We start from the raw sequence: 245,109 nt of genomic DNA, 5'->3' as shown, positions 1-245,109 counted from the left end.
ACTCAGCTTTGAATAACACTGCCGCTACACGTCTAATAAGGTAATGGCCTATCTTCTCTATTCAGAATTCTTGAATCCATTTAAAAAAAACAAAACTATTTTTCATTTCAAAATGGGACCGTTTATCACAGGATGAAGGACAACATCTTCGTGCCGAAGTAAAGCAACATTTCTAAAGGCCTTGGAGTGACTTCTTCTCTGAGTTATTAGATTGAGATTTATCCTCCAACTCCCACGTCACACAGACTCTGACAATGGAAACACCGGTGAAGCCTGGCGCTTCCTGCGCTGAGGAGATGCCGAAAAACTGGTCCATGCATTTGTGATCTCCAGGCTGGATCAAGCTGATCCCTGATTACCAGGCTGGATCAACAAGACTTGCCAGCTGATCAAGAAACCTGTTAATGAGAAACACAGATCTCATCATATTAGCTTCGCCAGGCTGCTTTTGGTTGGTCTGTGTCACTCATTGACACCATCAGGGTGCCGTCATATGGGCTACTTGTTCGAAGTTTTAACAAAAATAACTTGTTAAAGTTATGAAACAACTCTTGAGTGTCTTCCATCCTGCTACACACACACACACACACACACGCACACACACATGCACACACACATGCACACACACGCACACTCCTCTTTTGCTTAACAGGTGACTCCCACCCACCCTGAGTCTGCTTCTCAAGTTTACTTCCTGCAAAAAAAATTCTGTTAAATTATTGCTCAATCATGGTGGTGGTATTCGTGATGGTAGTCGGGTGTGTGTGTGTGTGTGTGTGTGTGTAGCTGGGTGTGTTCTAGACCTGCTCTTTAGGAAAAATGCCCCTAGATAACATTTGTTATGACTTGGCAATGTATCAATATGATTGATCTGAACTGAACAGTAGAACAGAAATAAGTAGACATGAATTACATAGAATGTTGAAGTAAGTAGCATACTGTAATCTACAGTCTAAGAGCTGTTGAATAATTAAATTATTTCATAACAAATGCTTAAACATGGTTTAATGATTAATCTTTTTAGGATGGTCCTCAACACCAAATGAACAATGTTTTCGTCAGGCTATGTACCAATACACAAGTATTAATATAAAAAAAGGCAGAACACAAATCTTATAGGAAATATACAGGACATTTACTGTTCCTAGAATGAACGGCAGCCATTTGCGTAACAGATACCTCTGCTCAGGATTTTTAGACCAATCAGAATCCACGACACGCTTCAGTCCAGTCACATGATTGGTGGAAACTTTTAGGTGGGCGTGGTAAAGCGCCCTCACCATGGGAGAGAACGAGGAAGAGGGAGACTGTCATTTGGAACTTCGTGGTTACGCTGTCCTCTCAACACCATGGCTCAGTAAGTCCATTCATGATTTTTCTCTTGTTTTTGACGGCTTGTCGAGCTGGAGGGTTGCGGCCGAAACGAGTCGTCACTTCCTTAAAACGCGTTTCGTCCTTCTGCCAAGACCAATATTGTGTAAACGGAGCTGTTAGCTTGTTTGCTAACTTGAGCTCCAGCGTTCTACGTTAGCGCCAATAGAAGTTGTTTCACAAGATACTCACCGTGAAAAAGGAACAGTCCGACCCACATAAAGTCAGTAATGAAACATTCGAAATCATAAATATCTCCTGCCTGGATGACTGTCTTTTCCTTGAGGTGGAGTTACAGTGGGTATGGTGTGGTGGATTAAAGGTGGTCTGTGGAGGGAGATGTGTTGGTTTCCTCGTTGAAGGCAGTAAAGGGATTCTTCCTCTCCCCACAGAGCAGACATCGCACTGATAGGTTTGGCTGTCATGGGCCAGAACATCATCATGAACATGAACGACCACGGCTATGTGGTAAGACCATGACGTGTGTGTTTGACATCACATCTCCTGGTGCTGAAACACGCTGCTCAACTTTGGTGACGCCCCCACAACAGGTGTGTGCCTACAACCGAACTGTGTCCAAGGTGCACGACTTCTTGCAGAACGACGCCAAGGGCTCCAAGGTGATCGGAGCGGAGTCTCTCGAGGACATGGTGTCCAAGCTGAAGAAGCCCAGGAGGATCATCCTGCTGGTCAAGGCTGGACAGGCTGTGGACGACTTCATCGACAAGCTGGTTGGTGGCTGAACTTTGTGGAAGTCACCTGATGTCCTGAGAGGAAGTTGGAGCTCTGGGAGCATTTATGTGATGTGTCCTTTCTCAGGTTCCTCTTCTTGAGGCGGGTGATATCATCATCGATGGGGGAAACTCAGAATACAGAGACACAACAGTAAGTACATCACTGCTTAGCAGTGTAAGTTTAACCAAAGGCGTTCTCACCGTGCTCACGTGTTTCTTCTGCGCAGCGGCGGTGTAAGAGTCTGAAAGAGAAGAACCTGCTGTTTGTTGGCAGCGGAGTCAGCGGTGGTGAGGAGGGCGCACGTTATGGGCCGTCACTCATGCCGGGGGGACACATAGAGGCCTGGTGAGACATTACATCACTTAGCACAAGGATTCCCAGATCGTGAGACAGATAGGGAGTCACAGGACGATGTGTGGAAATAAAAAGGTTTAGCGACTAGACCGTAACTAGAGTAGAACAGATAGGTTTTACTACATTTGAGTCTCTCCGTCCATCCATCCATCCATCCATCATCTTCTACACCACTTATCCTTTAAGGGTCACGGGGGGTGGAGCCTATCCCACCTGGCATCAGGCGAGAGGCAGCGTTCACCCTGGACGGGTCACCAGTCCGTCGCAGGGCCATCAGGAGCAATTAGGGTTTCAGTATCTTGCTCAATGATACGTGGGCATGGTCATCAGGGGAAGTGAGGATCGGACCAGCGACCTATCGGTTGCTGGACGGCCACTCTGCCTCGGAGCCATGCCGCCGCCCCATCGTTTGAGTCTCTTGCTCCTTTCATTTAGGGGTCTGGAGCTAAAACATGAGTGAGGCCCAGAGCGTTTCATCAGAGCATTATATCCCGTTACACGACTCCTCTCGCTGTCGGCTGCCTGCTAGGTTAAGATACTGGCCACAGTCACGCTACATCAAACACACTCACCTACTTTAACACTCCCACATCCTGTATGTGTGTGTTTTATTGCCATTTAGGTAATAAACATGTGCTACCCTTGTATTTTTGAAGGCCTCACATAAAAGACATCTTCCAGAGCATCGCTGCCAAGGTGGGAACAGGAGAACCCTGCTGTGACTGGGTGAGTCTTGCTGCTTTATTTGGGTGGTCCGAATTGAATGTCTGGATGTAGATCAGATCGACTAAATAGTCTCTCAACAATCTGATGGTGTTGGTGCAGGTTGGAGATGAGGGTGCGGGTCATTTCGTGAAAATGGTCCATAACGGCATTGAATATGGCGACATGCAGCTAATTTGTGAAGCCTATCACCTGATGAAAGACGTGCTTGGCATGAGCCACGATGAGATGGCCCAGGTGAGCTCTGTCGTCCTGCAAGGACCAGACATTTGTGTCATTCGCATCGCGAGGAAACAAGGCTGACTGTGTGTCATCACGCTCAGGCTTTTGACGACTGGAACAAGACGGAGTTGGACTCTTTCCTGATCGAGATCACCGCCAATATCCTTAAATTCAGGGATTCTGACGGTACACATCTGCTGCCCAAGATCCGTGACAGTGCTGGACAGAAAGGCACAGGGAAGTGGACGGCCATCTCCGCCCTGGAGTACGGCACACCTGTGACTTTGATCGGTAAGAGGAAGACAGACCAGGAAGTACCCGATTTCCTTCTCCATTCAAGTGCTGGCTGCATCCAGTCAAGTGCGTTTGTCATGGTGGCATTGCAGAGCGATTACGTCACAGCTGTTAAGGTTTCATCACGGCATCTACAGGGAAGGCGACAGCGGAGCGGCCAGTGCGTAGCTAGCAAACAGCGCGGCTAGTGAGCCTCTCCTCGAGGCCGTGGCAGGTTTGTCTAAGAAGATTGAAAGCTTTTCAAGTGGCCTTAAGTGACATAAGGGGGATTTGTGATAGGCTGCAGCTTTGGTCTTTGATCTGACTGACAGCAGGTTTCATAAACGGGGTTTAGGTCAGGAAGCAGAATCAAGAATCCATTGAATTAGTGCTGCAGGCTGGCCGTGACTCAAGAAAGCCGTAACTATGAAGTTAAAAGAACATGAGCTTGTAGTCTGATATTTAGCAGCATGTCCTGCGACTGTTGTTCAGGGTTACGTGCTTGCTGGATCCCTTTCACTGCTTCAGGGGAGCAGAAGAGGCACAAAAGGCCTCATTGTGTGACAGCCGATCCAGTTGCAGAGCAGCAGGCCGGTACAGCGCGTACGGGTGGATTTCTGCCCCAGAAGGGTTGACATTCCTCCCCAGGACGGTTCATTGGACACGTTTCTCTCTCTCTCTCTCTCTCTCTCCATGTGTCTCTCTCTCTCTATGTGTCTCTCTCTCTCTCTATGCGTCTCTCTCTCTCTCTTTCTGTGTGTGTGTCTCTCTCACACACACACACACCTCTGAGCTGTGCAGGTTTTAGCAAGTCATCCTTACTCAGCACTTTTGTTTTTCTTGTTGCCAGATGATTTTCAAATGTCATCTAACAAGCCATGCTTATACACGAGTAGAGACCGAGTCCCTGTCGTTATCTTTGCGTGTTTTTGACTCGGTGTTTGTGTAGCATGCCGTGATGTTGCAGCAGCTGTAGCTCCCATAATAATGTGTTTAGCAAGTTTGAATGAAATCTAAAAAAAGCGACTGAAGCGTCTCCTCTCTTCTGTGTTGCAGGAAGTAGCGTGTCACGTTCAGAGAGCTAACGTTGTGTGCGTGTCCTCTTTATTCGTCTGTCTCCTCCACTCTCCCTCTGCTCTCTGCAGGAGAGGCTGTCTTTGCCAGATGCCTGTCCTCTCTGAAGGATGAGCGAGTGGAAGCCAGCCGCAGCCTTTCAGGGCCAGAGGTGGCCCTGTTCAGCGGTAACAAAGCCCAATTCCTGGAAGACATCAGAAAGGTAGAACACACACACCCACACACACACAGGCGCTAATCCGGTTGCTATTGATACACAATCATAAACGATGAAAACTACCGGTGAGAGTGACTGAGAAGCTTCACTGTAGTGCCTCGTGGTCCTGCGTCGTGGAATTTTTACGTCAGCTTCATAGCTTTTGTACAAAATAAAGATTTGATAATCTTGAGTTTCCAGTTGTGAAACTCCCATTTTTGTCAAACTGCAAGTCATCTTTGCAGGTTAAGTGGCCTTTATATTGACAAACTGCATGTCTGTATGTATCAAACTGTTAGTGGTGTGAATACAATCGGCATTCATATCAGTTTATCTATAATTGGATGTCAGAATTCCTGATTTTATTTCCAGGCCCTCTACGCCTCCAAGATCATTTCCTACGCGCAGGGCTTCATGCTGCTCCGCCAGGCAGCCATCGAGTTTGGCTGGTCGCTCAACTACGGCGCCATCGCTCTGATGTGGCGAGGAGGCTGCATCATCCGAAGGTACCTCGTGTGTCCTCATTTGAGTTTGCCTCACCGCCGCTTTAGCAACCTTCTATCAACACCCTGATGGTGAAAAGTGCGGTTAGTCAGTGTTTGGACATTTCATGTGACTTAATGTCTTCGAAAGTTTCAAACACAAGTTTCACGCTGCATCCAGTAAAGTTTATTAACTGATGTGTCATCTGACTGCTTCTCTCCCCCGCTAGCGTTTTCCTGGGTAAGATCAAGGAGGCGTTCGAGAGGAACTCCGACCTGCAGAACTTGCTGCTGGACTCTTTCTTCAACAATGCTGTGCAGACCTGTCAGGTATGAGGAAGGAGGAAGTAGCAAACAAAGACACGTTCCTCTTCAACAAAGGACTCCAGTGAAGCAATGGATCCTCGTAGAGATTTAATCGTCCGGCAGTTTCTCAAATCTAGCGATTTCCTCTCACATCGCACAGCTCTGGAAGATACATGATTTATTCTTTCTTCATAATCTATGAAACGGTCCCGTGAGACCAGTTGGCTGAGGCTGATGTCTTTAACAGACTTGTAGAAAGCTGTAGGAGTTTCTATCCGCAACATTTAGCTCATATCGAGTAGGGCTAGAAGTTACTTTCAGTCCTAATTTTGAGTTCTAATCATTATCAAAACATGGAAATGAGGTTGGACAATTATTGTGGGGCATTCCGTTCCCTCGCCGATGCTCATTTTGTCTGAGAATGACAGAAAATGGACATTTTCAGCTTTATGGATAAAAATGTGGTTTTGAGGAGTGACGGGGAATATCTAACAGTTTAAAGTAATGACGATTTTGATTTTCATGTATTTGAACATCCGTAACAGCAAAAGATGATAGTGAACTCCTTTTGGAAAAGTTTTCAATCGAATTGTTTTAAATATTAAGAGTCTATGTGGCTCAGTTAAGGTGGACTGAGAGAAATGAGTTTATTTTAGTACATGTTTATATTCTCTTAACACACAAAGCTTGCCAATCATGCGAGTTAAATGTCGTCTGATCAGTTTTTATGGATTTCTGTTTCTTTTTCTTGGGTAAACACACAAGTTTCAGAAAACGTTCTGAATATTTTCCCCACACGTGTGGGGAAACATCACGGAACTTTGTTAAAATGCGTGTGAACCCGTTGTTAACCAGTTGTGACATCTGACTCTCTCGGTTTAGGACTCGTGGCGCCGAGCCATCAGCACTGGCGTCCAGCACGGTATCCCCATGCCCTGCTTCACCACAGCTCTGTCCTTCTATGATGGTTACCGACACGACAAGCTGCCGGCCAACCTGCTCCAGGTGAGACCGCTTCACTCGGGATATCTCCCCGCGCCGAAGTATATCCGATAACAAACAGCCGCCTGATGATGTCATGCCCCTTTGTTATGATTGAGAGTCTTTAAGAACCTCACAGTTCCAATCCAGAAGCATTTACAAGTGCATCGCTAAAAGAAAAGAACTTTAGCGCCGCTTTGAATCTCATTTCAGCCCAATTTTACACCATTTAAGCCAATTAAACCATCCTCGTAAGCGGCAAACTAATCAGAGATGTTAGTGACTCGAGCCGTCGCGCTGCATCTGAGTCCAGGACTCAATCTCCTGCCTCCTCATTTCCCGTGTGATACCTCTGCATTCAGTGTAGGTGTTCATCCTGATGCTGTCTGCAGAGCTGTGGAGGTTCTCAGAAGTGAGGGTTGAGACAAAGGTGGTACAAATGAACCAGGAGGTGTCTGACGCTCGTCACCGGGTCAGATAAACCGCGTTGCTCCTCTCGCTCCGCATGACGGTTTCTCTTTGTGAGAGTAAGAAACAACACGGCTTGTAAACATGACCTGGTCCCGGTGTCAGCCACGCCGCTACATCTGGGCTGAACAGCCAGTTTTCAAGGAGCAGTATTATGGTTGATGACGTAGTGACGGCTCACCAGCACCGTGAATCTGCTCTGATGATCACGACCACAGACCGAATCGTGCTCTCCTGATCTGTGGGGCACTGACGTGAGAAGCAGAAGTCAGAAAAATGCAATGAGTTTGAGCAGTTTGGAAATCTGAGATGGATCATCCTGATAGCAGTTAAACCTCATCATTCCTTGACTGATTTCAGTCCTTAAAGACTTTCCAAGGATCCTTGGGAATCTTCAAGTTGAGCTGGATTAAAAGTTAAAGTTGTAAAAGGGCCAAATGATTCTTAGATAATTCTTTGGATATCTGGATTTGTTGCTTTCTCCTTTTTTATATGATCGATGGAATTTATCATGGCTGTACAAAAACTGACAGATTCATTAATTAATTGATGATTAACATGAGATAAACTTGTTTGTATTTAGGCCCAGAGGGACTACTTTGGAGCCCACACGTATGAGCTCCTGTCAGATCCGGGGCATTTCATCCACACCAACTGGACGGGGACTGGCGGGAACGTCTCCTCTTCATCCTACAACGCTTGACGATCCACTTCATGGGACATGAAGCTGCAGGAAGTCACCTGTGAGAGAAGAGGACACGGTACACATTCCATCTCGATCACCACGCCCCAATATTTAAGTCACCCCCCCCCCCCCCACAACCACCTCGATCCAGCTTTGTACTCGCCTTGAAGACGTGTCGTTGCAGTGTATTTACCAAGAAGTGGGATCATAAATTATGAGTGTTTTGGCTTTGTAGCTTTTACGGCAGTCAGGAGAGGGGCGGCGAGTGTTGACCCTGCCTGGATACTACACAGGTATCACCCATCGGGCCTGGCGCAGGGGTCAGCGCTAACACTGGATTAAGGTGAACCGTTGCACTGTACTGTATTAGGCTAAATAAAGATTTCAATCCCTTTATAATTAGCTTGAATGGTTCTTACTCTCCGGGTGCTGTAAACAAGATTTACAAGTGTTTATGTGTGCACTAAATCAGGCAACAGGTAAAAATAGGCTGCCTGATGTGTAACGGGCCTGTCTGGGTTCTCATGGTGACGATGAATACAGCAGGTGGGAACATACATTGATAGTTCGATCAGCAAATATGCTTATACCAAAAGGGGGAAAAAGTTAAAAGAAAACTATAATCAGACTTATTGTCATAATTTCTGATGGCAAAAATTGTATTGTCGCCTCTTAAAAGTTCTGTTTTTTTTTTTATAATAAGTACAGGAAGCTGGAAGGTTGCTGATAGGCCGTTTGTGAAGAGATTTTGTCACTGTGCTTCATTTTGTACATTTCGAGTTTACAAATACGATCATATTCAGTGCATTTTGAATGTCGCTATATTTTTTTTTTTATTCAGCTGTCTTTATTGCGGGGACACACAAGTGGCGTGGTTGAGACGTTTGTTCCACTCAATATAAGAAAAAAACTACACGATCCTATTTCTGGTTTACCGTCAGTGGTGTCCGTCTACACCTCAAAACTGGAGGATATAAAACCAAATATCTGTGGTTATCGTTTATATCACCAGCTTAGTAATTCTATGACGATACAAGTGACTCCCTTGAGTTTGGACCTCAAGGTGCTGCAGTTGTCATGGGAACAAGCACCTGCCAAGACAAATGCCACCCTTGGACATTGTTATCACTTTACTACTCGCAAGTATCGTTTAATCTAGTTGAGATTTGGTGCAGTTTTTTTTTTTAAATAAAAACTTAATTAGGCGTTCAGTAAATCGTTGGCCTGTTTAACACCCTTGACTTTAAAGTCTACAACATCTCAATATTGTTCATCCCGTTGACAACTCGCCCATCGCGTCATCGCTGTCGTTTCAAGTAAAGGACGTGGCTGAGCAGTTATTTAATTAGTAACTACTAATTAAACAGAGCTGGTGTTTCTAGGAACAGTGGAACTGCGATTCAGGCACCTGGATCCAGTCACGGTTCTCAGAGGACCCTCTGAAGAATTTCCTCTGGTAGACCCGCTCAGCCCGCTGGCAGCGGGAGGGAGGAAGCGCACCGGTTCAAAAGTTACCTTGAAGCACGCAGGAAGCGGTGACCCTCAAGGCCGCAGGTTATTGACAAAGCTGTAACAGGTTTCAGGAGCGTTGAGGTTATATTCTCATTTACTCACCGCTCAGATTTTTAAATCCAGTTTATAACTCAATTTTGTTTTGCCATACAGATTTGTACAATTTCTGTATCTTTAGGATTTAATTTACAGCACAGAAAGCAAAACTTGAAAACTTCAAACAGGTTGACGTTATACTAGAGACTACGCAGTAGAGTTTGGGATGCACAGTAGCATCAGCGGTCCTAGTGGATATCGGTCTCAATGTATATATATATATATAATATATATATAGAGAATATACAATGGCTGATATTTATGTCTGTCCTCTTTTTTATCATTTATTTGAGGAAACAAATGTCTGACATACAGGCCATTACTAACATTGATAATGGCCAATTATATTTTCAAATTAAATACTAACATGTTTATCAGTAAGCACAGAACATTTTTATATAATGCAAAAAAATAAACTGGTATACAAGAGATATTGACATTAGTAAATATAAACCAAACCAATGGGGAAATGTCAGCAAAAGAAATGTGCGTCCCTCACTAAATTTAAAGTTGGTTGTGAGCTCAGTCACAGCCTCCGTGCTAGCAGACTGTAGCAACTACACCTCCATCAGCAGACATTAAACCTTCTAACCCTAGGGAGTAGATTTATAGCGGCGAGCTGGGGGTTAGTGTCGCATCAGCACCGCCAACAGGCTAAAACCCGCTACTACACTCGGCCAGCAGACACCAGAGCGCGTTCAACCTCAGACTGGATGAGACGCAGGTGACACGGACAGCACAGACGCTAATAACCCCCTACTGCAGCCACTGACGGGTCAGGGCGGGAGAAACGCAGGTGAACTTCAGGGCAGCAGCTGCGTGGAGCAGGGCCGTCACCGAAGTCTCACCTGTGTTCACCTGCCACAAGTCAGAATGTCTTGCTGTGAAAAAAACAGGAGGCACCAATCTACATTTAGATTAACAGACCACAGGTGATTAAAAACAAAACTTTTTATTTTTGCACCGCAATACTAAAATATTTCATTACACAAAGTGTGAACTCTTGCTGGCATCAATCAGTTGTCCATGTCCCTTTAGAGATCCTCAACTCATACGTTCCAACAAGGTAAACAAAAACAAAACACTTCTTGCTTTAGTACTTTGAAATTAGGTTTAACCACATTGAGAGAAATAAAATAAAATAAAATAAAAGGGAACCTAGCAGTACTAACATGTGTTCCAGGAGCGAGGGAAGGAAGCAAACATTTACTGACACAAATGCATCACAGATCAAAGAGGTTTACGAGAAGTTGCCAAGCTGCATGGGGGGTGGGGGGGTGGGGCTGGGGGTGGATTTTGGTCCTATTGTGTGACATTTGAAGGCATGAAGGGAATACCTCTGCCCAATTGAGAATGGTCCGCTCTAAATTTCGTTTTGGGATGGTCCGAGGAGTCTTGCTAGTGAGGTGGGGATGATCCTTAGCAGGATTAAGGCAGCTGTGCAGGCCCAGCCAACATGTCTTCAGCTCCTCCAGTCTGGGTGCCACTGTTCCGTGTCCAAGGTTCCTATACATGTGAATTAAAGTGTTGGCAGTTCCATTAACGAACGGTCAATAATGTGAAGAGGGCATTACACCTAGTCAAATTCACTTTTATTTCACACTTCCTTTTGATTCACAAAACATAGAAAATGCATTCGCAACTTCAAACTTTCGATGGGAACATGTCCAACATTCACCACGTCCACCTCTGAACTCACTTGCAACACGTTCAAGCTCCCCCCGGTGTTTCCCCACACAAACATCAGCAGAAAGTCACATTTTCACACAGAGGGTGGTAACAAGGAGAAAATAAAGCACACAAGCAGACACGGCACTCACAGCGAATCAGACAGCAAGAGAAAGCATACAAATACTCATAGCACTTGACATTTCACTGTGTTTTTAGTGAATTAAATTGATAGAAAAACTGAAAGGAATCTCGACACGCAATAAATGTCCTCGTGATGGCCATTAGGAACACACTCGTACTTGATTCTTCCTCTCACACTCGCACACAGGTTCTTCTCAACTCTCGCAGGCATTTGTCTCTAAAAAAAAAACAAAAAAACAACAACAAAAACAAAACAACAAAAAAGGTGCACAAACAGTCCTTCTCACACTTGCTTTCTTTCATTTTGCTCTCCCGTTCGCTCACTCTCACTCTGTCCAACATCAATCCCACTCATCGATCTCCAAAGCGACAAGAGCAGACAAGATTTCTAAATCCATGAGAAAAAAAGGGGAGAGGAAAAAAGGCAACACCCACCGTCTAACACAGTATATGCAGAGTGAAGCTGTGTTCTTTGATGACAAAGCATTTACGCATGGAAGGAGGGGAATTGATACTGAGATCGGTCGAACATTGCTGCCAATGAGGCGCTTCCTCCCGGGAAATTGGGAAAGAGTTGGCGAACTGCAGAAGAGATTTTCATGAAGGTGTTTCCATCAGACGTCAAACAAAAAACAACAAAAGATGCAATACAGATACATAGTTATATCAAGCCCACTTTACACAGGACTGAGGGGGTTCTCATGGTTCTCGTGCATGGTTATAAATATTTATCTGGCATGCACATCTCACTTTCTCAAAAACAAAGAAAAGGTAGCGTGGCAGCTTCCACTAGCAAACTAAACTTCCCACCCATTCAATGTATGACGGCATAATCAGTCACACAAATATTCATTTTCTCATTAACAAAGAAAGGCAGTGTATTTTTGAATAATAGGAACATTAGATACAAGCAGTTCCCCGGGTATACTTACCAGATTAGCCTACTAGCAACAAAGAGCTATCTACATCCCCCAATTAGAAGACTTGGACTCCATAGAGGTGCCAAAGCCAGAGCTGAAGCCGCTGCTGGAGGCAGTGTTGGTGCCTGCAGCCCACCCGAGGCTAGCTGAACTGGGGCTGCTGTAACTGGTACTAGCAGAGCTATAGGTCTGGTCTCGGGTGGTGGTGGCGGTGCCTGCTGTTGTGGTCAAACCCTGCTGGTTAGCCAGCATGCCCATCATCCCCCAACTGCTCTGCAGTGCTGCCTGGGCAGCCGCCACCATTGCCGGGTTGAGACCGAGAGCCCCAAAGTTAACCCCTCCACTTCCACTGCCTAGTCCACCACGACTACTACCATAGACCTGACTAAACCCACCAGCCCCAAACCGCGCCCGATCCATCATTTGCCTACTATTATTGTGTTTGGGTTCAGCATTGGAGATGTGCACGCTGACGCCCTTGACGATCAAGTCCTCTCCACACAGGGCCTGGGCCACCTGAGGAAGAGTTACATGGACATTACCACTACAGACATCACTCTGCCAACAAATATTTAAATTTTGATGACGACGACGATGGAAATCTCACCTGGTCATCGGCAAATGTGACAAATGCAAATGCCCGGAAAGGTTTGGGGATGAACACGTCAGTAACTTCACCATACTGCATGAAGTACTGCCTCAGGTCATCAGTGGTCATGTCCTCTGTACAGCGGCCAACAAAGATTTTACGGCTCCGCATGGGTTCATCGGGACACGCCTGAGAAGACGAAGAGGCACAGAAATACAGGACATAACTTTCAGTGATGCATTTCAATTAAGACATGTTGCAGAGATCCCAGTGTCGTCATAATGAGCGCTGACGAAAGTACAGAGTTCAAAATACCTTTGAGTTGGGGAGTTTGCAGTCGCACCATCGTCCATCAATCATGTGTCTCTGTGCAATCACTTTGGTTTGTGTTTCATAGTCAGTGAAGCGCACAAACCCAAACCCCTTGGAATTGCCGGTCTTTGCATCTCTCTTGATCTGGAGTTGATAAGGGGGGGGGGGGGGATTCAAGAGTTATGACGTTTTTGAAAAATAATTGATGACCACTGTTATTACACCTCAGCAAAAGTGAAGAAGTACAATCTAACCATGCATATTCAGAGCTGGATGAGATGTCATTACCTGCACCATGATGACTTCACCAAAGGTACTGAAATAGTCTTTCAGGTCCTGCTCTGTCGTTTTCCATGGCAACCCCAGGACAATGAGGTCTGATGTCTTCTGAAAGCCCCTCTTGACTTTCACAGCTGAGGCAGCGTCTATTTCTTCCATCTTTCTTTTGTTATCTGTTAAGAAGAAGTAGGTGTAGTGGCTGGTGAGTGAAAGGCATTTATGTTAAATGTAAAAACAAATCTGTCTAAATCAACAGAGAGAGGTTGACCTATTGACCCTCTGAGCAACTTTGCCTGGTAGTGACAGAGACTCCTGGACATGTTTTCCTCTTAAACCCGGGGGATTATTTTTTTTACCTCATCAACAGACAACTTGCCTTTGTTAAGGACGTTAAAAAAGCTTTGAGACCTGAATATCCAAAGAATATTTCAAGATAATTAAGGGAGCAAAAATATATTACTAATTGGGTCATAGGCTTATAAAGCAATCCTCTCAATTGGCACTAATTAAGGTCACGGGGTAGAAATTTCCGAGGTATATAGCTTAAGTGGACACATAAGCCTGGTGAACGCTCCCTTTTGGTATCCTTTGTCTCACCTTTGGGGTAATTGACGACGTAGACCAGGTTTCCCCAGTCGTTCTCGGGCGCGTGCAAGACTCCCTCCACAAGCCGGACACCACGCATACACTGGGACTCGGGGTTCCTGTACCTCAGCCCGCACGCCCCTGGAAACTGGGCTGCTACCGACGACAACAAGACGGTGCCATCGTCCTCTGAGGGGATCTCCATCGGCTCTTCGCTCTCATCTTCGGCCACCCGAATGTACAACTCCGACATGGTCTCTGAAAAGCCGAGCTAGTCCGAATGGACTCAGCTTGTGTTGCTAGTAAGTTAAAACGCAGGACCAATGTACCGAGTCAGGAGTGAGTCAACCCTCGCTTGTTAACTTTACTTCGTGCTGATAAACGCTATGGAAACAAAAGAGCAGCTAAACCGTGTAACCTCACCACTCATTACACTTCGAAGTCTGTTATTTAATAGCCGGCGGCCATGAAAGCTGACCGTTTTCTTCTACGTTGACAGAGAACAAGTTAGCTAGCTAGCTAGCCAGCTACCTAGCTAACAAACTAGCAAACTCAAGACGGCTTGAAAAAAATGAATGACCAGCCGCTTTCACGCTTTGTTTGTTTCCAACTTAAACACGGGCTGTTCTCCTAATACGAGTATACGTCAAAGAAATGTATGCAAATAACAGCATCAAGACGCAAGCGCTTTAGTTGAAATTTAAGCACGAGCTAAACCGATCACAATGCACACATTTGCAACTACATGCGTCGGCTAACCTACCTCTAACCTCTCAAGCTAGCTAACAAAATGGCGGTTCACGTTGTAGATATGACATCATCTAGTTGGGAGGGCGCAGTTGGATTTTTTACAGGGAGGTAAAACATGAAATGTAAATACATTTAGCTAATTCTTTACGTTTTTGTCACCAGTTGTTGTTTAACAGTGTGACGCCTGGTCTTAAAGTGTAAGTGGTTTACATTGCGTACTGTGTCTCTTTCCGTATCTCGTAATTGCCACGGTAAAAAATTCACGTTTTACCCTTTGATGTCGAACCATAAAGTTTCACCTTAAAAGCCCACACAAAAGGTGAACTCTTATCGATGAAGTTAAGGAATGTAATAATGCAATGGAGATTCAAGCATTTTAAGAGAATAATCATTTTTGTCCCATATCCGGCATACTCGTTTTGAATTATTTTTGATTAAATCAATTGATGATTCCCCCCATATGTAATAAATGTAAGAGAGTTCAGTGTATATGATTACTATTCCACTTTATTAAATCAATCTAAATACAGCAAGTACAAAAACAATTTACTCAAGTTGCACATGGAAAATAAAATTTGGGGCTACTCTTGGCACAGTGTGAGTGCATTGTGCAATCAGGAAAATAAACTATAATGTGGCAGTGTGTTTTTCTGTATTTTTTTTTTTTATTATTTGTCACATTTAAAATCACACTAGCCTTTTGAAACATTTTAAGCTTGGTGGAAAAATAATGGGCTTCTTGTAGTTAATGCAGGTTTTTGAGACAAATGTTAAGTAGAAAGCAGAGTGCCTCAGTTCCAAATGTGATCAGACAAAGAAACTAGCAACTGCTTCATATTCAATTAAAGCACCAATAATCAGAAACATTGGCACAGCATATGTGTGGCAGGGTAGAAGAAGTCACCAAAAAAGAGGAGAAACTCAGTGAAATAGCAGTAAGTCATATAAAGCACTTTACAAGTTGGAGCATCTACACCTGCTTGAAACCAGTTCCTCGCACTTGCTGGGGACAGTGGTCATTCTTTGTGAGGTCACTTACTTTTATGTCAAAGTAAACACACCTGTTCTTCCATCTTCAGTGACATCAGTACCCTCGCCTACAAATAGGCTCCATTCACACAAAGGTTTAGTCAGCTAACAGAGATGGATCTGACAAGATTTTGTATGCTCCTTAAAATGATGTGAGTTTATTTTAGAATTATAGCTCAGTATTGTTGATATATAAGCTAAATCCAGTCTTCTTCCCAACAGCGTCTTACAGTGTTTCACCTTGAGAAATGTGCTCACCATCCAGAAGAGCGCCTGGCTCACTGCTGCAACATTATCAGGTAAAGCTATAACGTGATGAAATGCAACTGTTAATTTTGGTTTCAACTGGTATGTCTTTACCTTTTATTTTTTAAAAATAACTGCCCGAGTCATTTTTAAAAAAATTTTTCTTGCCTAAAACAGTTCTTTATGATGTTTCCAGTTTTTTTGTATTTTCTGAAAAACTTTTGAAGTAAAAGTGACTCGGGTGATTATTTTAAGAAGGCGACGATGTGAGAAACGTTCTTGCATTTTTCAGAAGGAGATGTTTCGTGTTTCTCTGAATACATGGAGATGTGGATCCAGAGTGCAAGGATTGAGGGGCTGGGGGTCTGGCTGTCTGGAGCCTTGCGAAGCCAAGGTAATTCTTTATGAAGAACGGAAACATCGTGTTATGATAGAATTAGATTGATAGTTATTCTGTATACTTTTACTTCTTCAAATGTATAACTGTGCGAAAGGGAATATGAAATAAAATAAGGATTTAACATTGTACGGGAGAGGTTAGAAGCCAAAAATGGGTTGTGAAGGACCCCCCCCCTTAAAAAAAAAAACATTTTTCATACTTAAGAGAGAAGAGATAAAGACTGACATTAGAGTTTGTACCAATATCAGAGTTTCAAAATGAAGCAAACAAATCAGGATTGATAGAAATTTACAATTTATTTTTTTCAAGAAGTTGCAAAACGTTAAGCTGAATTCTATTGGTTGTTATGAGGCTTTGCTAATTAGAGCCCTGTTGAGATATTTTTGGAATAATGATCGAATAGATGGTGGTAACAATGAAGGTCCTCTGTATTTGTTCATGCAAGATAAAAGTCCATTTGTTTCTGACTCGCCTTTTTGCTCTCTACTAGTCAGCTTGTTGTCTCTGGAGCACCTGAACCGGCAGCTGGCAGCCTGTGGATTCTCCCTGCACCAGGACTCTGACGGGGGCTTTATATTCAGAGTCAGCTACACTGGATGTTTCATCCAGCAACAGGCACGACAAAAAGGGCGTAACACGCTTTAAAATGAAGATTCTGACTCCTCTGACCTTGCTGCATGTTGCCTCTTCAGCACAGTTTCCATGTCCTGACGCTGAATTTGGGTAGAAGTCGGTTTGGAGGCAGACCTCAGCGTTACGTGATGAAGTGCCCGGTGGTCTCACTGGTTCCCAACAGCCAGCACATCCAGTGTGACCCAGAGTATATTCAGGTAATTGGAGGCCATTGTGGGGTTGGTCAACCTTTCACTGTTCTCATTTGCATTTGATAATAACTTTGTTTGTATTGCACCTGGAAAAAAGGAACATCAAAATGATGCTTGACAGGAATCAACAGCAAAGACATGATGTACATAAGAAATCATTGTAGTAATAATGTTGTTGAAGTGAAGACCCCCACCCCGCTTATAGAATAATATTATTATGACAATGATTTCTTATGTGCCTGATCTGATTTCATGTTCTCAGGTCACCAGACAGCTTCCTCATGACAGCTGGAATAATGAGGTAATTCAGTTCATGTCACTCCGTTTCTTCAGCTTTTCACGTCATTTTTATTTATTTATTTTGCTGTTAATTGTTTTTAACTATCAGGATCAATGAGACTTGCCCCATGTGATTTTTGCCTCAGTCTGGAATTTCTGATTCCAAACTTGTAAAGCACCTTGTCATTTTGTTTTGAAAAGTGCTGTTGAAATGTAGTTTGTTATTAGAGACATAAAACCATTTAATTCAACATTCATATGCAGGGGTGAGAGTGAGTACAGGTGGTGGGGGGGGGGGTGTCAATGACAGACATTGTCTGTGTTTGACCTCATGTGCTTGCGCGTCTGTTTTTGTTTGTTTCAGCTGCAATGGTCTCTGTCTCTGAGCGATCAGCTTATCGTTGCTCTGGCAGACGCCAGTTTGGTCCAGATGACCGTCGACGTGAGTGGACCCGACGTCACCGTTCAAGGCAGGAGGAGGGAGGTGTTGAGCCCTGTTGAAGTAAGGCACCTCACGCACAATCCTGCCACCCAGTGACCTTTACAGACATTACAACTGAAACTCATTGTTGTCTTCGGTGAACGCAGGTGATGGAGGATGAGGGTGACTTCTTGTCCTTGAAGCTGGTCAGTGGTCACTATGCCTACAGTCTGGAAGCTACCTGTCCAAAAGGTGTGTAATAAACAGCACTTCATCATAGACATGAAGCTGTGACACATTTGCCCTAATCAGCAGTGGAGGAAGTACTCAGATTATTTACTCACTACCAATAAAGCAATATCCTGTACAAATGTGATACAGACATCTTAAAGTTGGCTTTTTTTCCCCTCATGAGGCCTGACCTTTAGGTCATCAAACTTTAATGAAGTAGTTCACATCCTCATCAAGACACTGCTCCAGTCTTAAGTGATCCCAACTCTTGAAATCATTTCCTGCAAGCTTTTACTTTCTATTGTGTCAAACCTTGATCTTCAAAGTGACTGGTTAACTTTTAAATATAGTACAGTATTCCCATCTGAGAGTACTGGAGTGAGGTACAGTCAGTGTTCTACTTGTTTCACTTTCGATTCCAGTCAAATAGTTTCATCTACATTTCAGTGACTGCGTCCACATCCGAGGACACGGTTCTGCATGTTTTCAAACAACGCGTGGGTCTGACCAGGCGAGGCAGCCACGACGACGACGCACTGACGCTCAGAAACGTGTCAGTGAACCAGACGGATGATTTCACTGTCACAGAGACGAGAGACTTTGTGACTCTGACCATCCCCACAGACCAAATCCTGCAGACCAAGGTCAGCGCCGAGATAATTCATCACCATCCACGCAGTTTTGGTTGAAGTGCATTCGCATTTCCCAGAAGAACTCATTAGTGTAAAACATCTAAACCCGGTTTGTTGTACAGGCCTGCACAGACAGCAGACACCTCTGGCAGCCGTTCTACAGGCTGGATGTTGTGCTCACCTTCAAAGAGACAAATCACAAAATGCACTGGAGCACGGAGAACACCCTGCCATGCACAAGTGAGTGTGCCGCTGATGAACACAGTAAAACTTAAGTGGCGATTAATTATCGGATGCTATTTTGACCACCGGCCATTGAAAGGCTTTTACTGTCGTCACACCATGCAGTTACTTTTGTTTGCTGTTGAGTTGGACAATTATTCTTTCAACTTTAACAATTTCAAGTGAGATTGGAGTACATCCCTCAAAATACAGTACGTGATGAGAAAATTAATTCTTCTTTTAAAAGGAACAAAAAAAAAGGCAGGAGCCATCCAAGTATGAATTAAATTTATTGGAGTATCGCAAAATGTAATCTCTTGACCAATAAGTATCTGCATAAACCTCACTTACAATTTTATCCTTTCAGTGTCTTATTTTGAAACAAAAATTCTAATCAAACACATCTTATATTTCACCAGTTCAACAATAACCGGGTAGGTGACTATAGAGTGAAACGATGATGTAGAGCTTGTAAATTGGACCCAAAAAAAATTCCCGTAACACAACAAAAAAATCTTAGTTCTGCATTAAATAAAATGGATTATATACGATTCCCCCCCCCCAAAAATACTAAAAATGTAAAATCCTACTTCCACAGTCCCGTCCACACACAATGTTGCATATGAGAATTTGACGACTGAACAGCCGTCGTTGGACCGCTCCAGCATCCCTGAGGGAAAACCGAACGAGTCGGGTCTGATCAGACAGACCATCTCAGACTTTTCCATGGTGAATTCCTCTCATGCACAGACAGAGGGCAGCAGTTTTAATTTTCTCCCTGATGAGATGTCAAATACTCAAACAGGAAATTTGTCTTCCATGTTTGATAGTGACACTTTCCCTCCCTTTAATGACACCGACTTGATTTTGAAAACTCAACCATAGATGCTACAAGAGAACCAGATTTAATTCTCTTCAGGTTCAACATCAACAATGGCTTCATCTGAACAAATGAATCTCTCTCATAAAGCAGGAGCCATAAACATAAACACGGGTATTATTGGCTTTTCTTGACAGTCTAATCGAGTGCAGACTTGTTGGTTGTGTCGCTGGAGGCCATACGAAAGAGTAGTTCTAAGAGGTTCTCTTATTTGGGGAAAAGATGTTCTTTCTGTGCAGGGCCAGGGTGAGTAAGAAATAATTGTCATTGGATGGCTTTGGTGTGTTTTATTTATTTATTTTTTTTATTAAACAGCCCTTAAGACTAAAAAAAAAAAAAAAGAAGGTATCTCAGGGCAAAATTCCAGAGGAAAAAAAACTATCACAAATGACAGCGATTCATCCAAGTTATCCATTTATGTGCAAATAAACAAACTCAACCTGCTTGTGTTCCGGGTGGAACCACGTTATTAAGCCCCACTATCTACTCAATATTTCAAAGTAGCAAATGAACCATGAAGATTATCAGTAAGAATTTGAAATGATGGTACTGTTGCCGTATGTGTACGTATAGAAAATGTGGACAATGTGAGTCCGTTTATGTGTAGAACCAGCAACTCCTCCACCTGCTCAGACTCCTCACGCTTCACCATCTGCACAGACAGGAAGTGGTATTGTTCAGCCAGCAGTCGCAGTAGAGCGGCGGAAAGGCTAATTAAAGATGCCGTTGTGTTTACAAGTTGATTCTACCGTGTTTATGGAATGGCAGAGTGCTACCAGCTTAGTTTGGCTCTGTGTAAACAAGCAGTGTGTCATAATAGGGGTGGGTGGGGGGTGGGTGGGTGGGGTACTCTGTTTGAGTGTAAAAGGGATGGTGACTGGTCTGGCCCTATTGGGATATTATCTTATGTGCATTATGAACATGATGCTACCGGTACATCGTGACACTCATGTAACACACATATTTTGAAGACTTCATCGGACCGGTAGCAGGACGCACGCGGCTGTTTGTAGTCTGGAAAGGTGATGCACTGGTCATTCAGTGCAGTGGGGACTGATTATACAAGCAGAAATCCAGCCAGACCTCTGCCAGCCGCAGCCTGCGGGTGGACATTATCCAGACACAGACACGGCAGGCGTTGAATAAACATGTCTCCATGCAGGCGGCACAGCGGACTGATGTAGAGAAGACCCTGCAGTTGTTACAGCTGACACATAGAGGACGTGTGAAGACACTGGTCGAGAAGGCGCTCACTCTCAGAGAGGAAGCTCACTCTCAGAGAGGAAGCTCACTCTTTCAGGGGGTTTATTTTTCCTTGAGAAAATGAAATCCCTTGCAAATCTCCTCTCGTAAAAGGAAAACAAGTTACTGGATCTACTCGGTATCTCAGCTGCTGAGGTTTTGCTTGCTGCTACGCACTGAAACAACAGTAGAGGGCAGTATTGAACTTGTTTTCAGAAAGCTCTGGATGAGCCATCAGCCTGCCTGCAAATCCTCTTTCCTGAATTAACCAGTTTTAGATGTTTCGCCGCGAACGATCTCTGAAGCTTTTTGTCTGCACTTATAGTTGAGCTCTGTGTAAATCATGGCTCACTCCTGAGCAATGCAAAATACAAATGAAAGAAAAAGTTTGCCAGTTGAAGTTAAAAGCGCTGCTTTTCAATTTTAACCACAGTTTAAATGTATCCTATATCAAATCACAGGCATTAAGGAAGTTCTCGTGGCTAAAATGACTTTCTACCCTTTCCTCACCTCTGTTATTGTGACCTCGTGGTGCTCACCAAAGCGCCTGTAAATGATAACAGTGCAGTGTTACGCAGTTACATGCATCATATACAATGGGCTGTGGGGCAGAAAATCTAAACTTCCTTGTGCCTTTGGTCCCCATCTGCTCCGTGAACTTACGAGCAGGAAATGGAATAAGTGGTGCAAAAAGCACGCCAACATCCCCAGTTCTTTCATGTGGCCTCTCTCGGCCATCACCCTATCTGTACCGACTGTTAACTGTCTTTACAAAGTTAAAAAATCCCTTTCATGTTTCAGTGTGTCTTTTTTGTTTTAATTTCAGTCAGAACATATGGTTTGCACATCTGGGAGATGCTAAGCATGGTGGCAACCAGCCCCCACACACGCTGCTCCTGTGAAGTGATCCATATATGGTCTTCATTGTTATTGCTCATAATCACTCATCATTATTATAAACAAGTCCCGTCTTGATTGGCTGCTTTGAGGTTGCTGTGTAAAGATGCTTAATAATGTGAACTTTTGGAATTTCAAACACACAAAAAGACCTTTAGAGAGAGTGAAAAGTTTAGCACATAATGCTTAATTCAGAGTGCGGGAACATCACAAGGAAATCTTTTTTCACTCAAACCTGCAGCTGATTTGCCACCTGTGAATAATCTCCTTACATGACCGTGTGTGTGTGTGTGTGTGTGTGTGTGTGTGTCAGTCAGAGCGAGAGAGAGCCTTTTTTTTTTTTTTAAACAAACGACTCGCTGTGGAAACATTTATAGCAAGTTCTTAAATTCCCCCGATTATTTATCACTAAACTTGTCTGCAGACATGAGCGTGCGTCTGCAACACTGGAGTATTCCTAGTCAACGTTGAGTGTTGTCAGACCTCCCAAAGGGGCCCAGCAGCAGATTGTGACTCGGCAGCTTGTGCCACGTGACCTCAAACATGCCATTTGCTCATGAAATTTGATAAGATTATCTCAGCTTATTTGAGAACGACCTCATTTGATCCCACATATTTGGAATGTTGTGTCCATCAACACCAAAATGCAGTTAAAATGGCTCCTCTGGACAATTTTGGTCATCAAATGCCACTTCAGCATCCTCTGCTATGCTGCCACCAGCTCTCAGTGCCGTGCTCTTGGCACAACAGACGGGCTTCCCTGCCACTGGAGAGACGAGGGGAAGACGGGATGTGTGTGTGTGTGTGTGTGTGTGTGTGTGTGGGATGGGGGGGGGGCTATGTGTGGCTTTGAGTGGTTGCTGGGCCTCTTCATCTCGCTTGGCGGGTAATTACAGAATCATGGGTCAACCACGCATGTAACCACGGTTACGTTGCACAGTAGCAGATGTGCTCATGACATTATCCAGCACCAGTGCAAAAGGTAAATAAAAACATATGCAGCTGTTGCTACGGACCTTCGCCAAACTTGCATCTACCCCTAATTGTTCCCATGTGGGCCTGCTGAGCGCCAGTAGTAAAAGGGGCGGGTTTGCTGTGTTTGAGAAATGCCCGTGTTTCTCACCGGGAGGAATTTATGAATGGGACAACAAGCTGAAGGTGGTTATGGTGGTGTGTGTGTGTGTGTTTATTTGTGACATGGAGGCACAATATCATCACGTACAACTTGTGAAGAGAGGTACATCTGTCCTGTCCTCCAGGCCACGCTCAGCTCTTGCCTGAAGGCCTACTGGTCCTCACACTTTCTAGCTAAACCTTGCCTGGATGTGTGTGCGTGACACTGTACAATGTCAGGGAGGTCTCTGCATGCTTGGACCTGAGCCCGGCCTGCTGCATCCCAGATGAAAAATGGAGGAAGAGGCTCGATTTAAGAAATATCCTGTCTTTACTTGGCATTTGATTACTGCACACAGCCTGTGAATACGTTAGTGTGTGTGTGTGTGTGTGTGTGTGTTTTACAGATTTAGTTATTGCGGAGTGTTTGCAGTAATGACACACAGGTTACACTGAGAGAGGAGAAGCCCCAGGGAATTCTGGAAATTCCTGATTTCGTGGCCTGTTTTGATCATTTGATAAACAATTTGATCTTTCCCCACATCCTCTGCGTTGCTTCTGTTTGGCTTCAATGTGGTCTATCCTCTACACACACACACACACACATGCACGTCTTACACTATGAAGCTCACTGCCAACAGTGTGTGCCTCCTCTCCCTCTCTCATTAACCGCAACTGTCAGATCCTCCAGATGAGGAGCAATTAAACCAGATAATAAACACTCGCCATCAATTCCTGTTTGTTGTTGTTGTTGTTGTTGATGTCAACGAGCTGGGGGCTCCTCTCCTGCCACCTCAGTGCTAACTAGTACTTGAGTAGCACACATGAGCAGCAGCCAAAGAGTCCTTCATAACACTGGAAAGGCCTCTACCTGCTGCACGTATGGTAACACTGGGCGGATGATAAAAAAGGCACCGTGAATGTTAACAATTAGATCCTAATCAGACGCAGCTCACAGAGGCAGCTCTTTTATCCCCAAGCTTCACAGAAAAGGCAAACAAAGCGCTGCAAACTGTCAAGATAAAACACTACTCGGGATTGGTCGTGTCTTAGGGCTTCTTAAAGGCCAGTAATCTCGCCGTGCGCTGCTTTCTGAGATGAGGCGCTGTAAAGACTCCTGTGTTTGCTCTTGTATTGGAGTGATAAGGCCGCTCCTCATCATGCCTCGCTGCTGACGAGCCTCGTCTCCCCTGACGATGAGAAGATGTAGCGGTGTTAGAGGGACAGAGGCTCGCCTTGGAGGGTTTTTATGCTGTCGATGATCAGTTGATGGGAGGGCAGAAAAATGAGAGTTGAACCTGAAGCTTTTCTGCATTCATGTTCACACACACTTGGATGATACGAAAAGTTAATGCACTCGGGTTTGTTGTAATGAGCTGAACTCTTGTTGACCTGAATAAGGCAGAGGTACTCGTGATTGTTTAGCCTGTGAAAAAAAAAAAAGGTGCCTGGGATGGTTTTTCACTTAAATTTGAAGGCTGGACAAAGCATTCTTAGGAATTTAAAGACAATGCCCTTTCTTTCAAAGGCTATAAAAACATGTATACAGCTGTACAAGGAGTTTCCTGATCCAAAGGCAAAATATGGTGTCAGATATTCCTATGACCAATCATGATGGCGTGGCATGGAAAATAATATACAAGATGAAACTGGGGCCTGTGCAGAAAAAAGATCAGATCAGATTTCCCTTTCTCTGTGGAAAAATGGACACGGCTTCTTGTTTTGAAACCATATTTCCCTCAAAAACACTCTGAAAACTAAACAAAATTGACAGTGTTGGATTTATTGTCTTGTGCTCTTTTGTCTTCAGCAGTCAGTGTTTGTGTCTTTGCCATGGAAACGGTGGGCTTATTTATCTTTACAGTCCTTTTACAATAACGTCCCTTTCCTGACCAAACAACAGAGGAAATATCAGGTCAAGCCTCTTCCCCCCTCTAATGATCAGGTCAAATCAGCCTCAGGATTTCACGCACATTCACACGTGTGCCTCTGCGCACTCATTGTATCGATGAGAAATGTACAGTCTATGATTAATACTTCCGTTTTGTTTTAATTTTTTTTTTTAGGCTTTTTGTTACTCAAGTGGCCTTCATGTTAAAGGAAAAGGGTGGTGAGGGGTTTCTATTTATTCTCAGGTTGTGTGAAAGCTGAGAAAGCGGCTTCGGGCAGAAACACTAGATGGAGACAGAGAAAACTGACTCCCAGGTTGGTTCTGCCAGTAACAGGTCACAGTGTGCAAAACATTGGGCAAGAAACAGAAAACGTATCACTTTCTTGTTTTGCAGATCCACTTAATTTGTAATATTTGTCATACTTGGCATGTTTATTTTCGCTCCTCTCGTACAGAAATTTGGAAAACGCTCTGAATGTTACTTGAACACGGAGCTGGATTTTTTTTTTTCCCCCTTCCTTGCAGGATAAATGTAATAATCTACGTTTCTCAGATAAAATGCAAGAGTGTGCAGTCATGTGCAAACATCTTGCAAATTCTTGTGACTTGTGTATACTCCAGTATACTTTAGCTGTCGGGTGCTGTCCCCTCTCCTAGCATGAGGGAGAGGAGCAATTACTCCTTTTAAGGAGCTGTTCTCATGAAAGTTGCCAGGAGTGTGTGCAGACTACTTTCCTCAAACCGCATAAAGTGCCTTTCTTCTAATAGAGGAAACTGACAATTTAGATGAGGAGGAATAAGCATAAAAGCATGAGGTGTGTAGAAAGTGCATGTCACAATTAAATTGCTTAATGGGTGAAAGTCCCACGATAGATCACATGTAATTTACATCAAGAGTCACTGTAATAAAGACTTTGTAAAACTTACATTGAAATTCAATTAGAGTGTTGAATGCATAACCAAAGCCGTGAAAAATGAACTCATTGGGGGTCCCTTTTCATTACTGCCCCGAGGCAAAAGAGACCATTAATTTAATACATTCCATGTTTTTTCACATGAGCATTTTTAAGTTAGTGCACATTTCCGTCCTAATGTACCTAATACAAAGAGAGAGCCTGCCAAAGACTGCATTATACAAGCAGCAAAATCCCCCCCCCCCCCAACACACACACACACACCCTACCCACCCCCTCTCCAGTTGTTACCTTGAGTAGTCAGACCACTTTCAATCAGTCAAGCTTGAAAAACGACCCGGCCCTAAAAAAACAAAACAACAAAAGAAGAAATTATGATATTGTTTTATTGATTCATAGCGTGGTGAATATTCCTATACTGCAGGTGCCGCCCCGGCATGGCACAGGGGTATAAACAACGGTGCAGACTTTGACTGCAAACAGTTAAACGGCGCGTCTTAATTAAGATATTACAGTTTTACCTTAGAACAGAGGATTTGCACCCTTCAGTCAACCACAAAGCCAAAACAAAACAGGGACCCCTTCAGATTCTTCACCCTTAAGAGGAGCGCTAATTAAAAGACTATTTCATTAACTGTTCCAGCTTGGTAAATATAAGTTTACTAGGGGTCAATAGACTTTACAACACATAATGATTTGGAATATAATTACAGTGTAAAGGGAGCTATGAAAAATACCTTCAGATTGAAGCAAAGTTGTTTGTTGGACAAACGGCGCCCTGATGTGTCAGTCTTGGTTAGCAGAGTGCAGAGGGCAGGTCATGTTAGCTGCTGTCAGCGTGATGCACCAACAGTTTATCAACCTCCTTTGCACCTTTGCACAGAACACGCCATCGCCTTTGTGCACAGGAACCACCTCTCTACTTTTCCCATTCTTGTTTCACAAAGAGTTGACAACAATATTGATTATTGTATTGTTGTGACGGGGGAGAAATCAGAAATCTCCCCCTGCAGGAGCGAAAGAGCCGTTTTAAAATGTTAGTTTTGTACTGAGGGAGAAAAACTACGAGCAGATTTTTACATGTAGAAACTGGTTTACAAGGGAGAGTCTTGGGCAACCCATGAGTCTCTTTTTCCTCTACTAGCTTTTCCAGATCTACACACACACACACACACACACACAGGATGCTGATGAAATCGGCCCATAGAACAATGCCTCATATTGTCAACAGTTCCTTCAATGAGTGAGTGCAAACAGCAGTGCTGCATGCTAAAAGTCATAAACACATATTTTTTGAGGGATAAAAATGCGAGTGACACTCAAGCCAGTCTGGGCGAGTCCTCGCGAAGCAGGGAAAAACATACATTATTCATTGAAAAACTGTGAATGTTAGTGCTTCTTTTCCTTGTTTCAGCACGCATTTTTCCATTTGTCTTGTGATGCTAAATTTTTAACGTTTTCCCCACATCGCATTGATGTTGCATATAATTAGTGACTTTACGGCAAAATCACTTCTGACACCACTGTGTTGGCAAATTAGAATACTTCAGATAGAGAAAATTCAGCTGGGAAAAGAGGCTGAGGGAAGTCTGAAAGTGGTCTAAATATTATATGCTGCCCTGCAAATGTGACAAAATCATTTGAATTAACAGAAAAGATGTGAAAGCTAATTGAAAACTCCTGGTTTATTTATATATGTTTAGAAAGCTCATCATGTTTTCAAGAGCAGGATGTGTCCTCCACAAACACGACACCATATCCTGCACAGAAAAAGAGCAGGAAAGGCTGAAGTGCATATTTGATTTATTTATTTTCGCCCAGACGGATACTCAGAGCTTTATACAGATTTTGCCATTTGGAGGCTGAAATAATGGATGGGGCCCTCATCTATTTTTAATCCCTCCATGTTGTGTGAAGGGTAAACATGTTGTTTGAGATGTCTTTTCCCTGCTGAAGTGTGTTTTCTCATTACGAGACCACGAATAGGAACAAAAACTAGTCACGAAAGTGCTTAAAGTGTACTGCAACAAGTCATTGCTGGCGCCTTTTTTAATATTCAATATTAGTTGTTGAAATTCCTAAGAACAAAAGATAAATCGGCCCGGTTGTTCTTGTCAGGAAATGTGTGTGTATATATATATATATGTATATGTGCACAAGCTCGTTGATGGTCCCCCCCCCCCCTTTTAATTAGCATCTGGAATTTCAAAGGACAGTTGATGGTCCATCCACCCATGGGAAGTCATCCTGCCAGTAACGCAGTGCAACAGCTCTCAGTTTGGACCCAGACTCCAGCACACAGATCCACTGATAATTTGGAATCATTTTTAATAAGTCATAATTACACAGAGGGTCTGATTGTGCTCTGCAGCCCTTGAAAATGAAATATGTTACATTGGGGCCTGATGGTAAAGGATATTGCTTGCCGTTCATACATAATTGAGCAATCTTGAATGTCAAACCAGTGGGAGAAAATGCAACAGAAGCAACAGTACACCTCACCACAAAACTACACAGCATCCTCTCTACTCCGAGCCTGCCAGCAGAGAGGAACATGTGTTATGTGGTATACCAAAGTGCCCGAAGGAGGTGTACACTGACAGGTTTTGTATTCAAGAGTGCTTTCCCAAACCAACAGATTAAACCCCCGTCTCACGGTCAAATCGTAGAGTTTTCTTTAAAAAAAAGTGTTGATTTTTTTTTTTAACATCCCAAGGTAAAAAAACAAAACCACGTCTTGCGTTCAAAGTGACAGAGAAGTTTAGATGATGCGAGGTGACTGTTTTCCCTCTCCACCTCTCTGATGCAGGGTGGAGGTCTGGCAGGAGGAAGAGAGTTATCTCTAAGCAGATAACCTGACTTTGTTAGTGAATGAAATACACAGAGCTCAGAGATGGACGCTTTTTATTTCCTCCTCCTCTTCATAGATAAATGACTCGCTGTCTCCCGAGCAAAGAGCGGGCTTTATATTTTTGACGTTTCCGTTGTTTAATGTCTTGTATATTTTATATAGCCTATCTTTATGCTCTGCCTTTTTGCATTTTCTTTTCAAGCTCAAATGCAGTTATTGATGCCCTGCTTCCAGTACATTATGCATTATTTGTTTGTAGGTACCAGTTTTGCATATTGATGCTAACAAGAAAATGCATGTATGGAAATTCTAATAGAAATGGACTTATATGCATGGGCTTACACTCTGCTCACTAAGCTCTTCTGCAAATAATATATAGTTCTTTATGCTGCTAATCTTGAGGAACAGTCTTAAAGACTGCGGGCTTGAAGAGGGAGAAATAAAAACAACGCGCACCTTTAGCTTTTAAAGACTTTTATCTCATATTACAGGAGTGACAGATTGTGCTTCTTTCTAAGGCTTTTATGCTTTGTTTCAGGGGGCCCTGGGAAGAGGGATGCCCGCGGAGACGAAGGGTGATATTGATAAGGATGGAAGGAGCAGGGGAGTGTACTTCAGTGTAATGTGGCTTTATGATGCCCTTTTTCATTTAGCATGAACGGTTTTTATGATTCCATTTCTTCTGTGAACCGGGATGAAAGCGGACTGAAACTGAGAGGGGACAAATTGGAAACCCCTTCACTGTCAACACCAAAACACGCACTGTCTGAAACCGATATTCCGGGGAAAAAGTAAATAGGAATTTGGCTGCGAAACGAATGTGATCACAAGCTCCTCTGAAAGCATCGGCTCTCATTAACAATTAACACGTTTTAGCCAAACCACACAGTTGTGACCGTGATCAGGTTTTATTAATCTGTTATTGTTGGAATGAAGACGACTTTTCTCGCAGTCAAAGCATGAAATTGAATACGAGTTCTCATTAATACCTCAACGCCACCTGAGGAGTATTTTCCTGAAAAAATGATCTATTTTCTCATTCCTGCTGAAAATTACAAAGCGTATTATCTGCTGCTTCGGTACGTTTTAATGGATCTTAACAGCATTTAATAGACTCACATAATATGGGAGATCCACTATGTGTTCAATCACTTCTAATATAAATCATTTTTTGTTACCTTAATAAATGCCATGATACAAAATGGTGTTTTTTTTGTTGTTTTTTTTTTCTTTTTTTCACCCACCGATGCCGCAAAACATCGCTGGGGTTTGTTTTCTTGACACTTTCAGTAACATTCGTCTCTCCGCATTGCCAGTTTTGGGCAACTGAACGCACTTTTTTCTCTTGTACTCCAGGGCAGGTATCTGATACTGGTGTAGGAGGAACTTTGTGTTGTTTTTAGCATATAAGAGAGTAAAAGGGAAAAAGTGGCTGCAATGGTGCCTGACAGACATTTTGGAGTCCAGAACTTTTAATTTTTCTCTCTTCATTACTCGTCTATCTTTCCATTTTCTTGGTTTCCGCAGACATCTGTCTGCTTACTCAGATAACTTGCCGTCCAAGGCTTCTTTTTTTTTTTTTTTCCGTCAAGTTGCTCCGTGTTGGATTTAAATTTCCTTTTCCTCCCCACATGTTTGCCAGCACTCGGTGTTAGCTCTTTAGAGGAGATAAGGGGAGAAAAAGGACATGCACTTTTTATGGGCTGCCCTCTTGTAGCAGGTCATATTTCTCAGGGCTTATTTCATTTCATGTTCTTCACCAGGTTTATTCTGCCGCGGATAATCATTACTAAGATCCAGTGGTCACTGATAATAGATTGCCTCTCCTGTTCAGAAGTTAAAAGTCTGCTGTAAAAGTTGCGGAAACTTCAAGCCGACTTGCACATGGATGCATCATGTGCCTCGAGAGCAGATCCGTATCAAGACTGCTAAGTGATTGATAGACGCTGTTACATCTTTATCCACCTCGTCCGTCGGACTTGAGTCGAAGCAGAACAGACGACATGTTTCTAAACTAAGAAAATAAGGAAATTGTTTGAATGCAGATGCACTGATAAATCTGATAAACTCATATACATCCTTTAACTCTGGATGGAGGTGCACCTAGAGACCTGGAAAGGTTTGTAAAACATATTAGAGAAATGCTTTGGAGGGACGACTTCCTTGATTCTTGGCCACTCATCTCCGCTCTGCGATCCTGATACCGATACCGCCGTTCAAAGCACCCACTTCCCAGGAAGTGACCATCATTTTTCTGTCTCCCAATGAGCTTTTGTGTTTTTATCCTCTGTGTCTAAGGCACATAAAGGCTTTATAAGGGTGCTTACAGAGAGACTCGAGCAGAATCAGGCTTTTTGAATCTGTTTAACTGATTTTAAAGGCGGGGCTGAAGGCTATGATTTTCTGATTTATTGCTTCCCCCTCTTAGTTCAGATTGATGTTTTGCTTTTCCATGCCTTCCTGCTTTTATGGCATCATCTTGTGTCCAGAGATGTGGCTCCTTCAATAAAGAGCCTTTTAACTTTGCTCACATTTCTATAAAAAAAAAACAAAAGGATGACAAACTGTTTTGAAAACAGAGCATGTGTGATACAAATGAGAAACTTTGTGATTCTTGTGCTCTCGGTGACACAATATAGAAGAGGAAACTGCGTGGATATTTTATTACCGGCAGTATATTTATAATTCTCCTTGAGGCTTTCAGTGAGGGACAACCAATCACATGTTATTTTATGCTGCTGTATTAAGACTCATGCAACAAGAAAATCCTCTGAACCACAACGTCCTCATGTCATAAGTGTCACATTGGGCTGTTGTCTAAACAAAGACATGGCCTGGAAACAAAAAGGAGTTAGGGGGACAGGTTAGGCACAACGAGAGACATCCATTTTAATTAAATGTTACACAGTCCCACTCCCAGGCCTTAATACAAGTAGGCTTACTGCAAAGATCTCATTTAGGACAAACAAGATGACTGCATCTTTCTCTAACTATCACCCACAGCCGAGGAGCGCCCCGCGATACAGGGCTGTAAAATGACTGATGTTTGTAAAAAGCGACAGTTCTGCCTAGTAAGCACTTCTACAGGGACGCTCGTGAGTTTTTATGTGTGGGTTCATAAACTCCCAGACTAATGCACTCTGACACTCTGTTTTGATATCATTACAGCATTATACTCATCCTTTTTTGAGTGAAAAAATGCAAGTACTTAGAAAGTCGAAATTCATAAATAAATTTATGTCAAACTGCACTTAATATTGATTTTGTTAGTGTACAGATTCAATAATAAGGTACCGAGTGCATGAATATTTAAATATAATCTTCATTTCTGCATCTCCTAATGGCCTTTTCTCCTCTACACTCAATTTAAACACAATTTGGAAACTATAATGTATTGAAAATGACTGGAATTTAGCAATAAATCATTGCTGGGATACTGTGAGCCTTTTATAAGATAGTCCAATATTAGTCTCCAGAGGGATCCATGCAATTAGATTTCTGTTTTTTAAACTTAGCAATTATCATTTAGTGTTGTCTCCCTTTTTCCAATTTCCATGCAGAAATGGAGAAAATTGACTCTCTGACTAAGAGGCGCACCAGACACGTCAAAGGTCAAATTACAGGCAATAAAGCACAACCTCCGCGCACCGTAAACAATGAAAATGATCCCCACAACTTTGTTTTGCTGGAAGCTCATGCAACCTGCGTAAAGTCAGTTATTGTTACCAGCTAATGGATAAAAGTAAAAGAAGAGTGATGCGTAGTTCAAGGCAGCAGTCCAAGCTAGCGTAAATGAATGAACAAAACTCTCTAATAGGCATGTGGAGCCACAGCGTGCGATCCATATGATGGCTATCAATAATTCATTCTTGGCTTTGGCCTTTTGGGAGGCATTAAGGTAATATGAAGAGCAGTGAGGCCAAATGGTTTGCAAATCCTTTTCAAGCAGGATACGCTGTATCATTTACCTGATTTCTGCACGAGTTGCAACTTTATAGCCAATCTAATTGTTTTAGAGAAGTGCAAACAAAAGCACTTGTGTCTCATTTTATCAAGGTTTACGGAAATTATCCTCTTTTCAATGTGAGAAAACATGAAAATGAGCAGAGTATTTGCATGCATTACACAAAGTTTAAAAAAAAATCTCTAAAGATGAGATTTTTGTATGAATGTCATTAAAAATGTAATAAGACTGGGACAAACTGCGGTTCATATGGTCTTCACACTCTACCACAACAGCAGCTGCGAATAGTTTGTTGTTGGAACTTCCTCTGTAAGCATCTTCGTCCCGGCCCATGTGGTTCTTGTTCCTCAATCACTCTTTGTTGTCTTTACTCGCCCTCAGAAAAGCACCACTTCAGCATTAATAATTGGCGTTTCAGAGACATTTTAATTTGTCCCCGCGTTGGATGGCCATATGGATGTGATTTGTTTGGAGAATCAGGCTTCCATTCACACACAAACACAAACAGTCAATTGATCTCATATGCTGGAAATTAACAGGAGGATTAGCAGACTTTAATCATTACCCAAAGCCGAGCACGGGAGAAGGATTTTCCTCCCCCCCAAAAAAAAAGAAAAAAGAGATTTTCCGAGTGGCCACAGAGAGCGTTTAAGTGTCACGTGAGGAGGAGTTTGGGATCACGTCTGCAGCCCACCTTGCTTCTCCTACACGCGGATAAAAAGACTCAGAGCAGTTTGACTCCTCAGCTCTGTGATTAGTCCACACACACACACCATATTATGTAAAAGTGGCCCGGCATTGGGGGGCTAATGGCCTCCCTGTCTGTGTAAGTTATGGATGTAGCCTTTTGTGCAGCAGGGTCGCACATAAAGGCCCCTCTTTTTAATTCACAGTCACCCATGGTCAGGCTAAATGGCTGACAGTGGAATTGGAAGCACGCATACACTTTGTTGCAAAAATGGCTATTGACATTGTCGAAAGAGCTTGAACCCCTTTTTTTGCAGAGTTTCTACAAGGTTGAATATCTGACTCGGTGCCGTTTTTATTTTTTTTATACTGAGAAAGTATATTCCAGTATATTCAGCACTTCTTTAGGTGCAACTGATAAAATGCTCTGGTAAATAAGTGACAGTTACCAGTATTTAAGCCTGCATTTTGCTATCTTTTATGTATTTATTTGCATTCCCATCTTGACTGTAAGGACTAAGAATTAAACTTTATGAATGCTTGACTAAATAATAGGAGGATTTAAAGCACGTCTGCAGAAAGATTGCGCTGAAACAGGAGACACATGGCATCTGGTATTTGGCGTGTTGGTGAAACCTTAATTGTGTCAGTACCTTGGGACAAAAAACAAAAAAAAGCTTCTCTTTTTGCAGTCAAACACTGACTACAAAATGTAGTTCTGATCGCTGCATTTCTGAGCAGCGCTTCATTCTTTGTTCCCTGAGTAGTTTATTAAAAATTGATCATTCTTTGTAATAGACTCATTTCTGTCGGTTTTCTTATTTTAATCCCGTTTTAAGGAAAACACGATACATTAATCAAATATGACAGAACATACTCTTAATGTAATCATGCAGAGGAATATGAATTGCAAATGCCTCACTGCCTGCCTACCACCCCCCTTCACACACACACACACACACACACACACACACAAATGTACTTCCATTAATGTTACAAAATAAAATAATCATGACCATTTCAAGTAGAAATCAACTACATGGAAAGCGACAGAATATTTTAGAATTGTGTTTGTGTGAAATGGTGAAATGCGGAGGCTTTGCATCAAAGACAGCAGAGTAATGCTGTGAACAAGCTCTGGCGCCCTGGGACAGCGACTCAAGACAAATGTGAGACGACGCACGCTTCACCAGGCCCCATTTCCTCACTGATCGAGATGGAACACAAGTTTTCTGTGTCAGGAACCGAGATTCATCTTGGCCGAGATGAATCTTGACTAAGGGTACATCGTCACTTCGGGATTGGCAGGTTGAACCTCAGAGCTCGGGATGTACACGAGTGTGCTGCACAGATTGTACAACCTCTCTCTTAATACTCTCAGGACGTTTAAGAAGAATACAAAAGATTTTAAAAAAGAATGAACCGTCTTCTTCAACAACAAAAGTGGCTTCCTGAGAGGTAGAAATTAGCGCACTGACGACATCCTGCAATTAATGCAATACATTATGAATGAGTAGACACTATAGATCCGTGCTGCATTTATGGACTAAAATATCTCATCTGCGTTTAGACGTTTTCCTTAAAGAGAGTGGGAATGAGCATTCCACAGACATTCACTGGAAATGGAGAGGCACCTTTCAAAACAAGTCAATATTCAGCTCAGAAGAAAGAGGTCCTAATTAGATTCATTTGCCTCTTGGATCAATGTTTTCCTAGGGATGTGAGTTATAAAGTCAGAGTGGAGCATAAATAATCAAAAACAAATAAAGATGTGTGTTTGGAGAAATATGGCTGATAGTGCTCATAAAATCCCAGCCCGGCAAAGCAGAATGAATATTTAAAGATGGGGAAAGAAAGAAAATAGCTCAGGTAGAAAAAAAAGAGGCCGTTTCTAAAAAGGGCTGACCTTGGCCAGCAGAGTGGAGGAATCCTTTAGAGGGTACCTTGGCCATACTTAGAGAAAAGTAGATAATTTGTTAATGTCACGCACTTGTTGGAAATGGCAGATAAATGGATTTCAGCCATTATTTTCCAGCCTAAGTGAAGTGAAGGAGGAAACGTTGCGGAGAGGACAAACCCAGTTATGACTGATAAGTGTCTAAAAGCTAATGAAGGCTGGCTAGGCCAAGGTCAATGGCTGCTAGTGAGATGCTATGTGCAGCTCCGTTGTCCTGCCGCTTAAATATAGAGGAAATATACATTGAGCTTTTAACACCTTGAAACATAGGAGAGACTGGTATATGAAATATGGGCATGTAATGGCTTTTTAATGATGGCCTCCCAGCCCACTATTCTGGCCTGAGATTGGAAATCGGAGGTGAACCTTGATATCACTGCGCTAAGTGCTTGTAATGCACCGTAACTTCTGGCCATCCTGTTGAGTGAGACAGTTCAGGCCAGGAGATAAATGCCCCTGTACTAGCCAGGGCCTCGGCTGGCAGGAGGACGTGGCACTCCCCGTGATCCCGGCGAGACTTACTAACATAGTGACAGCACACTAAGTTGATTTGTGGGTCAACAGATGTGCAAAACTGGGCTGAAAAGTGCACAAATAACACCCTGCAACGGCGGTGTGTTGCATAATCATATTGAAAGAGTGGCTGCACAGCACGTAGGACTGGCTGTCAAATTCTGAGAGTTTTATGGCACCGACTGAGTTGTTTTAATACTGTCAAAAGATGCCAAATACCTGAGGATTAAATCTCCAAAGTTGCAATTTATTTTTTGTGTTGTAAAACTTCTTTGAGTGTAAAAATGTCAACGTGCTGAAACATAAAACTAAAGAGTTGAAACAGACTATGTAAGTTAAACCAGATTTTGGAAAAATTGGTTTGTATTTCCCCTCCTATGAAAGTCTTCATATTAATGCCAAAGAGCTGAAAACTAAAGCCACAGATTTGTAACATAATATGTAATGTAATTTTCAATTTATTGAAAACAGTACTGAGGAAAAAAAAAAATCATTCAAATTTGTTAAAGGTGCCGATATGAAATCCTAGTTAATGTCTTCATAACCCTTGCATTTCAACCTTATTTAGCCCAGTTTTAATCAATACCAGCATTTTAAGATCAAATAGATAAAATTAAGAATAAAATGCAATCAGCAAGTGAACTATAATTACATAATACTTGGTTTTTTTGGGGGGGGGGGGGTTTGTCTGCTTGTGTGAATTGCAAAGTCATGGACGTACATCTCAGACGCGGCTCTCAGTAAATTCTTGTAACTGCCGACTTCAAGGGACAAACTTTGCCAGCAGTCAAATTGAAGATTTTTCTCCTCCGTTGAGCAGCATTTTCCCGTAATGCCCATGAATATCAGGTGTGAAAAGACAGCGATGGCGGTGCTCGCTGTGAATGCCACAGTCACAGTTTGGGAACAAGCAGACCTTTGGCTGGACTTTCAGTTTTGACTCCTATAATCCAATCAGCTGAGTGAATAATTACAAAATAATAACGCCGGTGCAACATCATCTTGGCTCCATCCAGTAGAGTGGCTTCCCTCCCGCCACTTGTGTGCTTAATGTCCTCTAAAGACCCATATTACACCCCAATTAGATGGCACTCTTGTTTCCTTACATCAAGGGCTTGACTCTACTGGCTTGTCACCCTCCCTTGGCCTAATCAATTTCATTACTCCAGTTACAGCCCCAGCCCCGGGAAAGCTGTGCCCTTAAACTTCAGCTCCTGCTTCAATCGATCAATAGCCTGCGTCCCTGCCAAGGTTCCATTTAAAGTTCATTTATTTCAAGCCATCATATAAAACAAGACAGAGCATCGATGCAGCCCCACTTTGTTTTATTTGAATGAGGATTTCCAGCATGACACTCAAATCCACTCCAGGTAGGATCACAATACCACTGAGTTTACTTGCTTACTGCTTTCCAGATCGGAGTCACGTGAAGGGCTTCAACACAGGTAAAAGACAGACAAAAGATTGCCTCTTAAATAACATGACACCTCAAGTGAGAGATCAGTCCTTCGTTCTCGAGGTCCTGTTGTGTTGTCGAGTGAGGGAACCATGGAGCATCGGAGAATCGGAGCAGCGGTTTTACGTTCACTCCACCGCACCGTTGAGCCGAAAAGCGTGCCGGAAGGTAAAACTCTCGATCTACACATCAGTTTTTGATCCTGCTGTCACGTATGATCGTGAAATTCAGGCCGTGACTGAAAGAGCGAGACTGCAAATACTCGCCGCTGGAATGGGCTTCCTCAAGTGGGGGTCCCTTAGACCCTTAGCAGGGTCTTGTTTAAGGAATGTGTCTTTTCATTGGAAGGAGCTACTTTACGTTGTTCAGGCATCTAGTTGGGAAGCCACCTGAGCCCCTCCCTAAGGAGGTGTTCCAGGCAGCTGAGGGGAAGGCCAGAGGGCAGACTGAGGACCAGGTGGAGGGACTGCATCTCTAGAACCCCTGGAGATCCCCCAGTCAGAGCTGCTCGACGTGGCCAAGGGAAGGGAAGTTGGAAGCGGTTGAAGATGGACGGACGGATGGAAATGAAACCTGCGTGAAAAGCTGCAGCGTCAACATGGGTCTCCATCGTGCAAAACACAAATTTCCTGTATCTCCCATTTTCAAACCACCTTTTAACTGAGGATACAAACACTATTATCAACACTCCTTAAAAGTGTTCACGAGTTTCAGTTATTCATCGCACATGTAAAATTTCACAGGAATCTGAGCACATTTCCTTTTTCACGTTCCCCCTGTGACTCCAGCAAGAGTAACAACTTATATTATCACCAGTTAATTAATTTCAATGATTAATGAAATATACCTAGGTCTGTCTCCTCCATTACTTACTGTATTTGTGAAGTCTATAGAGATACCAAGCTTTGGTGCGCAATTATATACAGAATTAAGGTCCTTCAATATTCATAAGGGTTATATGGAAGATGATCGTGATTGTGAAAGCCTGCATCTTCAGCCCTTCATTAACCAGACAACTTCATTATCATTCACAGCTTGACAAATCAGCGGCATGGTTTTGGAAATCTAATGAAGATAATTTGCTTTGGATATTGTGAATGAGGTCCCAATTTACATGAAAGTGGCCCCCAACATTGATTGAAGTGGTGTGTTTTACTTATTTTGCTGCTTGGAATGTGCTGCAGCTTTGTTTTTCACATTCTACAGTACAAATGTTTATTAGCGTGACTGTTTGTTTGCTCCAGAAACTGACTCTTTGGGCTTTTGCTGTGCGAGTTGATCAGGTCTGAAGATGCCTGACAGATGTCAAGATAAAACGCAAGTGACTTTTCTTGAGTTTGTTCATTTGCTGGTGAGTCAAAGCGTGACAGATCAACCTGCACCAGCGCCAGAGCCCTCAGACGTCCAGTCTCATGAGAGTGACTCTGCAAACCTGTCAGAGTCGTTGTCTCTCAGCACTTTTGTTCAAAACCTTTTGCAGTAACAGCTTTTGTTCTGACTCGGAATATGCAGATGGTGGCGGGGGGGGGGGGGGGCAGATGAGAGCTTTATACTTTTAAAAGGATTCAAAGCTTTCAGTGTCTTACTAAAATAAAGTATCAACTCTGTAATTTGAAGTAGTCATTGATATTTATTTCCCTCAACTAAAATAAAAAGCTGTGCGTGCAGTCATTAATGGCAGGGAAGACCTAAGAAGAATGACGTCTTCACACAGTTTAAGAAATCAAGTTTGTGCAGAAAAATGTTTGAATTAATTATTTGAATATAGGTTGACTGGATATTTCCTGAATTCCAAACGCCTCAAAATAAATTTCCAAGACATGGCTGCAGACAATTGTCAACTGAAAAAAAAAAAAAAAATCCAATCTTTAAATATGCAATCACTACATCATCAGTGACGCAAACGTGAAGACAGCCATAAATAACTGAATTTAAAGTCTTCAGCTTTTATTTTTCATGTGCAAAATTGTATGGTTGCTACTTAAAAAAACAGCCATCCATTTTCTACCTCTTATCCTGTTAAGGGTTGCAGGGGGTGGAGCCTATCCCAGCTGCCTTTGGGCAAGAGGCGGGGTTTACCATGGACAGGTCACCAGTCCATCTCAGGGCCAACACATATAGACAGACAACCATTCACACTCGCAGCCACACCTACGGTCAATTTAGAGTCTGGATTAACCTGGTCCCCTCTTGATGTCTTAGGACTGTGGAGGAAGCTGGAGTACCAGAGAGAACCCAGCAGGAACAGGGAGAACAGGGAGAACATGGAGACTCACACAGAAAGACCCCGTGCCCCAGCCGGGAGTCGAACCCAGAACCTTCTCGCTGTGAGGCGGCAGTGCTGACCACTGCACCACCGTGCCGCCCCTTTTTAAAAAGCTCAACTATGTTATTAAACTTCTTGATCTTTCATTAGCAGATGAAGGGGCTCGAGCAGCATTAAAGGCTTTACTTTGGTCTCTGTGTGATGAAATTACATATTTTACTTGTTTACCAGAAGAGTTTATTCAGGAAAACAGAAAAAAAATGTATAGACAATGAGGTAAAAAAAGAAAAAAAACCCCAATTCATTTAAGTCCACTTTAAGATGGATTTATGTTTTCTTTTGCAAATGAAGTCATCACTTATTTTATGCACGTTTTACCTTCATTTCAAAATGAAAAGTAATAACATATCTCGAAAATTACAGGGATCCCTCTGAAAGATTACAAAGATGAAATCCGACTTTGTGGGGTTTTAATAACAACTTTCTTGGTTTTTTACGACTGATGTTTCATGTTGGCCCGAGTGGCATGGCTGAGTGACTGTGGTCGCTGGTCTGTTAGAACGCCACTTTGATGGAGGAGGCTTGATTCAGTAGCACATTGGGGTTTAAACCAAATTAAAAAAAAGCCTCTTTTGGTACAATGAGCATGTCACTTTTGCCACACATGGCAAACCCTGCTGCAGTGGGGCTTGGCAGCGAGAGGCCCGTCTCTGGGAGCGATTCTTCCTAAGCTGGCCCAAATGAAAGCATCTTGTTTTAATCAGCGATTCTGGCTGCGATAACTGCAGTGAGAGCTGTGAGGACTTGGCAGCCGGTTGCAATGCAGACTGTGGCACTCGTACAAAATACACAAATATTTCCACAGTAATTATGTGTCAAGTCAAACAAGCAATTGAGGGCCCGGGCTGAATGTGTTGGGAGGGAGCACTAAGCAAAAGAGCTCGGTGTGTTACTTGGATGCAGGGGGATTGAGTGAGACCCCCAACAAGACAAATTAGGCCATCAGACTTTGAAAGGCTTTAGGATATTTTTTTGGCTCCAGCGTCTGCAACAGACCGCATTGTAATTGTGAATACTGGGTTGAACAATATCATGTGGTATTGCCACGTCTCGTTCCAGTGGAGGAAGGCGCTCTCGCTTCACAAGATGGAGTTCAAAGACTGGGTGGAAGGCCAAAGGGACTAAGTAATTGTGAGATCAGTGACTTGGGCTTTTTTTTTGTGGTTCCTGGTTTATACAGGCACATTTGTAAATCTATTCGGCGTCATTACTTGAAAATGAAATACGATTGCTGTCAGACTCTGTGACTCTGCTAGGAAAAGGTGGAAATCCACAGTGAAAAATGACTTGAAAAATTTATGGAGCATTTGTTTTGTTTTGCAGGACTTTTAGAGGATCAAACCCCTTGAACAAGAACCTCCACTAAAGCTTATCAACAGTAAAGGTTGAGAACGCAATCTGCATTAAAGTTCATGTGATGTGATGGACAGAGAGAAGGTTCCTTGACCCAGAGAATAACTCTAGTTAACAAGAAGCTGTTTATAAGACATCCATCACACATGACGTCCCCTGCAGCGAAGGTAAGATAGCAAATACAGTATATTTGTAACAGTTGTTAAAGTACGAGTCCAGCTAGCAGACATCCCCGTGACCTTCAACCATGAAGACACTCACACTGAGTATCACTGCACCTGATTTAAAGCTGGCTTATCTGAACAGGAAACCAAACACTTGCCATTCAGCAAAAATAATATCCCCTTCCTCGCAGGCAGACACATCCCAGTGCCATCCAAAAGAGGCTTACAAGGTATCAGGAGCCTCAGCACTGGCGTCACAGGCATTTCTCACCACTGCCTTACTGTAAACTTCATTTCATTATTGATTAATAGGTGGAAATAGTGAAAAGTGGCGCAACCATTCCCCAGAGATGTCTTTGCTCTGCTTGTTTTGCATCACAATTCAAATGCCTGGAAATACTTGCCAGTAACCCTTGAGACCCGATGAGTCAGTTATCAAAATTGTTGGCAATATTTTTTATTTTTTTTAATTCTTTTAGAGATACTTCCATTTGCGCTTTAAAGGTATGATGTGTAGCACATCTACATCAAAGTATCCAGTGAAGACTTGACCAAATACACGTTTTAGATTTTGTTGAGTTCTGCACTTTTAGTTTAACCCAAATATTTCAACAATGCTAACAGCCAGGGAGGTTGTGGCGCATTTCATATATTCCCTTTAGCCAGCAAGCTAATGAGTGCATGATGTTTTAATGACACAATATCTTTAAAAGTTATTTGCTAGCATGATCGTGACCACCGTTAACAGTTTTGGTCTACGATTGATTCCACCGCGCCATGTTGGCTTCATCTGACGGTAAGTTAGCAGAGGAACATGACCAACAGGTGCCTCCCACCTGACCTCTCAGAATCAGCAGATGTTGCTGTTTTTCTACATTAACTTTAGAATATCAATAATATGATGCAAAGTGTCTACATTTTCAAGGGGGGCACGGGGGAGGCGGGGGGGGGGGTACCCAGCTGAGTGTTGCCCAAACCCCTAGAACCGCCTCTGATTCAGGTTATTTTTCCATCATTTAGGAGCCCTCGTGATTTCACAAGCACAGGAGATGAATTGAACACATTTGAGCTCTGTTCAAATCAATTCGGCATCAGTTCCAGGTGCCACAATCGAAGGCTAAAATTAAGGTTGTTTTTCTCCACAACCAACTTTGAGCATCAGTGTCATGGGATGCATAATAGTTTAACAACAATAGTGTGCCAGTTTAACGACGAAGACACAGAGTTACAGAATAAAATGATATCCTGGATGCCGGATGCATGATGGTTAAACTTTAAAGGGTCCAATGAGATGGCGGTTGGTTTAAAACAAGTCATGGCGTGAAAGTGTTGTGAAAGGTCACATTTTTTTGTTGCTGCTCTCGTTTCATCGTTCCTCTGCGCCCAAAATAATCTTCTAATGTTTTGACAGTCGCGAATGTAACTTGTTGCTGTGAAATGAGAGAAACAACATTCCATCATCCAACGTCTCCTCGCTGAACACAATCTAATAGTGCCTGTCCCGTCATAAATACTGCCTGTCCTCTGGCATCTCAACGTCTTCTATGTCCAGACAGTGTTTCCAGGTCTACTTCTGAGCCCCCCCACCTCATGAGCGTCACACAGCAGTGACACTCTCATTACACTCAACCCAATATAAGCCCCCTCATTTCTCTCGCCCTCTCTGTCTCTACTGTATGGAACCAGCACAGAGAAGTGACACCACCTCGAGGAAATATGCTCATTAGCCGAACCAGCTTACAGTAGATCTCCCCACGTCTATTAGTGTTACATTTACCTCTGGCGTGACAGTGATTCATCACAAATATTAGCTTTGACTGGAATCCTGTCTCTGTACACTTCTATTGCTGCTGTGACAACCATTAAATCACCTGCCAGCGTGCAGCCGCAGCACTGATGCCGCCGTTGATGCCTGGCTGACCCGTCTAGCCCCAACGGTACATACTTCTGTTTTATGTCACATATAGTAGCAGTTCATGGCCAGACGAGCCGTATTTGTGCCTTCCCGATATCCTGCAATCCATTCAAGCAAATTGAAAAGTGAAAATTACATGTGTGACATTTTCGTCTGTGTGTAAGTGTGTGTGTGTGTGTGTGTGTGTGAATGCGTGGATGAAGTAAGAGAGATGGAGAGTTCACAAGAGATTTTTTCACAATTATCGCATTTAATAAAGCGAAATTCATCTCAGAATTCCAGTCGTCTCTGGTCCCTAACTTGTCATTTCATAGGGTATATTTTTTTTCTTTAAACCTACAATAAATAAATAAATAGATAAATAAATATTGTTTTAGTTTCAACTGTGTTTCCTTCAGGCGCGAGTGTGGGAATTGAAAAATAAACAGTTGGGCTCAGATTGCATTTCTTATTTAAATGCTCACATTGTCTGCGCCAAAAACCATGATTTCCCTCCTCACTCTGCTACACACAAAGCCCACCTTCCCAGGTGCCTGCTACAGATGGTGATAAAAGGTATTTGCTTTTTGAAGGCGTTGTCTTGGGTTTTTGTTAAATCCATTATTAAGGATATCCTCGGTTAGTTGTTTATTGTTATGAATTTTGAGAAAACTTCCTGGATCCTGGCGGTGTGAAGCATGAAGAAGCGGCCCCTGGGTAATTCGTCTCTGCAACTGTGCAAATTCAAAAAGTTTTAATGAAAAGTGTGACGAGAATTACAACAGTATCAGCGGGTTTTCCTCATCACCGAGCACTGCAGATGCTGATGTTGTTTACCAGCTCTCTTTTAATCCAGTTTAGATGGAAAATGAACATTTTTTTTTTGATTATTATTGGTAGATTGTCTTTCCTGAGGCACTTGAGTCCTGTTGAGTTGGCGGCCAATTTGTCAAAAGCACTGACCCTGTGCAAGGACCTTCATTGCATCATTTGTCTTCCATACGCTCATGCCTCTCTTCACTGCAAAACTGTAAATAAAACAGAGAAAAAAAATCCACATTTTCCTTAACAACAATCAAATAGACACGCTCATGCATCTGAACAGATTTTGTTGTCTCTGTTAAAAGGAACCACAGAGAAAGAGAGAGAGCAGCCAGGTGGGTAAAAGCCCTGAAATAACACCTTTTTTTGAAAAAGTGTTTATCAGAAAAATGTCTTTAGTGGACAGTTCATAAATACCGTAGATTGTAAGGCCTCGAAGCGAGAAGAAACCTGATCCATCAGATTAAAAAATAAAAGAAGACTGTTAGGATGAAATACCTGCACAATGTGTCCTTTTAGCTCCATTCAAGTGCCAAACAATCAGATGCAGCATCACCTTTCATCCTATAGCATCGTCATTACCTGCCACACGCTGGTTCACACAAACTGCACTTTTAACCTTTAGAGGGACTGTCATTTTTTTCCTTTAAAAGAAGACGAAGAAGAAGAAGAAGAAGAAGAAGAAGAAGAAGAAGAAGAAGAGCACAATGGGGAAGAGTTGGTCAGGTGTTTGGTGGTACCGAGGTGCCCCAGTAGGAGGCGCTTTAGCCGTGTTGTAGCTGCTCGCAGCGTGCTGCTTGGTGGAGCCTTTTTCTTTCTCAAAAGTGAGAAAACTTATTTGACAGGCGCTTCTTTTATTGTGTACGCCTTAAAAGAAGAAGCAAGGATCACGCACAATCATGTGGCCCTATAATTCAGGTATCCTACATATTTTTTGTTGTTGTTTTTTGAATGACCGCCTTGTGAAATGTTTGCGTCGTAACCGGACATAAGGTGCAGGTGCCGGTGTGAGAATGACCGCACATGCTGAAAGTTTGTCTTTATCCTGGAAGATTCTTTCTCTTATTAATGTGCATTTACTTTTTATTTTCTCACATCAACAGTGACTGTTTGGAGGTAAACGCTTCGAACAAAAAGCACATGTCGGTGTTCAAATGATTCAAGACCCGAACGCCCAATTAGTGTTTATCCAATTAATGAAACCGCTGCAGCTGGTGACGGATGGGCGGCGGGTCAGAGGGCTCTTTCTCAAATTTCACTTCATTTACACCAAGACAGTCAGACGCCTCGACATACTGCGAGTCAATATAGTTCATAACAAAGCTCAGGATCTTTGTGTGCAAGCTGCAATGTAAAGTATATAAAGAAAAAGGGAGTGTTGGCACTGAAGTCTTAATTTTCTCACAGAGGGGGCAGCTGCAAATAGGAGGGAGGGGGGAGGACATAGCTGAACGCAAACGATCTGCTCTCTTCGTGTTTGGTATTAAACACTTTATAGAAAATTAAACCTTTCAGAGGCAGTAAAAGACCTGGGTGCATCTGTCTTTTCTCCACTCTAATAAGGCACTGGTATCCAAACAATGCTGGGATAATGCATTTAAATACAAGTCCTATTATTTTTTTTATGGTTATTTTGCATTTTCTCATTCCCTGCTTCGCATCTTTGGCTACCAGATGTGTCTCCACATTGAAGAATTATTTCTCCTCCCCAGAGTCAAATAAATGCAATCAATATGAGTATTGCTCTCAGGCCTTGAAATATTACATTAATGTTCCATGTGGTGACATTTTAGCTGGAATTTTCAAATACATCATGAAGGCACAAATTAATATTTATCAGCAAGAGGCTTTTATGCTTTGCACAACAGTATTAGCGTGAACTCCAATAATCTTGTCTTCTAAGCAGGGAAATGGTGTCTGTATATGAGCTTGAACAGTTTTGGATTGTATTGTCAGATTATAAATATATAAAATAACAGAAAATATCTGTATTTATCATTGATTAACAGTTACCTCCATGCTGATGCTCATTTAAATTTCACCTCCTATACATTTACTGCTTTTCTTTTAATCCCTCAAGGTGGTGAGAGTCAGTCCCATTTGACTTCAGTAGGCGGGTGGGTGGGGGTTCTGCATTGATATTATTATTTATTCAGGTATGTTAAACAATTTGTCCTTCCTATCCTTGCTGATCAGAGCAGAAAAGCCTAAGAAATCCAGGAAAGATCAATCGATATCTCAATATGTACTTGAACTCACCAGATAGAAAAGCACCGAGATGCCAAAACAGGACAAGGTGTGTTTGTGCACACACATACTCAATATTATGTTGTATAGGATTTTTTTTTAACACACCAGCATGTGCAGAAATCCTTCGCAAAGAGCTTCATCCTGTCAACGCAGAGACTTGCTGTGCATCTGTGACCACAGGGAATAGCACTCTATCGTTTATAGATCTGTTTTAAATTATTCTTGTCATTGAGCCCCAAATTTATGCTACCATTGATCCAGCAAGGAAAATATGAAACGAATTGGGGTTGCTATTTGATGACCTGCAGGTCAAGGAGATTTTAACATTGGTATTATTGAGCGTGGCATCTGTCGTTTTTCACCTGGGCCGCTGCCCTCTTCACTTTCCCTGCTCTTCCCTGCCAGAATGAAAACAAACGCCTTTTTCTTGAGCGCTTAAGCTCCAAATTTGACACCTGCAAGGTGACAATTGTGGTTGCAAATTTAAAAAGAAAAAAAAAAAAATACCCCCACGAGAGAATCTTTGCTAACACTTGACAGGGCTGTGACAGGTGAGAGGTAAAGAAAGCTGTCATTCATTCATGTGTTTGGTCAGAACACTCACTGTACTGTAAATATGTGTTCTTTTGACATTTGAAAAACGTGCTGATGAGAGATGAAACCTGTTCTCAGTTAAAATCTTTTTTCAGTTGGTAGAAAATGAAACTTATTTGTAGGATTTCTGAATTGTTTTAAGACACTTGATAGGAAGCAACTGTGCCCCAGAGCAGTGCATTCCCTGAAAACACACTATTCATCATTCACAAGACAGACTGCTGCAAAGATTCCATGGGGGAGTTTGCGTGAGATTTCCGTGTGAGCAGTGGATCTCCTGCTATCCTTCGGCGTTGAGGATCTACTTTCAGTCAGATAGCCAGGCTGTGGCAGAGCGTCACCGCTTTGCCTCGGAGCTCGGAGCAGAACGAGCCAGGTGTTGTGGTAACAGACTTCCCCTGTGGCCCACTGATGAAGAACATCTGGAGTGCTTCTGTTCCGCCACTTCTTTCCTGTCCCCAATATGACCAGGCGATGTAGCTAACAGTGCGATGCATGTCGACACATGGCTCCAAGGTCCCTAGATAGGGTAGGAGATGCTCCGATATTCATACCTGACAGGTCTGCCCCATTGACACAGTGTGCGCTCTTTCCATATGTGTGGCTGGTGTCGGGTGCAAGGGTGCTGAGCCCAGTCAGAGGCTTTAGAGGGATCTGCTCCTGCAATTCTCAGACCTGAAGGTTGCGTTCTCATTTTACTTTTTTTTTTTTTTTTTTTGGGTCATTTTTAGGTTTCCCTGTAAACATTTAGCCAGCACATGAAAAATGATCCTTTTAAGGGTAACAGCGGCTCATTTGCAGTCTGACTGTCGATTGATGTGCATCGTCCCTGAAAAAGTAAACCAATAAAATAACAGAAAGTCGCCTCACATGCTCTAGATTTAGACAGCCTGCATTTACAACATGATAAATAGGCGGGGATAAAGGTCTAAAGCAAACAATGACGTGCCATAATATAACTTTTTTTTTTTTTTTTTTTTTACACAAGGCTGCAGTCCAATCTGAGTACGTAGATCTTAAATCATTAGAAGTGACTTCGCTGCCAGGTAGGTTTGTATATTAACAATGCAGATTCGGCTCTCAGTTGTAATGAGCGAATAAGAATAAGAAAATCCACAGCGGGAGATGTTGTTATTTAGAGGGACAGAGAAAAAAAAGACATTAATTTCAAGAGGAATGTGATGAAAAGTCTCATCCCACTTTCACGTAAGTGAACAATGCATCTCAGATTGTTATTGTGTGTCCTTCTCCCCTCTTGACAGCGGAGGCTATCAAAGAGTTAATCCTCCTGGAACCTTGCCCTGCTGGCCAATTGAATGGTAAGCACAGTGATCCAAAACACCCTCTGCAGAAATAAAACAATATATAGAAATGTGCAATACTGGGATTTAATTTTCTCACCACCATCCATTTATATAATACATGAAATGAACCTCAAATTAATTTGCGCCGAGGCTCTAAAGTAACAATGTAATCTCAGTGTTATAGCGCTGTTGCAAATGGATTTCTGTCTCTTGTAATTTTATAAGAAGCACTCTAGGGGTCACCTTAAAAGATGTCGCTATTTTTTAAAAGCCCAAACTATCCCGTGGCCTGTCAGCAAAGGGAATCTCTGCAAAGCAATCTGTTTTGTGCCATCGATTTGTCCGGTATTGCACCTTGTCACATGGTTTGCCTGTTAGGTTTTGCTGGTATTGGCAGAGATGACTAATATTATACCCAGATGTCTATAATAAAGTGTGGTGTATCTGCTTACTTGTGCGCAATCTGGTCCTTACAACTTCCTGACTAGTGCAGAATGACTTGAACCCTGCTAAATGTTAAAGGAACAACATTACATTACATGGCACAGCAAGAGAGGCAGAGAGGGGCTCAGCAGAATATGATGATCCTTCTCATAGTTCCTGCTGAAGAACTTGAAATTGACTGCAAATTATACTCAATTTGATCCCCTTGATACTGAATTTAAATCATCTGTTTTGAGATTTAGGGGGGGAAAAAAAGGGTTATGTGTATCCAGTCATTTCCAATAATCCAAAAGGGGTTTCCCAAGCCTTAAAAAGCCGTTAAACTAGTGTCTTTCTCATTTCGAAAGGGCAAATATCTGACACATGTCAAGCAGCACCTGTCAGGCCATCAGTCACTTCACAGCTCTTCCCCACAGCAGTAATATATGCCCTCTTATACTAAATCCACTAAGCATTTCCTGAACTTTTCATACGTCACATGAGCCCACCCAGATAACTCCTGAGCCATAACTCAGTACCTAAATTTAGGCAATATATTAAGACGCTCCCCTCTGGACCCGATCATGACTTTTGCCTTTTTTTGGGAGCAAAGCTCAGCGTTTAACACTGCAGGATTGGACGCTGTCCTTGCCTCGTGTTTAGTTTTGAAATTACCGCAAAGACTCGGTGAAGGTCGCTGCGAATACACAATGTGACATGATTTAAAAAGTGTTTTCATGACAGTTGAGAGCAGCCAGACAACACTGGACCGCACATAGTTTGAAAAGTACAGAACATTAACATTTGTATGATTTATTGGTAAAAGTTGTTTGCATGACGGAGCACAATAATGTCAGGATAATGACACTATAAATGATTTGCCTGAGTCTGGAGTGGACTGTGTTCCCCTGCTTTGATTGTCTGGTAGCACCCCTGATCAGATGGCTTGTTAATTTCCTCATTTCAGCTTTTTATGGATTTTCCAGTTGCCGTCGTGTTCATATACAAGCATTTCAGCTGACCCCCTTGACTCTTGGTGTGTCAGCGTTTTCTCTGAAGGAGGAATTTAGAGCTCAGAAAGTTTATAAATAAGCCTTCTATCAAGTTCCACAACAGGTGTGACCCCTGTGTCCTAAAACTGAACACTTTCAGTGCACGGCGCTATTTAGTAAGTGAGCAGGGGGAGGGTGGTGGTGGGGGCAAACTTGTAGCCTTATCATATAGGAACCACGCCTGGCTATGTGATAATGTTTTTAAAAAAACACCCCTCACTCTCTCCATGATGACAAAGTGTTAAATGGGGCCCGGTTTGACTTCACGAAACAGCTGAGGACAGATATGTCAAGTTCTGTCTGTGCCAGGGGAGTTTGAGGTATTCAATAAAGCTTTCAAGGATAAACGCCATATCAGGTGATATACTGTACCCAACAGTAATCAGTATGACACACTGAGAGGAACGCCGCTCGCCCCTATGATGTTTCAACAGATGCAGGAGGGGTGGGGGTGGTTGGGTGGGTGGGATGGTAGGTGGATGGTGGGTGGAGGGGAGGAGGGGGGGGGGGTTGCAGGGTATGCCAGGGAAGTTGTGAAGGACCAACTTCTTTTTCACCTCATGAGTTAAGCAAGCAGCTAGTTCCTGTTGCCACGACTCCCACTCTCGCTTGAGGAAAAGGTTTATCTGGGAGAAATGATCAATATTGTGCTTTAATCCAGAGCGAGCATGGATACAGAGGTCATGCACCTCCGATTATTATATGATGGTAATAATAATAAAAAAATTACAGCAGTTGAGCAATTTGTAACCTTGGAATAAATTGAATTCCAACACCTAGAGGAGCAGGAGAGGGATTTTCGTGCTGCTGTAATCCGCGTCGTGCACTTTGTTTTGAATATGAGCGAGAAAGTTGGAAAAACTGAACTGGAAGGAGCTCTCAGCCCCCGGGGGAATAATTATGGTCAATCATAAAACTTTATCACAGTGTGAGAGGAACAGAGTGACAGAGTCTGAGCTGATTGCTCAAATACAGTCTAAACAAAGACGCTTGCTCATGCATGACTGATGTGCTTCACTCTTCAATCCTCTAAAGGTTAGTAGTTAGAAGCTAGACTTCTCTCATGTTGTTTTTTACAGTATATAATGTACCGTACTTATAAATAAATTAAAACACTCACAAACAGCCTTGGTGTGGCGCATGAAAAACGACTTGCAGTGAAGAAACTGTTTTTTCATTCTCAATTACAGGTGAACATACAGGAAATGATTTTGACATGAATTCATTGCACATGAAGTAGAACATTATGTTCTCTATAAATAGCTGATTTTTTTTCTGGCTTATTTTGCTGACAGGAGGTTTAACATACCATTTTATTTAGCGCTGCACCGTGCCTTATAAGAACAGTCGAGAAATAAGAGCCGATGGGTAATGGTGGGTAAAATGTGCTCCTCCATGTCACTCCCTTGTCCTCAAATGTCCCTCCCTGTCCCCTGTCAACTGAGAGCGGTCTTTGAATTAGGTGCAGGTGAGCCAAGAATGAAAGCTGGCAGGATTACTTTACATTATTTCAATCAATTATTCAAATGTGCCCATTGCCTTCATGATGGCTTGACGGGACCTGCCAAATAATGATCCCTGCCCACACGCACATGCATGCAAGTAAGGATGCATGCTCACCTAAATGCTCACTTATAAAAACTCAGCTGAGCATAAAGGCTTCACACGCACAAGCTGACAATAATAGCGAAACATGAATTTCCTGTTGATTGGGCCCAACCGGTGGAAGATGTCTTTGTCAGGTTGACCTGTGTCAGGTCAGCGGCAGCGGGCACTCGGACTAGTTACATTTTATGTCTCTTGTCACCTTAGTCACAGATAAGCAGCTGAAACAGCACCGTGAGAATGGGGAAGGAATAAATATAGCCAAACAAGTGCAACAAGAACAGGGTACCCTTTGTCCCAGACTGTGACTTTAAAGAGTGTCAAACGCTAATAAATATTTTAGAATTAGGTGTATGTCAGGGGCAGGCTCACTCTATCAGGCGTCTGCTCTGTTTACTCTCCCAGGGAAACAGGTGCAGCCACATGAAGGAGAATTTCATTTCAAAAATAGCATTTAGCATTTTGCTCCTCCTGGAGGCCTTCTCTGAGAGAAATTCTCATGTAATCATACACCATGGTTACTGAAAACTTCTGAAGTTGATCCACAGAGACATATGGTGTCTGAGGGAGGGGAGGAGCCACAGGGGCTTGAGGGACGTAAATAGGATTTAAATGTTTGTCTTGAGATTATACGTGAGGGGCATAATTTTTCTAATGACTGCAAGAAATGACATGACTCGCTGGTTCATAATCTAGGTCTCCAAAAAAACAAAAAAAACAAAAAAACAAAAACCCCAACAACAACAACTACTGCTCTCAAATAATAAAAAATCCCATTAGTTGCACAGCTAAATAAGTCAGGACATTAGATTAGTAAATGCTAAAATTGAGAGTATCAATCATTTGTTCTGTTTTTTCTGAGACGGCTTGCGGAGATGGCCGGCTTATTCAGATTATTAGAAGAGTATCTTGCATCCTGAGATTCCAGGTTGAGCTCACAGTCCCTCTGAGCCTGTGCATCTTATTTTTGAGTTTTTCCATTCATGTCATCAAATGCTGCCTGCAACATAATGAGAGATGTGGCAATTAATTTTCTTTTAATCAAGGTTGAAATGAAGTAAATTGCTGCAGCTTGGCGAGCCCTCATTTTCTATTTTTGCAGTGATGCAAAACAAATACGATAAAATTATGGCCCTCCTCACCTTCTGTAATTAGGAAGCATGAATGATCAGAGGGAGATGATATGTACTATACCCTACCTCCGACTATGCATCTCCCCCCAGAGATCAGATTTCAGCTCTTTTGAAACAGATGACCATGTTTTCCTCCACCTCGCCTCCCTTATTTGTCTGTTCTTTTTCCCTCCGCTGGAGTTACAGACAGAGAAAGCAGCTCAACATGACATTGACTGCAATGTTGTTGTAATGCCTCTCAAATCTTATTAAAGACCACAGCTGTGAAAGACCTTGCTGACTCTACACATTTGCATTAACTATGTTGTTTCAGTATCCCTCCAAGCTGATTAGGAATTTATTAAAATTAGATTTTACCTGGGCATCTTTTCACCGCCATATGGTGACCAGCATTGTTGGAGATTTGTTTTTCATTTTGACATATGAATGCAGCTGCGGTGATATTTTAAGAAACGGCTTCTTCTTGGTTATCGTTTCGTGCGATGTACTTTTGAGCGCGGACCTAAATTTCAAGTGTGCCTTTCGAAAACAAAAAGCCTCCTCACTTGGAATGTAGGGTTTGTCTTGAGAAAAGTTTAGATGGGAGCGATAGCGCAGCCTTCACGGAGCCCCCACACCTTAATTTCCTGTTGGAGGTGATTGAGGAAGTAGTTACCTGCCTCTTATTGTCTGCTGCTTAAACATGTAAATAGATGGAGAAAACACATTGCCGGGAGCCTTTTAAACAATATGCATTTGTGAGGGTTTCTTTTTTTTTAATATTAGATATGAAACTGCAGGAGAGAATGTGCTCTTTGAGGTCATTTCTCCTTAAAGTTGCCCAGAAAGACTAATTCACTGGCTAAGGCTTTTCAGCTCTTGCCCTCTGCTGCTCGTGTACATCTGTCACACCAAATGTGTCTGTGCTCGGCCTCACACTGGAGGTGCACACAACGTTGAAATGCACTGGAAAAATATATACAAAGGCTTGATCGAGCATTAGCTCTAAGTCAGCAGAGTGAGGTGGGTACGGTGACAGCTGTCCAATCTTCCCCTCGCTCCCTCTTCCCTCACAGTCACCATCACTCCTCAAAAATATTCCCTGTTTACCATACATAGGCAGCTGCCACCACCGTTAACTTCTGTAAGACAGCCACCTGCTAAAGGACATTTGTACACGTCTTTATTTAATTAAGGTGAATGCCAGTTCATTGGCCCCCTCATGCAGAGCGACTGAAAATAAATCGACCTTGATCAGGCTCCTGCCGGTGGACGGTTTGGAGGCTCGTAGAAGTGTCTTCCTCGATCAAAATGCAAGTTTGGGCCCGGAAAAAAAAAACAATGGGTTGAAAAAAAAAAGGGGGGGGGGGGGTTGATAATGTTCCTAAAGCACAACAACTTGTATTGCATTTTATGTTCAAATACAGACATTCATCACTGACACTTCTATGCATAAAACAGAGAAAATTAGCTCTATTCCACTAAATTATTAGAAAGATACATTTTGGTGATTGAAATTATCGCTGAATTCGAGATTGTTTTGATGAACACAAACCCAAATACCAGTTTGATGTTTAGTTGAGACATCTTTGTGTTTGACGCATGATCGTTTTTATGTCGTTGATGTAGCTGAACTCTATAATTGTACTCCAAACCTTAGTATTTCACCAGCTGCTACTGTGCTTTGCTAACATTAGCATAGCGCAGGCTACGAGCAGACTGCGATCGGATGTGTTATCACATGACAGCGTGCCAGCAGGGGCAACGTCAGTTCACTTTATTAGTCATATGTAGGTTAACGCAACGGTACAATGAAATGCATTTGACAAGAAAAAAAACACGTCAGCTCTGCAGTAAGAGCTCCAGTCGTGTAAAATATAGAACATAAAATGTAATTATAATATATGAAAATGAGAATGAGTGTACAAATGTAATGAGATTATCCATTACATACACATTATTGCACATATATCAGTCCTGGTTCACACTCAGCAGCTCGTTTTGGGCTCCATTTGTATTTTACCCTGGTTGACTCTGAGGGCACGATCGTGGAAAATCCCTGAAATGGATATTTAGTTTATAAAGGTCCAGTCTGCCATTCTGGTAAATGTGTAATCCACAGTCAGACCACCAGGTTTGATATCAATTTATTCAGTGTGTCCAGCAGAGATAGGTTGAGTCAGGAGGAGTTGAAAAAAGTGAAAAAAGCAACAACAAAAACACTCTAAAAGCTCTGAAACTTGATTAGTTTTTGTTTTGTTTTGTTTTGTTTTTTTGGAAAAAATAGAAATATAAAATTAGTACATTATACAAGTAGTAAGTTAGAGCTATTTCTTGACCGACAGCTGCACATATCAGGGACAATTCCCGTCCTCACAGTGAGATTGCCATTTTGAGCTGTCATCATATAAATAAAACACCTTTCAAGTTGTTGGAGGATGTATTTTGTTTCTATCTTCATGGAGCCGGGATGTTAGCCTCTTACTTGTTCCCCAAATAGGTACACATCCTCCAAACCAGCAGCTCGATTCGCGACTGTCTGTGTAGATCAGACGATTTTCAAAGGATGAAACAAACACCACCTGAACTATGTGTCTTTTCTAACCTTTGACGGCCTTGTGATTAGCTTTTAATGTTTCATAATTAGTAGTACGACTGGCAAAGGTGTCAGAAGGGCAGAGGTGGGCTGGGTACGCCCTTGAGAGCAGGACTTATGAATCAGCGGCTGGCAATAAATGGGCCGGATCATTACTGAATCAAGTGATCTGCAGAATAATCTATTGATTTTCTGGTCTTTCTTACTTCTTTATTATTCTGTATCACAGTATTGCAACATCAGGAGGAAGCCTCTGATGGATGGGACGCTGGGATGTCTGCAGTGACCGTGGGGGGTTTTTTGCTTAAGAGAGTCGTATAAATTCCAGGGTACTAGGCAGAAAATAAACAGTAATACGTGGATTTATGTGCTGCTTTTTAGTGTTTCTGATTTGGCGAGGATGTGGATGGTTTTGTTTGTCATCGTGGGAGGTGCCGGTAGCATCAAATATGTGCTAAACGCTAATATAGAGAAAATTCAAAATATGCTTCTTTATTTCACTGAAAATAGGAAAAGTTTTAGGAAATAATTTAGGATGATTTGGAATTTTAAAAAAAATTAATTCTTTACTTAAACAAGCATGGAATATTTCTTCTCCTTTGTGATTTTAGTGAGAAAAATGTCAATATTTTAAATGTACTATACAGAGCAGGAGGCCACAACGCTGGAATCGTTAACCTTACAGGAAAGGCAGTAATTAAAGCACTATCTACCTGGTAAGTTGACTTTTCTATCGATCCATTTAATTCTTTATTATGTACAACAGGACACATCACAAAACTGCTAATTGGCAATAATCTGTTTGTCAATAGCTCACAAGACTGCAGAATTTAGATAAGGAAAGTTTAAAATACATTATCTCGGCTCACCTCCTCCTGCGGGCTTTGCTCCCGGAATATCTTCAAGGAGTCTCATGCTCAGAATATTTTACTGGAAATTATCGATGTATGGTAGGTGGTTGGAAAGGTGAGGGAAAACAAAGAGAGGAGGTGACGTTAGTGTTTTGCCAATAAGAAGGTAAACTTTGGCCGTAAACAGGGATTGACTAACTGCAAGAATTAAACCACACAGGTGCGATTCTTGAGAAATTCAAAGATATTTTGATCTAGGGGTTAGAAACAATGCATAAAAATCAATAAACCCATGAAAATAAACAGGTTATGTTAACTTTAAAGCTGCATTAATTAGGCCTGCACACTGTTGGATTCTGAAAAGCTGATTTGGCCGACATTTACAGATGTCTATTCTTGCATAAAAACAAGGACATGTGAGCTTCCTTTTGTTATTTACAAACCCAAAAACACATGTGAACATTGTAAATTTGCTGGGTAACATTTTTTTTAACTTTAAAAACATTTGGAAAATCCATGAATCGCATATTTACAGCGTTGTTTTGACTTGAGCTAAACTGGGCCATCAGACCGTCCATCGACCATGTAGGGACATTCTACCAGCCAGGAACGAAGGATGGAAATTAGCTTTTGACTGTAATCCTGTATATTTGCATTGTTATTCTTGTTAAATGTTAATCAATTGGGTGGGGGTGGGGTTGCTGTAGCCTATCCTAGCCGACATTGGGCGAGACATTGGGCGAGAGGCAGGGTTCACCCTGGACAGGTCGCCAGTCCATCACAGGTCCATCAGGCAATTAGGGGTTCAGTATCTTGCTAAAGGACACTTGGTCACGGGCACTGGGGGAAGTGAGGATCAAACCAGCGACCCTTCGGTTGCTAGACGGCCACTCTACCTCCCAGCCATGCCGCTCCGCCATCAGACCAATACATTTAAACATGACCGATATCTGCAGGCACTGAAGATACGTGTTGATATTCTTGTGCTTCCCACAGCATTAATTTATTTGACACCCCATGTGTGGTTAGGGTCTGTCCCTAAAGGCAGCAACAATCCTGGAGTACCACTCCCTATTTATTGTAAGTCACCTTTTATGGAATTCATCACATTGATCAAATGAGCGGACATTCACCCTAAAATTCATGTTTTAGTCTGGCGTCTCCGCAAGTGTGACAATAAGATGAAAATGAAGTGTTCGCTAATGTGCTAACACTAGCTAAGACAGCTTGTTGGACACAAGCCAGACAGAGAGACAGACAGACAGAGACAGACAGAGAGACAGACAGACAGCTCACCACAGGAAGGCAAACAGCATCTGGAGTCACAATAAACAGAACATACATTTGAGATGTGGATTCTGGTCACAGTGGACTTGAAGGGACTTGCAAAACTTTTGCTTTTGTAACTTATTGACAAAACAAAAATTGCTTATGTAACTTATTTGTTAAAAGAAAACCAAAAACTCGGTGAGCATATACCTACGCCATGGCGATGAGCAGGCCCCGCTCGTGCGTGGCAGCGAGAGGAAAGTGAAACCCAATAATATTTGATTTTTGCACAAAGTAGCAGACTAATGTTGCACTGTGTTGCAAAATATCACTTCCTGCATCCACTAGGTGGCGCTAGAGAACACACACTTACTACATATCATGTTGGTGTACACCACGCAGAGACAAACATTGCTGTTGTATGAGCAGACAAACCCTGAGATCGCAATTCAAAATGGCTGCTGTGTGCGTCAATAGTGTGAACGCTTTGAAAATTCACCATTTTGGGCATTTTTGTGTCTTAATTGTGTCTCAGTTAACCAGGAATGCATACAGTGCTGTTCATCTTCTACCTGTAGACATGTTGCCACGAAGTTTGCATGCGCAGGGAGTATGGCTTTGTGAACAGCTGGGACATTAAGGAGGCGTATGTGTGTGTGTGTGTGTGTGTGTGTGTGTCTTCTTTCTTTCTTTCTTTTTTTTACATTTCCCTTCCTCCCCACACTGTCACTTTGGGTGTGACGTCACTCACAGCTCTGACCTCCGAGGTAAATGAAACACGGTAAATTAGAGTACCGGTGGTTCGGCGTTCTAACAACACAATATGTGTTAGTTTTGGCCTGCGCCATTAAGTTTCAAACAAAAGAAAAAGTTAAGGCACCCCTCCACAAGTAGGAATATATTTAAACGTAAAAAAGTAAATAATTTCCTGTCATCAGCAGGTGACGCTGTGAGGAATCTGTCCCAAAATTGACTTAAGTTCTCCATGGCTTTTTATATACACCCTTCTTCCATGTTTGGGTACAAAAAAAAAGGCCTCGTAGTTTTTACACAATCTTTGACACAAATAAAAAAAAAAATCAGGAGCATCGTGGCTGAGGTGACAAAAGAAAACAAAAACGAAACAAAAGAAGAGACGCAGCACAGCAGCGAGAGCCGAGGTGGAGCACAGCCGGACTCCAGGCCAGCTTTTCCGAGCAACACCTGCCAACCGAGAAATTCAATTAAGAACTCCTCTTCCCACTTGGAGCCGGTCTCCAGGGCAGATCTTCCGGGCGACTCGCCATGTAAGAAATTAGAAAATGCTACAATAAAACCCCGAAAAACTGAAAAAAATGTCTCAACTTTAATAATGAAACACCTCACCCCCGTCCCCGGTAAACACACAGGTCCCTGTAGCTGGAAGTCACCGGCAGACAGAGAAGAAGTACGGCAGGTAAGAGTTTTCCTTTTCCTCTAACTAATGTCCGTTTCATGTGTAAACTCCGACGCCTGAGAGCGCCTCGCCGCAGCGCGGACACAGGAACCGAACGTTAAAAAAAACCCCAAACAAACAAAAAAATAAAACAGCTGTAAACATGTGAAAATTGAGATGGAAGGACGGGGACTTGACGGGGAGGACTTGTCGGTAAACACGGCGTGACTCCCCGCCGCCTCAGTGCAGCCGCAGCGGCGGCGGCAGCAGCAGGTCTGGAGCGACTCCGACAGTCTGCTGCTGCTGCTGCTGCTGCTGCAAAGATTCACCAACACCGGTGAGAGGAACAAGCTTTTCCTCTAAACTTTCATTTTTCCCCTCTCTCTCTCTCCCCCTCTCTCTCGCTCTCAGCCGTCTTAAACAGCATCGAAACTGCGGGCTGCAAACTTGAGACACAACTTTTCCCCCTCCTCAGTTCGCACTTTCTGCCGAGTCGAGCCGAGCTCCTCTGACAACATGAAGCACAGAGGAGACGAGACCCGGTAGAAGGGAATTATTAACATCAGAAGTGTTCAGAAACTGCACAGACAAGAGACACTGTTGGATTTGACTTCGGCGCTGAAAGTCCTGCTTTTTTTCCGTGAAAAACTTAGTGAAACTCCTCGGACAGGTAGCAGCATTCACGCGGTACCATTTACTGTAAATAGAGGAACTTCTATAAATGCACCGAATATTCAGAGCCTGAAATGCGGAAGTTTGGCTGTTAAAGTTTGTGAGAGATATTTGAAAACACATTTGAACCCCCCTGCTAAATTTATGTTTGCAACATTAATTTACACTGCAGTGACAGAGAGAAGCCTGAATTATTACCATCTCTGGGAATTATTCGCAGTTTCATCATTGTGCGTAAATATCATAAATTAGAAATAAACAGTTATAAGAAACTGACTTAGAAACTGTCTAAAATGTTGCTTTAAGTGTTGCACGCACGCACACACACACACACTCACACACACACACACACACAATGCTCTGAGAGGCTGAAAGGCAGGTTTTATGACATCTACCTGATGTTGAACAAACAATCCGTTTAAAAAGAGTCAACGCTCTCTGCCTGTTTGGTTAGTTGTGATCTCAACAAAACGCCACGATGATGTGAGATTTAATATCACACGCTTTTGTAAAGGGTCAGTGTTTGTTCTCGTATAAATGTTCTGTGTGCGCCTGCCACCCTGTTTGTTATTATTCTCAAGGATGAAGATGAGGACAGGAATAGATCACTGGCACTTTAAACCCGGAGTTCTCATATTCTCGCCGGATCTCTCTCCTTTGCTAATTATTGTGTTGTTTTCAGAGCAAATATGTCATATCCATGGCGACCAGGCAGGTTTATTGTCTCTCCCATGCAATAGCTCACAAAAGTAATTAATTATCCTTTTTTTTCCCCCCTCTCCCTCCTGTCTTTGGTTAAATAGATCATTCACGGAAAGCCATCTTCTTTATTAAAAATGCCACTGCTAGTACAACACAAGGTAAACATGAAAGTGTTTTTTTTTTATCAATTTTATGATTTTGATTTTCCTTTTGTGTATTTTTTAACCAAACCTTTTTAAAAGGTCTTATTTTCTAACGTAAAAGATGTTTGCTTTTGTGATTTTTTTTTTCTCAAGGCAGCAGCTGTAACTGTTGCAGATCTATTCATGCATGCAAAGCAGCCACAGACTTCAACAGGCGAGCTCAAAAAACACATGTTTAGACATGAAACCGGCACGTGTTTTTGTGTGATTTGATGCGCAAACTTTACTTTACTGATGTGTCTTGTTTAATTGAATACAACTCATCAGCAGGTGACACCACAGGGTCGTAGTTCATCTCGGAGTCTTGTATTTTTAACGGTTGATGAGCTTTTATACGGTTCGCCTGAAAAGAGTTGGAAGATGGTTTGGAAGATCTCCATCCTCTGTGCTACCTAAGTGTAACTTTGGAATGTGACGGCACGTGTTGGCCGTCCGGAGGTCCGTCTGTGGCTGGACGCCATCCAGCCTTCACTGTCAGACCGGTGGCCCAGGTTCTCATCCCTCCTCAGCATTGATGTGACACCGCAATATCCATCTGTCAAACATACTGCCCTTATTTCTCTCCCTCTCTTCGCGCTCCCTCTCTGCCTTTCTTCTCACCTGATCTTTCACTGTCACTGTAGGTGAGTAGAGCTTCTCCAGAGATAGTACTTGTTCATTTGTGCTCTTTTAATTGTGTATATTTCACTGTTTATGGATGTTGTCCTCTAGGCCTTTTGATTGGGTCTTGGGTATCGCCGTGCTTGGTGAGAATCCCATTGGTTAATCAGTGTGTGATGCCGCTGACGCTCTTATTTCCTGCAGCTCTATCAGTCAGTGAAATGCCTCATGTCTCATAAGTACCCATCTGCATCTGTCAAGGGGTGTGTAGAATTAAACCCATGTGTATTCCTTCTGTCTTTGACCTTGGCTGTGGACCTCAGGTCTTTGATGTCACATAAGCGTCAGTAATCCCAGGCGCCGTTCGACAGGCTTCAGGAACCATTACTTTTGTTTCGCAGCACATAAGCTTTATCAATTGCCCTCGGTGTAATGATTTTGTATACAAATTCACGCGGCCACAATCGCAGTGTTTTGCCTTGTAAAAATATACTGCCTTCAGCACGTGATGTTATACCAGCACAAATAGCACACATGTTTTTTTAATCATCATTATTGTTTTTATTTTAGTGCTGAGGAAATGTCCTTTTTGCATGCTTGATCAGCCAGTAGAGAAATCCAATATAATGGAGGTTCAAGGTGAATTGCATCCCGTGTACCCCCCACCCCCCATCCCCCTTACTGAAGGAATATTCCAGAACAGAATAAACAAATCACACAGACAACAGTAATATAGGGTTGATTTTGAAGGCATGAAATAAGTATCGATTAAATCCTGCAGTTCATAGATGAAAATGGCCTTTTTGGTAATTTGTCCTGGGTCCTTTCAATACGATTGAGAAAGAGAGAGAGAAAGAGATGGAGAGAGAAAGAGAGAGGGAGAGAGGCATGAACTTGCAGGGGAGACTGCAGAGAGGGTGGAGAGGGAGAATATAGTGAGAGAGGAATAAGACAAGTGAACAGAGAGAAAGACAGAGGGAAGAGATTTCGCAGAGTTGAGAAAGGGACATGCTGCCCCTTTCCGAGCTCATTATCATTCTTAATAAGTCTTAAGGAAAGAAGGAGCATTGAGTGTAAATGCACGGTAATCCTTACACTGTCCAAGGTTAGTAGGGACGTCAGCACATGCGCACCGTTCCCAGCTGGCCACTTTGGGACTGGGAGGGAACCAGAGGAGCACAGTTAAGGATAGATGTTCAAGGAGAAAGTGAGGACGTTTTAGACTGGGTGTAAAGGTTAGGCCCTTTCAGCATGTCAGTAGCTTTTCACTGCCTGCAACACCTGTTTTTTAGTGAGAGGGCCGTTGTGCATCAGGCCTAAAAAAAATATATATATAAAAAAAAAATCATTTGGTTTAGGCCACAATAATTCAGACAAAATGGCAGGTGAGATTTAGGGTACAAAGCTTGATTAAAAATCTAGGACAGTTTTGGCTTTGGCACTATTCATCAGGAGGGATTCACACTTGAACTTGTGCTGAAAGAGCTGCTGGCTGCAGCAGCGCACGCCTAACTCACTGTGCTTTGGGTGTGGTCCAAAAACAAGCATTAAGATGAATTGGATGAACTGGTGACCAATTAACTCATTTAACAAATTGCCAGCCACTTGTAGTAGTTGTTCAACCATGTTGCTTTAATGGAAATCCAATGCAGTGTTTATTTATATACTGTTGCAAGCTTACAGTCCAGTGTTGTGTCACTCGTGCTTTCCACCGCGTCTGTAATATTACAGTATTCCTGCTCATTAATCAAGTCAGATGTGAGGCACATGTCTGGTACATTAATCTTATTCAAGTCTGAAACCACACCAAGAGGTGATTTTTATACTTTCACTCATGATTACAGTGAGGGCTCTTTTTCCCCTGTCGCTTGTGTGTCAGCCTGGTTTCAAATGCACATTATACAACTGGTAATTCAGACCGAGCCGTTCGATTGGTCAGCTCGACTTTTAAAATATTTCGAGTCTGACATAACAGCACACTTATCCCTGCTTAAAAGAAAAATGCCTTATCACTATAAATATTACTCCACCATTAATTGGAACTCACTCTTTGCTTTGCTAGTAGGGGGGGGTGAAATCTCACTCGTGTGATTTGTCTGTCTGAGATGATCCAACGAGACGATGAACCTCTGTGTCGCATCCCCTCTTTTTTCTATATTGTAATTTTTGTTCAGTATCAGAATGTCAAGGTATGACGGATATCCAGTCCTCACGTATATAAAACGTGCCATTATTGTTACAAGGCCGCTACGTCCAGGAATCCCATGTCATGGCTACTAGCTTTAATCTTTGACTCATTTATCTGAGTCTGTAAAAGCTGCCACACAGCGGCTGATTCTCCTCCCTCTCTCAGAGTTGCAATGGCCGAGTTGACACAGTCTCCATCCTCAGCTCTTGGCTGGGTTCGCTGTTGGCTTTATGGTTGCAGACAGTAGCCCCTCAGGTTGAAAACGGCTAACGTGTGCAACTTATTTTACACTCAGCGTGCGTCTTGTCCGCCACATGCTTCCCAGCGAGTTCATGAAATCTGAAATATGCCCTGATGCCTTCCAAAATACGGGGTGTGTTTATATCACTTGCCGCTGGTCTCTGCCTCCCTCGGCTATATCTCCCACAACATTAACCTAGCATGTAGCCTATGTGGTGCACCCAGCCTGCAATGCATTGCTGCTCCGGAAGTAATTGAAACTTTATAAATTTATTGTCTGACTGAGCCTGGAAAATCATCAATAAATGTGAGTAGGCTAATGATTATTTATATTTTGTCACAGTGTCTTTGCAGAAAATTTCATCTCTGTATAACCTGGCACCCACATACACAAAAAAAGTGAGTTGACAATAGCTAAATCTGTCCATGGATTGAATAGTTGTGCCAGTTTAACCACCGTTGCGATCAGTAATCATAACCAATCACACGAGGATGAAACTTGAATGTGAATCTGATCCTGTATTTTTCAGCATTTGGCCCCCAAAAAAATGAATTGCAGAATGTCATCAACTCAGACATTGAGCATCAACTTCAACTCTTAAATTCTTTTTACTGCTATTATTACTGTTAATGTGTCACAGAAATGCCTTCATTCCAGTCAAAAGTTCTTAAGCAAAAGACAAAAAGGTTTTCCGGACCATACAAGACCATAAAACCTAGGGACAAATGACATGTTTGAATAAAATGGTCACAAGCTGGGGGAGAAAAAAAAAAAAATGTCGTTGAAATGATGCCCTCAAACACCAGAGGCCTTTAAAACTGTAGCGTCGAGACCTACTGGAAGTGTTGTCTTACAGAAAGCTCCAGAATTGTTACCACACGGTTGTTTTTGAAGCTTTTTTATTATCCGATGTCTGAAGAAAACTGGTTTCCTCTCCTCGTCCACCGCTGGTGTTTTGTGATGACGAGTCTGTGGGAGTGAGTTGGTTTAATTGTTCGAGAAGGAGACAACAGTCATAAGCAAATGAAACTGGAGCTGATGGTGTAGAGTTGGTGTGCCCTTTTGTCTTGCTCAGTGTAATGCCATCCCTGCGCCTTTCTGTCATGTAAGGATGATTTACCCGGAGACAGATGTTCTCAGACCTTTGCTCATGAACCTGCACCATTTTGTTCTATTTTTTGCCCTTTTAAAGGTTAAGGAGGCTTTCTCTGCAACATTGCAACTGCTTTTGATCACTGAGGTGTCAGTTGGTCTGTTCTAGTGTGTGTTGAGTTCAGAGGCTGCACTGATAGTGGAGCCTTTAACCCCCCACCCAACTCTCCAACCCCCTCCAGGGAGCCTTGGGAGGCAGAGAGCCATCACCATGGTGATCTGAACACAGATCCCCTACACACCAGTCCATTGTGACTGGCGTGTGTTGAGGTGAGAGGGAACAAAATGTCACAGCAACAGGTTTTTTTGTGTTTTTGTTTTTGCCTGAATTCTCCGTGGGGATGTGCTCCGATCCGAGTTACACTGGAGGGACTGTTACAGAGGCTGTGGTTGTTAGAGAAATAAGTTGTTGGGGGAAATTTATTGCATCAGATGGAAATAAAATGTTAAAAAAAAGGATCAGTTTAAGCTTTTATTTTATTTTGTTTCAGCAAGCAAGTTTAACATCCGGGCAAAAACACAAAGTAAGGGCCAGGATGGAGTGCCAGCATTATTATATTATATTAAAGTGTTTGCAAAGCATCTAAATAAGCATTGCCCAAAATAAAACCATTATTTGAAAATGGAAAAATATTAATAAGTACTGTCTCTACCCCCTTTTAAAATGAAACAACCAGGCCCCCATTATGCTGGCTTTACTGTACTCCATCTTCTTTAAGGGGAAACCCCTTAAAAACCATTGCAGGTGAAAATACCAATTTCTTTGATTTTAAGAGCAAAATACTTGAATCCGATTCTACAATATTTAATCTGAGATTACACTGTTCTCCTTCCAGATGTGTCATTGCAGGGAGATGCCAGTAAAAGGGGCCACTGCAAACCCCCAGGGGTTTCTTATCTTACAGCATTGCCATTGGAGTTCTCACTTTATGTTGACCTTTGACCTGCCTTGATACAGGCAACATGCTATTTGCGACAGACTTTGGAGAGGGAAGCGTGTTTGTAGAAAATGTGGCATTGAAGGGGTGGAGCAGGTTTTGCCCCCAACCCTTAGGAGGATGGTGGCTGTTCCTGTGACAGGTCCAGGGTTACACTCAGTCCCAGAGGTTGGGAAGGAGGGTCAGCCTCTAACGGAGGGCACAAGGGTGGCTTCAAACACACAACCCTAACGTCTGGCGTAATGTCTGGGCCTCATGGCCTCTGCACTGAGTAGGTGCAACCCCGTATGACAGTAAATATAGCTAATAAATAAGTGATCTTAAGACTTGCGCTCAGACATTTTTGTTTAGTGGTGAGATGTGCAGTTTGTATACCACATTAACTCAATAATCTGTCATGAAAGTCTCATTAATATTGTTGATACGTAGCAGTCAGGTCTTTTCATGCCAAGTTTGTAAGAGTAAATGTTCTCTCTGCCGTCTCTGCTCCCTGAGCAGATGCAAGGGTGCTGGGCATTAGAGATCCTTTTATGTTTCGAGACCTCTCCTTGCTCCTTTGACTGCGACCTCAACAGTAACACAGCTCCGTCTCAATCAGCCCTCTGCTGTAATCCCACTCCAGAAATATTCTTGGCTAAAGAAGAAAATAAATTTTTCAGAGTTTATTAGAATACAGCTTGCCAGAAGGGACTCCTTTCTCCTCTCCTGTAGCGGCTCCAGTAATTAGCAAATTGATTAGGAGAACTTCAACACACCTCCTTGGCTCATATCTCCCTGTTCTAGGACAATATTGCTGTGCCATGGGACAGCGTAAATATTTTAAGGGAAACCCTCAGTGAATCTCATTAAATGGCTACGGGGCAGAGCAGCTGTCTCCTGCTGAAGGTCCCAGCCAATTTTCTAAACTATGATTAAAGAAAAGTTTTGGATTATTTAAACAAGCCATGTCATGTGGGTTTTGTTCAGTGCCACTGAAGACCACTGTGATAATCGCACCCCTCCGTGCCAGGGCCGCTGCTCTCCCCTCGGATCTATTAGTTTGAAATTGTTTGGGTGATGACTCTTTGAAAGTGGCGGTCATTCTGGGATGCCATGTTCAAAATGCAACAAAGACCTCTCTTTTATGCACAAATGCTAATTAAAATTGTTACCCCCCATCCCCGAGGTGCAGAGGGAAAGACTTGGTAGCAATTTGGCAGATAATCAAATTGCATTTTAAATGGAGTTTAAAGATGACTGGGGTCTGCTCACAGGAAGAACCGGGGCACAACTTAAGCTCGAATAAGCTGCTGCGTGCACAGAGGAACAATACAACAAAAATCACACCATAATTGGAGGATTCATGTAAATGGACAAAATGTAATTTTTGATTTATGTTTTTTCTAATTACTTAAAAGGAACCTACTTAAAAGGAACACAGTCAGATTTGTTTTCTGTGAATGCATGCATGCAGGAATATGTTTTTCTTTTAATTATGATTTCCCCCTTGCTAAGTGGCATTTCTTTCATTATGTGTCCTTGCAATCTGACCATTTGAGGCAAAAATGCTAATATGATATGATTTGTTAACGGTCTTGGTACCTTGGAAACATTTTGTTCTTAATTTTAGATTTTCAGCCTGACAGAAATGGCAAACTGGGTGGAAAATGTTGTCAACAGCTATGTTTGTCTGCAAAAATCTGCGCTTAGAAGCTGTCCCCCCACATTTGGTATACATCATTAAGTTCTCTCTAGCCAATCAAATTGTCTGTTCACACAGCATTCCAGTACGTATTAGTGACATCCCGTTAGCAGAAAACAGAAAACTGACACAAAAAATTTGGGAAACGGGCCTGAAGTGTTTATCTCTCAGGATAAGAGGAAAGTGTGAATCTTATGAAATGAAAGAACTGGATCAAACTTGCGCTTCCCAAAGCCCCTTTTATCCTCTCATTATGTGTCATGATAACAGAACTAAATGATCTCTGTAAACCCTGTCCTACTCTTAACAAATCACCAGAACACCCATCAGAACCGCTTCTCATCCATAAAACACCATTAAGGACAGCACAACAAGTGATGCTTGACTTGTAAGTTTAAAGGGCTCTTAATTGGCGGTGATTTGCTGGCTGTACAGCAGCGACCGTGCAAGTGACATAATGACCCTTTGTGGATGATAAATTACTTTTCTGGCAATTTACACCAGTGTTCTATGTTTCTCTGTATTCCTCTGTTAAAGTGTTGCTTTAATATCTGCATCACAACCGATGGACACAGTAACAATGGCTTTGACCTCCTCCCCTCTCCTGGCAGATACTCACATCCAGACAAAGTCCCGTGAGATCCCGCACAATGATCCCCTGAGGCAGTTTCACTTTAGATTATGTGGATGAAAGCAACCAAATACATTTAGCATCTCTGCTTTACAGTGTTTCATATCGAAGCCTCTATGAGCAGAGTAGGAAAAAACAAAACCCTCAAAGTACCTATGTTTGAGTTTTCTGGGTCATTGCACATTTTATAATGACCAGGAGTGTCGACGTGCACTGCTTCATTAGATTACCTGTGAAAGAAAGTATCAATGTAACCTTGTTTTTTATGAAAGAATTGTTCAAACTGACTTTTTTCCCCCATGCCGACGTGAAAATAAAATCACTTTTGATGTCTTTTTACATCTCTTAATTAAATGAACGCTTGCGCAAATGTGACAGTGTATGCGAATGCGACCCGCGTGCATCGTCTGTGTAATAAGCTGCTGTCTAAGTGAATCAATCAGCTCCGTGCCAGGAGCAGCCCTCCAAACACACTCTACCAGGGAAGGAGAGCTCGTAGGTGAATTTCAGCAAGAGGATCTCTATGATCTCGATAACAAAGTCAGTTCAAGTCTAATGGAGATGGTGTTGATAAGGATATTGGGATAAATGGAGCCAAAAACTCACTTAAATGCCAAAAAAACAGGTGCAAAAAAAAAAAAGAAAGAAAAACAACCCCCAAGTAAATCTGGCCTTGAGATCTGTCCTTGAGATAATCCAAATGAAAGAGTCAGAATGAGACAGTCCAAAATGACTGGCAACATAAAAGTCGGTTGAAATAAAAAAACATCAATGAACTGGCAGATCATAAAGGTGCATAAATACACGGAGAATGAATGACTAAAGAGACACAGCTGGGTTAGATAAAAATGGCGTGAAAATCCGACAGAAGCACCGCACCTAAGGTGAACGCAGAACAACAAAATAGTTCCTGTTGCACCTCTGATCCTTTGCCCCCCCCCCATTGCTCCACCCACTCTGCTGAACTGGGGTGAGCAGAATGAACTGTGTCATTGGTGAGAACACGCAGAACGGTGTGAAATAAGTTTCGCAAACAGACACCAAACCGTTGGCTGTCAGTGGCAAAGGCCTTACACTGGTTCACCTCTTTGTCCTCGGTTCTTTGCTGATGCTGCATTCATCTCATGTCGGAAAGTTGGAGTTTCTGAACTGTTGCTGTCTTTTAAGTCACGAGTTGCAAACGACGTAGACGCCAAGACGAAGAAGGTGAATTGCACCTCAATGCTCAGAGCATCGAAACACAACGCTAGTACCTTTTTTTCCCCCCAATCAGGTTTTCGTGCAGCCGCTTCCAGTTTTTTCATGACAAGTGCAGCAACAAGCAAAAGAAATACTATTTTGAGTATTATCAGGGTTAATGCTCATGAATATTATTTCCACGCAGATAGCAGGTACCAGTATTACACATTATGTATGATCATAAAGGGATATTCAATACCATAAAGTAGACATTGACTTTTGTCTGCTGTCTTTCCGTGTATGACAACTGTAAATTTTCCCAGCAGTAAACTCATTATTCCGATAAGTCTGACACCCCATGAATGCAGCATATGTGGTAAAGATTGCAGTCGATATCCGTCCACTTCTTGTGCACGAGCATATTCTTTTTTTGAGGACTTTGTGTAAAAATTTGTCCTCCACTTACATATTTTCTCAAATCTTTAGGGACGTGTGATTTCCAAGGTAGCTTTCACTGTACGGTAAAAAGTACAAATGAGACGTCTCTTTGGTAAAAGCAACAGATAACAGAAGGCACCCTAATTAGACGCACACAACCCCCGTCTTACGAAGCTGATTGACAAATATTGTATCAAAGATAATGGCACAAGAGGGATTTGATTGATCAAGTGGATGGCTGATCATAAAACTGCAGTCAATATTTGGCTGAAGCTTTATTTCTCCTCGGAACAACAGAGTGTCAGGATGTGGGAGACGTATGGCTCGACACACAGTGACGGCAAAACACATATTTACACTTCAGTCTCTCAGAGCTGGATGATGCTGGCTGTGTTTGCTACACAGTAAATACTATCCCCACAGTCTTGTAGTATTTATTCAGGAGGCGCTGAGGGGTATTGGTTAAACCTGACCAATTTTAGAGGAGTGGGGAGGAAAATCTCCCTCTCTAATTACTGAACTGTGTGGATCTTCTGGTCCCTCTGCTGCAAATGATCGTATTAAAAAGTCTCTTATTTATAGAAATTTTAGCTTCAGAGACAATAGACCAGTTCAGTTTTTATGGTACAGCAGACTTTATCTTTTTAATAAAAATTCCTGACTTGGTGAAAGTTTAATTAATAAGGGACTTAAAGCGAGGGGAATGAACAAGGGAGTTGGGTCTTTAAGGGGGTACTTATTTTTCCATCTGGGCTATCCTCCAAAAAAACTGTCAATTAGTGCGTTAAGCTGAGGAGACAAAAAACGTCATTAGTTCTAGCAAAAAGAATAATGGGTTTTAAAGGTTTTGCTTTAGCGGCAGGCCAAAAGCACAAGAGTGCATATATTTTCATTTATTTCTTGCAATTATCAAAGTTTAGAGCAAGCCTTTGTTGTTGGAAGGTGCATGAATGAATAAGCAGATACAGTTGTTTTGTTTTTCTAAGGAACTGTGAACCTTAATTGTCTGAGATAAGACACAAAATTTGTTTTATGGTGGAGTGAGTCACACTGTGTACAATATATTATTTTTCAATTTTCAGAGTTTCCCAGTTTGCAAGCCATGATGATGTTGGCTGTGGCTTTGGACCATGATTTGATGTCTTATTCTTTGTGTGTGTGTGTGTGTTCTTGTACTTGCTACATATTGAGGACTAGAATACTTATTTAACCAACAGATTCTGGTTAGGTTTAGGGTCAAGGTTAGGGTCAGGCAGTCAGTTGAGATGGTTAGGTTTAGGGTGAGGGGCTAGGGAATGCACTATGTCAGTGAAAGCCCTCACAAAGATATAAGTACAAGAGTGTGTGTGTGTGTGTGTGTGTGTGTGTCTTCCATGTTCAGTTTTCATGGTGTTAGAGGAAACTCTCAAGTTCACGTCCCTGGGTTCATTGGTTTTGCCATCAGTTTGTCTAACGTATAAAGAGTGCGTCCCTCCTGCTTCATTCTGGTTCTTCTTAAGCAATCATACAGAGCCTGGGAATTGTCATTGTTCATGATTCCATCACTGTATTAGAACTCGCATTTTGAAGAAAAATTTGAACCAAATTATTCAGAAAAAGTGTTTACGCTCTCTTGAGGTGGAAGCAAACCTGATGCATAGTTACGTCTTTATTCAAAGTTCACTTAAACGTTGCTGGACACGTAAATGGAAACAGAGTTAATGGGTTCACAAACATTCTGCTTCCTTTTCATCTTGTTATTTTCGCATTGCACGAAAAAAAGTGAGCAGCACACTGATGTTACGGTTAGCTCTGCTATAGTGCGAGTGCTGTGCTCATCTAGTTTAGAGGTTAACAACTCCTTCATGATTACAGAAGATGTAGAAACACAAACAGCAGGGCTGTGAAACAGGCAGTAGCAGTTTTTCCTCCTGTCCTGTAATGTACTGAGCGTTGCTTGCTTTCCATCAGAAACAATCTCATGCAACACCAGATCCCAGCTAATGGGAAAGTGGACATTTGCAGTGCACAACTGAACACCTTGCAGTTACATCATCCAGCAATACACCCGTAGTTAGACAAATACATCAAATGGAGAAATGAGAAAGAGGGAGAGAGAGAGAGAGAAAATGGTCACATCATTTGTTTTTCTGTGAATAACCAGATCCTGTTCCAGTGCTTATCAACCTCCGCATCAAGAATGGCTTGAACGTGGTGTATAGATAAATGACAAAGCTGTAGCAGGCTGGATTTACTCGATTGTACTCAGACGCCTGACACTGGTGATTACAACTCCGCAGGTGCAGGAGAGAGAGGGTGGGTCCGAGGGGAGAGAGCCAGCAGGAAACCTGAATAAATTGAAAAGTAGGCTAACAGTTTGAAGTATGCATTACAATTATTATAACGCTTTAAGTTGAGTTTTGATTTCACGCTGAGCATGGAGCAAGCAAGAGGGCAGGGTGGGGGGTTCATGCTAAGAGAACTTGAGTTTTCAGTCAAAATAAATGGCATTTCTTTTAAATTTATAGCAGAAATCATCCATTGGAGAACAAGAATTACATACATTTACAGCATGAATATGCGTTTTTCTCACTAACATTTAAGAACTGGCAGTGATGGTACATGGTAACTTTTCCAAGCATGTAGAAAACCACACACACATTGGGCATCCACACTGAAATACAGGCCTTAAGATGCCATTCATGGGGTTGTGTTGAATGGATTTTTTGTGCTTATGAGCTTCTGCCTTTTCTCTCACGTGTTCATGCTTTCAGCTCAAGTTAGCAAAGTTTCACGGGGTCATTTGGGTCAACTGTTGTGAGACTGCTCTGCCGTGGTTTTCCCTCCAGCTTCTTGATTTTAATTTATATCTTCCAACTGTCCAGATGGAGCATTTGAACAATTTGATCAGTGTTTTTGAAACGTGAGATCGCTGCTAACGCCCGACTTCTTCACTATCACAATTATTTATGACTTTGAATCAACTCCAATTAATGGAACCGTTTCAAAAACTTCTGGCCCTCATAGCTGACATCTTGTGCCGCACAATAAAGCAGCAAAACAAAAGAAAAAAGACTGGATTAGATCTAAACGCTAGAAAGCGTTCAGTGTGTGAAACTCTGCTAAGGCACAATTTGGCCCCTCCTGATTCATTGGCCCCTTAATTGAAGCTGCAGGCAGCGATGAGTGGCCCTGGGTATTGCAATGAGGAGCAGACAGACACTGCGCGGTGGAGCAAATGTCACTTCCTGCATCCACTCGGCAGATATAGTACACACATTACATCAAATGAAGACAACGCTGTACTTTCTATGCAAGTCAAATTGTTTGTTACATCAGGTTTACTTCCTGTAACCACTAGGTGGGGCTGTGATTGCGACTCAAATCTGTGAATCTAGGAAAAGATGTGATCGCCTGGAGTCCAGTTACAACAGTCTTCTGTTCTTTGGCTAAAGATCAGACGGCGCCATGGTGATGCTCCTTAACAAAAGGTCTCAGTCTTCCCGGTAACGAGTTCTAAGCTGATAATAACCAACTTAAAGATGATCTGTTCAGCCCATGAGGAGGATCAATCATCAGAGCTGACAAAAAAAAAACCCAAACCTATCATTTCCTGTTGCCACTGGGTGGCGCTATGACTAATATGTCCCAAAATTGAATGGGTTCCTGCTTGGTCTTTACTACCACGCCGCCACCAAGTTTGGTAAAAGTCTTCTTTGCAGTTTTTGTGCAATTCTACAAAGTAACAGTCAAAGATCACCAAACATGTGACCTCCTTCGTGGACAAATGCTTGAGGTGATTTGCACAGCACCTGAAATGACATACACGTTTTTCTTATATATATATATATAAGATATTACTAAATCCACTTACATATGAAGTGGCTCCAAGCTGTGGGTCATATTTTATGCTGAAACATGAATCTTAATCCCTGACAGAAGCACAGATCTTCCACATAAAACTGATCTAAGGCGAAGTGCCATCAATATGTGTGCGACCATTCAACACATTTAGAGCAAAATGTGTTTCACCTTGAGGAAAATGCTTAGTAACTGTTATAGTCTAACCTGTTAACGAGCATGAACTTCCTACCTTGTAAGATGGCCATTTGGATGTTTTTTCCTCTCTGTGTGCAGGAGCTGTGACAATGGCGCTGAGATGACACTTACATAACTGGTCACAGTGCAGGAGGTTTCAGGCCCTGAGCCCAAAATATGTCATTGACTTTTGCTACACACAGCAGGAGATTGCTTTTGCATCCCAGTATGAATGCTAGTAAATGATTGGTTACAGGAGATCCTCCAATAAATTAATTGTTTCCACTTCATGGTTAAGTATGTGCTACTCTTCCAAATCGAGTGCTGGTACTTGGTTATTACACTTTAATAGCTCGCTTGCCAAACTAACGATATATTACTCCATGTGCTGGCTCAGATCAGAGAAGATGAATTGGCTATTAATTAGAGTTGCACTGAGAGGGCACAGGGGAGAGACTACTCATAGCCTCGCTATCAGTGTCAATGGGGGCTCTTTTCTGACTGGGACAGCCAGGGCAGGCCCAGGTCACTGAGTCTTATCATAAAAACCTGTGAAACTGCTTGAAGTATCAAACATGGCCACCATCTTGTCGAGTCAAACGAAAGGACAAGAGCGTTTAACGTAGGGCAGCTGCAATTTCATCTGATGATTTTAGCGCAGGCGGATCTGCAGGGAAGCGTGGGAGGCTGTTTGTCTCCATAAGGTTCCTTAACAAAAGCCTCACGTCCGAAGGACTTTGAATTAGAAAGTTATGGAAGAAATATTTGACGAGCGGAGATGATTTGTGGGTAATATTATTGTTTGGCTCACTTTTCTTGTGCAGCCTCTGAATTAGCCCTTTTATCACAATTAATTAAGCTTTGCTATAGGAGATGTTCCATCTTGAGCTCATCCACGCAGGATAAATAAGTCAAAGCAGCAGGATATATGTCTTTTTATTGGCTGACTTGATCTCGGAAGCATCTGTAGTGGGGGGTGTGGGGTGGGATGGGGCTGTCTCTGTGGTGCGACTTTGTGGAAGAGTCTTTGCCATCACTCACTTTGAATGCTTCTTTTATGACTCGTTTTGTTAAAAACCTCTTTTTTTAATGCAAGGTATCAGGAGTTATGGCCTGTCTATGCAAATGAGAAAATTTTGACAGTTTGTTATTCATGTCATCGCCTTTTTAAACACTTAAAAGCAATAAATTCCTCCATGACAGGCTGCTCTGAAATTGCCACTAAATATTATTAAATATTTTAACAAGTTCCTTGTAAATACGCCTTAAATGTTTGAACGATGGGCAGGAAGAAAAATGGCTTTGCATCAACTTATTAGAGGCTATAAAAGTGGCAGTGATTTATCAGGGATGTGGAGCAACTCAGGCCATCTTTTTTTTTTTTGTTTTTTTTGTTTTGCTTTTTCTGTAAGCTTGTCCTGATGTGCACATTAAAGTGAGACGCAGTGTTAAAAGCCTGCAGTTTCACAAGTCATGAAAACGTTAGCAGCAGACATCGTCTTACCTGCGGTCCTTGAAGGATCAAGCGATATATGGCAGCAACATTTTAAAGTTTTAAAGCTTCTCGTTCGCATTTACAGTTTTAGGAGTTAAAAATTGTAACTGAGTGTTTATCACAAAATAAGCTGGAATTAATGTTGCCGTGCACTCATTGTTTGATATATGCCCGAGGTAAACATAGTTTCCTTCAGAACTTTTTGTGTGTAGAGAAATGTTGTGAATGTTGAAATTGTTGCACGTCTGTCTAGTAATGGTGGGCAGAGGAGAACTTGACCCTCGGTCTGTGTCTCTTTGACATCGGGTCTTAACATCTGCAGAAAGGCATTAAAAACCCTGTCATGATAGCATTTTTAAATGTAAGTATTCTGAACAATGCAGCCGCTGTATTAGCGTCCCTGACAAATCCAGCAGATCTTTTAGATCTATAATAATAAATCTTTTTTCTTTAGCGACACTACAGATTGAATCTAAGTTTCAAATCCACTTAATTACAAAGTCTGTCCACATTGAAGCTGGATCGTCTAAAAATACTTTGAGAGGTGACACATCCGTGTGGTTTGTGGTGCACCTTTCCTCTGGTTGGGGCTGGGAACGGGGCGTCACACCGAGGTCATGTAGAGTAACATGACTGCGTTCCAGAGGATTTCTTTTGACACGGTCAATACACAGATTCCCTCGTCAGCCACATTCCAGATTTTAAAATTCAGAAGTCAACTTTCCTGACTAGCCTATCATTTGGGGACTTAAAGTGGTTTCTTAATTTACTGCACTTCAATTAAGGTTAAGTTCAACTTCTTTATTAACTCTAAGAGGGGAAATGCTGTCAGCCAGCAGCACAGAGAGGGAAAGAGAGGAAAAATATCCTGCCTGGTCAGAAAGTTAAAACACACAGAAAGGTCCTGACTGTGCATATTGGAAAAACTGCCTTGTTATACTGACTTTCCTAAGTCCTGGTGCAGATTGATACGATATGCATGTGATCCAGCTTGTTCTCTCGTTGCTGTATCAACTACTAACTTGACACACTTCCGTGTGGAAGCTGCTTCTTGTCCTCAGTGTGTTTTAGCAGAGGTCACTAATAGGTGGACTGCAGTCTGCACTTGTAATCACTAAATCATTCAGATTTATTTGATTTTAATGAAGCGTTTCTGTTTTAAGCTGCACGGGTTTTCTAGCATTTACAAGCACCTTTGACTGTAAATCCTCCCACCTGCTGCTCGTCAGCCAGTCAAATTGTCCATTTTGTAAATACGGCAGCTGCAGGGGTTGCTGAGTGAGTGGAGGAATGAGTGAACGAGAGGCAACATTCAGTGTAAAAAAAATACATATTTTCACATGTTCATGTCTAAGAAGATAAAAGTGGCTAGAAAATGCAGCTTTTGATAAAGAATAGACGGACTCTCATGTCCTTTCAGAAGAAATATACTTCTATCATCGTGGCGATTATCTGAAACGACGTGAATTTCCACTATGAGACAATTGTTATCACCATCAGACCCTCAAATGTTAACTGAAAGCAGAGAAAATAAATTATCCAAGAGTCTAGTATAATGAAATCTTTTTATAACAACACCGGGGGGGACTAAGATGTGAAATGGAGGTAACGAAAAGGGCAAAAAGGGAAACTCAGGCTGCTAAACTTCTTATTTCATTTTTCTAAAATGAATATTTTAAGATGCACATTTTCAAAAGTTTTGTTATGTTTTTGTTGTTGTTGTTTTGTTTTGTTTTTTTAAATGTAGGCTACTCTAATCTCTCCAGGTATTCTGAACATGTTTCTGCACACAAATGATGATGAAACATTTTTCAGTCGTGACTCATTGGATTTGATAGTTGTTGACTCCACACAGGCACTGATACAATCACTGTACATGCATATGAGACTGAATCACAGCACTGCTTTGACATAATGATGTTCTGGACCTTTCCTTGAGGAAATCGTCTCTAAGTCTTTACATTTTTATTTGAATACCACTGTGTTAATGACTTTTAGGAAGCAGAAGGACAAAAAGATCTGCACAAACAGTAAATACTGTTATGCTATATTTCACATTCTTAAACGGCATCTTATTTTTAAAAAAATGGGCTATGAAGGGTGGAAATGGCATTAAATCACCGTAGAGGTCATCAATCATTCCTCTGAATCTCAAGAATTTTCCCCCTTTAAGATATTTCGGTATAAAGAAGTCAGTCATGGGTCATATAGTGCACACACCCTTCACTGTTTTGGTTTGAAGCCACTACAGTATTCCACAAATCTCACTGCTGTCTGTGCACATCACTCTTACTGGTTAGTGTGACGTGACGGCTGCCATGTCAGCAACACGGCACATCTCTGTTCCCCCTCTCTGGAGCCCTCTGTGAGTTTTCCCTGGGGTTGGCAGAATACGAGTGCCCCCTTGTCTGACTGGCTATAACCTTGCCACGAGCGCGCGCGTCTGTGTGTGTGTGTGTGTGTGTGTGTGTGTGTGTGTTCCAACTGTAAAGACTTGAACAATGATGACTCAAGCCGCGGAGAGTGCACCTCAGGGAAGATACAGTGGAAATAAAAATAACAAGTGGATTTTTGACTGCAGTCAGATGTGAGAGGAGGCACGCTGGCACTGGACTAAAAGCCTGAGCAGATTCTGCCCTCCTTTCATTAGATTAGGGTGTCTAGTGTTCAGGAAGTGCTGAAAGGCACTGCAGATTGTATCAGCACAAAATGCTGTCCTTACATCCAGAGACAGTTTCCAGTGTCGGCCTTTGAAATTCCACAGTAGTTCTCAATTCAGTTAGAGCCTGATACTGTAGTTGTCCCATGGCTGAAGGTCCTGATTAGAAGGGCTAAGCGGGAGGATGCCTGTGTTGGTATTTCTGCAGTCGTTCATCTGCGTACATGCAGCACATGGATTTCTCTAAATTATTTATTTTCCTGTCACCACCATATGGTGTTGTATCTTGTTTGTCTTGGAGCATTCTGGAGAAATGCAAGACCTAGATAGGATTACTTTCTGTGTGTATACATGGGAGACCCTCTTCAAACAATGCTGGTTTTTTGTTATTTCTTCTGTTGGGTGGGCTCTGTTGATGCAACTCTCTGCAACTCTCTCTACAGGAGTTCCTCTCTTATCTACTTCAGCAAAGTGATGATAAACATAATTGGGCCAAAATGTGGAGATGTTTCAAAGAGCTGCTTGTACTAAACATGATATCAGCTCAGTGCGGCTCGCTTTCAGTACCAGGCTATGTTTCCTACTGGATTTTTGACTTAATTTACTGTATGATAAATCATGAAGCGCAGACAGGGATGAGAACACAATGCTGGTTATTTATTATTTAAATACCCTTTCACATTTATTTCTTTGAAGGTTTTCTCCCTCGAGTGAAGTTCCTACAACAGATAAAACACAGGACATCCACCAGTCATCAGAGAATCTTACCGTGAGCAGATCAGCACAGTGCAACACAAGCACGTTTGAAAAAATCGGCAATATTACTGCAGGAGTGTGCATCAGTCCTCTTGCTCAGGCCCGGCTCTTGACTACACACAGCGGGACTATCAGAATCACCCGGTCCTAGTCAGACAGTAACTTCTCTCCCCTCATAAGCAGATGGTGGTGAGTGTCTTTTTCTCGTCCAACCACTGGTCAGAGAAGGTGATTAGAAGTGGAGACAGTGGAAGAGGAGGAGCTCTGTTGGAACCTTGGCTGCAGTTGCTTCACATGTGCTTGTCCACAGTGGCCTGGATGCAACAGTCTATTTTGATGTGTTTATAACAGCTGTGTGGACTTGCTTTTTCAGGTTGCAAATTCTTTTCATGAATAAAAGGACAGGAATTACTCATGCAGCAATGATTCTAGTGAAGATTCACTTATTGTGGTTCTGTAGTGTTCTGACAACCCGCTTTTAGTGTCAGCTCAGCTCGTTTTGAAACTTGACGGAAGTGATATGACAAAAAGTACCAGATATACATATTGCATCCATCTGCGCTGTGCTGATCCAATAGCATGTCGTGTAAAAAGGGATGAAGCCCACGGTCCTCGGTCTGCAGCTAGAATGGGCCTGAAAAAATGGGGTCCTGATCTTCTTTGAAATGCCACAATTAATTGCTATGCGTTGTCCCCAATGCATGGATGATTAAATGTGCTCCTAAACTGCCCTGATTTGTGGGGGCACCTTGCCGATTTTATTTGCCACTGTTAACATTTTCATTCCTGCATTATGCATGGTGCTGTGAGGCAAGGAAGTGGTGCAAACAAATGGCCTGAGGGATCGGCGTAAACACACTGTGCCATAAGGGCAAGAAGACTAACAGTTCAGCACCGGCTCCCCCCGCCAGTCATCACCAACAAACCAGGTAGCCCCCCTGCAGCTGTCTTCAACAGTACTGTGCGGTGATCAATGTCATTTCTATCAGATTTTCAGAAGTGTTGGCTTTAAATTTGTAGATTGAGCCTGTGAGGGCAGGATTGAGGTTTAATAATATTAATCAACAATGAATGCATGTCCGGTAGAATATGTCTGTCTAATTGAATATGATTCCTCCTCCTGCAGCATGTATAGGCTGAGGTCACTTTCACTAGTTAATTCTGACAGGCAAAGCAATGTGGTGCTGGTTCCTTTGTGTTTAGGGATTTAAGTTCCTCATTGCAATAATCAGTGACTGATGGAAGCTCTAGTGTTTTATGAAGGCATGCCAAATCACATGTGCTCCCTTTTGAACATGAAACGCAGAGTAGAAATATGGATTTTCACACATTAAAGGCACATTAACTCTCTGATTAGGATTTACTTCATCTGGGATCTTGACTGTTAGAAGTGCAACGCTGCACACATGGCTTGCCCGACTTGTCAGCTGTCATGGCGTTGGCCCAGAGCCGTATACTTGGCAGGTCTCCACCTTCTCACCCTGGGCTGACAATGCAAATACAGGCAAAGAGCATGGAGCCAATGGGCAGCTCTCAATATGCTTGTGTAACTCCATATGGATAAGAAAACTGGATTGTGGTGTGTGTTGCTCACCAAAGCGATGGCCCTTGTTTTGACAGTAGAACCAAGATATTAAACGGTAAAGTTCTATACACTCATTTGCCATTTTTCTAGATGCTCCTAGATAAAAGTAATGCAGTGCAGCCCTGCAATAAATCCTCCCTTCATGAGGATGATAATCAGTTTTTATTGAATTTGTCATTCTTTAACCCAGCCTCTTGTCATGAAAATGCTCCGCTTGGCGTTAACCATAACTAATGCACAAGGCACTGGAAAGAGGGCTGATATTGTATTTTATGGCCTGACCTTTGAAACATTATTATTTTTTTGATGAATAACTGTTTACTCTGAATGCGGGAATTAAACAAGTTTCCTTAACATTGGCACTCATTGCTTCTGACTCAAACGGCAAGACAAAAACATCTCATTCCGTCGGCGGTCAGACTGATGCGTGCTGTCGGTCGGTATGGGAACTCTGTTGTAGTGGACTGGAGAGAAGTGTTAAATAGGTGGCAACCAGTTCATTAGGATGCCTTTCAGAGCATGAAAAATGACCTTTTCTCATCTAATTGTGGTCTGAGTTCATAGATAGTTGACTGGAACCAGAGCAATACTGGAACCTGTAAATTGACAAGGATCACTGGAAACAATTAGCCTTGCATCTCACTAGACAGTCTGGAAGCTGCAGCTCTCAGTCGCCACCTTTTCCACACTTTCCTGCTTAAATCAGAGTGTGATTTTATTATGTGTGACGGATCATTTTGACAAATATCAAAAGCACATTATTTAATTCATGGGGTGCATTGAACTACATCTTTTGTGTTGCTCTATATCTTATGGAGGAGGTAGTTAAAAAAAAAAAAAAAAACGCCAGAAGTGTAATAAAATGAAGTATTTGCATACACAGTATCCTTTAAAATTGCCTCCTTGCATTCTTTTCTTTTAACTATAGATGAACAGAAATATCGCCTGTACGTGAGTTAGCGGACGATTTTTGCCTTATCAGCCGTCTGCGTGTAAGTTGACACTCACAAACGTAGTGGCCAGTGTTTATCTGTTGTTGTGAGAGGTTTTATTCAACATTTTTCAGAAATGTGTTGAATTGAACTCGTCTTCAAATGCGTTGTGATCAGGGGCTAAAACATATGACATAATCAAGTTAGTTTTTCATGGTTTTTGTTGTTGTTGTTGTTGTTGATGTTGATGTTGTTTCCCGGCACAAAAGGAGGACGTAACATCAGCGACATAATAATAAACAAAACAAACGTGGGTATCAGCTGTTGGCCAGATTATTGTTTCAGACAGCAGCACTGATACAGGCTCACAGTCTCCCAGTGCGAGGCGCACTTGAACTTTCTTTGAGAAACCTGGTGTAGCCTGCTAGCTAAATGATAAGCTACGTTGCTGTTTGTAAAAACATCTGTGGGGATGATGAGGGAGGCGGAGCTCTTGTTTCGGTGTACCTGTGCAGTAGGCGGGAAGAAGACGGGACGTACTGAGACGATTCCAGACACCACCAGCCCATCAAACGCTGCATTTTTAAAGAGACTGACGTAACGTGAACACGCTCTGAATGCCACGTGTGTCTGCTTGCTAATCAGTACCTTTATGCTGGCTAGATCACCATCTGACAAGCATGACAACAGCCATTCCCCAAATTCTTATTTTAATTATCACACATTTTACAGAAATCATACCGTGGACAGTGAGCTAGCATTCAGATTTTTGGATTTGCTGATGATTTTTTTTTTTCTGTGCTTGTGTGTAGTTAACAGTGAAAGCAATTTTATTTTTCACGTCAATTTATGGGAGGCATTTTGATTATGTTTGAAGATTGGGGGTGTGTATAATATCACTGTGACCCTACAGTCTTAGGAGAGAACAATATAATTAGGATGCTTGTGGGAAAATGGGGAAATATGTCAATATTTATGTGAATCTTTTCGACTTGGGTCGTAGCTGGGAGAAAACATTCCCTTTTCTTCATAGCTGACATCACGAGAATTTTCCTGCTATTCTGTGGTGATTTGATGAAGCAAACGTGGTTATAGAGAGCAAATATTTAAGGTATCTGCAAATGTGATGCACATCTGTCAAACAGCCCAAGGGTGAAAACCAGCACATAACAAGGCAACAAATGCTGATCCGGGACTTCTCTGCGGCAAAATAAAATATGGCTCAAGTTTTCATTAAGGTGCTATTGATTAGCTTTTCCTGGCAATGAATTATGGAAGACATTAAATAAAAGGGAAAATATTTTTATGACTTTGCTTAGGCCATGCCAGATTCCCCGTTTGCCTCTTGTGTGCTCGCCCTGACAGGCATTTTGTTTTCTGTCGAATTCTTGTGGGTTTCATGAAACTTAGACACTAAGATTAGAAAAAAGAGATAAGATGCAACTCTGATTATCTCTTATCTAAGTCCTGTTATGTGTATGTATTTAGCAGTCTGCAATAGACTGCAGAAAAGGTTTGAATGGTCTCAAAATTTAAAATGTGAAATTTAGACGATTTCAGACGAATTTGAATATTTCTTTCTTAATTATATGTATTTGTTTGCCAATAGATTTGAGTCGGCACGGACAGCATGACTCAGGGGTAGAGTGGCTGTCTAGCCCCCGAAGGGTCGCTGGTTTGATCCACACTTCCCCCGGTTTCCATGACGAAGTAGCCTTGAGCAAGATACTGAGCCTGTAATTGCTCCTGATGGGCCTGTGACGGACTGGCAACCCGTCAGCTGGGATAGCCCCCTCCTCAACCTCAGCAGATAAGCGGTATAGAAAATGGATGGATGCATAGTTTTGACTCTTCTAGCCTTAAAGATTTATTTGTATTTGTTATTTAAAAATCTTGATTGTACAGATTTATATTCCATATCAGGGCTCATTTATTATGAATTAAAGTGATGGTCCTAACATCTCAAACCACACGTGCAGCAGTATCATCCAGGTTGCAGCTCTTCCTTTACTTGATAGAAGTATCGCAAACGTTCTTTCTTCATGGTAAATGTCCACATGGGCTAAAGTTGTGGTGCCTCCACCTGCATCGCATTTCAAAAGGAAATAAAAACATATTAAAAATTGTAAAGTCAGATGTTACTGTGCCAGAGAAACAGAAAAAAACGAAATAGTACAAAACGGCAAGAACATTGATCTGCCGTTCTTGGTCATTTGTTCTAGTTTGGTTATTGACACATTTGCCTTAATTGGGGCCTTGTCTTCCTCATCGTCATGACCACAGACATGGATTTGAGTCTCATCACCTCGACTGAAGTGACAAATTTGACTCCCCTCACTGGACAAAATGATAAAAAGATTTGCAACACAGCTTTAAATGACTTGCAATTTGGACTTGAGCCTCACAACATCCTCAAGTCCAAAATGCTCCTAACATGAGTGGATACACTGTAGCAAATCAAATGAGGTCTCCTTACACTTCTATAACGAGCGAGGAAGAAAGTTGAGACAGAATTGACAAATATTTGTAACTGAAGGTGGAGCAGCGCTGCTCAACCGATTTGTTTTTTTTGGCAAACTTTTATAGTAGATATTAATTAAACTTCATGCAAGAGAAGTTCATCTCTGAGCTACTGCTGGCCTAAGAGCAAAATAATAATAATAATATTAGAATAAGGTCAGGAAACGCACCTTTTCATAGATGAAATACATCACTAACAATTTCTTTCCAGACACCCAGTGGTGTAATTAATGCTGCTGGCCAGGAAGAATGAAAAACTAAAACAATACATGAGTTATGAGTCATGAGTGTTCTACCTGCCAAGTGTTGAGTCTGGGTGGGGATGTTTTTTTTCGTTAAACAAGTTACATTATTCAGCCGTTCAAGTAATCAAGTTGTCACTCAAATCATGAATTTTCAAAATTTCTGAATATTGATTTAATCCCAATGTCCGTGAAAACAAAGGCTTGAAAAAATAATATGCAGTATCCATGTTTTCTTTATCCTTAAAACACCAACTGTACCAACGGGGGTATTGTCAGCAACGGACACAAACTTTGCATTAGTTTACTGTACTTTTACTGACTTTTGGTGCTGAACACTTTCATGAGAATAATTCTGATTAGCTTCAGTGTAAACAACAGCCTGTCTGTCCTGTTTCAGCTCCTCAACACAGTCGTCCTATCACATATAAATTCTCCTCTCATAACTAGGGAAAGTGACTGGGTGAGTTTTTTGCAACGGCAAACATTATTTTTTCCTGGCAAGTTCAAGACAGATTATTTGCTTGTTAAGCATAATGCAGTGAATGCTATCATGAGGAGTTGTGGTTTTTCAATTATGGTGTCACAATATAATAAGACCAAAAAAAAAAAACAAAAAAAAAAAAAGTGCTGGCGCCCCGTCAGTGACATCTTACAGAAATATTATTTCCGACAACTGCAGCCTTAGCTCACTTCAATTGACAAATTTTGCCATGTTTTCCCATACAAACTTGTAGTGCGACCTTCAACCCTTCATTGTATGTGAAGTACTCTCATTTTTACAGGCCTGTATGAGAAGGAGCATCCCTGGCATTTTTGGAGAAAACCTCCCCAAGCATTCTTCCTGTAGTTTTTGTGAAATGCCGCTGCACCCATGGGGCGTTACGGCACAGGCAGCATGGGCTCTTACGTACAGAATGTTCTCTTAACTGTAGCATTGTTGCATTCATGGAGAGGTATGAGTTTCAGAAATACCACACATCGAAAGCATAACATTGTCTTTCTTTTTGCTTTTTTAGAAGTGATCAAACTAGTTTTCTAAAGAGAAAAAAAAAAAAACATAAAATACACATGAAATGAGACTGCAAACAGGTGGAACGCCCTGTAGGATAATAGAATTACGCTGATCACAGCCAATTCAAAGTCAGTGGTTTCTGTCGTTTTTTTTTGTTGTTTTTTTTACTTTCTGTCTTCAATATGGTCTGGCAGCTGGTTAGTTAAACATCTTCAAGGGCGTTGATGTGTAAAGCCTGCAATGCTTCACGCTCTTCAGTCAGCTACTAATTCATCTACTGTGTGAGATTGTTATATTTATCTGCTTGAAAATAGTCCAGTTTACACAGGCGTGCATGATAATGCAGAGGCACGTTGAAAAAAACAAACAACTAAATCTGCTTCTGCTCTTAAATCCTCAAGTTTGACCAGCCCTGGTAGTCGGAGACCCCGAGGCACCTCAGCTCTCACCTCCACGTGCATTTGCCTTCATTGAACTTTCTGTTTTTGATCCGTTTTAAGTGAATGAATGAATTGATTCATAAAAGCTGGAGATCTTGTATTTCAGATTTGACATATTTATTTCATTTAAGGAAAAAAAAAGGGCACGGGGCAGATGGATGAACATGGAAACAAAGTTCTGGCGTGTAGATGTGAACACAGAATAAATAATGGATGCTTTTAGCATCTCTATGCGAAAGGGCAGCAAATAGCTCTGACTTCGTTCACTGATATGTTATAAATAGATGGCTATTAATTTGACTTCAGGCCATTTTCAAGTTGAAAGGATTTAAAATCTTGTGTGCTGATGTCGGGCCGACCAATATAGATATGTCATGTATGTATCCAATATCATCCACTTGGGATATTGTTTCATGGGTTTTTTGAAACATTGAGAGTTGCGGCACACAATTTTGGCGTCTGAAGTGATGCTTAACTGCCTGTCGTAAATCAGCAGTTCCCACAAAATGATATTTGAAAAGTTTGAAATCATTGCAATGCAGGAATAATATGATGAACATTAATTGGACAATCTGATGTGATATCGTGATATATGTGGATGGAAATGGAGGTCTTTATTATCCTTTTTAAAGATAACAATTAAAAAAAGAGGCTTCTGAATTTTTATATTCACTTTGTCCCATATCGCTGAGCTGTATACTGGTGTAAAGTTTATACACTCACTTTCGCTCAATGTCAAAATATTAACTTTAATTTATAATAGGATATTAGAAAGACCTTCTGTAACCCTGCATAGTTCAAAACCAACCTCCAAAATGACCTTAAACATCAATCAACACCTTTCTCATAAACATTTTCAATAAAAAAAACTGAATCTCATAATCCTCATGAAGGGAGTTTATCGCAGGTGTGTTGTCCTACACTGCATTTATCAGAAGTCGTGTACCTAATAAATTGGCAAAGGAGTGTAGTTTCCTGACAGTGACAATCAAGAATCGCAAAGTCTGGTATAAATCTGCAGTGCATATTTACTAGAAAGTGTTGACAGTGTTTTATGAAAGGAAGCCATGACTGCTCGCTGCTCTACAGTGTTCAGACTGCAGCCACTTAGTGCGCCAGGTGTTTTGCACAAGATTTTTCCACAAGACAAATGGAAAAGTGCCATATCCTTTAAACATCCCATTAATATGTCTTATAAGAGTCACCACAGCTGAAAACCAAAACCTGAGTTTTATTACAGTTTCTTGTCTTTGTCAGGCATAGCTTCCAGTTTGCGTTTACTGGTAATTATAGCGTTGTTCAAACTGGAGTGGCACAAATTAGCACTGTGGGAGAAGAATTAGTTGGCTGGTTGCCCATCATCTCCTGTATGGGCCGGACATGATAAACACACAAGCAAATATGCCCGTAAACGGCACCCAAAGTGTGTTTCAACATTTTAATGAAGGGTGTGGATTGGCATTGCATGACTTTTCATTCAAGACAAAACATGATTGTTTTCACAAAGACGCTTCTGCTTCGGTATCTCTTCCAATTTCTTACGATGCATTTTTGATTTGGGATGGTGAAGCTTGGTGGCTCTTGAAGAATGAGTGATTTGAACTGACGGTCGTCATGGCAAATGCAGAGGTGTTGATCAGTCGAGCTTTTAGACAGGTGACTTGAATATAATGGGCTCAAAACACTCACGCTACCTGATACTTTTACAGACCAAAAGTGTTCCTTGTTTCCACAAAACAACACAGTATCAGATTAAACGTCAGGTACTCACAAATAGAGGTAATGAGCTCACAACAAGATGTTTTCTCTATCCTGCATTACTGGCTACTAGAGCCAGTATTTAGCTAAGGTACATTTAGCTTGAAGCCAATGGCAACTGACAGCTAAAAGTCACTATATTTTTGTATAGTTTTTTTTTGTTGGTACTTTTATTTGTAGTTGGTTGCTATAGGGGTGACGTTAGCGTCAAGTTAAATATAGGTGACAGGCTTTTAATGCATTCTAGAGACACAGAGAAGTGATGGAATGTCTTTGTTAAGTCAAGAAACATATTTCTGAGCACCCTTTTTGGTTATGTATACTTACAACGTGTAAGTAGGCCTTATGAAAGACAGCCATGACTGAGTATTTCAAGCTTTGATTTGGTTTGATGTGGCCTGAGGAGTTTTTCTACCTCAGAAAATAGAGCTTATGTCTTGAAAGCTGAATGCCATGGCTCCTGGTGCGAACATCAGGACAGAGAGATGAGCAACGTTTCCTACATACATGTGGAATTTCCTCGCAGCTGATTGAAGTATCAGCGTATTGCTGCCATACTCCCTGCCACAACAAGAGTTTTGATAATTTGCCGTTTGAAGGAGGTGCGTGAGAGTCTGTCAAAATCACACACACTTGTTTAACTTTTAAAAGCAGATTTCACAGAAACACAGTGTTGAGAACAGACAACTAACGCTGTAACAGGCTGTCTGCTTTAATGTACACTGCTTAGCCAACGTGCATGTGTATAGTAATGAATATGTGCCAAGGAATACTATATGAATGCGCTTACAGTATGATCGTATAGTGGAAAAATAACAATAAGTAATCTTGTGTCATTTAGCTGTTCTATGCAAAGTTAATGTAATCCTCTAATGTTTAGTGTAATGCATCAATCATGCAAAAATCTATTGTTGCATTAGCCTTGAAAGAACAATAATAATAAAAATGCTATAATGGTTTTAGCTTCCTTTCCATAAATCATACTTTGAGGCTGGGGAGGGGGGATCTTAACTTGCCTTTTCAGCTCATCTGAGCAGTTCAAGGGATGCTGAATACTGATATGATATTGAACAATAACTGGAGCCGCAGTTGGTCACTTTCAGCCTCAAGTGCTTTGAAATACTGCGTGGCAAAGTCAGTCTCTGCATCCAACCAAAGTTGACCCAACGCCTTCTACAATGACATAAAGCAGGATTCTGTTCGATAGCCACTCAACACACGACTGTAAATCAACAGTAAATGCATAAAAACAGTTCAGAGGGGGAGATTTATAGCGACCCTGCAAATCCTTTTAAATAAATATTAAAATAAGACCCAAATCAGCCGGAATGTCATTTAACTGCTCACTTCAGGTTTGAGTTCACTCCTGCAAGCTGACAGGAATTTACATCAATATCAACATTTGATTAATAACACAGCTCTCACTCTCAGGACTGCGCGCGTGCGTTTGTGATGTACAAAATGCAAATGGAGCCCATGATTACCACGAAATGTGGTTAAACAGCACATTAGGATATATAGTGTATGGATGTTGGAGTACAACGGTTAAGCAAATTCCCTTTGCCATAATATATCATATAAACAGTAATGTAGCCCACATTTAGAGAATTACTGAAGAGCACAGCTTTTTGATTTGGTAAGCAGAAGTGTATTTCTACCATGTGCTTTCAACCTGGGACCTTTACAAGTGCTTGTCAGAGTACTGCCTGAAGAGGCTTTTTCGATTTCACAGAGAATACACTGCTCCTAGGAAGTGGGTGGAGAAGATAATATTCAAAAAGAGGGGGAAAAAAACAACCTTTTTGTTGGCATAATCATTCATTTTGAACTTAAACTGAGCAGAGCAACAAAACAAATCATTTTTGGGGGAAAAATACATGTATTTTAATGCCCTCAAGCAAAACTAATTAAAGACGACACCTCATTTACATAAATAAGCATTATAATTTGCATGCGTGCACAAGGGAATAGAGTCAGAAAAGAAAGCAATATTTTGCAGTCTGCTAATTTCATTTTATTCAGGATTTAAGCTTAATAAAGATTCATTTTGGAGGGGAAAGGAAAATAATCAAAGGGGAAATTTGAACTATCTCCAAAGATGCAGCAGCCTTCTATTCAAAGGGCTCTTTCCGAGTCACCAGATGACTCCTAATCTGGAGTGGCACTTCCTGGCCGGGCTCCAACACCAACTCCTTGAAAGGTAAAAAAAAAATTTTAGAGCCCAATTTATTAGTATGCAGTTCTGGCATCGGGTAGAGAATTAATGGCGGTGACTGATAATGACTGTAATCGTGGCACAAATGGGGTGTTGAAATAGCAAACAACGGGCACAAGGCATGTAATGGGGATTTTATTAATTACCCGAGGTCCCTAGCATGAGCAGTCTCCAGGATTTACTGTGGTCATGCCAGCCGGTCGAGGAGGGGTCGGCCAGTCTAATCTGACAATGAAAGGGTCACTACAGAGACGGCCATGTGGGTAAGAGGGAGCAACGTGGCATACTACTGGTTTTATTTTCTTTGTGAGCGTATTCAAAAGATCAGAGTGGTTCTACTCATTCAGCTTCCTCATGGATCACACTAAACAATATAATCCTGAAGTACCTCTCGGGGAATGGGTCAGCTTTTTTACAAAAAAAGTGCAAATACACCCATTTATTCACACGAAGACCAATCAAAAGACAGGAAACTCCTTTTTTTCTCCCCTTCATGCATTTATAGAGTAAATGCAGCCACTCTCATTGAAATAAGCTCCCTTCATCTCTGTTAGCTAATAGGAAAAAGAAATCAACATATGGTAGCACTGTCAGGTAGGATAGACCATTCACACATCAACTCATCAACAAGAGAGGATTGATTAAAAGTCCTTTTTATTACTCACTGCATCCTTAATGGACGCTAGACTTTCAAAATGGAAGAAACAATTAGAGTTTTACTGCTTTGTGGGCACTACTGATTTATATAAATCACTGCACGGGTGTAAATTTTCCAATAAAAGACCGAACCACTCCTAGCATACATAATTAACATGTCCACATTTGGTACACACTCCAGACTCACACATCTCTTTAAATTGGAAGGACTCAAAAGTCACACCAATTCAAGCTCGCTCAATCAACAGATTAGGTGTGCTTGATGGAATTTCTAAACTGTTTCTATAAGCCTTAGCACTAATAATCATACTTGTGCTTCAGGCCTAAAAATATACTATGTCTGTCCGAGGCAACCACAACTACCTATACGTCAGTGTTCTACAAAATTGAAATTGCGCTTAGCTCTAGCTTATTTGTGGCAGTTAAAATAAAAACCTGGTGTGATCAAACACTCGTATACTTGGCGTAAAAGCTACTGTATCATTGTATTGAGATGTGGAAATTTATCATGAAAAACTGTCATTCTGACCTCAAATGGAATGACATTTGATACTGGGTTGCTTGATTATCTGTCCATCCATCCATCCATCCATCTTCTATACTGCTTATCTGTTAGGGGGTGTGTGGTTGGGGGGGGGGGGTGGAGCCTATCCCACCTGACATTGGGCCAGAGGCAGGGTTCACCCTGGGTGGGTTGCTTGTTCGTCACAGAGCCATCAGGAGCAATTAGGGGCTCAGTATCTTGCTCAAGGAAACTTCAACATGGTCACCTGTTGAAGTGAGGATCAAACCAGCAACTCTTCGGTTGCTGGACGGCCGCTCTACCTCTGAGCCATGCTACCCCTATGTTGCTTGATGATTTATTTTTTTAATTTTGGAAATTAAAATTGCCAAATGTAAAACTAGTATAATAAATGTAGATGTCCTGGGAGGTGTCCAGGTGAACGACACACCTGCAACTGGTTTGTTGTAGCAGCAGGAAACAGGTGGAGTCATGGTGTGTAAGCCACAAAATCAGAATGCCCCACCCTGTAGTCAGTAAGTGAAGTGACCTTTAAACAATGGCGGAGCACCTACATGCCATTAAAGAGATACTACACCCAATACCTGCTTCAGATATTCTCCCTCCCTGCAGGGTTCAAATGTTCGAATGGACTAAGTTTTTATCCCCTCTCTCTCTCTCTCTCTCTCTCTCTCTCTCTCTCTCTCTCTCTCTCTCTCTCTCTCTCTCTCTCTCTCTCTCTCTCTCTCTCTCTCTCTCTCTCTCTCTCTCTCTCTCTCTCTCTCTCTCTCTCTCTCTCTCTCTCTCTCTCTCTCTCTCTCTCACACACACTCACAAACATGTTTCTCTGCATCCTCCAATTGTAGTCATTAAATAACTAAGTCTCATCTCTCAAACAACCAACATTTTTACAACGTTCTCACTGTATTTACAAACTAGAATATGTTGTCACAAACACACACACACACACACACACATACATTTGTTTTACTTTCTTTGTCTGAATGTTAACCCATCTCACTGTAACCATTAACCTTCAAATTGAGAAATTTGCGTTTTTGTTTTTTTTTGTTGCTTTGTTTCTTTTTCGTCCCCTCAAGGGAGGCGACTCCCCTCCCACACACTGTCTGTGTTAACAGATTTATGTACCTCATAATATGAGTAATGCACATACTCTCTCACACACACACACACACACACACGCACGCAGAGCTGGCAGATGGATTTTATTTCAGAGAGTAAAATCAACAATTGCTGGAAGACTTTGAAATCATTAAAGGCTCCGTGTAACTGACGTCAGAGTGCTGTTTGCTTCCGCATACTTGGTTGTTTTCAGTGGAATAATGAAGCCAGCTACAGCCAATAGCAGCAGACGCTACAGAAGCCAATTGTTGTCGATTGCTTTTTTGTCATTTTGTTATGAAAATCAAGACAATCGGAGCAACTTTTTTAAAGACAAATCTTAGCCACATTCCTCAGAGTGAGATTCAGGCGTGGCGTTCGTTACCCAGATGCTTCCAACTTTGATCACTCTCATGTAAATATATCAAACATAAAAGCACATCTTTTGTCTTCAAATTATGCGCGTGGGGATTTTCCCACATGAAGTGGCAGCGGACTAAGATCAGTGGGTCCATTTTTAGCCACCTTCATGAGGAAACTGTTGAGGTCTTCTAAATCCATCCATCCATCCATTTTCTACCACCTATCCTGTTAAGGGGCGTAGGGGGGTGGAGCCTATCCCAGCTGCCTTCAGGTGAGAGGCAGGGTTCACCCTGGACAGGTCACCAGTCCATCATAGGGCCAACACATGTAGACAGACAACCATTCACACTCATAGCCACACCTACGGTCAATTTAGAGTATCAATCAGCCTCGTCCCCTCTTGATGTCTTTGGACTGTGGGAGGGAGCTGGAGTACCAGAGAGAACCCACGCAGGAACAGGGAGAACATGGAGACTCACACAGAAAGACCCCCTGCTTGAGCCACGACTGGAACCCAGAACCTTCTTGCTGTGAGGCCACAGTGCTGACCACTGCACCACTGCGCCGCCTGGACTTCTAAATTTCAGCTAAAATATGACTGTTATGAAGTTGATCAGTATATGAAAAGAATTTTACTTTGAGCTGATTGAACTTCATAGCTTATTATCTTGATGAACTCCAAATGTTAATGTGACAGCAAAAGGCACTTTATTATTTTGGCTGGACTTCCTCATCTCCCAGCCAACTTGGCCAGTGAGTCAAAAGGTTAATTTGGGACCCAGAGTACAAGATGTTTACACATCCATAATATAATTACACAGCAAAACAGACACAGTTAACGTATTTACTTCAGAGTAAATCGTGATCTTTATCACTTTTAAGTTTAAAAAAAAGTAGCTTTAAGGCTGTTATTTTTCTGTCAGCAAAAATAGCAGGGAAAAACACATAAAAGCTGGGCCAGCTGCACATTTGTAGAAAGTGTAATCATGAACCTGGAGGCCTTTTTGTTCAAGTCACCTTGCGTGACAAAGGTGTGTGTAAATTGTACAGTATATTTATCTCATACTTATGCCCAAAGGCAACTGTTGGTAACATAACCTCGGAAAATCTCACCATTCAGGTTAGGATTTTCTCTTTTTGTCATGCCCTTGCGTTTATTGTGTGAGCAGTTTTGCACAGAATTCAAACTTCCCGTAACCTTGTTTTTCCCCTTTTAGTATGTAAGGTTTTAGAAAATATATTTACCGTGAATTGAATATATCTTTGTATTTCTTCAGACCATCAAACCAACAAATCTGAAAGCTGCAGCTGATCTGAAACTGAAAGGCTTTTCCTGTAGGAGGAACTTAGTGGAACTGTTGATGAGTTTCACCTGATCAGAAACGGGGGCGCAGCAACATTTACAGTCACTGAACAGTTAACACATTCCAGGTCCTGTGATTGCTGTTTTATCACCAGAATCAAAATATGCACTTTTTCAGAACCTTCCCTCATTCACAAGTTCTGACAAGGCTTTCACCAGTCGTTTGGCTCTGACTCATGTTTATAGTACTTCTTTAGAAAATGTACCTTGTGAAAAAATTGCACCTTATAAAGACAAGTGCGAAACTTCCAGGGAGCATAAAAAATAGAACGAGTTGTTGACAGTTGATGTGTTCCCTCCTCTTTTTTTTTTTTTTTTTTTTTAGGAGAACAACTTCGTGTCCCAATCACTCAACTTGACACTCGAGGAATATTTGTGTTTTGTACAAAATTCACATTTATCTCCATCCTGACTATTTACATGTCTGAGAATTATCATTCCTCTCTTGTGAAGTAGTGAAGAACACTTCCTTTTGTACCATTGTCAGTATCTGACCTTCCCACTCGTGCTCCTGAGTAAACACTGTCATGGAAAATACCAGTTTGAGGCAAATACCAGAAAGAACATACCCCATTTACTTGTGAAATACCCATCTTTCCTGATGCTTTTTCTTTTGGTCTGTTTTTTAGCTCAAGTACCTGTTCTCTGGGTGTGTACATTCTTTTTTCAAGTTGTGAGGTCATGTGTGAAAAATGCATTGAAAAACATTCATGCCTTAACATATCAAAACCTGTTTTTACGTAATGAAGTAGGATTTTTTTTAAATCGGTTCCATCTTAAACCCTGCAACGAATGTACCTTTTTGTTTTTTTTTTCTTGTCCTGTCTGAGGTGAGAGAGACTCTACAACTAAAGTTTGCAACATTCCTTGGCAGTGACACACACACACACACACACACACACACACACACACACACACACACACACACACACACACACACACACACACACACACACAAGTATCACCTCATTGCTCACTTTTTTGAGTGCATGAAGAGCAGAAGCAGATTTTATGTTTAGAGAGAAAGTATGACTTTAATTTGATGGCAAGCAGCTCTTGATGTTGTGTTTTAGCTTAACCAGTGAAGACTGGATACTCGGTGGAATCTCTGAGTTGAGTCTCTTGCTGTCGCCTTTCATCTTCTTATTAGATTTGTTTCAACTCCCTCTTTCAATGTAAAATGTATCACTTCCCTGGCAGATATTTATTTCCCTTTTCCCTCCAACAACGAGTGTATAAGACAATAAGGAAGAAACCCAATTTTAAGAATAGAGTCAATATGTACTGAGTCATGCAAATCAACAATAGGCAGGAAAACACGTATTTTGTGATCATTCCTGGAAGCCGGTGTGGTAAAATTCCATGCCCGTCTGAAGCGGCAGTCCCATGGGTGTTGCGGAGGAGATTCCTCTGAGTGTCTCAGACAGGCGTGTTGCCTCACCTGGTCTTGTGTTTACTTCAGATGGTTGGATTAGGAAGCAGCCATGTGGGAGATATGATGCTAATCCATCATGCCTTTACTTGGCACTCAAACGGTCCTCAGAAACACTTCCGCCGCTCTCCTGAAGGTAGAGCAACGCCCCTCAAGGAATGATGTGAAATATCAGCAGCTTTTCGAGACCCTCAGTGCGATACAGCAATAATTTGATCGCTTCATGGGGTGAAGGTTGGCTGAAGCACCAGTCGTCAACAAGTTGATAGATGCAGACCCGAAAGATGGATGGATGCATCACTAGGGGAATAACATGCCTCCGAACTGGGGTCTGTAACATATTGAGTGCTAAACTTTCTTCAAACCAAGTACATAAGCTGCTCTTAAAACCAGCAAGTTTCTACAGAGTGACGATTTACCTGGATAAACGAATGGCACGTCCTGTTTTGGTGGATTGGAACATCAAGTCCAAAAAAAAAGCTGAATTGAACCGTAAGCTTAAAAAAAAAAAGACCTTCGTTTGCTTTTGGAAAGTCAAAAGTTGTGTTCATAAAATTTCACACGCAAGTTTTTAGGATTTAGAGAGGAGGAAAGGTTAAATAGCAGTATCAGTCAAAATTGATCACAAAACAAGAGGAAAGAAAGTTAATGAATCGTAATCAAGCTGAAAGTTGAAGCTAATCTTGATATTGTTTTGGTCATATCGTCCTGACGTCAACAAACCAGTGACAGAACTAGAAAGGCCTCACGGAGGGGGGCAGTTTCACACAGGGCAAGATGATTTCTAGTAATTAATGCGCATTGTTAAATATTTTTCTTATTTAATGACCATTCAAGAGAATATGCGCCACTCTAAGTGTTGACCATATATATGTATATATGTGTGTGTGTGTGTGTGTATATATATATATATATATATATATATGTATACTGTAACTGATCAACACTCCCATCACAAACAATAAAAAACTAAACTATTGTTTATCCAATGTACTGATAATTATGCCATTCTCATTAGTGACATAATTGGAAATGTAATTAGCAAAAGTAATAATTATTGAATTAAATACCATTTCTCTTTAGTTATCAGGCTCATTCAAACTAGTAATTAGCAGTCATGAGAATTTCATACTTTTGCCCTGTTAATTTGAAGCACAAATTATTTCAGTATTATTTCACACAAATAAACCATGAATGAATGAATTCTTCTAAAATTTTCAATAAACATGCAAACACTCATTCTTCTAGATTATAAAATCTACTTTTTTTTGCTTTGTGATGAGATTTTGTATTCTATTTATAGGTTCTCAGCTCTCCCTTTAACCGACAGATCCAACAGAGTTTGGTGTTTTAGGGTTTGTAATTGTCCCTCATTTTAGTAACTTTATTGCTTCATTTTTATTGAATAAATTCTTTGGTTTTCTTGATTTTTAATTTTTTTTTTTTTTTTTTTTTTTACTGTTTTTCTTGCATGTGTTCCAAGATGCAGACGAATGTGTTCAAGTCTTAACATTTATTTAGTGCAAGGAACACATTTGTATCACCCAGTAACTGCAGCACTAAAATACTTTGTTTAAATTAAAATGTAACATTAACATTGTCAGGGTGCAGCGGTTTCCTGGTCTGACTTTGTGTGATCCTTTTCCAGGATACTTCGACATCCAGACTGATATCGGTTGAATCGGGACCTTTTTCACAAGACTTGCTGCTTCTCCAGCTGCAGTTTCAAAGAAACTACTCACTGTCATAAAGAACTGTTTTATGTTTATCTACAGGAATCAGATGGTGGCGCGAGGATCGGCCAGAGGCGCTAACAGCTCAGCGGAGTCAGCTTCAGCACTGTTCTACGGTAAGGAGAATTTGATTTCCCTTTATCTCATAAATGTACACGTGGTACATCGATATTTTCTGTTAAGGTAGAAATATTGTTAGAGAAAAATGTGGAGTCACAAAGAGCCATCAAACAAAGGAACTCATTTTCGAGTTGTATGAAAAAGGACACCGTCGATGGGGAACAAATCGTCGCATCATTTACTTTTACAAAATGCACCTCTAATGTGAAGTATTGGTGTCTCTGCTTCATGTTGAACTTGCACTACTGTTTTGTGGAACAACTTAATTGTCTCAAACATGCACGCAAGCAGCACGCACGAGTCATGATACCCCAAGGCCTAGATTAATTAAGCGATGAAAACCCATGAGCAGAGAGCATTCAGCAGGTGCCTGTTTGCCTTGGTATGGGACTTGTTTTTGGCAGTGGTGCAGTGGCTCATTATAAATCCATAATTAAGTTACATTTTTATTTGCTTTTTTAACATACTGTCATAAGGGATCAGCATGGCTTAAACTCTGATTTTGTTAAGTGCACTCTTGGCTATATTGCTATCGTGTCTTCTATTCTTCCTCTGGAATTATTCTGTGACAAATGTGTGAATGAGAGGCTGATAGTGATACTGTGAGTGTGTCGTTAGTCGTCATCCTCCAGCCCGCCATTTTCAACTTGTTGAGACATATCTCTTAATTCTGAAAATCTCTTGATTGGTTCATAAGCTGATTTACACAGCATCGGCACCACCTGTGTATATCCCAGCACAAAAACAAACATGGCGCCCTCCTGCTGGTAGAAGGGATGGTTCCTCCCACAGCTCAGCTCATCCTGCATCGGAGAGTGTTGGCTGCTCTCTCAGGGTAACGTCTGTTATTTTGAGTCACCTGCCAGCAAAGAGGGTTGCTAAGATTCCCAGCAGGGGCCTGAGGGAGGGATGATGAGCCCCTCGCCTGCACGGTGGTCAGACTGCATGAGAGTCACCACCGTGGTGGTTGCGTTTGCCAAGAGCTCGCTCGTGCTCACACTGTGGCCTGTGGAGGGGCAAACCAGGCAGGAAATTGAGGTCAACAGCATTGTTACATATTAAAGAGGGCTTATGTGCACGCATAGGATGAAGAATGGTAACTCTTTGAATAGTCAAGCATGTCGGTCAATATTAAAATCCCTGAGAAATTGGATTTAATGAAAATCTACAGTGTTTTAGGATTTTACAAGTGATCAGCGTGTTAATGGCTTAAAAGTTCATAGCGGAATGATCGTCACTCGTGTCCTTTTTTATAGGCTTGATTGCACTTTTGGGGATTTGTATGTTTTAGTGCAGCTTTGTGTGAGAATGGGCAAATATCAGTTAGCCGAGGGGGCGTGGCCTCATGCTCCTCGGAGGGTTCCGTACTCGGAGTTGAGAAGTTGTTCTACTGACTTTTGTGTGTTGGCATGCTTTCATGCTCGGAGACTCCAAGCAACATAGGTGCCAGAAGGAAGGTGTGCTGCATGCGGTTGCTTACATTTTATACCAACCTGTCTTGTGTTAGAAAAATGGATTTGATCAAAAATCCCTTTTTTTTTTTCATGAAACTGAGTCTTTCTGAATCAAGAAGAAATGGGTACATTTGCTGTGTGCAGCTGCTGTTTTATCTTGTGTTTCGTGTCTTTGAGGCTGAAACAGCTCATATTTAAGTACTGTTTAGAATTTTTACCTGTAAGGCCTTAAATAAATAGTCTCCTGAATGTAATGACATGTCCACAAGCTGTGACAGTGTTGTGACTAGTCAGCATTTGTGAGTGCAATGAGCATCATACAGGTGCTAATTGTACAGGTTTAGAGTACAGGTTGGAGCGCTGGTTTTCACAGCCCGAGTCTTACCAGTGAATCTCACCGCGTTCCTTTACTCTTTCCCCCACTGTGCTTGGCCCAAGGGAGCGACGCCTTCTACGTGTTGTAATAAGGGTAGCTGATATAATGAAGGTCATTGTAATCAGAGCTAATGTGCCAAGGAGTCAAGACACTGTAGCTTTATTTGCCAGCAAGGCCCAGCATTTGGTACCCATGGGGATCGGGCTGATAGTGTTATCTTTGCTAACCTGACTCTAATACAGGCCTTGCTCTGCTGTTTGTGTCAGTGTCGGCGCTGAACTTTTCCCAGTGATCCCTTCCATGTGTGGATGGGCATGGATTGGGCTCCACTCCGCTCCATCCTGGTTAAATCCCATCCCAAGGTGTTTGGCTCACTATATTTAGAGAGCTGCGCTCCCTCTCTTCTACTGCCTGACTCGGAAAACAGACCGGGCTCACATAGGCTTCAATTGAATGTACTTGACATAGAAACATTACATCGCTGTCTGCTGAGGACTGGCTCGTAAGAGATGACCTCTAAATCTAATCCTGTCCCCCAGGATATGCAAATGTCCTCAGCTCAAATTTGATTTGTTTTTGTCAGTTCAGGACACAGCAGTTTGTTTACAACTGTTATTCACACAGCGTGAAAAAATACTGGGTGGAGCTCTACTTTATAAGACGTTTGACCGCCTTCCTCATCAGACGCCAATGTCTTAAATAAATTTGCCTTAAAAATGGCTTGGAAATTTTTTTTCTCATCTAATCTCTCAGAGTAGAAGATACACCAAGGCTTCGTTATCGACCCCAACTGATGAGATAAATTCTATGTAAATATTTTAGCTTTCGGTCTGTAGATTATTTGTAAAATTTTCTGATAGAGTATAGATGGAGGGTTGTTGTCCAAACTTTAGTTCTTAGCTCTGCAGCTCCAGTTTCCCAGCTGATCCTCATGGGAACTGAACTTCAGTGACCCGTACGTGACTGCTTAGTTTATCATGTATAAAATCCAAAACATCCTCAGAACCTGACTGTTAATTACTGTTTTTTTAACTGATTTTTTTTTTTCAATTGTGCCACTTTCTGTTGGAAACATCAAAGGCCTCGTTTCCTATTCAAATGAGACCATCTAGAAAAAACAAAGGGGGCTACCCATATCCAACCCCATGCAAGTCCCCTGGTCCCATCATTCAAACTTCCAAGCCTCTCTTTGTGGCTTCCTAGAGGACCACGGTGAAATGATCTCTTTTGTTTCGCATCATTAGTTCCATCTGTTGTGCGAGCAGGCCTGTCTGTTCCGGAGCATGGCAATGTGATGGTCGCCAGGGGCGATTGGAGACGCTACCATCCCGGAGGCTTGTGGCCCGACCTCCGACACCACCGTTGCCTTTTCCGTGATCTTCATGACACTCACACTTGCTTGGCTGTTTTAACGTATTCATTTATGGGGGAAACTAGCAGCACGCATGAAATTCATGCACATGAAATACAGGTTATTTAGTTGGGTTTTGAAGGATAAAATTGAGCAATATGTTTTTTAAGCATTTACTGAACAGCGTAGCCGTTAGCCAGAGCAAACACGGTATGAATTTTATGATCGGGAAGCAGTATATATGCTGGGTAAGCAGTTTACAATCTCTCTGAAACGATTGTATGCAATTTGATGCAAATCACCCCGCTTGCCAATTTTACATTGTGTGTCCACTCTGTGTCAAAAACAGGCTTTACTAGGTCAGATTTGTGTGCTTATTTTCTAGCAGTCGGGAGTAAATGATGCACCAAACAGATGTAGCATTTTCTCTCAACAAGGAAATATTTTATTCATGATTTACATGAATGATAAATCTTCAGAAAGTCTTAGCGCTGATGGGCATACACAATTTAACATCTGTCCTCTTCAGAATAATTAATTGTATACCAGAACACTTGGGACTCATGTTGGATTTTTCTTCTCACTTTGCTTGATCTAATTACTTCTTTAAAAGAAAAGAACACATGAAGATTGGAATGATAAACATGGAATGATCCAGGAAAGCTGCAGGAACATATTTTCCTCCTCATCCATGCAAAGACTGCTCTTTAGCTCCTTCGGTGTGAAACCATGAAAAATCCACCCCAAGACACGGAAAAGTGGCCTTACCTTTTAATTATAATTTGTAATTCCCAAATGAATATTTCCATAATGTCTCCCAAGTGAATTGCTCTGGCCTTATCACCATAGTGTGAATGTACAGCACAAGGGCATCTGTGTGCATGTCAATGTGGAGATCACCAGATCATTTTCATTGAAGATGGAGCCATCAAAGGTCATAGCCATCTGAATGACCTAACCTTGCAATGTAACACCTGGGTGTAAAAGTGGACTCATCCTATCTACTGGGATGGGTGTAATGTACCTCTAATGTATAAAGTGCGGAAATAAAATAAGAGTTATAGGTTGGCGGAGGAGGTTCAGTGTGGGCTAGAGAATACTGTAACTCTATAGGATGAAATAGCTGTGTTGGTATCACCCAAGGTGACACGCTATTGCCAAAGTGCTGTATTTGTTGGAACCCTTATGAAATAAAAGTCTGCAAAAAAGGCCAATATTCAGTTTGAATTGATTCCTGGAAAACGCCAGAAGTGAATATGCTTTCATTTTGATAGCATTACTATGGACAAAATGTGTTGTGTCAGTTTCACCTCGCCATTACTTTGCTCCATTAGGGCGAAACCGACTGATTTTATTTTTGCTCAGTCTATTTTCTGTGATAAAATGAAAATCTGAGAGCTTTATTAAGTCTGAGTGACACCTAAAGCTGAGAGCCAACAGGAAAATAAGTCATGTGGGATCTAGTTTCAGTTCATTTTTGCTCAATCCCCATCTCCTGATCAAATACTGCACTTTCCAGTAGGGGTCTAATGGGAGTGTCAAGTTCACGGAGGCCCTCTCTCTTCCTCTGACTCCATTACCTGATAACAGTGATGGTTTTGGCACTTATTTTGCACAGTGCAATTAAGCTTGGCTTGTGCTGTGAAAGTGTGTTGCAGGCTGCATTTGAAACTATATTGAGGTCCTTTTTATTAATTTCTACAAATCTTCCCTGAGTATAAGTTGCTATGGGCACTAACCCACCTCATTTTCTTCGCTGTGCTGTGACTATTTGAATTGTTCTTTTTAGTGAAGCTTTTTTTTTTTTTTTTTTTTTTAATGCTGCTCCACTTCAAGACAAACAAACTTGAGCACTGATGTCTTGGTTTCAGGGCCTTTCAAATAACCTTTCAATAAAACAAGCTGGCTGTGAGACATACAGGATCTCCCATGCTGGGCATCCCCGCTGAAAATACCCTCCCTCCTGTTTCAAAGCTAGCAGCTTTTGGTTCCCCCAGGAGAGCCAGCCTCATCATGCAGGGGTTTATTTAAACTTGTTGGTTGGGAAGATCTTACCTTTTTTTCCATCCACTAGGTTATTTGACATTTAGGAGAAACTCATCACATATGAAACTGATTTTATTAGGCTTTTGTGCTGTAAGAGTGGAGATGCCTACTTCCTGTGACAGATATACGGCGGCAGGTTTTCAGACGGGCCCAGGAGGTGCTGCGCCTCCAGCTCATCTGCTTGCATCATGAGCATTGTCTGTTCCTGAAATGTCCCTCTTGTGTTTGCCAAACTTTTAGCACTTCATGAGTGACAGTAACCCTTAAGGTGAGACAACGCGCAAGTGAAGGAATGAAGTAGAAAGACAAATGAGGAAAAATGACAAAGCCATCCTTTTCAGCTTGACACTGAGGTATTTGACTTGTTTTTATTGACCTTTTCTCTTTCCTTTTCTATATCTATCCACAGTAGACGATATGCCACTTAAATAAATGTCATTTGACCATCTCTGGTTTCAGTGTCACGCATTGACGTGGTATTTTGGTATAATCCATTCGTCCGTGTATTCCTTCTGGCTGATATATGCTATGAAGGCACTAGTGCAACAGTTTTTATTATAATGTTGGCAGTTTTACTCTGACGTGACAGCAGACTGAGACGGAGGCTCTATTTGCTCGGGGGACAGTCGACTTCTCGTGTCAGTTGGACTACAACCAACTGGAGTTTTTACATACGTGTTCACGTGTCCATCAGACTGAAGCCGTTCTAAGTTGATCATCTCCAAATAAATACTGAGACGATGTGGTCAGGGATGGAGTCCCTCAACCAGTCTGGCCATTTTGGGGCTCCGCGGGTTTTTGTTTTTTGTTTTTTTTTCTGGAGATCATTGTTTTTACCTCTACAAAAGCAACAGACATCATGGCGAGCGCTCTGGAAAAACAACAAAACGTTTTGGATTGATGAGGAGACAGACTTCATGCTTCAGAAGTTGTCCATTTTGTGTCCTGCTGTGTGACAGTGATGCCCAGCCGCCAACTTTTTTGGCATTCGACCCAAAAAGGTCATTGTAAGGTGGGGACGAACATTACAAAAAACAAAATCATCCCTAAAAAAGCTTTTTTTTTTTGTTTTCAGTTTTTGGCTTCTTGTACAGCCGCAGAGGTCCAGTTGAATGGCCTAATAGAGCTGTAACTGTGGCTCGATTACAGTGGTGCACGTGAACCCGCAGAGTGTCTAAATAACAGCTGGAATGCCTTGGGGGGGGGGGGGGGGCTCAGCTATGTGACTGTTTAGATGCAGCGGTGCATCTTTTTTTTTTTTTTTAAATAACACCCCCTTAACTACCTTTTTAAATCGCCAAATCGCTCCATCACAGTGTTACTTTTTTTTGTGCCATCTTGGGAGGACAACTGTGTCTTGCCATTACATTATTGGACCATTAAACCGCAGCCCATCCCACTCTCAAGTACTTTCACTTCTGTATAAATGCATCAGAATTACTTCCAGAGGGGGGGTGGTGCAAAAAGACCACTGGAAAGCCTACTTACTCTCTTAATGATGTCTTGTCCTTTTAAAAGTCGTCATCTTCTTTCACAAATGGATGAGTATGGCAGTGGAGCACCTCGGGGACTGAGGTCATCACAACCTTCTTGTACCAGCACAGGAAGTTAGTTTCTTTAAAATGAGGCAGGGCAGTTTGCGTTAAAAGTTTCATATGTTGACAAGGGGTTGGTGGAAGTGCATTGCCACATACTGTTACACAAAGTAATTATTGTGGGGGTGGATTAGTTGGCAGGTATTTATGATTAGTCTGCAGCCCGCCATAAGCTGTGGCAGGAGAAACAGAGACATAATATTTATGTTTTTGAGTAAGTGTGTTACATGTCAAAGCAAATTCCGTAACTGATCTTCTTAATGAACAGCTATGTTGATTGTTTTCATATATTGAAGCTTGGCTTTGTTAGCTTCATTAACTTGTTATAAATATCTTTGCATTTACACATACATTGCGAAACCAGGCAGAAATTCTTCTCATGGGAGTGTACGAAAAGATAATTTGTCCATTGGCAAGCCAGGGATTTCAACTATCAACACCCATCCATTATGGTTAGTGTCATGGTTACATTAGGGTTTTGTTGCCAAATTGAAATTTCAGACAAATAGTAGAAGTCTAGATTTTAACTGCTAGAGCTGAGAGAGTCTGAAACTTGCGCACGCAGACTTTTTTCAGCAAAACATCACAACAGCTCAAATTCACGCTTGTATGAAACAGTGACAGTATTGTCCCCAGTAGTTACAGAAATATTAAACTTCAAAACCTGATACACCTGGTAGAATAAATGTTTGGATGAGAATATTTTGCTGTAGAAATAAATGGTGAAGGTCAGCGACAGATCGCTTGCAGTTTTCCTGCGGCTGATCGGGCATTGAGAATAACAGTGTGTTTTAAACAACAACAAAAAAAGATTTGAAAGAATATTGCATCCGAGGCAGCATTGACTTGTTTTCACACATTAAAATACATCCGTCAAATCTATGTGCACGCAGTTAAAACACTTAATGTGGTACATAGCAACTGATAATGTTTGAAAATTACTGTTGCTTTTATGGAACATGGATATCCTGCTTAAAATCTCCCTGTAAAAATCCTCAGGACACACAACCGGCACGCATCTAGCAGGAATAAAAACCTGCTCCGCCGCTGACGTGGTATATTTTAAACATGAGTGGTGCTTTTTTTTGTTTGTTTTAATGTGGTGAGTCAGACTTTCACAAAAACTCTCCTGTTGAACAACTGTACTTTTAGATTTAAATGGTGGAATAAGGGTTTACGTTTTGTGTATTTGAAGAAAAGTTGCCCGATTCTGATTAGACTTCCCGCGATGTAGGAAATGATAAAATATTTAGTAGATTTGTGTCAGAGTTGGAGGGAGAATAGCGCTGGCACGCTGGTGCAAAAATACTGACGTAGATTTATAGTTTTTTTTTTTTTTTCTCAGTGCCTGCACCTTTGGGCTGCCTACAAGCGCACATCAAGTGGATGAGGTGCAGTCAGTGATATACATGACATGTGTCTCTAAGGACCCTCTGATTTGTATAATAGTCTTCAGACAAGGTCATAGCAGTTTCTACGTCTTTGAAGATAGAGGAAAGAGAACATGTTCCCCCTTCATTGTGCCTGTGGAATAGAACAAACGTGAGATCATTGTGTCAAGGGGCTTCCACTCTTCAAAGTTGATATGAATCAGACATGAAACGATTTAGATAAAGTGATAGTTGTCTTGATTCTTGGCGCCGTCCGCTGAATAGCGTGAGGAGGCTGAATAGCAGTGTTTTAGTGTGAAATCATGGGGAAACGTATCCATCTGGTGTATGAATAATTTAGATGGCTCAAGTTGGTTCCTGTTGCTGTTGTGTTTGCGCTCAGCTTTCTCTCCCAGCTCAGCACACCAGCACCACCACCACCCTCTCTCCCTCCTAGACATCACTCCTGAGGCTTGTTTGTGATACTTAAAGGGAAGTTGGGCCACATGAGGAATCGTGGGGAGGAGAGACTGGCTTTCTCTCCACTGTGCTTTCTGTCTCCATCTCCTGTGTTTCTTCACAAACCGCACATAGACTGTTTAACACACACACACACACACACACACACACACACACACACACACACACGCGAGAATACTGCATGTAGGAACACCGTAGATGCATATTATATTTAAACATACAATATTCTATGTAAACACCCTTTCTGAAGAACTCAGATTGCAACAGTTAAAACCTGATCTTTGAGGATTGTGTTATTAAGACGTGACAGTTGTGTGAATGTGTTACGTGTGCAGCACCTTCCAGAGATGAATCACAGGGAATGCTCTTTTCACAAAGGCGTAGTTCCTTCTCACACAGAGCCCCATACCAGGCCCGAGCACATTTGTCCCTCAAAGCCGGTTCCTTGGTGATCACTCCACACTGCACCGAGGACTGGCACCCTTTAAAGGTCCTGGCTTTGTTGGGAGAAAGCAGGCTTCAACATGCCGCAGCTACACTGCAGGAGCATCTGCACAGAAGGTGTTAATGACTTAATCCAGCAGCACAGTGGATGAAAAAGGATTAATTTCATTGGTTGATGCTGTTGACAAAATGATCAGCCTCAAACTGAGCAGAGAAGCTACAGTTTGGTAGTCTAGTGCGGGAGCGTCACATGATCTGATAACGCTACAGAGGGCCGCAGACACCATGGAGCACTGAGTCACTTAAGATTGTGCGAGCGCTTCCCTGCTGCAATGCTGCTGGGCTCAGGCCAGTTTAGGCCCAGAGCAACGTAGGCACGGGCACAAGCTGGCGTGTAGCAGGGTTTTGAAACAGCTACACATACACTCGTTTGAAATGCCTGGAGGAAGAAAAAGAAATCTGCCGCAGGAAAGTAGAGATGCATCGTGTGTGAACGTGGTCAGTGTAGCGGCTCCAATTGATTCGAGTTATTATTGACTGCAGCCATCATGTTGTGTGTCGCAGACAGACCTGGTGTATTTCAGGCCATACTCTAACCTCATCTAGTCCAAGCCTAACTTTAATGACTGGCCCAAAGATCTGCATATTAGCCACTGAGTACCCCTTTATTCATTCGGTTGCTTATTTGCTTGTCTCAAGTCTGGTATGTGTCCCTGAAAAGGCTTAAAGAACCCCCACCCACTTCTGACACACAAATATCAACCACCCCATGTGTAATAGACCTATAGACCATTCCAATTGTGTGTGTGTGTGTGTGTGTGTGTGTGTGTGTATATATAAATATATATATATATATATATATATATATATATATTAAAAAGCACATGTTCTGACCCAGTCGTGCATTTTTTGCGGACACACGTTTTACACCCACGTCCTCTGAATATGCTTTACTTGATTTGCGTTGATTCATTTACTGTCAAAATGAAAACACGCTTATGTTGAGTTGTATCCTCCGGTGTAATCCAGTCCCTGTCTTTAAAGTAACCAGTCAGGATGAAGGAGGTGGCATTGAGGAATAGGAGGAGGGAAAGAAGGAGAGAGTGAGAGAGACAGGCAGAGAAAGAGAGGGAGGGAGGAGGGGGATGTGACAGGCCCTTGGAATCTCAACCTCTCTCTCCTGGCGCCCGCACTAATCAACCCCTGTAATTTATGCAGAAAATATGATTTATATTTAATTTCACTACACTTGCATTGTTAATTTGAGATGTAATTAACGCGTCGCCACGGCAACTAATTTCTCAATGCCGTAAATTATCACCGCCTTTTCATCAAAATTCAGTTACTTTGGCTCCTGTGTGCAGTGTTGTGATGCAATTAGGTTACCAGGGCAACCCTAAAGTGTTAATTTTCTTTTGTTTTATTGCATCGAGGCAGAAGTTTTTATTCCCCAAGTCACTTTTTTTTTTTTGTGAACAAATATTTTTTGGAGGTTTTTAAACCTCAGTTAAGAAAACAAAAACAAAAAAAAACCCAAGAACCCAAACAGCTGTTGGGGTGTTAAATGGAGCCAGTGGAAACACGCTGCTCGTGAGCACAAGTGAGCTGCTCGCTGCTCTACGCTCGCTCTACTCTACTGAAGTGAACTGATTGATTCTCTGCTATTGCTAGTAGAGGTGTTTCCAAGTTGTCCTTTGGGAAAGGGCATATTTGTCAAAGGGAATCTATATAAATGAGAAATGCGTTCGTTGTTCAAATTTAAGAGAGCTCAGTCATTTTCTCTCTCAAAGTCCCCCCCCCCCACCCTCTCTTTTTCCTCTCTCCCACTTTCTGTCTCGTACATACAAACACGCCCACACACATCACCGCACATTTTCACTACTCACACTCTTTTTATTCCCCCAACAGTGACGGTAAAATGACTCAATATTTTAATCAACTGTATCTAATTTGCACTCCAGTAGAAGATAGGGCCACATGTGTGCTGTTGTTGCCCTGGCTGGTGCTGAGTATGCCCACCGGATGCCTCTGAGCTGCCCTGGATTGCCACGCTTTCCAGTCTCGGTGGCCCACTCGGCGCGTCCGTCTCCAATCCAGCCCCCCTTAGCTAGTGGTGAGTGAAAATATCAGGTCATTGGCTGCTAAGCTCTGGTTAACTGCAAAGGTAATTAAATTTGTAAGCAGGCTTTTTGAATCTTTTTAGCCTCTTTAGTAACACTGGCAGGGATTACAGCATTTTTGAAACACATCTCTGTTTTGAAGCCCACTGACCAGACAAGGTTCACAACACTCAAGGCCCTCAGATTCGGAGCCATGACGTCTTCTTTAGTGCAGCGATACGGTACGGTTTTAATTGGTTTTTTGTCATTACAAAGAGCACAGAACAGTGCCCCTCTACATTCACGAGTGTGTGTTTGGCACCTTTTTTTTCTGTAGAACCTTTGCAACAAATACAATTTGTATTGTTATTTGAAGCCCACTTTACAGGTGTAAACTCATAGGGTCCCTTATTCAGTACTTTGAGTCAATACTTTCATTTTCCTCATGCCTCTTCCATGATGCTACCATGGAAGAGATTTGTGGTCCAGAAGAAACTGAGAGAAAGGAGACCATTTCTTTTTCATATCCCCATATTGCCCACGCTGACTGTAAACACACGTCTGACGTTATTTGCAAAGACAGCTTCGTACAAGTGGATTCAGTGTTCACTCTTTGTTGAGGGGGACTGAAGAAAGCCACAGCAGAGGCACCCTTCTGTGTCTTTGACTTTGGAATAATTACAAGAGAAGGAAATAAGTTCTAGTGTAGTTTACCTGCCAGATTGTGACTGGTCGACCACCTTTGCTAAGGACGGAATGTTTTTGGTGGCATTTTGTGGCGTTTTCTCCACAATAAACGTGTTTCAAACAAACGGAGAGTTGTAGAAACGGCCAAAGTTTGCTATAGCCCCACCTAGTGGCAACAGGAAATTACATGGTTTTGCTCACACTTTGATCGGCTCCTCTTTGTGGGTCAAGCAGATATTTATCAAATTTTGTCTGAAATACCGGAGGAAAACTCACCCAGTAGATCCCAACGACATGGTTATGCTACAATGTGCGTCATCTGCGAAAATCCACATATGATCAGGTTTCCAGACACTTTCACTCCAAAGAGCAGCAGCACACCACAAGTGCACAGGGGTGAGAGAGCAGCTGTAATTAGGGCCCAAGCACAAAAGGTCAAGGGGCCAAAAGGTCGACTGCACTGGACATATGCACTGTCTGAATGCTCTTTAGTTTAACTCTATATTTACTCCAAGGATTTATCTCATATTTGATCACACTCATGTTACATATCAGACATTGTTCAGAAAGTCTCATCATATATGTGTCCCATCATCCCAAAAATCCCCAAAGTTTGTTTGTGGAGAGTTCAGTATAGAATAGAAAGTTCACAGTGTAAAAAGTCCAAAGCAGTAAAATAGGACATGAAACCTGTCTGGTGTGTGATTAGAGGAACATCAGTTTGAATATTCTTGCCATCGGCATGTAAATACAAAGTACAAGTGTCAGGAAAGGTCATGAAGGAAGTTTTATAGTAACTTGCTCTTTAAAAAAAAACAACGCTGAGTTGATTAGACGTGTTTATTTATTCAGGTCCAAAAGAGTATTTGCTTTTGTCGCATTTATTCCCATTTTGCCAGCACAAGGGGCCTTGGAAGACAAGTTACCAAGGAACACAAAATTTTAATTAGTGTATTTTAATCATTCAGGCTTTTCAAGCTAATCCACAGACCCCTGAGAATTCCCAAGATGCGGCTCTGCACTGCTTTACCATTTATTGTTGAGTCTATTATAATTACTGTTAGCAGGTGGGGGAAGGGAGACGTTTATTATGTTTTTCCATCTTTATTATAATTACTAGAAAAAAATGAAAGGATGCTGTTTCATTAAGTGTAGAGATGATGCCATTTTCCCCCTATTTTTCCCCTCAATCTCATTCCTGCCTTTGTTCCATAATGCCATTGTACTGGATTTCATTGGAGGGCTTTCATACGTTGCACAGCTTTATTAGAAAAACAACAACAAAAAGAAACACATCTCTTATTAAGAACAGAAGAGGGGAAAGATAGTCTTAAAGAACTTAATTTCTGAGACAGTTTTCCACTTTCTTTTTTTTTTTTCTTTCTTTTTTTTTGCAAATCCAAATAGTGAATGAAGTTGATGCTTCCTCTGAAACACAAATGTTTAATAGAGTTGGACTGGGATCAGAACAGAAATGCAGAAACTAAAATATGTTTGCGTCCCTTTCACATTCGTCAGTAATGAAAGATAAGAAGACTGTAGTAAATCTTTAAGCCCCATGATTTGGTGCTCTGCAGGGATTTTAGCATCTTCCAGAAATATATTTTATGCTTGTCTGTCTACCCCTGTCTCTTCTGCTTAAATCCCAAATGTCTGGCACTTGTGTATCTAAAACAATCAGGCGGCAGAGATTTTGAACCAAATAGATGAGTGTTGGTTTCTTTTGCTGTCCCTGTTTGTGATGGAAGTTACTGTGAAACCATCATCTTGCCTCTGAGTGGAAGAGGGGCTGGATTTAAAACTGGATGTTGATCAGAGCTTGTAGTACGGTTCTGTCGGAGTCAACTACATCTCATAAAACTTAATGCTTGTCATCATTTCCGTGTCTGTCAAGGGCACCATTTTAGCAATGGATCTCATTAATTTTCTTAAGTGAGCAGAACTGAAGCTGTCGTTTGGGTAGAAAGCAGTATGCATAACTTTACTTCAGGATGAAGTAATTAGACCTGCAGGACCGCGAGTAGATGCAAGTCTTTGTTGGAGGATAAAATCCATATGAAAAGATCATTTTGTTGTTAAAGGTTCAAACCAAATGCTCAACATTATGAAGCTCACTCAGTTCTTGCTCTTGCAAACTATTTTTTACCAGTTGCTTATTACTCAACAGCAATTGAGTGGTAATATTATGGGATAGTTGTGTGTTTTTAACACAAAAGTTGAAGTGGTCAAGTTGTGATGGGACTTTGCAGGGTGAAGTCCTTTTGAGGGGTAAACACCAACCGTTGTATTGGATCAGCAGACAGTCTGAATGGTTGAGTGGTTTTATTTAACACCTGTTGCACAAACACCTGAACAAAAACAGTTTAGACTGACATCCCAACATTCCACGAGAGGATTCCCTGGAATATCGCTGGGTGAATCAGTTGTGCAGAAAAAACAAAAATGATACTAATGGTATGGGTGACTCAGATCTTTTCGGACCGCAGCATTCTGTGGTGCTAGCTTAGTAGCCTCTGCAGGGAAGACGTCCAACCATCTGTGTCTTTAGGTTCAGTTTGAAACCAAAATATTACCAACAGGGAGACGTCACCTTTGCTATTAACTACATTTTGTGACAGCGCATAAATGAGCTGACCTGGAACCTGATCTGATCTTCAGGGGGCAGTAGCATCGGCCACCAGAAAGGGGGACGATAGGAGAATCTGACTTTGGATCGACCAAATCTAGCCAGGATCATAGCCTGTGACATAGCTGCTAGTCTATGACTCATAGGTTAGCAACAGCCTTGACAACCACACATTGATTCATTGACGCACATACAGACAAATGGTGTGTTGCATGTTAATGTTTGTATATCAGGTTTGGTAAGAATGAATGAGACAGAGCACGATAAACATCAATGGAAGCACAGATAATATTATTTATTTCATGTTTATGTTTAAACCAGGACCTGCAATGGTGTCACATTTATTTCTAAGGACCCAACTTGACAGGTGGGGTTGAGTCATTGGAAGACAAAATGGTACAAAAGATGCTGCATTGTGGGGTAAAATAGAGCTCTCACACTAAAAATGATGTATTGAAAAGCATCCGTTCAGTGTGAATTTTAGGATTATTAACTTATAATTAAGCCAAGTAGGAAAGATTTCACCCACTGGAAGCTGTCCTCTTCATCAGTTTCTGAAATTCTTTGGGTGTATTTGTACATTTAGCACCAAATAACATTTCTGTATGGGGTGTGTTTGAGGTCAGGAAGGAGAGGAGAGTAAGTCGCCATCTCAAGTGGATGTTTTTCATGTTTTCTTGAAAAATTCCACATCCTCTCATGAGAAGGGCTTTCGAGAAAGAAAGAAAAAAAAGAGTTATATTTCTGGACAGGTCCACGGAAAAAAAAAAAATTTAATAGACCTCTGAACTGTGGAAGGCCATCCTATTACAATTATAGAGTCTTTGTGAAGTGTCGGGATTTTGGAATTATAAAATCATTGTGGATTGGCAGCAGCAATTATTTTGAGCGTAAGAGAAGTTCTCTCACACTTCCGGTTACTGCCGAGCAGCTGCCCAGTCTTTCCACTCTGTGTAAGGACTTTCTGGTTTTATATGTATCAGTAAAGGCTTTATAGATTTGAATTAGTTACATCATCTGTGCCTAACAACAAATTGTAATAGGATGTAGTTATAAAAAAAACGTAGTTAAGGCCTCATTATGTAAAGTAAAACAGGGCCTGTCGGACGTTGAGCTTATTAATAAAACTGACAGGATTCAGAGGGGGATTTGACTTATTTGTCTGTTCTTTTGGCGTCTTTACTTGTAAAGTCATGACATTTTTATGTGCGAGATTGCAAAATTTAAAAAGAAAAAAAAAAACCCCGTAGATTTATGCTGATGAATTTATCGGCTGCGTGTAGAAACAACAGACTTTAGTTGTCTGGTTCAAGTTAATCTGAGACATCTATTGTGTGACCCATGTGCACTGTTGACTAATCTGTTAGTCACTGGCACAGAAAACAAGAACTTTGATATTAATTGCATTAAAAGTGCAGATTTGATTCATATGGCCATGCAATCTTTTAACTGGGACAGCTTGTCTATTTTATTTGCACGCTGAAAATGTGCTAATTAATTATTCTACAACACTTTATTAAGACTTGCAAATAAATTGCTTGTCCTGTCAGGCAGCTGAAACAGAGTAGCGCTGTGGAAGAAAATGTTTCGCCTATCAGAATGAGGAAAAACTGGTCAGTGATGGTGAAGAAACAAATGGAAACTGAACATCCAATGTAAGTGTTCTTGCGCTTGAATCAGAAGAAAGAAAAGACGCGATGAAAACAAACAGAAAATCCTGTGAGACACCTTCACAAAGTATGTGCAGATCCTAAAATAGTTTCCCTAACAGCTGTCAAACAGAAAACAGTAATTTCACAATCCTGTGTCAGAAAACAGTGATTCAAATCGAATCTAAATTGTGCAGTGGGGGAAAAAATGGAATGCTTGAACAATTCTTCATACTCTGCCCTCTCAAACTGTGAAAATCTATCCGAAGTTATTATACAGTTGCATGTTCTAAGGCAGTGGAGAGTAAGTGATGTGTTTGGTGTAGTAGAAACACTGGACGTCTCTGTTGCATGGCCTTGATAAGCTATGTGGAATAATAATGAGTGCATCTGTTGTCCACACACAAACAGCCAGGTGATGTTTAGGTTTTTTTGTATAATAGTCGGGCAAGTGATTCCATTAGCATCCATGATGGGTCTCCTGGGGTTATTGAGGACAGAAAACCTGTATACTGGTCCTGCCTTTCCTCCCCCTTTTTTAATGAGCTTGACGTCTGTTTCACCATGATGCAATACAGAGGCTCTCTTCCTATTCAGATCCAAAGGTTTATGTGCTTATTTTGGAGTAGGGCGAGCTAACCAGGCCTGATAAAAGTGGCATTAAACCATCAGACTTCTCCCCTCACGCAGCACCCATGTCCACATCGTACAAATTACTGCTCAATTTGGCTGCAATCATGCTCTTAACATGGAGCTGGTTTGGAGAGGAGCTTTTCTAATTATGGGCAATCTGTAAAAGATTGTTGTTGTGATTACAGCGCAGACATATGCCTCAGCACAGAGCACATACAAACTAGACACTGGCAGACAAACGCACAGGAGACCCTGCCGGTGACTGGCTTGACAGTTTGAGGTGAATGTCGTGTTGACAAGAAACGAAATAGTATTTGAAGAAAAAAACAAAAAGGATACACTTTCGTGTTTTTAAAGTTTTCACAGGACATAACGATGTCAACCTCTTCTTTTACTTGCGGCGATGCACAGAGTGATGATTTGCCATGTGGGCAATTATTAAACTTGGACACATTTCCTTTTCAGCAATCATATCAAGAGCATTGAGACAAGATCAAGAAATCCTAATTATGATTACAAATTTACACAGGCTACAACAAGGGCACCCAGCCTGATACAGATAATTACAGACAGAAAGGGCAAATAAGAAATTTGCATTGTGGGAAACTCACCCTGATCAAGAGAGGTTGTGTGAGCCACCACTACGGCTTTCAAAAAAAAAGACTTTTGCTCCATCTCGCCTTAGTCAAACCCCTCATCCACCCAAACCGCCACACGTGCCCTTTTCCTGTCTCTGTTTATTACACAGCCATGATCCTCTTACAAAAGCTTCCTCTCCAGTAGAACGCCATATGTTTCTAGTTAAGCCCAAATTCTTTTTCTCATCATTCAAGACGAGCGTTAGCCGAGCCGAAAGCTTTAGGAGAGCCCCGCTTCTGCCACCCCTTGACGTGTTTCAGAATATTTCAGATTTTTGAATGAATGTACAGCCACAACAGAAGAGCCTGGTGTTTTAATGGCATTGTAAGTAATTTTAAGTTAATTCTGTAACCTTTGAAATAGAGTTCAGGCAGCCACTAAATTATGGTTGCTGTTGATGGACTCGGCGGTCATACTGAGGATTCCAGCTTATTCATCAAAGGATTAGTGGGATATAATTTAGGAATTGCATTTTTTTTAATCCAATGGCACTCAAAAATACCGCTGATACTCTGTGAAGAAGTTAAAAAACAATTACTAATTTGCTTTAGATGCTTTGCAATCATTCCATATCCCAGCAGCAGAATTGCTTTTTTTTTTTTTTTTTAAACAAATGCAGTCCCTTTCAAGTGAGTTTTATGAAGGTAGTTCCAGTGCAGAAGTTGTACACCATCATGTGAAACATCCTCAACAGCAACACAACCACCGCAGGATTCCCTCAATATGGAATGTTTTATTTTGTTTCTATGAGGGCAACTCATGCACAAGCAGGAGCAGGAGCAGGAGCATAGCTTGTCATTATTAGGGAACCATCTGAATTATCATGACATGATTTGAACTCCCCAAACACCATCCGGTCCAATTTCAATTTTTTTTTTCCTCCCGCCCACTTCTGTTCCACAACCAAGAACCAGAAACCGTGTTCCTTTCCACAACAATCGGAGAGTATGGCTTTGGTGTCACCTCCTTTTTAGTATGAACCCCCCCCACATTAAACATAAGCTGTTATAGGGCCCAAAGGAGCTCAGTAGTCTATTTTCCAATGATGTTGTCAGCCATGTGGCTTACACCCCTGAGAGGTGAAGGTAATCAGCCTTTTCATCTCCAGAGGAGGGGCAATGTCGAGATCCTGGCTGACTCCATGTTTTCCTCAGCCGTCCTCGCAGTGTCTGAGCAAAGCCTCAGTCTTTCATATTATTTATGCTGATTTGAACATGCCTCTCTCAATAGTGTGTTTTTCAGATTCCCCTCAAAAAGCTTTTGAAATAACTGCAATGTGTGTAAGAGAGAGATGTTCCCTCAGCGACTGTAGTCGAGATGAATGTTCCTCTGAAACACAACTCGAACTGATGAACAAGAAAGCTACTGATGGATCTTTGAATTTGGTTAATTATAACACTGTCTTTTTTTTTTTTGGATCTTGTTTGTTTGATTGAACTAAATTCAAGTGTAAACTCCTTCCAGTCTGAATCCTCGGAGCACTTGGACATAGAACCAGTTCTCTTATTTATCTTCACTGTCTCATTATATCCTGGGCTCTCTATCAGAGGCAATCTTATGTATATAAAAATGTCAACATCCTGTTACATAATTAGATTGAACAAACTACCGGAGAATATAAGCTCTAATTTGTGCTGTGAATGCTGTGTATGGATGTTTTTATGTACTGCTGTGAATGAACAGGAATCTGCATTTAGGCAACAGATCAAAACCTTAAATTCCCTCATTAAAGAACAAATTTCCCCTTAAAGCTCCGAAACCTTTTTCCACCTCTGAGAGCACATTCAGGTTTGCATTTCTTTTGTGTAGGTGTTGAAACAATTGCTCTCTTCTGTGCACCTCCCTAAAATAGCAGACGTACAGGGCTTGTAAGAAAATTAGTCAATTTAATTTCCTTGAGTAATGAAAATGTCATGCACCATTTAATAAAACTGCGAGAAAAAAGTCTGCGTTTCACACGTTGGAGATAGCTGGGGCCCCGTGGATTTGAAAGTTTGACAGTTGCTCCTTTTGATGTTTTCTCTGAGTTTTGTTTCTGTTTTTTTTCTTGATGTGATTTCAAATTAATCTTAACAGCTTGGATGTAAATATGAAAATGAGACTTGTTTGGTCTCCCCCTGACAACCCAGAGCACTGCTGGCTGAGGTAACCGATATCTCTTTCCCCTTTAAACTGCAAATTATTTTACGTTTATGAGTTTGTCTCATCTTCAAGGTCAAAAATGTAATTTTTGCTCTTTCAAAGGGTTATAACCTTAAAAGAGAACCTCCATCCTTGCTGATTAATGAGAGACTCTTGCATTTGATGTTTCAACTGTGACATTTTAAACTTTAAATATTTTATATGCATACCTATGAAAAAAATGAAGATATGCATTCATGTGGAATAAACGGTATTGCAGGGAAGAAAGGCTGGGCTGGGTATCATTTTAATAGAACAGTTAGAGTGCAATGGTTTTTCTTGGTGATTTTTATTTGAGGTTTTTATGTGTGCGCAAGCTGATTTAAAGGCACACTAAATCATTGGGGATGGGGAGTAGTGGATTATGCATTTAATCAAGGAGTAGGCCTTGGGAGAGTGGCTGGCCGAGTCACCAGGGCATCAGTGAGGGTTGGCTCTAACGTGGGGCCTATCTTCTTTGTTCTTCAACATAATGGGCCATTTTCACATCATTTGTAAGGAAAAAATAATAGAGCGTGAGCTTCTGTTCCAGCTGTGTTCCCACTGATCACTGGAATCTGCTGTGTGTTTAACATAGAAGCCCTTCTAAATCAAATTCTTCAAGTTACTTGGACATTATCTGCAGGAGCAAGCTCCAGCAGTGACATTTCTCTTTTAGTTGAAGACGTAATCGTGGTGGATTTATGGTTCAGATGTTCTATATTAACCTCATCTTTGCTTAAAGCGATACTTCAGCCAATTATTATTTTTTTCTTTTTCAATCAGTTACTGACTAGTAGACGTCTTGAATTTATGAAGACTTATTTCCTCCCCACATGACTTCTTTGTAAATCCAGAACCCGGAAGGCGCCAGCCTCATACTCGCTTCTGGAAGCTGCTGGAGCCCAACAGTGACCAACGGCAAAACCTTAAAAACTAAAATGTGAACTTTAAATGCATCGTCAAGCACGATCCCCTCTATCCAGTTGTGAACCCCACAATTACTCTGATGTAAGCCAAAATACCTGCGTGACCATGCACATGTTTATGAACTTACTGTAGCTGGAGCGTCCAGTTGAAATCCTGCCTCCCAGCTTGTGTCTGTCAAGTGAACTGAGTCAAGCTGCTTTGAAGGTAAAGTAGGCAACAAGATTGGAAAAGGAAGAAGAATGCATGGAATACAAGAGGCGCGATCATGCATTCAGTGCCAAGCAGCACAAATGACCCATGGAGCTGTCATGCTCTCGCCCATCGTCCAGGTTGTACAAATAGCAAAAGCACTTGCACTCTGCACCCATGGGTGCGTTGTTTTTAAAATGAGGTGTAGCCAGGTGTATTGTTGGTACATTCCTGTCTTGGTGCTCCCCAAAGTGTTTGTGTCATTGACCATCAGCAAAAACAAAAAAAAGGCCCAGAGTCACTGAAGTGGTGGTGTTCTGATTGTATAAAGGGCGCTTTAACTGTACCGTAAGATGCACCTTCATAAAAGGGATGTGCAGTCAAGCAAAATTGCAGTTGGATATTCACTGAGAACTTTGGGAGCTTTCGTTGATTCCTGCTGCCCTCAGAAGATTTGGTCCAACAGTTTTCTGCGTTCAACTTGTCCGTGCCGTATTCTGTTCAGACGCTGTGCGCGTTTGTTTCCCAGCAGCGTAACTGTTGATATATACAGAATATGACACAATCCAAATAGCGCCAAATAGGATGAAATCAAGCTGGCAAGATTTTGGTGGGTAATTCAAATTTCCTCCTATTGTTTTTTTTTCTTTTCCCTCGTGTTGAACTCTACGCAGAGTGAAAGCTGCAGAGTTTCCACAAATCTGCAGTGCCTGTCTTGGTTGTGTCATCAGCCTTATCACAGCTCCCACAGCGTTCCCCATGAAATTGAAGTTCTCTTTCAGTTGTTTTTGTCTTTAGACATGGATTGCCTCTTGATGTCATATCAAATCTTTTAATACATCGATACTGTACATTTTGCAGTAAAGGTGTGTGTGAGGAAAATCTACATCTTAAAAAAAAAAAACAACAACAATTTTTTTGACTCATCAAAGTAAAGTGTCATATTTTATATCTGAGTTCTTTCAGCCTCAGGCAAGTGAGCCTCGCTGTCTCCAAGATGTTCCCATTACCACCGGTTCTTTGAAAATTAATATGTGTGCTTAATGCTTGATGACTTGCTTTCCTACTGGCCGGCAAAGCTTAATGTTTAATTTAAAAGTCACAGTGTGCTTTGTATGTCAGAGCAATGCAACTGTCTCTGGTCTTAATCAAGCTGGCAGCACATAAATCAAGAATGAATTCAGAAAGCAAATGGAAAGAAATGGAAACACCAGCATTTAAGGTGCCAAAGTCATTATTATGATATGTTCAGAATGCAACACACATGGATATCCTTGTCATTATTAGTTGTGTACTGTTGGTTTGTGAAAGCTCTGCGTGGCATTGAATGTATGGAGTAATGTGAAATTGTACAGCCGTCCTGTTCACATACATCCTTGTGTTTAAGAGTCGGTTGTAATTTGTGTTTTTTTCCCTCCCAAATATTAACACAAGCTTTATTTCTCTCTCAAAAATGTATCAAGTATTCTCAGCTGTGTGGTTAGCTAGTTAAAATATTTACCTAAAGTAGGATTTAAACAGAGGCATGTTTTCTATAAGGGCATGGTTTGTTTTCTCCTCCTATTTGCTCCTGTGGGGGATTAATACTGTCAATCACATTGACTGGCACCTCTCAAATCACACCCTTGCAGCAAAGTGGCTGATTTTGTCAGGGAGAGAATGGCGTTATCGCTAGGACCTTGTTTGGAGACTCACAAAACCGCTAAACCCGCAATTCATGGGAGATCTGTTTACAATCTGCACCGGCCATTGACTGCTAAACAGCCCGCGCAGATCCATCCTGGGCCACTCCGAGCAGGAGAGGAGCAGAGCAATTACATCCTCAAACAGCAATCTGAGGCTAGGTCGGCATGCAAACAGACATCAAGTACACACACAAACACTGACAGATTCAGACACAAGCAATACGTTTGCTCAAGACTTTGTGGAGTCTTGTCAAGCTTTGGGTATGAATACGTTTGGCCTGTCTAGTGTTGCATGTGTACTGTGCACTACAGTCATTTAGCTGACATGTAGGTCTAAGTATCTAATTTTGCCTGCCCTGATTCAGATGCGGCATTGGAAACCCAAATCCTGATACTAGGGTTTCCGATGTATTATAGCTGTCACTGGATATTTTTCATGTCATATGTTTGGGATCATTTTAGATTAAAGGAACATCAAATAGGTAGGGTTAGTAATTTGATGCTAAAAAACACTGACAACATGACGTGCTTCCTTCTTCATTCGACCAGATGTGAGTCAAATGTGCCTGACAAATGGAACCTTGCTAACAGTTTCACAATTACATGTCCACATTTGGCTCCACGTTCGCGAGAGTTTCTGACATTATCAAAAGTCTGTCACAGATCAAAAGGGTGCATCGAGAGCCAGCAACAGCTTTACTGAGATCCTGTCACTTCCAACTTGTGCACTTTTGCAGCTTCTCACCATGGCTCATCATAAAAAGGCAAAATGGTTTTGTATGCAGTCCAAAAATGCACAGGCAGCATCGCCGCAGTTGTGGTCTTGACATGAAATCTCAAGTGTGCCTGGACCAAAACTGAGACAAGAAAAAGTAACCTTGAGATTGGTCCTGAGCACCACAACACTGACACGGGAGGTTCTGCTGAGCCATTTTCTCATTTTCTGAATCTTGACACTTTAATGTCTCAAGTAACCCCCTCCTGTGTACACGCACACACACACACACACACACACACACACACACACACACACACACACACACACACCCTCCATCGGCACTACCAAATCTGATGTTACAATTGTGCTTTTTTAATATTGAGCTGAGCAGGGAGGGTTGTCTGTCTGACAAAGCAATGTTAGCAGCTATTAAAGTATCACTAGAAGATTAAAAGCATCAGAGGCGTTGTCAGTGGATCAGTTTATTTTGCCCATCGCTGCCAGTCAGCATTTTTTTTTCCCTTTTTTGGTTGTTGTGATCGGACATGCAGCCTTTTAATCCAAAGTGGCTGATTGTTGTTTTTACGGCCCCGGAAGTGTTTCTCGATTGGGGTGCACTAAATCATCGCTTCACTCAATGCTATATAAAATGGCTAAAGGTTGTCCAGAGGATAACACCCAATAAACGCACTTTCTTGTGCACCAACTACTCAAGTCTAATGTGTCATACTAAAGTTCTATTCTATTTATTGCCTCAAGTATAGCATCTCAATTTTTTTTGTCAGTTATTGGCCGACCGACATTTTCGTAGAGTCGTTTTGTAACTGTTGTTGCTGCTATTTAAAAAAAAAAAAAAAACGATGTGAAAGTCTGTTAAATTTACACTGTACGTTGAAGCCATATGTCACTGTAGGTGTCATACGTGAGCCCCAGACTGAGCAGTGTCTCAGGCATTAAAGCTCGAGGATGATGCAAACAGCTAAGTATATTGCTTCATCCATTAAAGGATTTTAATAGTTGAGTTACGTTATTGATTTTATTTTACTGTGATAAATATATCACCAATTGAAGGTTTTTCACGTCAAACATGAATCGCATTAGTCTGGCTTTTTCGGGGGTGTAATAGTGTGATCACACTGAAAGCCATAAAATCAGTATACGTGACACTGAACGTGGACATTACAAGTGTGCAAGCATTTTCGCAGTATTGTTTGATAATAAGGATAATAATCAGCGAAAGGAAGTACGTATACAATGAAGCCTCACATATTTTAATAAGCCAAAATATGTGATTGCTTGAACAACATGTACAGTTTCAGAACTACTACGCACGACAATTTAAATAAGTTTATGCTAAGCTGAAGTACATAGAATGTTTTCAGTCGTGTACATTTCCCAGATAAACTGCGGAGGATGGCTTTGGTTTAGCAGACGCGTGATTCCCTGTATAAAACAAACACAAGTAAACAAACAGAACGAGATACATCTGAACATGTGCATTTACAATTTTTTTTTAACAGAATTTTGGTATTTAGGAGATTCAGAGTGAATAATGATATGTGACAATTAGTCGCAGCAATTAGTGTTACTGTTAAGAAGCCTTTTTGTTTTCTCTCACCCATACAGAATGTCACAAATAAATCCTCACTTGCATTTGCATATTAATTGGATCTGAGACGTCAAGCATCTTTCATTAAGCAAAATGATCTGCATATTTGGAGACATAAAATAGTTTATTTCAATGTGGGGAAAAGAAGTCACTGAAAATTGACCGCGTATGGGATGTAAACTTTGGCTGATCCATTAACCCTTTACCCCCTGGCAGTAGATTGAACACAAAGCAACAGCGGGCTGATTAACAACATGATGATGTTTCAATGCAAAGCAGAATGGAGGAAAATAGAGGAGCATACCAAATCGCTATTGTTAGGAATGTCTTGTGTGTTACGTACAATGAAGAGTGTGACATTTTCTGAATGTAGGCCGATGAAATGCTGCTTTTTATCCCCCTGAAAGACAATACTGCAGACAGTATCTCTGTTTTGAGTTGCACGTGCATCAGTTACGTTTGAAATGGACAACCTGCGTGTGTTGCAACAGTAAACAAAGATACACATTACTGATCAGAAGTATTGACAGAAAATTTGGCATATTTGCATGTTTATAAATTCTGTTATTGCATGAATCATGGTTGTATTTGTATCAGCAGTTTTGTTGATCTTCTTTTCGGATTAGGCCCTTGAGGAACCTAACCCCATGATTATCAAAATCCCTTGTGTCATCTGCAGTTGTCTTTCAAAGTTATTCTCAATAGCTCCAACTCCGCTCTGCTAATTACTACACAGTCAACTTCCCTTGAAAGCATTATTTGAACATATTGTCCTATTGTCTCAAGATTGTGTACTTGCAGTGATAAAATTCTCCTCCTCTTAGTCTGCTCTGTTCTTCAAAAGTAAAGAAAATCCCAGGACAATAAAAAAATGACAAACAAAGTGGACAAGGGGGGAAAGACGTTGTTCGCCTGAAATCTCTGTGTGTCAGACACAACGGCGCTTTGTTTGCCGCGTCTGTTGGCCATTCTAAAGGGAAAAGTGACATTGGTTGGTTCGATACGATTAAGGCACAGAGGCTGGTAATGGAAAGGCTGTGTATCGCGGGGTCTACATAGTTAGGGGCTAGACTTGTGAATAATTTGATTAGGTTGCAGGGGAATATATCTGGAGGATTATGTAAATGGCGGTGCCCCCATGCAGAATTCTTTTGAACTCTTCAGAACTCACATCTGCCGGGGTCGACAGCTAGACAGGACGGCTGCCTTCTTGTAGCCTGATTCCTCAGTGTAGGAGGAAGGTGTTTAAAGGTCATTTTCAGTACAAACAGACTTGTCCTGAAAGACCTCTCTATTCTAAAGAACTTCAATTTATTTTTTGTTGATGCCCATGCAATTATCATTTTCTTTGAGTCAACAATAGCTGAGCTTAGGACAATTAATGTTGTATACTAATTAGCCTGACTGTGTGCGTGTGTGTCACCACTAACCTCTCACAAGTACTGTATGTACACACTGGAATAGCTTTGACCTGTTTACAATATATTTAAGGTTATATCAGCCTTCTGCCTCTGTGCCTTCTGATTATGATTTTTCCCCCAAGCCTTATTTGGTGTATTTCTGGGTGGGGATATGTTTGTGTTGAGCACTATGGCAACCAAAGTCAAGGTGACCAAGAGCATGTTGCACACATTAGATTACCAGAATAGAGGCAGGAGACAATGCAGTCAGCACAAAATGCCATTTATCTGCAGCCTGATTGTAGGGATTTCAGAGACCATCCCTGGGCTGGCTGGCTGTGGATTTATTGTTTTGGTGAGTCTGACCACTGCGCTCTTAGCTGGATGAAGGCAAAAAGACCCCTGCTTGAACAGTAACGTCTGTGTACACTCAATGCCTTGTCACACAGTAGAGGATATTGTAGCTTGAAATGGACAGAAGTTGTTTGTTAAAGGATAATCATTTGTGTTACTGAGTGACTGATGTGTAACAGTGTTATCACATCAATTGTACCATATTTCATATCTTGAAAGTGGGCTGAACTCCGCTGACATTAACTCCATTAGGCTGTGCTGGGGGTGCTCATTTGATCAATCTCCAAAAAAGCTGAAATGTTCTAGCATTAGCAGCTGGTTGGAAATCTGGCAGGCTCATAACAGCACATGTTAAATAACACTGGCAACTTATGCTCGCACGTGCACTGTGGCTGCAAATGTATGTTTGGGCCTTCGGAGATGAAGTGTTTGGGACTGCTTTGCAGAAACTGAGGCAGTAGTGCCAACACAGTTAAAACTTAATCATTCTGGCAGGCTGTGTAGTTGTGGGATTCGGTCTCACTCGACAAAACATGAAAAAGAAAACAAGCTGATTTTTACAGTGCTTAACCTCGTGGTTTATTGAAACTTCCTTCCACATGTGAACCCCCATACTGTGATGGATATGTGAAATATGGGGAACGTCTGACTTAGTGCTTATGTGTACTCTCTGAGCTCTCCGTTTGCTTCCCCTCTCTGAAAAACTCAAGTCCTGAAATATTGACTGAAAATAAGCCTGACAAAACCTCCCACTTCCCCTCTTTGAGAATGTTTTTTTATTCCCAGGAATGTATGCAGGGCAGTAAGCGGTTACTTCACCAACAGGAAGGATGATACAAGGACATACTGTAATTATGTTCAAAGATACAGATTCAGCCCAGTTTTTACTTGTAAACTTGAGCAATCAGTTTTGGAATCTAAAAGAATCCTCTTTTGTGGTTGTCATGTGCTATTGAAAGAGTCTGCTTTGCCCCGGCTTGTGACCACTTGTTGAAGGGCTTGGGAGTGATTTAGGGAGGGCAGCTGGATAACAGAGATTTTATTTATCTACTCTTAGAGCCCTTTATTTTTGCAAGCAGTTCTCAGCTTGCAGTTGCTGCTTTCATGTCTTTGTGGCAGATTTTATGAATTGTGTGAAACGAGTATGACTAAAGGGTGGAACAGCTGAGAGGGTGAATGTGTGGAAAACTGTGAAGAAAATGGAAAATGCTAGATGTTAACCACAGGGCATTGTGGATCACTGCAAGTGCTAAGTGCTGATTTCCGCAGGCTCTTGTAAAAGAAAAGCGAGGGCAAAACGTTTGTATAAAACTCACAGACCAGGGATGTGTACACATGTTTACAGCTTCACACGTTAGATTCAACATTTTCATGTGTTAAACAACTTAAGAAGATGGTTCAGGTTGTGAAAATCTCTTTCATGTTCTTCATGGAGGGTTTATGATTAGTCATAATGCCGTAAACATGGATAGACTCACCACGAGAAAATAGAAAGCGATTCTCCTTCAGAAGCCAAAAATTAATATGGTATGAACCTTTAAGTATCCTTTTTTTGTCTTCGTGATCTCATTGCGATGTGTTACACGACCCACAATCCTAGATGTGAAACAGTGACGTCCCTTCCTGGTGGAGCTCATTCTTACCAAAGAAATATTAACCGCCGCTGTGAGCGTCTGGTAGGACGTCGAGATTCCGTTTCCGTTTGTATTTGTAGTTTTTCTGCTTTCATTTGTCCTTTTACTTCAAATCAAATATTTGGTTTAGGTTCCAGGCTCAAAACTCTTTACTGAAAGGGATTTACTGAAATACCGATGTAGAAAAGAATTGAGAAGTTTACACCCAGACAAGTAGGCAATCGGCGCTGAGCTCTAAAGATTAAAAGAAAAATCGAATAGGTGATAGCAGACTTTTCAGTGAGTTCATGACTTAAGAGGAAAAGAAACTTTTTCTGACATGCCACGCTTATTCAACTATGTTTCCCACAGCTGCATGAAACCACTCCAGGCATCTGAATTTGTGATTGTTCTCTCCTGCTACGTGTGAGGATAGATATGAAGGCATTATTACCCAGGAGAGGTCAAGGGTCAAGCATTAAGAAAGCTGCCTGCTTGAATCGCTGCATTAGAGATTTCACTCTGTTGGCCCATGAAATACTCTAGTGTCTTAATAATCAAGGAGTCCTTCAGCGTACAAATTTGAAAACTGATAAATAAACACAAGAGACTAAGATGAAGAGGAAGTATCGGTGTATGGAGGCCACAATGCCAATGTGAAGATTTTTTCTCTTAATTACAGATCAACAGAGGGGTGTTTACAGAGCCTTGCTCAGGAACAGGAATGCCCTGTTGGTCTCACGCTGTTACCTTTAGTCTGATTTTCTTCGTTTCATAACAGTGTTGTTTGACCTTCTACATAGGAACAGTTTGTTTTAACCTCATTCCTCTAAAAATACAGGAAAACAATGGAGGCTGGAGTAGGAAGTCACATCTCATCATATCAAAAACAGATTAGAAACTGAAAAATAGGCCAAAATACAGGGATACATGGAAACAAAAGCTGTGGCAATGAAAAATGTGAAAGCTCTCAGTGGGTCTAGTTTGACAGATTCTCCTTTAATACTGGTTAAGCTTTACCAAACTCAACTGTCATTTGCCAGGATATGGATATAAACACAAGCTTTTAAGGTAGGTACTCACTGTTACTCTTATAATCAGTGTCATCATTATTGTTTTCAGAGAGACGGAAAAAACTTTGTATTTTAACCCTGGTACCTAATATGTGTATTTACTTGGGATTCTACTTGTTCTACATTTCAAAGGAAATGTTCTTTTTCCTTTAATTCAAACCCATCAATCAGTTTAATTGTTTGTTGGTTGTTTTTTTTTGCATTGACAGCACGGCAAAACCTATACTACCAAATGTACTGTGTACAAAGTCTGTACTATGTACCATCAAATTTGTAGCCTGAGTACTTCAAGAAGACACAACCAGAGCATCACAGCTTTAACACAAACCTCTTTACCGTGACCTTTAGAGGTCAGTGGATTGAAAACTCCCCCGCACTGGAAGACACAATGTGTAGAATGTATACTTTTACCTTAGATCCTTACATAAAATCAATATTAAATACTTCTTTTGCTTGAGTAGAATTGTAAAAGGAAACCTTTACCTTCACCAGAGTACTATTTTATCTGTGTTTGTCAACTTTTACTTAAGTTAAGGAACTGCCCACTTCTTCCATTGATTATTGATTTAGGATTCAGGATGAGCTGGTTGCCATTTGGCATTGCAGCGCTTTGCCTTCATGATTTTGTGTTGGAATGGACATTGTAACAGTGCTTGGAGTACCTTGAAGGTAGAAAGGTGCTAGATGAATGTACCTTATTTGTAGTAGTGGTATTTCCCAGCTGTTAGGATCTTTTATCAGATGGAGCTGTCATTCTCTGAGAGTTCCTGGCTTGCCTCCTGCTTGAATCTCTAAAGAGGGACAATGTTAAGAGTGAACATTATCACACAAACTCAAAATAACCTCCAGAATTCAGGCAGCGCCTTATTAGGCAATGATTCTACAATGGGAAGTAAGTGAGCAAAAAAAATTTATTGACAGGCCTGTGTTTCTTTGTGTCCAGGCACAGGACAACGTAACCCAGGAAAGAGTTGTTGGCCAGAGGCTTTACTTTGAGAATAAATTAGCTTGGATGTGTGTGCTTTGGGTGGTTTATCTATAGAAGTTTGGGTAAAATAATATGAAATATATGTCATCACATCAGGCGTATCAAAGTACAAAACCCATTTGAGTAACTGAGTAACTTCTTCAGGATAATTCATTAAGGAATAAAGTCTTGTTTTAACAGATTAGATTATTCTGTTTTGGAATTGTTCCCTACACATATGATAAACCAATAAAACAACACAAATAAGTTCAACAGGTCACTTTTATGGCATATTGTAACCACGGTTTATTTTTTGAACCACTTGATGAAGAAATGCCTGTTAATTCCGCCTCACTTGTATTCGATTCTATTTTTGACTGCATTCTGTCCTTGAAAAGGACAAGAAAACTGACAGTCTGTGGGTGTGTGCGTGAGTATGTTTGTGTGGCGGTCGCAGGGGGCGGAGAGAATGGCGTCACAAGTGCTCCAGTTTAGGAAAAGTGACACTTTGCCTTGACAGACTCTTCGGGGCAGTTAGATAAGGAATTTACTGGCTTTATCACAAATGCCACTATTTAATTTAAAAGGGTAAGGCACTTAGGATCTGGCACCAGTCTTTCAGTCTAGTGATAAATTTTCAAGAAAGTGGAAAAGATTGGAGCCTGAGAGCAGATTAGCAGGATACAAATATAGAAGTGACATTATAGCGGGTATTAGTCAGGTGCTCCCCTGAACAAGTGGCTGGTTCTTGATAGGCCTGAGAATGGGGCGTGACTGCAGGCTGTGTTATTATTTTCCTTTTTAAACAAAACACCTTAAAGCTCTTGCATGAGTAGTATTTTTAGTGCCTCGATATATCCCTCTCAAATTAGTTTGGATAGTATTTTGTAGCTGGTTGTCAAAATATGAGGCCATTGCATTGTAACTTGGTTAAATTTATTTGGTCTCTGTGTCACTGTTCCATTTGTTCCTGAGTTCTGTTTAGCAGAATATGTGTTGGAGCCTCGGCCGTGACAGAAATAGGCCTCGCATTGAGCAACTATTTGTTTGTACAGACACAACACAGATGTGGAAGCTGAACCGGCCACAGTCTTGGAAGAACCAAGATAAGCATTAATTTGTCTATTTTGATAAACATTTCTTGGTACAAAACAATTTTAATCCTTGCTTGTTTTATTTTATTTTTTTGTAAGTATTATTTGCGTTGGTTGTCGTTGTCGGTTGTTTATTCTAATAGATGCCTGAAGACTTTGGAAATAAACACGCAACACCAAAAGACTTTCATCTTACCGTGAACAATAGAAAGTCCACAAATCCTCAACCTTAAGGGGCTGCAGGCAACAAATAACTGGCATTTTTCCTCGACTAACGACTGACAGATGACTAGATTACACACATGTTTAAGGTTTGACAAATTTTAAACAGGTTATTTTGACTCGTGAATCTGAACGTTGTTACTTCTACAGCTATTTGCTTGTACACAGGCTAAACTAGGCTACTGCTGGCCTTTGATGATTTTCTGATACAAATTAGCAGATGCAATACGAGCCTGTCTGCCTTTATAAGATCGTTGTCAGAAAACATTGAGTTCACACCTGTCCTTAGGAGGTTGTTGTGGGAAGTGCTAACTGGATTTGGTGGTTGACGTTTGAAAGAAAGTCGACGAAAGTATTTAAACTGATTTTTGGCGATACTCTTTATGTTTGGGTTTTTCTTGCAACTGCACAGGAACATAGATCTCTCACGAGAACAGCACATGCCAAAATGCCTCTGAATTCTTATCTTCTAAATCCCTCAGATCCTCTAATATACATTTCTTTCTCATTACTAAACCTTTTTTTTCCACTTGCGCCCCCCCCCCCCCCATCCTTCTCTTCCTCCCTTGACTTTTTTAAATGCAACAGTTGGTGTGTGTTCTTCTTGGCAGTGCTCCATAACCTGATTTATGTGGTTTCCAGAAGTCCTGAACTGCAGTCCCTGGCCACTCTTTCTGTCATTGGTAGACCCGCTGTCTCTTTAGCCTCCATTGACTCCTTTTAACCTTCTCCTACCTTCTTCACATTGAAGCAGCTGCTTTGCTTCCCGCTGCACATTTCTGCATGGAAATGATCTGATCCCCATTATTTATTAGTAAACTGGGGTTTGCTATGGGCTGCATATGCAAATGCATGCTTGCAAATACAGTTAGCTCTGTAGTCAGGCGTGCACCACATAATGGAACAGCTTTGAGGATCTGCTCCAGGTACTGCAGAGAAATTAAAGAACGCCAGTGACTGATGTAAACTTGGGAAGACTAAATTTACGATTCACCTTCTTAGTCATGAGCAACCCTAGACTTGTACTTTTCCCCTCCCAATAATATGTAAAAGTAGATCAAAGTTAATCAGCTCTGTTGAACCCATTTCTGCAGCGACCTCTGTACACTGTAATTTGAGTGATGGAAGAAGGGGGGAAGAAGAGCTTGTGGAGACAGTAGCATCAAAGAGGGCCTTTTGCAGAGGACAGTCAGTGACCCTATATGGGCGCCTTTCCTGCATATACCAGCATGTTTAAAGGGAAGCTGATAGGCAGGTGAAATATCTGCCACTTACAGAAAAGAGGCAGTGAGGACAGACAGGACAGAATGGATATGGATTGGGTCGCAGGCTGACGAGGCCTTCCTAAGGAAATGAATATTCCTTGTAAAGTAAACTTGGCGACACTTGGGTCTAAGGACAAATCACGCAAGGAAATCCTTTCTTCACTTTATGTTGGCGCCTCCACTTGTGTTGTGCTCACATTCAACACAAAGCAATGCAAAGTTGCAAAAATCCGTTAGTCTGCAGTGGCTGATGTGAATGATGCCAATAGTGTGAAGTCATAACTACGCGATATTCACGCAAGTTGCTACTTGAGCAGGTTTTTCATGTCTTGGATGCTGTGTAGCAAAAGCATATAAATGTATAGATTTCCGGGATGCTACTCATGTTCCTGTTAATCAGAAAATGAATAAATCTAAATCTATAAATCTAAAAATAAATGTTCAAGCTGGATTTATACATAAAAAGGTGCACAGATTTGAGGTTTAACAACTACATTCTCGTTGAAACAATTATAAAAATGTAGATCTATAATTACAGCAGTATTTCTCTTCTTTTCGCAATGAGAATATTTGTGAGTTTGCGTTCTCGCAGGGCAAATAAACTAAAATGAGGCGAAAAATTCAAGCCATTAAAGCTGAGGCAAAGATTTGCTCCCTGTTTGGTGTGAACAAAACGCTGAATTGTTCTGAGATCTGATGAACTTAAGTAGTAAAGAAGCAAATGTAGAAAATGCGCATTTGAAACAGAAAGTGGAGGAATTAATCAATTGACTTTTGTATCATTCTCAAGTGTATAGTATATATATCCTCTTTCACCCAACCAGCAGAGGTACATATTATTATCGGGTGGACTTCCACTTTGTATCAGATGAAGGCGGTGCAGTGGAAGCAGAGCTAAACATGCCCAGGGGGACTGGAGTGAAACCAGTGTCTCATTTTCAGGGGCAAACAAACACATACAGGGAGCAGACATGGCTGTCACGTCTCCCTTAGCTCCCCTGTCACCCCCCAGGGCAGTGGGCACAGGCAACCCCTATGCTGTGGTGATGCCACAGAAATCTCCATCATGGAAGAACACTAATGCATAACCAGACACACCGGAACAATTTGAGTACAACAATACAAATACATGAAGGTGGATAAAGAGGATAGACTATTGTTGTTCCCCTTGAGGTGACCAATTTGACCTTCCAAGCCGAAAAGCAGCAGATTTAGTCGACAAACCTGGCTCCATTTTTTACTTTCCCAGATTGATCAGTGATTGTGCTGGCGCCAAGCAGCTGTATAGCTTTACAGCAGTGAGGAGGAGGTTTAGTGGTTTTCAATAGTATTTCAGGATATCCTTGCTGCTGTTGCTGCAGTTTTTGGCAGACGAACAGCTGTGACCAGCATTAGTGTACAAGTAGACAGTTCTTAATTTTCCCTAGCCCAAGCTTCATGTGTCACATGGACTCCATCCAGGCTTACGCAGTTGCCATCCACATTGGTTGGATTGGTTGAAAGTAATGTGAGACCAGCAATTTACAATATGCTTGAGACGATCCTTTCATTTTGGTTTAAGGTTAGTGACGATGATGTGACCAGTTGTGACATTTTGGTGGCGTCTGTTTACCCGTAGAAGGCAAACAGAGTATAGACACCTTTCTAATTAAATGCAATTTATTGTCATAGATGAAAAGTGATTTATTACTTTTCTTTCTTTTCTTTTTTTTGTGCCAGTCTCTGGACCAAGGGAAATTAGTAACACAGCCCTGTTGCTTATAATTTGACAACACTACTTCGAATTCACTGAGATGTAAAATTAATTCTTCCAGTTGTTTTCAATGGGACTTTCGTGTTTGCCTTGCTCACTGTTAAAAATCTGAGAAAAATACAAATGATTGGGCTTGGCTCAGTAACTTCATTGTGCAAGGAAAAGAAAGCCAAACTGGCTGGGGTTCAGTGGTTTTAGGCCTTTTGAGGGTTTGTGTGTCAGGATTTATGTATTTAATTACACACTCATTCGACTAATGTAAGTGGAGAAAAAAGGGAAACGGATAAAAAGCCCCATCAAGCCTATAAGCTTGTAGTTTCCCTCTTACTGAAAGTTGGCCACCACCACTGTTTAGCTCCCCTTGAACTGGGCTAATACTTGTCTATTCCGATTAGGATTAGTATGTGAAGCATGAGCTCAGGGACCCAGGACTCGTAATCTAATAAATCAAGATAAAAAACTCTGAGATTGGTTTACAGAGAGCTCGGATTTAGTATTGGCCATCTCAGAAAAAACAGGGATTAACACAGCATTTGGTGCTGTAGCTACACACCCCCAATTCTGTTCTTACAGAGGAGGAGACCAAGTGAGGGGGCAGAGAGGGAGAGAAGAGGACTTAGTGGGAGGGAGTGGAGGAGAAGGGCTGGCTTGGGTTTTTAGTGCCTAACAGACAGCAAATTAAACCTGCAGTGACAAGGTCAGGTTAGACCGTCTACAACAGACTTTGGTCTATAGGCAGATTAAAGGTCTCTTTGACAGTTTTTACACTTTTGGATCATGTTGAACATGCTTCAGTTTAATCCTGTCTTTGAGGGGAAGAAGACATGTTGCCACATGAACGAGACATAGGTGTAGGAAATGGTAAACACATGATTCAATTATTTTCTCAATTTATTACGCAGGACCATGTCATGGCTGAGCAGACTAAGGTATATCCCAGATGCCCGACATCCCAGTCATGCCCCATAGCTCCTCCTGAGGAATCCTGAGGCATTCCCAGGCCAGATGAGTTCTCATCCCGCCAGCCTTGGGTGGGTAGACCCCAGGGTCTCCTACCAGTTAGACATGTCCAGAATGTCTCCAGTGGGAAGGACCCTTGAGGCAGCATTATTGGGTCTCACTTGCCTCTTCTGATGCAATGAGGCAGCAGATCCACACAACACTCCCTTGGGCTCCTCACTCTACCTTTATGGGGAAAGTCCTTTTGACCACATGATATCATTCAATCAGTTACTACCTAAACCTTGTGACCTTAGGTGAGTGTAAGGAGGTCCATCTTACTCATACTTCAGGCATCGAGACAACTCCTAACCTGGAGGGAGCAAAAGTTGAAACTCTAATGAAACCAACAGAAGCACATCATCTGCAAAATGCCCAGAAGTGACCTTGGAATCCTAAACTAGCCCCTTCTGCCAGTGATGCCTTGAAATCCTGGACATAAATTTCACAATCAGTATCAGTGATGAGGTACAGCTCTTCCAGAGCTCAACAAACATTGGGACTATACTGACTTCCTGCTGAGGAATTCAAGTATATGAAATAATGGTTCTACTACCCGATAGTCTCTCATAATACACATTTACACTGGATGATCAAATTCCTACGAACCCCTCTCTAGCTTTTAAAAGCTAGTCGGTGATCCACAAACTTACGAATCGGTATCCCTGGCAGAAGTATCATCTGCAATAATGGGAGTTCCCCCCCCTGGTCCCCCATTTTAAAAACAGAACCACTGACCTAGTAGAATAGAATTCAACTTTATTGTCATTGCACATATCACAAGTATAGAGCAACGAAATGCAGTCATGTGCCTGGTCACAGACATTGCCCAACAATGTCCACACCCTTCAGTATCTTATGGTTGATTTCAGCTTCCGTGTCCCTGCACTACCCCAGGATTCACCAGAAATGTTTTGACCCTCTGCCAGACCTTCCTTCCCACTACGTCCTCACAACCTGTTTGGGTTTACCATCATAATTTAGGCAGCTCTGCCATACGAAATACAAAGTCAATCAATTCAAGTCAGGTTTTTTTTTTGCAGCATGTACACTTAGAACCCACCTTATTAAACTGTGGGTCAGAGGTACTTTACTTGTAAAGCACACTTGGCTCATCCTCGTAAGAGTGCAGGAAACAACCAGTCACCAGCCACCAGCTGCAAACAAAAAGAGGCCCTACTTCCCTGCCCCTGAAAAAACTGTTGGCACCGATATATCCCAGACCCAGTAAGACAGTCAAAGAATTTCCGGCATGAATCAAGACACTCGGCATCACCGCAAATACTCCACCCACCCATCAGCTGGTACTTTAAAATACAAACATAGTGAAGATGTAAAGAAAACCACTGAGCTACTCTGCAGCATCACACTGCACTACATGTCACTCTCCCATGACTTGGACATGGATGCTCAAGCATCCCTGGCCACTGCACCCACATCCACCCCCCCAATCACAAAAATTCCTCCTTCACAGGGCCCATCCTTCCCTTGCCGGCTTGCAACCAATGCCATTCAACTTCACCTGTATGGACCGACATGCCGCTCACACCCCCGCACTTGACTTTCAACCGATGCATGGTCATACCCCACTTTGCTGCCCCCATATGTCTCCAGATCTCTCATTGAGTGCTTACCCCTGCAAATACCAAGGCATGGAAAACAGCCAGATCGCTGGCAAAAAGGAGCAATCCTGCACCACAGAAAACCAGCAACCCGCAACACACACCCCCACACACAAACACATGCACACACACACACACACACACACACACACACACACACATATTTGTTTGTTTATCTGCTTGGTATGATTTGTACAAAGAAACAGGGCTGTTCCTTTTGTGATATTTTTTTAAGTGCAGTGGGTGCTGGGGAAGAAAAGAATTTGTTACAGACATCAAGATATTTCAAAGCTGAAAAGAAAAAGAAATCTACCATGAAATATGTTTATCGTTTCTCCTCCTACATATTTGGCCTGTACTTAAAAAAAAAACAAAAACAAAACAAACAAAAAACAACCACTATTGTCTCCCACAGTCAGATAGACAGCTCATGGTCACATCACTGTAATTTGAGGCCAGTCTCACATAGAGAGAGATAGAGATACGTTTTCTCATGCGGATTCACCGAATCAGAAAGGAAACCGATAATTTAAGGACACTTGGTATATGTTTGCATAGTGTCTTTTAATCAGTGATAATGGAGCAGAACAGTTTGTTGAGATGATATTGAGTGTTGATTTTCTTTTCAGGAAAATTGCCTGTGTTCTCAAACGCTGATTCCATAACCATTATAAAGAAAAGAGTTGCAGATTTGTATAGTTTTGTTTAGTCTGGGTCTATCTTCCCTGTTATCTGGCAGCAAGAATTAGCCGGTCGGCCTTTTTTCTTCTTTATTTTTGCGAAGTTTTACCTTGAACTGTAAACTACTCGCCAACTATGGACAGTACAAATGGCCAGTAGTGAGTTATTATTTATATTTAAAATGTCCTGAGACATTTCGGGTGTCTTGGAAATTAATGTATGAGAACCAAATGTTTAACTGACATATTTAACTGTATTATACATTAGGTTAGCAGCATGTACTCATGCACTGGGCAGAATGCATCAGTATTTCCTATATTCATGTAAGAAAAGTAGGTGATGGTAAGTGTTATTCTACTGTTTGTGTAATTTGTTATGACATGTTAGATTAATAAGAAGACATGAATGTGTTTCAAGAGCAGACACGAGTAAATTGCTTGTTAGCAGGCTAGTAGCTTTCGTTTAGCTAGCATGTTAACATAAAGTTGCAAACTGCCATTAAACACCCCACTCTAGATGCATATTTTAAAAATGCTGAATAAACATCCAAAGCATGCTGCTAAACAATGTGCCTCACCAGTCACATAGAAATAAATTGACAGAAATATTATTCAGTTGGGGCGGTACGGTGGTGCAGTGGTCAGCACTGTCACCTCACAGCAAGAAGGTTCCGGGTTTGAGCCCTGGCGAGAGCCCAGGATCTTTCTGTGTGAGTCTCCATGTTCTCCCTGTGCCTGCGTGGGTTCTCTCTGGTACCCCGGCTTCCTCCCACAGTCCAAAGACATCAAGAGGGGCCCTGTGATGGACTGGAGACCCACCCAGGGTGAACCCTGCCTCTCGCCTGAAGGCTGCTGGGATAGGCTCCAGCCCCCCCCCCATGACCCTTAACAGGATAAGCGGTTGAAGATGGATGGATGGATGGATGGATGGATGGATGGATGGATGGATGGATTATTCAATTGTTTCCTAAGCATCAGACATCATAGCAGTGGTCTAATCAGCTGATTTGAACCAGCAGGGAGGCTTCAACTGCAGTTGCTGTGGTAATGCTAACTGCTTAGTTTCTCCTGATGGAGACAAGGACTCAGCTTGTCACCTCTCAAAATCAAACATATTCAAAAAAAGATGTAACGACTGATCTCTTATATGTCAAGAAGAAACAAGAGATTGTTGAGTGCGATGATAAATTATTTGGTTTTGATCCTGACAATGGAAACACAGTGGAAAAAAAGTCAAAATAATTGCAAATTAATTAATCCTAAGCTAGTTTAGCCTTCAGTTGTAGCTGGTTTTGGTGGTAACCCCAATGTCTTTAAGCAGGCGACAATCAACACACAGAAATTTGACTTTATTTTTGAAGGATTTTCATTCTTTATTCCTCAACAAACCGTTGCAGACGTACAGGTGAGTGTTTGGTGTTGGCAAGTGCTGTCATGCTTTCAGAGTTTTAGCATCAACCAGATACCAAATCCTCTGGTGACATCTCCAGTCCAGACCTATATCTGTGGAGGGAAGTATCCGTGGCAGTTTTCCATCCGTCCTAACTGGTGCTCCTTTCTTGCAAAGTGTTTTTTTTCTTTTCTTCTTCTTCTCAGAACTAGAACTAAAATATTTCCACCTGAAATTGGAGCTCTTTCAATTCTCTTTCTGATGGTGGGATTTCACCTTAAGTTTTGCATATCAAAAGTGGAATGTCCTTTCATCTGCTTGCTTATGTTGTTAGGCAATATCCATCACTGGAAATCCTTTCTATATCCACATGTAAAGGTTGAAAAATCCTAGCAACACATTCCAGCTCGTGCTAAAGAGGCCTGCCTTTCTTTCTGTCTTTCTTTCTTTCTGAGGGAACTGTTGGTAATATCACTGGGCAATTAGCAAGGAAACGAGAGAGAAATAGAGAAGCCAATTACTTCTGCGAGTTAGCTAAAGGCCATTTTAAACTGTGTGCCCATGACATAATAATGTTTATGGTAAATATTATAGTTGGAGACAGTGAGTGCATGGCGTGAGAGGCGAGGAAAAAAAGGCATCAATCTCAGATCGAGAATAATTTATTAAGATCTGAGATGCGGCAATTACGTGGAAAGGACCAAAAAGAAAAAAAAAAAGAAGAAGCCAACTCTCCAGGAACCGCATACATGATTGCAATCTTGATTAAATCCCCCTGGATCTAATGAGTTGATTTTCTGCTGTTAATATTGCATTGGCTGATGATGGATTCGTTAAGATAATGGAACGAAGCTAAAATATAAATGACTCCCTGTCAAGGAGCAGATTTTCGTCATTTTCCGTCTGACACCTCTGCCGTGGGGATTTGGTGAGGCCTTTTTGTGTTTAGAACCATAAGGATCTGGAATACTAATTGCTCGTGTGTGGACGCTTCTAATGCCTCTCCTCCTCTATACACCCCACACCCCTCCCTACCATCAAATATCTCTCCCACATCAGAAACAAAGAGACATAATCATCTTTCTTTCTTTAATGTTTGTTAAAGTATCTTTCTTTTCTCATTAAGCAACAAAGATATCCCTGCTGTTTGAACATCTCTAGTTTAACTGTGAAATCACAAAAACCACCAACAAAAAGAAAACATGCTTGCAAAGGGGTTCTTATATTGACCCGTGCTTCTTGGGATAAATTAATAATGTGGTCTCCTTTTGGTGTCGTGCTGAGCAGCTGAGCCAGTCTCCCTCTGTTTCAAATGATCTGTCACTTAGGTCAACTGGAGGAATAAAACGTCTGATGCAAAGAATATTGATCCCGTATCACACATGAACCACAATAGTACAAGTATAATTTTTCTGACACTTGTGGCAGTAACCTAATGCAGAAGGCATTCTTGATAATCCATCTGAACCCTATAGAGTGAACATGTTGAGAGAATACACTGTCATTTGTAGCAGCTGTGTTATAAATCCAAAAGGAAGTGTTTACTTACATTTGTAATGAAAGAAATAAGAGTTTGTAGATGCCTCATGACCAAAATGCTCTCACTGATAACTTTGGTAATTAAGTATCTTATCGTTTGATGTAACTTACCTATCAAATCCCCAAACTTTTGCCATCATTATTGTAATAACCATTGTTGTTTGGTGTCATGCTCGGCGTGACCCTTCCTTTGTGGCTGTAATGATATTTTCCCTTTTTCTGTGCGCTATTACCGAGGGAACCTGTCTGATTGGGCTGTCCGCAAGCCCCTTTCTTATGTGTGTCACTTTTTGTGTTCTTCAACATGGTTTCGCTAAAAAGTCTTTTTTAATCAATCAAAAAGGAGGCAGAAAATAGGCTTTGTTATGGCTAGGCCTGGGGTCGTGTGATGCCTGCTCTGCCTGGTGACAGGTCTTCAAAAGGGATAAATAGGAATATTTTGGGGGGAAAACGGGGGTTTCCATGGCACCGGCACTTGTTGCACATGGATCACCATTCTTTGGTTCTGCATGAGATTGAGGTTTCAAAGGGCTGGACAACAAAAATTAGGCGAGGAGGGGACAGCGGGACTTTGGAGGTAGCTGCCCTCAAACCCCCGACTCTGTCCTCTCCTGGGGGACGGAGAGAATGGGAGCCAGAAGTGACAACACAAAAAGGGGCCTACTAGGTGCTGTCAAATATGCATGAGTAAATGGTCAGTTTCCCATTCTGTAGCGTTCAAACCTCAGAGTGAAACGCAGACTAGAAGACATAAAGCACGGACCTATTCAGTGTATTCTTGTTGTGGCTTCCACTTCATCTAATTAGAGGTTGTTTGATGTAGAATGAGGTCACGTAAACTTGTACGTTTCTGAGTTTATGTGTGGGAAATGAAACCAGGAAATGTAGACAATACTTTGGCTGTCATTACAGCAGCAAGGGTTATTATTTTAGACGCAGCTGAGGGCTTGTTTATGTGTGCTGTGTCTAAACTTGTAATAATTTAGACACGGCAATGTGATGGATCAGCCTGTGTTAAAAATAACTGAACGTTATGCAGGGTTAGTGTGCATTGGAAAAAAAACGTTTTTTTGAGGCCAGAAAAATGGTCATTTCAACTCGTGTAGTTGAAAACTGCAAGTATTATTAAAATGGGTGTAACATTTCAAGGGAATATGGCCTAGGGTTTTTCCTATCACAAAAAAGTAAGAAAACCTCCAACCAGTATGCACTGGGCCATTTCCAGGCTACCGTATCATTTAGGTGCGAGCGACAATATTTTCCCCATGCTCTGTTTCACTCGGCTGACTTTGATGGTAAAATGATTGGCAGTTGTTTTGATTTTGGTGAGAAGCGGTTGCCCTTATCATGATCTTTCTGTCTGTTGAGACAGGCGCTCAAGAAATGTGAAGTAAAATTTGTACTTCAAATCGGTGGCAAACGAGCTCAGCATGATGACAACAGGGAGGAAAGTTAAATATTGGCCATTTGCATATACTTTATATACAGTAAAGATAAAGGGGTTGGAGGACGGCACACACCTTAGAGGTGAACAAGTTGGCACTTAAAATTCCACCCTCCAAATCAATAGGGGCACCATTGTAAAGTTTGTTTGTAGTATAATAATACTACTATAGTTTGTAGTACATGTAAGACATAAGAAACATGAAAATGAAAACACCCTGAACCTGATTCTGGGATGAAACTCTTAATTTACCAGTCAATTTATATCCCAGTACTGGAATGTAAAACATGACACAGAATGATTTTAAGTTGTCTGATCACACCTTTTAAGTCTAGAACACTCAAAAAAACAAAAAAAAATCAAGTTTTTTTCCCCCCCTCATTCAAGCTAACTTGAATGAGTTAGCTGGTGGCTGAACAGGAAGTTAGCCTGCATAGGAAGTGAAGGAGGCCTCGCCTTTGACGCTCTATCCAGTTCTCTTTATACATCCGTGTCACACACGTACTCAGTGTCTCCGCCTGAGATACACGGTGGCATCATGAGAAGAGACTAACCACCTCCTGCTAGTCTAGATGAGAATTAAAAATGATCTTTAAGCACATTTGTTATGTAAAGATTTTTATGCGCGCAGTCATATATTTTGGACAGTGGCTTTTCAAAGATTTCTTCAAAGTGATTACATTGTACTGCACCTTCAATTTGGCATTCTTCATCTTTGGGAAATGGCATTGTGGGGTCAAGGTTTTTGCGTGTCAGGAGTCCTTTAAGCAATTTGCAATAATTTCCATAGCATCATCATTGCCACCCTCAATAACAAACAAGGTTACACACACACATGCAATGCTGTCAACACACACAATCAGACCTGTACATCTTTCAGTGTTGGAGGGCTTTGGGCTGTTTTAGTTAAAAGTTCCAGTTACATTCAGTATTTAGTGAGAGGTACTGATCAACATTTAAGAATTTAAGCCTAAAGAAATAAAGGTTTGCCTATGGCTGTCATGCTTTGGTGTAAACTTATAATGTTAAAATTGTAAAACTACAGGGGTGGGTGTAGTTGCATGTCATGAGAACTTCTGTAAATGTATTTATTTTGTTCTTTGAGGTTCTCAACAATGTGCTGTCAGTCTGTTTAAAAGGTTAAGGCAGTTGGGATATGTTGCTTGATGGGATTTTATCATGCCAGGCATGCTCTGTTTCCTGATGAATATATTAAAATTATTACTGTGCAAACAGAGTTTCTAATTACTGACCTGCTTGCCATTGTACTCTGCGTTCTGTATGCCCCCCCTTCCTCTCCATGCCTTGTTTATTTATCTGCACCAGTGAATACAGAATAGTCTATGCAATGTCATTTCCATCCACATGAAAATGATTTTGAAAATGCCAATCTTGCCTATTATACAGTGTAATTACTTGTCTGCTTTTTGATTTTATCATATCTTCAGCCAGTAGGAAGATACTTGGCAAGGCTAAACATCTTAGCAGAGCTTGTCAGCTGATGAAAAAATACCCCATTTCACAGGAGAAAGCGCTATCTGCCGCGTGTACAAAGTCGATGACCATAGTTTATTGAGGGATTTACTGGGTACGTGTGAGATTGAGATTCAGGCCAATTGAACGTATATGCTGTCGTGTCATACCTGAATACATAAGAGTTACTTAGTGAACCGAATTTTGGGGAAACAATTAATTATAAGCCACCAGCTCTGGAGATAACAATGGGTCTTTGAGATTCTCAATGGAAAACATTTTTCAGATAGATGCTCAACATCATTTTGAAGAAGAAGGAATGTAAAATATGGTGAGAGAGCCACCTTGATGCATTCTTATGTTATGAACATGCCTCATACATGCCTGTTGTTTTCACTTAGCAGGTTTTTCAACTTTCCTTGCCAAAAAATGTTATTTTTCAAGTTCATTTCTATCGTCCCAGCTGTACATCTCATACCATGCAACTATTTGAAACCCTTTGAAAAGGTGCATATGTATTTATGTTTGGGTGTGTGTGTGTGTGTGTGTGTGTGTGTGTGTGTATGCGTCGGTGCGTAGTGGGAAAGTGTCACCCATTTACGTGAGCATCTGCACTACATCATGGAAAAGGGCAATCCTGTTGTTTACTTGTCTGTCTGCAATGTTGCACAGGGGGTTGATCAGGGGAGTTGATAGGAGCTGCAATTTAAAAAGAGGACACTGCAGCTCTGAACAAAAACAATTAAAGGAAAATGAAAGACGTCCCCCAAGGGTTAAAAATAGAAAATTATCAACATGCATGCTGGAATCCACTACGCCCCACACCACCACCCCCCCCATGCACAAGCACCCCCCACCCCACACCATCCTCCTCAAACTTACTGGGCCTGCATTGTTATGTATGATCAGATCTGCCAGTTCTTCCTCTAAGCTCCTTGTCACATTTTGACTTAATGAAGTGCAACTTAGAAGGGAATTGGGTTCATCATGCTAGTCGCACGATGCTCCCTTGTTGTAGCAAACAGGAGTGGCATGGGACCGAAGCGCTACAGCGCGAGTCGTTATCATTCCGGTCAGTCTGTTTAACACAAAATTAAACAAAGAACTAATTAGTGCCTCATGAATTAATAACTGCACTGTTGCCGAGAAGAAGTTAGGTTGCTGAGGGGAGATATAAAATAAGTAGGAAGATCAGGTTAGAATTATTATTACTTTTTCGGGGATGCATGGGCTCTCAAGGTTAGGAAAGTTTTGAGAGGATTTAAGAGTGACTCAACTGGCTCTGCGGAAGTCAGTTTCTGTGCACTGTGTCCAGGTTAATGGGTGTCAGTGAAAACTCTGCACCTTTTCTTTCTTGCATATATGCAATACCCTTGTCAGGTAATGTTTGCCACAGAAAAGTGGCTTATTATTTCTTCTGAAAAACTGAGTTTTCTGTTCAGTGAAGCTGCTCTTGATGATCAGTGGTCTCCCGGCTTTCTCTCACTCAGTCCCCTTTGCTCAAGATCCGGAATGGGCTCAGATGATGTGTACTTGTATAAAAACCTGAGGAGGTGAACAAAAGTACAAATTTTCCCTTTTTCATCATCTCGAAGCTCACTGCATTCCCACAACCACCGTAGGTTATATGACTTGGGTAAATGTATGGATTTCTCTCCAACATATTTGTGCATGTATATGTTGAAATAATCAGCGTCTGGGTCTTTAATGTTTCTTCTTTGCTCTCCTTTTCAGATGAAGTGAACCCTTGTATGGAGTGACTCCCCAGGAAGAGAGAACGAGGTAGGACAAATCCCCAACATGACTGATTACTGTCCCCACCATCTCCCCTGTTCATATCTACAACAATATCAGGCATCTTCATTAATCCCCATGGATCAATGTGTCTGGGGGTTGTAAAAATTGACAAATGACTTATTAGAATCCCACCGTTTTATTTTCCAACTGATTAACTCACAGCAATGTCGTACACTATACAGGCACACTGATGTATCTGTTTTCCAAACAGGGCGCCTCTCTCTCTCTTTCTCTCTCTCTTTCTCTCTCTCTTTCTGTCTCTCTGTCTCTTTCTTTCTGTCTCTCTCTCTCTCTGTCTCTTTCTGTATCTCTCACTCTCTCGCTATGAAGTATCCATACAGTGTAAAATGCACGCATAACACAGTGCATTGGAAATACTGCCGGGCTGCAACAACTCCAGACTGCAAAAACAATAAGCTGCTTTCGACGTATAACAATTGCCATTTTATTAGTTTATTAACATAAACGGCTGCTGGGTCGTGCTTCAGCCGTGTCGCAGTTCGTATAATACAAAAATGCTACGATGAACACTAAACAAACAACCTACTGGATAAGCAAGAATGTGAAATAATAGATGCATTACACTTGCAGTAGTATTTCAAATGTTATCATGTGCCAGCATGTATGCAGCATTATTGTTATCTAGGCACCAGTGTTCTGTTAATTATAACTTGATGTTCTTTTATGCATGCTTTATGTCTGGATATTGTTGTGGCAACATCCCACATTGTCATCTTGACAAAATGATATAATTTTTCCACTATATGGCATTTATTACTGTTACAGACATTAGACACAGACATCTAAGTACAGATGACATCCACCAAATTAACAAGAGTATAAAACCCTTTGTTGCTGATAAAAAATCTGCCTCTGTACAATTTGACTCTCGAGAGGATGCTAATGACTTGTGACTTGAAGAAACTGGGTTGCTTTTTTTCTCTCTCCCTGAGATGAAACCTTCTGTGCTAATGATGTTAGCTGGTATGAGCACAATGCTGATGTGGGAGTCTGTCATGAGGATGCATACAACAGCCCTTGCCCCTGGCCTCTTAGTCAAGAGGGATCTAAACATTCAGTCGTGACATCGTGGGCTGCCTCATGTCAAACCAGAGACCCTCGCTATCACTGAGGGGTGGCATGGCTGTGAATTGAGGCGGAGGGCTGCACCGCGCTCCTTTGTTTCTGATGGTGTCACTCACACCAGAGAGAAGACACACTCCTTGCATCAATCAGAGCCTCTGATACATGCCCAGTGTACCGGCCTACAACATGATGACGACACTACGTGTTAAAAAAAAATCTGCCACATTTCCCCTCATATGTTTTATATCCTACATTTCTGCTGTGTATTTGAAGTAGAAATCTTTTCTGACCTCATTGTGTAGCTGCACATATGGAAATGTTTGATTAGGCTGCTTTAGAAGTCCCAGGCAAGTCCACTGTTGTGTCTACCATATATCTGAGCTAAAGTATACCCCTGTCTAACCACAAAACAACAACACAACAGACTACAGTCAGTTTAATTGGCCTATGATATATGTTAATGCAACTTATGAAGGCCCAACTGGCTGAAACAGGACTAACATGACATCCTTCCTCTGCTTTTGGCTCCTGCAGTCTTGGGCTGGGGAACAATCCTAGAGCAGAGCCTCTCTCTTAGACAGTGGGAAGAAAATTAAACTGCCAGATTTGTTTTCATTGGTTCCAGGGACAATCTCAGGGGACTTCATGGCTTTTAATTGAACTCACTGAGCAGAAATTTGTAGCTCTGCTTACCAGCAATATGGTTTCTCCCTTTTTCTTCTCTTTGGTCTCAGGAAGATTGCCTATGATTGTTATGTAAAGTGATAATTCGCCAAACATTAGTGCAGAAATTGTTTTTGTAGTTGAGGGATGCATAAAGTATTTACTGTTAGCATTTCTTCGCTTTTTATATTGGTTTGATTGATTTCACTCAGTTTTGTTGCATTTTCAGGAAGTGTGTGTTGGATGCAAATGACTGTCTAATTAACAGAAGTTCATGCAGTCCTGGATAAAGGTAAATGAAGTCAGTTCACAGCGGGAAAGATGATTTGTCTCATTCAGACAAAGGAACAACTCATGAAACTCAATTTAGTATTATTGCATCGCTATGTAGCAGAATAACAAAAACGTGAAACCACCTTCTCTTTCCCCCACTTTTTTCTCTCACTTTTTGTCCTTTAAATTTTTTCCAGTGTGTCAAAACAAGCAACGGCTACATGGATACGGCAGCCCTGTGTAAATATTTATGATGTAACATCTCCATGTGAATAGACTTTCCTCCGAATCCATCCATCATTACGGGCATATCGTCAAAGCCCACCTCCCTGTGGTGGCTAAGGGCCTTAGGAAGCTTAGACAGGAGCAGCGTGTCCCCCTCTCATTCAAAGTATTTGTTTTTCTTTTGACTGGGGGCAGCCCAGCTGTGAGGGCATTTCATGTGTCAGCCCCTCCGTTTTCATTCAGGGTTGACTTCAAAGCCCATTTTGGTCCATTGTTTCTGTGACGCGGCTGCTGGACCCGAAAATGCCCAAACAGAGAAATGTGATGTAGGTCAAATTATAGCACTTTCACCCATGAAAAAGTGAAATTCTTACAGCCAACACCTAAAGCCCTGGTTACCACATAACCCTTGCTTTTGTGCTTTATTTTTTCCGATTAGAGCTGAAAGAAAGCTGGTTCAGACTGCTTTGAAACCTTTCTTTTACTGTTGTTTAAAATTCACAACATTTCGCTCCAGAACAAACTGTCAAATAGTTGCTGAAGAAGTGTGAATGAGACTTGAGGACAGATACAGAGCATCTACTAGTGCCTGAGCATGCACAATCCTCCCACTTGTTTTGAAATGTGAAACATGTCTTCATTTGATAGGAAGAAAGTGGGATGACAGATTTGCTGTATTCTTATGGGCTCGTCAGTCTTCAAGAATGTGAAGGTGCAGTAGATTTATGAGGTTGTGTATTTGCAGAAGTAGGTAAGTCTACTGCCTTACCTAAGTGGATTACAAGGTTTTAAGCTTTTCTCCTTGCACAACTTATCTGCAGAAAATAGGCGTTGCAGACGTTGGCTAAATATCGCCACCCAGACTCTTCATGGCATTATCATTAGCCACGGAGGATTGTTGAAATGTAATTAATACATCACCATTTCCACAAGCCTGAAAAGGTGCTACGGATTATTACAGTGGTTGTGAAGCTCAGTAATCAACAGCAAATTTATCCATTTATCTGCAATGATGAGAGTCCTTTGTGTTGTACAGCATTATAGCATCTATCTAAATAACAAAAGAAATCTCTCCCATACACAGTTGTCATGCTATTAATATTCAGCCCAGCAGCGATGCACGTGGGAATGGACTGCTCAGACAAAACTTGCCTCAGAGGAGGGGAAAAGTCCACAGAACATCCTTCCATGTTCAAGCCTTTAGCACTGGACTCCTTTTATTTGGCTCAGGTAACAACAATATTGTACCTGTATTGTTCAATTACAACTGGTTGAGTGCTGAATGGAGCAATTCACTATATAATGGCTATTTTTTTTGCCGTCTTTGTTCACACACCTTTGCACTTTAGTGCGTTTCATTAAGTCGCTCTTGGACGATACGTGTTGAATAAATGCCATTTTTCTGTCGTTTCAAGTGCCTCTTTTCTCTCTGTGGATCCATTCAAGCTTTCAATACCTTTTCTCTCCCTCTCTTCTCCTGTCTCTTTTTTCCACGAGCAGGAGGGTTTTACTTTACTCCTTTGTCATCCTAATTGATTGCATTAACCTTTTGAGTATTGAATTTCCTGTGCATCACGCCGAGCACAATGTGGAATATTATCATAATCCTTCCAAGTAATGGACACAGGGCAATCAACAATGCTTTAGGAAAAGTACATCTTTGAAAGATGGAGCATCATATTATTTTCCGTCCAAAGACGGAGATAGGCCAAAATGGTGAGCTTTAAGAAACTTAGTCAATAACAGAAGTATGCTTTCTCAACTGGAAGTAAGAGGAGCTTCTTTGACTGTTGCTGTGTTGGAAATTGATGTTTGTCCCCTCTTGATGAAAATCCCTCACCTCTAAAACACAACCGCGTCACTGCGTCTCCATGACGATGTGATGTCAGGATAGTTGACCGTTTGCAAGCATCTGCTGCCTTATTCAGGAAATGTCAGTATTTTGCTTTTAATCCTTTTTTTAATTTTTTGAATATTTTTTGTTGTAATTGCTCATTGGTTTTGAATACATCATGCATTTATTGATCATATACAGCTGAACTGGGGAAGAAATTAAAAATGAATGTGGCAGAACTGGTAAATAAATCACCATTAATCTTCTGATTTTGGATGATTGTATGTTGTTTTCCTCTGGTTTGGTTAGAGGGAATGTCTGAGCATCATTTACTGCCTTACTGGCCCAGAATGATGTGAATGTAAATTTTGACAGGGACATAAATTTAATGAGTAAAAGTCCCCAAACCTCAAAACCACAGAAGATACACTGATGAAAACCATGCAGTAGTACAGCAGAAGTTAGCCCATTGGTCTATTGAGTTTAAATTATTGCAGAAGCAATTTTATTTAAATATGGTGATGGAGGAATAAAGTATTTTATGTTTCAGAACCAGTGTAATACTAATAACTGTCTTATAAAGGCTTAATGTCAGAAGGTTTTAGAGCTAGTGTCAATTACACTGATGAGCTTTGAGCTTGGGAATTAGATACAGCAGCTGAACGTGACAACTGTGAGAGTTTGGAGAGATATTAGTGGGCAACAACCTTTGCTGAACAATTTATATGTTTTATTATTCGGCCTGTTAAACATATTATATAGGGAAAGGCCATCGTATGTGATATAGTGTCATTGAAAAAATGAAATACTACAGGGAAACTTGTAGGGATGTTTGACATTGTCAATAGCTGTGATGGCGGGGATGGTGGTTTTTTTATATTATGGTAATAGTCGGTATTATGGTATAGTAATTGTTGTGTAAATTTAGAAAATGGTTCCAGATGGCAGTGCTGTAAGTGAGGCAGTACTTCTACTCTGTAGGGTACCGGGAATCATTCATACTGGTACTTCGGCCAGTACTGCCAGTACTCTATAACCTGCATTACAAAGGGCACTGATCATGATGTATGCTAAAGTGAGCTGCGCTACGCTAGGTGTTGAGGGAATTCCAGACACTCCAAAAATCTAGATTCTTAATTCTGCTGTCGTGACGTAATTGATTCCAAAGGCAGCAGCATCAACATCAGAAAGCTAGAAACGGCGCTAACGTTAGCTTGCTGCTCCCGTTTGTTGAGGCTGAAGATTTTCTGCTGTTGTCATTATCGCACTCACGTGTGGCCTTTTGGAACCGGTACAACTTTATTGACAGTAATGTTATTTATCATTAACGTTTGGTACAGTAGCTGCAGACCTACTCTAAAAGACACAATGCACATACTAAACAAATATAACAGTGCACACTCAGTTTATAATGTGTAATAATACGTTTCAGCATGTAATACACTCTTGCATGTATTGTATTAGGAATTATAAAAATTGATCGTCTAGAAATCGGTTCATTAAGGAAGGCTATATATTTCAGTAAATACACTTTTGCTGTTGAAATTCTGGAAAATATTCCTTAGATAAATGTAGAGTGTCATTGCTCAATTTGCTGTTACCAGACAATGGAAAAGTCGAAAATGTGAGTAAGTGGAATTAATCATTTATATGAGTCACATTTGATTACATTTTTATTTCGTTTGGGACTTCCATACAACATCTTATGTTGGTTTGGATAACCTCCTCCTGCCTTCTGTTGGTTCGTTCACTCTGTCTCCGTGTCTACATAACTACCTTGCCAGCCAGCTAGATTTTCACGATTAGGTAAGAGTATAGCTGTTGTACATATGGTTGTTTTCTACCATCTCAAGGTGTATTAGGCGGTGTGGTATGCGGCAGCACAGTTTGCTGGATATGTCAACCATGCATTGACAAGCTAAGATGCAGGTTTTTTTTTTTTTTAATTCACCTAAATCATCTACAGCCCACTTCAGAGGCCCAGATGTTGCATGTTGCTGCTATAAACCAAACCACCTCGTCGCTGCTTTTGTGACTTCCACAGACGCCGTGTGCTTCTGTGTAAACACTGGCATAAATGCATTAAAGTAATTGATTGTTGAAAAACAGACAAAATCTGTGATTGTTTCCCTGGCAACGGCAAGTATTATCTGGGTTGTGTAGATGAATTGAAGCAAAACACCCTGTAATTCATATCAACTCTATTATTTTTTCAGCTCAAAGAGGAAAAATCAATTGAAACAAGCTCTTATGCATGGATAGATGCTTGGTTTGATCAATACTATTTTCATAGGGACATTGCCTTTGAGTTTGATTGAGGCCAGGTTATACAAAGCTATCCAGTGGTGCTTGGATCTAATGTAGAAATGTTCATTGTCAGCCGAGCACAGTTAGGGTTTTTTATTTTTACGTTTGTCTTTTTATATCCAAATAGAGTCATTGGATTGACTAAGGATTGGGGGTAAAAAACAACAGAAAAATAGGTCAAGGTCAGTCAGCAATGCATCGTCTCATCCTGTCCATCCTTTGTATTCTATCAAGTGTCACTGGTATTCCACTGGGAACCTCTGTTCCCTCAGCATATGGAAATTAAAGGCCCTTAGTTCAATTATACAAGCCCATTGAGCCTCACAATATTGACATATTTCCGTATTCTGAAATGTCATAGTAACGATCAACCAGTTCACCAGAAAATGCTCTCATAGAGGCCGAGATCTGGGGGTTACATGCGTGATGATGTGGAGGCCAAATCTGTTGGACTCTTAGCTGTTTGCTCAGGATTACCTTCCTAAAGGTGCGTTTGATATGCGCACGAATCACATGATCACATATTCATGATGACTCGTGGTGTCACGAAAACTATGGGAAATCCTACTGAAAATGAGAAACCATCAACTCATGGGTCAGTTTGACTTTTTTCTACAGGATGCAGATGATGGCACCCATTGGCCTCCTTGCTAGCATGTCTGCCTTCCCATTGCGGCAGTGAATTTGCGTCCAGATGGGGACGATGCTCACGCTCTGTATGTTAAACTAGCATGTTGGCTGATTTTGCTATTGTTTTACAAGTGAAGTTGATACAAAATACAGTAGCAGATTATGTTGACGCGCCAACACTGTTTGACCACTCTTGGGAATGACATTAGTCTCTTTTGTGGTGCTGATTGGCTAATTGTTAGCCTCTACATTTGATAACTCTGAGTCAATGGACTCAAAGTTTCTGCTCCAGCACTCAGTTGCACTTTGCAAAGGTCACCAGTGATTAGCCATGCAATACAGCGTGTATATGACCTGCCAACAATAGTAATATTTCTCGCACAAAAGGAAATTAGGCGTGTTTATATCAACTGGTTTAGAGTAAATAAATGGCTACACAATGTGTGTTTTTGTCAAAAGATGGCGGTAGAGGCAATGCTATTTATGGCTGTACTAAGCCAAAAAGGAGAAGAGTTTATCTCAGTTGTCTTATCAGGACAAATAGAGCAAGATTGTGAGGAATTACTGTCAGTTATGGAGTTGTAGTTGTTCCTTCATGCTGGCTAGTATCAGCCATGTCGCACGCTGTTTGGAAGCGAAGACAAAGTTTGGAATATTTCGGAACACCCAGGCAGCAGAGACATCTGGTCAGTTAGTTAAAGATTACGCTGTATCAAAGCACATTCGTCAAAGGTATCTCCACCTCCAGTTTTATACTTTCAGTGTTTTTCAAAAAAACAACATCAAAACTTTTTTGCGGTGTACACATGTCCGTCAACTGGTTCCGATGCGATACTTCAACATGCAGGTGTAGATTGATTTACAAGTGTCTGCTTCAACACTAAAGGGAACTGATCTCAGTTTGGTTCGCTTGCAAAAACGTAAGAATAGTTTTCTTCTCCTATGGCTGCCTTTGCTGGTGTTTAAATTCGCAGCCTTCCTCTGCTGAGCAACAGATACAGAATCTTAATTGATCTAATCTGGTTACGGCTTGCTATTTTCCACAGTAACATTAGAAATCTCCTGTCCTCCCCCTCTTGGTCTCTCTCCCTTCACCTCCCTCACTCTCTACCCCCCATCTGCCCTGACCTACATGGTAGTCACATGGCCCCGGCTCCCTGGCTTGGCATTTTATGGAAAATCTGCAGGAGATAAAGCCACAGGGTTTAAAGTGTTATCCCTGCCTGTCCTTTGAGAAGGGCTAAACACTGAATGAGGTGTTATTGCATCAATGCTGTTGGACACACTCACACACACACACACACACACACACACACACACACACACACACACACACACACACACACACACACACACACACACAGGCAGCAAAGAGGATATCTTCCTACTCCTCTCTCTCTCTCTCTCTCTCTCTCTCTCTCTCTCTCTCTCTCAGTTTGATTGGATTTAGTAGAGTGTCACCACTGTGACTTTGGGGGATTTCTCTCTCCCTGTCACTGTCTTTTGCATGCTTGCTTGGGTTATTTACTTAACTTGTCCAGAAAATGGACTGTGATCTACAGCTTACAGCCAAAGCTAGGGAGAGAGACGAGTGCCACACAGGCACCTACGCCGTCCGCCTGCCTGCCCCGGCTTGCTTACTCCCTCGCTGGTGCTGAGGGCTTACTTTTGCACTGTGACCGAGTCCCCTTCACACTGTTGTCTGCCTGTAAATTTTCTGCTGCCCTTGCTATTCAGCCAATTACGGCAAAAGAGCTTTAGCGATTTTTTTCCCTCTCCCTCCTCTTCCTCCCGGTGTATATTTATATATTTATTTTGCAAGCTAATGACAAGCGTCGCTGAAGGTTAAAAAAATGCTGAATTTCATGGAGCGTATAACGTCAACTTTTTTCTACAGCAGGTCTAATCAATAGAAGTAAGCGTTGTCTTGTGTGGAACAAATACACATACTGGAGACCAATATAGTTCCTTGAATGTTGTTACTCAATTTTATAATATTTCTTACATTTATTATCATGTAAATTTAGTCAGAGTATTGAAATACCCCCATTCTATTTGTAACCCTTTAGTCCTCAATAGATGTACAAGAGTTCTCAAGCTGTGTGTTAAATATTAGGGATGTGTCACAATTTACTGATGTGCTTTTATCTTCATATAGATGCATGTATGATATCTACATTTTATATAAACTGAAAAACGTGTGAACTTTGCGAATTTAAAAAAAAAATATTCAAAAAGATTTGGAGAAGCCACAGACACAGAGGCTTTGATACTGATGTGAATACCGACTTGCAGAAAGAGAGATGCAGATGTTACTGAACAAAACGAGCAGATTCCAACACAACTATCGGCAGTGGGGTTGCTGCTGGTCCTATGAAACGTGTGGAAAACCACAAATGCATCCTGGGCCACGAGGGGTTCACTCCTGTCTGCAGGGTCGAATATTATCACCTATTTATTGTTGGTCCAAGCAGCACAAGGAACAAGGACACTGAGGAATCACAAAATTCATGGTACCCCAGAAGTGTTTGTCGTAGTTTAAAGTCATCATGGTGCCATTCTAGATACATACTGACAGTTCTATGAGGACGTAGCACCCGCCCCCACTGCACGTGTGTGTGTAAGTGTGTGTGTAAGCGTGAACTTTTACCAATAACCCACTTGGTGGAGATTAATCTACCAAAGGCAAGGCTAACCTGTCCTTCCTGTCAGTTGTTGGACTGAAGGTCAAGATAACGTTCATTTTATAGGCTGATATAAAAGTTCATATAACCCTGATAAATGAGCAATTATTCTGTTTGTCCACATTTCTTTCACTCTGCGCAAGGCTGATGTTGCCTACATTCAGGAGGGTTGTTCTAATAATCCTGAAGTAAAAAAAACCCAAACAAATTCACAAATAAATGACTGTCAGTCGTCCCCCACCGTGGTCTCACGTGGTTCACCAGGTCATTTGCCAATTCTGAGTAATTGCTTCTGCTTCTTTGTCCTTTTCATGTATGTTGAAAGTAGCAGAGAAGACTTTGAAATGTTTTAGAAAGCCAGCTCATGGTGGAGAAACCTCAGACCTTTTGACTTGACTTGTGTCTCCTGGAAACACGACATTTGGCAAGTGGTCCCTCATTTTTCCCCCTGCAGAAGTAGTGAACCTTGACTGACAATGGAAGAAGGAGTCTACCGTGGAAAAAAAGGGGAATATACACGCTAATTTTGCTATGTGTGCTAATTGTAGTGTAAAAATTGATTTTTTTATGGGCTGTTTACTTCACATTCTTGTTGAAGCTCAGACGTGATTCTATATTTGCTTGACCCGATGTCTGCGAGGCTACAGCATGACTATCAATACGATGTCAAATGTAATGCAGAGCCACAAAGCACTTGAGGAATGCATCCAAAGTGCTTTGACATGTTGCATTCTGGTGCTAAAATGACCAGAGCAAATATCTTCCCAAAATATTGGATGCGATAAGGCAGCCGAGACAGCTTCGCAGCACTGTGGTGATTGGTTGAAGTCACACTTAAGCTACACAATAGTCCCACTGCAACCAAAATAAGAACATCACACATTTTATTGTTCTGTCTTTCATAAAAACAAAACCAAAAGTTACACAAGTGATAATTGTGTGTAAAAGAAATGACACCACAAAATACATAGTGTTCCAAAACAAGAGAGCAGATGAATAAAGGGCTCTTTCCACCAGTGTGAAATCAGCCACGCCTAGGAGTGGGAACGGAAAGCAAAACTGCTTAATGTGACAAAATAAAGACAGAAACACTCCAAGGGAAAGTTAGAATTAGGATCCTGAAAGATTTATGCCTCCATTTTATTTATAATTTGTTTTCTTTTCCTTATTGGAATTGAGTTGCAACTGAATATTTGATGAACACAGCCTAGAAGTAAGGATGTTATGTCAGCAAGGAAACAAAAAAGTAAAGAGAAACAACCAAGAAATGTATTTTGCAAAGTTTGCGCTTTGGAATAAACTAATGCGGCTCTGCTTTCACAAGTGGCTTGTTAATTGAATGTGGGGGGAGTTCACTATCTGCAGGTTGTGCTGAGCCCTAGCGAGGCTGGGGTGCGTCTCTCCGTATGCACTGCACTGAGTGCTGGGTACTCTCCGTGCACAGAACACCATCTGCATTTTGCTGTTAACGCGCCTTCACATCCAAGGGAAGGGAGGATTAGGAGAAAATCCCCCGGTTTTTTTTCAACCAGTTGACAAATATCAGATTTGTCTCTAAAAAATTAGCTCCATCTATATCTTCCACCATATGACACACATAAAAGATTATCTCTAATACCCAGCCAGCTTGGGCGTGGAAAAAGCAGATTAAAGTTTCAGTTTGGTCATATTTACCCAAGCACTTCAAGTATGGGACTGCCTGGATTACACAGTAGACAGACCTCTCCACAAAGTGTCCTCCCCCCGCATGTTGTACATCAAACCCCCCCCCCCCCCCCCCCAGCCTTTACCTTCCAGAAACAAGATGTCCGCCTTGAAACAATTAGACATCGTGCTTAAATGATTCATCATTTCACAGTCAGTCTTTCTCTTCTACGTGTCCTTTAAACAGTCCGAGTGAGCTGCCAACGGGTGAATAAAAGCAGCAGGTGCCTTTTCAGATGGAGCTTTGTAGTCTGCAGAGGGTGCTGAGCTGTTATTTTACTGGTCCACTGGTGAGGACCAGGGGGTGGCTGGGAAATGGACCTGGTGACTGACCTTAGGTCCCAGAGCTGTCCTATTAGCAGCACTTAAGAGTTGCCTGCGCTAATCCCAGGCGTTACTTGCACCTGCATCTCAGGAGATGCTGACCTGGAATACAACAATACAGCACTCATCCCCAGTCACCTTAAGAAAGCAGAAACATTCTCGACTGAAGAGTTAAAAACAAACTTGCTACACAAAGATAAACTCCTCTGACCCCCAGGGAGGTCATATGTGTTGGCTGTGACAGATTGTGAGACTGGACACGCATGATTATGACCCATCAGCATGCATCAGAGGGATTTAAACATACGAGTAAGATGTTCCTTAAGCCTCTGCTAAGTCAGTATGTTCCTCCTGACCATTTCATTATCAAATGCATAATCATTATCTGCCGAGGACAGAACTGAAGGCCTAAGGCCCTACCTGGTGTCCTGGATGTTGACTTCCTTGCTTCCACTCAAGACCACTGCCCCACCCAGAGGTTGCTTTATGAACACAGGAGCCCCATAAATGAAATTAAGGTGTCAATTAGTCAATTACAGCATAATAACTCTGAGGGCAGACATTTAGAGACAGAGAGAACCTCGGCTAAGTTCATTTCCTCCGGCCCAAGAGCCTAGCGCTTGGCACACGTCACTCCCCACCCAGACTCGCTGAATAAGGGCCCCAGTGCTCTCCCTAATGTTATTTCCCCTGGATATCTTTTTTGATCAACAATTTCCTTTCATGGGGTTGTTTTTCAGATGCAGGGGATGCACTTTTTCTCTACCCAATTTGGCTAGGGAGAATTTTATAATTTAGTAATTAAAATCTTTGTTAGGCTTTAGAAATTGCAGCTAATTGAATTTAATGGGAAGATGAATTTCAATTTTATTTGATTAGCAGGACCCCTGGCATAGGTATTTATGGAAAAAACTGTACAAAAATATGCTGTGTGGTCTAAGATGGCATAATAGAATTACACATAATCGGATTTCACTGTCATGAATTTCACTCTAATTTCTCTATAATTTTCCATTAGATAGCTGGTTTACAAATATTTGCTCATCTGCGATGGGAAAGGCTATCTGTCTAAAATGATTACGGAGCGAGCCTTCAGAAATATGTCCCTTTTTTTCCCCCTCCCTTTTAAAAACCAGATTGCGAGGGATCAAAATTAGGAAGATTGCATTATGGATGTCTGCATCCGGGAGAGCAATGGGGGAGATATGATGATTACGGCCGGGGGATGAAAGCAGTGTCAAGAAAAATATATGACTCAAAAACATAGGCCTCTTCTATCTACAGAATCTCTGCTCTCAGCACACTGCTGCCAAGTAACATACTATGTCATAATTCATGTAATATTATAAACACTGCACAAATAAAAGAAAGACATTGCAGAATGGTGACATACAAATAAAGCCTGTGCCTCATACAAACTCCATGTTAATTGCTTTCAAGTGTGTACCTATAATGAGATTTTGCTGCGATTTTCAGGGTCCATGTATGTAGATGTATATGCAGCAATTATACAAATCAAATGAGATTGTGAAGAATCATTGTCAGGAGTAATGCAAATGATGATCATCAAGAAGTGGGGTATTGCCATGATCATTGTACTGGCTGTACGTTTAATATTCTGCTCCTTCTCTGCTTAAAAATAAATATATAATGCAATATAAACAGACGTGAGAGGGAATAATATTCCACATCACAGGCAACCTCGAAGAACACAAGGGTGAACTCTCGTTGAATCCCACTTTAGAAGCTCCTGCTTCAGAATTAAGCTTTTACACATTCAATTTCCTGCCAATTTGACAACAACATGACAGTGAATATCCGGAATAAACTTCATCTATTGTCTGCTGAAAAGCACAAACTATTTTAATTTGTTGTGTTTAAAGTTAGTTGCAGTACAAGTGCCTCATGCTGCTGTCCCCCCCCCCTCCCTTCTTGCAATCCCCCCTCCCCCCCACCTGTACTCTCCACCAGTTAGGACAGACCTCCACTCTCCACCCCACGCCGACTCACACCCACTCCATCTCCTCCCACTCGCTCACTCACTCTTTGCCCCGAACAGCAAGAGGGGTTCAAAAACACAATCTGACTCTCGGCAAAGGTCAGATTTTTCACTCGGCATGTCTCTGGGCTTTGGGCACAAAAGCCACTGAATTCACATCTTTCAACTGGGCCCTAGCTTTTGTCCCGGGGAATGGAGGACTAGGAGTGGGCCCTGCACCAGACCAGCCCCTCCTGGAGTGCACTGTCAGGGGCAGCCAAACGTCTGGCCCGCCAGCCCTTTGACTGATGTACCCCTGCCATGTCACACGCATGACAGCGTGCACACACACTCACATGCATACACACTCCACCTTGCCCTCAACATTCTCCCACATGAACTATACAATACCCTCAGACCACATCAAACGAAAAGCCCCACAGCTTCCTTTGAAAAATAATGGTTTTGCCCCCAAAGATGGCAGCTCGAGGGCCAGAGGGCTGTAATGCCTGGACGACAAACCCTCCCTCCTGTGGACTTTGTTAGATGAATGTAATTCATCTTATAAACCAAAATTGCCCGCAGTTTCAAGTTATGATACTGTAAATGTTGTGATTTTGATAGATACACACCCAGACATGTTCACGACTTTCTCTAAGATGTCTGAAACTTTCATTCTAAGTTGCTAAAAATGTCATCCGAGACTTATGGTTTTTGTTTTTTTTTTTAAATGGAGATATACTCGCTGCAATCAAGAAGTGCATTTGAATCCACCTGTGAAAATGTGCTGAAAAAAACAAGTCAAAAAACTGTGGAAGCGCCTGATTTAAAAAGAAAAAAAGATAAGGGTAATAAATGTGCCGTGTGCACTGAAAACAGGGTTCACAAGTCGCATGATCATGAGACGTTTAGCTGTTCTGTAAGAGCAGAAGAAAACATCAGATCTGTGTCCTAATTAGCAACCAAACATTCCTCAAAATGAATGCTTGAAACTGTTTTTACCACGAAAAGTTTATTGATTACACCATCGATGATAACAACGTTTTTATTATTAGCCACAGTGATGACGCTTCATTGCTTTTGTACGATAATACCACATAAAATTACTGCTGTGGTCTGGGAATAATTAGCCCAAAGTTTGTTCAGTAATGATCCACCTGGGAGTCAGCACTCATCAGGTCTCACCAACCCACCCAACAAAACATGTTTGCTTGTATAACATGCGATTAGTGATCAAAATGTCAGATATTGGACAACAAACTTTACCCAACACAAATAAAACCCATTTAATCTTTTTTTTTTTTTTTTTTTATCATGTCTTGCAACAGCTGGAGTAGTTTAGCATCAGATAAAGGCTGGAACCCTTTGATAGAAACTCTTTTTCCTTCATGTGGGTTAGGAAGCAAGAGAAAAGGGTATTTTTTCCGATTATTAACCAGGATGAGTCATCATCATTTTAAAATCAGCCAAATCCTGTTTCATGCACGTACTTTGGACTTTCTTAACAGCACTCAGGAACTGAAGCCAGGACTGTGTATCATTGTATTCTGGTTCACAGCCATAAACGTGTTCATTTCCTCTTTTCTGTAATCTGTAAATGTTAGTAACGCGTAACCGTTTTCAAAATAAAACCACTGGTGGATCCCAAGACTAGGCGCTGAACTTTCAAAAATTTTGTTACTTTGTGTTAAATTCCACTTTCTTGACATTAAGCTGTTTACAGAATATGGGCTTTGTGTGCAAATGGGCCAGTGGCACTTTGCATGCCACTGCGGAAGAAACTGCCAGGCAAATAAGTGGTTTGTCTTATAAAGTATTCATTGTCACCTGGTAACGGCTGTCGTTTATCATTTCACCTGAAATTACAATGAAAACTGATAGCTTATCAAAGAGGGGAGAGGAGAAAGAGTGAGCTCGGAGAGGCAGAAAGTATATGACCAAGCACTGAAACACACAGGATCTCTTTTTCACTTTAAAATAAAAGTAATAAAAGTGTAATTTTGCGCACTTGATGATTCCGGGACGAGACATGTTTATTATTTGAAATGCACTTGATGTGACTACGTCCCTTAAATTCAACAATGTGCTTCCAATAAAATATCAAAATATCCTTTCAATTACTGGAGGTGAAATCACATTGTGTTTGATTTAAATGAAATCATCAAAAACTTGTGTGCAATAAAAACATTTTATTAGGGAGGAAAAAGATTGCACACATAGAAATATACTTGTAATCTTTTCCTCCCTAAAACCTTTTTTTTTTTTTTTTTTCATTGAAGTGCCTCATTTGAATAGAGGCAGCGCAGGCTCCACCCCAAGAGAGTTGAAAGGCTAGAAGACCACAAAGATGGAAAAGGCCAGCCCACTGAGGGAGGGAGAAAAAAACGGCTCCGGTTCCTCTGCCATAATTTCCTATCAGCCTATTCAGACAACATCACCAACAGCTTGGTCTCCGTGTGCGTGTGTGTGTGTGTGTGTGTGTGTGTGTGTATATGGAAGCAAAGCGGAGAGGGGCAGCGCACGAGAGGCACAGAGAGAGAGAGAGAGCGAGGGAAGGGAAGGGAAGGGAAGGGGGAGGCTCCATATTCTTTCACCTACCCCCCGTCAAACCACAGAAAGGAGGGGCCAGACCCTAAGCTGCCAATCAAATCTGCTCGTGGCAGCCGGCATTATCTCAGCAACAAACTATTGACAGATTACATGTCAAGGAGTTTAGTGCATGATTGAAGGAAGCCTTTTTTTATGTAGTTACTTTTCCGCTTTGTTCCCCCTCCACCGACCAACATTTGAATGACTTTCTAACAGAGTTGAGTAATATTATGAAAGTTACATGTCTGAGAGGATTTAACTTCGACTTCCCTGAATATGGTGAGTACTCTTCTTCTCCTTTAACTTTGGCAGATATGTTTTATTAGCTGACAGTTTAAGGTGTGTCTTTATCTCTGACTAAATATGCAGAGAGGGGAAGTTGTTTATGATTAAACTATGTGCCAGCGAGGACGTATACCCAAGTGTTGCGACACCCTTATTTATAGCTCCCTGACAGTGCCCAAAGGTGTCTGCTATATCGAATATGATTGCCCGTTTCTCCAGCACCCGACTCATGACGCTGTGTTGCATGCAGCTCACATGTGCAGAAAGTTCACAAAACCAGTTTCATTTTGTCTTGTCTTGAGTGTTTTTTTTTTTTTTTTCTGTTCTACGGCATGAGACCAGGAGAGCTCTGTGTCAGGTATTTTTCCTTTAATTACGTGTTTTTGGGTACTGTAGAAATACAGGTATCGTTTTATCCACAGAGGCACGGGCAATGCCATTAGGGTGCAATGAATGGCCTAAGGGTTTGTTGCCAAGGGGACAAAGCAAACAAACTGTTGTGTTGCTTATGTTGTCACACATGTAAATGGAGCCACAACCTTTTCAGGTACGTCAAAGTAGTGTAGTAACAGTGCACAGGTGTTTGTTGCAGTGATACAAAAACATGCTGATAAAATTAAACATATACGGGTGAGGTCAAATTACAGGTACAAATACTATGTACTTGTGTAGTATATTAAATAGAATTGGCTCTGTAGCACTAACGCACCTGTGGGGCAGCCTCTTTTTAAATATGTTAAACTTGACAAGTATCGACAGTCGTTTTGTTTGTGTGTGTGTGTGTGTGTGTGAGTGTGAGTGTTCGTGTGTATGTGTGTACTTTTAGGGATAAACTTGCCCTGTTGTAACTGGATTACACTTTTGTGTCACTCTACGCGCCACTTTACTTGTAGGAAGAGCTATAAGTAATAATAAGTTATATTCCACCGTCACAATGAGTTCTTTCGGTTTTGTGCGTACTGAACGTACGGTAGTGTTTCTGTTTGCGTGGACTGAGTGTGTTTTCCCCCTATACGTATGTGTGTGTGTGTGTGTGTGTGTGTGTGTGTGTGTGTATCAGTAGTCCCTGTACATTTCATTATTTGCATCATTCATAAAAATAACTCCTCTATTACTAACTTGTCACTTTTGAGACTCATGATACGTTTCCTTTGATCATTTTATTAAAAATAAAATTAAACAATGTTTTTTCTATATAGTTACACACACTGTGCAGGTAGTGTTGTATTTTCTTTGGCACAACAGCTTTTCAAATAATGAAACTGTTCAGTGAAATATTTCAAGGTAGAATTATTGTAATTTTATATTTAGAATGAAATACTGTAATTCAGAATTCGGGCTTGTAATTTTTAATTTGTCAGTAACGTAGTGTCTGTGGCACGTTTGAGTCCTCTTAGCTATCATTTGTTTGTTTTTCTTCTTCTTCCTGTCATATCTGGCTGGTCAGCGCTCATTAACGTGACGTGTCTTCTCAGCAGTGGCAGGATTAATGAAAATATAACAGGATTTAAAGATGCCTCATTTTAAATGTTAAACAGATATTGTCTCTGGTAGACCTATGTGACCACAGGCTTTCACAAACACATGCGGGACACAGCCATGAGGGCTCGGTTGGTACGTCTGGGTATTTAAGGTGTCCTCCATTAGAGTTTAAAACAACGAACAAGTACAACTGTGATCACGACACACCCTAATTTCAAACTTTTCGTCAGTGCGGAAAATGTTTTTCTACTCTCTCATGAGTCATAATGTTGATTGCCTTCACCCTCACTGAGTTGTCTCATTAACCCTTTGTGGCCCTCTCCATCTTTTACGGCCTTCCACAAAACCAGGATGAAATGAAGGAGGAAAAACAAGTCCAGGTCTGAAGGCCCTCAATAACCTTTTATCACAATTTAGCAATAACCTGAATCAATTTGATGTCTTAAGCAATAAAATATGCTGTTGCACTCCTATTTCTGCTGCTCCTTGGATGACAGTAAATTTACATTTTTTAATTAAACTAGCCGGAATTTTTATTAGGGGGCTGGGCTATGCTAATGGGAATGTTGTGTACAGCAGATTAACAGAGTTTTGAAATAAATTTAACAGGGAGACATTTGGAGGAGGAAAAAAAATGCGAGTCATTGTCTTTAACCTCTTTCATGCCGATTTCTCCTGGGGGATCCTTGTATTCTGAGGAGCCTTGTCAGGGAAGAGTGCTTCTCAGCAACGAGGTGATTAGTATCACCCTGTCAACCGATAAAAAAATATTCACAATCTCAATTATATTAGAAAAAAAAATTCATATACCACCAAAATTCATGCCGAATTTGAAAATACAGACGCAGTAAACAACCCTGTGGTTTGAATTTGAAATAATGAAAGAAAACCATATTGATGATTTTTATTTCTCCTTAGAAATAGAATATTTTATACAAACATTTTAAATTGTATTTAAAAACATTACCTTATTGGATACATTTTTTTTAATTCATTTTAATTTTCTTGTTAAAAAATAATAAAATCTCTAAATGCACAATTACTATTTTACACCTACAGATGAACTATTACACAAAAATACGTGAGTTAATGGCAGTGTATATGTTTGTGGAGTTTTATGGTCCGCTCTCAGTGTGTGATTGATGTTACGCGAGGCTGTGTGTGTGTTATGCCTGGTTTTAGCAGAGTGGCAGTGGGAGAGAAGGGGGGGACACAGACAGTAGACAAGGGGAGGGAGGTGTGTGTGTGTGTGTGTGTGTGCGTACGTGTCTGTGTGTGCGTGCGTGCGGGTGTGTGTGTGTGTGTGTGTGTGTGTGTGTCGGGGGGATAGACAGAAAGAGAGGGACAGCTGAGTCCTGATTGAGCATGTGCCCAGTCATCAGACATCCTGCACCATAATTACCTTAACCCCGTCTTTTAATACCCAAATCACACCAACTGGCCTTTTTTTCCTTTTTCTTCTTTTTTTTTTTTTTTTCCTAACGGTAGAAAGAGGAAACATCCAAGATCAAACGATCAAATAAACTCCAGATGCACGTGGGCTGCCATGCATCTTGCTGCAGTAGCCAAAGTGTTCAGGGCTACTTGATATGGGCCAGGAGCGAAGCAAGTGGCATCACCACCCCCTTTCTTCACTCCTGTGCACTCATGCAGTGGCCAGCACCTAATTAAAACCTCAAAGCTCCCCGTCACCAATCTGGAGTAATGGCCTAATTAATACTCAGTGAAGAAATATTCTAGAATGATAAACAGGTTGCACCGTGGGTCTTCATTGCCTTTATTATCTAAAATATAACAGGGCAACTTTTTATCATCACAGATAATGCACCTTTGTTAAAATGCTCCGCTACAGCTGAGAGAAAACGGACAAGACTTTCGTATTCGATATATTGTCATGAAAAAGATAGCGAGGAATTAGAAATTATAACATTAATTGAAGAAGGTTTTATCAGTTATTATTTTATGGAAGAAAAAAACCCCATCCTCATTTGTTGCGGCGTTAAAAAGAGAAATCCTGCTGAATATGCCGTGTCATGTATTCTTGTGTGCAGAGTCCAGGAAGGAGCTCCCTTTAACTTCTTTTCCGACTCGATTTTGCTAATCTTACATATGAAATTATAATTTCATGGAAGGTAAGGGAGAGGAATAATCTCAAGTCGTTGATATGCTATATAAGAGGGGAAAGAGGGAAAATGAAGAGGTAATTAGCAGAGTGGAAGACTTTGGCGTGTTTGTCTGAAAGCCCGGTCTCCACTGGCCATGAATGAATTTGCATGCTTCGCTTATCGAAGCGCACTTATTAGGCCAGCTGAAAGAGAGATTAAGGCGGCACAAAATGTGGTGACTAATCCTTTTAAATGTGGCAGGGGGTCTTTAAGGTGTGAACCAGCCCGTACGTAGGTTCGCGGGTACGGAATGTGACAGACCGCAACTTTCATGGAACTGGATGTGTGGAAAAAGAAGCGGCAGATGCGGGGGTTAACTGCTTAATGACAAGGACAGTGATTGACACGGGTGTTTATCTCGTGACCCTCTTATCTCTAGAACAATACGGCAGATTGGGTCAGCCTCGGTTGAGATTATGATGGAGCCTTTTTGTGCGGGCCGACATCCGTGTCTTTTCTAGTTTGTTTTTTTTTTTTAATATTGTTTGCAAGACTTTTTCAAAGAAGACATTAAAAGTAATCTCTTTAAGTCTCTTTTTACCCCTTTTGTCAGTTCCATCACCTTTTCATTGACCTCAATCCTGAGCTTGCTGTTCTGTCACCGGCTTTCTTTTTGATAAGGAAAAAAAAGAGAGAGAGAGAGAAAACATTAAAGCTTTTTTTTTTCTTTCACCTTCACTTTGAGGCGGAAAATGTTTGCTCTTCTGAGTTTCAGAGCCAATTCGTCTGTAATTGACTGCAAACAGGAACACAGCAACGTTCTGACACTGTCCTCCTCTTCTCTGTCTCACACGCATCTTCTTTGCAGTTCCCTCAACTTCAGGTTCCCCTCTGCCGTGCGGATTTTCATTGTGATATTCAACTCACTTGGGTCGGTAGCAGGCAGCACCAGCAATAATTACTCCCTGTACATGATGAATCTGAAGCCCAGCTGTTCATTTCTGTCACTGCCAACAGAGAAAGAAAGACAGAGAAGAGAGAGAGAGAGAGGGATTGCAGTTTGTTCTATTTCTTTCCTTTTTTTAGTCAGTAACTTGATAGGATTACATGGTTCTAGAGCCTACACCTGTTAAGAGGCTGTTAGCAGAACAGTTGGCAGTCCCGTACCGAGCTAAGCTTTTTTTTTTTTCTTCCTCTATCTGCTGTCCATTTTACATCCCCCTGTGGGTATTTCACCCCGCATGTATGACGAGAGTTTGTTTCTTCCGGGCTCAGTCAGGGGTGAGGAGGGGCATGCGCTCCTTGCGAGTGTGTGTGCGTGTGTGTGTTTGATGTTGGAGTGTGTATCCTATGTGTGTGTGTGTGTGTGTGTGTGTGTGTCTGCGAGGCTGGTTCGACCGACATCTCTTTTTTTTTTTTCCCCTCCCTCCTCTTCTGAGACACGTCGTCTCCCATCCAAAGTTGTGCTTCCCTCTCTTACCTCAGTCACACCGACGGAGCCACCCACGGCACAACGTATATACAAGTAGCGCGACAGCAAACAAAGAAAGAATTCAATTTGACTTGTTTTTCACAGGGTGGGGGACAGGTGTTGGCAAACTCATAAAATGTCCAAATACAGGTTAAACCAGACAATTTGAATGATTAAGGGTTAGGTTGAGAACATTTGTGCATATTTTAGGAGTGCCAAAGACCTGTTGTCAATCAGAAATACTTTTGGAAGGAGTGGAGAAATGAGTAATGCATAAAACGTGTTGCTTGTTTTCTCTTGTTCATCTATTATTTGAGTTGAAAACAGCCTTGGATATTGTCTCAACCCAGGCATTTATTATTGTGTAGGAGTTGGTTTATGGGCAAACTGGTGACAGACATCAGACTTCGAAAATCACATTGCAGTTGGTTGTTTTGTGCCTCGCTGCAACGTGTCTCACTGCCTTATTTGGCATTCAGCAGCTCTCCGGCTCCGTCTCTTTCTGTGGGCCCTCAGCACCTGTTCCCCCTATTGTGCCGGAATTTTCTATATTTGGCAAGAAGTTGGACTCTCTCAATTTGTGTTGCTTACTGATTCTAACAGTTTGAGAGAGATAAACTCTCCCGTGTTTATTTCTATGTTGCTTCCTCATTTTTTTTTATTGTTAGAAAACATGATTTAACTTGGGAGGATGATGAAACGTTTCTCACCGGGGCCTCTAAATGTCACATTGTCCCTTATAGGATACTGACGCGTTAGATTTCCAGGAGTGTAAATTATCTTCTCCTGCTGAAGCACAGGAGAAATAAAAAAGAGCAAAGTTAATAGATATCTTAGGCTAACTTTTTAATTGTTCTGATATGTAATCGCTAAATGACAATAAAAAAGGAGTACGGCCACTTTAAAAGCTTTATCTCTCCTGCTCTGTGCTCAAAGTGTCATGTCCATAACAGCACCACCTGATCTACAGAGTAAAATAACCGCTAAGGCTTATTGTTTGGACAATATTGGAGCCCCACACCCCACCGCCCCGCTCCCCCCGCTGCTTCACTCCCCTCTCCCTTGATTCATTTCACCCACTGTCCTCGGCTGCTGGAAAATGGCGTTAATTTTTTTATTACCTGTTTGACTCTCCAGCCTTATTACTGTAGCCCCTTAATGTTCTCTGTAACCGTGGAAACCAGATGAATAAATGTCCGCCAAAGAAAATGAGATGATTAAACAGGTCACCCTTGCAAAACAAATTCGCTTGGTCGAGCGCAATTTGTGTACCAAGCGGCTGTCTTAACAGTTTGCTAACAAGGGGATTGTTTGCCAGACTAACTGACAGAGACGGGAGGGGGAAATGAAGATATCTGGGAGAAAAGGATATGATTGAAGAGATAATATTTTACATCACGGCGCCATTTGTTTCATCTCTTTATCCCTCCTGATAATGTGGTGTTGATTTCTACTTTCACCTTTTCTTAATTTTGTAAATGGTGAGAGACTTTTTCATCATTTACGGCTAACTTCAAGTTAAAAAGAAGCCATCCATATTATTGTCAGAGGCATTTGGTCTGTGACCATCCGCAAGAGCAGGAGCAAATAGAATTTCCCTCATTTATGTGGCAACCAATCATTACTGCTAATTGTCCTTGGGGCCATCTGTATAGGATGGCTTGTCCTCTATTGGAACTGTACTGGTCTGGATTTACAAGTCCAATAATAATACTCACCCATAGTCAGCGCAAACAGTTCATACTCACAACTGCAGTAATTAATATGCTTTTTTTTTTCTCTCTCTCTCTCTCTCTCTCTCTCTCTCTCTCTCTCTCTCTCTCCTATTAAACAGTAGCCCGAACAGCATCCTGGTTTCCGAGTTTGTTTCCCATGATGCTCCCACCCGTCACATCTTTGTCCAAGAGTAATGTTCCCATACAAGTCGTTTCAAGCGAAAGCTCTCTGACAACCATATGAAGCGTCTGGTGTTTTCATCTGGGAAAATAAGAGACTAGGCCTGGCAGATTTAGCCATGTAACGACGTGTTGCCATTCTGAACACAAATCATAAATGTCACGGCGGTGGTGTTGTTTATGGAAGGATGCCACGCTGCGCCACTTAAGGGTGTTGCCTGTTTGCATTGATGCACCACCAGCACTTACCGCCACTTGCTTTAAAACAACTTCCGCATCCTACCCAGCCCAGCCATTTTGTCCCGTTACCAAAGCAGAAGCCCAAATGTTCACCGCAGCTTTAGCCTTAACTTCAGTACTGTCGAAGAGGGGTTGTTGCTCAAAGCAGGGCTGTGGCTTCTTTGAGCCGCTTGTGGGATAGACGATGGTGAGCTGGAGTTTTTCCACTGGCAGAGGGGGTATTTCTTCCCAATACAGGGACACTATAGCTCAAAACTGAAAAGCACTTATGCATTATTGATGTTTTAATTTGTGCAAATGCCCAAGTCTTTGTTAAGTGATTATAGTGCTAGGGAGATAACAGGGGAGGTACTTTTCTATGAAACTAGAGCTTGCTTGCTGGCCGCAATGGGAAGCCATTCGACTAAATCTAACAAGTCCAGGCTTCTATCGGCTTCAGGGGTTGGGGTGGTTGGGTGGGAGGGAACTAAGAAAGCTGACTCAAAATATTGACGCGTTTTTGATAAGAAGAAATCCAGCCACTGATCTTCTGGCCTTAATTCACCTACACCTCTCCTCTTTATGAGGCTGGGTTTATAGCTCTTTTACATCCCTTATCAAAAATTATTTGATGTAAATACAATGGAACTGACCTGAAAAGCCCTGTGTGTAAATATTCCTGGTGGCACACTAGAAACTGACCTTGGGAGAAGAATGCAAAGTTATAATGCTTGCAAAACAAGCCAATAAAATAATACCCCGATGAAAGGAGGGGGGTTTGGATAAATATGAAAGAGAAAAGGAGAGAAACACCCCCCCCCCCCCTGCAATGATTAACTCAGAACAAAGGTTATCAAGGATGACATTTTTCTCAACTTTGTGATTTATTTAATTGCTCGCTGGAGATATCTAGTGAGGGAAAACGAGTGTGTGCAGAGGACAGGATTTTATTTCATATCCTAGTCGATCCGATCAGCAACTCAGATCATTGTCAATGGAGCCTCTGTTCTTTTTTTCGGTTGCCTAAAGTCGACCTCACCTGCAGCTGTTCACACAGCCTGCCTTCCCCCAGCACCTAACGCATGTATAACCTGTGAATTATGCTGTATTCATTTAGCTCAGACCGCGTTAATATGGGCTCTATCAATGTCAACCCCTGAGATAAGTGTCTTAGTTTTGGCTTTGGTTTCAGCTCTTTTGTTCATTGGCTTTTTATTGATTTATTCTTCATGAAAATCTGCTTTAAAAAGAACCAGGCTTTGCCTTTTTACTTTGAGGTCCCTGATGGAGGTAAAACACAAGAGCACACATGCAAGCACGTGCGCGTGCGCACGCACACACACACACACACACACACACACACACACACACACACACACACACACACACACACACACACACACTGCTCAGGCTTCCCCAAGCATTTACTGCTTTATTAAGCTGTCTCATGAACCCACCAGCAGAACATGAGAATACAGGAAAAAAAAAGAAAAGCCCATATTACTTAGATGATTTGATGTCATTTGTGGACTACAAAACGCTCGGCTTTATTGTGTGCACAGGGAGACAGAGAGGGAGCAAGGGAAAAAAAGAAGTTGGCTTAGAAATTCAGAATTTCAATTAGCGTACGTAATCTGAACCTGCCGGCTTTGATAGAGGCTTTTTTTTTTTTTTTTTTTTACTAAGAATACAGCAGCACTTGTAAAACATTAATTAAGCCGACTTGTTTTTTTAGAGGATGGAGTAAAGTGTGCTTTATGCAGTCTTTTTCCCTGAACAAAAGGCAGTTACCTCACATGGAGGACTGCTTCACCCAAACCACTGGAAAAAAAAGGGCAATTTTAAATGGAATAAAACACAAAAGACAAACCATTGAGAGTTATGTTCTAAAGGATGATGATATCATATGAGAGCAAGGCCTTTTGCTGAAGAATTGAAATGTATCCCTGCCTGAGTGAAACCCAAGCTTGGCGCAGGAAAACGAGCCGCTATTTTAATGACTTTCTACCTGACAGATGACTTTAGAGCGCCTTTTGTATCACATTGCTTTGACTTTGTCTCTTACATCATCAAACCATTGATTATTAATAGTTCAGATGAATTGTTAATTGATAAAGCTATTGCTATAATATCTTCCTAAATGTCTGTATTTTAAAAATAAGGAGTCATGAGGAAGTGAGAGAGATATTGAAATCCCTCTTGAAATTGTTTTTCTGCAAACTGAAAAGCTTCTCAGCATAAAATGAGATTACAGTTCATTCACATGCTTTCTTTTCCATGAATGGATCAAGATATAAAATGCTGCAGTTTATTCCCAATAGCTCATTTACCAGGTTTATAAGTAGATGATGTCTAAGCTATAAAAAAGAGATGTTAGAGATGATCCCTTTTTTTCCCTCACCTCTTATAAAACAAATGACATTTTATAGCCTCTTGGAATATGTAATCGAAAAAGAAGAGAAAAGAATAAAGTCTCACAATTGCACATATGGCGTTTCTCGTACTGTTGTAAATCCTCTTGCAGTGGGTGATGAGTACACATACAGATGATACATTAAAACTGCCATAACTCGCACACCCAGCAAAGCTAAAAATCAATTGGAATGGATAGTTAAGCTGGCCCCTAAAAATCAATGAGCAATTCATGTCCTTGATCACTGAGTGTCATTCCTCTCAATGTTAGAGGCTGATGAGGGCGGAACACAGATACTCGCGTTCAACGCAAACATATAGGAAACTTGAGGACACGTTCATTGTGATGATCACACGATTTCAGCGTGAATTAAATGGACAATTCAAGGACAAACTTTAATGCGCTCGGATTTTAAACAGTATCTTCTGGTGCGTTTAAAACTGTCAGTTTCATTCCTGTGCATTTAGCATTCGTTTAATCTCAATATCGACAGGAATATACACAGTGGTTTTTGCGAAGTCTGGATGGTAAATATAACCCTGTAGTCAAACTGATCGAAAATAGAAGGTTCAAATTTCAAAGCTTATGTTGTTGTTTTTAAACTGAGCAAAATGTTGCAATCCAACGACATTGTACACCAGGCCTGGAAAACAGAGATGACCTTATAGCACGCGCGCGCGCGCGCACACACACACACACACACACACACACACACACACACACGCAAAGGAGGAGGAGAAAGACAATAAGGTTAGCCAAATGAGGAGGATGAAAATTGTGTGTTTCAAAATAGCAATTTTGCCCTTATTAATGCCATTAGTGTAACAGTCATAATAGATCAAATCAACGGATGACCGAAGCAACTCCTCTGTCTCTGCGCCATGACGGGATCATGTCAGGAACAATTTGGGCATTTTGTGGTGATGAGTGAAGTTTCGAGTGCCGTGGTATCCTGCAAACAACCCCTGAATGATGCCTGTAATTCCCCCTTTTGATCATCTTTCCTCTGCTTCCCTTCTCTTACTCCTCTCCTCATCTCTTTATTCGCATTTATTTTATTGTACATTTATTTGCATTCGCCACCCTTCTTTTATCAGTAAAAGTGACCCTTTCTTTGAGAACTACTGTATTTTTAACCCAGATTTTGATAATGGCACTGCTCGGCTTCTGAGCTATTTCCAGCTCTTCTTGTCACTCACACTTTGTATCCCCCTGTCACCAGTTACAACCCCCCTCGCCAATTCAGAGCAGCGCTAACTCTTTTTATGCAACGCTTATCTCTAACCTCAAATATATATTTCTGCTCAGTGAACCTTTTCCATGCTCAGTAACAGGTGGCCATCTTTTATGGCCTGTTACTCTGGTAACATTTGAAAGGGTCATTCAGCTAAATACCTCAGATTTGGGGAGAGGAGAGGGCCTTCGGAACAGTTGTCGCCTGTCAGGAGCAGCACAGAGTCAGAAGGACCGGTGGAACAGTTGCTCGTCCCCTCATTGAGGTGAGAAATTTTCCGGCAGCTGTCACTTGGCCTTTTTTTTTTTTTTTTTTTTTTTGGGGAGGGGTTGTTTTTTCCCCTCATTTCCACTGAAGAGAAATGTGGCAACTGGAGGGGGAGGAGGCAACACTGTGCTGTGCCCTGTCAGTCACAAACTCGCCCGTGTGTGTCCTCCTCTAGAAGGGTTACATGTCTCATCAGCCGCCAATCATGAGACGCATGTGACACGAGCCTAACGAGTCTTCTTTCCGCTTTTCTTGTGATTCCACTGTCTGGTGGTTTTCTGTAATGTTTGGCGTCTCAAGACTGTTTCGCCACGTATGGTCGCAAAATGATGTGTTTCCTTTGCCTCTGTTCCTGTCTCTCCTCCACTGCTCTACCCTCCTCTCTCTCTCCCATTTCTTTTGCCTGTCTCCCTCACTCCCCCTTTCTCTTCCCTCAATCCATCTGCATCATGTCGATCTGTCAGACTGCCAGTGTCTGTTCCAATTAGATTCCACTTAATACACGTAACCTCGATTAACACGCAATCAAGCCCAGATAAATCACATCCTTTAAGTCCCCCCCTCTGCCTCTCCTGTGTTGCTTTGCATCACTCCGTTTTTCCCAACAAGCTTTCTTCGCCACAGTCGTTGGTCACAATGTATAAAATCACACGCCGACTGCATGAGCAGGTGAACTTGTCCTCCGGTTTTGTTGCAGAGGCAAGTGCTTTTCACCTCTAACCAAACATTCAGCTTTAGTGTGCATCTCATGTAAAACTCCTCTTGTGTTTCCAGTTTCCAGAGTCTTGCTGGTGCCCTTCTCACCCCTGAAGATGAAGGTGTCTTAATTACATCTTTGGTTAAAAAGCTACTAAAGACACCCTGTGCTTTCGGGAGGCTGTGTAGTCTATTGTCTCGGTGACCTTTTTAGCTAGCGGACAATTGGTTTGACTAGATTACAAATTAAGACACAGCACCAGGCATTTAGAAAGCAAGTCTGTTAGAGAGCAGTTCTGTTCTCTACCAGCCTGTGAAAGCCACTGGGCCATACATTTTAAGCATCACATAAAAGGCCACAGAGTCAATCATAACATTGCTCCATATTTATAAAAGATAAAGTTACATTTGTTTAAATGATATCTGCAATGCCATGTGAGTCTTGCCCAGTGGCAGGAAGGGAAAAACACACAAAGCTACCACAGCACTTAGAATTCATGACTGATTATAATTCTTTAAACCAAGTTAATAATTTACACTGTTTATGCTAATAAGAGAAAAGAGTACTGTTGAATTATCAAACGGTAAAAACTCACTAAAAACACAAACCCAATGAAAACAACCTGGGGCTGTGAAAAAGCACACACAGCACTCTTGGGGTCTTCTTTTATTAATCGCAGCTAAAAGTGCTAACATTGACATGTTGAACAGATTAGCCTCTTTAATAACGGGGCGGGTCAACATGGCTACTGCTGCTGATCCATGAGGATATCCTGTTGGGAGGTGAATGGCGTGTGTGTTTCATATCCTGACCCCTACCTCCATGGGGTTAGCCCCTGTACTGCACTCAATCTGGCCTGTGCATTCGCTTGGAGAGGATTATATGGCTCTTTGTCTTATTTCACCGGTACATTTTTACTTTTATCCCCACTATTAGGAAGCTTTTTTTTTATTGTTTTAATATCTGACTGTATTGTCACACTGTTTGTAGCCATTCTGTGTTCAGAAGTGCAAATTGTGATATTGAGATCTGGCTTTGTCTCACACAGCGACAGCTTGTATCATACACGCTCAGGCTGCCGCTGTACAGCATTTAAATATCTCAATGCTAGTTGGAGCTGACAAGGCCTGCCGGTGCGCAGTGTGTAAATAGGGCTTGGATTTAAAATAAATTAAGCTATGAGCAAGGCTCACGTTGATCCATTTCTTATCTCCTCTGCTGCCTTCTCAACCCCAAGTCCTCTCAAATAGTGTGATCAAGTTAAGCAACAAGCCGCACAGGCTCTGTTGTGGAAGAATATCTTGTTTTTAGTATTTTAGAATGAATATACAATATATATGGAACCACAAGAGAGACTTGTTCAGCTTCCTGAAATGGCTGATCTCTGTAAAACCAATTAAAAAGTTGTGCGTGTTTTATTTAATTAGTATTGGGTGCAAACAAAATGACTATTGAATAGACACCCGATAGCCCTCTGCTCTGTCTTTTTCCATTTATAAACTCCGTCCACAGCCACAACAATGTTGCACTGTCTCTTTAAACCGAGTGACAGTTTTGACTATAAGTTGAGCCCTTTTTTTTTCTCTTTCCCAGAGAAAAAAAAAAAGAGAAAACACTGATGAGTTTTAACAGCTTCAGCCGGGCGATGGGCAAATATAATAAGTGTTTTCGTAGACGTCACCAATGATTATCTCATCTAGGCATTTTGGGTGAATGTAGTGGATTTAGAGGCTTGCCTCCCATTGTGCTGACATCACCCTTTAACAAACCAAATTAAATCATGGCTAAAATCATTTGAAACTCTCCCAGAGTCTGTCTCAAATGGCTAAACAATGAATGTCTGGGAAAAATTTAAAGGGAACGCTGTGTGCATTTGTGTGTGCATGCGTGTGTGTATGTATGGGCCCGGGTATTCCTTGTCATGGGGGATGGGGCGGGAGTATTGTTAAAATGGGGGCAAATTTACCATCACGCTGAATAATGAGAATAAGGAAGCCTATTTTTTTTTAACAAATTTTGAAACACAGCACTTAACGCCCATGTCCTCATTAAAGACATGTAATCATTTAGATATAACTTTTATTTTCTATAATTCATCTTGTGAAAATACTTTATTGGCCTGAAAAAAGAAAGTTGTCGGTAAGGAAACACTTACAAGGTATATAAAAGAGCTCACGCCAGTCTTGATATAGCTGTACTTTTATAGAAAGTCAGATTAAAGGGCACAAGTGTCCGGTTTCCACCGCCAGGCAATGTTGCATGGAAAATGTGTTTTGATACTGATACCACGATGACACTCCACAGGGAAGAAAAGACAAAGTGACACCTGTATATTTTATAAACACGTTTTGGTGATGTGCCACCATTGTGAGTGACACATGACTTTCCTGTACAGTTAAAGCAGTGACTGACATCTAAGGGTAAAGGTAGAAATAAGAGAGGACAACAATGCATTCTTTTTTGAATATTCAGACCAAATTTGTTTACTATAATGCAACTCCACTCGTTATTTATTCCATGATATTGACATGTGTTGCACGTTAGCCATACGATAAGCTCCGCGAGCGCAGCAGGAACACACAGGGAGTCATCAGCTGTTCCGTCTCACCACGCACGTGCAAGTTCGCCACCCGTGACCTTGTGAAATGAACAAGGGAAAGAGAGAAGAGACTGGGAGTGACTGAGTGAGAGGAGTCAGTGAAGGAGTGGTGGTGAAGTGTGGAGGTGCACTGAGGTGGCAGTGAGGGTGGTGGTGGGGGTTTGTTGCTGCTAAAGGCCTCAACTCAGCCAATGTGGCCTGATGTGACAAGATTAGCTAAGCCCCGGTGAGCATGGCTGGTGCTGCATGGTGCCTGCGTGCGTGCGTGCGTGCGTGCGTGAGTGTGTGTGTGTGTGTGTGTGTGTGTGTGTGTGTATGTGCGCGCGCATGCTGCAGGAAGGTAGTGCACACAGCAGAATGGCGACCCAGAACTGCTGCTCGCCACCAGCTGAGCCAAGACAAGACATGAGAGATCAACAGCGAGAGAGTCGGCCCACCGCTGCCATTAAGCCTTAACCCTCATCATCACCCTCCCCTTCCACCAATACAGAGAGAGAGAGCCAGACCATAGAAGCGCCAGCCAAGGGAGTCAAGATACAGTGGGGGGAAACTCAGTGGGGGAGTAGTGGGCGGGCAGCTGGGGCTAAAGTGAACGTGAGTTGGAAAATGATCCTATTAAATTGAATTAAAGAGGCAGTCTTCATTTACCCCAAGAATGATGGATTTGGATAATTAACAGTGTTAATGGGGACTGGTTAAAGAGGGCAAGGGAAAGCAGTGATTGCAGACACCGAGTAAAAGGGCCAGGTCACTTGTTGGAAATTATTTTATAAACGTTTCCAGACTGTGACATATTGTTCAGAAATCTTGTCTTTTCGAGTTTTATTTTTCCCCCCTCCATCGTCCTAAAAGAACGACTGCTGTAATCTGAACGCAGCAGATCGAAAGTGTTGTGTTGATGTGCGGCGGGCCTGCTGCGTAGCGTGCGTGCGAACAGGGAAATAAAAGCAATAGGCGAGTGTCACTGATGAGCATGTAGGTTTAGTGTCGATAATATTTTGTGGTAGTGTGCTGCAGCAGTGAGTGCATTATACCAGTTTAATGCCCTCATCCCAGGATCTAATTATGGCAGTGTGTGTGTGTGTGTGAAGTGTGTGAGTGTGTGTGGAAACACACATGTGGTGTGCTTGTGTGCCTGGGTTTTCACTTTGGTCAGTGCACAAACCCTATCTGCATGTCCTTAATTCTTGATGATGTGCAGGCCTTAGGCAGTGTGTGTGATGGAGAGGTTGCCTGTGTGCCAAGTTGAAGTGATCAGGCGGCAGGGCATGGGTCCTTACCCCTGTGAAAAATACCATTGCTTTGCTCACAGCAGCCCACCGCCAGTAGTACACCGCTAGCGTCCACAGTCTAGCCAGGGACCGGTGACTCCCTGCCACAAAGGAGCCAGATTTATGGGGTGCTATGTGTCAGCGGGTAATCTGCAGCTGGAGAAATAATAGCTAATCCTGCAGGAGAACTAGTTAGCTTCATTTACATGATCTCCACCACTACTAATTCTGTTTATCCCTTATATGCGGCGTACATTATGTCCTGCAATGTTTGAGGCTTTTCTTTTGACACAGAGCAGTGGGTGTAATCCATTTCAACAGTTGTCGACGCACACTCAACTGTCCATTACCTTGGATGATATGCACCGCAGCTTACCTGAACCCTGATTAGGCAGAGAATGTCTTAAGTAAGGGGATCAAATAATTTTATGCTACTTTTCTCCTTTCAAAAAAAATTAACAGCACACTTGTGAGTGCGCGAGCGCGTGTGTCTGTGTGTCTGTATGTGTGTGTGTGTGTATGTGTAAGCGAGAGAGTGATAGAGTGTGTGGAAAAAAACAATCTCATCAAGCAGGAGGCCGTTTGCTTAGCAAGAGCTGACAGTCTTTGTGTATGTAAATGAAGAATTTAGACTAATGGAGTTGAACCATTTCTAATTTTGTGATGGCAAGAGGATTTTGATTGAAAGTAATTAAGCAAGCTAGCTGTAAAATTAATTAAAGCAAAAGGAGGGGGGGACTTTTATTGGATTGGATAGCGATATAGCTGCTGTCAGGCAGGGGGACAAATGGGGGTGACCTGGATTCTCTGCCCTCCCTCCTCCCACTCGGGACTTTTATGTCACTTTAATCTCCTTAGAGCGGCTGGTGTGCATTTGTTCGAAATAATCAAGGAAATATGGTCAGAAATTGTCAGCTTTCAGATCTAATTTACCTGACAGCCTCGCAAGTGTGTGTGCACGCGCAAGTATGCATGTGACAGTGGCAGGTCTTTTTTTTTCTTGCCCTCTCTTCAGCTTTGTGGAAAATGCTTTTGACAGTCTTGAAGCATCTTGGTTGTCGGAGGGTGGGGGAGACGAGGAACTTGGGTGGCTTTAAGATGGACATTTCAATGAGGCGTGTTTGGCCCGGCTTAGCACCTCTGACACTGTTGTGTGTGTGCACACACACCAACATGCTTAATTGCCTCTGTAACATATTCAGACTCCGTTTGGCCACTGTACTAGCACTTCTCAGCTTCTGTTGTCTGCAGGTAGCCTAAACAAGCAGAAGCAGATTACAGCCATGACAAAGCCTGTTACAGCTACTTAACCACTGACAAATAAGATTGGCCAATGCTGCACAAATAGAAATGGAAGGTGTTCTCTTTTTAGTTACAGAAACATGATACCATCTCTATCATATTTCAATCAAAAGCTAATTTTAGGATGTTTTTCCTCTCGAGCTTCAGACTTTCATTTTAAGCCTATAAATCAATGGCTGTGATATCAGCCACCTGTGCAATTTGTGCCGAGGTAATAAACAGTCATAAAATTGCCCAGCTAATGTCCTGCAACATCTATATGCCTTTGAGCTGTATGGGGTCCATATTAAAGGTCCACAGGGTTTCCAGTGATTCCACAGTGGGTGAGATGCCACTTCCTCTTAAAGCTTCTTAGTGCTTGCTGGTGTTTGTGACACAAGGTCTCAGTGTGGCCCTCAGTACCCCCTGAAGAGATAGTTAATTAAGGCCCAGGCCCAGACAACGCTGCCGGGACTCTCACCCACCACACCATCATCTGCCTCTTCCGCCACCACTCCCCTCCCCAACTCTGCTGCCGCTGGGGCCTGTGGGAAAGCAGAGCGCCGGGGCTGCACCACCATCAGGGCCCTTAACAGGATTAGGAGTCCACTGAAAATAGGACCTCAGTTCCAAAAGCCTCTCACCCATCTTCATCTGCCCAACAGATCCCCCTCCATACAGCCCCAGCCCAATCTCCTCCTCCCCCCTCATAGACGACTCCACCCGAGCTCCGTTTTATCAATTAATGTAATAAAAGGTGGAACAAAGAGCTTTCTTTCCCCCGCTCTGTAATTAGAGGGGGAGATCTCTTGAGGACTGGCATTCCTTGCGCCCGAAAAACATGATTCTCACCCCCCACCCCCCCGCCACTCTGCCGCTACCACTCAAGCGGAACATGGCTCCTCGATGTATAAGGGTGATAATGTAAATGTAGTGTAGTCTGCCAGGCAAACTCAGCACAGCCTATTTTGCAGTAGCTTTATCTAAGTGTTAACAAATGAATGTAACATTTGGAAGAGTGATACATTATTAACTCTAATTGATTCCTTTATAACACTATACATTCACTGTCACCTTCACTTTGGCTCGCACGAGTGTGTGCGCTCGGAATCGCTTTTGTCGCTGTCCCTATTCTAACACGTTACGTGTCACCACACACTGTTAACAAACGTGAGAAAACCACCTGAATCAAGAATATCAACTATGGCGTCAGCTTATGTGTGTTTTTGTCGGTAAAGGTGACATAAAATTGACTTTGAGTTGCATGTGCTTGTGTGTGTGTGTGTGTGTGTGTGTGTGTGTGTGCGTGTGCGTGCGTGTGCACGTGTCCGCTCTCACAACCACCGGAGCTTTCGATAGGAATTAGTTTTACAGCATATGCAAATGTTCCCCCTTAAAAAAGAGGGTCTTTAAGTGACAGGTTGATATGTGATTAAACGACAATTAGAGTGCTGAAAATAAGTGTCGGCAGTAGGTCAAGTACTGGGCGGCTCAGCTAAAAGGTAGCAGGCTATTGAGGAGAAAACATTCCCAGGCGGAGGCCATGAACAAGACCCAAAACAAATTAGAGAGGTGAAGGGGGAACAAGGTTGGCAGTGTGTTCCAATAAACCCACAACAAAAACAAGTTCTGTGTTTTGCATGGATGACGAATAGTATTCATGATTAAAGCAGGATCCTGTTTTCAGTAAACCAGCTCTGAATGTCGATAAAATCTCTGATTAGTCTGTATGAACCTGCTGCCATTGATTGTGTGGATTCATACTCACTTGCATACTACAGACGGTAATGCCCAGCTTGCCCCAGTGTTAACCTTTTAGTGCCCCCCAGCCTAGATTAAAACCACTTTTCTGCCCTAGTGTGGGCTGCACCCCTCACCTCTTCTGCCCTTTGAGTTAAAAGTACCGAGCCATGAGGGATTCTGTGTCTTCTCAAACACATACACCTTCACAAAAACACACACAAACTTACAGGCTGACACATAAAAGGGCTGACGCTTATTCTGGCAACAGATGGCCCTGTCCCTCTAATCCCCTTTGATGCTGCGGTGGGCAGTGGCTCCAGAACATCTCTGAAGCCAAAGCCCCAACAAAACTTGAGCTACTTTTCCTTTAACTGACCCCAATTGCTTAGGAGTTGTCAGCTGTCAGACCTGGTTAAGAGCGTCTTTACTGGTGAATGACACAGGTCTCTCTCTCCTTCTCTCAGCTTCCTGTTTATTTTCACTCACAGACAGTTGATTCTACCTCCCCAGCGCGACTGCGAAAGCAGGTTAGCCGCGGTAGTCCACCTTGTGGTGTAGACAACACTTTGTTCTGTCTTCCTGCCTCCAGAAGGGTAAAAAACTGAAGCTTTCCGAGCTGTAATGTTTGAGCCACAGATGGCAGGAGGTTGGCTAAGAGGCTTAGATTTCATCAAAGAGCTCACCTTAATTAATGTCATTTGTATGAGAAAAGAGGCTCCTCTCACTGTTTACGTAACCTGCGTGCTGTATATGCAGAGTGAAATTTAAATGACACCAAGTCCACCCTTATTTTGTTAGAGGCGTTAAAAGACATTTTCGGACTTCTTGTGGCTGTCGTCACAGGATCTATGTAAGTGTATTACTTCCCAGCCGATGCTGATGAAATAAACATGTTATTTCCAAAGAAAGTGGTTCAGTTACGGTTAAGTTTTCGTGATTGTAATTAACCCACGAGGAAAAGACTTGCAAATTTTTCAGAATAACAAGCGTTTTCTTTTTTCATCTACCCTTTTATTCCTTAAGTCACTGATTGTCAAAACACAGTTGTGTTAAACATCTCTGGTTAAACTGAAAAATCACTTAATCAAATGAGCAAAAGCACTTTCTTATTAATTGCATTGTACATAGAATCAACTGTGAACCTTTGTCTTGAATAATTTTCCTCTCCTAAAGTAGGGAGCTGTGTTTGGGCCTCTAATTTGAGGACAGCTCTTAAATGTCTCCAGGGATACAGACGAGACTGATTGCAGCAGTCACTTCTGTTTCATGCAGAAGGCACCCGAATTCTAGCGCAAATGGGTAAATCCAAGTGAGTGCTCACTGGTCGTGCAATTTCAGACAAATCCTCTGTACCTTTCGATAATGTATTATCATTTGAGAGCTTGGGGGGGATAATCATCGCTGAGATTTGCTCACGTTTCCAGCAGGTCTGCTGAGATGCATGTACGTAGCTAATGGGATTGGGCTTTTTTTTTTCTATCCCTCTCCTGTGGCGTTATGGAGCTGGCAGCTGAACTTAAACGGATGCGCATGGTGCTGAGTCGTGCACAGGACTATTTCAAGACTGAAATGCGATTGTTTTAATACTTTAATCCACCTGTCCTTGGCATTCAGGATGTTGCAGAAGTCGCCTAATTATTTCAGTGCCCTCTATCCTTCCTGGTTCAAAAACGGTAGGGGAAGCAACACCCCTTTGTTGACATGGAAGTCCATCCTATAATATCATTTACACTTTTATTTTAGCAGGAAAATTGTCATTTTCTATATTTTTCCAGTGTCCAAAATGTCAATAATATATTTAGACATCTTACTTAAAAAGAATGTAAAACTTAATCGAAATTTTAAAAATGCATGTATGCAAAGAGGATCTGAAATACCCCAAATCACTTTAAAGAGCAAGTCATTAAACAATCTGAATTCTCTGAATTGTCCCAGGTTCCACCCATGATAGTATGCAAACACAAATATTTTCTTTTAATTAAAACGGCCTCATCTCGGTACATCCTCCCCCAAGCCTGCTGCCAGCCCCCCCCATGCGCGTGCGCACACACACGAACGCATGCGCGCACGCACGCACGCGCACACACACACTCCATTCACATCCACTCACTCTCTCAGTCACATTGGTACAGCTAAATTTGAGAAAAGTGATTATTTTAATTGTGTCCTGGGCCATGGATTCCTCTTGACTAGCTGCTAATCTGTCAGAGTCGTGTTGTCAATTGAGAACCAGGGACACCAGCAGTGACGGCTGCCCAGTTCACTGATAGCCCCCTGAGGGACAGTTAACCCTCAAACACCCCCACAAAAAAAAAAAAAAGCAAACACCCTCCCGTGCATTACCCCCCCCCCCCCCCCCAACCCGTCAAGTCCAGCCTACCAGAACCCATGGTGGCACTAAAAGGTGGGGAGAGAGGGTGTGGGACTGGTTGTTTGTGTGTGTGGGTTTGGGACAGTAGTGGTTGTGTGTGTGTGTGTGTGTGCGCGCGTGCGTGTTTGTGAACAAACGCGTGGTTTTGTGGGGGTTGGCGGCTTAATAGTAATGCATGTTGATGGTTTCAGAGATACTTCATTTCAGAAACAGGGGCCTCATTAACTATAGTCTTCATCAGGCCAGCGAGCAGCGGGCACATTAGGGGTCCACAGGAAGTTAGAGTACAGCAGGAGAGTGCATTAGGGAGGCCTGGGGAGACACACTCCCTCTCTTCCTCAGTTCCACTTCCACCTCCAGAGCTTTTCTATATCTTAATGTACCTTTCAGAGGAATTCGGATAGAGGTCAATAATTATGCTTTTTAAATTATTCAGTCGAGGTCCTCAGTAATTGTGCTTTTTAGAAGCTCGGACATTGACAGCATGTTTTACTGCACCCTGTTTGGGGCAGTGCCTGACCGGATGAGTCAGTGTACAGAGTAAGAAAAAATGTTTCACTGCCCTCACCGCTACCTCATAATTGACCTAAGACTGATCTTTGTTTCTAAAATTTGAAAACATGTCAACACCAAATGGACAAGTGATAAATTTGTCATCATATCAAGTGTGGATCTCTTAAACAGGCGTCATGATGGAGTCGTGGGCGTGATGGTGTCAGAGATCCACCAGACTATCAGCTCACTGTGGGAATGTTTAGTTTGGGACACAACCATGTTATTTTTGTCACATTGAGTAGAGCACAAACTGCAAGGGTTGCAGGAAAAAAAAATCAGCGAACTTTCTCCACAAAGCCGGCCCCGGCAACGTTTGACTGCACATGATAACATCGTCCGTCCACATAAGAAGTCCTCTTTCAGCTGCAGATTATTAACACATGGCTGAAACTGGCAGAGAGCATTTCAGTGTTGTCACAGGGTCTAATATTTATATTTAGTTGGGAGACAAATGTGTCACACACCTGCAGTTTCATAGTATGTGCTAAGTATGTGCTACTGCAGTTTGTTGTCAAGAGTCTGTACAGTAGAGTTTTGTTGGGGCGAGAGGAAGACTGTAATTACTGTCTGGCGATTCATCTAGTCACTGAATAAAATAGTGTTTATCCTGTCGCCCGTGTTTCTCTCATGGCTGAGGGAGGGGAGGGTCATGTTTTGCACAAGCGAGACAGCCAGTGCAATGAGGAGAAGAATCGTGACTTCAAATCATTTAACCTTCTTTCTTTTTTCTCTCCTCCTCATTCTCTTTTTTTTCCTCTTCTCTCTTTCTCTCTCTCTCTCTCTCACTCGTTCTCTTGTTTGAGAACCAGTGCCTTATAAAATGAGATTTGCCTTTCTCTTTCCTCTGACACACCCACACACAAATAAACATAAAAAGCTAATTTGTAAGCGCCCTCATTTCAAAAGCCCGAGCAGGAGAATATTGTTGGGGGGAAAAGTAATGCTTTGTCAAATGTTGACATGTGTTGCAAACACAGGGCCTTCAGCAACAGCGGCAGCGTTTCGTGGAGCTGCTCAGGCACATTGTTGGCACATGAAGAGAGGATGCTTTGAAACAAGATTAGCCTCCAAATGGCCCTGCCTGACACCCCCACCCCACCCCCCGCCCCATCAATACCACTGTGCATAATGTGTGTGCGGTGTCCTGCACTGAGATGCTAAATGATCAGATCCACTAGAATATTTGTGGGCCTTTTTCCTAACAGAACGAGTGTCATGTGCTGTAGATCACTGTAAAAACCAAGGTGCACACGTTTGTTCTGCTGCGAGGCCCCATTGTTTGGCAGGGTTTGGACTGGGTTTGTTGGCCAGAAACGTCACTGTCACTAAGGCACCCCCCCCCCCCCCACCCCCTTGGCTTCGGGTCAGGGTGACACTGGGAAGGGGCATGAAAAAAAACGCGCAACTTGCCCTACAAAAAGAATAAAAATTGGAAAACAACATGCAAGGTCCGCCTAATAGAGGAACACTTGCAATATGCTGATGTTTTCTTTTGCACACTGTGTTTGCTAAATTGCCTTTGACTGCGTGCATCAGTAATGAAACTTTATGTCCTTGTGGAGAGGGCAGCAAGTCTGTTCCAGTTAGGACCGGGACGATCTCTCCTGTCTGGCTTTTGTGAGATTTTTTTTTTTTTTCCTAATACATGTCCTTATGAATAAATGAAGCCCATGAAGTCATTTTTTCCATATTTGTGTGAATTGCTTTAAAAGCATTTTATCATGTCATAAAAAAGCGCAATTGATCTGCTGGGCTTAGCCCATTGGACAGCTGTGTGTTTTGTTAATGGCCACTTTGCTCCAAGCAGCTTATTAAAAAATTTATATATAAATGCTAAAATTGCATAAATTATTTAGATACAGTAAGCATTTTTTTTTGTTTTGGTCAGGCAGGGAGGGGCTGTTATCAGTATGGAAATTTACCATAGTGTAATATAGTAATATATCTGCCCAGACACATATGTGTCCTCCTCCCTGCACCCCCCTCACATGCAGAGGCGCTGGGGAAAAAAAGTATATATTTTTTGATGACTTCGTTTCAGCAACCACGGAATGTCACCCATATCCTGGTTGATTGTACTTTCGAGTTTTATGATGTTTTTCCATTGATTTGTTTCCCCGGCGCAGCTGCCGACCTCTATTGAGGGACGAACATAATCAGCGCTGACGCAAATTAGATGGTTATTCGTTTCGAAAATTGACAGAAAAACAATAAAAAAGATGAAATGCTCCCAAATCAATAGATATAATGAAATTCAAATAATCCGAGAGATGAGGTCTCCATGGCAACTGATAATGTGGAAAAGAAAACAATTTAATAAAGGACAGACACGCTTTGAAAACAGATTGGGGAGGGGGGTGGCTGTAAAGCGGGGAGAGGAGAGCAGAGGAGAGAGGAGGTGGGGAGATGGAGGGATAGGGAGCAGGAGGGAGGGAGGGCAGAGGGGTGGTGGAGGGGTGTTTGTGGCTGTAGTGGTTGCTCTATAGCTTGTTTCCCCCAGCGTGTGAAGGATCTGTGTCTGTCCCAAGGACACCGGAATAATTAGAAAAGCTTTCAGGCCAGAAAGTGCAGATTCAGGTTTTAATACACAAAATTATTTCAGGGGCAGTGAATCGGAAAACCATTTGTTGGTGACCTTCCTGAGAGGCCTCCCCCTCCCTGGTACAGGGCAAGATGGAGGCTATGTGGCAGCACTGCCTGAGTTATAGCATATTTGTGTTTTTATAGAGGCATGGGGAATGGAGTTGGTGAAGTTGGGAGGGGGGATGTACGGGGTAAATGTGTGTGTACGCTTGTGTTTCAGTGTGTGTGCGTGCGTGGGTGCGTGCGTGAGCAGGGGGATGGGTCACAGGGAGACCTTCATCTTGAGTGTGGATCTGGCAGGAGTTCGGGCAGAGGGAGGGAGAGCAAAGATGAGAAGGGAGAAAGTGAAGCAGCAAGAGAAAGGGGGGAAGTTGAAGATCCGGCTGTATTTACAGATCAGTTGTCAAAAGGAGCCATTTAAGGGGAATGCACCCGTTCCTGCGCCGTGACAGCCGAGGTGCCTGTTTAAAAAGCAAAAGACAACTATGAGGCTGAGCGAGAGATAGTCAAACACAGGCTTTTTCTGTTGAAGACAGACAGAGCAGGGGGTGGCGAGGGAAGCGAGTGGGTGTTAAGTGACTTCATTTGTAGTCTATTTAAGGTATGTTTTACTTGTCCTTGTGCTGCTCCTCCAACATCTAATACAGGGACTGCATGCGTTGTAGTTAGCAGCGAGGTAGTAATGATTGAGTGCATCGTGCTTATTTCCTGTAAATACAAATTACTTGCCTTCATCTGGCTAAAAACCTGTATTTGATTTCAGTCCCGCTGTCAAGGGAGATTTGCTACTGATGCAAACAGTGATAAGGGTCAACCAAAAGAGCAGCTCTGGTTCCCTCATTAGCTTATCATAGTTTAAAGTATGTACACTTTCTGGTGGCTTTATTCAACATCCGTGTCCTGTTCTTTTAACATCCTTTATTACTCTTTGTGTACGTTTTGAACAGTGCTATTGGGCGTTGTAGCCTTGTCTGTCAAGCACCATTTTTGTGTCATTAGAACGCTTTGTTTGACTAAAATACAGGTGATCCACCCTCTGTTCAAATGATACCAACAGCAGGTCCAGGATATCGTGTCTTGACTGTAGATACCCTTATCCTGTTCCAGGCAGCAATAAATAGAAAAACAAGTCCTCACACAAAGCTTGATCTGATAATTACTGCTCTGATATTTTAATAGCACATTGTTTCGATCAGGATCTGTGCTTTCCTGCACTATAAACCATCGTAAAAGTTGAGCAATAAAGAAAAAATGTGGGATAAAGTTCTACTCGGTCTTGATCGCCGTCTTTTCGCTTGAATGCAGGAGTCTGTCAAAAGATCTGCTGCGTTCAGAATCCTGCTGAGACATAACACTCTTCTGTGGACTTTAACACAATTCTTTCATTCCTTTTCTCACTTGATTATTTCTTTAAATCAGGCAGTATTTAGTTGCTTATATGATACCGCACTTAGAACATAATCAAAGGAATATTTAAACTCACTTTCTTGTTCCCAGAGAAAGAGACCTGACATTCTTCAGCAGGACAGCTAATATTCTCCAGTATTGATATTGCAATGTGAAAAGTGCCCCTCAAGTAGGAGAGAAACTAGAAATTCCCCACTGTACACTAGCTAAGAGCCTTCAAATCTAACATGCCTGTGTCAATGAGCAGTTTTCTTTTTTTAAATAAAAAAAAAAAACTGTGACTAGAGACCTGAAATACGAGAGCCGATAGGCATCCGCTGTGTGTTTGTGTGGTGTGTTTATGCACATGCATACTGACACACACATAGGGCACAAAGCACATGTTATCACTGTCAACAGCGGCACTAGCAAACCACAGCAGTTGCTCTGTGTACAAGTGAAAGAGTGTATGTGCTTGTCCAGAAGTCTCTCTCTCTCTGTCTCTCTCTCTCTGTCTGTCTGTCTGTCTCTCTCTCTCTCTCTCTCTCTCTCTCTCCCTCTCTCTCCCCCCGCCCTCTCTAGCAGCTGGCTTTGAGGGACCCTCTGCCTGTGTGTTCATCTGCCCATGAGTGTGTGTGTTGTGTGTGTAGGCTGCTGCACTTCAGGGGCCAGGAGCCAGGACAGAGCCTAGTCGTACAGGGCTGGAAGAGGCCCAAGGCCAGCTCCCTGTGCACACCACCCTCTTTACACCTGTCTCTCACACACACAAGTACAGGCACACTGCTCGTACAGCCGTGCTGCCCCGCACAGGGCTCTCATTGTAGCAATGACAGGAGGGCGCCCGTTAAGTGGCTCTCTATTCCTGGGGCCGGCGTGTGTGTGTATGTGTGTGGCTATGGGGTGGAGAAGGGCGATGAAGGACCCCTACTGGTAAAGTGGGTAAACTTGCACAGCCTCGACATCTGTGCTCAGAGGGAGGGGGGGGGGGGGGGGTGTAAGGAGGGAGGGGAGATAGACAGTGAGAGAGGAGGACAGAGTGGGAGAGAGGAGAGGAGTGAGACGGAGAGAGGGAGGGATAGAGAGACAGGAAGAGAGAGAGCAGAGCCTTGGCGGTGAGCAGTTGGGGAGAAAATGCCTTGCTTTGTGGAGAGAATCCTTCCAGGACAGGAGAGAGAGGTGAGGCGAAGCGCAGAGGGCGGTGTGCTGCCAGGTAAGACTCTCCTCACACACCCCCCCCCACCCCCACCCCACTGCCTTGAGTTGAACGGGTCTGCTACTAGTTGGCATGAGTGAGGCACGCATGTGTAGTATGGTGGGTGGTGTCAAAGAGTGTGTGAGAGTGTGGGTGTGTGTGAGAGAGAGAGAGAGAGGAGAAATAGAGCAGATTCAATATTTGCTTTTTGTGGGGGGAAAAAACCCTATTATTTAATTACAAATTCACGTTTGCTCCTGTAGTGCACTGAATGTCAGTGAGGTGTTTAATTAATTTTAATGGTGTGCTGCCTTCCTCAAAAGTTTCACTGTTGACTTTTAGTGCTTTGCCTCAGAGCACAGTTCCACTTTTTATACTTTACAGTTCTGTTTAGGACACTCAGCGCTGAGAAGTTAGTAACATTTATTGAACAATTCGACATTTCTCACCGTCTCGACTTGCATACTTGTTTTTATCCACAACATTTATTTGACATTTATGCTAGTGGGTTAGCCAATTAGCATCTACATTCAGAACAATAAATCAATGTAAAAACAAACATATTTCACATACATTTATATTGTAAAGTCAATAAAATGAGCTTGACCAGGTACAACAGTAATACATGATCATTTATCAGGAATAATATTACAGTTATATGATATATAAAATGTTGAGCACCGACAGGGCCTTCTTATTTTTTATTCTTTTCCCGACAATACGGTACTTTTAAAATACTTTCTTAGTCATTTTGGAAACTTATTTTTACATTGTGGTGTACTTGAGTACAGAATCAAAATACTTTACCTATTACTAATTACACATATATATAATTACATGTATGTATTATAACTTTACAGCGCATACTTATTTATTTTTATGAAGCTAAATCAAGGCTGTTACAGTGATTAAAGCCTGTGTAAATACACTTAATTTGACTTTAAGGAGGAAAATATAAATACATCATTCCACAGGTTAGAAATAGAAATCATTAAAAAGTGCCTCAAAACCCTCTTCTCTAATGTCAAGTGCAGATGTTTTCGGAACTGCCGTGAGGTAATTTGCGGTGTTGAGATCGATTTGGCTCTTTAGATACAGATGTTGTGATGGAGAGGTTTGTCATCTGAGGGATTTTCCACTCTGCTGATGTAAACAGTGTCTGTTGAAGGAAGGCTAACGAGTCCTCTCCTCCCTTGTTGAGACATTGTTCTGAGAAGAATAATCCCGCTCGTGTACAATTAGATTTCCGTCTTTTGGTTAAATAAATACGGCGTCTGGGTGAACATAAACACAGATTTACATGCGGCCCTGCGGGTGTTGTAAGAGCCTACTGCTACAGTGTGGTCCTGATATGTCTCGCTGGCATCCACACAGGAGGTGGAGAAAAAAAAGAAAGAAAGAAAATACAGTGGTGGCAGAAGTTGGTTTTAACTTGCTTTTTATTTGGGGTTTCTTTTATGCCAAATGGAAGCAGCTTTCTGACTGAGAGGTGAAGTCACAATTGAATTTGGCTTGCGTTACCGTGGCGATCTGGCAACCCCTCCTATTTCCCACAGGACTGATCTGGTTGCTGTGTGCCGGCGTGTGTGTTTGTTATTTAACTTGTGTTTTGTGTGTGTGTGTGTGTGTGTGTGTGTGTGTGTGTGTGTGTGTGTGTGAGTACTAGGTGGTGGTATCAGCATTCACAAGAGAGACATTTTACTAAGCAGACATTTCCCCCTCTGTTTTCACTCTGACCTGGTAGGAGATTGATGACTGAATTGTGGAGTACATGTTAACAGTAACTGGTGATTTATGAAGATACTTAGGGTAAGTGAGGCCGCACAGGCTGGAGGGGAAGAAAAAAGATATAGCCTTTTAACTTAATGCAAAAATATAGCCTTTTTAAGTAATAATTGTTATTACGACTGCAGGGGTTTGGAGAGGGATCTGAGTTAGAGTTGGATGTGCATAAAGTGCGTCGTGAAGCCTGACTGTTGGCTATGTGCCTTGGCTTTGTTTCTGGCTTTTCAACTTCCTTCAAAGTTTTATGTTTATTGTATAGAAACAAGAATTTATGAAGAATATTGCTACATCGGTGTCATGCAGAGATGAAGATATATCAATAGATCGATGAATTTCAATCGCTGAATTTGGGAGGGGGGGGGGGGGGCCTTTTTCCGAGGTAAACCACAGTGGAAAACTTTTCTTGGATGAACCTTTGCACTGCAACAAGTGCACTGTGTGTTTTGGCAGCCCCGCTTAGCCAAAGATCTCTTAGAAATCCATATGCAATTTTAGAAGAATCAGCTTCTTTCCCTTTTCTTGGCTCATGAATTTCCTTGATATTATGCACACGGAGAATCCTCCTCTCTATTCAGATATGAGAGTCAAGATTTGATCTATAGCATTTTTAGGAATAAAGCAATTTTGAGGAATATGGAACGGTGCTTCCTCTGGAAGAGGGATGGCTGTCTTTCTTTTTTTTTTTTTCAAAGCACCTCTTAGACTGAGTAAAATGTTTCCTCCGTTCGCTCAGGGACGACTTTATTTCTTACCAGGGATTTAACACTCACTCAGTCCCCTCATAAATACAGCGTCCCTCAGCCCTTTGCTAGCCATAACTCATGCACTAACTCTCCAGCTAACTAAACTCATATAGCAGAGCCAACACTTGTTTGTCTTTTACCTCAGCCTTTCCCTCTCTCTCTTCCTCTCTGTCTCTTTTCCTCCTCCGAGCTGATTTATACGTGACAGAATCTCCTCTGACTACCGTCTCACCAGGCTGCTGTGCTGATCTCCTTGGCCCACTCGTGTAGTAGGTTTTAGAAGAAATGGGCATTTGAATATGAGCCAGCCTAATCTCCTTCAGGCTATTTAGAGTGAGCCTACTCCAAGAATGAGCGTGTCCCAACACAACTCAGGTCTCCCAAGAACAAAGTCTTTGATTTGCTGATGAAGATCTCTCTGTAAGGCAAAAGAGAAAAAAAAAATCGCTGCTTTCAACGCACCTGTTGAAGCCCACGGTCCTCTCAGAAACTAAGCCTTTGTGTGGTTTTCGTCTACCTTTACGACACTTACCTGCAGATCTTTTTTTTTCTACATGTTATCCCAAAGGTGCAATAAAGCACACATACAGCAGCTGATAAACTAAAATGATAAAGACATTTCACTTTCAGCTGTTGAAAGTGCTCAGATGGGATATTACAGTATGGTGGAAGTCTTTCCTGAGCTGGTGCCGATTGGCATTTTGGGAGGAGGCAGTCTTTCTGGCGGAGTTCCCATATTGGTTGTTAACAGCCTGCTGGTACCTTCTGTTCTTGCCGTTCAGTCCCACTGGCCCAACACTGACAACTCCTCAAGCATCTGAAGACCCTCTGAAGTCAAAATCGCCCATTTTGATGTCTCATGGCAGCACCCAGCGTTTTGTTGTACTTGCATCTGAAAACACAGGCCCTGCTTGGAGGAATTACCCTCAGCACTTGTTGTTGTTGAATGGGGGAGGAGGATATCATTCCTCTCTTCCCCCCCACCATCTCCCTACTCTCCTTGCTGTCCTTTCTTTCTTTTTGATCTCACCATCAAATCTTCCTTGGTTTTTATGAGTGACGTTCACCCGAGAGTGGCAAGGGAAATGACTGGCTGAAGAAGACGTTTGAGAAAATGCGCCTGAGCAAGCTATCACCTTTGATAAAGCCATAGTTCCAGCGGGAGAGGAAGAAGAAAGCCAAAGCATAGATGCATTGTTGGTAATGAAAATTCCATGCGAGAGGGAGCATCTTTTTGATCCCAGGCTGTTAAACTAACAATGTATATAGTACACTGCAGTGGTACATCAAGCATGTCTCTGTTGTTGTACCACAATGGGTTTGACCCAGAGGACTCATCTGGATCTGGGATACCACACCGCGCCTTTTATTACACATCAACTAAGCGCCAAATAATCTCACTCTACAGCTCTCACACATGACACACAGGTGCTGCCGTCAACAATGGCTTACCTTCAGCTGCAAACGGTGGGTTAGACACTTGAAAGCCAAAAGAGAAAGAAATAATGGGGATTGTAGTCGGCAGCACAGAGAGCAAGAAACGTTAGCTTTAGTAATTACTACCTCCATAGAGAAGCAGCGGAGAGGACAGAGAGGCAAGCAAGCGCACGAAAGGAGGCCCCGTGTGAAGATAATGAAGGGGTATCATTGTAGTTCTGACAGTGTTAATCTTAGAGCGCTCTTCAGTGTGTGTGTGTGTGTGTGTGTGTGTGTGTGCACGCGCATGTGTGTGTGTGTGCGAGCATCATACTGCTTGGATGTATGGAGGTCGTGCTTTGTGTCATTGGATTTCACCCTGCCGGTACGACCATCCAGCCCACCTGACAGTGCAGTTTATCCAACTCTGCTGACAGTCGCAGCCTTGCTCGGGTGTCTTGAAGACCACTCTGAAACTCTGCAGCCTCTCACTCGTCCCCGCAAAGCACTGGGACTGGGATTACTCATCAACACCAGGACGTGTCGTCTTTACTGAAGAGAGAGGGAGAATAAAGCGGGGGAAAAGAGTGCAGTCCAACTTTCTACGCCGGCCTTTTCAAAATGTTCTTTCTCTCCCCCTTCCATTTGAAGTTGGGAGACACTCATTTAAGCCTCATTGCACACCGACACTCAACACACGAGAAAGTGTTATGAATATGTATCAACACAGCATATGGCAGCAGTAGCGCTGGGACTAGGTGTGTCCAGAAGGTAGAGTGCTGCCAATGCATTATTCTACATTCAAATTACCAGAGTAAGAATGCAGCGGGGAGCCGAGAGGTGTTCAGCACCTCTTTAGACGGGGCAGGAGAAGAATCCGGATCGTTCAAGAACTGCAAGGAGTGAAGACCTGTGATGAGCACAGTTGTGGGCCAGCTGAGTTTCCTTGATTTGGTTGGTTTTTTTCAGCAGGTTGAAACCCAGCGCTCGCTGACACAAACGTGATTAAAAGTGATATTTCTGACACATTAGGATGCGCACGGGAAGTAACCTCCTCTAAAGCGTTCATTATTAGATGCATGACAGACCTGAATATTTATAAAATAGGTTTTAATAATTAATAGCAGCAATCTGCTCCCGTAATTCATCAGATTTGCACTTCAACAGAGTATCCGTTTTCACTTTAAAATAATAATAAGAGGAATATTAATGTTGCAGAAATGTAAAACGGGCAGCTGGATACGACACAAATAGGCAAGCGCTCTATGTTCACTTCTGAGGCTTTGCTTGAACCTGTCACTTTTCAAACAAAATTACATTTTAAGCCATCGACACTGCTGGTTTTGAAAACCTTCTGTTGTTTGTGTTCGACAATTTAGAGGGTGGCTTCTCACAAATGTGGCAAGTCATGAAGATAAAGATGGAGAAAACAAAGTGCGTTTGGTGTAGAATGCAAAAGTAGTTGCTGTGGTTTTATCAAAAGCAAATTTATTTGTTTGAGTCAACTTAGCCGCATTTCCTTTTTGTATACAGGGAACCAAAATAGACAGCTCTCTTTTTCCTGTAAAGCTATTTTGCTTTTTTTCACTTTCATTTTTTTCTCTCCTTATTGAGAGTGTTGTTTTATCACACCTTCAAAATCAGTTGCAGCACTCCTCCTCCTTCTTCTAAACTCCCAGAAACGAGATTGTTCCTGTTTTAGGTGAAAAGTGCCATGTTCAATTCCGCCTCCACTTCACATTGAAGTTTTTTCAGTAAAGCACACTGTTTTAGTGTTGATGCAGTGGCGCGTTTATCCTCCCCGTGGATCAATTTTTCCCAAGTGTGTGTATAAATGTCAGTGTGCGTACTTGACAATGTGTCTCAGAGCGAATAACGTGACCTACAGCCACCAGACAGAGGAGGAGAAGGCCCTGATGCCTTCAACTCGGCTGCAGGCAAACAGCTCACATACATAAGATCAGTTCACAAATTTGTTTGCGGTGTATATGTGCACATATTCACCCTTAACCGCCCGCATATGCACGCACATACACAAATGTCACGTCACTTGCGGCTCCATAGTCACACCCCAAAAAAAGTAAAAGACAACCAACTAAATATGTAACAGGGGACTCACAGCTACAGGCTTTAAAAGATGCAAATCCCACAATCAGGAAGAATCATTCTCATCACTTCCTCTTGCAGTTCTACAAAGAAAGTATTTTGATCAATATTTAATTGTGCTTCAGAGAAGAAAGCAGTGAACGCTGAAATGATAGAATATGATTTTTTTTTATATTTATTTATTTATTTATTTTGGACGGATACAGAACCAGCTCATGGTGACATATAAATTCCAAAAGAGGAAAAGTCTGTCATGCAGAGCAAATATTTTAATGGTAGCCAGGGATCGATGTTGTCAGAGCAGGCTTCCTGTCTGGAAATACATGCTTTTTTTGGGTTAATGTCACCTCCTTCATTCTTGTCAAAGGGATAAAAAAAAAAGAGCAAGGAGGAAAGGGAGAATGTAGGAGGGGAAGGAGGTCAACAAGATCTGATGCAAACATTCCGATCCAGGCCAAATTTGGGGAAATTGCTTGAAAAACATTGAGGTTAGCTCTCATTCACAAGGCCTCTGTATCTGAAAAACAAATTTGAAACGTAACCTTGGAAATCAATTAAGAAGTCCCCAGGAGCTGGAGAAAAAAAGAGTAAGGTACACCCCTCTTTTTCCTTCCCCCCTCTTTCTCTCTCTCTCTCTCTCTCTCTCTTTCTCTCTCTCTCTCTACATGTCTTTTCCTCCCCTCCACTTAACAGGGACTTGGATCTGCCCATCAGAACACTGGCTTGTGTGAGGAGGCTTTGTCAGCGGGGGCTTTATTTAATTTTTTTTAAAGTCAGAGTGCCTTATATGCTGTCAAAATGTCTTAAGAGTCTTATTAAAGAAATGCCACAGCTCATTTCCTTGTAATGCAATTCATATGCTGGTGAAAGAGGGCATGTCTAAAGATCTAAACAGCTTTGCTCTTTAGGCTTCACATTAGGGGTTATCTGTGAGGGCTTGTCATTGATTGACATTATCTGGCCTGACAGGGCCTCATATCAAGGTTAACCTCATGGACAAAAGTGCCACCCGCACGGACACACAAACACACTCACACCAAGTCTAATAAGGCTTGCTCTCCTAAACTTCCTGTCAAAAATGGTGCTACATATGTGTACCAGTTTGTGTGTGTGTGTGTGTGTGTGTGTGTGTGTATGCCAGGTGGAGATTTCCAGACTTAATTGATAACTAATGGAGCGGCATGTGCTGCGTTTACCCTGGAGGATTGACACTGCATGTGTTTGAGGGGGTCGGTGGTGGTAAAAGGATGGGGATGACTTACTCTGCAATGCAGCTTTGAATTCTGGTAAATTAAATGTGGCCCCAAAGGTTATGACATGGTGTGACACATACTTGTCTGGGGCTCCTGACCACTTAGGCCATCCTCTTCCCTACAGAAGAAAGTGTGTATCACCAATAGTCGTATGAGAACAACACACACACTCACACACACAACACACATCTCCTCCTCTCCCTCCCAACAAGCCACAAAGACGAAGAGAGATCCCCGTGACCAAAATACAACTGAAGCAGTTAATCTGTACAGATATTAGCTCAAGGGCCCTTGAGAGGTGCACTGCTGAGCCCCCTCTCCACTGTACTACCCACACTGCCTTGCTGCCGCGCCAAGCGCAGCAACCATGAGGGAGGGACACAGGGGTTGTCTGCTCATTTACCATGGCGGTTGGTTTATCAAATTGCACTCCTGTGTCTTGAAACTGAACATGAAAGCTGAGCTTCAAAACAAAGCCGCAGGAATAAATTTCCCAGGCTTCAGTTTGCAGAAGCATGGGACTGTGAGCCATTGTGTATTTTTTAAAGCAAGTTGTTTTTTTTTTGTTTTTTTTTTGCCTCCTGCAACACAAATTAAGTCATCATCTGGTGCCAGCTGTGAGTCCAGATTTGATGTACAATATTAACAAGTTGGCCGTGTGTCCTGTGAATTACCCAAAGCAGCAAACTGAATAAAAGTTGGCTGTTTTGGTTCGTGGCTGTCACAATGATTCTTGTCACTCATGTCAGATGTATTTTTTCTCTCCCTTAGACCATTTTTGGCTGCTGGTCTTCTGTTCTGGAAAATACCATAATTACCCTGTTTGTGATGAAGCCGGAGGGCGTATTTGTCCTCAGATTTTAACTTTCCTGCCTGATTGCCCTCAAGTTCAACGTCTTTCCTCTTCCGCCTGCACTTGAAATATTGTTTTCTTCAGCCATTGTCCTGTGCAGTCAGCATGTGTGTGTGTGTGTGTGTGTGTGTGTGTGTGGTACTGGGGCTGTTAAGTGTCTGCCTTTGTCCTGCAGCGCCTTGTTTGTGTTTTGTGACGATGTAACAGGAGCGTGGCACTTGGCTGAGGGCTTTGCTTGATAACAGCCAGTGGACGGAGCTGAAGTGAAACGGTCCAAACGGGTCCTTCAAGGTCGGCACCCCCAGAAAGGCAGCACACAATGCACAAGGTCACATTGTAGACTAAAAGCAATAAGTGCTTTATTGATAGGGGAAAAAACAACAAAAAGCAGGCAGATGTGCAACCAACTGATTAATAATAAAATAGATTTGTGAGGGAGAGAGAGAGAGACAGAGAGGAACAGAAGACAGCTACGTCCTGTGTGCATGTACAGAGAAAAACATCGATCCTGCAGTGGAACCTAAAAAATCCATTAGATTGTTAAAAAAAGAACAAAATGTGACAGATCGGTGCTGGTGGCAGTTTTCCTGTTGTACAGTCTTTTGCTTCATGCCTGAACCATTTCCTAGAACCACTGGGTGTGAAGCACAGTGTGAAAGTACTGTTTAAAGAACACTCACTTCTCCTATTCTGACCGTAAACTACGTATTAAATATCTCATCAATATCATGTTTTATGGCAGACATTAAGTCATCTAGTCACCACAGGTTCCCTTTTTTCCATTTAGTCACTTTATGAACAATGTTCCTTTTGTACGCCTGCTGTGCTATTATTTTTTTTTTATGAAAATAAGCAGAGGGTATTGGACTGCCGTAATCTTTTATATGCTTGTTCTTTCTCATGTGCTCTTTTTTTTTTTCCTTCTTCTCTCTCTTACCCAACCTGGCAAACCTGCCAAGTGAGTGGAGCTCCAAAGTGGCAGATTTAGATTTGGGGTGGGGAAAAGCAAAGTCCCAGTCCCAAACAAAACAGTTCCTTCAGGAAGACTCTGAGGAACAGGTGGGCTGGGAGAGTTCAGTATGCTCTGCCACCCCCTTCCCCTCCATGCGCATCTCCAGTCCCCCCACCCCACCCACCCCCATCTTCGTGCTCCTCGGTTCTGTACACCCGCCTTTGCAGCCTTCTTTCTAAATCCCTTCTCTACATAAACTTCTCCTCTGATGTGCCCACCCCCAGACCCTTCATCTATCATCTAGTTGGCAATGGCATTGTTTTTAATCATCAGAACCTCAAAATTATTATTATCGCTTCTGATGCAGCAATTAAAACTTCAGGTCAGAGGCACAACGAGCGGTGATCAGCAGCCGAGCTGAGAAGTTTTAATTAGACGATCAGAACCATTAATGCACAAAAAAAAGGTGTGCGCTGGGAAATTAACGGGAACGTCTTAATCAGGGTTAGCGACTCCGAAGAGGAGTCAAGTGAACAGAGAGCAAAAAACAAATCATTTCCGCACCACTGGGACAAAACTCAATTAAATATGCATGCAGAAAAATGGAAATTTCTCAGCATCGGCTTCACCGACTGTTGGAAAACTGTAGCAAAATCTCACAGTGAGGTCGGCGACCTGCTTATTGTTATTCTTGTGTAATAAAAATGAGAAAGGGGCCAGATGCTGGGGTCCGGGTGTCGTGGCATAGTTGTCCATCAGTGGCTTTCCGCTTGACTTCCTTGTGGCTGCTGCAGCCTCTCTAGCATGCAGGCGGAGAAGCAGAAAGGGAGAATAGGGGAACATCATGTGGTGTGTGTGTGTGTGTGTGTGTGTGTGTGTGTGTGTGTGAGAGAGAGAGAGAGAGAGAGAGAGAGAGAGAGAGAGTCTCACTAGGTGACACACACACTCCCTCATGCACACATCTCCCAGAGACTGAGCTACGCACAGTCTTGTCGATTAATCTGCCAAAGGTTCATAAAGTTATAAGGTTCTTTTTTTTAAACTCTTGGTCGCGTATTGTAAAATAATCCCGAGCTGAACAGACATCTCCCAAACCCTGTTTGTATTAATTAACTCCAGATATTGCGGGGGGGTTGTCCCGGTGTCAGTCATGTTGGATCTCAGCAGGAATCTACAACAAGCCCTGTACCTGTGTTTGATTAGGTGAAGAGCTAAGCTTTAGTTTGAGCAGGTTAATATCTACCTCTCTTAAAGACAGACCCTCCTGTGTGCTCGCGCCATACAAACACTGCAGGGAGTCGCTGTGTTTATGCTCTGCACTTGAAATGAAAAATAAAGTTTTGTTGTTTGGTATTCTACCTGTTAAGTGTGTGTTTTGGACTCACACATGCCGCCCTCTGTTTGTACGTCAGAGAGAGATGAAGGCGTGACCCCGCCTCTCGCCACCGTCCCACATCCTTTACCCGAAGCTGCTTTGATTACAGTTGTGCACGCTCACACAAATAATGTACTTCCAACTGCGTTATTAGGATTTGAAACACCACTTGATTGGGCATGATATCACTCTGGCACACAAACAGAGACTCTGCATCAAAACCAACAAGACCTGTGGGGCTTAGAGCTGTGAAAGAGTGTCAGCGCTCAGGGCTCGACTTGAACACCGGCTCTGAGAAGAGACAGAGCCACTGAAGAACTTTGATGCCTTTTGACTGAAGATGAAAAAGAGCCTGACCTGTTCCAAATGTATTTAGAATAGTTTCCTGACTTTTTCCTCTGGTTTTGGCCTTATACAGACAGTATATGGCACTGGTTTGTAGCCCTGCACTGTTTCCAGTAACAATAGTGTCACAGTTAACATAAGCAGTTTGGAAAAATTAGTTTCAGATGTTGTGTTCAAATTCAATCCCTCCTCTTTTTCTTTTTTTTCCCTCCCCAACTTGCAGTGCTTACTGAGGTGTCTCGTCATTGACAATTAACACACCAGGCTAAAACCGACTGTAAATATGTCCGATCCATGTGACAGTGTTGTTTTTCTTACTGATATTCATTAATAAGGCAGATTGCTTACTGGACTCTCTGGGAGGTGGGGGAGTTGGTCCCGGAGGGAAAAACTGTTCTTTCATGTAGGTCCCCATAGATTTTATATCATTGTACGCTATCATGCACACAAACGACTTGAGGTAAACAGCTTAGTGTTACCATAGCGATCTCCATTGTAAGCAATGGTAAAAAGCTGCTGTGGACAGAAACCCTCAGCATAAATAATAGTTAAGACAGCTTCCATAAACCGTTGAACCATAGCATGTCCCTCCTCAGGGGGCCACTCATGATATTATTTGTTTTAAAGTATGTCTTACCTCTGAAAAAGAAAAAATTTGAGCCTTTGTTTAAGGCGTCTGATAAATCAGTTAGAGGCTTACGTAGATCCTCATCTGGTCTCGCTCGCTCCTACTCACGCTTCTTATTGTTAACAGAAAATCATACATAAATAGTCACTAATGGAAAGAAACAACTGAGCAGGGGTCATTTCCTACAAGGCGCTGGAGATTGCAATGCAAAGGAAATTGGTAGTTAAAGCATGAAATAGTGAACGCAGTAAACAGAAAAAAAATGACCTCCACTGCAACACCCAAATGACCTCAATCTTCCTTGGGAGAGTATTTCTGACAAAAAAAAAAACTTGAAAATTTATGTCTTCCACCTCCTGATAGTTTTCCCAGCTGATTTTTTTTTCTTCTAAAATTGCTATCCTCTAAAAGGTGACCCTTTCACCCGTGCCTGCAATTGTCTAACACTAAATTGTACTATAATGTGCCGCTGATACAAGGCCCCCCCCCCCACGCTCCACCCCTCCCACCCCCAAAACTACATAATTCCTGAAGTCATTGTTTCAGAGAGGAAGTCCACAATGTAAATACAGTAACTGAGAAAGCATGTGTGGCAAGCGAGCGCGGGGCGTATTGTCTCGCGATGGGGTGATTTGTAAACTCCTTCAAATTGTATATCCTCTAATGATTCCGTAGCTTTGCAAAAGAAAATGAAAACAGGATTTTATGTTGCAGCAATGTGATTTACATAATGCCAGCAATGGCTCACACATGATTGTGCTTGGCTTTATGGTGGGAGGAAAATGAAGAGGCTCGCACTCATTGTTACAGAGAGTGGATTAAGTCTTAAAGATAGAACTTTGTTACCGCTGATATCACACCTCCCCCCCCCCTCTCTCTCTCTCTGTCTCCCTCTCTCTCTCTCTCTCCACTGAAATGGTGCGTCTGTGGCCCAGCATAGCGTGTTGTAAGATGGAGAACTCCACAGGTCTACTGTGGCGTTTAACCATTTCCACTTTAACCGACAAAGCTTTATGTTAAACTAAATTTGAAAAAAAACAAAAAACAAAACAGAACAACTGTCAAGTTGTTTTGATTCTCGTTAGTTCTCCCTTTTTTGAAATATCATAAATGCTTTATACTTTTAGTTATTTACAGCCTTGATAAAGATCTGGCCTTGATTTTGAGTTTGGAAAGTGCTGTCGGAAGGTGAACTTTGGTGGCTCTGGAAATAAAGTGAAAGGTAACAGAGTGCAGTTTCTGCCCTAAAAAGGCAGCTCTGGATATGGAATGCCACAGGCAGCTGTTCCTGCCTCATCAGAGGACATGTTATAAAGATAGCCCCACTTGGGTTGAAATAATGCCACCCATTCCTACCCCAAAGCACACTCTAACATGCTCTATTGTTCAGAGGGGCCACATGCGGGTAAAAAAAAAAACTAAAAAAATGCTGAGACTGTGCAGTATGTCTCGTTAAGTAAAGATATGTAAAACATGGTAACTACGGCATGTTTTTGCATGATGTATCTGTGTTACTGTCTTGTTTGGATCAACAGTAAAAGTCAGCAAGGGGGGGGGGGGGCGTAAAAGCATGTTCCTCGTGTAATAAAGTGACACGAGCAGCCTGTACAGAAACAGTTACTGAATCTAATTCCTATGAATAGCCGACAGGAGATCGCAAAAAGCCCAAAAGTGTTCAGCGTTTTTCGCTCCACATCCTGACAGCTCTAATGCTGTGCAGCCCCCCACTCAGTGGCAGGACCACAGCCTCTTGAGGTGAAAGTGTAGATAACATTTCACAGTGTCTCTATAGCGCTGTCATGTGAAGGATTATGTAGCAGTGTATTTGCTGCTTGTCGTACCGTAGGGGGTCTGATACCTATCTGCCTGTGGTTTCAGCTGCCAGCGCTTTTTTTCTCCCTTTTTTTTCCACCTCTGTTAAACTGAGCTGACCGTCGAGGTGTGACTTAGAAAGATATGTACAGTATCTGTCTGTGTCCTTTGAGTCTTGTGCTGTTATTGTTGAGTGCTTTCACCTGTTATTAATAGCAGCAACTACCATTCTGAGTCAGTTTGTTTCATTATTGCGCATTTAAAAGCCAGTTCACATTTATGACTTTGAAATGTTTTACAACTTTAACTAATCCGTCTCTTTTTTGTTTTGTTTTTCTCTCACATCAGCTGAAAGGAGTTTATGCACTGAAACGACCTCAGGAAAATCCAAGATGGCCGCCAAAAGGAAAGGTGGCCTAAAGCTCGATGCTATCTGTGCCAAGCTGAGCCGCCAGGTGGTGTTCGACAGCAGCTCCCAGAATGCTGAGGGAGACCAGAGCATAGCAGACAACAGTGAGCGTGGCAGTTCCCACTACGATGACGAGACCAACGAGAGCCTGAGCCTAAGTCAGAGCCTAGAGGAGGACCAGAAGAGACGCGAGGCCATCGAGAAGTGGGTCAATGGCGAGTACGGCGAGGAGCCGCCAGCTCCTGAGTGCGGGGATGATCAGGAGCTCAAAGTCAGCAATGATGAAGACGGCCCTCCTGAGGGTGTGTACATGGTACAGCCCAAAGGCTGTAGCGATGAGGAAGACAATGCAGAAGAGGCAGAGCCCTTGGCAGGGTCTCAGGATGGCAGTTACCATGACGACAAAGAAGCTGAAGACAGGCCTTCAAAACCTGACAGCTACATGCTGCCAAGCGAAGCCCAGAGTCGCCAAGCACCTTTCTCCTCACCAGGTACATTTCACCTCTCTATCCTCGGATCTGAGGACCGGTTCTTTTAAAGGCCAGTTTAGACCAGAGATTCAGGAAGAGACTACCTGCAGTGCACCAGTGTGCCAGTTTACACCACTGCAACTAGACCCGACAGTGAGTTATTTACCACTGGCAGCAGAACCAACCGATGCTCCTGCTGGCCTCAGTCGAGCTGAGACCCACAGTTTATCCCGCTGCAACAGTTCAGTCTCAGTGTCAATCTTTGGCCTAAACTGGCCTTTAGAGCGCCGCTCAGTTTGCCCTTCTAAACAACCCACCTCATAGTATTGAGGGTGGGTGACATTGCCACATCCACATAAGCTTAAATGTACCCATTATTGGACAGAGACACTCTAGAGTTACATTATGAATAGCCAGTGACATTATTACCCTAAAGACAGTTCATCTGGCGAGCCAGAGGGGAAAACAGGAACTTGTCAGTGTGTGGTCAACTGTACGAAGAAATTCATAAACGGAGTAGGCTTACAACGTAAGGCAGTTGTAGCAGCTGTTGGCCAAAAGCACATGGCAGGGCCAGGCTAAGCTTCATATTACACCCAGGATTACATATTGAGTCTTTGATTTTCCCTAAGCTCACTAAACTTAGCCACTGCTCCAAGCTCCTCTGTTACATCGAGGGAGCCGTGGAAGAGAAAGTTATCGTTACAGACTCCACATATTTCAGTTAGCAGACCTTAACATATTTGAATAAATAGCTCAACCTCGTGCTCTTGTAAATGACTCCTAATAACCCCTGTTTAATTGTGGCATGATGTCCCTGCAGTATAATTCAATGATTATCAAATAGATAAAGCTGGCAGAGAGTCTGAGGCAGCACTAGTACACGTTAACAGCACAAACAATCTTTTCAGAAAGTACCGTTTACAGTCACCCACTCTGTGACCCTTGTAACTAGACTCATGCTCACTTTAGGAGAGACTGGCCTTTGTATAGCAGAAGTTAAAATGCAGAGCTGTAAATAGGAGGGGGGGGGGGGGGGATGCGTGGTTATATGAATAGATAAACCAGGTTTCACAAACACTCCGAGGAAGGGGGGAAAAAAAACAGACATTTGTATCCAACACCCTGTTGTTGTGGTGCAAGTTTTGTTTTATGCTCGCTCACCTCAGTTTAGCAGTTTTTTGGTCTTTCATCTAAGGTTAGGTTTCCACCTAAGAGTCATGCACTTTTCTTTTATATCCCCCCCCATCTGTGCAGCGGTAAATTCTGATTAACTGGTAAAGCGCTTCTCAGAGGCAGCCCAGCAAAAAAATTGTGTGGTTTTAATTTGTTGATAAATATGCATTTGTGTTGTGCAGAAGGCCTACACCTTTTCCTCTTTTACTACTTTACATCTCTCAACAAAGCGTTTGAAGACAGCGGGGAGAGCACGCTGCATCAGTTGCAAATCTTGTCTTTGGAGTGTTTTTTTTTTTCAGAGTTGCTCTTTGTTGATTGTAAGTAGGGCATCTATATTGCCATGTTTCTGCTCAGCTCACAATTAAAACATTTTTCTCTCTCTCTTCCTCTCGCTCTCTCTCTCTCGCCGCTGTCTTTCAAAGGCTGATGCGGAGTGCACATAATTATGCATATAAACATAGTGGCTTAATTATCTCTCACAACATCAGTGACAATGTAATTAACAAACATTGCAAGATCAATGAGAGAAACTGCGACCTTCAAAACATTTAACTCCTCACATTGAGGCATCGTGCGGATTTCCTATCAGTGCAAAACCCCAGAATACTTTTCCTAGATAATTTAGATGTCGCATTAGAGCCCTTGTAAGCCAGTCAATGGAAAAAGCAACAAATAAAAAGTATGAAAGCAATGACAGAGATGCTCATAGCGATGGATCAAATAGGCTTGACCATGACTTCTATTTGCAATTCTAGGTTCACTGTAAAAGGTTATTGTTCATTTTAATCTGTTTCAAAGCCCTCTCTATTTACTGGCTGCTAATTAACGGTCCAAGCAGCCAGGAGGTTTGAAGCTCTGTGCAGTTTTGTGTTCGTCAGATTAGCCCAAACAAATGCACATGATGTGATTTGCCCGTGTAAGCAAATACACTCCATCACAGTTTCTCCCTTAAACTCTATTTAGATTAATGTATCATTTAAACAATATTACGAAACCCTCAGAGACATTTATGGTTTACATTGTGCTGGTGTGGTTCAAAACGGACACCCTTTAGAGGGTATTCACACTCCAGATTAGTCCATATATAGCCACCAGCATGCACCTTTATCATCAGCGACACCTCTGCCTCTCAGTCCTGTGAGCAGACAAGCTGTGCCACACTGATGGCCATGTTTGGTCAGCTAAAAGGAGATATAATGCCCATCTGTTATCATATCTGGAAAGGGGAAAATGTGGCCTAATCGTCTCGAACGTAAACAAGGCAGGTCGGCGTCTTGTTTTGTTTTTGTTTTTTTTAAATGGCCGAAATGTGTCAAGATGAGGAGAATGAAAGAGAGAATGTTGAGGGACGTCAGGTGTGTTAGTGCAGAGGAGGACAAAGAGTGAGCGTCAAGCACTGTAGTTATTTATTTTGGATTTATGACAATATTTGACCGTAGTATCAGAAGTGTTAAGTGGCCACAATAGAGCTTTAGTAGAAGACTCATTTACACAATTTTAGATTGAAGCAAATGACAAAAATAAGGACACTTTGCAATTTTTTAATGAAAGTGAAAGTAATTGTATAAGCAAATAAATGGAATAAAAGAATTTACAAAAAAAAAAAAAAAAGATGTTGAGACCTCCAGGTTGGCGAACACTATTCTCTTTTTGAAAATAAGGAATTAATCCAGCTCCAAAAAGACATGTTTTTGGGTTTTTTTGTGACTCCTGTGAAGAATATATGGAATTGGCATGCATTTGAAAATATTAAATAATGTGATATTTCTACAAGTGGATACAGAGATCTGCGTTCTAACTTATTCTTAATTTTCCCTTAGGCAGTAAAGTGTAGAGCGGTTTTCTGTCTTATTCCAGTGTGGGCTGGTCTGCCCTAACTTTAGAGCTATATGATATACCGTGACCCGAGATGCCCTTTATCCAAGAGCTAAAGTCAACACCAAACTTGAAAGAGAAGAATGCTCACACCTGATATGTGCATAAGTACGTGTTCTCTCTTGCTGTAGATCTTTTTTTTTGTTGTTGTGATGTTTATTGCCACAAAACAGAATTAAACTCCCAGCAAAAAAAAAAAAAAAATAGAAGAAGGTAAATTTGACTGCAGTGTGCAGTAATTACTCAGTGTCACTCTAAAACATGGTAGATTTGATGAAATGATCTGTGACGAACACGCAGGTATTTCCTCTGAAATACCCGATCCATTTCTCTTAAATTCTGCATGCCCTTTCGATCCACCAGATACTCTTTCATACTAATCCACCACGCAGAAGAGCAACCCCAAAGCAGCGAGTGGAAATTTGGGGATTATTTTACATGCTGTGCAGGAGATGTGAAAAGCAGAGCACAGCGACTCATTTAGCAATAACTGAGGAGAAATTTGAGACAAGAGCAGAAATATTTGTGTATTAATTACCCGGGTGGTAGGTGTTATTGCCTCTGGCTTGCTTGTGTGTACTCCGGTGATGAAAAAGCAATAAAACCTGTTTTGTTTTTTGGGGTTTTTTGGTGGGGGGGGGGGGGGGGGGGTTCATTTGAAAATAGATTTATCCGAGTTTAAGATTGTGCCAACAATGAGTTAAAAGGGCCAGGGGTTTAGACGCCCGGGTGAAATCATGTGGTGCATTACGAGCATACCTGTGTTTTATGATTTTGCTTAACATGCAAAAGACTTTTTTGATTCAAAACACCACCGTTTTCCTTTCTCTCTCTCACACACACACACACACACACACACACACACACACACACACACACACACACACACACACACTTGTCTCTGCACCTTATTTTTTACAGCTCTAAAATGTTCAAAACTTTGTCCCTCCACTGCATTTATTTTTTTCGCTATTTTTCTCTGACCCCCTCACACTAATCTGAATGAAAGTTAATGAGCCAGAATTTATCTGTGCATAATGCAATTTAGCTATATATCGAACATTTGTTGTATATACCCTTGAGGAAGTCCAATTCAATTTCATGTGGGTTCACAAATGTATAAAAAATATTGAGGAATGGTTTAATTTGTTTCACTTTCAAAGGTGACTGAAGAATTAATAATATTATTATTAAATTGTAAATCATTTCATTATTGTAATACCATAATATTACAATATGATGTGAATTGCACTCAACATGTCATAATTGCTGAGGGGACAGTTAAAGCTTTAGTTTTCACTTAAGTTTTAACACAGTACAACATAAGTCATCATGTAAAACTATCAAGAGAAATTGATCGTGTCATTTTAGCTCTAAAAAGTAAAAAAACAAAATTCCCACCAGCTTGTCTTGGAGTGCGAGTCTCTAGATTTTATGCTCTTGCATGTAAAATATCTACCATATTAAGTTCTTCATCTCAAACTAAGTCTTACAATTTAGCAATGAATGAGTATATAACCTTTTTTAAACGTGTTGGTTTGTACAGTGTCACTGATACTGTACTGACTTATAGTGAAACCAAAACTGCAAAAGCTTGTTTGAAGACATTAATACATGCACAGTCACACATACATACTCGTCGTTGCTTGCAGTGCAGGCATTTCCGGTTGTGAAATTGACGACAACTCTGAAATAATGTGAATAAGAGCATCAAGTAGAAAACAAAATGTGTTATTTATACATGCATTTTATTTAGAATTTAGAAAAACAGATGCATAGAGTAGCAGCGTGAAAGTTTGATATTTGCCAGAGAGCATTGTTTTGAGACATTTAGGCTTCTTGTGGGGTATTTTAGCACATGTCAACTCTGTTATAGTTATTTAAGACTAAGGTTCACTAAAATTTAAAATCATCGATCAAGTTAAATGATGTTGGTTTAAAAAAAAAGGAAGTATTTGAAAGAGTTCTGCAAGTTCTGTTACATATGAGCTTTTCTTTTCAGGAGAAGCATCTGCCCTGCGAGACTATGCAGCCAACACCATGAATGAGTTTTTGGGAATGTTCGGATACGATGACCATCAGGTAAGGGATGAGCTGACCAAGAAGATCAGCTTTGAGAAGCCCAAAGCCGCTACCTCAGACCCCTCATCCCTCAGCAGTGAGGAGGCCTCACGGCGCGCCCGCTTCTCCAAGTATGAAGAGTACATCCGCAAGCTAAAAGAAGGTGAGACCCTACCTTGGCCCATGCGTGCTTCCCCAACCAAACCAGACGACCTCAACTCAAAACTGACCCAAGACAAGAGTGCAGCCATGCTTCAGACCTCGGGATGCCTCGCAGGGGCCGAGGCACAGATCTACCCCTCCAGCTTGGATCACAAACAGCCAGGAGGACCTCAGCTGGGAGCTGCGCAGCCATCCACTCCCTCTCACATCCAGAACATGGCCTCCCGAGCCTCCAAGTATGACTTCTTTATTCAGAAACTGAAGAGGGGTGAGAGCCTGCAGCAGAATGGTAACGCGTACAAGCGACCGTCCAAGTATGACCTGGAGAACGTCAAGTTTCTGAACCTTTTCAAGCCTGGTGAGGGCAACCCTGACATGGGGGGCGCCATTGCATTTAAGACCGGCAAAGTTGGCCGCCCTTCGAAGTATGACATCAGAACATTTCAGAAGATGATGCCAGGCACGCCCGAAGCCTCGCTGATGCCCAGCGTCCTTCCAACAGCTCCAGGGAACCCTGGAGCTCCTGGGGTCCCCGCCATGGTTGCAGCTGGGGCCAGCATCGCCCCTGGACTCACGATGGACACGACGGGACACATAAGCTTCAACGCATCCGACTATCTGAAGTCCAGCTTTTCGAAGACTGACTCCATCACCACTGGCACCGTCTCCTCTGTTAAGTAAGTCAGCTCGAACATCCGTCCTCATGAAACGTTTATAAAAACAGACATTTTGAGAAAGAATAGAGATAATTTAAATTCTGTCTGGGAAATTTATGACCTTATAGGTTATAGTCCTTTGGCATGAATGTACTTTTCAGTTAATAGATGACATAATCATTCATTAAAAATAATAATTTAATATAGTAAAAAGTTTATTGGAAGATTGAAAGACTCCAAGCTCAGATGTGTGTCTCTTTCACACTGATTGTCTCTCAGTGGAACACCTTGGAGCTACTGTGAAGCTCACTTGCACTTAACTGCTACTGCGAGTCAGTTAGCCTAACGCAAAGGTAATTGCTACCGCTACAGCAGCCAACAGGAACTTAGTGTGAAATAGTGCATGGTGCCCAATAGATCCACGACATGATGAGTTGCGAAGGCACATGAAGTGTTTACTCGTCTTAGCACTCCGTGGAGACTGATTTAGCGCAGTCATCGCAAAGTGACTGACTTCTTTGGTTTGGCTAGGGTGTAACAACTCTCCCTTTAATTACTTTGGAGCCATGACTAACCTCCCGGAGAGTCACAGGGGCAGACTCAACACTGCCTGACGAGTGCACTTTAAAGGAAGCAAACGAGGGGTTTGGGGAGCTAGCTACAGTCGTGTGCACTAGCAGTAGGAAACAGCTCCCAGAGTCTGTTTGATTGGTTTTGACCTTGTCTCTAGTTAGTCTAGACCTATCAAAGACGCTGTTCAAGAGCCCTCAGGCACTTCCCCCTCAGGCTTTGGCCTTTGTCAGGGTTGGGGCTCAGCGGAGCTGCAAGCTTGGCTAACTGACCCAGTCTAGTGCTTGTACACAGAGAGGGGGTGCAAGGGAGACGGTCTGGCAGCGCATCCTCCCCTCTGGGCCGGATTAACCTCAGGTCATCCCCCGTGAGGAGCTGTACACATGGAGCTAAATGCCATTGCTGAGGGGGACCGGTACTGTGTTATGACCGTCGCTCCACAGATTGTAGCGAAGTGAGTCACATCACAGGTGACGAGACGTACACAGGCTCCCTCAGCATGTGTCTATATGATGGTAATCACTCTGGATTTGAACTGAAACTAAAAGCTTCAGTGTTTTCTTACATCTCTGTTTGGACTGAGTCCAGACTGGAAAAAAAAAAGTGCACATCAACATAAGAGCCAAGGCCTTACGAGATGATCAGAAAATACCTTTTTCCGAGCTCGTCTTACACCTCCCCATTATCCCGTTTTGCATACGAGCACTCACCAAAATACCCCATAAAAGATTAATGTCCTCTTGCTCCTGCACTTTGCCTCCCATTGGTTCGGAGACCATGCATCAAAGTGTGCTCCTTCTCTCCCTGATTCATATGGCACATGAAAATGTATATTGATAGTGCAAAGTTTGGGAGTAGCTTGTAAGTAAATATTGTGTCAGTTTGTTTTTATTAACAACAGGCAGCCCAACCTCACCATTAATCCTGTCCCTTTTGTGTTTGCTGTTGCATTAGGAATGGCCTGCCACCAGATAAACCCGCCAGCGACGACATCAACCTCTACCAGAAATATATTGCCAGGTACGCAAATCCCTCAATGTGCTACACTAATGCCAGTGAAAAGATATACCCAAACAGAGACGAACCTTTTTATCTGCTGATGGTGTTTTATTCAGTGATGTAACTGGATTGCAGACTGGTATGAAGATGTTCAGCGTGCATTGAATTGATTGAGAAAAGACTCCAATTTATGTGTTGAGAGGAAATAGAGGGGTGGGAGGTAATGAAGTGGTTTGATGGTAGCGTACTGTAACTGTCTGAATACACTCAGTGTCTATCTGTGTGTGTGTGTGTGTGTGTGTGTATACATATGCATGTATGTGTGTGTATATACATATATATATATATATATATATATACATATATGCATACATATGACTATATACATATAATACGTAGCTCTTAAACAGTGACTGACATAAGAGCAAAAGAAAAGGTTTTCCTGAGTTCACACAGACTGATCGAAGAAGTCAGTCACTCACGCCAACTGTGACAACAACATCAGGGGAGGGGACGTATCTCGCGTTTCAAAGGACACAAAACAATGTCCCCCATTCTGGATTCATTTTGAGCCGACACTAGAAGGTGATTATCACTTGTTTGTTTATTCAGTTTAAAAAGAAAGAAAAACAGCATTTGAAAAGCCAAAGTGGCTTTGGCGTTAATGATTACTTCTCCAAGCCATAACATGAAGGGCACAAATCAAAGCCTTGGCACTGACAGACACACACACACACACACACACACACACACACCCTCTTCTCCACACACATACACGCACACAAAACCTCTTCCTTGGACTGATTACATTTTGCAAGAAGATTTAATTAAGGAATTTTTAATGAGGCTTCTGCTGGCACTGCCAAGAACTGTTTTGATATTTGCGCTGCATAATGCATAAAATTTGTCTAAACATCTCGGCAGTTGATGCACGGGGAGGCTGCAGATAAGCCCAGATATAGTTTCAATTTCCGTGTTGGGTTGGGAAAAAAAAGAGAAAGGAGAGAAGAGGAGGGAGGGGGAAAAAATGGAAAAGGAGAGCTCATAAAAAGGGCAAATGTAGCACCGAGGGGGAGGTAGAAGCGGGGGGAGGGTCCTCTTTGGAACCAGGGCTAATGAGTGCTCAGTAATACGAAAAAACAGCTTTGTATACACGTTCTCACCCAATCCTTGTGAAAACACAGACAAAAAGTTCTTCATCTCCTCACCACACTACAGTTTGATGTCTGAAAGTGATTCCCTGGTAGTGTTTAGTTGCAGTTTTCACTCCTGCTTTCATGCACCCACTATTGCCGTGGCACTTTGATCTGTGTATCTCTATTGTAACTGGAGATGCGCTGCAATCTCTGTATCGTGGCGATATTAATATTTAATCTGCTGCTGAATAGCAGCGGCCCATTAGGCCCCCTGACGCGGCAAGTGGGAATTGTCCAGAGGCAAAGTGATACAGCTGGGCAATGAGCAGAGGGGTGGGCCGTAGTCTCAGGGGGATGGAGGGGCTTTGTGTGATCAGAAGTATAAATATGTGTTTGGGTGTGTGTGAAAGAGGAGCATAGAAAACACTAATGGTTGGGACATATGTCGGCTTTATCGTGTGCACACGTGGACCTCAACTTCTGTTTTTAAAGAGCCATCGAACCTTTCCAAAGCCCCCTCTACCTCCATCACCATTTTCCAGACACGCAACCACACATTCACTCACTCACACAACCAACTTAAAAAGAGTAGTGGATGTACCATTCAATTAGCTTAATGAACTCAGCAAAGTGATCTGTAAATGCAGCTCTGGGATAATCCTAACAAGGAAAAAACAGAAAGAGAGATGGAAAAAATATTACTTAGCCCCCTTTTCCCCCTCTCCTCGGCGCTAGCAGATGGAGTTCTTGGCAGCAGCAGTGCAAATGTTTATTTGTGTGTTTTCACTGGTAATTGGAGGATTTTAACAGTCATCATCGTCTGGCTTATAATCACCACCATAAAAGTTGCTGCACTGTAGCAAGCGGCAGCCTTTTTGGACTGGGAAAGAGAGCGTGAATGGGTTTGTAGTGAGAATGAGACCGAGCTGACATCTCCAGATACCTGACCCTTTTCCTCACAGAATGAATCTGTGGTTAACCCGACAGAACTGTGCATTGATTTGACAAGGATTTTCACAGCTTTGAGAAGTATAATACCATGGGGTTCCCGATCCTTGAGTAGTGTGTCATGGGAAAGGCTTTCACAGTAATAAGGGTCTCTTACGGCTGCTTGGGAAATAAATGGAGATAATTTGGCAGAAATTGGTGTGACAGACGGGTAAATTGTTGCAGCAGTGTGGAAAGCACAAGTCAGTCTGAAGGTGTGAGCGGTGTTGACTCTGAAGGTGAGACCAGCACGATGCCTTTGAAAACTCCCTCATCTGTTTTATTGCAGCAGAATGAACTGTTGTCGGTCTGTTGAATAGACGTTATCGTTACGCGTCTCTCCCAAATATATGGACTAGTAGGGGCCTACTAGAGTAGGTCACCAAAGGCAGTTAGCACCCACTCTGGAGCGTTTACTGCCTTTTGAGCTCTGAAAAGGTGTAATGATGCTGAAAGATGCTTTAGGTTTGGTTAGATTTTGGCTAACAAGAATTTACTGTTGCCAAGTCTTTTGTGTCATGTACAAGTACTACAGTGGGGTTGTAATTACTACCAAACCAGACCAAACTACTTTAGTTTCGAACTCCCCCGATGTGTTTCTGTGCTGCTTTATCCGTCAGTCAATGTTTTTGTGCATCTGAAATGTATAACCTTTCCAAATGTCTGGTAACTTTAGGTTTTCTGGAAGTCAACACTGTGGACATATGCACTGTGCCTACCAGTACAGAGAGCACTACCACTGCATGGACCCTGAGTGTAACTACCAGGTGAGCGTGAGTACTTTATCACTTTTTAATGTTAATACACATGCGCATGCTGCAAAGATCTCCTCCACGCATGTATACGAGTATGCAATGATACTCTTAACAAATACTATTGTTGGTGCTGAAAAATAAGTATAATTACTTTGTTAAAATCCTCAAAAAGCCAACCAGTCTGAGCAAAACCACTTCGTATTCTTACATTATTAGGAAAATACAATATCTCTGGAGGCTAACCCAGAAATTAGCCTTACCGTGCGTTTCCTTGACCAGCATCCAGTGGGATTTTAAAAATCTGCTGTTCAATCGTTTCCTTTTCATGATTTTGTAAGTTTTATTGCAGTTGTTCGACGCACAAAGCTCTCGTTACCTTTTGAGCAAACTGCAACGAGGTGCCTGCCTTCGCCGTCACCGCAACTCGCTCCGGCTGATGTTTGTAGTTTCATCCAGCCGCTTGTTACCGGCTGCCATTTTTAAGACACACAAACCCGTCTCAAGCGCTGTATTCAGGGTTACTTTCACAATTTTCTATTTCATTTTGTTTTGTAAATGTTTAATAAAAAAATAAAATAAAAAAAAAGAATGTTAAAATATCTTAAGCAAGTGTTTCACCGCAGACCATATTTCTGGCATTTAACCAAAAACTCATTCAAAATTCTCATTAACTGAGAGGCGTTCAACAATATGCTAACTTATTTCTGGGTTTTATAGCGCATTCCTTCACCATGCTATTGTTTCATTTTTTTCAGGACATGACACACAGGGGATTTGGTGAACCTAGAATAGACGATTAGGGTTTCATGAGATGTTTGCAGATGAACAGTTGTCATCCTGGTTTCTGTCTAACTACACCTGTCCAGTCTGCAGGGCAACTGCTATTCTTTTTTTTTTTAATTATTTATCTTTTGTTGTTTGAATATCCGTCTCTTTAAGCGGCCTGCCCGTAATCCCCTTTCACATTATTAATCGTGTCCTGGTCCCGGGAGTTGTCATGTATGGCATAAGAAGTAGAGAAAACAGGCAGGCAGATGATCATACAGACCCCATGTTTGCTGTAGCATATGGCCTGAGAGAGTTAGGCAAACATGGGTAGATTTGTCAAAGATGTCAGAAATCCATGCACAGTTAGAGCCGTGTGTTTTCCTTCCTTTCTGAACAATTTTCTGAATTAAGCTATCTTCAGCTGTAATCTCCTTTGTCTGCCACCGATCAAGAGAGATTACCGCTCAATAAATATTGTTTATGTGGTGAAAAGCATTACAGATCCAAGCTTTCAGCTTCTGCATCAGTCCTGCTTCACAGTCTGATGAAACACATTCTTGGAGGAATACAAAGGAAAATCATTTCATGTCATTATTTAGTGTGTTAGTTCAGGTTATCATGGCAATTTCCACGGTCAGGTCCACATTTCTCTGTTGCTTTTACGCTGCGTGGAAAACACAAATATGCTGTGGAAGCTGGCTGTCTGGATGTCAATACCCTGAAGGGGGAAAAAAAAAAAAGGCGCAACAAAAAAACAGGCAGGCAGTGATGAGCAGACCCATTCGAAGCGATAACTCATGAAATGTTACATGACACACACTCCTGGAATATTATCCCACTGCCAGCCTCTGGACGATTGGCTGAGTCTTAACATTCTCCTTTCATGGGCTTGTACATGAGGGAGAGTGTGCATCTTGCCACACTAGTGGGAATCCTAAAATAAATGTAGCAAGTGGCTCCCAACCTTCATCACCACTCAACTGAAAATGAGATCTTTTTCCCAGTCAGCTCTCTCTAGGCCTATTTTGGATGGCTTGATGGATCGAATGTACCATGACCGCAGTTCAACTTATATTCCAGGCATCATCAGCCGTTAGAAACCAAAACTGAGCTCACTTTTTTTTTTTTTTTTCTGGAAAATCATCCAAGAAGAAAGAATCTGAAGCATTCATCAGTTAGATTTAAAATCCTAATGAAGTGTTTGCTCTTACAGGAGTCAAACATCTCAGAAATAAGCAGTGGGAAACAGGCCAAGAGCAAGGCAATGAACAGCTGTGTGAGCTTTTTACTTGTGCGTGAGTGGAACACATGACACAAAGCAATTACCCTACTTTGTACAGCAATTAGTTGCTTTTTAGAATGGTTCTTTCTGATGTTTTTCCCTCAACTGGAGATAAATATGGATTGAAGTCAGAACTGTCTCATTGATTTGCGCATCTCCCGTTACAGTTTCTGTTACATCAGCTTAAGCCCAATTACAGCAGATTTGGTTGCTGCAGGTCTCTGAGGAGCGACTTTTTCTGTTTTTCCTTCCTAACTCCTGGATGTGGGAGAGGATTATTTATTTATTTAGTAATTTTAGAAGGAGGATCTCTTAACGTATTCACTCATCATAACCGGCACCGAAAGCAAAGTATTAATGCTTTAATTAAAAATGGAATAATATCCCAGTGAATTGAAAGGGAAAACGTTTTTTGGTTGACTTGTTTGTTTGTTTGTTTCTGTTCTCTTCTTTTGTCCCCTGTGCACGTCTGAAAAACCATCTGCATGGAACATAATTTTTCAGGAGCCAGAAACATCAGAACTGTGATCTTGCATGTCAATTGATTCATCTTAATTAAAGGAAATACATTTTGGTGGAAGAGCAAAACAAATAAGGGGCGAGTGTAAGGAACGTAGCCCCAGTACCTTTGGTGTTTGCGTTTGGATAGGGCGCAACCTGCAGTTATGTGAAGTAAATGAATAACCACAGAACATGTCATCTTTTAAGACATCCCGGCCCTCTCCATTGCAGTCTGTGCAGCCCGCCCCAACTGCCAATTGGCTCCTGTATTTTGCAGCTGCTGCTTCCACAGAGATAAAGTGACTTGTTGCTGATTTTGTGACCAGTTTAAATAAACACCAACCTGTTGCCATACATTTTTCCCTCCCCCCCTGCCCTTTTGCAGAGGTTTACCAGTAAGCAGGATGTAATCAGGCACTACAACATGCACAAGAAGAGGGACAACTCCCTGCAGCATGGCTTCATGCGCTTCAGCCCTCTGGATGACTGCAGTGTCTACTACCATGGCTGCCACCTCAATGGGAAAAGTACCCATTACCACTGCATGCAGGTACACAACACACACATACTCAAAACATACCCACAAAAACATAAAGAAGGTGATGTGATAGAAATCTATTTTTTTAGATAAATGCATAATTCTCAGCATTCAGTCAGCATCCACTCCCTTTTGAATATAAAGGCTGAGTCTTTAAGCCTTAAAACACAAGCAATAGCATCACATAAGGACAGTTTCAAACAGAACAAGTGAGGAAAAAAAGGTATTGCAGAACGTCACCGAAAAGGTGGTACCAGGAGTGGCCCGACCTCCTCAGGACGGAGGGGAGTCGCACACTTTACTCTTACCTGTGAGAGGGAATAACAGCCCTGCACCATTTTTCCATTTTCGCTTAAGCATCTTTAAAGAGCAGTTTGGCAAAGCGTGTCCTCAAGTAAATAAAAGTAAAAAGGTTGAATACACGTGAGGCTGCTTTTTCCCCACCTCCTCATCCTCTCGCTCCTTAATTGGCATGGATAAAATTCAGTTAGGTGTTTATATAAACTGTACATTTTTCATTTTTTAGTACCAAGCAGCCAGTTAAAGATTATTCCCCCTTCTGGATTTGTTTAATTTTTTAACATCTGCTTATTTTCAATGTGTCATTGTGCCGAGGGCTTTCTCACCGGCAGGGCAGCAGCACAGTGGAGGATGGCTTGAGATATATTCGTTTTTAAACCCCTCTAACAGTGTAATTGTTATTAAGACATTTCAGCTCTTGCTTTAACAGTCCCTGAGAACCTGCAGATGTTGGCATCGGCACCCTTGATTTAAGGGGGAAAAAAACAGAGTGGCATTTTTTTCATTGTTTGACTCAATATGGAGAAGTTGCCTGCTTTGTGCGGGTGAAAAGTGCCAGGGATGATATACAATTGCTGCTTTTAATTCAAACATTACCTGCTTTTTTTTCCCCTCCTCCGTTGGCTCTGAGAGTACCAGTGCATTTTAAATTAAAAACCAATGCAGTCATCTAATGCTCTCTTTTCCTCTGCCCACTCTTTCTCTGAAATTTGTTCTGAGAGTTACAGTCAATTTGTGGTGGCTGCATCAACCATCCAAATACGAATTTCACTTTCTGAAAGGCAGCTTTGCCAGGAAGGTGCTGCAATCTTGAGTACCTGCTGTAAGACCACTACCTGTTCAAGCAGGTTTCGACTTTTTTCCAGTTGTCACACTGACAAGACATTTTCCTTTTCGCCAGTTCAACATGAAACTTGTATCATTCTGATGTGCCTTACCACAAATACCTTTTTGTATGTGACAATTCAAACTTCTTCCACCCAGTCGTAGGCCACCTTCATTTTCTTAACCACACCAAGTATCTTTTTCTGTAACTTGTATATCAGATCTCTTTAAAGTTTTTTTTTTTTCAAACCGAATCTCTCGTGTCTGCGATGGGCCCTGCTTTCTCTCCACTTGGCAGGTGGGTTGCAGCAAGGTGTACACCAGCACCTCAGATGTCATGACCCATGAAAACTTCCATAAAAAGAACGCCCAGTTGATCAACGATGGCTTCCAGAGATTTCGTGCGACGGAGGACTGTGGCACAGTCGGATGTCAGTTCTACGGGCAGAAGACAACACACTTTCACTGCAGGTGACGTTACTCAGCATGACTAAATACCAGCTGGAGGATGCGGGTTTTGTTATTGGTTGCATTTTTTGTATAAATAACACCATTCATCCATTCAATCTTTAACCACAGGTTTGAAACAAGGTCTGTTCCATAATTCGATTTTGTTAAGGGAAATTATCAGAGGCTGCTCTTTGTCATAGGCTTACATGTGAGGGTTGTTTATTTTTGCAAAAAAATATGATGCACTGCACTTTAGCATTAAAGTAGCTAAATGTTTTACAAACAAGCATTTAGCTACGAAGTGCCGCCTCATAGCAGTTTCCACACAGCTATCGTGGAATGTATCCCTCTGGCGAAGGTTGCAGGTGGCAGCGTGTCAATCAGCTGCTGCTGTGCCACTGAGCCAATCCTCAGTAGTGAAGTGTTTGAATTCTGCAGACCCCCAACTGCACAGAACATCCTGTGTAATCCTTTTTCCTCTTTATTTTCTCTTTTGTCCTTTAGGCGTCCAGGCTGCACATTCACCTTCAAGAACAAGTGTGATATTGAGAAGCACAAGAGCTACCACATCAAGGATGACGCCTACGCCAAAGATGGCTTCAAGAAGTTCTATAAGTACGAGGAGTGCAAGTATGAGGGCTGTGTGTACAGCAAGGCCACCAACCACTTCCACTGCATCCGTTCTGGCTGCGGGTTCACCTTTACTTCCACTAGCCAGATGACCTCTCACAAACGCAAACACGAGCGCCGGCACATCCGCTCCTCTGGCGTCATGGGCCTCTCTTCCACCTTCCTGGTGCCAAAGGATGAGCCAGAGGAATCGAGCAACGATGACCTGATGGACTTTTCAGCCATCAGCAGCAAGAACTCCAGCCTGAGTGCCTCGCCCACTACCCAGCAGTCCACCACTGTATCACACCTGATGGCCACACCCACCACTGCTGTCTCCTCCTCCTCCTCATCATCATCATCAGGCCACTCCCTGAAGCCTACACCCTCACTGTCCAGTGCAGGCCAGCGTATGTCCAGCCTGCTGTCCCAGGCCCTGCCCAGCAATATGCCGGTGGCCCTCGCTCTTTCCAACAGCGCCATGGCCACCTCCAACCCGTTTTTCCCGCTCATACCCAGGCTGCCTCTCCAACCACCTCCACCAGCTGCTGGACTGATATCAGCTGTGTCGTCTGGGGCCCATTCAATGCCCACCGACTCTCTGACCCAAGGCTCCTCCTCAGCAGGGGCAGACGGCGCCATGGCATCTACCCCAACGTCCTTCGCCACCTCCTCCATCATGGAGAAGATCTCTGCCAGCAAGGGTCTGATATCACCCATGATGGCCAGACTGGCAGCTGCTGCCCTCAAGCCTTCCAACAACCCAGAGACAGGTTAGTCACCTCCCAGCCTTCGATGAAAGAGCCAGACACGTGATGCGAAAAATCAAATAGAAAGAAATGCTCAAATAAATGCGCCGTTTGCTGGTGAAAACAAACAAATTAAGAACTAAACTGTGATGGCCGTTGTTGACTGTTTTATTATCATGGAGAATTTAACATTGAATCAATAAAAATCTGTTATCATTTGTTAGCAGTGTATCAGTAACATTGATATTTGTCTTGATCTTCAAGGGGAAAAAAATCTGATTATTTGACAACTGAACCACTCTCTCATGCTTGCAAATTTGTGAATAAATAGTAGAAAAAAATGACTGGGGACAAAAGTATTCAAATATCTTTGCCAGTGTTCTACATGTGTACGCGTCCTCCCGTCCTTGTGTGGGTTTGCTGCACTCCAGCAGGATCAGAGGTCATTCCTATCGCTACCCACAGTGGAGACCAAGGCAGAAAAACTGGCACTTTCAGGCTTACAGGGACATGCCGGAGGCATGGTCTTCTGCTCCGGGCTTGTTATTGTGTTGATTGTTTGTTAGATACCCACAATCCATTTGGAGATAAATGCGCTGACAGGGGAGAGTAGAGCCTGTAAAAGTCTCTTATGATGTTCAGACTGGGGGGCTCCTGGGGCTTGTGTCGAACATGTTTCCTCATCTTCAGTCTCTTATCTGTGTCTGCGCTCGTTCCAAGCAAATGGAGGTGGAATGAAATTAAGTTCAGAAATTGCAAGAACAAAAAATGTTTTTTTTTCACATCCTCCATGCAAACTGATAAAAACCAAAAATCACTCAGGCAGAAATGACTCAGTGTAGCAGAGCTGAGAAAGAGGCTTTTTTTCCCCACTGATACAAGAGTTCTGACACTTGCACACATCAGGAAAGACACTTTTTGAATTTCTAGAAACCTTCTGTTCCCACAAAACATCTATTTAGCATAAACACAATTCACACAAATTTTGGAGGTAATTGCCTTGTTTATGGTTATCCTATTATTCTAAACAAAGCCTCTGGAAATGAAAATGTTTAAGCATTAAATTGATAAGACACTGCAGAGCACAGTTGTGAATTCAGTAGCAGCGGGACCTCCTGTGCTGATCCTGAGCAGGTGGGGTACGGATTGTAAATGGGGCTGCGGGGGGGGGGGGGGGGTGCGTCTCCGGATGTTGGGACTGGGAAGGATTACAATTCCTGGTGGTGTTCCTGGAGCAGGACAGGCCCTGGGAGAGAGAGCTGGGGCACCTGCTCCGGGGAGCTGAGCTGATCCCGGGCTGTCAGGCTGAGCTCCACCTCTGGGCCTCCAGCAGGTACTCTGAACACTGGGAAGGCCCCCACTGAGGGTGGGGCCTCTACAGATGGTGTCTTCACCTCCCCTCTCAGTGGCTCACTGAGAGGCTGCAGCTCACAGCTCTGCACCGGTTTAAAATAAACTTCCACCACATCTCAATCATGCACTTTATCACAAAATTTCCGTGGTGACAGGATGGAGAGTCAGCTGTGGTTGGGTATCTCATATTTGTTTTATAAATGTGTGAACAGGACATTTGAGGCTCAAATGTAGAGGAAGTGGTTTCTGCTTCCCTGTAAGAATGTGTGAGAAAAGTCACTGTTTTTTGTTTTTAATTTTTTTTATTTGAGATTCGTCAACTTTACTTCTATCGTGGTAAATTGCTCATTTTTCCCTGTTTCTTTATCTTTACTGTTCTTTTTAATTAATGTTCTGCTTTAATTTAAATGTTTTGCCTAGAGATTCAAGCATATGAAGGGTTTACTAATTAGATACACAGTACAAATGATCTCTCTCAAGCTCTGCATCTTATCCATGGTGCTACATTATTCCTGGATAATTTCCAGAAAGAAGCTGCTTTGAATCAAACTCATTTGTAGTCCTTTTCTGGGAAGTGGCTTTAAATTTTTTATTTTTTTTTTTAAAAAGCAACAACAACACAAGACATTCCCACTTTAATCCACCTTAAACAGCCCATTTATCCTCCGAGGTTGTGAAAGACTTCTTTAATCTGCCCGGTGATCATGTGTAGATCATATAGCGAGAGGCTTCTCTTGATATAATGTGCTCTCGTTTGCTTTGAGATTTGATTTAATTGTCAATGACAAGGCAAGGATTTGTCGGGCTAGTTAATTTTGGGTGTGCTCTTATCAAGTTGGGGGTGGGGGGGTTGGACAGAGAATTGGTAAGCATTCAGTGACCTCAAAGCAGATGCAAAATTATTTGACTGGTTTTCCTTTAGTCCCCCCCCCCCCCCCCCCCACAACTCCATCCCCTCCAACCTCAACTATTGTCAAACTGAACTGACACTGACACTTCCCCGTCTCCTAGCTTTCATCTGACAAGGCCCAAGACCGGCTTTTCTACTCCTATTCTGCCTGATATGTCTCTGGGTCATCTTGAGCAGGGGGGAACTCCGGTCCTGACGTAGGTCGGTCTTGTTTTCAGCAAGAAAAAGGAGCTAGGCCTCACCAGGCTGAGGGCCAAGGGCACACACTTGGATGCCCATGACCTTGCCTGTCACAATCCCTCAACACCAGCCCCGATCGCTAAACAACAGATTCCTCACCAAACCAATCACAGCCGCTGGCACTCCAGTTAGAGTCTAAGTGGCCATGCCAGGGGCCTCACCCCTCCTGCCCATAGGTTGTTGTTGTTTTTTTTAAAGAATAAACACTTATCTACCAAAAAGTCCCCAGGTTTCTCTGTGTAGCCCCAGGACAAATTAATATTTCAGTCCTTCGGGGATTGGGGGGGTTGGACAGAATTCACCTTCATGTCAGCATTTTTCCCCCACACTGTCCCCTTGTCTTTATTTATTTAATTTCTCACTCGCAGCATCCTCTGAATACCTATTTGGAGGAGAATGTGATCGAGAGGTCACGCTATTTGAACCAATCTGATTGGCTGTCAGCTCCAATCTGACCGACATAGCACCCCTGTTCCTTGTGGGTACGCTCAGTGGCACTGGCTGCCGCCCGTTGTCAGGCCAACGAGGAGCCCAGGAAGGTGGGAAGGGAGGAGGGGTGGCCAATCTGAGACTGCCACTTTCCCTCAGCATTAGCATCTCACTTAATGACCAGTTAAGAGGCAGCCTGGCAAATGAGTTGTGACAAGTGCTGCAGAAAAAGGAGTCTTTTTCCCTCATATCTCCCGCCTCTCAATCATCATTTAAAAGGCTTGACGGCCTGACATAATTTCGCAATAATTATCACTCGGAGTATTCTTTTCAGGCCAGGACAGAAGTCAGATTGGATCTCGTCATAGGGTAATAATGCTGACCAACAATAACTTTGTTGTCTCTCATCTCTTCTGCATCTCTGGTTTGATCCTCAGGGAACGGGCAGCCGGCTTCAGCCAGCCAGTTTAATCTGGTTCAAGTAAAGCAGGAACCGATGGATGCTACCTCTGGGGCCTCCCAGGACTCCACGCAGGAACACAGCCTGGACCTGAGCAAGAAAGACAACAGGTACATGGAAAAACACAGCGCTTCCTGCTGGGATTTTATGGATGGATGTTATCATAAATGTGTCAACAAGGAGGAAAAACTCTGTGTGACTGACTGACTGTTATATTTCTATATTCTTGTCAGCCAGAGTTTTTCACCATTATTTATCAGGAACATTTAATTTGTACACACACGCATTGAAATTGATCAAATCCACAACACATTTCTCAAATTTTGCCCGAGAAGGATTTTCATCTAAACTCCGGTCTTCCCTCCGACTCACACCGGCTCTTATTTCTTAAGAAGACAGCATTTTTTGTCTTCATTACACAGGCACACCTAGTGTGATAAATAGTAATATTTACTGTTCTCATGCAAATCTTGACTAAACATTGTTCATTTTCCTTGTTCCAGTAATGAATCAAACGGACACCCTGTACCAGGGAATACATCTCTTTTATCCTCGCTTATGAATAAGGTAAGATCCATCCATCAAACGCCTTTCATCCCAAGACAAATTAGCAGGACACGGAGGGGCCTGTTTGTTTTTTAATGTTTCACCGCTAATAAGATGAGTTTGTATCATTTAAATTTTCCAGCCATTTTTCATACAGTGTAATTTTCACTGCACCTCTCACAAATTAATATAATGAAGTAGTAGCTGGGTGCCAAGCCAGATATATAGAGATGTTTGTTTTTTGATGAGCTGTTTTGAACTCGGAGTCCATTTCTTTTTCCTCCTTTATACTTTTTCTTCCCCCCGCCTCGCTCTACATTTATTTATAGAGTTTGTAAATGATTTGATTAAAAAGTCAGGGGAGGGGGAAAAAAAACAGGAGGGGGTGGGGGGTTGTGTTTGCCCTCATTTTTTAGCAAGTCATGCAAGTCTAAATGTTAGCATGTAGAACTTTAGATGTGGTTTTTTTGTGATTAAAATGGACATTGCCTTCCATCACATTGATGACGTAATGACAGATCAGACCCATCTTCCCCTACACACACACACACACACACACACACACACACACACACACACACAGGCATGCTCTCAAACCATCTTTATTAACTTCTCCCTGGGAGAGCTCAGAGTCTGTCTCCTGGTTGAACCCTGGCAGTGAGAGGCTTTAGGGGCTTGAGGACCTGTCGTCCCACAGCTCCTCGTGTCATGTCGGCATTCGGGAGTTTGATTCAAGCCATCACATTACATAAAAGGGTTAACAGTCGCTCCCAGAGGAAGCTTGGCAAACACTCTTGGCCTGCACTCAAGCAAAAGCCTGGATGTTTGTAAATCTGTTTGCGCTTTTTTTGCTCCGCCAAATTGTGCACGTGTGTGAGTATGTGTGCGTGTGTGTGTGTGTGTGTGTATGTGTGTGTGTGTGTGTGTAAACTCTCCAAACATATTGAAGAGCCCAGCATACGTATGCTCAGCCCATGTAGTGTCTGCTGCTTTATGTGCTGTGTGTTTTGTAGATGTCACACGTGAACCCTGCCCTCTTCAACGCCATGAACCTGAAGACGGAGCTGGAGGCAGGCCAGGGCAGCGATACCTCCGAGGCAGCGCAGTATCTGAACAGAGTGCTGAAGAGACCCCTGGCAGACAAGCCCAGTGAGATCTGGAGGACGTACCTCCGCAGGTGGGACAGCATGCACCTATCTGATACATTCATTCACATTCACTCAGTCATTTTAAAAGCCTGATGACGAATGTTTAAAGTCTCCAATATAACCACATATTCATTGATGTGTCTGTGAGGGAGAAGATGATTCATGATTCTAACTGAAATGAAAGCATTCAACGCACATTCTTTTTGTTGTCAAGCATGCCTCTTTCTGTAAATACTGGTCCTCATGTACTGTTATCACCTCCTGAAACACTGAGAATCTGGTCTAACTGGAAAGTTAAATAACCTGCACGCATTTACAATCCACCACTGGTATCGTTTTCTTCTCCGTCTGTGTTCAGGTTTGACACCGATGACTTCTGTGAGGCTCAGTGTGACTTCCTCCACAAAGTACACTTTCACTGCCTGGTAGAGGACTGCGGGGCCCTCTTCAGCACTGTGGATGGGGCCATAAAACATGCTAAGTGAGTGTCACTCCAGTTCATGATCAGAATATGATATACCCTACCCATATTTCTGTTATCAGCTTTACTGATAAACATAAAAATGAGCTTCCATCTCTTTTTCAGTTTCCACCTCAGAGCCACCTTGAAAGTAAAGTCGGAGCCTCCGTTCAGTGAGGGCAAGGTCTCCGGTGAGGGAGGCGCTCTGCAGCCTGCTGCCCCAGTCTCGATGGCCAACAACCCCTCCATTGACGTGGCTCATCTCACCTCGTCCGGTGGCTACAGCTCCCCTCCTCCTTCCCTGCTGGCCTGGAAGCAGCTGACCGGCAGCATCCCTCAGATGCCCGCATCCATGCCCAACCTGCCGGCGAACTCCCTTCTGGCCACCACCTCTCTGGAGAATGCCAAGCCACAAGTCAAACCTGGTTTTCTGCAGTTCCAAGAAAAGTAAGAGATTATATAATTCAGCAATATGTTCATTTTCTTTTTCTGGTGAGCCCGACTAATCAGTAGTTTGTATTCATCCAGTGACCCCTGTTTGGCGACTGACTGTAAATACTCCAACAAGTTCCACTTCCACTGCTTGTTTGGGAATTGCAAGTACGTGTGCAAGACTTCTGGCAAGGCCGAGTCCCACTGTTTGGACCACATCAATCCCAACAACAACCTGGTCAACGTCCGTGACCAGTTTTCCTACTACTCGCTCCAGTGTCTCTGTCCCAACCAGGTGAGTGCAGCCAGACGACTCAGCCAGGAGCTGAATCACCTCCTGTCATCACCGAGTCTTCTCTAAGCATGAAGTATGCTATCTATTAGACCAGTATTTGAGCTTATTTGACTCAAGGCTTTCACAACCGCTGCTCCCCGTCTTCCATCTCTGCTGAAAAAGACAGTCAACTCACCCCAGTAATGCCTGTTTATATGTCAATAATGTCATTTTGACTGCCGCATTCTCCTCTCAGAAAAGGCCAATTTAGCTGATATTACCCAATAAATCATTGTCACTTGCACAGTAAACAAGGCTGTCTGGAATAGGGCAAAAATCAGGGGAATGCTTCGCAAATGAAACCTAAATGGCAGCCCCAGCCTGCTCTCATGAGCCCGTATTTGGAAAACAGTTTAAATGAATTCATTAATGTGTCGAAAATCACCCCTCTCACAAAAGTCCCCCCCCTCCTCCTCTTCCTCCTGCTCCTCCTTCCCTCCTCCCTTTAGTCTCTGTCTCCTGAACTGAGCAGATCTTATTTGGCCCGAGTCCTTTGGGATCTGGGCCTCACAAACAGATGGTGGTGTACAGACATGTTGGAGAGGAGGGGTGTTTGTGGGAAGCCGGGAATAAAACACTTATGGTCCAAATGACCAGTGAGAAAAGGACTGTGAGGTTGTTGAATATGTTGGTTTTTATTTGGTTTTGTGTTTTTTGTATGCAGAAACAAACACTGACTCATGAAATTGGAAAATGATGTCTCTCCTCTGCAGCACTGTGAGTTCAGAATGAGGGGCCACTACCACTGTCTGCGGCCCGGCTGCTTCTTTGTCACCAACATCACCACCAAGCTGCCGTGGCACATCAAGAAGCACGAGAAGGCAGAGCGCCGCGCCGCCAATGGCTTCAAATATTTCACCAAGAGGGAGGAGTGCGGGAGGCTGGGTGAGCTCTCAGAGAGAAGTCGACTTCTCATCGTGCCTGCTGTTTTACCTTTGTTTGTGTCTGCCTCTTGTTCCCTCCGTTACCCCCTGCCCCCCCGACCCCCCCGCCACCGTGAGCCTAAACACTCCACTTCTGATAGGATGCCAGGAGAGATGTGTGGATTAACCGTGTTAAATTGAGAAAGATGTAGATTGATTTTTGGTTGCTGTTGCAAGAGGATCTTCTCAGTGTTTACAAAGAGAGAGAGGTTGCAAGAGGCACGGAGCGAGTCTGCCTCATAGGTTGCTGTGTTTTGTACAACCACAATGGCACCTCCAGTCCCAAAGGTAGTCTTGCATGTGTTATGAGAGCAATAACGTCAAAGGGGGGCAATCACATCCAGGTTGTTTTCTTCTTCCTTTTTTTGCCCCTGTCAGAAATGAGCAATTAGGTTTGTGTTTGTTAATTATCCAGCTTGTCTGGTTTAGCCTGTTTGTGTTCTGAAGCTGCACCTCACAGCCACCGCTGCCATCGAACAGAAATGAATTAAAAGTGATGTGGGTTTTTTTTGTTGTTGTTGTTGTTGTTGTTTTGTTTTTTTCTTTTTCTTTTCTTTTCAGGCGGTTACACAAGCTTTTCAGAGCGTGGAAACAAAGCAAACAAAAACAGGCCCTAAACAGCTGTTTTTTGTCCCCAGCCTGATCTGCCAATTGTATTGTTTGAGCTGGGGGAAAAACAGAAAGGATTACCATCGCTCGCACTCCAGTCATAAAGAATTGATGGGTTGCCAGTATCCATGGCAGCAACATTAAACTGAGCACCGTTAATGATGTTACCTGGTTTCTGTCTCACAAAAGGCACTCCATGTCATGGGGGTTACTGTTATTTGCTCAACTTTGCGTGTTTAAAACGTTGTGTGTGCAAAAGCTATTTGATGACACAGACATGTTGTGCTCTTAAACCGGGTGCCATGGTTACTGACATGCTAGCACCTGCCCAGCATGTTACTCTTTCAATTATTTCTGCCTGCTTTTATATAATGGTATTTGATTAACAGGCACAAAACAGAACATTCATTTAATCTGAAATCATAAAGCAATTAGAGCCAGACTGGTTAAAACACGAGAACAGAAGAATATGAAGCAGAGCGCAGTACAATAGAGAACAAAAGAAAAAAATGACAATGGAAATACTTTGAAAAATGAATTTAATATGGCAATAATTGTATATTTACTTTGGTTTGCATGGGTGTGTGTGTTATTGGCCCACAGAAAATGAGAATTTATTTATGTAAATTCCTAATTGAATAAAATATGTCAGTGTAATAAAAGAGCTCCACAGGTTTAGTGCACAGAAGCCTTGACTTTCTCAGTGTGACACCAGAATGATCTAATCTTCCTCCTACATGTACACTCCCAAACACTTTCGTAATCCATCCTTCTTTTGTCAAAGTTATATAGTGAAAAGGAAAAAATATATCATATATACATATAAAGTGTTAATATATACAGAGAGAGAGAGAGAGAGGTTTCTCTTGAATTTGATCTAATCTGTTTTGTGCAGTAGTTCTCAAGAAGAAAATAATTGTGTCACCTGTGTTGCTCTCACAGGTTGTAAGTATAACCAAGTGAACAGCCACTTCCACTGCATCCGCGAGGGTTGCCAGTTCTCCTTCCTGCTCAAGCACCAGATGACTTCACACGCACGCAAACACATGAGGCGGATGCTGGGCAAGAACTTCGATAGAGTCCCATCCCAGGTACTCGAACACACTCCGTGACATATGACGCATGCCATTCTGAAAAGGGTAATTATCTGGGGGAAAAAGAAAAAAAAAAGGGCTGAACACATTTCACAAACTACAGCAGGTGTTGAAAAGTTTTTGAAACAAATTGAAACAAAGCCAAGTACACACACACACACGCGCGCGCCCTTTTACTGAAAGACAAAATAAGGATTGTACTCTTAGATGCTGAAGATCGTGTTTCCCACTGTCATTGATTTTGCTTTTTTTTAACCTGTTTTCACAAGCAATATTTGAAAGAAGAGATAAATTGATTTTCACACACGCTCAGTAAATACGATCCTCTTCAAACAAGCACAGCGGGAGATCTTCCACTTCGACAAAGAGAAGAGAAAAATGTGATATTGTGAAGAGTGCTCACTTCCGTCAAGACAAAAAGAAAAAAGGCCTTTTACTGCTTTGCTGAACTGATTCCACACCCCTGCACTGGGTTGTGTGAAAATCAGCTTGGTAGTTTTTGCATAATCATGCCGAGAGATGTGAGTCAAAACATCATCTGAACCTTACACACTCAGCTAAAACTGCTGTAAAAGGTTTTTGATGTGATCTCTTCCACCAGATGAAATCTTATGGAAACCTTTTATGTTCGTAGTTTGTTGGGTTTCTTTATGAAATCTACGTCTGGGAATATAAAAAGTTAATTAAGGGTTTGTCTGTAAAAGTAAGCGCATGACTCGTTTCCTGTCACACCAGTCAAATCACTCTTGTCATTCTTTTGATGTATTTCTTCACACCCGAGTATCATTTCCTAACACAACCTCTGTTACGTGCTGTACCATGTGATTCCAGCATGGATTTTTTGGTTCTGTTTGTTTTTTGTTTTTGTTTTTTTCCTTTCTTTCTGAGCCTTCCCATTGTGACAGAAGTATGAAGTTCATGTTCTAAAAAAAGTACTTTGACATCTCGAGAAACTCTTGGTTGCTCGCCAACAGTCAACACCTGCATTCATGGAATGTGTTTGCAATGAAGATGATCTTTTTCCCAGGTGATGCCGCTTGGTCAGAGGGGTGATGAGGCACAGCACGGGTCTGGCGTGGTGAGCGGGTCCATCGGCGGCCAGCCTGGCATCACCTCCAGCTTCTCCTCTGGCGCCATGGATGAGACGGATGATTACATGGACTACCTGGGTGGAGGAGGCAGCCCCTTAGGCATCTCCTCCGAGTCCTCCAACCAGGACCGCAGCTGCACCAGCACACCTGTGGGCAATGATGGCTCTCCAGCGGGTGAGTGCAGTTTTACTTAAGTCCACCAGGTGAAAAGTGCAATAATACATTTAAACATGCATCCCGCTTCGGCTCCTCTACTTCACCTAGAGCGCCAGAAACTTGCCATTTTATGCAGCAGTCATCAAATCATGTTTCCATTTCCTGATTTACTTGAATGACTTACAGCATAATGACACACACATTCATAATATATGAGTTTGATGACAATGCTGCATTCTGATGTTCTGAGTTATGTAGAAAATCTGCTGCCGTTTGCCTGGTCATTCTCATAAAACATGCATCGTCTACATCAGTGGCTTGACTTATTGCACTGTATGTATCTCGTTACTCTGGCCAGAGATCACCCCTGTGGCTTTATGTCCACTTTAGCACTTTAAGTGGGTTGAATTGTGGTAGAAAGGAAAGGAGAAATAGACGCTTTCTCCTCAAAGTTATAAATTGATTCTCCTCTGCCTTTTTTTTCTTTTCTTTTTTTTTTATAAATCTGTGCCTGCCTGTGATTTCACGTTTCTCAAAGTGTTGCCAATATGATCCACTGATTCTCATCATTGTTGTTTTGGCTGGTGTTTGGGTTACTTGTCTTGAATGGGCCTCATTTTGTATCATTCTCTTATCTTTTATCTTTCCCTTTTCACCTCCCATCCCTTTGTGTGTGTGTGTGTGTGTGTGTGTGTGTGTGTTTTGGTCCTGGTTTTGGTGTGTGTACTTGTGTGTGTGTGTGGGTGTGTGTGTTTTCCCCTCTTGTCTGTCCTTCACCCTCTCTCTGGTCAACCTGTCTCTCCAGGACAAGGCTTCCCCGCCACCACCTCTGCTCCTACCACCCCTGCTGACACTAGCACTACCCAAAATGCACCTCCTTCTTCCCCTCCTCCTCCTCCTCCTCCTCCACCACCGCTGCCACCTCCTCCTTCCGTTCCTCAGCCTGGCCTCCAGTCCCAGGCCCCATCCCTGTCTCCTGCTCTCCTCAGACCTCCTCTCCCCTCACTCCCATACCTCCTGTCTCCATCCTGTCTGTCATACTCTCTGCTCAGCGCCTCTCTGGGAGCCACTCGGAGTGTTGTCATGCCAACCAACACACCAGCTTTCAGCCCCATCATTGCCACTCCGTCTCCGGTTAAAAATGACGTCCCTATAGTGCAGGATGCTGCAGGTACTTATCCCCGGCGCAAACCAACACTGCAGCTGTCACTCTCAATTGAGTCCTGTGCAGCATTTAACTGTGTGATCTCTGCAGTATTGTTGTGGAAAGACAAGTGAAGAAAAGGGGCTTTCCAGCATGCATAGAGACATTTATATCAAACTGATGGAAAGTGCATGCTTACTGAGAGTTGTGTGTTTGAGGATGTAGAGATCAAGCTGTAAATGTGGTACCTGTACTATGAAACCTGGGCCTTGTTTAGCATCCCTTAACAAGCCTGCATCAGCAGCCTCTTATTTTAATCACGCCTCAAGTTTTATCGAGGCCCACTGTTTCCCGTCTTGCAGAACAGGGATCACATCATTAGCACTGACCTCAGGGTGTTGCAAAAGGTGGGTGCCCCTCATAAAACAACATGGAGATAAGAGGGTCGGTTAAGACCCACAGCTCCGCCTCTGTTTGGAGGCTGGAGACACCCTGTAAAAGTGTCATGTTCCAAAGTCAATCTATCATTTTCCCCCTCCTTTAATCATTATGGGAATTAGGAGTAAAAATGTGTGGCTCTCTGTGCTTACTCAGCTGTGAACCACTTCTGGCTGAGTAAGGTCGCACATTAGTGATTCAACCAGGACGATCTCACAATGTGATTATGTAGTTTGTGGGTTTTACTTTGTGAACCAACTTATTATTCTTTAATGTGCTTCCTTCCTTTAGGCAACACCATCTCCATTCCCACAGCCACTGGAGCAAAGAAACGCTTCTGGATCATCGAGGACATGTCACCGTTCGGCAAGCGCCGCAAGACCGCATCATCGCGTAAGATGCTGGATGAGGGAATGATGCTCGAGGGCTTCCGGCGCTATGACCTGTACGAGAACTGCAAGGACTCGGGCTGCCAGTTTTCCCTGAAAGTGACCCACTACCACTGCACACGTGAGAACTGCGGCTACAAGTTCTGTGGCCGCACCCACATGTACAAGCATGCGCAGCACCACGACCGAGTGGACAACCTGGTCCTGGACGACTTCAAGCGCTTCAAGTCCACACTCAGCTGCAACTTCCCCGATTGTCAGTTTTCAGGCAACAGCACCCACTTCCACTGCCTGCGCTGTGGTTTCCGCTGCACCGACAGCACCAAGGTGACAGCCCACCGCAAGCACCACGGCAAGCAAGATGTGATTAGCGCCGCCGGCTTCTGCCAGTTCAGCTCCAGCGCTGATTGTGAGGTTCCCGACTGCAAATATAAGCTAAAATGCTCACACTTCCACTGCACCTTCCCTGAGTGTAAGCACACCGTGGTAGGCATGTCCCAAATGGATTCCCACAAGCGAAAGCATGAGAAGCAGGAGCGAGGTGAGCTGCCGTCTGTGTCGCCCAAACAGGAGGGGCTGCACCACCTGGGGGGAGGCATGTCGGCGGTCCCTCCGGTCTCTGTGGGTCTCTCCACATCCTCACCTGCTGGCCTGCACGGGTTGTCCCACAACATTAACAGCAGTGCTCCCTCCATGCTCTACTCAACGGGAGGTCTGGGGTCTGAGTACCCGTACCCGCCGTCCTCCATCAGCCTGGACAGCTCCCTCAACCTGGGCACCGACACCAGCAGCTCCCTGTTCTTCCTCAAGAATGCAGCCGGTCTGGGTCTCAGTGACTCGCTGGACCTCAGCAAGAAGCTGCATCACAACGCAGTGCGGGACACCCCCAGCCACAACCCCACACCCCCACTGGGTCTGCTGGCAGCTCAGGAAGACACCACAGGAACATCTGGTGAGGCTGAAGATGACCTGTCACCCGAGGAGGAGGCGCACGCAGAGGAGGAGGAAGATGATGAGGAGGACGAAGAGGAGGAGGCAGAGGAGGATCTCAACACTGATTCAAATGACGATTTGATGGCGGAGCCTCACGGGGAAAAGGACAATGGGGAGAGTTTTGATGCTTCCGTTAACCACGCTGATACTTCCCAACTGGAAAAGCAAGATGCTGACCCATAAAAAACAATCTAGCAGTGACTGTAGGACCTGAAGACAAACCCTGTGTACTATGAACAAATAAAAATGAAAGTGGCCTCATTCATCATGTTTAGAGACTTCAGATGACAACAAGAACACAACAACAGCGTGGAGAAAATGAAGGCCCAAAATGATTTATTATGATGTTTACAAGATGACCAACATTATTAATTCAATTATGCATTAAAAAATATGAACGGAGACACACAGAATTAGGCCTTGTCTCACACACAGGGCAGCAATGTAAAGCATTTTACTACACATCAGTCTTTTTGTGTGCGTGCATGTTTGACTTTAATTTATTTTTATTTTTCACTTTTTTGTGTGAAAAAAAACAGTTAGAAAAACAAAAACAAATCTCTCTATATAACTATATATGTAAGTGTGTGCGTGCGTTTGTGTGTGTGTGTGTGTGTGTGCGCGTGTGTGCAGGTGTGCGTGCGTGTGCGAACGATGATATACAAAAAGGAAACTGTCAGCCCAGACATGAACTGCAGGGCTGTACTTACACAGAAAAAGGGAAGTGAATCACTAAGGGGGAACAGGACATGTTGATTTTTTTTTCATGTATTAATTATAATTATTACTATTAATATTATTCGACACTGGGAGGAAGTAGGGCTTACTTTTTTCTTGCCCTCATCTCTCTCGGATGTTTCACTTCGTTCTCAGTGACGTGGAATGAACTCGTAGCTGTTTGGTCGGTCTCAGCTGCAGCCGGGCGTCCAGTCCCAACAGTCCTCTCTGACATTTGGCTAGAAATGTCCAACTAGCACCAAAACCAAGCTCAGCTCTTGTAATTTAACACCCCCCATCCCACCCCGACCCCTCACCCCGTGGAGGAATCAAGCGTGTATGCGTGTGCGTGTGCGTGTGTGGATAGTGCACTTTTATACTAGCTGACCATGATGAATTCGATGACAATAGATGACTCATGAGCATATTTAAAAATATTTTTGTTACCATTTGCATCTTTGCATTACTATGTCGTTTTGTTGTGTTGTTAGTCAGAAGCATATCGATCTGTAAGCAGACGAGGTCATGAGAAATGACCGTGGGTGGGAGGGGGGTCAAACTGACCAGAGGAAGCGATGAGTCACTCAGATGTAGCTGGGGTGGGGTGGGGGGGGTGGGTGGGTGAGAGACAGATAGAAAGACAGACAGACGGAGAGCGTCAGGGAGTGTATTTAATGTTGAAAATGTACAGACCGAAAAATGCCTCAGTGGCGTTTTGTTTTCCATTCACTATGGCTGTGGTTGAGCTCCTGTTGTTAACGGTTTTTATTTAATATTTATGTGACCTTCCAAATGAGAATTTCTAGGGTGTTATTGCACTTTTTAGTTTCATTTTTACCGTCTGAAAAAAAAAAATGATATATATCTTTTAACAGGGAATTTGCTTTAAGGATGTTGTTTTTAGTTCACTTTGCTTTAATGCACAAATAGATGTTAGTGTGACAAAGAACTGTTGTTTTGTGATTTATTTAAAGACTGGTTTTTATTTTCTTTCTGTGATTGGACGGTTTGACATAAAGAAAACAGGCACAGCAGAAACACGGTGCCCGAATAAGAAACACTAATATGGACTGTGATTTCAAAAATCTTTTCACGGCAATGCTCTTATTGTAGTCCTAAATTATAAATCTGTCATAGCCACACTCTGGTTTCTACGAGTACGTACGACTGAGGAGTGGACACACCGATCATAAATTATCTCCTGGGCTCGGCATTGGAAATAAATGATCACAATATAGGGAATAATACTGTGTGTAGATGATTTTCCTCCGGCTATTGTTTTGAGAAGAAAAAAAAAAAAAAAAGGTTGTACAGTATTTTCCTCTGTAAAACATAACTATATATGAACAAAATGCTCTTTGATGAACAGCTTCCTTTAAAAAGAAAAACGTAAAAAAGGAGAAATGGATAATAAAAAGTTTAAAAATTCAAATAACCTCATCATAGTTTGCTTGTGTGCGTGACATTTTTGTTTTCGTTTTGTTTTTTTCTTCTTCTAAAGTCACCCTTGGTCCAGATTTTTTTTTTTTGGGGTGGGGGGGGGGGGTGGGAGGGTTGTTCATACTATATATATCATTGACAGGTTCCGTTATGGTATTTACAGTATATTTGTTCAACCAAATAATGTCAGAAGCTCAAATACACTGATTGGAATTCATTCGCTAATGTTTCTGTTTTATTTAAAAATTCGTTTTACTCATTTGTCATTTCTTTGTGTGCTTTTTTTTTTTCTTTTCTCCTCATTAACTGAAATTCTTGGTTTATATTTGAGTTTGCTGTGGGCATGCCTGGTTCACAGACTGAACCGTCTCCTGGGACTCCCTCGCTAAGCAGAGATCTTCGTACATACATTTGTTTTGTTTTCTCATCATTTGCTGAGATTACTGTTGGAGCTGGGAGACGATAATCACTTGAATTTAGTATATGTGTTTGTGTGTGTGTGTGTGCGTGTGTACGTATGTGTGTGTGTGTGTGGCTGTAAAATTGCAGGATTTGTAAAAAGTTGAAAAATAAAGAAACTATAATTATGACAACAGTACATATGTAGTGCTTGATAGTGCTTAAAGTTTTTGGAACACATATAGAGGTGGCGGTGGTGGTGGGGGGAGCTGCTGGACGAAGCAGGACCAAAGGTCACAGCAGTGCGCCCTCTGTCTTTTTTTCTGTCAGTGTCACTACTGAAGTGTGTGTACGTGTGTGTACGTGTGTGTGCGCGTGCGTGTGTGTGTGTGTGTGTGTGTGTGTGTCCCCATGAGAGTCGGACAGGCTGTAAGAACACAGACCTGTGGCTCCGTCACAGCTGCTCAATGCTTCGATTCATATTTCATGACCTCGCGCCCGTCTTTGTCCCTCTATAAATCCAACCGGAACTTTTCTTTTTTTTGGGGGGGGGGGGGGTCACAGATTTTTGAAAAGAGGATTAAAAATAATATATAAAAAAAACACACACACACACATCTGCATTCACGCAGGTAAAGAAATCAACAATATTTGTTGTCTGGGTCGCTCATTGTTCACACTTGATGTTCTGGTGTGAGAACAAGATCAGAGCCGAGGACCATTAGGGAGATTTAGAGGCCTGCTACTGCTAACAAGATGCCTCGCTGCGTCTCGTTCAGTGTTAACAGGGCACATTTATTTTTTATTTATTTATTTTTTTAGTTCTTTTATTTCATTTGCTTTGAGCCATGTGCCGGCTTCTCCTCCCACTCCCTCATTTCACCCAGTGGCCAGTGTGCTTGTTCTGTCTGTCCCCTCGTCTACAGCTGTTCCTGTCCTTCCTCCTTCGCTTCCTTGATGTTTTCTTTTTTTTTTTTAAATAAAAAAAAAAAAGAAAAAAAAAACATGGGTAAAGGCATCACCATCTGTCAGCCAGCTGGCATCCTGTATATAATCTACCAGAAAAAAAAAATAAACATGAAAATTATATTACACAAAAACCAGACGGAAACGACCTCCAAATCCTGCATAGGCTGCTGCCGAAACGACAGATCGTTTTACTGTTTTAATTAACAGAGTGAAAGGGATGGTATAAAAAAAAGTGGTGGGGAAATAAACAGAGATGTATTTCCTTTGCTGGAAAAATGTAATATGGAAGCTGCCTGCTCACTGCAGCATAGTGGATAAATAGAGCAACATTTTAGACTTTGTAAAATATATTGCACTTTTGGACTAAAAGCCATTTCCCGTTATTCAATTTGGCTAGATACATGAGACATTTTATATGAAAAGTATACAATAAAGCAATTTTTAAAGTCTACTTGAATTTGTTGTCCTCAGCACTACCATTCATTTTAGTCGAGTTGCTTATTTCCACTTGTATACAGTGCTGTCCATCTTCATTGTGCTATATTTATGTTTATCTTCTGTTTCTGCATGTCTTATGCAAAGGCTGAGCTTTTCACTCAGTGAAATAAAACCCTACTGAACGACTTTAGGTCTGCTCTCAGTCTCAGTGTCTTAATGAGCCGCTAAGAAGAGTAAAACCTCCTTTAACAGATGCATCTACCTTTTGTCATATAGAACATTAGAAGTGCCAATCGTGTGTGTGTGTGTGTGTGTGTGTGTGTGTGTGTTGCATGCGCAGGCCAACGCTGACGTGCAGTCGGTTGATGTGCCAGGAACAGGTTGAGTGTGAGCAGTGTGAGGAGGCAACAGTCTGGCTACATACGACAGGTGTGCACTGCATATGTGGTCACATGATGCCTATAAGGCAGATTAGGGCCCAAACAGATGAAGCGCTGCTTAATGGCAGCTTTTATTAAGTTCACAAAGCGTGGAGGGAGGGGGGCGAACAGAGGAAAAGCAGGTGGCTGGGCCTGTGCTCTTTTAGATGAAGACAGATATTGTACAGTGGAGTCTGAAGAAGGAAGCCACTGTGGAAGGATTTATGGAGATTTGCCCATCCTGGACTCACTGCCTGCCTGCTCCCCAATCAGAGAGAAACGTGCCAGCGATGAAGGCGGAACGTCACGATATTCTAATTAACTCTAATTATGCCAAAGAGGATGTTCACTGCTGCAACGAAGAGTCAAAAGATTCACAGGAATAACCAAGAAAACATTAGAACACATTCAACCATGTGGATGAGGGAACATTTTTTTACCACTAAAAACAGTTCAGATGATGCGCTTTCTTTTCAGTTTCATTTAAAATAAAATAAAAAAAAAAGGAAAGTGAGAAATACCGGCTGCTGTAGAGGCCCTGCATCCTGGGGTTTAAAGAAACACGCTGAACAAAGTTCCATTCCAGGGGCAACGTGAGAGCAGCAGGAAAAGGTGACAATACGTGTAATTACGTCTGTCAACGTGGCTTCATTCAGAGCATGACTGAGCACACAGGTGTCGTGTTTACAGAAAAGTTGAGTCACATTGGCACTGACGGACCCAGGCAGCTTAAACTGGATGTACTTTACGCTGTCAGAAGTGCCAACATGCAGGAGTGCCTCAGTCAGGGCCTGAGAGGGACAAACTCCAGGAAAACATGATGTCAGCAACACTATTACATTTTATCTTCACCCTCCTGCTTCTAAAACCACACACCAGCTGAGATATGTCGGATTTTTGTTTTTTTCAGTAGAAGACGTGTGAGGTACGAAACAATGTCACGACTGGTATTTCTTTACGTACTGTTGATATTTTCAGTACACTTTAGTGTTTTAGCGGCACATTCTAAGCCAGCGATGCTGCGAAATGCATGTTACGTCATCGCTCAGTGGGCGACACCAACTAAGGTTTCATTGAAAAAAAAAATCATAAAAAGGAGAATCGTCTTCTCGTGGTAGAACGGGACTGAAGCGACAGCCGTCTGCTGCGTGTCAACCAAACCCTTCTCTGTCCCTCCACAGTAAGTTTGAGAAGTTCAAAATAAACATTTCGGTGGTTTTGTTTGAAGCACAGCCTGCATTATGTTCCGTTGATGACCTCACAATGTTTCTATGCCGTTATTTTTCAGAAGTTTAAATGCTAATTAGCCAACTAGCACGTTTCCCAGGTGAAGATCAAGAACTGTGGTTCTGGCGGCCCGGGCCTGACACACGGGTGACCCTCCAGGAACGTCCTCCGAAGGGTCTTTAACATTCAGGTGACGTTCCCGGATGTTGTGTTTTTGTTTTTTTAGTAACCTTAAGACAACCTTTAAGCCTGGAGCGCTTACAGGATGTCGAAATCATTTAAACAACAAACTTCAGATGATTATGAATTTAACTCCAAGACTGCTCACACCAGACGATTCAGTCAAGATGCAGGATCATGCACTTGCTGTTGGATTCCAGGGACTTGATCCCAGAAACATCACTTGATCCAACTTGATCAGACCTCAGATGGAAACAAACATGGAGGCGGGCCATCACGGCCAGCTGCCTCCACTTGGGCGTTGTTGATTTGCATTGCAAAACAAACAAAAACTATAGATGAAGTCACAGCTGAGGAGATGATATGTGGATTACATGCTCTTCAGCGGAAAGCCATTTGTTCATAAAGTTTTATTATATGAGACGGAGCCAGTGACGCCACGCGTCCCGCTCGGCTCGCTCTCATTGGCTGGTTAAGGTTTCCGTTCACGCTACAGGACTAAATTTAATTACTCAGAACTCCAAATTGAGAACATTTGGATTAAGCCTGCAAGATGTGTTACCACCAGGTACTTTTTCCTGTATGCAGAGAAGTTTGGACCCGTCCTGACGGAAGGTTCCACACGGGAAGGACCATCATGGACCTGAAGGATTTGAGCTCTAAATGACCTGAGAACATCACTAACACCTCTGTGCTGTAGCTGAGAAAAAAAACAATCCTTTCATGTTATGAATCAACTAAATAATCTATTGAAAATTCAAATGTCAGCCTCAGTTTTCCTGTAAATACTGGTGGCGCCGATCGGACTTCATCACCTGAGCATCACGCACTGCTACAAATCGTGATGAGGCGCTGATCACGGGAACTTCGGGAGGGTTTTTTGTGCCGCTGACGGAGCCTGAAGTCACTGCTAGTTTGGGAATGGCTGACAGAACTCGTTGAGGAGTGTTTTACATATCATATCTTTTATCATCAGAGCAGATCAGTCCAGCTGTGATCTTGACAGGCCACACAGGCACATATACATTATCATGTGTATGAACGTGGCTACGCCTCCCGGTTTACTGCTTCACCGGCCCATTTGCTGCTAACGTTTTGGGATGAGATGTTTCCCCGGTGTCTGTCAGCGCTCAGCCTCAGATAGACCTCTCTTAAATCCACTGCCCTTTGCAATAGATGCTCATTTATCTATTTTTGCATGTGTATAGGCTTATTTTGGAAAAGCCTCAGTCACACGGCGTAAAAAAAAAGAAAAAAAAAGGGGGGGCTGTGTGAAGAAAAGCCGCTTCGCCATTGGTAGCAGCTGTTGCTGCTGAGACTCCTCTGAGGAAATGGAGAATTGGACACACACTCATCCAATTTACCATTAACAAGACCTTATTGGATGCAGGGCCATAGGAACATGCGGCTTTGCCTTATGTGGCTGTGTTTATATACGCTGCTGTTCTTCTTGGATGTGTGTGGCTGGGGTCTGCGGCAGACTTGGCATCTGTCGTTGGGGATCAAAGTGTGATGTACACAGTAATCTCACATTTGTTGACAGACATTTAGCTTTAGGTGAGTTTCCTCGCCGTATTGTTGGTTAAAATAAATACAAATTAAAAAACAAAAACAAAACAACAACAACCACCGAAGCTTTCACTGAAATGAGTTTGTTTAAAAAATGTCAGAAATGCCACATGTAAGAATAAGAGGAGAGGGAAAAGAATATGAAAATAAAAACCCAAGAATTTCCACAGCTGAGGAAGAAACCTTCCGTAGGAAAGACCCAGCTGTCACGTGACCGGCAGCGAAACAGAAGCTACAAAAAAAGAAAAAAAAATCTACAAAACGGAGAGATTTCCATCGGTTTTATGTTTTCCAGATTTAAATCAAACCACATGAAGAACTTAAGCTTTTCAACACGGCGACCGCAGATCAGATGACTATCGACTTCATCCATGATTTCATGCATTGACGAACGTGTAATTATCTTTAAAGATCCTCGGCTGCTGAACACATCTGAATACACTCAGCCAGTTTTGGGGGGGGGGGGGGGGTTTCGGCTATGCTGTTGTGCAACACCTTTTCATTCTGGAGGGGGTCACATTTTTTTTTTCCTTCATCCTTTTTTTTCCTTCCCACAAACGCACCACACATTCCTCAGAGAGTGGTATATCTCAACATCTCTTGTTCAACAGTTATAAAGATAACAAAACATTTTTCTCACAGTTTTGCTGGAACATTCGGTGAGTAAAAACAAACAAATGTGTTGTTATTAACGTCAAAAACTCGAAAAACTGGATTCACGTCTGGATTGTTCACATAGAAACGAGCTGCTAGTCTGGAAACTGATGATCAGATTAGATGAGTAATGAAGCACATAATCTCTTTATTTTACTTTTTTTTGGCATCGTCTCAGCAGACGGCAGCTGCAGCAGCGCCAATGAAACTAATATGAATCCATTTGACTTCATCATATTGGTGTTAGACAAGGCTACGGCATTCTTGAGTGACACTTAAGATTATGAGTTTGACCTTTGGATTAGATTTCCTGGAGATTCAATTGGGCTTTTTTAACGTGCTTATGTGGACGTTCCCTTAAATGCTGCCGAATTCTTTGATTGCAAGTTGCCGGCGAAATGATTTCTGAGTTATGAACAAACAAAGCTCCTGTTTTACTTTCAGCTTTGTTCAAAATGAGAAGGGGTGGGGTGGTGGTGGTGGTGGTGGGGGGGGGGGTGTACTGTTACACGAGGAGATGCTATTTGGTAAACACACAGTTGTCATCTTACAAACATAAACAGAATCCAATGGAAAGATTAGTGTTGAGGCCTTTTAACAGCTTGTGAAAAACGAGCCTCCTGTCAACCCTGTTACATAAATGTTTACCGGGAAACACCAAACACTGTGTTCTATTTGTTGTATTCTGCTTCCAGTTTGCCCATTGCCACACAGGACTCATCCCTGGAGTTGATCGCCTCTTTGCCAGCGAAGCAACCAACTAGTAGCAGACAGCAACCAGAAACTAGAGCAGAAAACGCTCCATCCAGGCTGGCGTGCGGCCACGCGTCCATTACCCTTCCAGTAGTTTGCTTCAGAATTGGACCAAAGGTCTCCGCAGTGTTTCACGGCTTTTTAAGTCTTATCCAAAAGGAGAGCGCTTGGAGCTACACATCTCATGGTGCTGCTGCTCTCTCACTAGCTCACAGTAATATTCCACTTCAACTGCCACAAGCGCAGCGCGGCTAACTGGCATATGAGGCCTGCTGCTGCTGCTGCTACCGCTGCTGCTTTCTTGGCAAACGGGGAACTTCTTAAGTGCTAAGCTGTAAATTTGCTTAATTTGACATGAGTCTAGGGGAATGGGATCATTTTCTTTCAGGAAAAAGCCTGGCATATTGGCTTACAATACGCTGGAATAGTCCAACATGGTGTTTCTGCTCCACGATGATGGCTGAAACACAACGGACAGCGTCTGACGGAACTGTTAAAGCGCTTGACTCTGGCACCAGCATTGGGTGACTCATTCTAATGTTAATACTGTGAAAGCCTTTCAACTGTAATTCCTGTGGATAAAAATGATGATTTCCTTCTGAAGCAGCTTAAAGTGATGTGTGTGTGTGTGTGTGTGTGTGTGTGTGCGTGTGTGTGTGTTTCTGTACATACAAAGACTTTAGTGTTCCAGATTTGTAGTAGTTTGTTTCTGGAAATGGAGTTTGGAAGCACAAGTTGTATTTAAATAAGGGAAATAATTCAAAGTTCAGGTCTCAAGATGCAGGGTTGGATTCTGACTGCTGGCAGAGCGCCATCACCGGTGAAATTAAATTTAAAAAGGGTGGGGGGGGGGGGGGTTGTTACGCTGATGTGAGCAAACAGACTGAAACAAAAAACCCATTTTGATTAAAAAAAAAAAAAGGTGCAGAATGCGGTAGGTGTCCTAGCAGTGTCAGACCTTTCACTACTGGCAACTATTTTAAATTCTCATTGGAAAGCTACACACCAAACTCAGCAATCACAAACATACACAAATACTCGGGGGGGGGGGGTGTATGGAAGAGCTGGGATATGTAAACTTAAATTGTACTTGGAATATAAGAAGTAGAGAGAAAGGGTCAGGAATCCATGTCTTGACTTCATCTGACACCATTTTGAGAAAATCTGCAGGGTTTTTTTATGTCAGGTTTGAGTTAAACTTTTTTTTCGACTTGGTTTGTCATTATTTTTGGCATAAAGCAGGTATTCATTCATTCATCATTCATCCCATGAATGGGACTTATTTCCCAAATGTGGTGTCAGTGCTTCATGGGGGGGGGGGGGGGTGGACCTGAACCATTTGAGCAGGAATGTGACAACTGTGGCTTTTAACCGTGAGTCTGTTCTGAAGGCAACAGAGGTGCAAGAACTGAAAATAAACTAGTAGAGTCGTTGGCAAAACTGAAGTCAACCATCGCTTTTGTTTGTGCCGAATGACATTAGAAAGGTAGGGACACTAACACACACACACACACACACACACACACACACACACACACACACACACAACATCACAGGAGTCTTTAAACAGAGCAGTTTCAGTGCTGCAGCTGTGACCTTAATAAAACAGAGCTGGGCAACAGGTGGCCATGATGTGTGCGCTAACCTTCCACATTATGGTTGTTGATAACAGCGCCCGCGCAGCCTGCTCAGTTAAAACTCGGTAATTTAATATGGAATACATCAGCAATGTGATATTTGTAGCATGGAAGAAGCAAAGGTTGAGAAGATTCTGCTGATGCTAATTTTAGCAAAAGTCCATCATTCACTACGGGTTTCTGTTACCAGAAGAATTCTGTGAGTACCACAGACCCTCCTAAACAAGACATTGGGTGTCCACTCAGGGATTTGGGGATTTTTTACCCCCCTCACTTGCTCTCCTCCTAGCTAAGGGCATGAAAATGTGGATTGTATTTCGCTTGACAATCCATGCCAATTTTGGAGGACAAGGTCGCTGAATGTACAGCCTCCCCCCTTTTTCACAGACCATCCAACTTTATCCATCAATTCTTGCACGTGGTATCTGTTGGCCAGGATGAGAGCTGCAAAAACAAGTGACTCAACAGCTATGTTTAGAGCGCTAAAGACCTGCAGTGAATTTGTTGGGGGAAAAACAAAAGTTTAATTAGCATTGTAGCTTCTGGATTTTAGAGAATGTGAACCCATCGTATAAATAAAACACACTCTGTTGGCGCGGCCTCGCGAGCCTCTGACCTTCAGGGAACGTTGGATTGATATGATTATTTTAACACAAGGTTCGACGAAAAAAGTTCAAAGATTTTCACTGAAATCCTCTGATTGGTCTGGAAAGTATCAGGTATTTCTCAAGTATTCAAGTAGCTGATCAGGATCAAATTATAGAACCTGGGTCCTGGTGACTGTTCTCGACCTCTGGTAGGATACGGACAGCAGTGAATCCACGTGAAAAAGTTTGGGGAAAAAAGCCTCCAGAATTCACTTTGATCACCTTCACCGATTGGCGATCTGGTTTACCAGTTTTTCCAACTTCAAGAATGGATTTTGAGGACACTATGATCACATTCTGTATGAATGCAACCTTTTTTTCTGAGTGTACCTCATTCATCCTGGTCGCTCCGTGACACAAGAACCTAGCAACATTTGTCATATTGGCAATAAAGACAACTGAATACGAGAGATGTAGTCAGGACGCATGAAGCCGATTCTTCGTTGTTTTATTTTTTAGGCTGCTTCATTACTCAGAAATACACATTTGCAGTATTAATAAGCTGGAAATAGTTTGGACAAATATTGGTTATTAAATTTCCATGATTCATGTTTTTGTCTTTAGAAAAAAGAAAGTTGCACAGCCGTGCTGAGCTTCAGCGCTCGACTCTCTGTGCCCCAATTATCTGACCCCCCTTCCCCCTGCTCACTAGCATGCTTCAGGTGTTCCAGTCAGGTCCTGTGATTAGTCTAATTTGCTCAAACGCTGGCGAGCGGCGCACCTGTTGCCCCTGTGCTGCCTGCAGCCGCCGACTCTCAGCGGGCTGACAGGCCTTCCCTCGGATAATCCAATCTCCTCGCGACAGCATCATGGCTCTCCACCAGCGCTGGACAAGGCCAATTGTTTTTGCTTCTGCTCGTCTCCTCTCTCATGCTCTCATGGTCACCTCGCTCCTGAAAGCTCATTATTGGACCATTCATAAATACAGCCAACCACCTCCCTGTTTATTACAGCCTTCTGCTGCTGCTGCTGTTCTGTCTCACTGCTCCTCACCTTCCTTTACCTGCCAATAAGCTGAGTAAAACTTTCCATCAGGATCAAAAGAGCCTCCACATCCTCCAGTGCAGCCCAGCAGTATTCATGTCCTCCATTTGGATTTGAAACAACGCCAGGAGAAAATCAAGTGACACCGGCCACACAAAGGGTGGGGTGATCTCACTTGATTGTTGAGTTTATATAGTGCGTGATGACAAAGTGCTTTATGACTTGTGTTAGCTGGGCCCAGTCACTGAAGCCTAATACAGGCGAAGCCCCTTGGTGACCTTGGCTTGTCAAATGTTCTCATTTTCACCAGGAAGGAGCCAGTGTTCAGCGGCTGCTCCAAGCTGCTAAGCTGCTTTTAGAGAGACAGTCACGGAGAGCTTTCCCGAGGTGACCTCTGCCTTCTTACTTTCACTGCTCAAACACTTTTGAGGAAAGTCATCAGTCTTAGGAAGGCATAGACCTGCCAAACCATTAAATTCTACTTAGACTATGACCCACATTTTCAACACAACCAACGGCTCATTTATCCTCAACATCAGATATGAATATGCTTCGGGCCTTCTGTCTGGACAGCGCAATCATTTTGGTCGCGCTTTTTTATGGCGGGGGGAAATCTTAGCCGAACCACCGGAAATCACGGGAGCAGTGTCGGGCAGCGAGACACGAAGAAAACACTGGGGGGGAAAAAATGGTGGGACTTTTTCATCAATCAAAAATAATTCTCTGTCCAGTTACCTCTCAGACAGCTTTTTTTGCCTCTTTCTCAACAGATAAATTATCAAGACCTCCACCATCGTTGCCATGCCCTCTTGTGGCCGTTTTGCGTAACATCTACGTCCATGCAAGGGAGCCATGGGGGTATGAGAGTGGCGGGTCTGCAGAAACTTACCACGAAAGAAGAAAGCTAAACTGTAGGGCTGCGATGACGAGAACATCTTGGAAGAAGGTTAGCGGTACAGATGGCGATAACATCAGTCCAAAGTAAGATTCCTGAGGAGTAAAAGGATGTTTCCAGCAGTAAAGCGACTGGTGGTGATTCTACACATCAAGTGTTACATCAGATTGTTCCCAGCTGAGCGCCACCTGCATCTTATCTCACAGGGAAGAGGAAGGAGAAACATTTCAGCCTAGAGCCACCTTTTCCTGCATTGTGCGTGACCTTTCCTATGCAAATTTTTATAGGACACTTCCCCTTATAGAGCACTGCTGGACCTTGATGATTCAAAATTGGATCTATATTTCTGGGATGTGCACGACAGAGAATTTGTAGGATTAAAAAAAAAGAAAAAAAGAACACCTGAGGACTAAAGTGTTAGATTTAACCAGATGGTGTGTGTACACTATTGGTGCAAATGCAGCCGTTGCAGCCTTCAGACCGGCTGCTATGAGCTAACAACCCTTGCATTGATCGAAGGAGATACTCAGCCCTCTAACCTGCTGAGTGCTCAGTTCCAGTGAACAATGGAGTTCAGAGCACGTCAATACACTATCCTATTGAGTGCTCTCCGTTTAGCAGCAAGATTGATGAGGTTAAGGCTCCCAACCGGGGAGCCAAATGGTGTCAAAACCAAGGTGTTGCTTAGAACAAACAATCCCTCACTGCACCTGTAAACTGAGAGGTGACGGTAACTGGTGAAAACACATGAACCCTTCCCAAGATGTAGTATTTCTGTAAGGACACGCAAACACCAGTGAATGTTTAAAATGAGGGTATGATAGACGCTTTCTGGACAAGAATGCACTTCATATCCCGTAAGACACTAAATGATGTACAAGTGGATTTATCACAGCGGGTCCCTATAAATCTAAGGTTGGCTTGAACTCCAAGGAGAGGTTAATGGATTACAAAGGGATGCGCAATCGAACCTCAGAGAAGTTTATACTTCTCATCAATATGTGAAAGACGATTGATCATTCAGACCGTGACAAATTAAATTTGTCCACTTGATAGTGCAGAGTAATATTCAGAATTTACTATATCAGGGGGGAAAAAATGGTCAAGACCGGGCATCATCAGCTGTCCAACATCTGTGGGGGTAGACGAGGAGATTCTGCAGACAACCTCAGTTCCCAAAATGTGTCAAGATTGTAAATAGACGTGAATTAGAGGAGGGCGCATTCACATCAGGAGGGATTTTGATACAGATCTATACTCATTATCATATATCTCCCAGAGTATAACAGTCAGTTCAACAACACTGTTAAGAATATCATGCTGTGTGATTCCAAGCTGATTCTACCGAACGGTGTACAGATACATCTACTGTAAATTATGGAGTGATGAATCCAAGTGGGGGCGGCGGGGCTCAGAGGTGGAGTGGTCGTCTAGCAACCAAAGGGTCGCTTGTTCGAGCCTCACTTCACCCGGTGACCATGTCGAAGTATTCTAAAGCAAGACGCTGAACCCCCAATCACTCTTGATGGCTCTGCGACAGACTAGCGACCTGTCCTGGGTGAAATCGGGCTCTTGCCCAAGGGGTAGGCTCCAGCCACCCCATCCGCCGCAACCCTTAACAGGTAAGCGGAATAGAAAATGGGTGGATGAATCCAAATGTTATGTAAGGAAATTTAAATCAGTATTGATTGAGGCCCTTTTTTATTTTGGTCTCTACCCCCTTCAGAGGAAATCTCTCTCTCTTACCCGCTAATGCTACGCTACTGGTCGTACGGTGAGCGTTCAGAGCAGTTTTCTAAAGAACCTGCTGCTCGATGTGACTAACAACAATATGAAAGTGATGAGCGAATACAGTAAAACGGTGCTGGACAGCTAAATATTTAACTGAATTAAAGCTCCACATTTTTTTGGCAGGAGATGAGGAGTTGCTTTTAATTGGTGATACAGTGTAATTAAAAAAAAAAGTCATATATTAGAGCTTCAAATTAGATACAGTACACGCTGCAGGATCTTCATCATGTCTAGTCATGATTGTGCATGTTTTTGTAGCTGCTAACATGAGAGCTGTGTGCGGTGAAAAGCAGGCTCACCCACTCACCTTTCAGGTGTGTTGAGAGGAGAGCAGCAAGGTCATGAAAGCTAAAAGGTTTGGATGTAGTGTCAAGAGCTAATGCTTGCTCTGCGGAACCAGAAAGACCGAAGGCTGGCCTTTGTCACGCGGTCGCCGCGTTAAAACAACTCACGGCCAAGGCAAAGAACGTGTCGGCACCTCTCAACAACCAAACACAGAAACTTCGATGGAACCCAGCGAGAAGAAGCAGAAGACAGAGGATGGAGCTTGTGCCGAAATTGTTTCAATCATAAAATTTGTATATTTTACAAACATTAAATGATTGAAACTTTCGATCAAAAAATGTCTATAAAATGTTTACATTTTTGAACGTTCTGTGAAATTCTAATTGTGAAATCCTAATAAAAGCTCATACAAATACATTTCCTTTTTGTTAGGTATTTTTTATTGAATTTTCAAGATTTTTTTTTTTTTAAGTATATAGACAAACAGCTGTCTTTATCAAACACGTTAAGTTTTAAAAAGTCCTCCATCTTTGAGGGGAGGAAGTATAGCAGTCTTGTTTTTCACAATGAGTAATCAAAATTTGCTGAGCCGTCACGACCACATCGCTTGACTCTGGCGTACGCCGGCCAAAATCAGAGGAGCAGGAGTTGATGACAGTACGACTCTAGGCGTCCTCACGAATTGGGGGCTCACTTTTAACAGTGGTGTTCTGTATGTAACCCGTGACTTTTACATGTTCAAACAGTGTTCGGGTTTCAAAGAAAACTGACGAAAGATAAAATATGAAATGACAGCCACCAAAAAACCGTCACAGCCCCCCTGCTGTTTTCTACATTACTAACCGTTCACCCCGATTTCCTACGCTCGTGTTCGTGATGTGACGCACCAGGAAGGGGGAGAAGTGATCAATGGCTTTTATTGGGGGAGCAAGTGGTGAAATCTGTCTGGGTAGTGGACACAATGAGTGTTCATGACAGAAGTCAAGGAGCTCTCAGATAGCGTTGAGGCTATGTTTCCACCTCCCTGGCAAAAAAAAAAAGAAAAAAAAAAAGGAAATTTTCGCATAACTCTGCTGCCAGTCAGCTCCTAAAACTAACTTCCTGTGCTGAGGTAATGGACCAACAACACAAGTTTGTTCTTCCATGTACCTTTTATCGGTCCGTCACATGCACACCAACACTGACTCCCCCTTTCCACATGTCATACCTCATTAGACGTGTGTGCGCCATGTCACGGTAATAAGCTTCAGTAGAAGTGGGTGGTGATGTGCCTCAGTACATCCTCAGAGCGAGGAGGAGGTCTCACGGTCCCGGTACGTTGTTTCACGGCAACTGACATTTCTGAAGAAAGCGAGAATGGTAATTTCTTGTTGAAATTGAACATAAATTCCTCACTGTAGCAGTAAAGCTGTCGGAGGAAATGACGAGGAGAGGGCAAAGGGTTGCTAGGGTTGAGCGAGGAGGCGGTGGTGGGCGTTATGTCACCCACCTAGAGCGAGAGGTGCAGCGGGACCCAAAACAAAACAACAGGCGTTTGTTTGGGGGGGGTTTTTTGGCCAAAAATTAAATATCTGCATCATACTGACATGTATCCATGCGCTAGGTGCAACATGCGTAACTGAAATTCAGAGTTTTCTCTGCGTAGAGAAATGAAATAATCTTTTAAGGAAAAAAAGAGACGA

The 245,109-nt window shown here is 42.3% G+C and overlaps 4 protein-coding genes across 13 annotated transcripts; 3 read left to right on the top strand and 1 right to left on the bottom strand.

The window, feature by feature from the left end:
• Nucleotides 1-1,254: 1,254 nt before the first annotated feature.
• Nucleotides 1,255-8,269, top strand: pgd (phosphogluconate dehydrogenase). Its single transcript, XM_086214556.1, has 13 exons — nucleotides 1,255-1,357; nucleotides 1,764-1,839; nucleotides 1,923-2,102; nucleotides 2,191-2,256; nucleotides 2,333-2,451; nucleotides 3,117-3,186; nucleotides 3,286-3,420; nucleotides 3,507-3,696; nucleotides 4,824-4,954; nucleotides 5,321-5,454; nucleotides 5,661-5,760; nucleotides 6,619-6,741; nucleotides 7,769-8,269. Exons 1-13 carry the CDS (start codon nucleotides 1,350-1,352, stop codon nucleotides 7,886-7,888), a joined length of 1,452 nt encoding a protein of 483 aa, XP_086070682.1. The 5' UTR covers nucleotides 1,255-1,349; the 3' UTR covers nucleotides 7,889-8,269.
• A 2,784-nt stretch (nucleotides 8,270-11,053) lies between these two features.
• On the bottom strand, nucleotides 11,054-14,775 carry tardbpa (TAR DNA binding protein a). The gene is made up of 5 exons (XM_086214530.1): nucleotides 13,988-14,775; nucleotides 13,400-13,563; nucleotides 13,115-13,255; nucleotides 12,818-12,988; nucleotides 11,054-12,726 (listed from the first exon to the last, which is right to left on the bottom strand). Exons 1-5 carry the CDS (start codon nucleotides 14,226-14,228, stop codon nucleotides 12,253-12,255), a joined length of 1,191 nt encoding a protein of 396 aa, XP_086070656.1. The 5' UTR covers nucleotides 14,229-14,775; the 3' UTR covers nucleotides 11,054-12,252.
• Nucleotides 13,912-32,061, top strand: ciroz (ciliated left-right organizer protein containing ZP-N domains). Of its 3 annotated transcripts, XM_086214528.1 has the most exons (12): nucleotides 13,912-14,277; nucleotides 15,977-16,053; nucleotides 16,293-16,394; nucleotides 16,891-17,015; nucleotides 17,093-17,230; nucleotides 17,487-17,525; nucleotides 17,868-18,005; nucleotides 18,092-18,176; nucleotides 18,603-18,799; nucleotides 18,910-19,027; nucleotides 19,608-19,738; nucleotides 29,336-32,060. In XM_086214528.1, the coding sequence occupies exons 3-12, from the start codon at nucleotides 16,322-16,324 to the stop codon at nucleotides 29,453-29,455; spliced, it is 1,164 nt and encodes a 387-aa protein (XP_086070654.1). In that variant the 5' UTR covers nucleotides 13,912-14,277; nucleotides 15,977-16,053; nucleotides 16,293-16,321; the 3' UTR covers nucleotides 29,456-32,060. The 3 variants fall into 3 exon arrangements, with proteins under 3 accessions (XP_086070654.1, XP_086070655.1, XP_086070653.1); XM_086214529.1 differs by lacking the exon at nucleotides 19,608-19,738 and having other exon boundaries at nucleotides 29,336-32,061; XM_086214527.1 differs by lacking the exon at nucleotides 29,336-32,060 and having other exon boundaries at nucleotides 19,608-20,664.
• Nucleotides 32,062-58,222: 26,161 nt separating this feature from the next.
• Nucleotides 58,223-230,460, top strand: casz1 (castor zinc finger 1). Of its 8 annotated transcripts, none has more exons than XM_086214523.1 (22): nucleotides 58,223-58,275; nucleotides 58,378-58,424; nucleotides 95,877-95,950; nucleotides 141,317-141,364; nucleotides 198,342-198,893; nucleotides 203,929-204,826; nucleotides 206,330-206,395; nucleotides 209,174-209,270; nucleotides 212,189-212,353; nucleotides 213,765-213,937; nucleotides 214,421-215,298; nucleotides 218,644-218,776; nucleotides 219,170-219,233; nucleotides 220,226-220,389; nucleotides 220,719-220,841; nucleotides 220,947-221,267; nucleotides 221,349-221,547; nucleotides 222,300-222,471; nucleotides 224,061-224,209; nucleotides 225,240-225,477; nucleotides 226,265-226,630; nucleotides 227,333-230,460. In XM_086214523.1, exons 5-22 carry the CDS (start codon nucleotides 198,386-198,388, stop codon nucleotides 228,604-228,606), a joined length of 5,988 nt encoding a protein of 1,995 aa, XP_086070649.1. In that variant the 5' UTR covers nucleotides 58,223-58,275; nucleotides 58,378-58,424; nucleotides 95,877-95,950; nucleotides 141,317-141,364; nucleotides 198,342-198,385; the 3' UTR covers nucleotides 228,607-230,460. The 8 variants fall into 8 exon arrangements, with proteins under 8 accessions (XP_086070649.1, XP_086070647.1, XP_086070648.1 ...); XM_086214522.1 differs by adding an exon at nucleotides 59,879-59,935 and having other exon boundaries at nucleotides 58,269-58,424; XM_086214521.1 differs by having other exon boundaries at nucleotides 58,266-58,424.
• The last annotated feature ends 14,649 nt before the right edge of the window (nucleotides 230,461-245,109 follow it).

This window comes from Aulostomus chinensis, chromosome 9, assembly GCF_037954235.1.
Source record: "Aulostomus chinensis isolate RoL2024-O1b breed Wild chromosome 9, RoL_Achi_v1.0, whole genome shotgun sequence".
NCBI lineage: Eukaryota > Metazoa > Chordata > Actinopteri > Syngnathiformes > Aulostomidae > Aulostomus > Aulostomus chinensis.
This window is presented reverse-complemented; position numbering and strand designations above follow the sequence as displayed.

Bases quoted from the DNA above. Each gene is read 5' to 3' on its own strand.
- pgd (XM_086214556.1), top strand. The intron at 3,187-3,285 runs GTGAGTCTTGCT...GTGTTGGTGCAG, and splicing joins GAGAACCCTGCTGTGACTGG to GTTGGAGATGAGGGTGCGGG. The intron at 3,697-4,823 runs GTAAGAGGAAGA...TGCTCTCTGCAG, and splicing joins CACACCTGTGACTTTGATCG to GAGAGGCTGTCTTTGCCAGA.
- tardbpa (XM_086214530.1), bottom strand. From the start codon at position 14,228: ATGTCGGAGTTGTACATTCGGGTGGCCGAAGATGAGAGCGAAGAGCCG. The intron at 13,256-13,399 runs GTAATGACATCT...TATCAACTCCAG, and splicing joins GTGAAGTCATCATGGTGCAG to ATCAAGAGAGATGCAAAGAC. The intron at 12,727-12,817 runs GTGAGATTTCCA...ACTCTTCCTCAG, and splicing joins TCACATTTGCCGATGACCAG to GTGGCCCAGGCCCTGTGTGG.
- ciroz (XM_086214527.1), top strand. From the start codon at position 16,322: ATGGAGATGTGGATCCAGAGTGCAAGGATTGAGGGGCTGGGGGTCTGG. The intron at 16,395-16,890 runs GTAATTCTTTAT...GCTCTCTACTAG, and splicing joins TGGAGCCTTGCGAAGCCAAG to TCAGCTTGTTGTCTCTGGAG. The intron at 17,016-17,092 runs GCACGACAAAAA...TTGCCTCTTCAG, and splicing joins GATGTTTCATCCAGCAACAG to CACAGTTTCCATGTCCTGAC.
- casz1 (XM_086214518.1), top strand. From the start codon at position 184,665: ATGCCTTGCTTTGTGGAGAGAATCCTTCCAGGACAGGAGAGAGAGGTG. The intron at 204,827-206,329 runs GTAAGTCAGCTC...CTGTTGCATTAG, and splicing joins GGCACCGTCTCCTCTGTTAA to GAATGGCCTGCCACCAGATA. The intron at 218,777-219,169 runs GTACATGGAAAA...TCCTTGTTCCAG, and splicing joins CTGAGCAAGAAAGACAACAG to TAATGAATCAAACGGACACC.